Source organism: Coturnix japonica, chromosome 3 (genome assembly GCF_054131305.1).
Source record: "Coturnix japonica strain WE chromosome 3, WE-NBRP24, whole genome shotgun sequence".
NCBI lineage: Eukaryota > Metazoa > Chordata > Aves > Galliformes > Phasianidae > Coturnix > Coturnix japonica.
Genome location: NC_140665.1, coordinates 68,765,598 through 69,028,150, shown reverse-complemented (window position 1 = coordinate 69,028,150; position 262,553 = coordinate 68,765,598). Strand labels below are relative to the sequence as shown.

The window sequence follows — 262,553 nt, the reverse complement described above, 5'->3', positions numbered from 1 at the left end:
GCACGCAGGGTGAGCAAACATTTTTGGTGTGTGCACCTTGCTGGCTGCAACCTGTGTGGCAGGGTGTTGAGCCTCTGGCAGTATGACACAAATGCCTGGTTATGGGACTGGTGCTATAGGCAGGGCTGTGGGTTCTTTGATTGTGGCTGGTTTTGTAAGACATCGGACCAGTCAGTAAGGCATGGGAAAGGTGTATCTCACAGTGGCAAAAGGGCTCTGAGATGGGAATTAGCGGAGCTCATTCCAAGAGTTTTAAACAAGATTTGAGGGGGTGTGTGGTTTAGCTGGACTTGCACTGCTGGGGCAGCTCTCCAGGACTGATCAAGGCCAGGTGGCTTCCCACCCCACTACGGTGAAATCGGTGTGCTCAGCTTGCTCCCTGAAATGCCTGTACACCAATGCATGCAGCATAGGGGATAAGCAGGAGGAGTTAGAAATCTGTGTTCAGGCAGATGATGAAGGTCTGTTGGCAATTACGTAGACTGGGTGGGACAGATCACAAGGCTGGAATGTGGTCATGGATGACTGTGTCCTTCTCAGGAAAGATGGGCCAGCAAGGCGAGGTGGTGGAGTTGCTCTTTACGTGGGAGAGCAACTAGAACGCGCTGAGTACTGCCCAGGGGTTGGACGAGGACCTCGTTGAGAGTTTGTAGGTGGGAATTAAGGGGCAGGCTGGCATGGGTGGCACTGCTGTAGGTGTCTGCTACAGGCCAAAGGATCAGAAGTAGGAGGCTGACAAGGCCTTCTACAGGCAGCTGATAGCAGCCTCACAATTACAGGCCCTTGCTATAATGGGTAAATTAACTGTGCTGGCATTTGCTGGGAAACATGCTCAGACAGCAATCCACAAGCCACCCAAGAGGTTCCTCCAGTGCATTGATGGTAACTTCCTGATGCAAACGGTAGATGAGCCAACTAGGGGAGGAGCGCTGATGGATCCCATTCTCACTAACAAGGAGGGTTTTGTTTAAGTGGTGAAGGTTGAGGGCAGCCTTGGTTGTAGTGACCAGGAGATGATGGAGTTTGGAATCTAGTGTGGAAGGATCAGAAAACCAAGCAGAATCACAATCCAGGACTTCAATGGGGCCAACCTGGTTCTTTTCTAGAAATTGCTAGGGGAAGTCCCACGGGACAGGGCCCTTTAAGGTAAAGGGGCCCAAGATAGTTGGTAAGCATTGATGGACTGCTTCTGCCAAGCTCACAATCAGCACATCCCAAACAGGAAGGGAGTGAAGAAGGGGAACCAGGAGACCTGCATGGTTAAACAGGGGACTGCTGGGCAAAATCAAGTGGAAGAGGAGAGTCTACAGATCATGGATGGAGGGTCTGGCTGCCTGGGAGGAACAAAAGCCTGTTGTCAGAGAATGAAGGGAGGCAGCCAGGAAAGCTGAGGCCTCCTTAGAGATTAGCCTGGCTAGAGTGGTCAAGGACAACAGAAACTGCTTCTTCAAATACACGGCAGACAAAACTAACTCTAGAGGCAATGTAGGCCCATTGATGAATGAGGTGGCCTAGGAGCAAGGGTGGTTGCTGCGAGCCTTACTTCCTCTGGTTCAGATTTACTGGAAGAAGCCACAGGCCCATACTTCCTTTCATAATTAATCAACTCTTGGGCAACCTCCCCCCATGTCCATAATTTATATCCCGACGGCAAATGGTTAGAGATTACAACTCCTTCTAATGCTGCCCGGGTTCTTTCTCCCTGAGGCACAGCCTGTATTTTTCCTTGTAGTTGTATACCTATAGGTTTCAGTGATTCTGGAAGCCCCCTGATTAAAGGAGTCATCCTTTCAGGATCAACAGGCATCATCATAGGTGATTCATGATGTGGCTGCAGCTTTTTATCATATATCATTTGCAGACAAGCAGCTTTTTGAACACTTCCCACTAATTGATCAACTGTTCCAGTAATGGCAAGAGGGTCTCCCCTTTCTAAAGGGTTAAGACCACCTGCCCAATAGGCAGCCCTCTGTGTTAGGGACCAGGGAGCACGGTTGTTACCAGTAGTTAAAAATACTCCAGGCCCCCAATAACCTTCAGCTTCCTTTTCAGTTAACAGTATTTGGTCTCCACCAGTGAGACTAACCCTCCACACATATTCCGTCTCTGATTCCTTTGGAGAGCGGCTAAAATCTTTCTTCAGTTTTGCTAATTCAGTGGCAGAAAAAGGAAATTCTTTAACATTCATTTGAGGGTTCAGATCCTCACTGTTATCAAACATATATTCAGTTTTTATCAAAGGACGCAATTGGGTTGGCGAGTCCTCTAATTTGCCAAGCCCTTCCTTTATTCCTTGTAGTTCCTTCTGAGGAAAAGTTTTTCCTTGAGGCAAATTATGGACAGCAGTATTGCTAGTGTTCTTATATGTTAATAGTTCCTTAAAAGCCATTTGCAACAAAACTGTATTATGTTGCTCTCTTTGTAATTGTTCTTCATGGTTCACTATTTGATTCTGCAGAGTTTTTACCAATTCTTGCATTACTTTAACTGATTCCTGTAATGCTTGTATGGTTTGGGTTTCTGCCGAATGCTTTTCATCTCGGAACTCCACAGCAGCTTTTAAAGCAGCACCGAGTACCGCACAAATAAACGATTTTCCTTTCCCGGCTCGAGTATGAGCCTCATATTGTAAAACACGAATGCGATCGGAAACACTCTGCAAGTTATGCCAGTTTTGTCGTGCCCAATCCACCCCTGATAAAGAGGGCCGAGCACCATGCTTTTCTAAAAGGTCAAATAGCACATTTTCACTTTTCATAGTGGCAATACTTCCACTCCTTTCTCAATACCCTAAAAGATCTACACTAAGGGAAGAGAAGGCACACTTAACTCCTTACCCCTCCCCAGGGAGGCACGTACCTATCAAACAAATGCAAATGCTACAATCATTCCTCCTTTTCACAAAAGACCAAGAAGCCCAATCAACACTTACAAAGAAAGTGTAAACACCTAAATCGCTCCTGGCTACCCTGTCAGGCCAAAAAAACTTCAAGCTTCAAGAGTTACAAAATACTTCAAGTTTTCTCAAAAAGGAATAAACTTCTTGGAGAAGCACAAATGTCAAAAAATTACCTCCTCACTTCCCCAAGAGGCGCACACACAAAACTTTCGAATTCCAAAATACGTTACTAAATACTTAAACCACAAAAATGCAAAATAGTCTTCCCGAGGAGGCACACACGTATAAAACAAGAGCAAATAGTCAAAATTAATTCATACGTCCCCGAGAGGTAAACACATAAGCAGTAAAGTTTCAGAATATGGAGCGGTCTTCCTGGAGAGGTGCTCACATTTAAGTTAACAAAATTGTCGCTCCTTGCAACTCCAGGAGGTACATACAGAAAAATTTTGGAGTTTTTGGAAGGACAACACTCTCACGGCGGGCATCCTGCCGACTACGCCAATAAAAATGTCTCGCTCCAATTTGTAGGAGGGAGGCAAGGTTCTTTGATATGTGTATACCCGGCGTGAGATTAAGAAGCAACGGTTCAAATGTTGGTCCAACCAGTTTATTAAAGTCCTAGCTATTTTTAGGGAGATGGGGAAGGGAAGGTAGGCGATAGGGAAAGTAGGAAATATAAGCAAGGAGTCTTTGCAGATAGCAAAAGAGATATAGTCACCACCATGGGTCCAGCGAGGTACACAGTAGGTCCGTTGATCTCAGGAACTCGTCTGATCACCGCGGGGGATAGGAGACAGCCAGGGAGCTCTGCAGCAAGCCGGTCCCGGGGGTTCTTCCGACAAAGTTTTCCCCTCAGGGAATTCTCCGTCAAAGGTGTCTTTGGGAGTTTGTCTCCAAAGTCCCCAGTTTAGCGAGGGCCTTTTATCCCCCATTTCGGTAGGGGTTCTTCTTCTTCTTTGAAGTTTGACTCAGCATTTTCAGGAACGTATCTCGAGCAAACACTGAACTTCCAAACAAGCAGGTAAACCCACTTTGTAATAGGGTTTAAAACCAGCTTTTGTGGCATTCCTGGCCCACAGATAAGCCAGCAAGGAGGGGGGGGGCTCTGTTGCCAGACACAAGCATTATCGCCTTCTGCAGTGGTCAGCTCCTTCGAGCAGCACCCCTGAAGAAGACTGCTAGTCCCGCTTCTGCTTATCTTTGCAATCATAAGCAGAGGTACTGTGGCACAACAACACCCACCATTCACCCTCCTAGATAGTTAGCAGTCGCCAGTCAGAGTCTTATCATCAGAAAGGCCTCACGAAGCAAGCTTTGAGACAATAAAAGAAAACCAGTTCTGTCTTTCACAGTGGGACAGATCACATGACTGGAATGTGATCATGGATGGCTGTGTCCTTCTCAGGAAAGAAGGGCCAGCAAGGCGAGGTGGTGGAGTTGCTCTTTACGTGGGACAGCAACTAGAATACACTGAGTACTGTCCAGGGGTTCATGATCAGAGCATCCCAAACAGGTAGGGAGTAAAGAAGGGGAGCCAGGAGACCTGCATGGTTATACAGGGGACTGCTGGGCAAACCCAATTGAAGAGTAGAGTCTACAGATCATGGATGGAGGGGCTGGCCGCCTGGCAGAAATGGAAGGCTGTTGTCACAGAATAAAGGGAAGCAGCTAGGAAAGCTAAGGCTTCCTTAGATTTTAACCTGGCTGGAGTCGTCAAGGACAACAGAAACTGCTTCTTCAAATACATGGCAGAAAAAACTAACACTAGAGGCAATTTAGGGACACTGATGAATGAGGTGGGTGCCCGTGTAACGGAAGATGCGGAGAAGGTGGAGTTGCTAAATGCCTCCCTTGTCTCAGTCTGTTTTGAACGAGGCCCTCCTGAAAGATCATTCCTTTCACCCAAGGTTGTCCAGAGGAGCCCAGATCTACACTGCTCAGAAATGAGCAATTATTACAAGGCCTGGAATGCTAACTTATCAGAATCCTGAAGCTGTGGGGATGCTGACCTTGGCTGCTCCCCCACCTCCTGCCCAACTGCTCCATTGCTTACCCTCCTCATAATGGTGGGGCTGAATGATACCATGGAAGAACTGAACAAAGGAGAGGGAGGTCTCACACCAGCTGTATTCTGCACAAAGCACTTTCAGTTTGAAGAAGATTCATTTAATTGCCCATTAAAAAAGCACTAGGATAGGGAGAACTAAAAGCAAACTAAAACTACTTTCCCATTCTAACTCGTGTATAACTCAGGTATTTGAAGTAAGGATGGCAGTGGTGCATCTCAAGGATGGTCCCCAAACTGGTACATGTGTTCACTTGTTGCCTAAGCTCCAATTCTATGTACTTTTTGATTAAACTCAAGTTATGTCCATAACTCCTCCCATCCCCATGCTGGGGGCTACTGCCAGCCTACTTCCATATGGGCTGTGGGGCTGTGACCTCACAGAGTTATCCCCAGCTGCCAGACTGTGACCTCATGGCTCTGCCCGTGTAAACCAGCAGCCAGCACTCGGTCCCTCCCAGTGCGGTCGTGGCCAGCTTTGAGCAATGGTTGTCGACAGCTTTCTCCTTATCTCCAGCCTCCTTCTGGTGGCTGGGGTGACTCTGCTCACCACTACCTGGCGCCGGCAGGTAGGGAAATTTGAGGATGGGAGTCACTTGAGGCTAGGTGACTCGGGGCTTTGGGTTGGGTGCTAGGGCTGCCCTGCATGTCCTCTCACTGTGCCACGTTCATGTTCTTGTAGGTTTCTGACCGGCGCCGGCAATGGTGGGGATTGTGGCAGCATGTGGTAGCTCTGATGTCAGGTGAGTCCCCTGAGGGTCAGCCTGGCACATTCCCAGGCAGGACCAGCCTGCTGGGAGAAGCCAAGCTTCGTACCGGACTCTGTCATGTAGCAGCCAGACCAGGTGGGCCTGGAAGATCCCCAGTGGCCCCCTGCCCTACTGTGGCTCAGACCTGCTCCCTGTTTTACAGGTGGTGAGAGTCAGGCAGGCAGGCACAGGAGCCCCCTGTGCAGGCCACGTGGCTCCTGGCTGCAAGCATCACGAAGGCAGGGCAGTCCCATCATGCCCCATCTGATCCAGCCAGGAACGACCCGGCCTTGGTTGCAGCCCAGTCTGTGCCCCTCTCTTCACATGGGCTGTGACACTGGTACCGCAAACTCCATGGGGAAACCCGGCGGGCTTCCTGGACTGGACCAGCACCTGCAGGTTCTTGTGGCCTGTGGAACCCCCAGGAGTCTCCGTCAGCGTTCAAGGCCAGGCAGTGGATTTAAAGACCTGCCACCTGAGATCTCCAAGTGCGCAAAGCCACCGGTGAAGGGGATGATCTTTCAGGAGGGCCTTGTTCAAACAGAAGAGAGAAAACGCTGGTGGGAATACAAGACCAAGAGGCCTGTTTGGCCTATGCGCCCCCCAGTGCTTCCTAAAGGGCACAAGGAAGCAGGAGCAGCAGCAAGACCATCCCGGGGACCTGCCTTATGCCTGGAGAAAAAAGCGGGCACCAAAACTGAAACCTGCCAGCCCTTCAACTCTGGCTTCACTGACAAGAGAAGCACAGAGAAATCAGACAGGCTCGCTACAGAAAGGCTGTACCGGCAGCTCCTGGTGTCCCTGAAAAGGCCCAAGACTAACAACAATGGTCAACAAGTCGGGCAGCGGAACTGAAGATCAAACTCCTGGCACCTCTTCCTGCACACTGCCACCAGTGGAGGAGTTGATGGTGCATGAGAACATCCTTCGAACACAGGAATCTCAGCCCTAGGAACATCACTTGCATAACACAGTTTCATTATGAGATCTTTCAGATTTCTAAAAAAATAATTTCATTAAATTCATGCTAGTCTTCAGACAATTGCTATGCTTCTTTCTTGAGTTTTAGCAATAAGAGCAATCTCTCTCTATGAAGAACATTTAAGACTGCACCGGGGAAGGGATCTGAAGGAAAAGGGGCCGATGGGGGCTTTTTGAATACATCAAAAGTGCTCTGCCTGTGCCAGGAGGCTGGCAGCTTGTGGGCAGGCTGCCGAGCTTGTGTGGACATAGCCAGCACTGTCCACTCTGGACCAGTTTACCAGGCCATCAGTAGCCTCAGTGAGGGGAGCAGACCCTTCACCATCTTTGCTGCCCTTCTCTGGACTTGGTCCAGGGCCTCAATGTCTTTCTTGCAGTGAAGGGCCCAAAACTGAACACAGTACTAGAGGCATGGCTTCACCAGTGGTGAATACAGAGGGACAATTACTTCCCTGTTCCTGCTAGCAACACTATTTCTGATACAAGCCAGGATGAATGCAGTGAATATGAGACGATATGCACATATTGCAGTAAATAGTTTGATTTTAAGGGTTCCAGGAACTCAAAATGCCCACCAGCCTCTGCCCATTTGTGTCCCAGGTTTTCCTCTTGGCTTTGCTTAATTTTTTTTGTTAACGCATTGTCTCCTACACTGTTTTATGAATAGATACTCTTCTTTCCCAGGTTACATAAGTTTTCACCCAGTAATATTTCTCCACAAAACAACTTCTAGGTGCCCTTAATCAACTTAGATGATGCCATGGAATTATCTCTAGATCAGTCTGTGCCTGTGACAGGGGGACGGCAGGCCCACAGACCCACCATCCTAAAGAAGTAATAGGGGGTGGGGGTGCAGAGAGGGGGTAGGGGGTAGATGGTAGAAAAAGAGAACAAAGGGAAAGGAATAACAATAATAATTTAAAAAAAAAAAAAAGAGAGAGAGAGAAAGAGAGAGAAGAAACAGTTACAGTGGCAATAATCTAAGAAGGAATGTTAATTTACTAATTATAGTAGCAGAAATACAAGCTGATTGTGATTGAAGCTAATTAACCAAATAAATGAGTGTTCAAAACTGATGGCCTTACTCTAATGTTGAAGACCAGACAGCTAGGAAACACACACCACAGAAATGAGCAGTAAAAGAAAATGTGTCAATCTTGTGACTTGTAAGAAGTTTTATCTTTCCCTCTGAACATAAAATGGAAACAGAACAGTGAATGTCTTCTTGGAGATGCAGTCCTTTTCTTCTGTGAACCAGGTACCTGAAAGTATTGACAATCCATGGAACTGGAGCATAAACTCTTTAATTCCCAGTGCACTACATGATGATATGATGTGGAAAACTGGTAACAAAAATCATTCTGTGACAAAAATCTAGTCAAAGTTTTTGTGAGTCACACTTAATTTAACAGCATTAATCTTCATCAGCATATTGTATTTTAGGAAGATAAGTAAAAGCAACAGTACATTTATACAATGAGAGATATCAATAGCCAAAGGACAGTGATGATATCTGTCTGCCTGAGTGGAAGCCAGGAGATCATTTCTGTAAACAAAAGTTTTGGACAGGATTCAAAACCATACCCAGAATAAACTTGTTTACAAATCAAGCAGGAATGCTGCAATAAATTTTCTACATTCTTGTTAAGGATATCTCATAGATATCATTTGTGTGTTTGCCTGCATGCTTTTTCACCTCAAATTGCTGAAACTCAGAAAGATGGAGTAATGGGAAACCTGGCAAATTAGCCACAGTACACAACACCTATCAAGGTTGCAGTCTACTATTTCTAAACAGAAACTTCAGTTTCTTATATTCAGATGTACCAAATACAAGTACTTAGAGCTATAAGAGCACCTTTGAGGACAGATCTGTGTGCAGTTATCGTACCACAGGAGCGTTATCCAATTGGTAACACATGGCTACAGTGCATATTAGCTGTGTCTGAATCAGTAAGCTTTTCTTAGCTTGTTTGTCCTGTATTTTCCATTTCAACATTTCTATAGACTTACATTTTTGCTCCTTTGGACTTACTGACAGATGTAACTGGCCTCCGTTCCCCTAATATTCAGTAGAGCAGGAGATAACTGCCAACAAAGCTCTTTATTAAAGAAAATTTCTATTTGCAAGAATCATAAGAAACAAACAAACAGCAACAACAATCACAACAAAAACCACCCAACAAACAAACAAGCAAACAAAAAAGAACCTCTGAATGAACTGCTGGAACATCTGGAGTACCCCTGGCTCAGGGTAATTCCCACTCCACGTTACACATTCCTTCCCATAGCCTGCATTTTTTACATGAGTCCTTACTAAAGCTCCTTGACGACAAGGCCAGACAGGAAAATTTCTGCAGCAGAGCCATAAAAATAACCACAATGGCAAGAAAATATGTCACATACCATGACAGATTTGCTCAGTACAACCTAATGCAGTGTCTGGACAACCACTGTAAGGCACTGCATCCAAGTTAATAAACCCTACCTCTGTGCTGGATAACATATACTCATTTTATCATCTTGTGCCTCTGCTGTAAGTCTTTTAGTGCCCTCTCTAGTAAGATATTATCCTATTCCTGAAATAAGGGTGCTGTGAAACCCTTTCATGCCATAGTCTACATGAGGCTTTGAGGACCCATTGCACTAGAACAATAAACACTCATTCCCTGCCTGTAAACAATGGACAGGTAGAGAGCTTACTGCTAAAGTACCTATTCAATATCACTTGCTCTGCAAGCAAAGGAGTACAGTCTCAAGACATTTGAGGAAGTGACTCAAAAGCTACCTGGTAAAACCAAGAATCTGAGCAAGCTTTCTGAGGTTCAACCATGTCACTCAAGAACTTTGACTCCTGCTCATGTCACTTATTAATGCTCACTCAACTTCTCACATCCTTAGAGTTCTCAGGTGCATTCCCATAATCTCTATGGACTACTTATTTTTTTAGAAGAAGCTCTTCATTTGTTTAAAACAAAACAAAAGAACTTATGGCTATAAAACAGATGGCCATCACAAGTTGCTAATATGAGGAAAAGCACTTTCCTCAATTAAAAGAAAAATTGGTAATAAATCTGTAATATAAATGGTAACCCAACATGTTCTCTGTGAGCCTGTGAGGGATGGTCAGCCTCAGGACACTAGTCTCCTGTCATGTACAGCATGCCATCCACCACTACCCCCAGGTCTTTTTTGGCAGCACTGCTCTCAATCCTTTCATTGTCTGGTTTGTATTGGTTATGGGATTGCCTCAACCCAGGTGCAAGACCTCGCACTTGGGTTTGCTGAACCTCAAGAGGTTCATCTGGGCCCACTGCTCAAGCTGGTCTAGGTCCCCTCTGAGTGGCTAATGATAGTCATTGTCAGCTTGGCTCTTTTTTAATTGCTACAAAATCCTGATTGCAGTCTTAACTCACTGGAAGGTACACTCCCTCTGGCTGATGTTTACCAAGATCTTCAAGCATGTTTCCACATGCCTATACAACACTCTTAGAGTTAAATGTTTTGAGCCGAGCTTTGTGCCAAGCTTTCCTGACAACATCATTGCCTGTTCTCCTTTTTCATCTCTAGAAGATTTCAGTCAAAACAATTTTACCATTTCACAAAACAAAGCAAGTGAAAAAGAAGAAATACATGCTTGTCCTATGTTAAAGACACGTGAACCTTTCCTTGGAGATATTCAGGTTCTCCATTTGATTTTGGCATAAGAACCTAACTCACAACAAAAAGGGAAGCTTTCTTCCATGGAAATGTCTTCTGCTATTCCTATAAAGATCCACTTGATCCAGATTTATCTATTCTGCAGCAAGGAATTGCACACACATTTCCTGAGGCTGCAGGAGGAGAACGAAGGGTTGTGACAATGTTGTTAAATTATCCAGAGATCTGACTTCAGAATCTGCTTCTGTGATGCTGGATAATTCATACAGATTACAGTATATCTATGCAATTGAGTGTGCTGGAGAGCACGCTGCCCACCTTGCAGAACTGCAGTGTGCCATCAGTGCCTAGGAGTCACATCATAGATGTGCCCTTCTTCTTCAGTGCTTGGTGAAATACACCACCAAGTGTTTTAGGGCAGGTACACATTTCAGTTCCTCACCTGTAAATGGGAAATAAATCTATCATTCTGACACGGCCAGATACAGATGAAGGCCCTCGTTTCTGTTTCTGGAAAGGCTTTCAGCATAGAGCTACAGAGCAGACAGTGCCAAGAGGGCCAAACACAGGACAGTGCTCAGTGTACAATCCACTCCACACAGGTGATGGGGCAGGCTATGCCTGTGCCAGTGTATGCTGGATAGCAACAGAAACAGATCTAGCTCAGGTACTTCCTCGCTAGGATCAGAGATGACCTATTAAAAACCCAAATGAAATCACCCAGGATTAGTCACTTTTATTCGCGTTTAATACTTAAAACAAACAAACAAGCAAACAACCCCTAAACCCCCAAGCTTTGTCTAAACAGAGATGTAGCCAGCAGGATTTCTGTCCTGCAGAGGCGACCACGGGTCCCTCCTGCCAACTCCCACTAGATGGCACTGATCCTGTCCTGCAGACACGCGTATAATCAGTGTGTTGGCTGCAGTACCCTGAGCAATTAGTTTTCAGAGAAAAGTAAGCACGGGAAGCAAGACATTTAGTTTATGCACTGATTTCATCAATAACACTATGACTTATAAAGCTGTCCCTAATGGAAATCAGATCTCTCCTGAGGAGCAGCAGAGAAGTGAGTTTACAGTGATGCTGCTGGGCCCCCAGAGACCCAGGGGCTATGGAACTCCAAGGGGCAGTGGGTTCCTTAGTAGGAATGGACGTGTCATGGTCTACATCTGGTCAAAATATCTGAGAGCTCTTTTTTGTGCCTTGTGTGCTCCGGAGATGGTGATTCATATATGTAATCAGGTGACCAGTAAAACCTTCATGCTTCTTGTTCTATGTGGACAGAGAGGAGTTTTAGAATTATATACAACAGAAACGGTTGCAAATAACTCACTATCAGTCTATTTCAGGAGGAGCTGCTAGGATGAAAAACATTACTTTTACTCTACTGTAAGATAGGATAAAATAGACCATCCTCAATAACATTCCTAGTGGGTACTAATGTGGATATGACTAATAACAGCTGATGAGAATTTCTGAAAGGCAAGGCTATGGTATAAGCAACGAAAGAAAGGCATAGAAATGGAAAAATAAATCCAATAAGAACTAGCACGACGAGACAGGGAAAAAAAAAAATAGGTCTGTTGTAGCTGGCTCCAGCTTTATTTATCGGAATAATCTTTATAAGTACTAAATCAAAAGAATATGTATAATTCCTCTGAATACTGAATATTAAACATGTGCACAGCATTCTAAGTGTGACAAGCATAGTAAGAGAAAAGTGAAAGAGAGAAAATGAAAAATAGGAAAATAACAGTAATGGATCAATTGGTATTAAAAGCAAAAATTCCTTCTATTAAAATTATGTTGCAGTTTAGTCATGGAAATACATTAAATCTAAAGAATTTTTACATGCCAGGTATCAAAGGAAGTAATCTCTGGCAAAAAAAGGATTAGAAAGAAGTATCTAAAAAGCAAAGTACTTTACCCTTTCAGCTCTCCATGCGATTTCTTTTTATTGTCCACTGTATTTTCAAAGTAGTCACTGGGTAGAAAGTTAATTAAGCACAGTAGCAATTTTCAACTGATTTTTCCCTAAAAACCACAGACATATTTTCAGCATGCCTAGTATTTACGTCACTTAGACAACATACAGTAGAGTCTATGTTGAAGACAGTCATTACAATCCAGTCTAGCTTAAATTATTTTAATTTGATTGAAACATTTTGTGTTACCACATACATTTCCTTATCTTGCTAACTGGAGAGCATAAGCGTGTGTGTGTGTGCATTTATTTCTTACTTGTCTTATAAGCTCATTCATAAACAAAGGTACTTTCTTCCCTTCATGAATCTAAGAAAAGCAAGTCCTTCATTTTAAGTCCTGTACACAACAGAAATAGGATAAAATAGGACAAAATAGGACAATATCTTAAAGAGGACTGGTTACCTCATCTAATGGGCCAGCCCACAGTTACAAATTCAGTTCTCAGTAACTCAAAAGTTGGGAGAGACGGCTCAGCACCCATACAGTTTAGAAGAACTGCCTCATTTGCTCATGCACAGAAGATGTCAATCAGATCTCATTACATGTAAGAATGGCTAGTAAGGATGAAGTTCGCTTGTATAGCTTTTCTGCAATTACAAAGCACACAGAGAAGCTCAAAGGCTAACAAGTCTACTTCTAACCCATCCGGTTACAGTCACTCTTCTACTGTGTTCAAATGAATCCATAAACAATTACCTCCTACAGAAGTCACAGATGAGCCACTCACACAGTGCGCAGCAGCCACCTAGCAGCAAGCACGCACCCAACCTGACATGGTAACAGCTCACAAATCAGCTCCCTGCTGTCCTACCGATCAGGCTTGTGCCAAATAAGCCTTCTCCAGTTCATTCTCCAGTGAACTAAAAAACCTGTTTTGGCAGATCACGAAAGAGAGGTGGCTGCTCTGATGGATTTAATAGAAAGCCAGAGCAAGTGTGTTTCACATTCTTTGCATCAGTCATCAGAAATGACCAGAAACTCACCTTTTAGCATGAAAAAGCAGAAACACGTGTCATTTGCCATCATCCTTAATAAAGTGAAAACTCACTAAAGAAGGATGTTGAAAGAATGGTCTATTAGAGTTGGTTGAGTTTTCTCTCAGACCACGGGACTGTCATTCACAGGCCACACTGGTCAGCCATGAGACTACCACAAATGCCTCTTCATAGAGGTCATATAAATACAAAGAAAGCAGTTTAACATCTAGAGTGGGAGGGAGAGTACTTTATTAGAGCCATTGTAAGAGAGATGATGGAGACTTTACTGACAATGATATGCCAAGCTGTATGGCGCATCTGACTAGTTGCAGGAAAGGGATGCCATCCAAGAGGGGCCCTGACAGGCTGGAGAGATAGGCTGGTGCAAACCTCATGAAGTTCAACAAAGCCAAGTGCAAGGTGTTGCATGTTGCTCAGGGCAATCCCAAGCACAAATATAGGCTGGGCAGAGAACAGATAGAGAGTGACCCTGAGGAGGAGGTTCTTGTTGATGAGAATTTCCACATATGAGACAGCTTACCTTTTTTAATAACCTAGGCTATGGGAGACAATTTACCCCCAGCAAACTGGTGGACAATACCAAATCAAAGGTGGAAGTTAATATGAGTTCTTGCTAATTTACAGTTCAGACAGTCAGATGGTTCTAATAAAGCTAAAGAGATTGAGTCTTCTACTAAAAACCGAAGTATGAACATCAGTCATGCCTCCAAATATGAAAAAAATATATATACATAAAACATGGTGGCAGATGGACCCCAGCTCAAATAGCTGAAAAGGTTCAAATTCCTTTTACCCAATGATAATGCTGTTATATTCTCTTTGATAACATTCATAACACCACTGTAATTAGCACTTACATGTAACATCCTGACTCCAGACATTTCAACCATTTTCAATTATAGATATGAAACTTCCCAAATAAAACACAGTTATGTTACATTATCTTCTAACAAAAAAATGCATCATAGCCACCCACTGAGGTGTGTGCAAAGAGCTGCACCAGGACAAAGAAAACTCCACTGGAAGGCTTCTCTATTCAGCCCATTCTTGGAGCACAGGTTACTTTTTACAAACCTGTCCTAAAAGAGTATAAAAGGTTAAACTGCATTTAGCATAAAGCTGTTGGCTAGAAGTTACATTATTGCACAGATCTTGTAGGAATTTGAGGAGTTTATTGGTTCGCTCTTGGGTTTTACACTTGTGTGCAGCACAAATATTTAGCTGATAATTTAGAAGTGTCAGTAGAGTTTGCAGTTATATACTGTCCGTGTATCATGCCCACAGATAAACCAACACGCTTCATAATAAAGATTTATTTTCCTTTGAAATTATGATATTACTAACACATTCCAGCTTGTTGCAAAAGACCTTTTCTAATCCTCCTCCTCAGAGGAATGTTTCCTAATGTATTTCAAAAGCTTTTGGAGAAAAAAAAAAATATATATAGTATTAATCTTTTTTAAACGGAGTTTGTAAGCAGGATTTTAGGAGCAGATTTTCATGACTGCCTTACCACACTGAATGCACTTAGCACATCTGAAATAAACAACTAGGTGAATCAGATACATGCTGCAATTCGTCACTATATAGAGACAGCAACTGGTGTCCCTGACCAACCTTCACTTGCACTTGCTGTGGCACTGAGTAGATCTTTGCACAGTGAGACAGCACCTCTTGTGGGGGCAGGGCAGAAGGGGGGGGGGCTTGGGAGGGAGGGAGAAACTGTTAGGCTAGATGCCCATTTAAGCTCTTCTTTTCTACCCTTAACTTTACTTAAACAGTGGCTACTGTATATGTTCCTAAAAAGAAAGTACAAGAACTAGGATTGTTTTCCATAAAGAGCATTCCCCCAAATATCAACAAGATTTAAATTAATTATAATATCCTGATAATATTTATTTTCACTTCAAAATACAAGGGAATGTTTGGTTTGCTTTCTGTGTACCCAGCTTTTGTCTGGAATTTGCATGAGAGCTTTGATGGACAGGGTTTGGAGTTCTAAGACACTATTAGCTCTCTCTCTGAGCATCCACCTTTCTGTTTGTGGTTACTGCAGCTAAGCTGCAGGCATCCTGGGAAACACAAAGAGATTTATTCTTAGAGACAGCGTTGTGGTCTGGGAGCACTGGTGATTTTGCTGGAGGAAGTACCAGCACTGATTATAGCCATCTTCCTCTCAAACAGCAGTATTCTCCAGAACCTGTGCCCCGAGCACAGGTTAAGACAGGAAAGCACTGACGAATCAAATCAGCCAATGTTTTACAGCAGCTTGCTAAGGGGCAGGATTAATCATTTCCTCCTGTAGCTTGTTCTAAATACGTCTCAGAGGTAGCATCCTCCCACGACAGGTATTTACTTAGGTAGTTTGGGGCTGATTCTCTCACAAGTAGCACGGAGAAAGGAAGGAAGGAAGGAAGGAGTACATGACCCTCAACAAGATGTGCTGAAAACAGAGGTGTTGAGCAATAACTTCCTTGAGGTCAGCCCAACTGCCCTCTGTTTTCTACCAGACAGCCTGACTCTGACCTGGATTAATCATCATGCGTATGCTTTTAGTCATATACAGCAAGTGTGATCGTGCTAGCAGCTGTCTTATGACCTTTTCTTTTTTTTTTTAAAGTGGCATTAGACAGTGCATGGTGATGCAGTACTTCCAATTTTATTAAAACTTCCCCCACCCCATATATATGTGCAAAGCTTGTAAGGTGCCATTCAGTTCAGATGTATATTTATGCAGCAGTTTTAACCCCATTGTGTAGATCCCTAATTTCTACACCAAGCCATGAGAACAACTTCTGCGTTGAACTTAATCTACAGTCCCTCCTCTCCAAAATGCTTTCATGCATACATACATGCACATGCATAATGTACAGAAACTGCATTTCCAAGAGCTGCTGCATAAAAACTACCTCAGCCAACATTATTTAAAATGATACTGGCATCCCTAGGTAACAAAAATCGGCTTAATATGAATGCAGTTGAAGCTATGCCAGGTGTTGTCAGATAATATTGACATTTCTTTCTTCCATGTTGAAATTTCTGTAGGTTTTTTCCTGCCCGTATACAAGGGTTAGCTTCTCTCTCATGTTCACGTTACCTTGAATGGTACCTCGAGTGTGTTCAGTTGTTTGTATTCCAACATGTTTAGTGTACCCTTTCAGTGATTCAGCAAGGCAATGTAACCTTCCAGATTTATTTGATCTGTATCTTTGAAGCAAATAGTTAAGCTGTCTGTCTCAGAAGGAAAATAAAGCACTTGAACTCTTGCCTTGGTCCTAATTTAGAGTTATGTTTGCATGTTTGTTTTAGCATCTTCTGGGAACATTCTGTCTCCTCAAGAGCTATTCTATCAACATAGGAGCACAATTTGACTGAAGTTTTCTTTTATAGGCTTTGTCAACTTAATTTTCTCTTAAATATGCAAAATGCAAGGATATAAATTACGCTTGGCATCCTAAATGAGTATGGCTAGAAATAGAACATCTCAGCAACTGTTTTGCTGCCATCACATGCAAGTACAACATTTGGCCACTTAATGGGATGACAGATTGAGATTTTAAGACAAGCTGAAAGAACTCTACTTTGCACCTTCTTGATATTTTTTCTCTAAACCACCTAACACCTGTGAGACATAATGACTAAGTGCAAGCTCACATTTTTGTGAGCTTCTCTCTCTCTTTTTTTTTTTTTTTTTTTCCCTCTTGAGGGTTAATTATGCCTCATTAAAGTCAGTGTTATTTAACCTCTTTATATTACTGCTACAGGAAGGCAAAGGGGGCAGTTATTTGTGTTTTGACTGGCTGACCAAGGGGAAGAGAGTCAACTCTAAGTTCTTCATTTGCATCATAGTTGTACTGGGGCACTTTGTGGCATGGAAGAAGGTTTTCCTTATTGATATTATGGACTATTATGTTACTAGGAGAGTGGTTAGGCCCTGGAACAGGCTGCCCATAGAGGTTGTGGATGCCCCGTCCTTGGAGGTGTTCAAGACCAGGTTGGACGGGGCCCTGGGCAACCTGATCTAGTAAAGGTGTATGTTTGGTGGCCCTGCCAGGCAGGGGGGTTGGAACTACATGAGCCTTGAGGTCCCTTCCAACCCAGGTCATTCTGTGATTCTGTGACCCAACAAGTGTCTGCCAGAACTGGCCCAGAGAAGCATTGTTCTGCACATCCTAACAAGTTTTTCCACACTGAAGTATCACATAAAACCTCACTGTAGGGCAATTCATTATACAAACACATGGGAGAAGAAAAGTATTTACTAGAGGTTCAATCAAGAAGCTGCTTGTGACAAGCAAGCCAGGATAAAAGTGCAAGGGTGTTAACAGAAGGATGGGAAAATCTACAGAGTACATCTATTTTGGAACACAGTGGCATGTTCTTGGATGTCATGCTCTGGGTAGTCTCAGCAATAATCTGGCAATATCAGGTGCTTGCTTTGCAGCTATGCCACCCCCAGAGACTGCAGCCCAGCACACAGGTAGTGTATTTACACTACTGCACCAGCACTTGCATAATTTTAATAACTTTTTTTTCTCATTGCTGAACAACAGATACCGCTTTCATTAACGTTCATTCTGAAGAAATAATAATAATAATAAAATAATAGAAAGAAGTTCAGCACCTCTACTGTGCTGTAAGAACCAGCTTAAGCAAGCTCAGCACACAATGTCTTCCATTCAGACACTGAATAAAGAATATTCACATACAATAGAATGGTAAATTGGGATACAACAGGAAGTTGGAGTATTTCCCAAGCAATACTTTTCCTTTGTGACAAAGCACAGCTGGCTGTCACTCAGTGATACTTTGGCTTATGAAAAGTTCCAAAACCATCACAAAACTGACAGAGGATCACATACCAAGCACCAGGTGACAGCAGGTAGCAGCAACGATGCTTACCCATACAAGAAAAACAGCTCAAGTAGCAGCTGCAGTTGAGGAGAGGAAAAGTTCTGCAGCGTACACAGCTCTTTTAAAGATACCAAGACAAAAATGAAGTTCAAACATGTGAAGTGGAAAGATCGGGGCTTGACCACCCCTGGAATACAATGTACTTTATGACTGTATGAACAACAACAGTAGTACAAATGTACTTACTTATGTTTAAGAAGAGTTTTAAAAACATAGATGTCCTTGACATAGGAGAAATTCTGTGGTCAGAAGTTTGTTGACATAATGAAATTGCAAGCAGTTTTGACCCAGCACATGTGTTTAAAGTTTACTATAAAATAAGCTTGTCTTCCCTTACTAGATAAAATAACCTGAGTGAAAGATCCACACTTGTTCACATATCTGCTCTCTTGGTGGAAATAAGCTAGTCATACTTCTCTTATCTTTGTAGGTCTGCAAGCTGTAACAGCTGACAGAACCAGCTGTTCTCCATTCCTCTCTTCTCATAGGTTTTTCCTGGCTGAGCACCTAATTAAGCTTTGCTTGGATGCAGTTCTTGTGGTATCGAGTAAACAACTCCATGCATTTACTGAAGTGAACACAAATTCCCCTTCTTTTGTTGGATCGTGCTGTTCAAATCACAGCTTGAAGCCTTCACTGTATCCCATATAAAACTGCACAGAAATAAACACCCAAGGCCTGATGGATGACACAAAACACTAACAAGTGTATAAACCTAGCCAAGACAAAGGAATTTATTGGAAAGATAGATTTTCCATGGCCACAAGTATTCACTAAAGATAAGGCTGGACAGCCATTCACCAAAATAAATTTAAAACCTATTGGGATTACCAGGACAGGAAGACCAGTGTCTCTGTCATTAAGCCAGCAGGCCAGATGTCAGGGAAGAAAAGTAGAAAAGCTCCAAAGCAGACAATGAAAGATGTTTTTTACTGGTATCTACCTGTTTCTTGCTAATGTACTGAAACAAAAGCTTTGCTTAGAACCAGTGGAACCAACTCATTTAGAGATCTGGCATTCTCCTCGGGAAGAAAAGAAGGAAGATTAAGTGGGGAAAAAACAAAACATTCTGGAAATGTAGTGGTGTATATTTACCATAAAACCTGTGGTCTCTGCCCCATTCAAAGTCTGATATAGCATAGGCAAAATAAAAAAGCCCATAATGTTAACAATAGGAAAATAGCAGCAGCTGGAGAAAATGTGCAAGACAGGCATGACCAATTTTAAGAGCTACAGAGCCAGTTGATGTTCAGTTTATATTTCAGCTAATGAAAACCAATTTGAAGCCATTTACTCAAGGAGCTGTACCTTTTAACCTACAATTACATTTCTCCTAATTTAAGCACAGGAGATTTATAACAAAGCTTCTAAATAAAGAAGCAGCAAAGTGCAGTAAAAAAAAAAAGTTGTATTTTAAACACAACTGAACTAAACTGAAAATTAATTCTTCATGTCTGTTTGTGTATGAGAACATTTGTTCCTGCCAGTAAAGCATTTGCTTGGTTTCCTAACTGGACTGAAATTGTAAAGTTGGATAATATAATTCCTGTACTTTTGTTTCCAAACTATCCACATACTTTTATCTTGGGCAATGAAATGAGGCTTTTGCTGTCACAGCCTTCTACAGAAAGGCCTCAGTAGAAAATAAAAATCTCATTTCTGTCAAGTAACTCATTTCATACCTAATTTGGCTCTGCTGAACAAATGAACAATCTTTCAGATCTTATGAGCTTCCTCAAAAGTTCGTATAAAATAAAAGATAGTTAAGATCAGTGACACCAAACTAAATATGTTCAACCTAAAACCAGGACAACAGATCTCTATCCCTGCCCCTACATCTTTTCTCACTCAACTTAATTGCTACCATAAATTGCTTCCTATTACATTCCATAAATGACCATCTCTCATTTCTCCTGTAGCTTCGTGTATGGCTTCTTCTCAAAGCCATACACGACCCAATTTCTAAGCAAGTGTTAACAATGTTGAGAGCTAACATATTTCAACTCACGTGGAATATTCAGTTCTTCACCAAACTGGGTTTATTTTTGAGACAGGCTGTACAGCCAGCAGAAATCTCATCCATATGATAGCTTGTAAAATCTGTTTTCTGGTCCATTGGTTTGAGAGTTCGTTGCTGTGACTGGATGTTTAGCAGCTGTCTAACTTTGGAGTTCTACCTCCCCACACTAGACAAATGAGAAGTGCATGACCTCTGCAAGGTGTGTTTTCCTGTTGTCATATGATTTACAAGTTGCCACACTGTGGAAGATGGAATTTAAATATCTAATTCTATCATAATTTCCAGCTCCCTTTCCACTGTTACACAGCAGATGTATCATAGCAAAGACTTGGAATGTCTCTTCAAATCTCACTAACCACAAAGCTCTTCTGTAGCAGGTCTTTCACTTTGAGAGCATACCAAGCCATCTTCCTTTTCCCTCCTTTTCAGATTAGAAGATCTATCTATACCTAATGATGTCAAACAAGTTGTGAATATTAAAATAATTAGTTTATGTTACAGATCAATTGCTACATACAGAGAGCATCAGAGGCTATGTTTAAAGTGCATGAAAGACACACTGAGCAGTTTATGTTGCCTTTCCCCTTCCTGCTCAAGCCTTTTGTTCTTACTGCCTCCCTACTGCTGGCTCTGCAGTGAGCCACATCCTGATTGAGTTTTCAGAAAGGCTTATTTTCAGCCAGATCATCAAAATAACATGCCTCCATCTATCATATAGCAACACAAGGGAGGCAGTTAAGTAGAAAATCTGTATTAATAGAATTAAAAAGCTACTAATAAGATTTGTTTTTAGAGCAGCATTCCACGTGCATCTTAGTTACTGTCTTAACTTTTGTGGCATATTTTCTGGAGGCTAAATCAACAGGCAAGTGTTCTACCTTGGGTTACATCACACTCTGTTGACTGCTGGGATGAGAGCAGGTTTGGGTAACAGGAAATGCAGACTGCAGATGTGCAGGTAATTGGCAATTGTTTTTAAAGAAAGAAGTTACCTGTGTTATTTCAAAGAGCAAATCTGAAAGACGAGCTTAGTAAAATAACCATAAAGACAAAAAGAAGTCCAAGACTGTAAGCAGCACCAGCTTTAAACAGCTGCTTGTTCAGGTGATAACGTGAAAAGCAAATATGTCCCCTGTCTGGCCAGGAGAAGGAAAAAGTGCTGGTAGGGAATGTAAAATATTTTACATGTTTGTAATTAACTGAAAACCCCACAAATGTGTCTCAGCTTTAGATAATGAATGTTTATCTCAGCCCTATGTCAGCTATATCACAGGACATGCCCATCTGAAATCACTGCAAGAAAAAGAAATAAAAAGACAATTTATAGTAAATTTCATTACCTCTTTCTTGCATTAGTCCTTTGAGGAAAAAAAGCTAACACAACATAAAACAGACCCAGGTCAGAGAGATCCAAGTGGACAGATCCATGTTACACTTACTTCTGTATTCCTATTATGCCAGGTGTTGCCATGGCTCCTGACAAAGTTTATAATCAGCTCATTTTTAACTTACATTCTTAAAAATAGTTCCCTGTGCACAGAGGTACAGTTGATTGCACATGGGAAGGAAGGTAAGGTGAGAGCTCTGATCTCAGTTGATTGCTCCCTCAACCTTTGGTTAAGCCTCTCACGGAGAAACCCAAAGCAATCAGTTTTACCAGACTTGTCACTTTCCTACACATAAGATCTACTTATTTGCAACAATTTATTTGTGAATTCACAAATTTGCATGTGCGGTGTTAAAGAGCAATTATTATAAATGCAGAATGCCCAAGAGATTTACTAGGACTTTGAGAAGGTCTGTCTACATCCACAAAGAATACCAAAATAAAATGAAATTTCCAGAGGGAAAAGGCAAATTGCAGTTGACTCTTGACAGGAAAACTTTCACTATCCCTTTTCTGATCCTCCTTTCTAAGGTATTTTAAATATATATATACATTTAAGGAGTATGGCCAGTGCCAAAGAGTCTAAAATTGTTAACACCTGTTATAAGATTAAAACAATAACATGAAGAAAAAAAATCCTTTTTGTTGCTACTGTAGTTCTTGTTAGTAGTCATCTTTCAAAGTTTCCACGTATTTGTTTCAGGTGGGAAGGATGCTACAATACAGCATAGAAAAAACTGAGAGATGCCTGTCTTTTGTAAAAACAAATAAAGACATAAATAAATTCCCACTGAACCATACAAAGATCTTATTATTAAGAAAATATCAGCTTCACAAGCCAGGCAGGAAAACGAAGAGCAGTGACAGTGTGCAGCAAAAGGCAACCTTTTGGTACTTACATATTTTTTGTGATCCTCTGAGTATCAGAGCAACTCCTCTAATATTATACAAGTCTTTGAGCTGACTTAGTCTATGCTTAAAGATGAACAACGCTTATTAGGATAGCACCTTCTGTAGAGTCAGCTAGTTTCAGAGTGCTGAAGAGCAGCTCCGTACCCAGGCTGAATGGCCTCATTAAAAACATTCTGGAATCCCCCTGCACAAAAGGCTCTGTGCCCCTGTAGGGTGGTTACCCAGGTGTGTGCTAGGCATTGCATCTAATCCTCACAGCTGAAGAGGTCTGCCTCCAGATCCAGGCAGACTCATTGTTCTCAGTCTTCCTGAACTGACAAATCTCCCAGGGACATAGTAGGAGAGCTTGCCGGAATAACTAACAAAGGTGCCAAACATTACTATAGCAACTGGGGAAAAAAGAGAAGAACAGTACATATCCAAGCTATATTTTCTGTTTCTTTTATCGTTTATGCTGAATCTTTATGCAACTGTACTGCAGTCCTTTGGCATTATAAGCCTTTATATTTATTGCAAATAAAGTAAAACAATATTACTCAACATAATTGCATTTCTTTCCCTGGAGATTCCCATTACACATTCACTGACAGGCTAGTTCCCTTTCTGTGTCAACACAGAAAATTAAAGCTTTCTGACCTAAAGTGAACCGAAGAAGAGTAGGAAGTAGCATGACAGAATGCATAATGAAATCATTACTTGAATGAAAATCATGTCACTTCTTCCTTTTTTGATGAAGTGTTTCATTTTTACTTTTACTGTAACGTTCACAGTGTTGTAAGGGGCATATGGGAGACATAAACTCTGAATTTTCTTGTTTTCCAGCTTTGACACCTATTTCCCTGGTAGATGTTTCAAGGAGAATAGGATACAGACTACTGCTTCAAGTGGTTGAAATGGTTTTAAACTGGAAGAGAGAAGATTTAGACTAGATATTAGGAAGAAAGTCTTTACTGTGAGGGTGGTGAGAAACTGAAACATGTTGCCCAGTGAGATTCTGAATGTCCCCTCCCTGGAAGCATTCAAGACCAGGCTGGATGGGGCTCTGAGCAACTTGGTCTTGAGGGAGGTGCCCCTGCCTATAGCAGGGGGGGTGGAACTAGATGGTCTTAAAGATCTCTTCCAACCCAAACCATTCTATAATTCTATGTTTTTAAGTGTGTAACAGTTTGCATATGATCAATTCCCAATAACATTTTTCTTCGTTTTCTCTTTTCTCTTTTTCCTGTGTTGTGTTTGATAAAGAGCATTTAGTCTGTGAAAGAGTGCCAAGGAGTATTCCAGTATCCCAAATTCCAAAACTGCCCAGGTCTAGGGACAGACCCACATATATATTTTAAGTGGATTTGTAAAAAGTTATATTTAGAATGAATAATCCTGTAATCTTGCGTTTGGAGTTATCAGCACTTGATCCACTGTGCAGAAAAGCTTTCTTTGTGTTCAAGGGGAGTCTTTCAATATTAATCTTCATAGTGTCATACTCCACCTAACAGGTCTCAGATTTTCTTGTCAAGAAGCTTGTTAAGCAGTCAAAAGAAATAATGACTTTGCTCTTCCTAATTGTTCATTCTTTAATAATAAATGGCAAGTTAGGATTTAATATTTATTAAGCATAGATACTTTTATAATTAATATTAATTGGCTAAAGTACAAATCTGGAACATTCCTTCTAGTTTCAAGATAATCTTAAAAATCTTGGCAGCTGTAAATGGGTCATAAAAACTGAGATACCTTGACTGTCTCAGAAAAACTTCAGAAGTTTTCTCTTTTAAATGCATCTGTGCAGTATATATTATGACAAAGCATAATGACTGTGCTATTGCTTAGAAGAAGCTAAGTCTGCTTTCAAAGTCAAACAGCTCCTGAATGATCTGCATTTCTCTGAGCAGGCTTACATTATAGAATCATCAAGATAGGAAAAGACTCCAAGATGATTTAGTCTAACAGTGCACGCACCTCCAATATTTCCTTACTAAATCATATCCCTAAGTACCACATCTAAATGTTTCTGGATCACCTCCACAGGTGGTGACTCTACCACCTCTCTAGGCAGCCTGTTCTAGCACCTGACCACTCTTTCAGAGAACAAACTTTTCCTAATATCCAACTTAAACCTCCTCTGGTGCAACATGAGACCATTCCTTCTAGTGCTATCCCTATGCAGGAGAAGAGGCTGACCCCCACCTTGCCACAGCCTCATGTTAGGGTGTTGTAGACAGTGACAGAGCCTCCTCTGAGCCTCCTCCAGTCCAAACAATCCCAGTTCCCTCAGCAGGTCCTTATGAGACTTGTGCTCCAAACCACTCACTAGCTTATAAAACACAGAAAATATCTATTAAGTAAATACAGCATAACAAGCAAGAGAAAATTTATGAGTAAACATGAGAGTAATTGGCTGAAACAGTAACAAAATGCTCCATGAGCAGAGAAGCAAGAGAGGTCTGGAAACATGAATTTATATTGAGGCTCTTCTCTCTGTCCTGCTTCTCAACCCAGCTCGTCCACATGCACTTACAATACACCCACTGGGAGAGAGAAATCAGTGACGATGACTCATCTGGAGCTGGGTCTGTGCAGACAGGCCAACCCGTTATGTACCTTATTAACCAGGAGGTTGCTATGAAAGAGAATTATAATGACTGAGTTGTGCCTACCTCAGAAGGGTCATAAATTTCTCCTTTATCCTGATATTTATTTCTGTTAGACTAGTAGGAACATAAATATCCTTGAGTACTCTGCCCTTTTCTCAAATCTGGTTAAATTTAGTCAGCATCAAAAATAACTTGGAGAAAGGAATAAGTAAAAGTATCAATGCGAAAAATTATGTGACCATCTTCATAGAATCATAGAATGGCCTGGGTTGAAAAGAACCACAATGATCATTTAGTTTCGACCCCCTGCCACAAACAGGGTTGCCAGCCAGCAGACCAGGCTGCCCAGAGCCACATCCAGCCTGGCCTTGAATGCCTGCAGGGATGGGGCATCCACAGCCTCCTTGGACAACCTGTTCCAGTGCGTCACCACCCTCTGCGTGAAAAACTTCCTCCTAATATCTAACCTAAACCTCCCGTCTCAGTTTAAAACCATTCCCCCTCATCCTATCATTATCCACCCTCATAAACAGCCATTCCTCCTCCTGTTTGTATGCTCCCTTCAAGTATTGGAAGTCCGCAATGAAGTTTCCCCGGAACCTTCTCTTTTCTTGTTTTAGGAATGCAGAACTAATGCTCGATTAGTGTTTTTCCTATTCTGAGCATGTGGGGCAATATACAGGTAATAATTTCCTATAGAGATGCCTGTCAGTTTTCTAATCCAAGCACACTAATGGGGGCTTTACAGAGGATGCAATTTATATCTACATTTATTCACTTCATCTCAGGCTTGTAAATTCACTGAATTGTACTTAGTGGCCACTTTTCTTCATGTGAAAGTAACATAAGAAGGTGTTAGTGCTTTATAATCAAATCAAAACCAGATAAAAGTAAAGTACAATGGAAAAAAAAATGGATATATTTAAAAAGTTAGAAATAATGTATGTATTTAAAAATTAGAAATAATTTTTAAATTAAGCCACTGAAAGATTGTAGGATGACTGGACTGGTGGATTCTAGTGCAAGCAGATGGCACCCCTAAAGAAAGGCTTTACTTCCTTTGGTTCTAGTACTGAGTATCAAATGCATTAGCACTGCAGGATAATTACCAAAAAGTTTGAAAAGCAAAACAAATGGCAGTTCTTCCTCTCCCTAATTAGCAAAGATAGTTACAGCAATTTATTGTGAGGATTAATGCAGCATCAACCAGGCAGATGTGATCTATTAAACAGCTCCACTTTTGCCAAAAGAAATTAATTCTACACAACTGGATTTTGTAAAATCTTCATTGCATCTAAACATCTGTGTCTAAATATCTATAATTTTATGGCATTTTTTCCCATTCCCTGTTCTAGATGTTTTATTACTAGAGGGTATTACAGGCATTAACTGATTTATAAATAGACATTCCTTTATCTGTATCCTCTATTTAAGACATAGATTTACTACAAGGTTTTGCATAGATTGTCATGGCAATTGTCCCAACCTCATCACTGACATGAAGAATCCAGAATGCTACAGTTTTCATGGCACTGGACCTCCATCTAGTGAGAAGAAGAATAGTGCATCCTTCCAGGGCATAAAACTGCACAGCACTTGTTTCCATGTTAAAAGATGCTTTCATAAAGGTGAATTGTGTGGAAGGTAATTCATACCTTTCATAAGGTAATCGTGTTTGCCAGGAGAAGTGGATGTCTTTACGTAAAGTACATAGGACAATGTCAATTTTTTTATTGCAAAAAATGATATCTCATTTCCAATTAAATACTAATTATTATTCACAGATCTTATTAAAGGAAAAACACCTTGAGATGGTCCAGCAGTGGTCAGACGTAAGTAACAGCCGACACTATATTGCAGCATCGTGCTCTGCTTTTTACCCAGCTTAGTCTTAAAAGAGTGGGTCTATGGGCTCTCCTCGGAGGTGGAGGGGTGTTATTATCCCCATCACACCTCATATGAAAAAAAACCACACATATCAAAGTCTGGATTTTAATGGTGTAGAACTTCCAGCATTGTAGAGTTAGGCATCTATGGAGCTTTTCTGATGTTAAATGCCTGACTCCTCCAAGGCACAAGGGCAGATGTCTGTCCTGTCCATTTTGTCATTTCAGAGCTATCCAGCCCATCCTAGTGTGCCTGCTTTTCCACCTCGCAGCAGTAGCATTTCCTACATGACATGGCAGAGATCCCAACAGGACTTGTGTCAAGGAAATCCTCAGAGCAGGTTTTTCAAGATGAAAAAGAAACATCTTTACAGTGGTCTGACTCAGTGTTTGCAAGTCACAGAGTACCAGCATTATTGTAAAGAGACATAGGTATTGCCTATAAATATTATGGCAGATCATGTCTTCAAACAATCAATGTGCTTTAACAGTAGTTAATAAAACCATATGACATTTTCAAAAAGGGTTTACAAGAGAATACAAGGCATTTACATTGAAATAAATCCGCTCCTACCTTTCAGAATCAAAATTTGCACTTCAGCGCAGATTCTGTTTTAATGGCATTAGGTGAATTTTTTGATTGGACAAATAAGTTAGTAAACTCCAGAACACTGCATGTGGCTTTGGTCATTTCATCCTGAAAGCAACTGGGAAAAAGGAAGTCAGAGCTGATGGAAGATAGGAAATGGTTGCCTAAGAGCTTTGGAATAGATTCCCTGCCATATTTCCCTCCCATATTTCACTGTGTTGAAGACTTTGATTAAAACAGACACAACAGAGAGGGTACAAATGAGTGTCCTTTAAAACAGAGTATGTAAATCAGAAACAATAATTCATTGCATCCCATAACCCAGCATACAGATGATGCTCTATGAAACTATTAAGCAGATCTTCCAAAGGCAATGCTTGTTCACACTGAAATGGCTGTTCACACAGTGTAGTTAATTTGGGTTCATCTGGTGCGACTGAAGACAGTGTTCCAGATGTAGCTCCAATATGGGTGTTTTTAACTTGCTGGTACCAACAACTGGGAGCATAAAGCAGGAAGGATTGCCCTGTGCATGTTCTTTGTTTTACACTTCTCATGAAAAATGCCATTTTACCTTCTGGTGCTCAGGTTCTCAGCTTCAGCAGTGCCCCAGAACCAGGATGCAGGCAGCAGGAAGTCCATGCATGCATGGGAGGAAAACTCTTCCAGAATGAGTGACCAAAAATGAGTGTCTACAGAAGCAATCACAACTTTAATTGTTGTTTCAGGAAGTTTATAGGATCGTATTTACTTCCTTGCGGTTTCAGAGATGAAATCCAAAGGTGAACTGAGATAGCTTTGTGAACTATGCTTCAAGTTCTTCCACCCACAATAATTTAAAATACATCTCCCTGCAGATCATACGCACACATTGTGTACTGCTGTGACTAAGAATAGTACAGTGAATGAAATTGCCAGAGTTGCATAATACTAATCAAAGCATTCTGCTTTATCTCTCATTTTCCACGAGGCATAGCATATTTTCCTCTGGATTTGTCAATTCTGATGTTTTTCATTTTCAGATTAGTATCCAGGCCTCACCATGCCATTTCTTTGTGAGAACATGGGCCTTGCCATTTTCCAATATATCTTCCATCTCAAAAGCCTTCAGACAAATCAGCTGTATAGTCTTGTATTTCTGAAGGAAAATGTATAGCACGGTTACCAGGGATAGCAGAAGAATACCTGGAATAGGAGATGTTTTCCTGTACTGTTACTAATTTCTGCTCTAGCCAGCATGAAACAATTCAGCCTAAAAGCCACTATGCTCACACCATACCCTCCATCCTTTATGTTCCTCCTAGCATCTGTGATGACTTTCTGAACGTGACATTTAGCCTTTACAGTCGTGGCAAGATGGCAGCTGTGCTGCCCTTCATTCTCTGTGCTTAAGGAGTAATTACTCTGTAGAGTGCACCATTCAAGGTAAAAATGGATGAAATTTGTGGTCAGTGTATCTTTATTCTTAAAGAGAGAGGTGCTCTATTACCCACTAGCAATCTCCTCAGCTTGGGGTGAGGGAGGTTGTCCCCCAGGGTGGGAGGCAAGGCAAGAAGATTGCACAGGCTGGTTTCTATGTGAGCACAAGAGAGCTCCATGACTTTTGAAGCCAACACTAACAAATTTAGGTCTGGGACAGTGGAGGCAGGCAAAAGCTTCAAAATGTTTTAAAATGCCATTTGGGAATTGGACTGGCTCTGTCCTGTGCATCTTTCAGCAGAACTTTAGAGAAGGTTGACCAACCTTACCACCTCCCTCCTATGTATAGCTAGAATTCCCCCACTGCATCCTCAGCAGAACTCCTCCTGGTTTTAAGGTGGACTCATTTTATAACCTCTGAAAGTGTTTTGTTTGAAAGAGGCCTTTTAGAGGAAAGGTATTTATTCTGTCTTACCATCTTCTTTCTAATGTAGAAATAAAGTCCAATTTCAGTTCCTTAGATCCTAGTTAGTATCAGTTTCTGTTTTCATGACCAATATGGCAAGAAAATGCTTTAAAATCTATTTATGCTGTTTTGGAGAAAAGCAAGCTGGCATTCTTCTTCCTGACTCTCTAAGACACTCCCAGTTGTCCTGGAATTTAAGGACCTCTTGCAACCCTGCTGCAGCTCAGGACCAAAACACACAGCACAGACAGGTCAGCTCCATCCAGGTGTGTTCAATTCATTCAAGTGTTAAAATGGTAAATGTTCATGAAACATGTAAGAGACAATATTTCCATAAGTAAAATAAAAGTGTATGATGTACATATATATATCAATAAATTGCTTTTTAAAATACTGGATTTGGATGTAGGAATGCATAATCAATGTCAGATGTGTCATTAAGAGCATGTTAAATGTTTCATCTTCTCTGTTAACTTCCTGGATGCTATGAAATCCACACAAGATTTAAGAAGCTTCCCATATTATCGTCAGAAACAGACTTGACATCTCACTCAAAATAAAAGCACTGAAGTGGTTTACTTCTGTCAGGCAAAAAAGAAAAAAAGAAAGAAAAAATGGATTCTCTGTATCTCTCACTGTAAATTGCACCTACCCCACTTCCTACCCTAATTTAAGATGTTACTTTTGAATCTGCATAGAGTTCACAGATTGACATCAGCTTATTAATAGGCACAGCACAAAAAATTCCAAGGCTGACAGCAGTGGAAGTCAGATAGAAATGCTGCAAGAACACAGAAATGTGGTACTTCAAACTACAGCATTCTACTGTTTCTTGAAGCTCCTTGCAAATAATTTCTATGTTCTTTTATATGCCATGGCCTGTTTGCAACTGCCTCTAGCAGCTCATAGAGATACTCAAGTATATTCAGTAGCTACACTCAGTCTGAGTACTTTATTTAAAAATAGTAAATTTAAACCTTATCCTGGAGCTCAAAAGACTATGACCATAAAGAGCCGCTTTTCATGAAAATGGTACCTGAAATATGATGTTCTTCAGTACACACATACAATTATATTCTGCCTTCCTTTAGGTGTTTTCCTGTTTAAATTTATCTCCGTAATCTTGTGAGGGAGTAGTGAGAACTGCCTGTAAATTTGCACACATACATCTACCCCACACACTGATGACAGGTATATATATATACATATATACATACATATATATATATATATATATATATATATATATCCTTGTTCTTCGGTGATCACTTATTTATAGTACAGCTGTCATACTTCATAATAAATTGTTTGTTCCATCTGGTCCGTGTATGTATTTATTTATTTTGCATTTATTTTACGTGAGTGTATCATTCTATATTATTATTTGCTATTTTATACAAAATATTTAACTATTTTCCACCTACATTTTTACCTAAGACAATATTGTCTTGTTACAAGAACATACCTTGTCACGTGTTATAAATTCCTCAATAAATTTCTTTTGTCCACCTAAGAAAAGCTGTTCTCACACTGCAGTCTCAGGTGTGGATTCCACATAACTAATTTTAGGCTGTGTTTGCACTAAGATTTATGCTGTTCGTTCTCTGGAGGCGTCTGCCTTTCTTCACCAATTAAATTGGCAGGCTGTGTGACTAAGCTTCTAATTTAGGCATCTCAGGTTGGTTTTAGGCACAGGCAGAGCTAGCAGTTCACTGTAGCACTGGCCACATCACCTGCATATCTGGCAATGGAGAAAAGCAGTTCCATAGCTATAAAAAAATCTCCACTTCTACAGCAAAGTCTGAAAGTGACAAGTTATTTTGTCCTTGGACAGGGAACAGCAAAACTCAGTGTTGCCTGTCCTTTGTGAGGAGATCTTTGTCACTTCGAGGAGACATCTCAAATCACCTGCCTGTCATACTGCAGCTTTCCAATCTCCACATCTGCCCAAAAGTTTGGCCAATAAAACTTTGTACATACAAAGTGTCTGTATGTGCAAAGACCGGCAAACAGCTCAAGTTTCCCTTCAGACATTAGGAGTCAAGATGATGTGATTGCTAGTACAGTTAGGAGGCATTCTGTTTGCTCCATTTCTTTTATCCGAGGTCTTAGTAGAAGAGCCACATATCATTTTTCTTGGTCTATTCCTCAGAACTATGAAATTAGCCATGGATTTCCATCCTGTCTTGCTTAGACGATTGCTATATACTGGAGAGCCTTAGAATTCAGATATGGATGATGAATTCTTAATATCTTTCTGTTCCAAACATAAAAAGAAAAACATTTCTGACCCCTTAGTTCTAATCCACTGATTCCTTTCACAATAGTTGAGAAATACAAAATAGTTGTCAGTTTCAGAAGAAAAGCATGAAATATTTATATATATATATTTTTTTTTCAAACTGTTTTCTCCTCATACCACAAAATTAATACAGTTATTGAAAGCACTGACATTAGTATCCTGAGTATGAGGAAAACACAAAAGTATAAGAAACTTTGGTCCATAAGTTGTATCTTATGCAGTTCAAATATTAACACTATACATGCTGTTGCAATAGCTAAACACTTTTCAGGGCAACTATTCCCCCTTTCTTCTTCCAGTTTGTTTGGCAGAGTCTCAGGGTCCCAAGGGGAAGGATCTGCTGGCCTGAAAATCTTCCATTGCAGATATTTGCGAAATTCTGCAAATCCTTAGCTTTCTTCCCTTAGTTAATTAATTAATGTTACACCTATTTATCAGATTTCTATTCTCCTCTTTATTCATCTTCAAAAGATCTATATTGTAGTAACTGCCTTTTGTCGTCCAGAATTGTCCTGGTGAGTCATTGCCTTAACAACATGATCATCTGTTCAATGAAATCCCAAACATTGCAGAATCTGCATATTGACTTCAGGTTCAGGTTATGGGAGGACAGCCAGAAGCGGGATCATGTAGCTTTTACACATATGTTGAAAAGCCTTCAGAAAACAGTGAGGCTTAAAATTTTTGCATCACTCTGAATGTGGCAGTCCCATGAGACATCCAGGACCTTTGGCATGAATTCTTTGGAAGCCAATATTTGTTTCTGTTATGATATATGTGGTGGGTTTATGCTGAACTATTGCAGTATAAGAAATTATCAGAGTTAGCCCAAATATCTGGCAGACCAAGTTGGTCTGCTTCAATTCATTATTTGAGGTCCATAGAAACAGGGGCCTCGGAAAAAGTAAATATGTGGATTTCTCTGACACAAAGAGCGTTTGCAAACAGTAATAAATACAATAAAGGAAAAATGCCTCAAATGGCAAGTCTGAATTAATCACACAAAACTACATGGACAGCATGTTCACAGCCATGAGAGGCATTCTTCTCATTGCAGCCCCTTGTTGGCTCCTGTAAACACCTATTATTTCTGCAAATCCCCGCTCCAAAAACCTAGCACAAGCTGGAAACTGCCAGACCCCTCCCCTGAACTAGCAAAGCTCAGCATTAACACTTGGATAATCTTTAGATTTGCACTATGTTAGATTACAGATAGATATTTTAATGTATTTTGAAAACTAAAGCCTTAGGAGAAAGCCGATGACTGTGAAAGCTAAAATACTCTGGAATAATAAGGCTGGCTCCTGCTGGAACACAGAGATTCAGCGCTGCGACTGTGAGAAAGCAAATCAAATAATCACTTTGGATTGCCAGCAGATCAGGACTCCCCAGTGACTGCCTTTTCAGTTCCTCAATGGGGACCAACAGATGGAAAAAAGCTGAAGAGAGCAGGTTTGCTTTCTCTGCCCACTGAATAATTTCCTTCTTATGCCTTTTTGTCTATCTGTAGCTTATAGCTCTGTTTACCCAAAAATGATTAGAGCTTTCAATCAAGCAGGAGCTCAGAGGAACAACAGAAGGTCATGTATTTTCTGGCTGATACAGACACCTGTTGCCTTGCCACATACCCTGCTCATTTACTACTGACTCACTCAACCTTTCTCCCTAAGCCCAGTGAAGCCAAATGGGAGCTAGATTTCCTCTTTCTGATTTACTGCTGCAGTAACAGCATGCTAAAAGCTGTCTGTTCTATTTCACAGTCTTTCTGCAGGCTCTACCTTAACCTTCACAAGCAATGCCATTCATTGCTCAGAGGGGAGAAGAATGTAGGAGAAACCCCAAGACAAAGCCTTGGTCCTGGCCTCTCCCATGATGAACATTCTCTCCCCTGACACCCAGGCAAAGCCTATGGTTGAGGCAAAATTTATTCACAACATGAATCTACTGCTTAAGTAATTCTGAGAAGGCAGTACTTGGGTAGCACGGATGCAAAGAAACAAAGCAGGCAACCAGGCCCTATAGATCAGCTTTACTTATCTCCCGTTAGTTACAAGAGGCTGATAGCGCCCTATCCGTTACAACTCGCACCACAGCACAAGTCTGTTTTCTCTGCTTGTCTAAGGCCTTGCCAAACCTTGTCGAATTGCATGTGGCAGCAGCAAGATTCCAATCATACCCCAGCAGCTGGCGTACAGTCAGCTCTGCTACACACCTCTCCCTCTGCATTTACATCAGACCATGGCAGCCAGGGATGGATGTCAGAGTTTTCTAGCTCAGTCCATTCTTCTCTGTGTTGCTTCTGTCTAACTTCCTTTTGTGTATCTCTCTACTTACCCCAGACACCTGGATTCAACGTAGCATTCCTTATGGCACCATTTTCACAAGGAGAAGGAAGAAGTACTCAGTTTAACTAGATACTAGGAAACAAGAGGGACTGTATTCTGCAGAAGGCAATCCTGGCTTAGTCATTAAAGGTACGATGAAGCATTGAAGCAGAGCAAACAAAGAAAATTCTTCAAGGTTTTTACATCCTACCACCCACACATACCATGCAAGAGGCATGATGGAGCCAGGAGTTGGATTCTACGATCCATTTGGGTCCCTTCCAACATGGGACAATCTGTGATTCTCTAATTCTATGGTAGAAAGGCTTTCCAGACATAGGAAATAATTCTGAGTCAAGTGCACAGCCTGAGAGGCATGAGATATGGAACAAGGCAGGTTATTTGTGATTGCTGATGATGCTTAAATATGGTAAATAATTTAAGCCACTGGTTTATTTTCTGAAGCAACTTGGCTCTGCTAGAGATTAATTTTCTCCACATAACCTTTTGGTAAAGTTGTTAGAGCCAGCTGAGACATTTGGGACTACCAAAATCCACACCTAGCAAGCATCTCCAATGAACTGACATTTCTAGGTTGAGCTGATTTTGACAAGATTTTTACATAAGATATCACAGAGCACAAAAATAAATGGAAGACCTATGTTTTTTAGAGTCCCTTGTCTGCAGATAGACATTGTGCAATTATATTACAGCTTTTCCAGAAGTGTACCTCTGTCTACAGCTTCATTCCACCTGCCAAATTTAGATGGAAGGCTTTAAAATAATAATCGTTTTTAAAAAGCAATCATTTGTTGATTGGACAGGGGTGAAGCAACCAGAACTAGGCTTACAACAGAAAGTGATCCACATTTTATCTATCTTTCAACTTCCTTTACAGCATCTGTAATTTCACCTGCTCTCATTTTGAAGAAAGGGGAGGAGCAGGAAGCAGTATGAAAGGCTGCTTAGTTAGAGGTATACTGGACGAAGTAGGAGCACATGCCTTTCAGGAGAGCACAGGGTGAGCATGAATAACTACATCTGTGGCCTTTTGCCACAGTCACAATTAATTACTTTTCACAACAACCAGATAAAGAGAGACATACATTCTGAAGTTTTTCCAGATTACTTTCAAACTCTTATTGACTGACCCTCAAGATGGTTCATCTCTCTATTGGACTTCTGCTAGTGGAATAAACCATTTTCATTTTGTTTCCAATCACAAAGGTGTCTTTCTACTGTTTTTAATGTTTGTGGCAGGATACTGTCTTTAAATTGTCAATCTTTTGTTACTATCTTTTGGTTTTTTACATAGCTGCTTTAACTGAAAGAGTCATTGGGCAAGCACCATTTGCCTGCAGTAAACATTGTTAATACCTACATGGGAAGGATTAGGCTGGCTTTAGGCAATGTCAGCAATTTCTTTCAGAAAATGTGTGTTACGTATTCTGTCATGTTATATTCTCTATTTGAAAGCTTTTAAGGAAGCTGCACTCAAATTAGACACATAAATGTTATAAAGCCTTATGAAATATTAGAGAGAAATCCAAAAGATAGGACCCTGCTGAAAAGAAGGCAGGGAGAGCTCAGTTGGGCTGGCAGGAGGCAGTTACATACCAGACCATGTACAGCTCTGGCTCAGCTGGGGTATGTTCTGTTTGGCATTTAGACTCAGCACTTCAAACAAAATGAGGGCTTCAGTACCCAAATGGTTCCAATGAACTACATGATTTCACATGGACGTGGTCCCAGCTCCATGCTATTTGAGGAGGGCTACAGAATAACACACATTTATTTTCCGTTACTATACCAGTTGCCTACAAGAAACCCATCAAGAACACAATTTTTCTGCTCATAAAATGTCTGGACAGCATGAGGTCATGTCTGGGATATATCCAGGTAGGGCACACCAGAACAAAGCAGCAAAATAGATGTAAATTGTAAAAAAAAAAAATCAGTATCTCCTATTTCAAGGGCTACAATTACATTTACCACTCTCAGGATACACCCACTCTTTCAACAAAATTCCTACAAGAAGTTTCTGATGGAAAATCTACTTATCTCAGTTACAAGATCCCTTTGAAACTCTTGCTAGAGAGCCAAGTTTTAGTCACTGCAGCATCTATGGACACCTCCTTCTTCCCATCCAGACCTGAAATTCATAGAAATTGCCCAGCAAGGAGATGACGTACAGAAGCTTGCTTCCACTTGCCATCTCACACAGACTGAAGGGACGATTTTGAAATGTCCTGAAGGGACATTTTTGTTCCCACGTGTAGAAGACAGGGATCAAAAAAGTTCTGCATAGAGGTATGTCTGCCTGTGATAATAGCCTCTATGGAGACAGGACAGGAGAGATACCTAGCCCTTCTGTGGATAAAGACACAAAGGTCACTGACAAAATACTGGCTCTACAGAGTGCCCTATGCCAGCATGCTTGTTCCATGGTGTCTCTGTGGTCCAGGGCAGTTCTGAGTTCTTCGTCCTCCAAATCCCAAGGCCTTATTTGCATGATGAGGTGCCTATCTGGGAATACAGACTGATCTGTAAATGGTACTTGTGGCCCCTGCTCAGCTACAGGATTGTTCAATTATTACACTTTTTTTACCCTGATCAATGCCAAACTCAGGATGATGATCTAGAAAGGTTTAATGAAAGTTCCAAGGTGGGAAAGAACCATATTGCCTTGTAGCATGAATATCAGTCCCCTAAACAGTGCACCAAAGATGCATAGATTTTGCACCTTTTTTTTCTTGCAGAAGTAGGCAGAGTTAAATCAAGAGGTGTTAGAGAGGTGATGCAGACAAGATGTGGGAGATGTGCGGGTAGAACAACGTACGTTGATGAGACATGAAAAGCAACTGAAACAGAAAGATGGAATTTTCTTCTGCCAAGTTCTGCAGCATATTGAAGCAAGATGAATGAGCAAGTCTAAGGTAAGTTCTGACCAAAGCGAGAACCAGGCGACCTGTAGTGGCCTCTTCAAGGAATGAATGGCTTTTTTAAGGTTTACATCTAATCCCACTGCTAGAATAGCAAGGCATTCAAGCTTTCCAGAAGATAAAGGAAACTGAAGAATTTAAGCTGTAGTGTAATGAAATGCACTTTCCACCCACTATGATTTAAGATTGTGATTCAGTACTGCATGCATGCAGTTTCTGAGAGGGGAAGGACACCGTGGTGAATCTAAATCAGATTTCTGAGCCAGTGGTAGCAGATGGACCTCAAGAGAAAAAACACACAGTCAGATAGCTAAAATAAGCAGATATGTTTCATTGCCTCTATTTTGGTAATAGTGTCACCCTCTGTCACTGCCAATTCTAAAAGACTAGTAACCTCTTTAAAAATATGATACATGGAAGATAAAAATATCGATAGCAGAGTTCAGCTAATTTTGCAACATCAAGGTTTTTGACCAGTTTGCATCATCCATGTCATCTGTCTGACACTTTGACCGTACACAAAGACAGCACTGCCAATAGAGGAAAGCAACCACTGAAGGCCATATCATGAACATAATCATAAAAGATTATATAAATAGCATTTCATTAAAAATAGATGGCATTCAGACTTAGTGATTAACTCAGTTTTAAGGAAAACTATAGTAGACTAAGAATTCATATATTCTTATTTGATCACTGATTTCTTCTATTAAAAGACAACTCTTTAGCAACATAAGTAAATGAGGCACTGGAAAACCTTTTGTGCATAAAAATCTTAACAGAAGATAGTTCTGTCCACTTTAAAAGTTGCTTAATGTTTCCGTATCAGTGAAGAATTTGCTTTTCTTATTCCTGCATTGGGAAGCGCTGCAGTCACAATTTCTATTTAAAAAACAATAACAAATAAACAAATAAATAAATAACCACAACTGATTTCCAGGACCTTGCAGCCACTTTTTATTTGATTAGGGTGCAAGTGACAGTCCAGTCTTCACTCACAGTTCAATCTGAAAGAGACACACCACTCCAACATAATGCCCAACTCTGCCTGTGATTTCAGTCTGAGGAAAAACAAATCCTTTCCAAATCCAGCTGAGGCAGTGGCATTAATAACAAGTAAATTTAGAATTGCATGTCAAGCAGAAAAGTTCAGTCATTAAGAGACAAATCAGAAGAGCTCAGAAGTTAGGAAGAGGTATTCACTGATACATGTTCAGTTTCAGAGGCTTCCACTTACAGAAACTGTCACAGTCAAATATGTAATTACCATCTCGTTCGATGCTTTAGATAAAATATGGCAAAAAACATCCATCTGTTCATTTTTAGCACCCACCCAGATAGAATCTATAGGGCCAATTTCTGCTCAGAAATACACCAAGGTAAACCAGTAATAACTACTTTGACAGTAATGTATTCACTCCAGGTTTAATATAGAATCAAATTTGTTTCCTGTGTAATGGTACTCAGAAAGATAAGAAAATCTCCCCAGAGCCCTACATTATACCTCTTTTGAAAAAACATTGCCTATTATCTACAGTGGTGCTAAGTCACTGTCAGTGAAGTGTAAATTCTGTGTCCACTGTTTAACTGCTGGGCAGAACAACTTAAGGTATCACTGAGAAAAGCATCATGCATTGCTATCATCTACTGAATATGTTGAAGAAATAATTAGGAACATTCCTTAATATCTGGTTCTCTAAATAGACAACATGTGTGGCATATACAGGCAGTTCTGAACATCTTTTCTTCAAACACTCATTTTCATTCTATACGAAGAAAGGCTGTCTAGAGTTAAGGTTGCTGCATATGCCAGTATCCTCGTGGATAACTGACTGAATATTTTCTAAAGTACATTTAAAACACTGATAGATGTTCTAAAAGCCCTTCTTCACTTCTAAATATTCCACCCTGTGTTTTAACTGGCTTCATAAGTACCTTAAATCCCACATCAGAATGGCCATGCATATCAGATTTTATGAAGAAAAAAATGCTTAAGAAAACTTGTTTTCACCCATCCTCTGAGGATATCTGAATCATTGTCCTACATTCCTCTATAATCGCAGCTTGCGCTTTGATTCATTGAGCTGCCAACAAGTGTTCACAGAAGGATAAATTTGGCTGTGTGTTAGAGCCCCCTGGGACATTTTGAAAGAGCGGAGGCATTTTCCTGCGCAAAACGTAAGGACTAAATTCTGCATGGCTGTCTCAGCTCTCTTCTCAAAATTCTATAAAGCTCCTTTATTTGCATCTCAAGCATGGCCTAGCAAAGTCCCAGAATGATACAGTTCAGTTTTGTCCTCAGCTTGAACAGATAATGCTAACTAAAGGCAAGGAATCATATTACAACACATCTAAACATTTTAGTCCAGCCTTCCCTTCCTCATTTGTACTTTTCCACAAGGTAAATGGATAAGTGATAAAGGTAAGCTGTAAAATGATGATGTGCTGTTTAAGGAGAGGTGCTCAAAAAGCTCTGCACCTCTCACCCTCAGAGGAGACTGCAAGAATGACAGCATAAGAGAGAGCTTAGAGAATGGCTAAAGGATCTCCTTGCATTCACCATGCAAGGTCTGTGATAACTGTGTTATATAGGATAAACACACTACAGTGTGGTATTGACTTGATTCCATTAACCACCCCATGTTCTAAGAAAAACCCTAAGGATACCCCTCCTTCTGGAGTTCTCTAAATAAGAGTAGTGGAGTGTTATTAACAATTTCAGAGAACATTAGTGGTTGCTGAAAGTCCTTTTAGTCTTGAATTGCAACATCTCAAATCTAAAGGTTTCTTTTGGATTTAAACCAATAATTCTAACCAGAGTTTTAATTCTGTTCTCCAACTTTCAGGATTTTTCAAAGGCAATGACATTTCTAAATGCTAAAAATGGATCTACTGCATTTGCAGAAAATGAGTGCATCTGAAATTGACTGCAGTATTTTCTACTTAGCATAGTAGAAGCAAAACATGAAATGAGTTTCAAAAATGGATTGATGCTAAGTTTGGAAGAATCACCTTTTATCTGAAAACTTCAGAAATCCACTTTGAAAGTATTTGAACATGTCCACTCCAATACATTTTAAAATTATCAAACTCCTTTAAGCTTCCATTTTAATGGGGAAACTATAATCATGGGAAGTATATGCCATTACCCAGTGTATTCTGTGAGGTTAAATGGACCTGGAATTGGCTAATGAGATGCTTTTATTCCTCATACTTAGAAGAAAAATGAAGGAAAGGTAAAATATTTCCTGTCTACTCTTAGGTTTCCAGTACCAGTTAGGTTGACCAGGATAATGAAATAGATGTTGAGGAAATTAGTCAGCCCCATTTTGGCCTGTAAGCAACAGAGAAAGCTGCAGCAGCTCCATGCCCCTGCAGAGGAGTAGGACACCAAAAAGCACCAGTGTTGGCGGCAGCCTATTAGAGATTGGGAAGAGCCCTTAGAAATTCCTCTTGTCTAGCTCAGAGGAATGTTGGGACCACCATATGCTATCACATTTGACAAAATGTCTGCCTATTTAGCATAGCACCAGTAACCTGGGTTGAGCACCGCAGTCCTGTAACATATCACATTAACTACTACGATGTGCCACAGTGCATTACAAGCAATGCTGTGCCTATATATTTATGGCCCAGACAGTTTCTAACTGCAGATGTCACAGTCCCTTTTGACTGGACCGTGAGGACAATTCTCTGTAGGAGGAAATGGAAGTCTGATTTCCTGAAGGTATTAAAAATATTCTTGGAGGAGATGGGTGAAAGCAAGAAATGATGTTGCACACAGCTTGCAGCTAATAAGCAAGCCTCTATAAAAGCTTTTCTCCATGCAATATTTTATATTACTAATTATTTAAAGGATCACTCAGAATAATACGGTACCAGTACCATACCAAGGAGTTGTGTATAACAGGCGAATTGTATCTAAATAGCAGTAACCATGCAAGTCCTAGATTCAGAATTTCATAACAGCAATATTCATAATAATCACATGATCACATGACAATATCTGCCTTAAAGAAAAAATAAAAAAAGCTTAAGTTTTTATTATTATTATTATTTAAAAGTCATTATCTTCTGGTAAGGATGCAAATATGCCATAAGTTATTAATAGGCAAAATTGGCAATAAACAAGTCACATCACACAAGCAGAGAAAAAAAATGAACTTCATCTGACCACTCTTCAGAGAAGCAACTGGCCCATACCCCAAGTTTACCCTCCTCTAGAGTCACTGGAGGAAAGCAGATATTTCTGGAGAATGATTCATTCTACCCAAATATGTTTCTTGTGTGGACGTGATGATTCACCTCCTAAAGACACCTAGAGAGCATATGGGAGTAGCTCAGATTGGATGCCTATCTTACTGGTGCTGAAAGTTCAATAAAATGAAACTCTAACACAGTAACTACCTGATAGTTCTCAGAATCTAGAGAAAAAATTCAACATCAGATGCATGAATTTGGCTCACTCTAATAGTCTTACATTGCTTTTCAAAAACTGACAATAGTTACAACTTATTCTTGACAGAATTCAAAGCACATGCTGTGAAAAGACATGTACTGAGTGGTTAAATAGAGTAACAGGTACCATTTTTCTGTTCCTTTTGTTTCTCGCATTAAAATTACAGAAAGGAGACACAAAGTGATTTTTCAGCATAGTTACTTTCAGGAAACCGTAATGGGTCCCTCTATTACTTTTGAAACACAAACCTGTTAAAGCAATGTGCAGTTCACTATAAGACATAAAAAACCCACACAAAATCACGCTGATCCATGACAGTGACATCAAGAACATTAAGAAACATCCAGCTTGTTTCCTTCAAAACCTGCCAGCCTACATCTACCAGGAAAAAAGAGACAAGGTAAGCTCAGTTCACTGCCTTGCTGAACTAATGTTTTGGCATGATAGAACTGGATATGTACCTCCTGCAGGCTGTACAACTGTGGAAGTTTCTCAGCTCATAATCCATCCTGGAGATAGAATGCCTTGTTTTCTAAAGCATCTGAGATTATAACATATGGTTACTGAAATAATTAGACAACATTCTCAAAATAATGCATCTTCTGTATGAAATTCATATGAGGATATTTCACAGCAATGTATGGCTCTGTATCTTCAGCTGGAAGAGGTTTCAGTCTACATAGCCATGCAATTCTTTTAGTGGGTCAGATGTAAATGGACAGCTATCAAGAACGTACCACATTCCTTGGTCAGTGCTGGTCCTGGCAGTAAGAAAAGATCAGCCAGGTAAAGAACTCACACATTTGTTATTTTCAGCGTTCCTTTGGAAAAAAAAAGATCCCAAATCCTGGCAAAGCCATTTGAACTAAATCCTGAGACCCTGGAGAGTATTAGGGACTAACATGACTAGCAAAAATCTGCTCTAAATATTAAGAAAATAGTTTATTCTTTCAAAGTTTTAAATGTTTTACTCTCTCAGCCATAATTGCACTTGTTCTGCATTTGTAGAGATTTCATAACTAGAATTTAATGAAGGGTCAGAAAAGCCATATAAAGTCAGATTTTACTATATGTATTCACAGATACACACACTTGTCTGAAACCAAGTAAACCAAAGTTTTCTAAAGCACTATGATCAAACTAGGGTACCTTGTGGCACATCTCCCATGAAGATCATGATAAAATACCCTTGACTGGAAATAAATTAAATTAAAATACCACTGGCTTGGATATATTCATTGGAAAAAGAGAAATCAAAAATTTGTTTTCTCAAAGAATTGCTTACTTACTCCTTATCAATAGGCTCTGAATGGGACAAATGACATATAGATCATAAATGCATAACAGATAAAAGGATTTGATACTCTACAAGAGCCATTAAACTTGCTTGTCTAAAATACTTACCAAGATTTATGTTGCAAGCATGCTTTTTGTCCCCACCAGACTTACAATTTCCCAAGTCACTGAACAATCAAAAGACTTTGCACATAAGAACTCAAAGACTGCTTTACCTTCAGTCCAAAATAACTCAAATATTGCAAACTAGGTCATTGGACAAGGTACCACCATATTTGGGACAAGATATGTATTTGTCAGCACCACAGATGATGAAGTGGCCCTTTGTAACTTCAACAGGGAGGAGGGCCATAATCATCCCATTAACATCATGATACATATTTAAAAGGCAGTTTAAAAAACAAAAAACAAACATGTAGCAGAGGAGCCTTTCCTTTATGCTGTGGCTGTACCTATCTTTGTTAACCAATTCAGAATTGTACAGCTTATCTTACAGAGTTACGTGTGGATAGTCTGTAAGCATATATGGATAATGTGACAGAAATATACAGATATCCCCATGATAAATCCATCCCAAAAGTACACTTCTGGCTAATATATATATTTATATTTATACATATGTATAATTCTGGATGCAGAAGGAGTTTCAAATTCTCACTAGGTGTTTCAGAAAACACATGAAAAAAGCTACGCATAGCTGTTCTTTAGCTGAATGCAAAGAATTTGTTTCTACCACAGACTTCAAAATGAGAGCACTTTAAACAATGTACACAAATCTTACAGATGTAATACCGATTTTAAATAGCATTTTAATTTAATTCTTCACATCTTTAGAAATGGGATCTGTAGTGGTCTGGTGGAGCCAAATTTTGAAGGATTATGTTGCAAAATCACTTGTGAGCAACTATATGGAAACGAATAAACTTTACATTTACAACTATAATTACAGTAAAAATTGGTAATGAAGACAGTCCAGCCATGTTTTTTCATGTATTTCCATGCACATGAAAAATTAATTGAGCTACTATGAAATGACCTGGAAGAAATAAGTTAAAGATATAAGCAGGCTGAGTATGAATACTAATCATATTTGCAAGCCACCTTTCTTAAATGCATATCTTTATGTATTAAAAAACCATGACCTTAGAGACAAAGTAGTTTTTCAAATATTCTTGGTTTCCTCAGGAAAACTGTTAAATGGCATGGACCCTTGTCCTGTCCTAGCATCTGAGCCATGATCTGGAAAAGGCCTACAGAAAAAGGGCCAGTGAAGAAAATAAATAAATAAATAAATAGCCTGTTAAATATTTAACAACAAAGACTGTGCAGCAGTGCTAACAATCACTGAACAGCTGAAGTGAGAAGGGACCAATTGTCCAAACCCTACTCAAGCATGCTCACCTAGAGCTGCTTGCCCAGTATCACATCCAGGTGGCTTTGGAAGGAAAGGCCTGAAAGAAAGGGGCTTATAAGAAAGAAAGCTGGGAAATAATTCCATTAGGCAGTCCAGTGATTAGATAAGACGTAGTGGCTTTATAAACTAAAAGAGGAAAGACTTAGATTAAACGACAGGAATCTTTTAGTGAGGGGGTAGTAAGGCATTGGAATAGGCTGCCCAGAGAAGATGTGGATACCCCCGACCCATGGCCAGGTTGGATGGAACCCTGGCGAGGTGTCCCTGACTGTTGCAAGGAGGCTGGAATTGGATGGACCTTTACAGTCCCTTCCAAACCAAGTCATTCTATGATTCTAGGATCTCCAAGGAGGGAGATGCTACAGCTTCTCAAGACAATGTCTCAGCTCTGCCACATGCACAGTGAAGTGCTTCCTGATGTTCAGAAAGAACTTCCTCTTCTAGTTTATGCCCACTGCCTCTTGTCCTGGCACTTGGCAGCCCTGAAAAGAGCCTGCTTATGTCATCTTTCCATCTTCCCTCTTTCCTCTTCTCCCAGGCAACAAACAGGACCCAAGGAAATTACCACAAGTTGTACCAGAAGAGGTTTATATTAGACATAAGAAGGAACTTTTTCTCTCAGAGAGTGGTCAGGCACTGGAATGGCCTGCACAGGGAGGTGGTGGAGTCACTGTCCCTGGCAGTGTTCTAGAGGCATCTGGATAAGGAGCTACAAGAGATGGTTTAGTGGTTTGCAATAGCTACAGTAATGGGAGGACAGTTGGACTAGATGATCTTGTAGTTCCCTTCCAACCTTGTGATTCTGTGATTCTACGAAAAGATGTTCCAGTCCCTTCATTCAGCCCTGCTCTAAATACATCCTTGGCCTCCTTAGCAGTGTAGATACGATCTTGAAACCTGCCGTCCCCTCACCATGACCAGAACTAGGTGACCTAAGGTGTTCAAGGAGTGCAGTTTTAGATCCTGATGCAAGGCTTTGTGAGACTAAGGACATTGGGTCTTCAAGGTTCCTTGATACCATGATAAAAGACTTCACGCCTCTGGAGACCAAGTTTAACTTGCACTTTGAATGCTTGTCTTGATCTTTGCAGCAGAGTCCCTAAAAGCATTAAGAGCTGGAAATGTAAGATTTTAAGCTTTCTGACACCTCTTTTCACAATGAGACATCTCCACTCTCCGGACTGATTCTCGGAAGGTTGTCTGAGGTCTCTGGAACAGAGACAGACAACAGCACTTTGTTGAAAAAATACCAAAAGTGAAGGCAGCTTTTCTGAAGGAAGCGATTCTTTGCCTGCTGAGAGAATTTCTGAAAGCACCAACTTGTCTTTTGAAACAAAACATACTCAAAATGCTGGCATTCCCCACAGTAACTGTAATGTAATTGACCTATGGCAACATCGTAAAATCTTAATTGGTCCAAGACTGAAAGTAATACTTTCCGTAACCAATTAACTGGACTTTATGCAGCTTATTCCAAACCCCTGCTTAAAATGAACTTGCAACATAAACTGAACATGTAGTTCAAGAACAGAACCTAATTCTAAACAGCCATCCCATTACTTGATAGATGTAACATAAGCAGATACACAACAGCCAGCGGTGAACTGAACTGTGAACTGTGAACAGAGATGGAAAGTTTCTGTACAGCCCTGGGTAGGAGAAATGGTGAGGAGAGAAAGGGAATCAGGTTCCAAGGTGTTTTTTTCACTAATGTGAGGCTACAACTACTCATGGGCATGTCTGTAAATAGACCTCATCTGGCTCCTGGTGAACTTCAGCATCTCCAGAGACAGGGAAACATCTGACTAGGGATCCTGTTTATTTACTTTCTTTAACTAAGGGAGCAATTAGGTAGTAATTTTTGTTTTGTTTTTGTTTATATCAATTTCTTTGTGTCTCATTTTTCACTTTACAAAAATTTGGATAATAATGCATCTTTTCTATGCAGTGTTACTAGGTGTGTATTTGGGAAAAAACAACAAACAGTGCTACAGAGAAACTGACCAGAATAATCAGAGTTCAAAATGCGTAGGAGTGGCAGTGGCCATGGATTTCTGTGCTAAAATCCATACATCTGGGAGTCCAGCATTCATGTTCTTTAATATTAACAATTAAACTCAAATATTTAGAATGCTGTTTTCCAGATTCTACATACCTCTACATACACCATGTAGGTTGTAATACATTAAGTATTTTGGCACTTAATTTACAAACACAACTGAACAAATACTCAAATTCACCTCAGTTCAAGGTTATTCTAGAGAAGTGAATATCTTGAACTCTTATTTAAAATGAACACAAAACAAAAACTAAGGAACTTACCATAGCAATCAAAAGATTTTTAAAAGTAATTGTCTATTTTATTCTTCTTTGCCCTCTATCATTTGTGCCTTATATTTAACAAAATCAGTGGATAAAGTAAGCAATGAGAGTGAAACCCCTACCCTCAAAATCTGAATATCTTTTTTATTTTCCCCTTCAGGAATCTATAAATTTCTATTTCTACTCTTACACAAAGCTGCATGGAATAAATATCAAGACAGTATTATCTTTTGCGACGTAAGAAAGCTTTTCTCTATTTCATTTTACTCTACCCTCACAATAAGAATAAGCACTCTTCCTTGAATATGACTAATATATCTTCCATCTGATCACTTTTCTCAGAAGAACTGAGTATGATGAATTATATTTTGGACCTTCCACTTTTGAATGGTCATGCTGTCATGCATTCACATTTGAGGAGAGGTTGAATCTTGCTTTACATCTGCAGTAAATGGTGATACAGCTTATGATGTCTTTAACTCCTGTGTAAGTTCTTCCACTGGTCAAACAGCAGCTTTCAAGGAAACTCCTGGAAATGCAGCCACTCTACCTGGGTTATTGTTTCAACATATTTTCTTTTTTTTTTAAAGTTTTGCTTTACTTCTGTACGTACTGTAGCTTCAGTCCCTCAAGAGACACTAAACAGAATCTGTTGCTTAGTAATAGTAACCTTCATGGAAATCAACTTGAACTTCAAAAGAACAAAACATCTTTCATTAGTCACAGGTTTTAAAATAATGAATTCCCATGAGAAAGTTGATTAGAAAAGCTAACCTTCAAGAATCAAGTACCGCCAATGTCAACCTAAGATGAATTACAAAGGTTAGCAACTCTCTTGAAAGGGCCACTTCTTTGTATCCTTTAAATTATATTTAAGTTTATTCATAGCCATTGCTAAGCTTGCTTTGACAGTGGCACTAATAAAGCAAAGTTTTATGTAAGTGAAATCAACTTCTGACACCGAATGAAGTCAGAAAGAATTACTGTGGTCATACAGCCTGGCCTCCTGTACAGGCTACGTGAATGAATTATTGTCCTAGTGCAAGTATCTCCTAAGAAATACCAAATATAAAATGCTTTTTGTTTTTTTCTTCCTCCTTAGAGAATTGTTGATGTCTTATGACTCTGGTCTAAAAAGGAGCACTGCAGAAAGTTAGCCTTAAGTTCTAAAATGCACAATTTTCATTACAGTGCAGAAATACTGAATATACCAGAAACAGAAGGTATCAGAAAATATAGAACATATTGTATATATCAATCAAAAAAGAATTAAAGGTAGATTCAGTCTCTCAAAATCTAAATTCAAGATTTAAAGCTGCATTCATCTGCATTTTGCCCTAAAGTTCATGGGTACCCAAGCTTCCCATATTTACATTCCTTAAATGCTTTTGGGCAAGATTCATCTGACCAACTGTGAACATATTCCTCTATATGAACAGGTTTCTTTTAGAGTCAGTGGAGAGCCTCCTGCATTTACAGGCTGTTTCTCTTACCCTAAGATAAACTTCCAAAGTAGCTTCTAGAAATTACAGATAAAGCAACCACTCATCTTCACTAACTGCAAAGGAGCCTCAAGTGATTACTGGAGTCTCTGCTACAGATAGATAAAGTAACATAGATCAACCCCAACATATCCATCTGTCTCTGCACATGTGCGGAAGTAGCAAACAGTGCAGTGTCTGTCCTGAGAGCACCAGGACTGACAAAGTAGACTTTACATTACCTGTATCACTTGAGAAACTCCATCCACAGGCATTTTCAGAGCTCATTCTACAGCGGAGACAATGAGAAGATCTCATTTTACAGCAAAAAAATAAATAAATTGAAAAGCCAGTGGATTCTTACTTAATGTGCAACAAGGACAGGGTATTCCCACTCCTTCCTGTAAAAGCTGTCCCACTGCAAATAGAAAGACTAAATTTGCACTGAGGAAGGCAGGGAGGCAATGTCACTTTCTCCCAAGCCCTCTAGGATATACTGCAGTTTACAGGCTGTAGGAAGGGACATCTAAGTCCAAGGAAACAAATTTTAAATTACTTCTCTCGCCATTAAAGTATCAGACAAGAGAGGACAGAACTAAGCAGTTTTCTTCCTTTGACAGAAATGACTTCTTCAGAGTGACAGCATTGACACCACAAAGAACAGCAGGACTTAAATTGTTCCAGTAATGAGATCTTCTTGTACAGCTACAGTGGCTCTCCTGCCATTCCAGCTATTTATGCACTACTCTCAGCCAGCAACATCTCCCCTTTGTCTTTGACACAGGGCCTAGGTTCCTTAAATCTAAGGAAGACATTGGTGTGTATCATAGCAGTGATTACAGCCCCTTTGGAGATAGGATTAACTCACTCCTGGAGAAATTATTGCTATTTATTTTACTAGAACTTTTCTCTCAACAGAAAGGAGAGTGTTAGTGGAATTCCTACCCATGAACAGGCTCAACTTTATTTCAGGTCAAACACAGAGGTTTGAATTGCAGTCATCTATTTAAGGCAAAGCACCAATTAAACAAGGAGTATGTCTCACCATTGCTATGTTCTGCTCCCACACACAAGCATAGCTGGTTGTCTACACAGGATAATAAAACAGGAACAAGTTCTACTGTGATATTTATGAATACTATGCCACTTATCTGCAGCACTGTTAGTGGCTTTATATCAAGCTGCACTCACTGCTGCACAATAAAGCAAAGCAACATGACACATTCTGTGCTTAGAGTAGCCCTAACTGCCCTTCAAAAACAAAAATCAGTCCTGTAAGGGACACCTGAGAATTATCACCTATTAAAGTCACATTTTCCTCCAACATGCAGCGCAGTCACTGACTTTAGGCTTTTTCTCCTTCTATCAGAGCAGAGCTCTGTCTGTCTTCACTAATCACATTTTTTTTTTCAAGAACAAGCAGTAGGAACTTAAGTTCAGTTAAATACTCACCGTCAGGTTCTGTACCTGATGTACTCAAAAAAGACAGAGGGACAAACCCAGTGATGAGCTGGCTGCAGACTGTTGTAGTTCTGTTGCAACGTATGTGTTCCTGTAACAGTTCCTCCCTGACAGCTCTAATCTTATAACCGAAGTTGGTAAAATGTTCTAAGCCTACGACGGACATTTCTCTCTGGTAAGAAAGGTCTTATGAAGGTTTGGTAAACAGACACAATCAGATTTTTCAACTGATTGCAATTCTATACGTTCCATTTGAAAATCTGCAAGTAATGTATTCATATCAACTGGAAACGGTGTCTGAAAATCCTTTACCAAAACTGAAAGCATGACTGTATATTCTTTGCCATTCAGAGCGCTTTGCCAGCATACCAAAGTGCATATAATCATTTGCCATCATTTGAGTCAGCACTGCCTTCCCCATGCCCTGGTTTCATTCAACACAGTATTAATAGCACACTGCCTGTTAGATAGTTGCTAAGCAATGGGTGCGTGCCCAGGGCCACTCCACTGGGAAGAGCTGCCACCATGATGGCATGGGGCCGGAGGAGGCTGCATTGTCAGCCATGCTGGGCTGCACGTTGGACATGCGTCCCTTAGCATCTGGAATACCCACCTCCCTAGCAGGGGTTCTTTAGGGATACGCCTTGACACTATCGCTAAGAGAAATTAGTCTTGCAGAATTTCTTCTAGATTGTTTATGAGTGGGAAGTTTTGCCCAAAACAGACACGATGCCGAACGTTTTTCATTCCACTAAAAATGAAGAATAATCCATCACCTACTAACATGCAGCACTTGAATCATAAAGGTCACTGTCTTGTATTGAAATGAATCATGCCATGCAGTACCACTTTTTGTTTCATTTATTGCAAAATAAGATAATTTTTATTACTTCATCCGAGCTATATGGTAGAACACCCAGTTCAGGCAGTATCTTTTGGAAGGTTAATTCTTCTTACATCTTCAGCTTCTCTTTTGCTCTACAGTACTTCAATTATTTTGGATATATTGACATCTCCACTCTTACAAGAGAACATTCTGTAACTGTTTTATACACACATACAAAAAAAACCAAACAAAAACCAAACCAACAACCAAACATTTTGTTTTAAACTGAATTTCAGAAAAGCAAGCTTATACTGTGATTTAATTTACAAACAAAAGAAGGTTTTTGAAACTAGGAAGCTGGGCATTAAACTGAAGGCAACTTTTGCTTAGTCTGTGAATGCACAAATTCAGAACAATTTTATAGACTTTTGCCACATTTTTTTTTTTGAGAATGTTCATTCTTGTTTGTTTTTTTTTTTCCTTTTTTTTTCCCCCCTCAGATATGTTCATGCGTGTAGTATGTACAGGAAAGACAACAGCATTCCATTTAACAGCTTCTTTACAAACAGTAATTCAAGGTTTCTTCATCTCAGAAAATGACTACTCAAAAAAAGGAGATCAAACCAGTTCATAACGGCAAAGTAGTGGCTCCTAGAAAACTGGACCTAAGAAATTCTTCATCATTCCATCCACAACAAACTTGTGCTCTTAATGTTTATTTTTCGCTTAAAAAATAATTCATAATCTCTTTAAAGGAGGGTACTGAGAATGGTTTGAGAATTAAAAGTCTCAATTGGTTACAGAAAGACCACTGAAATCTTCCAGATGTCTATGCATATGCCCAAATTTAAAAGATAAAAGCATTTGGCATACAAATTAAGTAAATAACAGAAAGCATTAAGAGGCAAAACGATTTTCTTCTCTATATACATATTCTTACATGAGTAACAAATGTCAAAAATACACAGCTGAGTACAAAAGAATCATTTTAGCAACAGATTTCAACAAATGAATCTTGTGTAAGCAGCATGCTTTGGCAGAATTAATTAAACTGAAACATAACTGAAAATACATTCATTTCAATCCTCCATACCAAATGTTTCCAGAAATGTAACGTAAGAACAGAGTTCAGTAACAAGTATCACTTTTGGAGAAGAAGGCTGTAATTTCCCAGTAGAATCAAGAAATTTCGATTCCAGTTTTTAAAATCCCTTCTTGATCAAGTCCACCAAAATGCCTCAACAGACCCAATCACGCAAGCACATACGTGTTTTAACATTACTGACACAACAGCAAAATCAGACTTGACTTAGCAAGATCGCAGACAATAAGACTGAGCAGTTTAAGCGGTGTTTAACTCGGTCCTATGACTTTAGCTGTAAATATCAAGGCACTGCTCTGAAGACCATTAGACACAATAGGCCAAAGGATTCTGTAAACATAATTACCCTGGGGATACTTCTCTACCACGCTGTTTCTTTTCTTGAACACCCTTCTGTTTACTGGATGCTCTGATCATCTCTAAAGTCTAGTAAGTGTGGATACTGCATCAGCACTTCAGTCATATTCGAATTTAGGCTACACTATCAGGGTTTCTTTTCTTCAAGTATCAGCAGACCCAGCTCTGAGCAGAAACCCTGGTACAGTTGGAATAAACAAATAGTAGGTCATTCAAACAAATTAACATCCTTTGATGTTTGAAATTTCTAATTGACATCAAGTACTTATCAGAGATTATGAAATCTCATCACAATGTCTTCCTCTTTTCCTTCAAGAAAGCCCTTTCAGTAACTTTCCCATATTACTCAATCCTGTTTTGTTCTTGAATTACTATATTTTACAACATTCATTCAAGCCTCACATTACAAGCTCTGGAAGACAGCAAAAAATACTTGTCCCTGCTATCTTAGACAGTGTATACTCTCACTGTATTACACTTGTGCATTAAGCACAAAATTTGCTGTTTACAGAAATAACAGCGATGGCAGCTCTGAAATAGAAAATCCATACAACCCAGGTCATAAACTTTTGCTATCGATGTAAATGTAATTGAGAAATAAAAGCTGTAATGCACACATACTAAAACATTCTTTTACAGTTTTACAGTGGAAATCCTGTACTATCATTTTGATCAGAAAAATCTGTATCATTAGTTAGTTGACAAAAAATACAAAGCAGACATCAATAACGTCACCGCCACCTGGATTCCTTTACAGTCCACAACTTCTACTCACAGTGCATTAACAGGATCATTATTTTTTTTTTAATGAAAAAATAAAAGAACTACAGTTCAGAATGATTCCCTTTATTCTCCTGAAATGTAAAAACTGCCACCAGTTTTGCCAGTGGTTGTCAATGAGAATGGAGATGATTGTTAAATTAGTTCTTGACTGAAGAAAAACAAAACCCATACTATAAATGTTAAGCTGGCCTCTGGAAGCAAGCAGTCCCTGGATATCCACACTATACAGAGCATTTTGTTCATACAGTTAGTTCAATACTTATGCAACAACAGATAAAATTGCTACTTGCTACTCAGGTGCAAGAACACAAAAGTTCTTCAAGCATCCACTCTTAGGCTCAGAGCAACTGGCAAATCTTTCTTCACAGCCCAATCTAAGTCTTGATCTTACTTGCCTCTCATTAAATACTTACTTAGCTGACTGAAAAAAAAAAAAAAGGTGTGAGCCTAGACTGCTATCATCAAGGAAAACATTTGTCTTCCTGCTTTCCAGGCAGGTGCCAAGGCAGCCTGACACAAATCAGAATCAAGGTTCATCATTTCAGGGAGAGAACCCAATGCTTAATGCATGAGAACAATACAGTGATCTCCTGAGGCAGCAAGCACTACAGAGGGAGAGGGGAAAATAAAAAATCAACATAATGTATCCTCAATGGGAAAATGGGAATTTAACTCTAGCCCTAGCAACATTTGCTGGCCAACAGTTATTCATTACTATTGGCTTTCAGTTCAATATTTAAACTGGAAAACAAGCACTGAGGATTTTCTTCCCTTCTATATAGACTAGGTCCTAGCCTCAGGTATGGTTTCTGCTATCCCTAACTCTATCTGCATAACCTGACAACACAACTTCAGCCACATGAAGCAAACCTAGCCCTGTATCAATTTCACGCAGAAACAGTGTTATATCAACACAGTGCGAACTGTAAGCATTTCAAGCACATCATTAGGTTTGGATAGCTTCTAATGACCTGAAGTAACTAGAGCTACCCCTTTCCCCAAAGACAATGAATGAAAGACAAATGAACTCCTTCCAAAATCTCCTGTTAGCCTAAACCTCAGGATATGAGATTTCCACTCCTTTCTCTCCTGTTTTTTCCTCCCACCTCCCCCCAAGAACTGCGCAGCTGTTACTTTGAACTGTCAGAAAAAAAAAGCAGGTTTGTGACTGCAACTGTAGCTACAACATAAACTGTCCTCCTAGAGCTTGCATGGGATTTTCACTGAAAGCCATCAATATAACAAATAATAACAATAATGCCCCTTCAATACAGAACTAAATATTCCAGTGAAAATATAGCTTTTTTTTTTTTTAAAGTGCACAAAAATATTAATGGAAATATTAAAAACAAAAGCAAAAAAACCTGTTTTATAACATCACAATCAAAACTTCTGAAATATTGTTAAAATTAAATAGAAGTTACCTAATGAGACTTTTTGGCTCCGATATATTGGTAGACAGCAGCAACATTTTTCAGAAACATTACACCAACTAAATATACTGTATCTTAGCAGCATAAAAAATCCCTACAATTCGATGCAACTGCAGGCCTAGTAAGCATAAGCCTGACAAAATGTTACAAATGCAACTTTTGTTTAAAAGAATGGATTTCCATGGAATCCCAGAGGTAACATTTGTTATTCTCTTTACATCGTATTCTGGGAGTTAACCCAACTATAACCAATTACCTTCCTTCCGTCTTTCCTCCCAAAATTGCACAGAGTACTGGAAAATCGTATCAAGTTATAAGACATGGCCACACTGAAGGAGCCATATAGAACTAAACAAAAAAGTCAAAAACAATCTCAAACAGTAACAATCATTGTCATACAACCGCAGCTCTACACTACTGACCGATGTTCTCCACACACATAGATGGCACTGGGTCGAATGCGCCGCCTTGTATGGCCAGGTAGCTGTGGCAAAAACTTGAAGTATTTAGGCATCAAGTCTAAGCATGCATCATGAAACTTCTTAATCCTCCAGTAGTAAATCAGTGGGTTCAGTGCAGACTTGAGGTAGCAGAGCCAGAGGAGCCAAGTGCTTATCTCAAAAAAGTTGTGCTTGTAGTAGAAGTGGCTGTTGAATGTGGCAATAAGGCTGTAAGTGGTGAAGGGCGCCCAACACACTATGAAGACAAGGAACAAAATCAAGATGGTTGTGAAGGCACGAGTTTTAAAGCTCATATCAATGTTCATCTGAAAAGGTCTTTGTAAGCTCATGAGACCGAGTTTGCTGGCCTGGCTGAGGCATATGCTGTCAGGGTGGCTATGGATACGAACTGCATTGTGGCGGACGGTGTTGAGTATGCCCATAAAAGAATACAGCATTACCAGAAATGGAATAAAAAAAGAAATTAGCAATATAATTATCACATACGCCTGGTAGCCTGGACTAGTAGAGTAGCCAAAAACACACTGAGGTGCTCTTGAGGGTATCTGCAGATTAGGATTCCCTACTGATAATGGAAAAGCAACAACAAAGGATGCTGCCCAAGAAATCACAATGAGAATCTTCGCACGGTAAGGTGTCAGTTTATCCTGCCTCTGAACTATAATAAGAAATCGGTCAATGCTAATGATAAGAAGAATTGCTACCCCCTCTATGACAAAAAGCCAAAAAAACATGGCAGAGACTCTGCAGAAGATATCCCCAAAAATCCAATGAGTGGTAATGATTGTTATCAAAGCAAAAGGCATGTTCACCACTGCCAGCAGCATGTCTGCAAAAGCCAGGCTTGCTAAGAGAATGTTAATTGCAGATCGCATAGCTGCCTTCTGGTAGACCATGAGGCATACAACAAAGTTTCCAAGGAAAGAAACCAACACGATAAATATCATAGCAGCAGAAAGTATGATCTGGAGTGGCAAACTCAAGCTTCTGAAAACTTCTTGTGATGGCAGGACAGCTGTAGTGTCTACCAGAAAAGTACTTCTGTCAGAGGTGAGCACAGCACCTGAACTATATCTCAGTGGCTGTGTTGTGCCACTACGAAGTAAGACCTGGGGAGTGGTAAAATTCGTGTAGGCATTTTCATAAAGAATAGAAGTAGCATTTGAGGTCCCAGAATTGGTTGGTGTCAACATTGCTGAGAAAACCATTGCTTCAGGAAGAATGAAAGCAGAGCCAAAGGTCTTCAAGGCATTTCAGCTTGTTCAGGCAGTATCTTATTCCGTGTCATTTACCAAATCTGAATTAAACATTTGAAAGCATCGAAGATCTTAAATTCATGTCTGTACTTCCATCTGAAAAAGAAGAATTGAAAAAAAAAAACAAATTAGATTCTCTAAAATCAATAGGAACCAAATGATTACTTGCTTTCCTTAATGACAAAAGTAATCCTAACACAGTTACACTTCAGATTGACGCCTTTTACTTAAGCACACACACGAGGAGTCTAGTAATATTTGGTCCTTATTATTTTAAAGATCCTGCTCCTGTAGTCTTGCTATAATTGTGCTCTAATTCATCAGGCTTTTCTCTGTGATAACCAGAGAGACTGAAAAACTTTTGTGTTCAAAACAAACTTTACTAAGAGTGAATAATTCAAATCAGTATAGAATCAGAGTTATTTACATTGCAAAGTCCTTCAAAGATGACCAAGTCCAACCTATTAAGCTGACGTACCACATCCTATTGCTAGACTATGTCTCTTAACGTCACAAGTCTCCTTAGTACATCCAGGAATGTGAACTACTTCACTTCCTGGGTAGTCTGTTCCTATGCTTGACCTCTCTCTCCATGAAGAAATTCTTTCTTATGTGAAATTTCATCATCCTCTGGGACAACACAAGACCATTCCCTTGTGTCCTATCCATTAGTCACCAAAGAAAAAGAGATCAACAACCTCCTTTCTGTGACCTCCTTCCAGGTAGTTGTGGAGAGCAACGAGGTCTTCCCTTATCTCCTTAATGTCCAGATTAAACAACTCCAGTTCCCTCACCAGCTCCTCATAACTCTTATTTTCCAGTCCATTTATCATCCTTGTTGCTCTTCTCTACAAATGCTCTAGCAATTCAGCATAGTTCTTGTAGTGAAACCAAATGCAGCACATGAGTTACAGTCTCACCAGTGCCATGTACAAGGGGGCAATCACTTCCCTGGTTCTGCTGATCATGCTATTTCTAATGCAAGCCAGGATGCCATTGGCCCTCATGGCAACCTGGACACACTGCTGGCTCATGTTCAGCTGACTGTCTGCCAGCACCCCCAGGTCCTTTGCTGTCAGGCAGCTTTCCAGTCACTCTACTCCAAGCCTGTATCACTCCATTGGGTTGTTAAGACCCAAGTGCAAGACCCACCAGTTGGTCTTTCTGTATGTCATGCAAACAGACTCAGCTCATCAATCTAGCCTATCCAAATCCCTCCACTTGAATGCAAAATTTAGCAGATTAACAATACCGCCTAACTTAGTATCACCTGTGAACTTACTAAGGATGCACTCAATCCTCTCATCAAGATTGTTGAAAAAAAATATTAAACAAAACTAGCCCCATTACTGAGCCCTGGAGATCACTACTGGCCACCAACTGAACTCTAATCACTGTGACTCTCTGAGTCCGGCCATCCAGCTAGTCCTTCATCCTGCAAACTAGGCACTTGTCCAAGATAAGAACAGCCAGTTTCTCCATGAGAATGCTGTGGCAAATGGTACCAAGTACTTTACTAAAATTCCAGGTAAACAATATCTACAGCTTTTTCATCATCTACTAAGTGGGTCATCTTGTCATTGAAAGAGATCAGGGCAGGCACGCAGAACCTGCCCTTCATAACTCATGCTGGCTGCTTATTGTTGTCCTGTGTATGACATTTAAGATGATATGCTCCACAACATTCCCTGGAACTGAAGTCAGACTACCAAGCCTGTAATTACCTAGATTCTCTAGTATTTAAATAATCTCATAACATCATGATTTTGCTTAGAAATCACCTACAGCTGGAACATTAGTAATACTTCCAAATAACTTACATAATACCACTATCGCCTATCTGCCTGTTTGCTAGGCAATGAAAAGTGAACCCATCTGAGCTTCCCTACATAATACAGAATCCCTTGTTTCAAGTCAGTCAACAGCAAAAAATGCCTCAGGAAGAAAGAGATAAAACATCCTTACCTGCTGTTCATCATCAAGTAACTCATCCACAGGATTAAAGTATTTCTCAGTGTGTTTCACTCAGTGACTGACTGACATCAATGTATAGGAAACTAGTTCTTCTTTAGTTGCTACAACCCCCATCCCCTGCAATAACCTTTATATTATGTTTAACTGTACATCCTCTTTTTTCCTTGTAAATTTAACCCTCAGACATTATGCTGAACTCCCTCCCTCGCTGTTATGCTGATACAGTGCAAGAGTTCCTTTAGATTTTACAGGCACTATCTTATGTATTTATCAAATATTCACTGCTTTTACAGACAAATAAAATGCAAAAGAGCTGAGAGCTCCCCTGGAGCTCTTTACAGAACTCCTCTCTATCTTGGACTATTAAATTAAGCACTCACAGAGTAGTCTGGCATTTCAACAAGCTGGAAACCAGAAGTATTCTATGTCTTAAAAAAAAATCACCACAGCCAGAATGACAAAGTGGGAATCCTCTCATTCAGTCTGGACAATAGCAGCAATCACTTCAGGCTGTCTTCATGATGTTTTTAGTCAGAAGAGAGATGCAGACTTCTACAAAAAGCAATCACTGTCCTCCATCTCTGCACACTGCGATGAATTTGTGTTACTATTTTGAGATGCCTGTACTCAATAACACAAATCCTATTCACAGTATCTATGCATGTTCTGTTTGGTACCAACACTGGGCACAACTGAAAGGAGGAAAGAGCTATCCATGTACAATATATATTTAGATACCCTACCTGCTACAATACACATTCATGGCACCACTTATCTTCAGTTCAGTTCTGCTTTGTCTGATCTCCATTCAGAAGTGACCGAAAAAACGTACCACAGGATAATTACAAAACTGTTAGTGGCATAGGAAAAATGAATTATTGCTGTCTCATAAGAAGTAGGAGCAGCCAAAGGAAACAATCACCCTACGATAGTGACAATATTAGTCACAGGATTCTGTGGATGCCATAGACCTGTGAGTTTAGACAGCAATTTAGGAGATAATTCACATGATCTTAATATAGATTTTTCTATCTGGAAAAGGTGAAACACTGCTTCCCTCACCTGACTGCAAAGGCTGTGTGACCACTTCAAGCAAATTAGTTATGTTCTTTCTTGGATATCACACTTCGTAAAAGTCATTCAGACAGCAAGTTCAAAAGGATCTCTTCTGTAACTGTCACATCACATATATTTTGTATTCACAGGGCTTCTGCCATGAGCATTCACACAATTATTAAACACACACCTCACATTTTTCCTTTCTCACATATCCCTCTTCCTACCCCCTCAACACATCAAAAAATATGTAAGGACAGAAATACCAAACGAAAGAAAGGGACCAATACCACAACTTCACAGGCATTTCATTTCAGTCCTCGCCTGCTTTTTGAAAAAGACAGATCCTGTAATTTTAAAGCCAGAGTCATTGCTGAATAGTAACTGCACAACTTGTGCAAGATCACTGTAATTTGGTAATTTAAATAGGTATGCTTTTTGATGATGAAAGTACTCAAGCAAGAGGCAGATATCTTTTTGTCACAGCATTCTCACATTTGGACCATGTACCCTCACCAATTCTTTTCAGATGCAAAACATCTTTACACAGCATCACTTTTTTCCATTTCTGTGCTAAAAATTACTGGGTATGCACATTTCCTCTAAAGCAAGGTTCTCACTCATATGCAACTTTCTTTTTATAGAACGTAGTAGACAGAATTATTTCAATGAAGTACACACTTAAAGCTAAATACCACACAAATTCCATTCATCAAATATAATTATTGCTAGAACCATGGTGTCTGTTTTTAACAGTTTTAGAAGCTAAAAGGTAAATACGTTTCTGTTCAAAATCTGGGTAGCATGCTCAACCAGAAATAAAGGATTGTATCTTACATGCAAAGACAGCAGACAAAACCACTAACTCCAACATAGCCAAAACAGCAAACTTTCTACTTGTAAAAACAGTATGATGATAAAACTTATGTTCGATGTATATCAGAACATGCTACGATGTGCTGCCAGAATGTTTAATGATTTATTAAATTTATCTGCTAAAAGTAAGCATTTTTTCCAGTATTGCCCAGAACCAAGATCTGATCCAGCATGCAGAAGTCATCTTTCTCCAGAAGCTTACAGTTCACAGTGCCTGGTAAACTATTTCTTGTTAATGTGTTACGTAATCACAAAAAGGAATATATAAATATATAAAAGAAATATATATATATACATTGACAGAAAATACTGGAGCATGTGTTCTGTGATGCACAATTATTGAACAAGGAAAATTAAAACCCCATTTCAATTCTAGTTGAACACTGTTTCTCATGTCATTAAATATGAGTGGAGACATACTGCAGTGGAATGCCTTCCACAAAATCCAGAGCAAAGTGTGAATCAGAGGACAAATCAGTAGGAACCATGTTCTCTTACTGATCTGAACCCCCTGAATGGATCTAGCAGTTTTCAGTTGTAATAACTATTTACATGTCCTAAATCAAAACTAATCAACTATAATGCACGGGTAGATGGCCCACAGAACTACTCACAAGAAGCACTAGTTTAATTTAGAAAGCTTTCCTCTTTTCCACTCTATAATTACGACTGCAGCAATTTTTAAAGGGAAGTATGGTGAGGGAAAAGCCATCTCTGTTTGGAATCATTAAGTACAACCAATAGACCTCTAGAGTATATTTATTTCTATACTTAGTTCAGAGAGCCACTAACTGTCAAGAAATGCCAACCATGCAAATCATTATTACTGTTCTAAACCACAAAATACAAGATGTAATTAGTAATTTTTTCTCTTGAGAAAAATCACGTTCTCAATTTGTAGCTCGTATGAAAGGACTTAAATAGTTCTAGGTTCATTTCTAGTCCCAAACTCTTTCCTATTCCCAGCTTTTCCCACAAGGTCAAAAGCCATATTAACTATCTGTATGTTGAACAGCGAAGTGAATACTCTTGAACAGCTAAGTGAACACTAAAAGCTGAAAATATTATTGAAAATATGATCTTCATTTATATCTCTGCCTAGTTATTAATATAAAACTATCAAGTTAGAAGCTTCCTAAATACTTTGCTTCCTAAATCTTAAGTGGAAGTTTGGATTATACATGCAGCCACTACATACCAATTTTGAAAACAGGAAAAAAAAAGCATATGAATCCAGACAGGCTTCCATGAAGAATAGGAATCCTAAGTCATCTTGTGCTGTTCTGCTCAGCAAATCATTCCTTTTCCAAATAACCTGTCCAAAATAAATATACATATATATATTGTTGACATACTTAAACAAAGAATAGGAACAGAACTGCAACAGTTTTTCCTGTAATAAAACTTTATTTCTTTTATTGGGAAAAGTAGAATACAATGCGTATCCTGACAAAATACAGATCACATCTCCGTATTTCGCAGAAGGTACAGATTTTATGCAGGACAGTTTCATTAAGCCAAACTGATTCTCAGGTCTCAGATGTGGAACATTAATATCTCAAAATTTAATACTGAGATATTCCAGGACTAGTGTACCATCCTGTTTTAATTTCATCCAGATATGTGCAATTAGTTTGGCAGCAAGTGTACCAAAATTGGTTGCCACAAGTCTTATTCAATCTGTTAAACTACACACTTTGTCTAAAACATGAGAAACCTGAGGATGAAACCTCCAAAGCCTCTCAGAAGAAATGCCATTTAAACACACAGGGTACTACTGAACATCACAAATAAGCTGAGCAAGCATTCCCCAAGCAGCAAAGATATCAGAATAATAGTACTGGAAAAACAAAAGGCGAGAAAACAGGCCTGGAGAGGAAGAACAAACAACAGGAACAAATAGGATCTTAGCATTTCTACTGTATGCTCTAGTACCAGGCAACCATCAGCTATCATCAAGGTTATTATGTCTCAAGTAACTAAAATGATTTTCGCAAAATGGGCTGACCATTTGCTGCATATTTATTCATGACACACATTTTAACTTGAGATATCAGATTTCAGTGCAGCTTCCCCATATATACTCAGAAGGAAGCTAGAAAATTTCTACAAGCCTTGAAAGCTGCGTGTATGTTACACCAAAGGATCCCAATGACCTGACTTCTTTATAAATATTGTTTTAATATAAAAATCAAAAGAACAAAGATGTAGGACACAGATACTTTCCTATGCTGCTTTTAAAAGACTACATAAAAATCAGCCTCTTTCAGAACATCAGTAAGTCACCTCCATGCTGGAACAAAGGACAGCAGGATCTTTCATGAACAAGTTTATAAATAAATGTACATGGGGGCTGAAGGGCAAACCAGCCAACAAGTTTACAGTGACAGGAGGGAAGCACTATGAATAATTTATACTTCAAGACCACTCATAATGTCCTGGTTCCTTCAGCCACTGCAGTGCTGAATTTCTCCTGTACATGCAACCAACTTAATAGGGACTTCAAACATTCAAAATGTAAGGCCTGATTTGCCAGACAGGCACTTGCTGAGAAATACGCCTTCTACAGAACAAACCTATTTAGTTAGTTTTGTGTTGGCAATCAGAGGTTAACACTTTCCAAATGACATTCCTTTTCCTCCCCCACTATAAATGGTTTGTTGGGCTTCTTGTTTGTTTGGTTATCTGACTGATAACATGAACAGAGGGGAAAAGCTCTGTAATCCTACACAGTCCTGCACTGAATTTTAAATGTGAGGATTCCAGTTCCACCACAAAGACTTCCAGAGAGAAACTCCCTGGCCCTGTAGCAGGAGGATTGATCTGAATTACGACAGACCCTGGCAAGCCAAGTTAACAGCTTCACACTTCTGGCCTAAAGCTGCAGGCATAAACAGATCAAAGCGCAAGAGCATGGCCCAGATCTGGCCTCAATATGCCATGAGGTACTTAATATAGATCACATTCAAGGCAGTGCTGTGTAAAACTTATAACACTGATGATCATAGAGGAATTTGCATCTTATCAGGTCAACTAATTCAACTCCTCAAGCCAGGAACTGTCACTTACAGAGCACTGGAAGAACAGAACCAAAACCACAGAGATCTAAGAAATCATTAAATTTAAAAATCAATTGGTGTTTGGACTGCTCTAAAGACTTAGCAACAGGTTACATAAGGCCTCAGAAATGTTATACATTCTGTATACTACTGCTTTTCAAATTAGTCTTAACTTTTGTCAAGTACTTTACTTGTATCTCTCTACATTTAGCTAGCTGTACCTTAGTCCTTGGTCACTTTTTACATATTTTTCTTAATGTATTCCTGACATTCTAATTCAAACTGTACTCCAAAATCTTAAATGTACTTAAGTACAGAAAACATTATTTCTCCTTCAAAAAAAAAATAATAAATCAATCAAGAAGGCCAGTGGTATCCTGAGGTGCACTAGTAGCTTGTGTTCTTTTCCAGATTTATCCTAAATTTGTTGTGATAGCTTAATTCAGACTAACAGTTACACATTAGTCTATCCCATTTGGACAGCCTGGGGTGAGATGACGTATCACAGACATTCAGATCCAGTGCAATACAGTCAGAAACAATTTCTCTACAGGTGTGACTGGCACATCTTGGAAATGTTCCATGAATCACAAATCATTTGTTTATTTACTTACTTTAAAAAGGGCTATTTTTAAGTAAGAAATATTTAAATGAACCAATGCGGTGATTTTTAAAGCATGTTGTTTCGTTTTAATGTAATAGAAGAAATGCCGCTATTTAATCCACTTATTTTATTTCTTTTAAATAGCAATGCAAAGAAAACAAATACCAATCGAACAATTCAAATCCTTTGTAGGACTGATATTTGTAAGCACCTTCTATAGCTTTTGCAATACTCTGTGGTATTCTGCTACTTAGAAACTATTAAACAAACTATACACCAAATCAGTTGTCTCCCAGGATACAGTAACAGCATTTCCCAGGTCTAAAAATCTAACAAGACATGACATCTTAATTTGGCGTGGTCAGCAGGATCCTCTCACTATTGGAAGTTATGGAGATTACCCTGTAGCTACATGCCAGGGTTGCCATAAAACAGAAGAATACGTATGAGGGATACTGACACTTCACGTGGGGGCAGGAGCATTGGGAACTGACCTCTCAGCTATATGCCAGGTCAGCTGTAAGCCAGGAGTGGTATGTGCAGTGGCAAGCCATGGCTGCCCAGGAAATGCCAGTTCTTGATTGCTCCCCTATAACAGAGAAGTTGAAAAAGCATAATGCATGCCCTTTGTCAGAGGGAATGACTGTGGCTCAGAACAACTGGCATGATCCCAATCCTGCAGAGGAAAGGATTACAACCCTTGCTGCAGGGCAAAAAAAAAGAAAAACCAACAACCACAATGCATGCTGTATTATGAGTAGTGTTGATGGCAGCTCAAAAATATAGGTATTTAAACAGACAAACAGAAGGGTAAAAAAAAGTATGGGGCATATCGCTGACAGGTGGACACCAAGCCTTGTTATCAGAAGATGAGGCGTGGGAATATTATGGGCCTGAAATTTAATTAACTACCAATGACTGAGCAGAATACTGGTCCTTAAAGGGCTGCTTACTGGACTGGTACCTTGGTTCTCTTGGAGAAAGGAGAGACTCAGTGTGTACTGAAACCCCAACTGTAAATCATTTGACAGAAAGCATGCAAAAGGATGCTTGTCTCCAAGTGATGCATAATAGGCAATTAATTCAGGATCAGCCTTCTCCTATGTTACAGTAGCCAACCCCAATAGAGACGTCCCTTATTCAGGGTCTGACAGACTCTTTGAATTTATATGCAGTTAAGTTACAAGACTGTTTGCACAATGCATTGGCCCCATGAGTCAGACAAGACAGGGAAATCAAGGAGAGCCCACAACCTAAAGAGAAATAGCTGAGAAAGGTGGGAACTCAGGGGGAATGCTGTTAAATTTAAGCCTGACGCTATGAGAATGGAACAGCAAGGAAATGACACTCTTCCCATCCCCTTGAAACAAGAAGCAGCATATTATGGGCTAAAGGTATCAATAAATGGGTCTCCCAAGATTTGGCATAAGGCCCACCCACAGTGATATTAGAAAAGGATTGATCCCATGTTAAGCTTTTTAAGATTCAAGGGATGGGGAAAATGGCTTGTAAATTATTGAAATCCTGGTTTTAGTTATCTTCCTGCTTGTAAATATTAGCATAATATTCTCATAAGTTATATGACCTCCAGAATATTACAACTCTTCTATCCTTTCTCCTCTTTCTTCTATCTGCCATATTCAGATCACCACAGTCTATGAATAGTGGGATCCTTAGAGTTGGAAGGGGACATCTGAGACCCATTTAGCCCCACTCCACTGAAATGAACAGGGACAAAACTGAGTTTGAGCCATAGGTTGGCTGCAGCAGACCAATGAAAAACACTTTTTCTGTGGTATATCCAGAGTAGTCTCAAATACTTGCAAGATAAGACCACTGCCACGACAACACGCTAAATGCTGAAGACATGGTCAGACAAGAGAGTCCTGTGTAGGCAGAGCAATCTTGCTCAGTCCAAAACATGTTTACTTTTATTTTTTGACTGCAGACTTGTTGATGACAAATTGTAAATGGTAAACACTGCAAATCTGGCAGGCACAAAAAGAATGCCTGAGAGAAGTTGGGGGGGGGAAGACGAGCAGACGGACAACAGTTTTGAAATCTTTGGTACCTTTAAGGTCTTCAGAATTTCTGGATGAGCAGTCTCACAGACCAAGCAACCTCCTCCTCCATTGGCAGGGTCAACGCTGGAACCTGGACTGGTGACGCTTTTTCTGACTCTCTTTCTCCTTGCCACCCCCCTCGGTCTCTTTCTCCTTTCTTTTTTCCCCTCATAAGTACTCTGAACAGAGTAATAAGCCTAACACACAATATCTAATTGATTTCAGTTACTCAGAACTGCTGAAAAAATTCAGGCTCACACTGATTTTTTTTTTAAAGTCAGTAACTTTAAGTAAGAAAGGGAAAGTAATGATGTCCATCAGAAGAAACAAGGAAATGAAACCCTTGCCAGTGTGCTATATAAAAATATCTTAAAATATTCTTTGTGTTGGAATTAACCTTACTTAGTACAAGATCAAGGAACGTATACATATCAAATCAGAAGTGATGCTCCTATACTTCCAAGACAAAAATGTTGATTTGAAACTGCTTGTTAAACTGTCAACTAAAATGTGTCTTTTTTGCCTTTCTCTATGATAGATGAAAGTAATTCTGCCTGATCTAGTTATTTTCTCTTTATTTCTATTGAAAACACTTTCCTGCTCCAGATGTCAAGCTTCTATTAGCAGCTCTCATGCACTCTGAGGTGATTCAAAATAACAGAAGCCTTTGACTAACAAAGATTGTTTTTTCTATTTAGAAATTTTAATAATGTATTTCTACATAAACTCTCTAATAAAAGCCAACACCATTACACATTGTTATTTCATTTACAAGAGAAAAGATCACTTCAACAAGATTCATGCCAGCATACCTTACTAAAGTATGGCTTTCATCCAAGTTAAACAAGTAGTCCAAGAGCCATATTTTATCCTTTGGAAAAGTTTTATCTTGCTTGCTGTCTGCTCCCTGCTACCTTATTTCCTAAGGGCACTTTGCAATAGCAGTTAATGTGATCCACCAGCAAACTCCCCTCCTTGATGGCTTTCTCACAGCTTCCTACTGCTCCCTCTCCACACAACAGACATACAGGAGAGGAGAGAGACTTTCAAGAGAGATGCAATGGATCTTTCCGGAAGGAAATAACCACCTGAATAATTAATCTGGCTCAATCCTAAGATTTCTTGGAGAAGTGGGTACTTCAAGAGCAAATCATAAACCATGATTTATATCCTTTAACAGCTTAACCCTGTTCCTGGCTGTTTCCAAGTGACAAGGCAGTGGTAGGTGCTGATCCATTTACAGCCTACCAGTATGCCCATGAATGTTACAAAGCCAGCTATATGACATACACGTAGGGAAAGGCTCTAGTGTACTTAATGTCATCTCCTCCAGTGACGTCTGTTGCCCACCTGGCTGAAAAGGCCATAAATTCTTTCTTCCAATGTACTCTGAATAAGAGTTCTAATGCTGCACGTTGAAGAGGTTTAACATGGCTGGAACACTGACTCATTTTCCAGCATGTGTTTTATTGAAAATTTCATTTCAATTCAGCAAACAAAGAATGGTAATTCTAACAACCACCTGTACATACTTTAAACCCTTCCTCAGCCTTCCATTTCCTATTTAGCTCATAAACTATCTTTGCTTGGTAAGTTCATATAGTTTCTATTTTTACAATGAGCTTTTCAGATATCCTCTTTTCATTATAGAAGTACTTAAGTTTCTAAAGCACTACAGACTCAACCAGTGCCTGTTCTCATTGCAGACCACTAATTTCTTTTCTCAAGCAAAAATAACTCATGAAGCTCTTGCATATTGTTCCATTTTGAGTAAGCATTCCCCATAAATAATATGTTCAAATAAACTCATAAGCACTTACTCATATGCTGTAATTTATACCCATGCATGCACAGAATACAATCTCAAAACAGCAGAGCAGACTCCCTTGTTTTTGTGCTGCCCTTTGCTATCAGTATCTTCTACTGTCACTGCGAGGCCTCTGAAAGTGAGTGTAATTCTAAATGTTTCCTATTGGATACAGGCTACTTATTCCTCATACATTAAGCCACTACTCACACATTCTGAGAAGGTGAGTAGCACCAGTTATTCTACTCACTCAGAGTCTCCAAACCCACCACGCACGCAAATGACTGTAACCGCAGGAAGAGAAGGCACTTAGGAGTAAAGCAAGCAATGTGAAACAAGCACATGGTTTACTACCTCTTAAATTACCGCCTTGGTTAAGCGGGAAAAGGAGCACCTACAACCCATCTATGTACCCTTTTAAAAGATCTGTAAGTATTTCAGGCTACTCACAGCTCACATTCCTGCCTTCTCCTTGTCCAGCCAATGCCAGCAGCCAAGTAAAATATAAATGTTTCACAGCTTATACATGAAGTTCCACATTTATAACTTAATCAGGTCCACAGCTGCTCTACTCTTCCCCAAACACTTGAAATAATCTGTTTATTTCTTAGTCTTAGGTTTTCAATAGGACTGTGTAGTTGAAAGACCTTTTTTAAACCATTATCTAACTGCTACCCTGTAGTTTTAATGACTATTTTAGGATCTGCTTTATTGTACAGTTTTTGTCCATTTTCTAATTTTAATAGCAAATTTTTGTTCAGTGACCCACACACCAGGACAACTGAGTGGGAATTTAAGGTACCTCTTGTAAATACTAACAAAGCAATGAAAATTAATGAAGTGTAAAATGCAGGAAATTAACTTCTCATTGCATCATCAATTTATCTACCCACCTAAACGAGTTTAAAATACCAGCTTCAAGCAGTCTGATGTTCTAGGGACACTCAGCTGCCACTTCATTTATAGTCGGTTTCCTTAGCAACACTATAATCCATCTGGCTGCAGAAAGCTAAATTCCTAAACCATATCCTCCTGCACACCGGAAATAGCCTCAAAAACATTTATATTTTAAACAGCATCTAGTCATCGTGATTAGCAAGCACATAAATGAATCCAAAAGGCAATAACATTCTTAAAGAACACACACAGATGCAAACGCTCCATCACCTGAATCAGTGATTCACATACTGCAAATAGCACACAGTCTTTCAACTTCCAAGTGTTACACCAGCATCTCTTCCTTGACATTGTAGTCCTAAGCAAATCTGCTGAAGACCCAGGGCCCTTGCCACTGTGTTATCTGCAGCGTAATCCATGTTACACTCTCTGTTGTGGGAAAAGCACACCCAGTAGAGCCCCCCATGCCAACTTGCCTTTTTGAAGAAGAGTTGGGTGTGATCTTCTCTACGACCAGCAGGTTTGCTTTAAGATAATGTTAAAGATTTGCAGGATGTATGTCAGAGACAATGTAAGCATGGGTATCCTGCATTAGAATGTGCTGTCCAGCTGTGTGATGTTCCTTAGACCATGCATGCCACAGCTTCAGGCCAGCCCACAGAACAGTTTGTACCTTGTGTGGATCCAGCTCAACCCGAATCTGTGACTCAAGGCAACAATCTTTATCACAATATTTTTCAACCACTTGCTCAAGTAATTTGTTACCGTACTCACCCAAAAACTTTAGGTAAGACCTAAAATAGTCAGGAAAATCAGTTTTGAGACTGGAGGACGACAAGCAACTTTTAAGTGATGCAGCTAAGTTAAGATCACAGAATCACAGAATTGTAGGGGTTGGAAGGGACCTCTAGAGATCATCGAGTCCAACCCCCCTGCCAAAGCAGGCTCCCTACACCACATCACACAGGTAGGTGTCCAGGCGGGTCTTAAATATCTCCAGAGAAGGAGACTCCACCACCTCCCTGGGCAGCCTGTTCCAGTGCTCCGTCACCCTCACTGTAAAGAAGTTCTTCCGCACATTTGTACGGAACTTCCTATGCTGTAGTTTCATCCCATTACCCCTAGTCCTGTCCCCACGCACTACTGAAAATAGACCAGCCTCACCACTATGGCTCCCACACCTCAGGTATTTATAAACCTGGATCAAGTCCCCTCTCAGCCTTCTTTTCTCAAGGCTAAACAGACCCAGTTCCCTAAGTCTCTCCTCATGAAAGATGAAGATGAAACAGTGAATACCGCCAGGGCATCTCCTACCAGGGAAAACAGACACTACTTAAAATAGCAAAATGCATCTCGCATATACATCATTTTGCATAAATTTGGTAACTCCAACCTGCTAACAAAATTCACTCCTAATAGCTCAAATTCACTAATATTAATAAGAACTAATTTGTGTGTTGAACAACTTCTACGTTATATGAGTGACCACAGCAAGATCTCAGGAGGTTATCTATTAATCACAGATTAACTGATTGCTATAGTTGATTAAACTTGCCTTTTGAAAACATTTTCAAAACTCATGTAATGTCTTTGCTGTGTAGATGACAGCTCTTTGGACCCAGCTTTGTTGCCACTTCCTACCGTGAGCAGCAAACTGAGAAGCACTTTGGGCAATGTCTGACAAACTGCACAAAGCATTCATCAATAAGAAGCCTCAACTTAAGATATGGTAACAGATTGTTTCCTTTAATAACGCTTTTTTGTTCCCCACCAGCCATATCCTTCCTACTAGGGCTGAGACTGACCTCAGCTAATTTCAACAGAGCACTGAAATAGTCACACCAGGTAGGTCAGCAGTCAGGCATTATTATTTCTGGAAAGCAGAAGTAATCTAAGCTAAAATAGATACCTGAAAAAGTTACCTTGTTTTGTAACTGTACAATGTATGATTCCTACATCTCTAAGTAACTACATTTGCCTGTATGCATCTGAACTGTCTGAACAATTGGTTCTGTGATGCATTTCTGTGTAACAGCTGCATAATGCTTCATAGATACGTACCACCCAGGAACAGAGATAGACTTGGAAAACAGCAGGGAAACCCGACAGAATATATGAGGACTGATTTCAGCCTTGCTGACAATAGCTAGGAGAGCATCACTGTACTGCCAATGTTCTGTGGAGATGCTTTTTCAAGTCAATTATTTGTGGTGGCCTTGAAAACACGGATGTAATCCAACTCATTTGGACCTAGCAGTCTAACAGCAGAAGTGCTATTACCTGAAATTGTATACTTTGATTTGATATTTCTAGGAAAGATGCCTGCAGTCTGAATCTGCCTTCATATCTTACCGAAAAAAGGGGGGAAAAAAGAAAAGGAATGAGAAGGGAAAAGGTTCTTAACTTAAGTTAGCCAATACACTTAGTCCCATGTCTTCCTCCATAATAAACGCAATGAAAATGTCTTATGGCACAACCTCTCCCTGTTTTAAATACTCTGAATATGCCTTTGAGAGTCAGCATTAAATATTGCCAGATTTATTTTAAATGTCACCTCCTTATAATAAATGATGCATTTGGTGGTTGTGCAGACATGCTCAAGATTTGGTAGTGTGAAGGATGGAATTAAGTAACTGGATAATTAAGTATCTGGATAGAAATACTGACTTGCGGAATCAAACTCTATAATCCAGAGATGGGTTATAAAGCAGGTATGTTTATTCCAGCGTTGCGCAGCGCCGGGTGCAAGGGGGATAGCTCCTCCAAACTTGCACACCGTAAAGAGAAAAGTGTGTTACAGATATAGGTTAAGCTAATACATAATCAATAGTCTCCTCCTCAGTTTGATTACATATTCATTACATTCCCTATGGCCCCGTTCCCCGCGACCCCATTCCCTCATTCCCCCTGACCCCATTCCCCGCGACCCTTGCCGATGTTTTGGGGTGAAATTCTTCTTCTGTTTTCTTCTTGGTGTTATCTGCTGTTATTGTTCTCCCATGTCGGCATCATCTTGCCCGGGGGGGGGGGGGGATCTAATCCTTCTTGTCAGAGGTCTCCGGACAGTTTCTTCTTATCTTTATTGCCCTCTTCTCTGGCTTTATTTTGACTAAGTGTCTGCAATTCCCCCTTTCCCTGCACTTTTAAATGTACAGTTACCCTTTGTCTTGGTTTCTGTGAAGTTCCCCTTTCCCTTTCTATAGCAAAGTGTTACCTTACCACCATTTTGAGGCTTTGCTCACTCTTCAATACAACTTGAAATAATTATTTCCATATAGAGTTTATGCATATATAAAACATATACACATACACTTAGTGCTGCAGAAATCAAAACATCATGAATGCATTATTCGCATGCATTTCTAAACACATCCATAAAAGGCATGTATGACTCCAGAAAGAAAAGTCTTGAGAGAACTTAGAAGTGACAACAGACAGAAGATTCTAAACTACAGTGATGAAGCAATACAAGGCTTGCTGGAGTAAATACTACCTGCTGAAGATTTTCATCAACATATAATACTGCGTGTTTTTAAATGACTTTTCAAACTTGACAAAAAAAAGTCATCTGCTTCTCACACGCCTTTTCTACCATTATACACCCTTGTACAATGCTCCAAAAGGGTTCATTCTTTGAGTTACACTGATGCAGAAAATGTGCATCGATAACCATTTCAAGAAGTACCAAGCACTGAGTTCTACGATAGCTTCAGAAAGACAGAAGTATTACTTTTTCTATTTGTATTCAAAATATGCACTTCCTCTTCATTTGTTGCAGTTTTCCCCTTTCAAAACTCAAACGGAACACCTTCTGTCTATGAACTTTTTTCCTGTAAACCTGTGTCTATCGCAGCAATGTTTTTAAAATGGGGAGATAGTTTACATGAGACAGTGAAGTTATGAATAACAATATGCTCCCAAAGAACTGAGATACTACAGGGATAAACAACACTGCATAAGTACACATAGAATCGAACTTTTGCTCATTCTAAGTTTTAAATAAGGCGCATGACCATCTCCACTAACCATACAGGAGCCTGGGAGGTCAGCTAAGACTACAGCAGTGATACCACACTCCACAGCTAATTTCTAACAGATCCCTGAAAGTTTCTAACAGATCCCTGAAAGGAAGCCCTATTGTCTGCAGGGTTCAATTTGCCATGCAGTGGTCTGTAGATCTAATGACATAGAAAATCTTCACAGGACAGCTAGTTTTCAGATTATCAGGCTAAAGGCTTAGATTTACCTCCTAAACCAGCAACCATAATAACACAGGCGCCTACAAGAAAACATAATGCTTTATCATGTGAGAGAAACAAAAAAAGGGACTTCAAAGAGACTAGATAGCTGCAGATTAGATCAAGATAAAATATTCTAACTGCCCAATTAAAAACGACCAGCGACTAGAAATTATATATGAGATCAACCAAGGGAAGAATCTGGCAGAAAAACACAGGAAGCAGCTGGCCAACAAGACAGCCCAGAAGAAACAGGGCAGTAAGGAGTAAATATTGTGGAGAAAATAACAGTAAATTCACCCGACAGCACTGCCCTGCAGATAATGGAATGGAAACCAAGCCCCAACATTTTGCCATCCTTCTTAAGTCAGCTATGTTATATTACATTGAAACTGCTACACAACATGAGAAAATTGAGATAATCATCTTCACACTCCATATACAAGCCATGCTACTTTCCTTGTCTATCCATGTATGAATCACAACCTGTGGCTACAGGTTCAGGTATTTGAAGTCCAAACCAGCAACTACAGGTTCTAACTATGCTAAGACAACGGAAGGGATCATGGATAGTCCACAAAATAATTATTTGTTTTAGGGAGGGGAAAAAAAACAATTGTGAAAAATTACACACTCTCATTTACTTTTTAATGTTAGAAAGTAAACGCTACTAAGGTTTGAAAGTCAGGCTCACAAGAACTAATGATTATGGAAATCTAATTAAACACTATGACATAGTCTTTAATTACGTGACTAAATACTGTTTACCCACACAGAATCCAACTTCCTTTACAAGGCCCAGCACCCCTTTTCCCTATAATTACTGTGTGCTACCATGTCATATTTAATCAACGCAAGCCAAACTCTGTTTCAGTAACTCCAAGGAGAAAGGGAAGGGATGCAAAAAAAGCATCTACTTATTTTGGCTGCCTGTTTTCAGATGCTAAATGCTCTGAAAAAAAAATAATGAATCCTATATCACATAAAGCAGAGCTCCCAAAGGCCTTATCACCAACACTTCACAGCTTTACATTTTCAAACACTTCCCTGCTTATGTGGCCTGAGCAACGTTCTTTTAAACACAGCTTTTGTGTAATCTCCATCTAGATTGAGGTAAATTAGGTCACAGTTATGCAAGAGATTTCTCTAAGCGCCGTTCAAACCAGTGGGACTCCTTCAACACTTCAACATATGCCCGAGTGCAAACAACCTACTGAAATATCACTTCTGCACAGGGGAGAAGGAGAGGACTGCTCACCTTTCTCCTAAAGCACATGCTGAGATTAATATTTTATAATGTTTCATTCAAATGAAACTAAATGGAATTTCACTGAGACCTCCGCTTAAACCACCTGTTCAGGAAAGCACTTAAAGCACTTACCAAGTCCCACAACACACGTAAGGTTTAAATAAGCTGTCCTCAGCTGAAAATGAGGCAACTAAACCATTTTCCTCAAGTTCAAACTGCACTACTAGCTATGTTAGCAAAATAATGGCTGTTAGCAAGTACAGGGATAAAATACGCCATTCTGTTCAAGTACTTTCTCTGTCTATGAGAGGCAGCATGACCTGACAGATCAATTTTCAATCCGAGACTCTATTTCTGGATTCTACAACTGAGATTCCTTAGAAAAATAGCCACACTTCCTCCTGTCTCACTTCCCTCATTTGTAACTATTAAATCTGAAATCCTTGAGAATTGCTTTGAAAATTATTTATGAGGCTATTACATGAGATAGCCTAGATATATCCGTATCCAAAAAGCAAGCACAGCAAAAAATGTAACATCTACAGCATTACGTTACTGAAACAAACTGTGAGATACTGCGCACCAACTTCAGTGTCAAAAAGAAAGACTGTAAGAATGGCCAAGGCCCACAAGATTTGCTTTAAATATCCAGTCTAATAATTGTAACAGGCTAGTGATATCTACTGGCATCTAAATGTAAATAATCTTCTCTAGAGCATTTAGAAAAAAATTACTCTGCCCAGCTCAGTACTGTTAGCAAAACGATTAGGAAGATATCAAAACAACGTCAGAATACAGGCCATGGATGGGTTCACATGTAGCCACTAAGACTGCTTACAGACAGGAGGTGCTCTGGAAGCATGCTCCCAGAAGGTAGATGGAAGTTGTGCTGACTCCTGGTTCTGCTTACGCTCCTTTATGGGCAGGTGGGAGAGCCACCAAGCCTCCATTTGTCCCCTCTGCACCCACCTGCACAAGGAGAAAGCAGCAGCCCCAGCAAGTATCAGCAACTGACAAAAGAATGCAGCATTCTACAGTGCCTGTGCTCCTTGATGCTGGCAAATTAAATCACTGTGACTGAGCACAGGCTTAAGAAAAGACTACTTACAGTGTTACTGATAGACTGTACCTGCATCAGTGCACCAAACAACACCAGGAACTGCTCCTGGGCAACGGAGCTCACTTGATGACACAGACTGCCAACCAGCCACAGACCAGCACAGCACGCTTCGCACCCTAACCCATTACAGCTCTCCCACACAACTCTTGAGCATGATTTGGACTCAGCAGGTGCCAGGAAAGAGTCCCAGCAAGTTGCTCATGTACAGCTCCTCTCTCTGTGAAGAGAAAGGCCAGCAGCACTGACAAGGGCTAATCCATACCAACAGAGAACGATCTTGAGGATATTTAATTAACAGGCGGAGAGCGGACACAGCATCTCCAGCCTTCATCTGTTGCTATTCTTACAGGAAGATTTTAAACGGCAAATACGACAAAACACACAAAAGTTATCTACACCCTGTAGCATACAAGAAGAACACTAGAAATGAGTAGAGCTCATCTTGGCGTGCTCCTGCTTCCTCAGAGCAGGCAGACTTTGCACATGGCCTAATGACACCCACTGTCCAATTTTATTTCCTTTAGTTTCAGAAATAAAAGTTCTACAGACATCTGACATGCCTTCTTACAGCAAGGCCGCTGCCTAATAAGTGAGTCATGCAACAATAGCACTAGGAGCCGGGTTTCTGGGGGACCATCACCTGGCAGTAGACATTTCAATTGAAAGTTATTCAGCAATGGTAATGACGAGCAATTAGTAAAATTATTAAGTCTGCTTTTAAAGACTAAAAATATAATTACCGGCGAATCTATGATGTTATCGGGGAAACTTTGCTAGAGCAATGTTGGCAAATACATTTTCATTACAGGTAACCGCGAAAACAACCATCAAAAGACATAGGAGAGCTGTCAGAAGATCGCTGTGTGAGCAGTACTCTTTGAGATCTCTTCATAACTTCACATATCCAGGAAGAGCCTGCGTAACCCACACAGAACTGTCTCTTTTGTAAACCAAACCAGCATGAACACAGTTTTAGGTTAACGATCCCTCTAAGCAGGATATGGAATGTACCCAGCCGTACCCAGCCCCGGCCACCAGAACCGTGCCCGCATTCTGCCGCACAGCTCGTCTCTTGAAAGCGTCGGGTTGCTTTGCGAGGTGAACTTTACGACGTGCTCTGCGAGCTACCGCAGCCTGCTCTGTATTACTGACTTCTAAAAGCCACGCACACGCGAGACCACGCTGCACACCCAAAGGGAAAGAGCACGCGTTTAGAAAACACCAAAGAACAACCGGTGTTCTTCAGCGAGGAGCTTCTTTTTCTCTGCCCGGGGTGCCCCCGCAGCACCGTGTAACCTGCCAGCACCGGCAGCGGGATCCCCACACCACCCTCCCGCCCTCCCACATGCCGGCAGAACGCCGCCCCGCTCACCCCGCGGAGCGAGCCCGGCCCCGGGGCCAAGAGCGAGCCGGAAGCGCCGCTTCCCCTCCCGCCGCCTTCGGAGGAGCCCCCGCAGCGCGGGGCAGCGCCCAGCCGTGCCCACACCACCCGCGGCCGCTCCGTCCCGCCGCCTTCCGGCCGCCCCGAGCCCGAGCAGCCCCCTCGGGGCTCCCAGCCCAGGACGGCCTAGAGAAGCCCACGGTACCCCCGGCCGGGGAGGGCAGGAATGCGGGCAGCCGGCAGAGCCGTGCGGTGCCCGCGGGGAACCGGGTCCGCTCTCCTCGCGTGGAGCATCCCGGATAGGGGCAGCCCGGCCGCCGAGCGCCGCCTTGCCTCACCTCGCAGCGGGACCGGCGCCCTGCAGAGCCCCGCGCAGCGCCAGCCCGGACGAAGCCCATCCCTCCGGGAAGTTTCCTGCCGTCGAGTCGGCAGCGGAAAACAAAAGCTTCAAAGGGTAGAGGAGGAGGAAGGGCAGCGCAGGCAGGAAAGTGAGGAGCATCGCTCTCCCCCGGCGCCGCCGCCCGTGCCCGCCGGCCCCACGGAGGGCAGCCCGCTTAGCGCCGCCTCCCCATGCGCTCCGGCGCACGGCTGAGCTGCACCGCCAGCGCCGCGGAGCCGCCGGACCGAGCAGCGAGAAGCGAGCAGCGGGCGATCCAGCTCCTCTTCGCCCCGCTCCCTCCCTGCCTCCCGCCCGCGGCAACCACCCCGCGGCCGCCCGTCCCGCTCTCCGCAGCGCCGCCAGGTCCCGCCCACCCGCTAAAGGCTCCGCCTCCCCGGGGGTGCGCGCACGCTCCGGCCCGGCGGAGTTGCAGCTGCCGGCGGAGGTGGGTTGCGGTCGTTGTCTCAGCCGCCTGGTACCCCAACCCCGACCCCGACCCCTTTTGGTGCGCCCGAGCTCAGTGCCGAGTGAGAAGGGGTCTGCGGTCGCTGCCCACCTTTGAGCCGGTAGTGTGCTGCTGTTGAGTTGGAGACAGCGCTCTTAGAAAGCCGCGTTAGAGAGGTGCTGTAGGCAGAGATATTAACTCCAACCTCCTGTCTGGCAGGGATGTAAGTGCAATGTGTGCGATGTGGTGGTAATGTTGCAGGAAGAAACAATGATAAAATCATAGAATCTTTAGAATATCAGGGTATGGAGCACCTCCCCTATGAGGACAGGCTGAGGGAGTTGGGTTTGTTCAGCCTGGAGAAGAGAAGGTTGTGGGGTGACCTCATTGCAGCCTTTCAATACCTGAAGGGAACTTACTCCCAGGAGGGGAGTAAACTCTTCGAAAGGATTGACAATAGCAGGACACGGGGAAATGGTTTTAAGTTAAAAGAGGGAAGATTTAGGTTGGATGTTAGGGGGAAGTTCTTCACTAGGAGAGTGGTTAGGCCCTGGAACAGGCTGCCCAGGGAGGTTGTGGATGCCCCGTCCTTGGAGGTGTTCAAGACCAGGTTGGACGGGGCCCTGGGCAACCTGATCTAGTAAATGTGTATGTTTGGTGGCCCTGCCAGGCAGGGGGGTTGGAACTACATGATCCTTGAGGTCCCTTCCAACCCGGATCATTCTGTGATTCTGTGTAATATCCCAAGATGGAAGAGATCTGCAAGGCTCACTGAGTCCATCCCCAGGCTACACACAGCACCATTTAAAATCCAGACCCTGTGGCTGACTGTTGTCCCTGTCCATCTTGAACTCTGGCAGCTCAAGGGCATGGCACTGCTCTGGGCAGCCTGTTCTATGCCCACTGCCCTGTGGTGAATAATTTTTCCCTAACCCACACACTGCCCTTCCCCTGGTACATGTCATTCCCTCTGGTCCTATTGCTGTCAATAGAGAGCAGAGCTCATCATGGCACCTCTGCTCCCATTGTGAAGAGCTGCGAGCCTCCCCTCATCTCCTCTGCTCTGAGCTGAACAAATCAAGGCACCTCAGCCACTCCTCAGGTGTGCCACCTTCATGGCCCTGCTTGGAGGTTCTCAAATACTTTTACATCCACTTGCATGGTGGTACCCAAAGCTGTACACAGTGCTCCAGGTAACACCGCACTAGCGCAGAGCAGAGCAGGACAATCACTATGTGTACACTGACTAATATCTGACAGCTAAGATAAGCCTTTATGCTTCCTCACTGCCCATACTGCTCTCTAAGGAGGAAGATTTGGCCAAAACCATATCAACCTCAGCCTGAGCTGGGGGACTCCCAATGCTGAGAACTGAAAGGTTATTAGCTCATAATTTGAGGCTGAGGTCTTTGTAGTCCATGATTACAATTGAACATAGTAAGATAGGACAGAATAGGATAGACTAGACTAGACTAGACTAGACTAGACTAGACTAGACTAGAATAGAATAGAAGTAGAACAGAACATTGCAGTGCCGTTTGAAGGAACAGACAAAGATCATCCAGTCCAACTGCCTGACCTCCTCAGGGCTGATGAAAAGTTAAAGCACATTACTGCCAGCATTGCCCAAATGCCATTTGAACACTGCCAGGCATGGGGCACCAACCAACCCACAAGGAAGCATGTTCCTGTGCTTGGAACACATTTTTACTACTAGTTTTATTGACATAATTAAAATAAATATCATTTGGCAAGACTGGCTGTATCATATTAAATGGGTTTAGAACACCGTAAATTGATATGAGCACTCTTGCTTTCTATTATATCACAGAACTACTTGATATCTGAGTCAGGGATAGTCTTTCACAATCTTTTTCCCTATTCAAACTGCATTTACCTGACTGTCAGCCAATAACAGATCCCTGTATCAGATCACAGCCACCTGCAATAAGCTCAAAACATGAGAGGGAAGGAAAGGAAGTTTCTGTTCTTCTGAATGGGTCTCTTGAACATGAGGCTGATGTACCAGCAGAACACCATCAGCTCCATCCGCTGCTCTTGCTTTGGTTTTTAAGAAGTACCGCTCTTATCTGCCTGAGCTGAGAACCACAACACAAAGCCAAAGGAAGCAATTGTCTGTTAATAATTCTTGACCAAGTAAAATTACATTTATTGTTTGAACATATTTAACAAGTGGCTAGGAGCATGGGTTTGTTATTTTTTTTCTTTAGTTTTTTATTGGAGAAAAATGCTGCTAAGTTGTACTGCTTGTTTTGGACTTTTTAAAGCAAAGCAAAACAACAACAACAAAAAGCCAAAACCAATAGCTGTGAACTCCATTCATTTTTTGGATGCATCTGAGCTCCTCCCATCTAAAACAATCATAACTAAACAGTGAGCAGCTTCCCCACAGGGGCCTCTGATTTGCTTTGCTGTAGTTGAGTGAAGTCTTTAAAGGCTCTTCCTACCATAGGGGAGATGTAATCTACTGATTCAGTTTGAAAATCCTCAGATACTATCACTACACTCCATCTTGTGGAAGAGACAGCAACATATTTAAAGTGATCCTGCAGTGTTTATTTTTGCTTTGTTTTGTTGTGAGCTCCTTGGGCTCCTCACTACAAGAAAGACATTGAGGCCCTGGAACGTGTCCAGAGAATGGCAACAAAACTGGTGAGGGGTCTGGCGCACAAGTCTTATGAGGAGCGGCTCAGGAAGCTGGGTTTGTTTAGCCTGGAGAAGAGGAGGCTCAGGGGAGACCTTATTGCACTCTACAACTTCCTGAGGGGAGGTTGTGATGAGAAGGAGCTTGGACTCTTCTCCCAGGCAACAAACAGGACCTGAGGAAATGGCCACAAGTTGTATCAGATGAGGTTTAGGCTGGACATACGAAGGAACTTTTTTTCTCAGAGAGTGGTCAGGCACTGGAAGGGCTGCCCAGGGAGGTGGTGGAGTCGCCATCCCTGGCAGTATTCAAGAAGTGCCTGGATAGGGAGCTAGGAGACATGGTTTAGGAGTTTCCTGTAGGTATGGCAAAGGGAGGATGGTTGGACTAGATGATCTTATAGGTCCTTTCCAACCTTGTTATTCTATGATTCTATGATTAAGCACTATTGCTTTGTAGGGATAGGGTTTTGGTTTTGCTCGCCTGTTTACCCTACAATAAGTGAAATACCCTGCCTATATTTAGGAGATTGTACTGAGAAACACCATCTGTCTTACTAAAGTGGCAAACAATTGATGAGGTGCTCGATGCCCTCCTCAAAACTGTGTTTCATAGCTTTTGACCTTTTTTTTTCTCTTTGATGTTCAGTGCTGCTTTGGGAAAGCAGAATAGGTATGGAGGCAACAGCTATGAACCATGGAAAAGGCATATTCATACGTACTTGTGTCTGGCTGGGTGCAGAGAAAATTGAGCGACTTATCTGGATTCACAGCTATAGAAAGGTTAACCTTATAATAGTTGCCCTAGGACAAGCTGGAAGAGAAAGCCATTTAACTTTAATGAATAACTTAAAATACAAAGGCCTAGTTATTCCAGCTGTTCCTTGTAGAGAAGAAAAAAAGGGTTATCTTGAGAAAGAACTGTGGAAAAGCTTAGTCATTCAGACCCAAAATGGCAGGGAAAAAAAGGTCTTGCGCGGGAAGAAGTCAAGAGGAAACTGTTGTACAAATGAGGGTTCTATGAGTTTCCTCACCTCAGAAAAAGGCTCCACATTTAATCTGCAAAAGTGAACCATGCCTTTTTTTTCAGAGCTCTGAACTCTCTGGTATTAACAGTAACACACATACCTCTCCCCATGACGCAACGTGGAATAGCAATGCCAATCTTAGTGCTACTCTTTATTGTTTCTTTTAGCACGAAGGGAATTGGACAGTACAATGGTCAAACTTCTGACTGATGGTACACTTTTCTGCTCCCAGCTTGCTAAGCCTGGCAGGGTAAGATTGATCTCTTTTGAGTAATGCCTCAGTGCAACCCAGGATGTGAAGGTAGAATGTCTCTTGCTGTCTGCTATTATAATGGTGGAGGAAGGTCTCGTTAATTCCAAAGAACACCAGTGGCAGGGAATCTATGTTGATTACTGTATTTATTAGGCTTTTGGTGGCTTCTTGGTCATTTTCCTAGAGCAATGAGTCATCACTTCATTGCTGTGCTGATTGCATTAAATTGTTGTTATTATTATTACAATATAAGTAACATAATGCTTATGCTAATTTACTTTGCATGCCACTGTCAGAATTCTTCAGTCGTCACTTGAAAGCATCTTACATGAGCATTTCAGCATTCCTTAGGCTTCTTCTGATTATTCTATTCATATTTATCATACTTAACTCAGTGATCATTTCCAGTGCAATATATAAAACCTCAGAGAACATGGCCAGGGCTTTATATGAAAGCAGTAGCACTCTTTGAAGATAAATCAGGCTGTAGCGTGGCTGTTCTTCACCTTTTACTAAAATCCAACCTCACAGATATATATTTTTCTTCCATACAGAATAAGCTGAAGTGTAATGGCAAGTGGGGGACAAAGGTAATTTCCCCAAAAGAAAAAGTCCACTTTTTAGAAATGTCAAACACAGATGATAGAAAACGCAGTTAGATTTTGTTCTATAACAATAGCAAGAAATCAGGCAGAAAACAGAGGAAAGAAAATAATAATCAAGAGTAGAGAGCTTTTGTTTGCACTTATTTTAATAATCAGTCAGATATAATCTGCCTACTTCCCCACAAAAGCCCAGATTTTCAAGGTTTCTTCTGATCTCTGTGCCCTGAAGAAGGGGAAAGCTTCAAAACTGTTTTCTGATATATCTGAAATAAAAACCTTACAATCCTTAACCTTCCTGTCCACTGCAGTGGAATGTATTTGAAGACATGAAAAAACACAGTGTAGGATAATAACAAAAGGATAGTAACAAAATCTGACCTTAGTGCATTTCTTGAAAGTGTTTGAACTCACACAAGTATCTTGTTCTGACCGTATGTGGAATGTAAGGAAGCTCACCGCAATAAGTGGAGTGAGTGAAGAAAGTCTGGATGAGTGAAGATTATGGTGATAAAACAGACTGCCATTTTGAAATGGAAATGTATGATGTTTATCTGTGAATTGATGCAGAAGGCTTGCAAACTGGAGCTGAGTTTGAAGTCTGGCATGAAAATACTTCCAAGTCTCTCTATAGATATAAGATCCTCTACATCTGCTTTTGCCATAGAGCAAATACCAACCAGACATGTCCTCACAGCCTCAGTACTTTGTTTTCTGTCTTGTTTTTATTCTGAGGGGAAGACAGAGAAAGTGAAAGCATTTGAAAATATAGTTAGTCATTACTTTTAGTATGTAATTTCAGGTACACTCATGCATTCAGTGTCTTATATTCTCTTCTGACCATCTGACTATTACTGAATTCATTTTTCTTTTATTTCTCATAGCGAAAAATAAAAGCTGGTCAGCAGACATCATAAATTCAACTTCCTCTCAAAGGCCACTTGCTGCTGCAGTTGCTACTGTTTATCTTTGAAGCAATGTAGACCAAGGCTCTATTGCATCTGTGCACCAAGCATTGCCTCAGAAAAAATGTTTTGGGAAAATTCAGCATTCTGCTTCTGATCTACAAGGCCTGAAGTGTCTGGGCTGTGACTCCATACTTCAGCAAGTACTTCTGAAGCTCATGGAGGCTAAGGACAGGGCTTGGAATAGTCTCGAAAGTGCTATTTTTCTCATTAAACTCAGCTCCATATTTATTTCTCTTCATCCCAGTTCCCAATTTTAAGAAAATACTCTCAGCATTTCTCTTAATTTATAGTCTCCAGCAAGAACTTTCCCTTGTAGTCAGTCTGTTCACACTATTATTTCAGATATTATCATGGAGGTGATAGATAGAAAAGTCAGTATATTCTTTGTAATGTTGTTTTTATTTTCTTCCTTAAATCAAGAACCAGAGGCAAAAACATCTAGACAGATTTCCTAGAGAACTAGGAACTATACCATAAACACTCTTCCCAACTCTCTGTCCTTTCCTTCCACAGTGAAAGAAGTGTAGCTGTGGCCATCACACAGCTTCCAGCTGTGTCATTTTTTGTGTTGGACCCTCAGAATTGCAAATGGGAGGTCATAGATTTCCCTTGCCCCTGAGTTGTTGTATGAGCCCCAGAATGCGTTGGGGCTGGTGGGACTGAACTTAAGGTGACTTAAGATGTCTTAAGGTGACTGGCACCTGATGAGAGAGGAGGCAGACTCAAAAGTGGCACCATCATTGGTCTCATAGGATCACTGAATTCTCTGAATCCGGTACCAAGGAAATGTAGCCTCACTGTTTAAGAGCTGGCAATTCAGCTCATCATATCAAATCAATTGACTCAAATATTTTTAAGAGAGGTGGGATTTTAAGCTGGGCTCCTCCACATCTGAACTACTCTGACAACCAGGCTTTGATAAAAATAATTGTTGGGTATCAACTCCCATGTTTAAAGTATGACCATGCACTTTTGTTCAGAAACGAAAGAGAGAGAAACTGGTCATTCTTCCCTTCAGTAGGAATTTCTAGACCCGAGGATGCTGAGGGGAAAAAGGAATAAGATGTAGAGCCTACTTGTTTTCCATATTTCAGCACTGCCTGCCCAGAGTAATGTTTGGTCCATGTTTTGGACTATGGTGTCAGGAGCTCCATAAGGCTTTGAATAGGAAGAAAATACACTGCTACCTAAAATGGCTACGGGCCTCATTCGGGACAGCCACAACCAATAAAAGAACATGTCAGCTAAGCCTCGTTAGCCTTTGGAACATCTTGTTGAAGGATGTTGTACTTTTCTAAAGCACTTGGTTTTAGAGAAACTGGTGGAAGAGGAACCCTTTGCTGGCTCTTAGAGACATCATAAGTTAGTATCCTGGGAGGTTGCTACAGTATATAGGGAGTGTGAGCTCATGTTTATCTCATTCGGTTTCCTTTTTCCTTAGGACTATAGTCTTCCACTTGTCCTCTCTTAAATTGCTTGATCTTAGCTTTGCCAGTGCTGATTTTCCTGAGCAGCAGTTCAACAGGACACTGGGAGTCAGTTATGGGTTTTCTTAACAGTTTGTTCATCTCCTTCTCATTGCAGATGATGAGATGCTGGTAGAGGAGGAGGACCTTGGGAAATCATTTTCCAAAGCAGCTTGACAATCTTAGCCATCAAGTTGGAGCCTGACGCAGGAAAAGTGAGACTTAGCATTTGCTCCAACTTGGCTTTCCATGACCCAATTGATCTGACTTCTGTCCTCTCTTGCAAGGGACAGAGACTTGGGCAGATGGATTTCTGGTTAACCTGGAATAGATGTTCTTTTGTTTGCTCTGCATCATGAAGCCACTTGAAAATTGGATGGTTATAGTCCTTTTTTGGAGTTCTGCTTTGCCACTGCATGTAACTGAAATGTAAAATTCAGAAGGTCTAAAAACATACTTTCACTCACTAAGCCAACTGGCAAACATCTTTTAGAATATGCTTCCCCAATACTACATATTGTATTTTATGCTAAGGCCCTGTTTAAATCCTAGCCTCACCCTTCAAGCAAAACGTTGCCTCAGTGCTTCCAAACACAGGATAATTTTAGAGGAGCTCCTAATGTTTCTGATAACTCAAAAATGGAAAGTAGAACAGTAAAGTGCAATATAATACTGAAATGCAGAAGAGAGAGTATTATTATACTATCTCGCAGGTTTCAATTCTGCTCAATTTATTCAAGCAAATTTTGGTTTCATTAGAAGTTCACACATGCTTAGGAAAAGGTGAGTTTGGCACCATGTATTCTGAAAAAGAACAGGAATGGATATAGCATTGTCCTTAAACATGGGAAAACTATGTTCTTGATTTTAAGAACATCTGGTTCTTCACATCATTGATTAGGAATCAGAACCTGCTGAGTGACAGCGTGCTGTCCATTCCAAATTTACTAACAACTATGCCATTCCTGCTGGCAGCAGTTGGACTTCTTGGTTAGAAACAAATGTTTTAAGTACAATTCTGAGTCATGAATTATCTTTTCTGAAGATTATTTTGTCATTTATTTAACAGGCATTTTCACAACAGCCTTGATTTAATGTCAAGTACTGGCAGAAAACTTGATACAGGAGAGAACAGGAAAACAAAGCTCTTAAGTGAATCTCTGAAATGTGAGGCCAGTGTAATGCCAGCAGTGCAGTAGCAGAGGTCTTATTTATTATGCTTTGATTTTTCAGAGGTGTGGAGTACCCAGTATCCTTGACTGAGTTCAGCCACCCAGAACTCATAAATCCCAGTTTAAGGAGCACAGTGCAGATCCAAAGAGGAAGCATTTCAGCTCATCGTCTGCTTTAAAAATTCTCTATTGATTGCTTCACCTTGAGACTGCTAAGTAAACAGAATGACCAAGAGGAACACTGTGTTTTCTGTATTAAAGGCTTTGATCACACAAAGGCATTTATTTTTCTTTGTGTGTGTGTGAGCGTGTGTGTGATTTTAAATAGCTTGTGAAAGCGCCAATTGAGAAGTGTGTGGATGAATACAAGTTGATATTGGGATGGGTTACCTCATAACCTATTGCTGAGGGCCAAAAAAGGCTTCTGGGCACCCACTTCAGCCTTCTTGGCAAGTACCAAGCACTAACATCCATATTATTTCCCCATGAATTGGTCTTACCTGATCACTAATCTTGCAGAACGCAACTGGCAAGGGAGAAGGAAAGAATAAGCATGTTATTTTTCCTCTGACACTGTTCACTATCCATCACTATGATCTGAGCACACAGGAGGAAGACTGGATATGAGTGCTAAGAACTGAGTGAAGGGCAAGTCTGTGCCCTTTCAGCAGTTGCTCATACTTAGGCTAGCAATTGTATCTCATGCTCGCTATCCTTTAATCCCACTCCCTGCTGTACATTCACATTCCTTGTTCAGGCAAACACACACAGGGAGCTGGTCCCTCAAAAAACATAAACAAAAACAAAACAAAAAAAACTTTTTTTGGCTTGTTGCCTGCTGGCTCAGCAATCTCAGCTGCATCCCTCCTTGATGACCCACATGTCAGTGCAACTAAAAGGTAAAAGCCAGGACTGCTCAAGCCCTGAATTAGACTGTAGTCCTTAAGAAATCTCCTTAGAAACCAGAAACTGGCTTACAGCTAAACTTAGCTGAATGCTGGCTGCCACTGCCCAAGACAGAGAAACTAGTGATTGCTGCATATTTCCTTCCCCACAGGGTGGTTGGAAATGTGGTGATGTTTTATCCCCATTCTAATCCTCACTCAATCCCTATCCTCCCTGCCCCTTTGCCACCAGTCCCAGTAATGCTGGATGTTACAGTGGGCAGGCAGATGAATGGGACAGTTAGCTGATCCCAAAGAAAAAAATTATTTCCATCCTTAAGCAAAGACTTATTTTGCTGAATCAACCAGCTGAACAAATACACCCCATACCCCTACCATCACCAGATCTCTAGAATGTAAGAGAAAATTGATGGGAAAATTAGGAGCGGAAAATAACCACTTCTTTTTACAATTAGATTAGCCTAGCCTTAAAATGGAAAGGTACAAATTCTGCCTTCTCCTGTAGTTTGTAAAGTGAATAGGAAGTGGGTGAAAAAAATCTGCCATTTTGGTTTCCAGAGATATTGAGGCAGTTACTGCATGGACTGCTAACAGAACTGATCTCTGTAAGGTTGATCCACTCAAACATTTAAAATCTTGTCAGGATTTTTCAATAGCTGGACCAACTAATAAACACAGCTCACTGTGGAACTGTGCCTAATCAGGCACAGTAGTTCTGTGAAATGTGAAACCTGCTCATATCAATTTAAGTTGTGCGACTGTCAAACATGTAGCTGCAGTCTGACTGCTCATCTTCATGCTGGTTTCCTAAATATCTGCAGCAGAATAAGTGTAAGGAGACAGTTTTACATTGCTCTAAGGTTGTTCAGCTTGTTGAATGAATAGTGGTCAAGGAGGCCAATGTGGTGGTCAAAAAGGCCAAAAGCTCCTGGCCTGCAATGGAAGTAGTGTGGCCATCAGGACCCGAGAAGTGATTGTCCCCCTCTGCATGGCGCTGCTGAGACCACATTTCAAGTACTGTGTTCAGTTCTGGGGCCACTCACTACAAGAAGGATACTGAGTTGCTGGAATGCATTCAGAGAAGAGGAATGAAGCTGGTGAATGGGCTAGACAGATGGAGTTATGAAAGGCATCTGAAGGAATTGGGGTTGCTCAGTCTGGAAAAAAAGAGAGACCTCATAAATCTCTACCACTACCTGAAAAGAGATTGCAGTCAGAGGGTGTCTGTGCCTGTTCTCAGGTAACAAGCAATAGAACATAAGGCAATGGCCTCGAGTTACACCACAGGAGGTTTAGATTGGATATTTCTTCAGTGAAGGAGTGGTGAGGCACTGGAACAGATTGACCAGGGAGGTGACAGTGTCACTTTCCTTAGAGATATTCCAGAGACTTGTGGATGCAGCAATTAGGAAAAAGATTTAGTGGTTGTCTTGATGGTGTTAGGTGATGGTTGGACAATCTTAAAGGTCTTTTCCAACCTAAATGATTACATGAAGATAATGGGTGGTGATCTGCTAGAAGGGAGTAAATGAGATGATTCTCACAACTTGCATTCTTGTATTTGTATGGTGCCAATAATAATGCTTACTATAAATGAGAAAAAGCCCAGAAGACAGCAGTAGAAGCAGAAGGATTCCCTTCATACTATGATCTCATGTTAGAGCAGAATGAGTATATTGGTAGCAGAAGGATTTCATTAGATTTTAAAAATACTGTAATGTTTCATGTAAAGTTGCATGAGAGAGGGAAGAGAGACTGTTTCAAGTCAGACTTATATGATACCTTGAATGTGGCACTGATATATAACCTCCACATTTAGTTCAAAGCTTCTACCTTTATCTTTATCATCAATTCTGTGCTAATCAACTTGCTTTTCCATCTTCTGCTCAGCAAAAGCCAACTCAAAGAAACTTTATTTTCTTAAAAGGAGAACCTCAGCAGCAGTAGAGGAGTATGTCAGTACTGGAGTTATTGTGATTACTTCCTGCTGGAAATACCAGATAACCTTTAAACATTGCACTTCAGTTATCAAAATCATCCCAATTAGACAGAACTGCTTAACAATTTGTACAACTCCTGTAAGAACAAGATGTGTGTGTTACAAGTTATAGCAATTTTATTATTACATGCACCAAAGTTTTTTGGTTTTTTTTTACAATTAATAATTGAACAATGACTTACACCTGTGGAGGCTTTTACAAATGCTCCTTAGGCAGAAATAAAATGTTTAAGAACATACACAAACACGGGAATTACCCTTCTGGGTTGGATCAGGGATCCTGACACACAACAGATACTCTGAGTGTATGTCAAATAGCCCAGAATATGGTCTTTCTTCCAGCTTCTCACAAACTTCAGACTGAAGCACCAGATGCACTTTTGCCTCTCACCATGTCCCTTCCAAGTTGAAAGAGCTTTTTGTCAGTCTCTTCTAGGCCCTGCACTGTTGGTTATTCATGTCACCAGAACAAAGAAGCTTGATAGGGGGTGTGGGTCTCTGTGGACTGTGGGACTTGTGTTCATTCCATCATCCACCAACATCATCCGGCAGAGCACCTCTGGGTAGCAACCGCTTGTCTTTTAGTTCTTGAAGGAGTGATGTCAGGGTTTCTGTTCTCTATCCTTAAACATCATTGTAACATCCATAGATTCTTAATTTTTCTCTTAAATTCATCACAGTTTTGTAGATGCTCAAATACCAATAATGAGCACCTAAGATGCTGTTATCATTGAGCTTTGTGATATATTCTCTGACTTGAAGACCAGTTAGTGGAATTCAAATGGGTAGCTACAGGCTGAAGGAATATATTTTTCCTTATCTGTTTTACTTAGACAAAGAGAGAACAAATAGCTTACTAGTGACCAGACAGAAGTCTGAGAAAGAGCTGAAAGATTAACATAGGCCTTTAACTCCTGATACAATATCTATTCTCTCTTTGTCCCGAATCAAACATATGGAGATTGCCAAGCAGTAAAAAAAGCTCTTAAATCGCTTTTCTTGTCTTCATCTATATTAACACTTAAGGAGAAGTGAGAATCTCTTAATCTACATTAAGATACGGATATTACATTGCACTTGACACAAATGCTCCTTGTCTATTTGGTGTCCACTAGAAACAATAATGTAAGGCTCCTGTAAAGGCAATCACACAGGTCACAGGCTATTCTCTTATAATTCTCTTTGCTAATTAATTTTGTCTTTTCAAAATCCGAGCATTTTAAATCAGCTTTCTAGAAAATAAAAGGTCATTCTACCCACTGTTTGTTTTTTGTTTTTTTTTGTTTTTTTTTTTTAATCTCTTTAAAGAAATAGTTTGAGACTATTCTATTTTGTGAATGCTGACAACTAGGGAGAAGAAAGTTTATTACTGAAGGAGATCTATGCCCTTTTAAAGTAATTCTGGGTTATTAAAAGTAAATATTAGAAGATTCAACCTTTTGCTATTGACCGATGTACTCCTTTCCCTTTCTGTCTTCAAATAAACCAGCTGATTCCAGTTCTGATTTTGTTATGTAGGGAGGGTGTGGGTACATTCAGCAAAGATACTCTTAAATCCACAACACTGGAAAAATGAAATCATCCTTTTTACAATCTCAGATCATGTTTACTGATCTCCTGATTGCTTTGTATAAAGTATTTTCTAATATTAGGATTGATGCCTATAAATACACAGGCAGTAAGACAGCAATCACCAAGGAGGGAGAAGAGCTATGAATAAATTTAGGTTTGAAATGTAGAACGTCTCTAATCATCAGAAGAATCCAGTTCTGGAACAGCTTTTCACTAGAAGTCATGTTGGAATGAACTCTTTTCAGTACAAAGATGACATCTGTGATTTCCAGCTCTGCCAATTTAATCAGAAGTCTGCAGCACAGCTTGGTGTCTTTCTTCCTTGTACTGAAAAAAAATGGATTTCTGCAGTCTGAGCAACCTACTGCCTATGAGGAAACATAGCTCCAGCTCTGTCTCAGGGATTAAAGGGAAAAAAGCTATATTCTGGATTGCCTACATAGGGAGTGAGCTCTTGCTGGGCTGTGCAGTTGTGCTAAATAACTTTTCTGAAAGCACCTATAGAAGTTTTGACATGATTACCTATCTGCTGGAGGGCACTGTCTGCGGAGCTGAGCCAGCAGAAAGGTTCGTACAGGTGTTTCTTCTTTGCTTCAGCAAAAAGGTCAGCCAAGATTATCTCAAAGCGCATCCACTGAGTTGTGTGGGAGCAGATCAGGGTGCTCACAGAGCCCATCCCATCAGCTGGGCTGCAGGGCCAGTGAAGTCTGAGAGAAATGGCCTTAACAGCTTCAGCCATTTCTGCCATGTCTGCAGTGATCACCTGAATCAGCAGCCACTGTCACATCTGATTATAATAACCACTTACTTCTACTGCAATCTGAGTGATGGGCTCTGCGTGGCAAAGACCTCTGAAATATAAAACTTGCATTATTTGTAGACAGCATGAAAACACTTTGGCATCAGATTTAAGCATTCTCAGCTGTATTCCCGTGGCACGCTGTGAAATTCCTGAAAGACAGAAGGAGAAATATCCAGCATACAGCAGCTGGGGTAAGATGAGGGAGGAAGAGGAGGAGAAGTAGGAGGACAAAGATGGCACTCATACTGGCATGCTGCCATATGGATTCAGTCATGAGGCTCTCACCATTTTAAGCTTCCTTTGGGACACAAAACTGGCAAAGGCTAAGATACATTTAACCAATCCTATTCATTTTAAGAGTGATCAATAGATACTTACAGGCACTCCCATGTGCTGAGTTATTACATCTGGTTTCCAGCAGTCAGTGACTTATGGACCTCCTAAAGCAGTTATTCTTCCTAAATCGGATGTTACATCCCTACTGCTGCATTTAACAGCTACAGATGGACTTTCACTCCATTGCCTGTCTGTTGTTTGACTTTTATTTTTTTTTAATCCACTTATACTTTTGACCTCTACAGCATCTCATGGCAGCGAGTCCCGCAATTTAATTACATGCTTAAATAAAGGACTGGCTTGCAGGTGTGTCTGCATGCCGCAGCTCTGTGCCCCTCGAAGGCCACTTGCCATTTTTGTACTCTGTCTGCAGAGTTACAGCCGACAGGGACACATACAGAAGCCAGAAATGGAAAAGATCTGCTGTCACAGTGCTAGCTCCAGCCTCATCAGAATGGGTTTTTTTGGTCGCAGCATGACATCAGCGTGCGTAGGATTTGCAGCCTGCCTCTGATGAGCCTGCAGGGAACAAAACTGAAATGACTCCTCCTGCCTCCAGGGTGTTTCTCCTCCACAAAGAAAAGGGCAGGAATCACGCTAGAGCTGCTTGCGCATCAACTTGGGCATCGTTGTTATTTTGTCCAGGCCTGTCATTTTCATGACAATTGTTCTTCTAGAGGTATTTCCTATTGTCTACACATGTTAGACGAATACCGTGTTTGCTCGCATACACGTCACAGAAATGATGTTTCACAATACACCTCAATCACATTCTGTGATTGCAATCTGCTTTCAGTACAGTAAGTTCCAGTACAAGAAACACACAGAACAACTGAAAGTTTGTCACAAATGGTCAGTCTAGAAGTAGAGCCCTGTTGTGGGTCATGAAGATAATAAACCAGAATGGTGAATTTCTAAGTATCACACAGGATTTTTTTCTCCCTGGTAATTATTTAATTGATAGAAGACTTCATGTTTTTCCCCCAAAAAAGTTTGTTTTCTGTTTCAAAGAACAGAGAAGCACCGTGTCACTGTGCTTTAGGTCACACTCATTGCAGCAGTCACATCTAAGATTGTATGAAATATGAAAATATGGATAAAGGAGGGATCCAGAATACACATAAACCACTGAAAGACAATTTGCTCTGGAACAAACCAAAAGAAATAAAGATCAGTTTGTTTATACAAAAACTCTCCTTTGGTAACCTACTGAGGGTTTTTGATAGCAAATAACACCACTGCTGATTTATGCATTACTTTTCTTTGTGGTAATCCAAAGTGATATGCAGATGATATATGGGATTATTTCATGCATCTCTAAAATGCAATCTCTTCCTAAGTAAAAAAATGTAAGTAAGTGTTCTCTGTCAACAATAATACACCATATACTAAATCAGCAGTGTAGGTTCTGGATCTCTGAGGTATAATTCCATTTATAGGCAGAATGCATGAGCTGTCTGCTTTCCTCTTTTAAGAAAATGAGGAGATATGAATGCTGAAGAAAATGCCTAACTCTACACTGGAAAACCTCCCTCCAAACCAAAACCATATTATCTGATTAAGACATCATTTATTCTACATTAGTTTTTCCATTTTTTTTTTCTCAGAGATAAATATATTACTTTTTTCCCTCTCAAAAAGAAGTTTTAATTCCTTCAGTCCTGTTAGCAGGTGAAAAGCTTTATTTCTCTTTTTTTTAATGAAAGTTTTAAGCCTTATGATTGTGAAGAAAAGATTAAAAGTCAGCAGCAAAGGTTCAATAATTGTAAATCAAATCACACCTGTGAATCTCATATTTCTTTTCAAATTATCTGATGCCTGGGCAGTAATACCACAGAATCACAGAATGGTTTAGGTTGGAAGGGACCTTTAAGATCAGCTAGTTCCAACCCCCTGCTATAGGCAGGGACACCTCCCTCTAGACCAGGTTACTCACAGCTCCATCCAGCCTGGCCTTGAACTCCTCAAGGGAGGGGGCTTCCACAGCTTCTCTGGGCAACCTGTCCCCGTGTTTCACCACACTCATAGTAAAGAATTTCTTTCTAATATCTCATCTAAATCTACCCTCTTTCAGTATAAGGCCATTTCCCCTTGTTCCCTTATAAAAAGTCCCTCCCCAGCTTTCCTGTAGGCCACCTCCAGGTACTGGAAGGCTGCTATAACGGCCCGCCAGAGCCTTCCCGTCTCCAGGCTGAAAAGCCCCCGCTCTCTCAGCCTGTCCCTATAGGGGAGGTGCTCCAGCCCTCTTGCCATCTTCATGGCCCTCCTTCTGACCTACTGCAACAGCTCCATGTCTTTCTTGTGCTGGAGGCCCTAGAGTCACGCTTCTCTTGATGAAATCCAAGATACATTTGGCTTTCTGGGCTGCAAGCACACATTACCACCTCATGTTGAGTCTTTCATCAACCAACACCCCCAAATCCTTTTCTTCAGGGCTGTTCTCAAGCCATTCTCCGCTCAACCTGTGCTTGTACTTGGATTGCTCTGACCCAGATGTGGGGCCTTGCACTTGTTGAACTTCATGAGGTTCGCATGAGCCCACCTCTCAGACTTGTCCAGGTCCCTCTGGATGGCAGAGGGATGTGATTCTTGGAAACTGAGGCGAAAGACCATTGTATGCTTGGGTCTGATAATATTGTAGTTACTACCTCTTTATAGTTATTTGATTTAATATCTTAGAGTGCATTATAGCCTTGACTCTGCGTTCCAAGATAATCACAACAAATCTCATTTGGATTGAAGGACTTCAGATGACTGGGAACAGTCAGTGGCAACAATAACAAGGAAACAAAGGTTTTACAACAGGCAAAACTTGTAAAACTCAGTAACCTGCACAATTTTACCCTTGTAGACTTGAAATGCTTTATTCAGTTTCATGAGCATATAATATACTATTACTAGGTTTTAAGGCAGGGGTGGGTTTATAGTATCTGAGGAAGCCCATTGCAGGGTAAGAACAAATTGCCAGTCTGTACTTAGCAGAATGCAAAACTGGCATAATTTGATTCAGGGCTGTTGTGTAAAGCAGCTTAGCTCCATCAGTCCAGATCCTAAAGCGCATCTTAGGTTTCTGTTACAACTTTTAATCAAGTATCTAATTTACGGGGCTGATGCAGGCCTTCTGGAGTGAATATCTAGGTAATTCCCCTGGCAAGCACATAGCGTCTGCAAAACAAACAGCTCCACAGTACTTGGGGAACAAATGGCTTCTTATGAGCCATCAGCATCACTCTGTATATTTTGGAAGTCTGTTCAAATGCTGCTCCTCTCCATTCCCACTGAGAATACAAACTCTCATAGCTCTGGCTGGTCTAAGTAGTCAATATTCCCATTTGATATTGATTGGATGCTCGGTATTAACTTCCAGCACCATTCTATTCCAGGTGTTCGTGCACTACAAAAGGTTTTCGTTTCCAAGCAAATTTTCTGTGATGGTAATTATCCCTCCTGCACTGTAATTCAAGCCTGAAAGTTGATTTATTCCCCATGTGTCCTTTGTACAACTAAACGTGTAGTTGTTGCAACAGACTTACTTCTGACAAAGCTGATCTAAACACTTGCAGAAATGTCTCCTTGCCTTTGCAGTTATGAGTCCAATTAATCAGTCCTCGTTTTCACTGGTTTACCGATCTACCATGGCTTTCATCTATTAAGAAGGTGGGAGAAGGGGTAGTAGTATGGGTAGCTGGTGCCCCAGCTGGGGCAGGGGTTACCTTACAGTTTTTTAGTGACAGGTGCTATTGATGCCTCACTTCACAAGTATTTTAGTATGCATTGAAAGTTGGAAGTGGCAGTGGGTCAGAAAATCACAAACAGGTTTGGGTAGTGATTGTGATATGACTCTGAAACCCCCTGGAATCAGCTCCGTACTGCTATTTCATTCTGACTTGTTTCAGATGGCACATTTAAAATAAGATTATCTCATCTGTCTTGGCACATATCATGTCATTTTGCACATAATTTGCTACCTAAAGAACAGCTTCTTCTCCCTTTGTTCATCATATTCTGAGAACCATAACTACAAGAAAAATCTAAAAATTCATTTAAAAATGTGTAATACTGGCTACTGTTCTGTTAGTACTGATTCCTTTAACGTCTCCCTTCTTTGCATGTATTCTACCATAACTTGTTGTTTTTGAAAGGTTCCTCTCACACCATCCAACGCTCTCTGGCAGAAGGCATTGTTGTGGTGGCATTTATTTTCAGACTTCTCTGAGGCACAAGAAGTTTTTGGGCCCAAGGAAGCATGTGCCCCATTCAAGAGTCAAACCCCGACCACGTGTCCATTGATATACAAGTTGCAGTTCTGTTTTAAGATACCCAAGGAATATATTTATCAAATATAAAACAAAACTTCTTGCTTTTCTGAGAGGGCACTGTGACTGGACGGAAACCATGGTAACAAGGGTGGCATCTGCTTCTTCTTCAGTGATAAAAATGCACAGATTGGGCTTTGAGCTTAGCAATAAAACCAAACCAATGAAGTTTTCAAGTAGCCTTGCAGCAAAGCTGCCTTCCTTGTCCCAGGAAGGACACGTGCCCAGTCTTCACACTTTGACATTCACTGATCCATCTTTTAGGCGTGCAACAAACAGCACAAAATGTACTTCATACAAAGGAAAACAATTTATTCTCACAGCCATTGCTTTGAAAGAACACATAACTCAAACCTTCTTCCCTGTAGAGCTATTATGAAGTATGACTCACCCTTGGCCAACGTGTTGGATGTTCACTTTAATTAGAATATGTGCATTTAAAAATTGTTGTAAACACTTGCTGTTGGTAGCAAATTATTCCCTGGTATACAGTGGAAAACAGAAGCAATTTTAATACATTTAATACAATAAGCTGTACATTTCAAGTCATGTTAGGACAACACGTTGACAAAAATTAATTAGGGAAATTTGACTAATTAGCATACATTGGCTGCCATACAAATCATGTTGGCATGAAAAATGGGAATAATGCAAATTGTACTCTACAGTGATGATTAAATATTTTCTAAACACTGAACAGTATTATACAAATCCTTGATATCTATCTGGCATGGCAACTTTGAAGAAGGATGCAATTTATTTGCGATGAGTGACAAGAGATAAAACACTGGTGCTTTCCAGCTGCTGATGGTGCACATTAAATAGGCTGACTTTTATTTTGCATACAGAAGAAATGACTTCATGCTGACCTGGGATCCAGCTGACTCACATGGCAGAATTAGCAGCAGTAAGTGAACCAGAGGATGCCACACTCTTGAACACTGCAATGTGAAAGGTGCAAAAGAAAACATCTTTCCAACTTGCACACTTGAGCACTTTGCACACTATGCAAGCCTAGACTGTTCCCAAGAGCTAAGCTATCGCATGAATAGTAGAATGATAGCATTATTTGCCTGTGTATTTGTATTTCTCTTGTGTAGAAATGCAACACATTTGTCTATAAGTAAAAAAGACTTTTTCTCAGTTCAAGGTTCACTCATTTAATGGCTTAGGATGTAGTGTCAGAGATTTTGTAATGTAACATAATATTGTATTATCGTGTGTAAAAAGGAAATCTCTAAAGTGTTAGACTAATTGAATATATTACAATCATTTAAAAGTGTTCTCACATGGTAAGATCAATAGCACAAGACTAGAGCATTATCATGGCTTTAAGTACTCACAGAGTGCCATTTCACACTTCCATAGAAGAGTATTTCAATGCTTTTTATCCCTCAGAGGGAAAAAAAAATGAACGTTAACTGAAATAGCCTTATTTCTGAGAAATTTACTGGAGTCTCAGAGCTAATCTTAAGGCCAGACTGCTCATATTTTCAATCCCATGAGTCATTTCAGTCAGTGGGAAACTGATCATTTATGTACATAAATATTCACACACATAATCCATGGGACCTGAGAGTCTACCCTGTTCCATTCACTAAGAGCAGTCGTACCCCTGCAACTGGAGCACAAGGCTTCCCATTTTACCATCCTCTTGTAGTGAGGTTTTTGAGTTTTCTTTACTACCAACCTGAACTTCAGGTGAGCACCTACCATGGAGACAAATGTGCACATGGCACTGAGCCACTAGAGAGTCTTCTTAGAACACAGAGAGCATCAAACTGAAGGATGGGAGATTCCCTTTAAACAACAGGCAGCACTTCTGTGCTCTGTGTGTGACAGAGCACTGGTACAGACTGCCCAGAGAGCCTGTGGGGTCTCCTCCTTGAACATCTTCAGAAGCTGCCTGGCCATGACCCTGGACACACTGCTCTGGGTGTCCCTGCTTGAGCAGGGGTTGGGCCAGGTAAACTTAGAGGTCCCTTCTCACTCCAGACATTCTGGGGTTCCTGGACTGATTTAAGAGATATAATTCAAACAATGTGATGTGTGTTGCTATGGCATTGCTTTTCAAAAATGGAGACATCAGGCTTCACACTCAGATTTTTCCATATATCTGATGCAGGCTTGAAGCATAAAGAAATTACATGCAAGTTTTTGCGGAGTATCTGTAAAAACATAGGAGATGTGAAAGCAAAATATCAAATTACTCAGTGTATCAATACAATATCATCAAAATGCAGAATCAAAGCAACATGAATTCTGAAGCTAATCTGTAACATGCTTGCTCCCAACAATTTCTTATAGTTTGAGGCATTTGAAACTAAGCAATGACTAAAAACCTTTAATGTGAGCAGTAAGTGGGAGCAATTCCTTTCATAAATTGCTCTCTCTGACTGTACTATGGGTTCCGTAACCTTATTATCAGAAAACATTACTACAGAGAAATTGCTAGGTGAAGAGGAGAGGTTGTGAGTTTACATGCAATTATTCTACGCTACTATTTATTAAAGAAAGCAATGTTATTTTGTTCAGATTTTCACTCATTTATCCCTGTTCTCCCACCCAGAAGCCTGGGCTTGTGCTTCTCAGAGATCACTGCATTTCCTGATGCAGAGAAAAAGCACAAGAGATCAGGAAAAAGAATAACGTTATTGCAATTGTGGGACTAATCCTCACGTTGCATATTTGCATTCTGTTGAATGATCCTTTTGTCTTCTAAGTTGTATTTCACCTTCCTCTCCTCTCACAGGTGTAGTAAAAAAGTGAGATCCAGGAAGAAGCAGGAATAAGAAGAATGATATTCCAAGTGGAGGAGTAAAGCAGAGGTGAACAGAATCAAGTTTCTCTTCTCAGAATTTTTAATGTTGGCAGGAGCATCGGAAATGCGAAATCACCCTTCCCAGCAGCTCACAGCAGAACAACAGGTAAGTCACAATAGGGCAAATTTTGCCCCAACAGAAGGAAACCATTTTCCCCATCCTTAGGGGCTGGAAGGGGTTGCCCAAGTTGCGCAGTTTTCAGCTGTGGGAGCATCCAGAGCTTGACTGCACACAATACATTATTTCCTTGCAATTTAAATAAATTAGGCTGCAATTCTATGGATTCAAGCCTGCTTACAACATAGCACCCAACTTTTTGATGTAGCAAATGATCTGTCTCTTTTCCATATGAGATGCTGAGTTCTCCTTTCATTAATTCCTCAACACCATAATGATTAGGTCCCAGATACCTAGCTAGCTACTGATACTTGACTTCCACAGAGGTTGCTCAGCCCCTATTAAAGCTATGTCATCCTGCTCCTGCATGTCAGTAAGAATCCAGCACTCATTATTCCAGTACAACTGTCACTGTATAACCTTATCAAAGGACAAGCTCTGAGAGAGCTGCAGGAATTACAGATGCTGCCAACGGTCTGCAATTTTATAGGTAAAATAAATATAACCTCTCTAAAATTGAAATGTGGAAAAGGCAAAATATGCATACATTAAAAAGATTGTGCCTATGAAAATTCAGTATTAATTTCTTATATTCCTTTTTTATTTCTTCTCTGCTGCTGGGTGATGTCAGACAATATTATTCCTAATGGTAAATCAGAGAAAAAATGTAACAGAAAGAAATGTAACAGAAAGGAAGCCACCTGCACTTAAGATGGATTTGGCTTTTAGAAAGTTTTATCTGGGGGAAAGGGGTTTTTTATAAGGATCCAGTAACAAAACCATCAAGCCGTATCTCTTATCAAGTCTGGAACTCCATTCCTGCTTGGCAAATGTAGAGCAGTGATGCAACAGATAAGCTGTTTTCTCATCTTTAAGACACATTTTTTTTTTTTTAGCTGAATCTTCAGATACCACTCTGCAACCATAGAAACGGTTTGACCAATTGGAACAAACCCTGCATTTTTATCTCTTCAGTAATCACTTTTCCTTATCACAGAAATAACTTGAAGCCAGCAGTGTGTGAAGTTAGTTCTGACTCAAGTTGCTGTGGACTTGAAACAAAGCTTTGATCAAGACTGCATGTGTGCAATGTATCCGTGTCCTTCACAGGCAGGAAAAAGCAAATCAAAATCCTTCACAGTGTTCTTCAGCCTGGCACTGTTTGTCTGCTGGTTTTCCTCCTCATTCTGAGAAGCCCTTATGATATGCGCAGGGGAAGGCAAAGAAGATGCTGTTGTTTCAATAAGGATAAAATATTTTAACAAAGGCCTTTCATATTTTGTTAAAAATGATTTTATTATTTTTTTAAAGGGAAATTGCCACAGAGAGGTTAAGTTCAAGGCACAAAGGAACAACAGCATGTCAAAAGATTTATGTAATTTATTTATATTAATATCATATTCTGCATTTAACTAGATTTAACTAGACTTTCATTTTCAGAAGTAGCTACTGGCTAACACAATGGGATTGGCTCATATATCTGAAAAGTATTATTTCAGGTTGCAGCAATCTTAATGGGATTTGAGTAGTATGGCTCACACTCAGCTCAGGCCTTTGTCCTTGATTGAGAATTAATTGCATATCTTGCAAGAACTGAATGTTGTAGGGTAAAGCACAATGCTGAAGCAAGGGGTGAATTCTATAACAAGGTCCAAAGCAGCAGAATTGCAGAAAATTTTGAGTTTAAAACCCAACAAGGGTTTTCCTATAATGCTCTGTCAGTAAAACTATGCTTTGCCCTTTGGGTCTCTCAGAAACACTGCTCTTTCACTACTTTTTTAAGGCCAGAGAATTATTTATGTTATTGAACCTATGCATTACAAACAGATATTTGTCATTGGTGAAAACAAGCGACTTGCTTTTAGATGCATCTCATCAGCTTTTAATCACAACCTGTGGCCATGGTAAGATTCAAATAACCTTTATTAAAAATGTACAAAATAGTGCATTGTTTCCAAAAAGGTTAAGAAACTGATTAAATTCCAATCACAGGAAAAACAGCTCCGGTTTAATATTAAAGTATTGCATGTGCAGTAGTGAGTTGATAGAATTTAGCTTTACGTGACAACAACTGCGAATTTGTTCCCACACAGGAAATCTTTAACAGGTCACAGCTAATTGAGGAAGGCAGGATACAGTACGAATTTTACACCCAGTTTCTACCCCTGTAGAGGAGCAAAAGCAATCAAGTGGCATTATTTCTTCTTGAAGACATCTTCAGTAGTCTGCTTTGCTTTGATTCACTGCTATTCAATGCACTTGCTTTCTGTTTATTCCAGTTTCACTGTAGCTTTAGGTACACAGTAAATGAGCCTCACTCACCGTACAGTTAATTACAGATCTGTGACACAGGGCTAGAGACTTGCCAGATGGCACCCAGCAACAAATTAGCAGGGAGAGTGGGAGGACAGGATCATGGCAAGGGAGTGAAGGGAGTGAATGGTAGCAGCGAGGTTGGGATGGTATCAGTAGTCCTGGCATTTGTTTCTGAGACTGACTAGAACAACAACAAAATATTTCCCATTGTATGGCAAGGTGAAGGATATCATTGAACAAAATATTTTGCGTTCAACTGTTCTTAGCAATAAATGGCAGCTGGTGTCAAACATAAAAATATTTTATTAGACTATAAAAATAGGTTTAAGACTTTTCCTGTCCCAAATCAAAGAACCCAATTTTAGTAACTTTTCCCCCCTGTGGACGCGGCTGGTAATAGAAGTAACATGAATGTATGTTTGATCCAACCAAAAGATAGCAGCTGATGCAGACAAGAGTAAAAGATTGCTTTTCAGTTCGAAATATATCAGCTCGAACCCGCTTCACCTCTTCAGAAGGAGAGAGCTCATGGCCCAGCCCATGGCGTACATCCATGTTTCTGCTTACAAAAGCCTGCGGCAGGAATAAGGCTGGCTAGCACCAGCAGCATCAATGGACTGTTGTATTGGGCAACCCCACTCACAGGTATGGCTGCTCCAGTACACCAGTGCACCTAGCCACAGGGCTTCCTATAAATGCCTTGCATGCCTATAGGAGCTGGCTACTCTACTACAGCTCCCTTTCAATTTCTTCTAACACAGCACTGCCATACTTTGTCCAAAGGCCAAAAAACATGGATGGACCTACTGTACCCTCTCACAGCACCCTGTCCTGATGTGGGCTAAATAGCTCGTTGTCACCTTCTAGGGGGCTGTTCTCTCCATTGTAAAAGCTTTCTCTGGAAGCCCTCAACAGAAAACATTTTGCACTGATAATAAGGTAGCAGTACCTATCTACACCATGGAAGCTTACAGAATTAACTAGCTTCATAGATTACTCATATGTATTCAGTAACGAGGCACCAATGCAGTGGTTTGATCATTAATAGCATGTCGGTCAGCACAGACCTCCTTTGCCCTTCCAGTCTCAAGTATCAGAAGCCATTTGCATCTGAAGGCTGCCTGCTCTGAGCAGATCCCTATAGCTGTTCCTGTTGAATTCAACACCACTGCCACGTGACAACCAGAAAACTCTTGTTCATAAAGCATTCTAATACAGAACTGTGAAACCTGAAGCTTCCTGGAATATCAAACAAGTACAATCTTATGTGGAATAAAACAAGGCCCTTTTGAACAAAGGCACCCTTTTAAACTTCAGAAGTTTCAATCCTGTGTTACAACTACTTGAGGTTTTACCCCATTTTCCAACACAGAAATAAGGTACTCTTTAAGCTTAGTATGTTTATCTAACTTATGAGTATCGTTTTCTTTCCTTCTTGGGTAAAGTTAGGTTGCTTGAAAGACAAGTTAGTTGAATATGCTGGGAAACTACAGTAAGAAGGTTTTTACTGAAGTTCCCTCTCACTGAACTGCACAGAAAGCGGAGTTAAACCTCTTTCCTGCCTTGCAACTCTGAGCCTGCTATCTCAGCATCAAACTGCAAGAACCTGGCCACTATTAACACAAAGAAAGGCAGCACAAGATCTATTTTAGTTTAAAATACCTCAAAGGAGAAATGTTGAAGATTTATGAAAAGCTACATCCCTTTTGAAAGTCTGTCACAAGTTCTCCAGAACAAAACATTTGCTCAGTCCTCTCATCTTTACCTCAGATATGCTACTCTTGGAAGGCAAGATACCACTCTGCTGAAACAAAGCAGGTCATTGATAGTGTGATAGCAGAACATAAGCAACACCTGCCTGTGAGTTAGTAAAAAGCAATAGAAACTGGCAGAGCAGGCTGGCTGGAGAAGACTGGGAATACAAGCTTACAGAACGAAGAGAAAGAAAGGGATGCACTCAAGTGAGAACGTCCCAGAAAACACGGGTAAGTGAGCAAACAGACTCCCCCTAGAGACATCTCAGAGCAAATTCAAGTGTGGAAGCCAGAATAGCTGCTGGAACATTGCTACAGAACAACGTAAATCGTTCTTTACTGAATTTAGGAATTCTACAAATAAAGTATCTGTACCAAATGTAATTCCACAGCTCTTCTTTCTGATTTCCACCTTAAATAATACAATGGGATGTACAGTACTGGAAAATGGTGTTTCTGTTACAGCACAGAAGGGTGTTTTGTGGAAAACAAATTATAATGTGGTTCATAGCTCAGAAGTATCATGTGCTAAACTTCTTCCTTGTCTACACACACCCAAGCAGTCAGATTATCAAGGCTACAGCCCAGTTATCTCTCCAGTATAACATCCTTCACTAACAACTAAAGGATGCTGTCTGTGCTGAGTGTGGTAGCATGAGGAAAACTTGGTTATCAGTGAACACACTGATCTAAGCTTGTACTTGGATAAATCCGAGAAGGCCTCAATGGGGGAAAAAGGGTTATTACAACAGCACAGGTAGACATTTACGAAAGATCTACTAGTGGGTCCAATCAGTAGATACAATTGCATTTAACAGCTGCCTACTACATGAACCATTACTTTCCATACAGCAAGAGGCTGCTGCAGAGGACTGCCATGATACTAGATTTTCACTCTACAAAGTCAGTGACTGATGGAGAGTACCTGGGGAGGTACAGATAGTTCAGCAAAATCAGAATGGAGCGGAAGAAGGGTCACACATTGGGCACTAGAAAGAAGCTTTCTTGCTGCTCACCTTTATATTTTGACACAGCTGAACATCCCGAGCCTTTTTGTGGCTAACACTCTATAAAGAGTATAAGTATTATTTAACTTTCATACAGTAGAAATACAGCTGCTTTAGCATACACATGCCTTGAGAGCAAGTCCTTGCAACATGAATGACAAAGCTAATACACACAGAGCACTGATTTTGCTGGAGGCCAGGAAGTCCCTGTTAAGAAAGGAAACCTGTTTGGGTTTTATTGTTGTTGTTGTTTGTTTAAGTTAAATTTCTATATAGAACTTACACATTTTAACTGAATGGAAAGCACTTGAATGCAACAATCGGAAACCTGTGACAGGCTCTCACACAACTTAGTTGTTAAAATCTGTTTTACAAACTCCGTCCTGCAATTACCACGTTGAACTGAAGCCATCACATGCAGAATGGAATTGCCTGAATGCATCTTTTTGGTATGAGACAGCACTCTTGCTGGATAACACGTTAGCAGCACTTTTCAGACACTGCATATACTCAGGAATATAATTAAGACACACACAAGATCACACAAGTTTTGTGTAAATATTATGTCGGTTTTATAGCTTTTCTTGTTTCTTTAGGAAACTCTTGAAAGGTAAAAGGAATAAAGAATTCCAGAAGAGAGTTGACTTCATTCAGTTCCAGACTGTATTCTGCTGCTATTTTCTCCGCAGTCCATATCTGAGGATGAAGTTTATGATTATTAAGAAGCATCAGAGCCTCCACGATGGAAATTTTGCCTTTGGGAACTTTCTTAACATCCAGCTCTTCAAATTGGCCTAGCTTTGTCAATCTCTTTTCCACCTGTTTACGTGGAAGATGTTCACCACCTCCATCTTTTACCTAGTTGTGGGAAGAAAAACAAGAAGAGATTAACAGCAGTTCTATTTGCTATGCATACTGTAACAGCTAAACTATTTCCCATTAGTTTATCCCATTTTCACAGCAATATTGCAGTGAAAATATAAAAGTGAAATATGGCAGTTTACCCACTCTCGCTTCTTAATATCAAAGATATGACAGCCAGTTGTTGCACAGCAACTCCATACAGAGGGCCAAATCCCTATCCGCATCATGAAAAGCTACAATCCAGTACAGTCAAAGTGCTGTACAAACTCAGCAGCCCTTCACAGAAGCCATTTGGAGGCCAAATGTAAACGCAGATGACCTAGTATTTAGGACTAGGGGTAATGGGATGAAAGTACAGCATAGGAAGTTCCGCACGAATGTGCGGAAGAACTTCTTTACAGTGAGGGCGACGGAGCACTGGAACAGGCTGCCCAGGGAGGTGGTGGAGTCTCCTTCTCTGGAGATATTCAAGACCCGCCTGGACGCCTTCCTGTGTGACGTGGTGTAGGGAGCCTGCTTTGGCAGGGGGGTTGGACTCGATGATCTCTAGAGGTCCCTTCCAACCCCTACAATTTTGTGATTCTGTGAATATTTGATATTGACTCATATCAGTGGGGAGGGGAAGGGGAAAAAAATGCACTGACAACTGGTATCCTTCTTATGATACCACTGTAAATCTTTTTTGTTCTCCTCCCTTTTCATTTTCAGATTTCAGTTTTGCAACTAGAAGGTATCACCTCTTTTGCTCTGTCACAAGAACAAGCTCTGCAGGACATAGAGAAACTATTTAGCATCATCATGTGCAATTTAATTCTCTAGACCACTGCAGGACTCAGACAAAGAACATCTCTTCTTTCAAGTCCTTTTACATTTCCATTTCTAAATCATTTCCAAACATGCTCTACCTTTCCCGCATTGCTTCTTATTAATATTTCAGTAATGAGTGACACTACAAAAAAAGAAACAATGGAAATCTCAACAAAAGGTACTTTTAAAGGAAAGTGTCTGCAGCTGCTGTATTAACCCAAAGCTAAGAAAACATATGTGGATGCTACAGCATCTGTGACTGCCTGTTTCTACATTACACAGAATGTCTGGCAATGCTACCTACTTCTCCCTTAAGTTCCTGCTAGAATTATACTCAGATGATGAACAACTTTTCAAGCCTTAATAAAATGACCAATCTCCAGGTATCTGTCACTAAAGGACTGAAATCTGATACTTTTTCATGTAACAAAGACATACCAAACATGTATACACTCTGCACAAAGTATTCAGAGGGAGGAAGTGTTCGGAAAAACATCAGGACAAGAAGGAAGCTTTTAGAAAGAAGCTTTTGCTCACAAGTGTCACTGCTAACACATTAACTGTGCTTTTCCTAACAACTTTAGGCACACACCACAAGTGCAAGCCTCATGTGCAGCTGTCTTGCAGAAGGCTGCCCAGGGAGGTGGTGGAGTCTCCTTCTCTGGAGATATTTAAGACCCGCCTGGACGCCTACCTGTGTGACGTGGTGTAGGGAACCTGCTTTGGCATGGGGGTTGGACTTGATGATCTCTAGAGGTCCCTTCCAACCCCTACAATTCTGTGATTCTGTGAAGGCACAAGAGGCGGCACTGAGATTTGTTCCACTTGTGGCTTTCCCTGAAACCACTCCTGACATGCTTACAAATTGAAAGCGTTTAAAGATATTGCTGCAATGCTGTTTTTTTGCTGATGTCGATGACCTGGTTTTTGGGTGCTGCTGTTTGGATCCAGGACTTGGACTTGTTGATCCTTACGGGTCCTTTCCTGTTTAGGATATTCTATGATTCTATATAGCAATTAGACTTTCACCTAGAATCCTAACCTCTATTATGAAAATTAAGGACAAGGGGTTACTTGGAAGCTTCAAGGAAGAGTCTTTTAAGATCCTCTAGTCTTAAATAGATGGTACTGTGGATGTGGCAAATCAGAAATAGTTCAAAATACTTAGAAATTTTATTGTTTGATGAGTATTAAACTTCTAAAAGAAGGTGCTAAAATAGAATGGTCCAATAGTAAAACAGGTAAAAAAGTGGAAGAAGGTGGAGAAAAGGAGACTATACATCAGCCTGCTTGTTACCGGATGGGGTATGCTTATGTCAAAGACTGCAGTGTTGGTGGTGAGCAACCTGATGGCCAAACACAGCCCACAAGGCTGGAGAAGAATAAACAAACCCAGGCATTGCCTGAGCCACATAAAGAAAAAACTCTGTGTGAGATGTTATTAACATCAGAAATCTTTAATGCCTTTGTTATCTACCACATCCATGCCTCAGCATCTGTCCCAACTTTCTTTCTTTTAAGAGCCGTATGGGATATCTCTGGCAAACACTGTCTTTCAGAGGGGTTGGTCAACTGCCCTACTGCATTTGAGGGAGCAAAAATGGGAACTTAAGCAAAGAACAAAAGATCACTGTGATGTTAAAAAGGGAGGACTGTAAATGTATAGGTTGCACAACCACAATCTATGCCACTGGTGCATAACTGAGCACTAAAACATCACTTTTATCTACCAACAGCAGAGCTTCTAAGCACTAACAGAGCATTACTCTTTAAAAAGAAAAATGCCTTAGAGTTTGTATTGGGTTTGCAAACAGAGCGGATGCCCATATGTCTCCTACAGAGAGCGGCACTCACCTGTGTTGGCGGGTCTCTGGACTCCACATAAACATCTTTCAACAAGGTGAGGAGCCTGTCGTCCTTCTTATAGATTTCCTGCTGTATCTCAGGATGGTCTGAAGACAAAAGGTGCAAAGGGTGGGAAAAAAACCCAAAAAACATCAAAAACAGACGAGCCCCCGCCCACTACCCGCCGTTTGCCCAGGGAGGTTGTGGATGCCCCGTCCTTGGAGGTGTTCAAGGCCAGGTTGGACGGGGCCCTGGGCAACCTGATCTAGTAAATGTGTATGTTTGGTGGCCCTGCCAGGCAGGGGGGTTGGAACTACATGATCCCTGAGGTCCCTTCCAACCCGGGTCATTCTGTGACCCTGTGTGTGATTCTGTTACCCGCAGTACCACACACACAGCGCCGCGTCCCGTAACAACCTTCCTCCCGCCGGCCCCGCCCAACGCCGCCGGCCGCGCTCCCGGCGAGCCCCGCGCGTCGCCCCGCTCAATGTCACCGGCCCCGCGCCGCCTCAGCCCCGATGAGGCCGGCCCTCACCGCTCAGCGCGTCGAAGCGGCTGGTGGGGTGTCGCGGCGCCGGGGTGGGCTTCTCCTTGCTGATCTCGCGGCGGGCCCGGCTCTCCACGTTGAACGTCCGGAACACGCGCGCCAACCTCCCGCCCATCGCCGCTGCCGCGTCCCGCGCTGCGCCTGCGCTGAGGGGCAGCACGCATGCGCAGAGCGCTGGCGCGACGCTGGGGCGGGGTGAGGTGGCAGTGAGGGCGGCAGGTGAGACCGGACTGGGACTTGGTGCCGGCACTGACTGCTAACAGATAAACGCACTAAGACCCGGTATCCATTGGTGTGCCCCGGTGGCGCAGTGGTAGGAATGCCGCGTTGCAACACCGGAGGGCCCGGGTTCGAATCCCCCTGTGGCGCAAGTGGTCGAAGTGCCGCTCTGCTACACAGGGCTCGAATCCCGGGGGTTGGACTCGATGATCTCTAAGGTCCCTTCCAACCCGCACGAGACTATTACCTATTTGACAGCTCTTTGTGGTACCGTTTTCTCTGTTGCTGTCTGGGTGCCTCCGGGCGCTTGGCCCTGCCGCCAAGTCGGCTAAGGGCAGCCCTTAAGGTTGGCCCTTGTTCGCCGTGTGGCTGCGGGGCCGCCTCCTCCGGGGCCAAAGGCTTCGGCTGCGTGTGTGAGTGACAGCCAAGACCGGCTGGTCCCTACCGGGGAGCGTCCTGCAGGTGGCAGGATCGGCCCGAGTTTCCTGCACGCAGCCTCAGTAACATCAGAGCTACAAAGCTGGTGAGGGGTCTGCAGCACAGGCCTTATGAGGAGCGGCTGAGGGAGCTGGGATTGTTCAGCGTGGAGAAGAGGAGGCTCAGGGGAGACCTTATTGCTCTATATAACTTCCTGAAGGGAGGTTGTAGTCAGCTGGGGGTTGGCCTCTTCTCTTGTGACATTAGTGACGGAACTAGAGGGAATGGTTTTAAGCTGTGCCAGGGGAGATTCAGACTGGACATTAGGAAGTATTACTTCTCGGAAAGGGTAGTCAGGCATTGGGACGCACTGCCCAGGGAGGTGGTGGAGTCACCGACCATGGGAGTGTTCAAGAAACATTTGGATGTTGTGTTGAGGAATATGATTTAGCTGGGAAGTATTGGTAATGGTTGGACTAGATGATCTTCTAGGTCTTTTTCAACCTTGATAATTCTGTGATTCTGTGACTTTGTATCTATTTTCTAATCGTATTCACTTGATTTACAAGCACGGTTATATTTGATACAAATAGAGTTAGTCCTCGGAAGGGAATGTAGATTGGGTAGGTGAACGTTGTCCGCATCAAAAAACTGTATTTCGGAATTCACAGGCTTCAAAGATTATAGAATCATAGAATAGTTTGGGTTGGAAGTGACATTAAAGCCCATCTAATTCCAACCCTCTGCTTTGGGGAGGGCTGTCCCCACCCCCTCCCCAGCTCAGGCTGCCCAGAGCCCATCCAACCTGGCACTGAACACCACAGACAGGGCACCACAGCTTCTCTGGTCCCTCACTGTAAAAATGTTATTCTAACATCTAACCTACATTTCCTCATTTAGTTTACAGTTATTCTGCCTTTTCTTATTGCTATCAGACTATGTTAACATTAAGCCAGGGCCCCCTCCTGTTTATGAGCTCCCTTTAAGTACTGGAAGGCCATCACGAGATCTCTCCAGAGCCTTCTCCAAGCTAAACAAACTCAACTCCCTGGCCCTTTCTCTATAGGAAAGGTTCTCCAGCCCTCTGATTGCTTCTGGCACTCCTCTGGACCTGCTTCAGCAGGTCGGGCAAATAATGGTAATGTGGAAGTATCTATGGATGCTGCTTCTCTTAATCTGTCCTTAATATGCGTATTATGGTTTGGTAGTGGAGGGCTGCAGGGATGGGCTCTGTGAGCATTGCCCAGCATTGCTTATGTGAGAGCAGAGCCAGCTCCAGCTGCTCCATAGGGACCACCGCAGCCAGAGCTGAGCCGTGAGCGATGATGGGTGCACTCCACGAGAGCAGATGGAAGGAAGGGACGAGCCGCTGTGCAACAGCAGCTGGGAGAGGGGAGCCAGAGATGGGAGAGAACGGCCCTGTGGGCACCGAGGTCTGCACGAGAGGAGCTCTGCTCTCTAGTAGTTTGCAATGAATTGCATTAATCTCCCCATACTGAATCTGTTTTGTTAATAACAGTAATAGGTGAGAGATCTCTCACTCCTTATCTTAACCCTTAAGCTGTTGATTTTTTTTTTCTTCTTCACAGTGTTTTCTCCTCCTTTTGGGGAGAGTGAGCATGAGAGCAGCATGGTGCTGCTGAGCTAACACTGGTGTTAAAACAGTATTTCCTTATACGCACATTGTTGGTTTTCTCAGTGACAGCAGAATAATTTATAAGCAAATATCATCCAGAACATACACCCGAAATGGAAGCTAGGAGAACAAGTACTGTTCAGAATTTATACGCTATGCTGTGTTACTCAGCTATGGTGAGTGCATTCTCTCTGCTGTCTGTGGTTCTAAGTTGTGTGAATACCGTTGCAGACTTCATATGTGGTAGCAGTTGCCTGAATGAAGTGATCTGGAGAGTGAGTGTTACAAAGGACAAGAGACCAAACCTTTGTGTTTTTTTTTTAGGAGAGCAATGCATACAAAACTTAGACTTCTACTGGTGGCAGCGTTATAACATTGCTGATGTGCTAGTAATTAATGCCGCAATGTGCTTGAATAATGAGTGATATTGTTCCCCTTGGAGGGAACTCAAACGATAATCTAGTGGATGAGGAAAAGCAAACAGATTTGTAAAGATAATGGAGAAAAGGTAGCATAAGCATGATCTGCAATGGATTCTGCTCCCTTGGGGCAGTTTCTCTGCTTCCTCACATTGAAGGCTTTCACTCTGTACGAGGATGGAAACTTGTCTTTGCATTCTCTGGCAATAAACTTACTAACCCAGTCCTATTTTACGCATTGGATGTGTAGCGATAATAGGAGGATACGTGGTATTAGTGGTAGAATATTGTGTGCCTCCGGTGGCGCAGTGGTTAAAGACGCCACTTTGCAACACCAGAGGCCCTGGGTTCGAATCCCCTGTGGTGCAAGTGGTAGAAGTGCCGCTCTGCTACACAGAGGCTTGAATCCCGGGGGGTTGGACTCGATGATCTCTAAGGTCCCTTCCAACCCGCACAAAACTATGAAACTATGAAACATGGAAGCTGTTAAAAGCTTCTGGACTCAAACTGGTGGCATGTCTAATTAAATACTTGTGGCAAATTAGCTTCTGACTTGTGTTCTTGAGCACAGGGTTTGATGTGTTTGCAGGTGGTTAGCCTGCTCTTTGAGTCTGTGTTCAGTGTAACTGCAAAATTCACATGGATGCTTTTGGTTGTTGTGGTCATTTGACACATATTAGCATTTCTCTGTGATATTCCTAGTAATCCGGCTATGGAAGAAAGCCACTGTTGCAAATTTGGAAATAAATATTCTCTCTTTCAAAAGGGAAGAACTGCTGCCTTCTGGGGACAAACGCAGCAAACGAGTCTGTTTCTGTAAAGCCTGGATGTGACTAACGCTGTTGTAATATTTGACAGCAAAATAAATTCAGCAGAAGGCAGGCGGTTAAAAATAAAGTGTGATGTCATTCTCTGCCTGTCACTTGCTATCACTGAGGATGGCACAAGGCTGTTCTTTTTTATATATAAGAAAGGATCAGAAGTACAAGACTTTTATCCTGGAGAATCTTTCATTTATAATAGAGCAGGCAGAAAAATTGGGATTAAACAACGCTACTTTTTAGTCATTTGTTATTTTTACCAGTGTTACTATGTTGAAAGCAAGTATCAGAAATCAAGAGCCTGAAATTTCTTTCTATGTAATGTATCTGCAAAAGTGTGATTATTAAAATATCAAATGTGTAGTTTCTGAAAGCACCAAAATTTTCTGTATTCAGTTTCTATGTTACGCGTTTTCCTGAACTGAGAGCCTGCGTTTTTCCCAGGGAATTTAAAAATAACAAAAGGAGTAAGTCAGTCCCCAAGTATCTCTTTTTAGCAAAACAGCCCATGGGGAACAACGCAGGCCACCAAACTGTGTTCCTTTGTACTAGGAGCCTGTTCTCAACAATGGACAGCATCAAACATAGCGGAGAAAAACAGAGGAATTTCACAGAATCACAGAATTGTAGGGGTTGGAAGGGACCTCTAGGGATCATCGAGTCCAACCCCCCTGCCAAAGCAGGCTCCCTGCACCACGTCACACAGGTAGGCGTCCAGTCGGGTCTTGAATATCTCCAGAGAAGGAGACTCCACCACCTCCCCGGGCAGCACAATTTGCCATGTGTGCCATGGACTGCTTGCTGTACTAGATCTCTTTTTGACATCTTTACATGTCAAAGCAAGAACTAACTAAAACTATTGTGCATCTGGAAAATAAAGCATATTTTAAACCATTCTTTAAACCCTTTCTCTCAGATTTTTGTCCTAATTTTCCTTTTGTGTCATGTTTTCTTGTTTCCATTTCCAATCACATTTGCAGCTGGATGGGACATTTATCCAAAATTAGATTAAATAGTTCACTAGAATCAAAAGTCTAATGGATCTATTTCAAATTCCCTTTAGATAAGGGACAATAGGAATATCTGGCATTAACTTTACTGTGAGATAGTATCAAGGTTTCTGTCCTTTCTTTAGTACACATGGTAGTAGTCCAGATTGACAGGTAATCTTAGTGAAATAAGATTATTATTTGTTTCTAGTAAAGCCAAACTTGAGAATCTTTGAAAGAAGTACAGGTGAGATCTGACGTGTGATTTACAAGCTGAGAATGTCCAGAGGCTAAAGCAGGGAACAACTAGAATTCCTTCGTAGTATACCGTCCTATTTGACTCTGTCCATTTTTTCTATGATTTACACTGCTGTTTGGTTATTTTTTCCTCTTATTTTTGTTACTGATTGTTCATAACTTAGAGCAATATAGAGGGATGCTCTGGCAAATTCATGTACAATTTGGATTCAGGGAATTCAGTCATCTCTCCTGATTGTTGGTTTCCCAGTAAATACAATGAGAGCATTGATCCATTTGTTCCTTATCTCAGCATTAGGAAGAACTAGAGAACACAGCATTAGCAAGACGTGGTTATGAGCCAAGGAAAAACATCCTGCAACTTTGTAAAGATGAACTCAAGAAAGATGGACGTTTGTTGCCTTTAAGTAATTTCTGGTTGATGGGTTATGAATTCAGTTTGCTTACATGTTTTTGGCTTCAACTAATCCATCTGTTACTGGGTCCTGAAATACCTATGAATCAATAGGAGATTCTTCCTTAATCCCACGCTGTGATCAGGGAGCAACCAAACGCTTGCATCTTCTTAAGGCTAGATGGCTGCAGTGCTTTCTTTAAAGGAGTTTTTCCTATCCTTGTTTGGATGAAACTTATGAACAATGTAGAAAGCCCACGTTTACAGGCTCACACAGCAGCCCAGACAGGTTACTAGTTTCTTGTCAAATAACTTTGATTTCCAAGATGTTACATTTATGTTCTCCTGACTGATTGGCTTTGTATACCTGATGTCATCCTTCGTAATTTTCCTATCTAATCATTATGCTTGTAATTAAGAGGTTACTTGGACTTGGAAATGCAGAGGAGGAAACAGCATATTTCAGAATGAAGCATGCTTGTAGTGGGATTTGTTTGTAGCAGTGAGATGTGTGTTTTGTCATGTTATATACTGAGACTTACACTAGCACTGTCTCCATTCTTCTTCACAGGGTTCAGTTCCATATGCTAAATCCACCTTTTCTGATGAAGCTCGTTTTATAAAGATCTACTGTAAATCAACTGGTAAAAACCAAGGATATGTAGCTATCTTAAACTAGAAGCACATTGAAAAAAAAAAATCAACCAAAAAACAGTGCAATGCCCTCCATCTTAGTATTTGCTAAACAGTAATCCATTCTTTAAAATCCCTAAAGTATTTTCTGTCTCTGCTTCCACCAGCCATTTCTATACTTCTAAGCCCTTTTCTTTACAAGGAGCAAGTGTATCCACATTAATGGTAGAAGTAGTTTTTGTTAGAGAAAGATAAAAAGGTACTGCAGAGGAAAGAAAGTATGGCCATAGGGTCACAACCTAAAACCTTCATGTTCAAACCTTGAAATAAAGCAGAATGTGTAATGTTATATTGCCAGAAAGTGAGTGCATGATTTGGGAAATACGTCATATTAACATAGTGTTTAGTTCATGAAACAAGTGTCAAACCATCATATAACTTTTCTAAGATATGCAGCCACCATTAGGATTCAAAAATTCACTTTTGCTGATTCAAATCCAAACACTGGTCTTAAATTTGTCATTATATCCATTTGCCACCATATGGCATGTAATAAGCTGTTTAGAAGCTACCTTGAACTCATAGAAACTAATACATAAACCCCCACCGACTTCAGTAACAGTGATAGAAGACAGGATAAGTAAGAATGAAAGGAATGGTAAGGAGTCCAAGGCTGTAGACAAAAACGTATTTGGAACAGATCAGAAATTCAGGCTTAGGGTGTGATCCAATGAGGCTGAGGAAGAAAATCCTTGTGAGGAAAGATTCCCATTGCTATCTGCTGTTATCTGCTGTATGGGCTGGTTTGTTTGTTCTGCATCTTCCTCTGAAACATCTTGTGCAAGTCATTATCAGAGACACTGAGACTACATGTACTCGTATTGATGGTCAGGGAAAAATTGACTTTTCCCTGACTATTCTCCACTTGATTCATTTACCATAAAGGATGATATTTATTTATTTATTATTTTTTTTGCTTAAGAATTGAGCAACATTGGTTATTGCAACATATTGCAGAAATTTTCCAGCTGTAACAGCACTAATACCCACTACAAAACATTTGCTCTACAGCTGATGCAGCAGTGCTCTCTAACATGAATGAAAAATGTCTGAGGTTTGACTGATTAGTCTATTAAAGAAGAAACAGTTGAGACAAATAAGCTGTATTGTTTTAATTGATTTTGTAGTATTCCTATACATTATACCATATGAGCAAAAAATTAGCCTTACAGGTTTTCAAGTAGATCTCCCTTACAGCTTCTGAGCTTTCTCCTTTTCATTTATATGTGTTACTATTTCCCTGAAAGTAGACATATGTGACACATTATGGCCTCAAGTTGCGCCAGGGCAAGTTTAGGTTGGATATTAGGAAGAACTTCTTTACAGAAAGTATAGTTAGGTACTGGAATAGGCTCCCCAGGGAGGTGGTTGAATCGCCATCCCTGGTTGTGTTTAAGAGCGGTTTGGATGTGGTGCCCAGGGATATGATTTAGTGGAGGGTTTTTAGAGTTAGGGTACTGGTTAGGCTGCGGTTGGACTTGATGATCTTCAAGGTCTTTTCCAACCTGGGTTATTCTATGATTCTATATATGAATTGTGTTGGTAGAGAATACACAAGAATACAGTTCAGAGATAACATGTGGCCAGCACCATTAGAATTTAACTGAAATCCATTGCTGAAGTTAGAGTGAGACCTTTGTGTGTTTCTTCTTTCCGTAGCATCAAAAATCTGAAGGAGGCATGTGGGGCTCAGAAGAATTCTGAAAAATTCCACTTACAATCTATATATAAAAGCTACAGTGTCTAAATATGTGTCAGGTTGCTCTGGGGGCTTCCAATATAGACCATTTAAAGAGGTCCCAAGTTATTTAAAGAAGTACTATATATACTAAAAGTTCATTTTTAGACTATATAATGAGGGCATGAATAACCTTCAAGGCTCCAGTGTTATAACTTGTTGCACACTTGTGAATTTACAGAGACTTCTTTAAGGCAGATTTCTTTATCTAAAATATTGTCAGGATCAAAACAAATTTACCACCCTTTCCTACATGTATAAGATAATGCAAAACCCACATTCTTGAGCAGTAGCTCAAGAATTCTATTGGATTTAAACTTTTCTCTAACAGTTTGTGACAGGGGCCAGCTTCATCCTGGAATAAATTCCTCCCAAGACTCTGGGAAAGATCCCTGAAGGGCATTTAGTGGCAGTTTCCTCCTTGCACCAGCTGTAAATTCCACCTCACATGCCCACATGAACTTAGATTTCTAGGTTTCTTCAAACTGCTCCTGCAGTCTTTTAACTTCTATTCTGACATCAGAGGAAGCATGAAAACTTATTTGTGCTTTAATAACTTAATCTGTTTGGAAAAAGTGGGTGATCATGAAATGGTTAATTGCACTATGGTACGGTATTTTATTCTTTTTCTTACCCTCTGTGAATGTGTTCCACTTCCTCTCTGGGCATGGGGAGAGATGTAAAAAAGTTTGTGCTCTCTATTCCTACCAGTGCTTAAATGTGGAATACCAGAGATCTCCACAAGCAGATAACTGCATATTTTGCATTGAATATTCTCGTAATACAAAGCTTAAGTAGGTTAGATTGTTGCAGATACCAAATTGCTGGTCTGTTGCTTTACATGTGTTTTAGGATCTCCAATCATATCATAAAATCATAGAATGGCTTGGGTTGTAACGGGACCTCAAAATTCACGTAGTTCCAGCCCCCTGTCACAGACAAGGTTGCCAGCCACTAAATCAAGCACTAAGTTCAGTTGTCCAGGGCTTCATCTAACGTGGTCTTGAACACCTCCAGGGATGGGGCATCCACAGTTTCACAGGGCAACCTGTTCCAGCACATCAACTTTTAGCACCAAGTTCTGGTTAGAAAGCGGAGTAGAAAGTAATGCTGTAGTTTTCAAAAACAGTAGTGGCACTTCCTGCTAAAATTCAATATTGTTTTCAAATGTGTTCTGTCTTTCTAAGCCATGAGTATGGTGTTGTTGGTTTCTTTTAACTGAAGTAATAAATTGAAAGTATTGAGAGTAAAAAAATATACACAAGGCTGAAATGTAAATAAAGCTGTTACAAAAAATGGAGAAAAACTGAATGTGTGTTCCTTATTTACCTGTAACATTCAAAGGAGTTTGGATGTTACTGCTTTTTGCAGTTTAGCATTTTATTAATGAATGATTTGTGTTTGCCAGAGAGGATCACTTCTGTGTTTTCTTTATTGCTCCTGGAGACTGGGAGCTGAATGGCAACAGGGCTGGTTCTTGTGCTAGCCTTAGCCAGCAGTTGAGATGCTGCAGATTGCTTCCACTGGGAGAACCAGATGATGGCTTGTTCACTTGCGCTCTGTGCCTTTCAAGCAGTATATATACAACTCTATTTTTCTAAATGCAGCAGGAGACAGGAGATAGTTTCCAGGCTCACAGTTTCAGGCTCCCAGTGGACATCATTTACAGACATGCACAGACGTATGCAAACAATCATATGCTCTTGTTGCTTGTATGGAAAAGAGGGCCTGTTGTCATCCATAGCCCCTGCTGCCACAAACCAAATGTCTCCTATAAGAAATTCCATAGAATGCCTCCTTCCTTGCTGCTTTTTGTCTATTTCCCTCAGATGCACAGAGCAACATCCCAGTCCTTCTGGATTCAGACCAGATTGTTCTATTTCCACTCCATTCCTGTTCTGATGGGTCATTTGGACAATGTCTTCAGGTTAAAAAAAGAAGTTTTATTTTTGTTTGTTTATTTTTCCTAGAGGAAAAAAAATGGGGGTGGTGGGGTGGGGGTGGGGGTGAGGGATGGGTATTTAACTGTACCTAGAATGGAAGCAGGTTATAACTCACTAACCTTCAATAGGATTTAGACCTTTTCATAGATCAGAAGCACATCTCTACAAAATTAGATGCATTCTTACTGTTATAGTATTGTATGTTATTACAACTTGCTCTCTGCCTGAGCAGAAATAAGTGCACAGCATGTCTTATTACCAGTGTGGAATCCATTATTCTGAAACTACTTCCAAACAACTTTTTCTGTGCTTAACAGTGCAGTTTAAAGCTGTGGTATAACAGAGTGCTGCCTCTAGAGAACCTTGCTTTTGCTAGTAGCACCCATGTCTTGCTTGAACATCATGCTCACCTGACCACATGGCACACCAGCTAACTCACTGGTGCCTGGACAGAATCACCAACGTTGGAAAAGACCTACAAGATCATCCAGTCCAAGCATCCACCCATCACCAATAGTTATCACTAAACCACGTCCCTCAACACAATGTCCAAATGTTCCTCGAACCCCTCCAGGGTCAGTGACTCTACCACCTCCCTGGGCAGCCCATTCCACTGCCTGACCATTCTTTCAGAGAAAGACCACTTTCTTTCAGAAAACCTCTCACTTTTCCTTCCTTTCCTTCCTTTCTTCCTTTCCTTCCTTCCTTTCTTCCCTTTCCCCCCTTTCCTCCCTTTCCTCCATTCCTTCCCTTCCTTTCCTTTCTTCCCTTCCTTCCTTTCCTCCCTTCCCTCCCTCCCTTCCTTTCCTTCCTTTCCTTCCTTTCCTTTCTTCCTTTTCTGTTTGAAAACATGGAACAGCTTATAAAGGAGTATCTATGTTACCAAATAAAACAGGTCAAGGAGAATTCTTTGGCCCTCTGGTCAGTCAGCATACAGTCCAAATCCATACAGATGAGTCTTTACTATCCCTTTCTGTCCATAGTGCTGCATACTGACAGTAAACTGCAGCCCCATTCAGATGCTGTTAGTGCTTGTGTAAACACTTCTCTGTTTCTGTGCAAGTTTGGTCAGGTTAGCCTGGATATAACAGCACATCTATACACTGTGATATTGGCCTTGACATTTATCCATGCACAGCAGAATGAATTATGCCAATAAAGTAGCTTTTTTTTTGCCTTGGGTATAATTGCAATGTATTAACCTTTATTGAACATTACCATAATAGTTGTGGTGGCTTTTTTTTAAATCCAAATCAAGTTATCTATGTCAGCAAAAGATTTTAGGTTTAAATTGAGACTCAGACTTATCTGCATCTTATTCAGGTCACATTTCATTTCTTTCTTAATCGCATAAAATCATGAATCTTATAAAGAAGTGTCACAGGACTACAAGCTGCATTTTCTATTTCAGGTTACTCAGAAGTCATGCTGCCTTTCTGCTTTAACACACTGATGGTTCCTAGTCTCATCCTCACAGTTTCTGTATGTCCAATTTTATGGAACTCTAGAGGTAAGAACAAACTTCTTTACATGGCGACAAATATAGGCACGGTTGTGAAAGGCCATAAACCATCTGTAACAAAGGATTCACACGACCTGAAACAAGACATTGCTTCTCCATATTATGGCATTTGCCATTGTTTGTTGACTTCAGGAGAATCCTCTCTGTTCTAATTTCAGTGATTAATGCCGTATGTGCAAGTGTCTGTTCATAATTAACTCCCCAGCCTTCTGAATTCCAGATAGTTGTCAACTGTTCCTCCATGAATCCATCAAATACTCTATTCAAGGTTGTTTTGTGGGTTTCTGAGATTTTCATTTTTGTTTGTTGATTATTTTATTTGTAGTGATGCAAAGAGGGCATATTGTGTTCTGGACATCATATCTGCTAAAAATTGTTCAACTGTTTGTTGACTTAAGGAGAATCCACTGACCTGGCAGAGCCACGGTTCTGCCTCCCACGTGAGAACAGAAGCTCTTCTCCCCATGATGCAACAGCACCAGCCACGCACATGAAAAATATAGGCCTACAGACAAAGGTTTCCAGGCTGCACAAGTGCCACTGTGAATGGACACGTACTCTATAAAGTGACTGTGGTAACTAGATTTTCTCCTGTTTCCGGTACACAAATGTGGGAGAAGCTGGCAAAGTGCGGTGGTCTCAATTCAAACCCTGAGATACATGGATTAGATGAGACCTCATATCACTGGTAGCTGTATCACTTCTACATCTATAATTATCTGGGGAATCTACCTAGCTCTTCCTGCCATGGCTTATGATTCTCTCTTTTTCCAGAGAATTTTCCCCTAGGCTCTACCCCCATTCTGCCTTTGCCAGGCATCCTGTGATTCTTTTGCCCTGGTCGTGGTATTCCTCAGAAAGCAGAGCCTCCAGCCACTGTTGTAGCAGCCATACACTAAATGAAGCAACTACAGTTTCAGAGCACTAGCAATGAAATATGCCTGCTTGATGTTGAAAATACACCTCCCACTTCACAGAAACAAAAACTGTGGATTGTCACATTTAACATGCCAGACTATTTTGATTTCAAGTGCTGAGAAGCAGAGAATGACTCTGTTGAAGGCAGGCTCAGCCTGAGCCATGCCAATCTTTTCTCAGGGAGTAGCGGGAATCCAGAGAAGTGAGACTGAGGAACAACAACAAAAAGCAGCAGCTAATTTTCAGTGGCCAGCAATTTACCTGTCAACAGTACTATGTAGGTTGCTCAGATGGCTTTTGTTAGTTTCTTGTCCTTTCCTTCCATTCTCCTTTCTGTAAATGTTAAGTGTTGCATCCAGGAGAGTATTCTGAATCCACATAGCAGGGGAAGTATTGCAAGGTTCCAAACAGAACCTTTGTACCCTACTGCCCAACAGCTACCTCCTTCTTCCTGAAAGGAATGACCCCTGTTCCAAAAGAAAGAACCAGGTTAAATCAGTAGCCACCAATGTTGTATCTAACTATTTTATTACTTATATACTATAATATAGTATATAATACTATATATATAGTATTTATATATCTGATATTGAGAAATGAGTAGTTATTCTCTCACCTGTTTTACTTCTGCCCACTGGACTTCTTTTAAGCAGATACTATCATGCAACTGATGCATGCCAGCTCTACCCAATGAGCAGAAATCCAGGTGTTTTCTCTAACTCTAGCTGCAAAGTTGGAGAATACATACATACCAGTATGGATTACATTCAGCTTTGCAAATCAGGAGGAGACATTTAACAATAATGTTAACTTAAGTGCTGATGAATTGTAAGTAGCCTTTGAGAACATACATTTTACACAATCATTTACTGCATAAGAACTGAGATTCCCATAATTTGTGGTTTTGTGGGAAACTCGCCACAAACCACAGTAAGACTCAGAATCTTTCAAATCCATGCTGGGATCTGAAGAACTCGTCAATGTAGACAAGACAGCTGAGTGATACACGATCCTGAGTCAGTAGTTACTGTTTGTCATTTTAGCTGTTAACCAAAAAGTAAAATATACAGCTGAGTAAAATTTGTTTTCCTCTGCTACCAACTGGTGCCATTAGGCACTGTGGTGTTCATAGAGTTTCCAGTGACAATGCGGAGATAGAGTTTTGAATTTACTTCTTCTTTATGGTGTCAGAGGGAGTAAAATAACATTCTGGGTCTATGTTTGAAAACAGCCTCAGTTTTAAGTTCTACCCAGCTGTATCCTGAGGCTGAAACATGTCCATGTTTTGGCAGCAGGGAAGTCTACCATATGTTGCAGCGATAAAGAAATTACACTGATGCCAATCTCTAGAGTCAGACATAAAAAAATGTCTAAGAGAGTATACTTCCAGCAATATAAGCTTAAATATATATGAAGCATAAAAAAGCACAACAAGTCTATATATTATGGATATTTTTTCTAACTGTCATGCACTTTGGAGATGCCATAAGCTGCAATTCACTATTGGTCTTGAGAGAAGGATATAATCCATAAATCCATTCCATTTCTCTGTTACACAGAATTGCTTGCTGTCTAGCTCCCAGCTTCTGACAGCCACAGAGCAATTCCACTCTTTGAATAAGTTCTTACTTACTGACTTGCTTTTAGTGAGTACATACTGGGCATCAATAAGGAGATTCTTTTTTTAGCAGCCATTCACATCAGGCTTCTAAATGAGAGCATGGATGTGGAGCTCCTGAACATGGCTGGCAGCAACATGACATATTCTTTCTTTATTTAAGGTCATTGTAGAGTCTTGGTTTATAGCTCTCACAGATGACACGGCTTTTAAAACTGCCAATTAGCTCATTTCAGCACCAGCAATATATCAACTGTCTTTGAACACAAAAAGACTGTTTGTATTATTGATATGCGTGTAATAAAATCTACTATAAGATCTGCTCATGAGATGTGAGAGTTCTAAACCACACCTACTACAGCTTAATGTAGAACAAAATATCCAATGCCAAATACTGGTATTTAATGCTGTTCCTCATGTATGCTCCTCAGTCAACCTCTACAACTAAGTTTCACTACCAAGTGGCAAGGCCTTACTCTGTGATGTTGTTTTAGATGTGTAAGAAATTTCTGAGTATAGGGAGACTGCGCTTCATTTACCTTGTCATGTCTGCACTGCACAGTGAAGCAAGTTGTGAACATGGCTAAGATGGCAAGGCTCAAATTAGCCCTGGAACAAAAGTAATGTTTAAACAACAGTTTTGTGTTGCACACAAGTTCACTGGCCCAGATAAGAAGCAGCGTCTCTGTCCTTATGACCCTGCTCTGAAAAACAAACACTTAGTATTACATTGCATCAATACCAATCTGCTTGAAGCTCAGAGAAGCTTTGCATTATTGCACAAAGGGCAAAATGTACATCTGTTCATTCTCTGAACTGACCTTTGAATTTTCATTGTCTGCTGTGCAGACTGGGGACTGTGGTATTTCAGCCTCCTTAAATGGACCCTTAAAGAGGAACCATTCATCTGCCAATAGGCTTAGCTAAAGGCCAAAAGTGGTTTGGGCACTGTTAGCTAGAAGAGGTTTGGGATCCTGTGATATGACATGCACATAAAGTGTAATGTGAAAGAGCAATGGAGATGGAGAATTTGGGAATCTGTTGGTTTTCTGTTTAGAGCATAGATCAGAAAACAAAAACTGGCTCCTAAAGAAAAACAGTTGCAGGATATGAAATCTGCTCAAAGCAACTCTTGCAACAGTATAAGAGATGTTCAGTCTTGCTAAATGGTACGAGTGGCACTCTAATCAATAGACTTCTGTTTGATTTTTTTACTTTCCTTTTTTTCCTAATTTCTAGTGTGCAGCTGAATGTTCTTCACAAACATGAGACCAGTTGGAGGGCAGAGGCTCCCAGCTCGTCAGTGTCCGGAGGTGAGGTTGTAACTGAGCCTCACCGCAGAGCCTAATACCGTGCCCCATCTGTAAAGCGCACCAATGCTTCACCATCCTGAACTGAACACTGGGCCCCGGCTTTGCACACACACAGAATCACAGAATCACAGAATGACCCGGGTTGGAAGGGACCTCAAGGATCATGTAGTTCCAACCCCCCTGCCTGGCAGGGCCACCAAACATACACCTTTACTAGATCAGTTTGCTCAGAGCCCCGTCCAACCTGGTCTTGAACACCTCCAAGGATGGGGCATCCACAACCTCCCTGGGCAGCCTGTTCCAGGGGCTAACCACTCTCCTAGTAAAGAACTTCCCCCTAACATCCAACCTAAATCTTCCTTCTTTTAACTTAAAACCATTTCCCCTAGTCCTGCTATTATCAGCCTTTTCGAAGAGTTTACTCCCCTCCTGGGAGTACCAATATTATTTCTGGTCTTAAAATCCCTCTTGCCCCGGCCCCACGATCGCGAGATGCACGCTCAGGGCTCTACTCCAGATAGCGAGTTATTTCCCAAGCCGGCTCGGGCCTCCTCCCCGCTGCCCTGCAGGAGGACGGCCTCAGCGGGCCCTGAGTGCCGGAGGGCTCTGGGACGGAGTGCGGTATGAGAGCCGGGACAGGAGCACCGACGAAAGCAACGACGGGGCACAAGCCCGACCGCTGCGCCCTGCAGCTCATTACCCTCCCCGGCAGGTGCGGCCCAGCCGCGACGGGCTCTGCGGGGACTCCGGGGCCGCCGCTGCGCACTGGGCGGAGCGGGGAGAGGAGGGGAGGCTGCTCGGCTCCTCCCGCTCCGCCACAGCCGCACAGCTGGGCCGGCGGTTCTGCGGTGCGGGCGCTCGTCCCTGCGGCTCGGCAGGCGGAGCGGGCTGCGGGCACCTGCCCCGAGGTGAGCCGCGGTCAGCGCCGTGCCGGACCGAGGCGGCGGCGGGCAGGGGGAGCCCTCGCCGGAGCTGCCGGGGGTCGGGGGAGTGCGGGGGGGGGGGCCGCGTTTCGTCGTTGCTACGGAGACGGTCCGAGCGGCGGCGCCGACCCGGGCAGCAGCCGGGGGACGGCCCCGGATCGGGAGGACGCGGCCGGGGGGCGTGAAGCGGGGCCGGGAGGGGGTGGCTCCGGTCTCCGGGCCGAGCCGGGCTGCGGGACTGGAGCTCTGGCTGTGGCCGCGCAGGTGGCTTGGCGGCGGTAGCTGCTGAAAGCGGGGCTCCAGCGGGCGCCCGCCCACATCTGCTGCCTTCTGTCGCCGTCTGGGCTTGAGGCCGGCGAAATCAAGCTGAAGCTGCTCGCCGGTGTTTAAATACACCAGGTCTCCCCGCTGGAGAGGGAGCTCTGCTCTTTATCAGCTCTTGCGCTTCTGGAAGATTAAACCTGTAGTCCCAACAGCTTCCAAGGTGCTCCTGAAGTGGTTAAATAAGTCGGTCGGAGCGGGGAAAGGCTCGGTGCTCAGCGCCGAATTTCGCATCGGAGCAATTTCCCCAAACCGCGGCTTCCTCCGGCGGTGCGGGCTGCAGACGGCTCGGTGCGGGATGAACTTCGCTGCCGAGCGCTCCCGGCCTGGAGGGCGGCCTAAGGCTGCTGTGAGCTGACATGAGACTCGCAGGCTGGACGGTATCGTCCCCAAGCAAGTTGGGTTAGTCCTGCTTGTATTAAGGGTAATGGCAACGCTCGTTTAGTCGTTAAAAGGTTAGAAGTAGAGCCGGTGCTAAGCGCAGTACGTGGGGTGAAGGATTGGTGTAGCTGATCTGCTTGGGTGGGACTGTTGGCAGGGGCGCAAGGTGTTCAGCACCTGCTAGAGGTCTTCATCCAAAGTTTATTATTTAACTACAACTTGGAGAAGTCGAGCGATACATGGGACAAATAATATGGTTACCACAGTTGCTTAAAAATCTCCCAATATAGAGCTACGCAGCGTGATCTTGCTATGTAGCAAGGTTCACAAGTGAACAGAGACATTTTTACTTAATGTTGGAAGCATGTAGGGAGAAATCCTTTCATCTTTTGTCTGCAGTCCTGAACGAGAGTAATTTGACACAATCTGTGCAGCACTTCGCCGTGGTTATGTATGAAGCACTAAGCGAGGTGCGGTTACTGTGAGGGACTGTTGTGGAATAATAAGCTCTTGCTTTAGTAGGTCACTAAAAATAATGCAGTCGCAGCAATTAACACCTCTCCAGCATAAGATTTCTTTTTTCTTTTTTTAGATACAGTATTAAGAAAAAATATCCTTGACATTGGGGTTTGTTGTGTGTGTGAGCAACTGAAGCAACCTGTATAAGTGTGTTAGGAGAATATGTACATTTAGGCAGGTGTGGGGGATGTAGTGCTTGTAATGCTTAAAAGGGAGGCAGTAGAGAGGCATCCAAAAGCTGAGCTATGATCTTCAGTCTGTCTTCTTGGTAAAGATGTGAGCAATGGTGTTTGCTGTGGCAATCCCTGTTAAAAGGGCTGTGTATTCCCTACAGAGAATTTGGCTCAAGATTCGTATTCTAAGACTCAACATCAGAGAAGAGTTGGGTGGGCTTTTTGTGTGGTTGGTGTTCTTTTGTTTTTCTCCCTCTCTTCGATCTTTTGGTTGGTAATTGAGGGGACCAGTGAACTGAAGAGTTTTCCTGAACTACCTCTGGAAAAGTTGAGTTGAAACATTTGTAGCAGATGGGAATTTAGGCTGGTATAGGCCTGTTCTGCACGGAGTGATTGCAAGGTTAGGTGAGCAGGGTTTGACCCGGGACAATATATAGTGTTCATTTTAAAAATTCTTTTTATCTCAGTGTTTTGGATTCAGAATGTGTTGCTTCTGCCTGAAGAATTAGATATTGGTTTAAAACATAACTTCTATGACACAGCTGAAAGGAATCTACTCCGTATGACATTCATAGCACCGCTGTGGTGTTTTTGATTGATTCTGCTGAGCAGTGTGTGATTGACTTAATGGCCACAGTAATACAGGGAAATGATTATAAATGAGAAATTGGAATTGGATGAAGTGAAATATGACATTAATTTAAATGCTTAGGTAAGAACAGTTGGCAGTGTTACCAGAAGAAATTAACCTAACATGAATGTCGCCCGCTGCCATTATGCTCACCTGTGGTAGCCATGTTGTCGTCCGTTTTATTTCTTTTTAGTATAACAAATTATTCTTCATATTTCTCATCCACCTAACATTTCTGTATGCCGTCTGCCAGTGTGTTGTGTGCTCTTGGCCATGCAAGCTTTTTAGTAACTTGATTTCATAGGGAACTTAGAATTTATGCTATCAAATGTTGATATTTGAGGTGGAGATACTTTTCATGGTTTGTTTGTATTTTAAATAAGAAGTATGTTGTCTTATGGATGCTATTTGCCTCTGATTAAATTTTGGGCTCAAAATGGTTTTTGTCTGTAATTTGAGAATAGAAATGTTTAAGAGAGAATCTCATGAGGGATATTCCTGCTGAATCTATGGAGAAGTTCCAGGGACTCAAAGAAAGACCAGGAGGCAGTTTCAGGACAAGAAAATGGGCAGTGATGGTGGAGACTTCGAACGGATAGAAAAGGAGAGCTTAGAAACTCCTGATCTAGGGTGTTCCCACTTGGATCAACCTCTCTGGATCAGCCTGGCTTTTGTAAGAGGGGAAGTGTCTCATATAGGCGAGAAAGAGCTGCAAAATAGTGGGGACAGGTGTTAGCCTGTTCTAGCCCATAGTCCTTGTGATCTTCAGCACCCATGGGAGAGCTTTATGTAGACAGCTGAATTACCTTGCCAGGAGTGGAACTAGAAGAATGCTTTATCAAGCTTTTATCAGATCTGTATCTTAGTTGCTCTTTCAGCTACGGAAAAACTTGGATGTAGATAAGCTGTGATGCTGATGTCCCTTACCAGACTTTCTGTGAACCAGCCATGCTTGACTTTCTTGCTGGGAAGAAGTTTGTTATGCTCAGGATAGATGAGCTGGAATATCTTCTATGCTCTATGCTGTCAGTAGATATCTAAGTCACTCAAAGGGCAGACAAGCTCTGGGATCGGGAAGTATTGGCGTCTGCATATGTGTGCCTACATTGCCTGTTCTTCAAACTATCTCTCTCAAATGGCTGGAGAAATGAAAGGTGTCATTTCAAAGAAGTCCTGGTAGTGAATGGCATGCAAATTCCCTTCACTTTAATGTGAATACAAAGTTTTCTACTTTGTTATCAACAGCCAGAGATCTCTTTGTAGGGAGAAAGCAAGAAAATAAAGTTATGAGTAAAGTAAATCAGAGGCTTTCAGAACATCAATAACACTTGGAACTGTGTGATTCTCCATAGTAGGTGACTGCTCGGAACGATTATGTAAATTGAGAATGTGTTTTGCCAAAATTTCTGTAGCAATATGCTGCAGTGATGTTGAAGAACTTTAATTATAGGAGAATGAGCCTTATAGGGAGACAAATACTGTAAATATTTTGATTCATCAGTACTTAGAAGTTATGGTTATTCTGCAGAATGTCTTTTTTGCAACCATCTGTCTTTATTTTCCTGTCAGGAATGATATTATAGTGGTAGTTTTTGACAGCGTAAAAGATGTGATGTTACAGCCTAATTTACTGTTGTTTTTTCTTCCTGAGTGTTGTGCTTACTCAAGATGTGTCCTAAGAATGTGTATGTCTTCCCTCTCCCCTACCCCCCTATAGCCTGAACCCTATTATCTTCATTTTTTTTTTAAACCTATTTTATGCCTCCAGAATACCTTTTCCTTTAACTGTTCAATGAGAATATGCTTCAAAAAATGTTCAGCATTGGTATTTTGGGCAACAGGGGGCTTTTGCTTTGAAGGTGTTGTATTTAAGAATGGCTGAGATCTATTTCTGCTGTCCTGATAAGATTTGATTTATATCCTGTATGGGTTTAAAACAAACAAACAAAACAAAAGACCTACCAAAAAACCTGGCTGGTTAAGTGAAAACAACATTGCTTAGATTAATAATGCATTCTGAAGTGGACATGAGCAAGCTTATGGCCTTATTATGTCTGAAACATTTTCCATCAGGGTTCACTTCAGGTTAAATAAAGTACATAGAAAGGGCTATTGCCCTTTGTAAGCTAACCTGGAATTCTACCTGGTAAATCAAGACAGAACAGATAAACACTGATGGTTGAAAGATGTCATTGGGGTATGTGGAATGCATTCTTTCCATTTTTATTTTTTTTTTAATTCTGTTCTCTAAAACTGATAGCAATTAAAATATATATATAGATATGTGAAAATTAAATTTATATGTGTATATATATTTAATATACATATATATTTTCTAAATTTATAAGTAGAGAGTGGTTTTGAATTTATATCTTTTCCTGATCTGGCTCAGGATTTACAATGGTATCTTTAAATCAGTAACAAACAGTCAGAGGCTCCATCCATGAGGGAATGCACCTTTTGTTTGTTTCTCATCTTTTCTGCGTTGTACTTGGTTTTGAAAGCCTTCTTTCAGTCAAAGTGACCTTTATTTTAGTTGCATTAAAAAAAACCCACAACAACAAAAAACACAAAACAAAACTGAGGTGATGTTTCTGGAAAAGTACTGTGACTGCAAGCTGTGGAGATCAAACGAGATCTCAAAAGCTAGAAGCTGAGCTTCTTTAGTGGGATAATAGCATCTGGGATATATTCCTTAGCTGAACTTTCTTTTTATTCTTTTTCTCCATTAGCAGAGAGCCCTGACAAACAAACAGGAAGGGAGCAGAGCTTTTTTCTGGAAAATCTTAGTGCATCAGGACTGCAGAGCATGCTGAAAGCTTGCTGTGTCCCTACTGTACTGAGCTTCCCACCTTCAGTGAGGTTACATTAAAACACAACCCACATCTTTTGTGGTCTGTGGTGAGTTTTGCATGCAAGTATGTATGCTCTACTGGCTTGTGGGAAAGTGCATAGGAAATTAAATGATGTAATGCAGCTGTGAGATCTCATGTGTCTCCTTTTAGTGCCAGGGTTTGAATCTTTCTGACAGGGTCACAGTTAGAGACAGAAAAAAACCCTAAAAGTTGCTGGAAAAGTAAGAACTGGGTGTTCATTGCTTGCATACTTATGGAGCATGACTATGAATGGAGAAACAGAAATGGGAGTGCAGATTTACAGCAAATAAGTCAAACTGTAAAATGTTCCTGTGGGCAAGTCCAGCCATCTGATACACACAGTTCTCTTGCACCAGCCTAAGTGGGCCCTCAAGGATGTCCTCTGAAGGGGTGTAAAGCTGTTGGATAAACTGTTCGAAGTTATCATGTCTTTTGTTTATAAATAACTCTTGTACTCTAGGCTTATATTGATTTAGTGGTGCTGTTGAGTAAGTGAGAATAACTAAGGATGTAATGCAGCCATATCCAACCTGTAGGCCGCATGTAACCCTGCCCAGCCTTTTCTGAGGCTGCCCCCTGCCCCATACCATCATGGGGTCAGCTCAGTCCTGCTGAGTGGCCCAACCCCTAGGCATGAATCCTTTGCTGAGCAACAACCAAACATTAGCATACAATTTGGCCCCATCTGAGCTGAAACCAGAGCACGAGGAAGGCAAAGTGCAGTGCTAACTCAAGTTATGACAAATAAGTTTATGGAGTTTGATACATTCACTAAACAATGTCTTGTGAAAAGCAAAAGAAATATGCTGCCATGCTTTCAGTTTTGGTAAAGAAATTTGAGAAAGATTTCAAAGAATTGATATTTTTTTGGCAATTTGCAACTCTGTTTTCAATTGACATGAATACTTGCCAGTTCTCAAATGGTATGTGTGGAGCTGCAATGAAAAATCTGATCAAGTCTCTTTACCAGACTTTCATAAGCCCTATCTTACCAGTGAGAAATAGCTCTTATTTCACAGTCTGGTGTTGAGGATTAAGCACAGAAAGGTGCTCACCTTGAGAGCTTACTAAGAACTCCAACTACTGCCATCAAACCAGCTTGACACATTGTTAGTTCACAAAAACAAGGTCGATGGTTTTATGTTTTTGTCACTCTCCTGTATTAATTTAAAAACATTAACAATTAAAATAGGTTTTGTTACTTATTTACGTTAAATATATTATATATGAGTACTCCTCTGAAAGGAAAGCCTCTTATTTTATGATGTCAGCCTATGATATCAGAGATGGATGTTGGTGGCATGGCCATAGAAGTTGAACCTTCTCACCAATATTCCATTGCATGTTGTTGCCATGTGACAGATGGCAGCAGAGGGATAGTCTGACAAAATGGAGTCTGATGTGGAAGTGTATATGAGGCGAAGGTGAGCAATTGAATTCCTCCTTGTGGAAAAAATTGCACCCACTGAGACATGTTGATGGCTATGGAGACCAAACACTGAATGTGAGCACAGTGAGGCTGTGGGTGGTGCACTGCAACAGCAGTGGGTCACTTCTGGTACAGATTATTCCAAGTCTTCTTGTTTGTTGCTCTTAAAAATGTATGGCTAATGGTGGTGGCTGTGTTGAAAAAGAGTGTTTTGTAGCTGACAATTTGCTCTATCAAAGAGTGTTGTGCTCTTTGTATCTGTTGTAGTTTCTGTGGAAATAATTAGGAGGCATTACTTTTGGAGCAGCCTTTGTAGACATAGCCCTAGACAATTCCTTTTCACTCAGTGTGGCCCAGGCAAACCAAAAGATTGGTCAACCGCGCTTTAACAGCTGAGCCTTGTCAATTGTAATCTGCCAGCTTAAGATAAAAGCCTTCAACTTTTCACGTATTTTGCCTCACATAGCACAGCTGGTGGAGCAGAATTTTTTTCTTTTTAATAATAGGTGGTATAGCTGTAGTGATCTAATGATAGAGGAAGGGTGAAAGGGAGTTGTTTGAATATAACTGAACATAATTTTGGGAGGGGAAATAAGGACCAGGCTTCCAGGCAGTGTTTCTTTTGCTTAGAACGGATGAGGTCAAAGAAGTCTAAATATTTGTTTGATTCTTTTCTAATTATATTTCTTATCCCAGTTATTACTCAAAGATTAATAAAGATTAGAGATGATCACTATAGGATTTTCTTCCTTAAAATGGAGGCTTTTCTTCAAATAAGTGTATCAGATTGAGAGGGATGGGGAAGCACTGAAGAAAATCTTGAGCTGTAATTTGCAGCCTTTTATCTGAAGAAGAAAACAATAGAACCCAGCCCTAAAGCTAAAAAAACCCCACTATTTGTTCTCAGATAATTGTCCACATGTTTCTAAGCCAGGCCAGACAAGAGAAGGAAGTGCAGAAGCCACTATTTCTGCTGGACTTGTTCTGCTTCTGTCAAGAAAGAACGGGAACGGGCTGCTTTGCCTGGGAAATAATATATGCAGACTTAACAGCTGTGTGGACTCTAGGTGCTTGATGTTCTTCTGTGTAGTAAGGCTAGTAGCTGTTAAAGGTTGTGTTTTGAATTAGCAGATTTTTTTTTCAATGAATTGGAGTAAGCCAGTGTTTTTGCTGTCGCTTGCCGTAAATAAATAGAGGAGTGTTTGGGAGTCCTGACCAGCTTTTGTGTAGGAGAGAGCAATCATAACAAACTGCTTCTGTGAGAAAGTGAAAACAAGTAAAAGATGAGCTGTTATCCCTGGCTTACAAATGCAGTAGAGATGCTGCCTGAAAAGTAGCAAGTTATTTGAAAACATGGAAGCCCCTTGTTTGCAAACCTTGGATGAATATTGATAACACTTTGTGTTCTCCTGAAGATCTTAGCAAAGCCAGCGCAATAATTCAACCAACTCTGGACTCAGAGAAGAGCAAAAAATCTAAGTACTGCATTATTGCATTTATCATTGCCAGGAGTTTTCTGACTCTCCCCAAGGAATTTCTAGGAATACTGTAACACTTTTCTCTGTGTGTTTCTAAGAGTGTTACTGACCATTCACAATGCAGCAGAGAGATGAAGCAAAAAACCCCCTTTCCTAGCAGAATCTAGGTACGAGGAGAACTCAGAGGATTTAAAATCAGTGAGATTTCCTACACCTTTGAAATTATTTTCCATATTACTTTTCGTTCTTGGCATATTTCAGACTTTCATTACTTTCAGTCCAACATTACTGTAACAGGTGATGGGTAGGCATTAATAAGACTAGCAGAATATTTTCAATTGTGCGGCCAAAGGATGAATTTGTGTATTAGTGAGAGGTTGTTGTTGTTAAGGTAGTAGTTAATTAGTTGTTAAGTGACGCCAGAACTCCATATTACTATTCCACTTTTTACTTGGTTTTTACTTTTTATGTTTTTATTTTTTACTTTACCTGTTGTGACTGAGTAATGTCTGAATATTGTGATAGCTAATAACTCACAATGGCTGCATATATGCAAACATACTTGTACTCCATAGAAAGTTTCCAACACGAAAAGGTAAAGGATTAGGCTCAGACTGAAAGTGGAGCTGATAAGGTGGTAATAATCTCATGACTGGAGTTGCAGCTTTTTCTTGGCTATCAGCTCCACAGAGCAGAAATGTATCTTCAGCAGTCCTGGGATCTTTACAGGAAATTTACTGTTTGTGTGGTTCTGCTTGTAACCAACTGGAAAACAAGAGCTGTAAAATCAAATGCATTTGTGACTGCAGTAGTAGGAAAAAAAATCCACAATCTTTTTTATGGAAGGGTTGAAACCTTCCATATGTAAGTATCTTTAGGATATGCAAATTGACTGTGTTGCATGGAAGTATCCTCTTAGCTTTGAACAGTGAAGGAAGAGAAATTGGGACTGGTATTGTTAGTACAGTGTTTTGTGCAGATGATGTGTTGAGAAACCATTCTGATATTTGTTGAATGCAAGTGAGCTGCTGATGCTTGAAGACTTTCAGATTGGTAAATTCCAACCCAGATTCAGGACTTTTGTGTTCTGGCTGAGATGTGGACTTCAAAGGCAATGCTTGCATAATGGTAAGTAGAGGAAATACTCAAGTCCCAACAATATTTTTGCATTGGATTTTGATATTTCATAAATAAGTTGAGATCAAATAACTTTTCACTTTAGCTAATCTGCATTTTGTACTCTTGCTGTATTGGAAACAGGTGGCAAGAGCCTTTGTTTGTCTATCTCAGGTTCATATAAACACAGAGGTAAAAACTTGCATTTGTTTTGCAACATGCAACTCCTTACATTTGAAAGGCTGGTCATAGTGGTGATGCAACAGTTTCTGTCTGCTCACCAACTGGCAACAATGCCTGATTTAAGAGTTTGACTGTGGAGATCTTTCAGACTTTTGGTGTTGCTTTGTTGTTGTTTTTTTTTTTAATTGTTTTTTAAATATTTTAAAAAGAGACTTCTCCTGATTTAAAAACAAATGTCTTCTGATTAGGTAGTGTTGCCATGTAAGTGAAGGAACTCAGCCAAACCTGGAAGTCAGCATTTTGGTTACAGTGACTTTGGTCATTTGGATGCAGTCCTGCATTCAGTCCTTCTTGGCTGCATTCAGTTGTTATTGTCAAAGATGGAAAGAAAAAGTCAAAACAAACCATTAAGGCTGTGCTTAAGATTCTGGATCATGCACAACGGAGCTACTCAGTTCATTGGCAAGGTGAAGAGCAGTCTGTCCCCCCTGTAAATCCTCTGATTCAAATCCAAGTTTTTGTGTGCCATTTGGTAGAGGGAGAAATGAAGCATCATTTAATTATCCAGTGCAGATCTATCTGCACCATCCTTGTACTTGGTCATTGGAAAGAATGGATGGGTACTTTAGGCCAACTTTATGCCAGTCGGCACCTTTTACCAGTGTGTCTCTGTTCCCAGATCGAGACATTGATGAATAGCTTCATTTGTTATATCATTCAATGGCTTTTAATCTCAGTATTGCCAGTCTGAAGCATTCAAACACTAGAAGTCAGTTCCCAGACATCAGTAATTAAATACATTCAGACACTTTGCAGGATAATTAATATGCCTGTTACATTGTTTTCAAGCTTTTCTCAGTAATCTTGAGATTCTGTGTCTGAAATGAAAGCTTCATTTCAGCATTTCAGGTGCAGGTTTGTTTTTTGTTTTCTTCCAGAAGCTGTATTTGGTGGCACAGAAGGAAATAATTATGACTGCTTTATTTTGACTTATTCTTACTTTAAAATGAGTTTATTTTCTGTTCATCTGCTGTTTGGTTCCCTCCAGGAAAGGTTTTCACATAACCTCCAAGGCCTGCTGAGAATCCCAGTTCAACATCTGGGTGGTGACAGATGCTTAAGAACGAGGGTTCTCAGCAGGCTGCAGATGAATCTGTCTGTATATGAAAGAAAAACAAGATGTCTAAAATTGCTGATACAGAAAGTCAAAGGTGTGCCTCGCTCTTTTGGAAGTAAGCAATTAACTGCTTTCAAAGTGTCTAGATTCACAGGGCTCTTATGAACAGAGGCAGCAATTTACTTCAGAAAACAAGTGATGTACTTCTTTCGTTTTTAACAAAAGATCTGAAAGTTGCTACAGCGCTCAGCTAATAACTGATCTGGGTTCAGCTGTCCATGATGAGGATTCAAAACTATTTCTATCACCTCCTATGAAGAGCAAAAATTATAGTAGAGTTACAAAATATTTAGAGTTAGTAGGGATCCACAAGGATTATGGAATCCAGCTCCTGGTTCTGCATAGGACCACCCAGTACTCAAACTCTGTGGCTGACTGCATTATTACTTCTTGAACTCTGTCAGCTCGGGGTTGTGACACTGCCCTAGGCATCCTGTTCCTTGTCCACCTGTGCCTCCTGCACCTCACCCCCATCTGCCCCCTCCCCTGACACAGCTCCATGCCGTTCCCTCGGGCCCTGTCACTGTCACACAGAGCAGAGCTCAGCGCTGCACCTCTGCTCTACTACTACCAGAAATAGTAGTAGTAGTGAAAGCACACAAAGACAATATTTTATGCTATTTTCAATATACTCTGAGAGGGAAAAACACTGCTTGAATTCTGGTCACCCTTTAGGAGGTATAGGTTATCCTGAAGCATAGTTCTGCCACCATGTGGCTGTGGAATGCTGTTCTTTAAGTCATGCTTATTTAGCTACTGATATTTACAGCCTTTTTCTTTTAAACTTTAAATGCTCTATGTATTATTTTTTTTTTAAAGGAATATTATGAATCTCAAAAATATATGTAAGCTCTTTATGCTCTTATTGAAGTAAATATAAATTAAAGAAATAATCAGTACTCAAATTCATTGGTGTACTGATGGACTTCTGTCTGAATATGAGCCAGCAGTGTGCCCTGGTGTCCAAGAAGGCCAATGACATCCTGGCTTGTATCAGGAATGGTGTGGTGAGCAGGACTAGGGAAATAATCCTGTCCCTGTACTAGGCACTGGTGAGGCCTCACCTTGACTACTGTGTTCAGTTCTGTGCAGGGTAAACGGCCTCAAGTTGCTCCAGGGTAGGTTTAGGTTGCATGTCAGGGAAAACATAGTCGCAGAAGGTGTGGTTAAGCACTCAAATGGGCTCCCCATGGAGGTGGTTGAGTCACCATCCCTGGATGTGTTGAAAAACCATTTGGATGTGCTCAGGGATATGATTCAGCAGAGGTTGTTAGAGTTGGGGTAGCATGGTTAGGTTGTGGTTGGACTTGATCTTGAAGGTCTTTTCCAACCTGAGCAATTCTATGATTCTGTGACTCATTGGAAATGCCATTAAATTAATAGATCTTCAGTTATGCATGGCAGTCTACAGTCCAGAAATCACTTTTTTTTTTTTTTTTTTTTTTGCTTAAAAATATTGTAATCATAATTCAAATATAGGTATAAAAAATAAAAAAAATCATGTAGAGTGATTGCCAAGGTTGTAGACTATCTACAGTGCTGTATGCCTCTCTCTCATGTAAATATTCTATATGCATATTTAAAGGGTTTTAAAGCCATACCCAATTAGTTTTGTTTCTCATTACTCTAAAGAAGAATGATTGCTGTGTTCAATAAAAGCACCTTCGTGGTTGTGACAGTTGAAAATTCAGGCTTATTTGAGTGAGTCACTGGTAAAGATGACAGCATCTAAGAGCACACCACATTCTTGTGTGCCCATTTCAAAATTAGTTTCTCTAGTTATCAGCAGAAATAATTACGGTCTTTCAAGTTTAGTTTCTGTTGCTCAGTGCTATAAATCATTCTGACCTCATTTGAGTCTTCCACATTTTGCAACAGACGTGTCACTTTTCCCAGAAGAAAAGTGCCTGGGTTTAAAGATCAGATTTTTAAGCTTATTTTTAAAAATTCACTTAATGCAAATGAAATTCCAAATGAAAATTCAATAACAAAATACGAAGTCTCCCTGTCTTGTCTGTTCTTGAGTTCTGCAGGAAAAGTCTTGAAATCATGCTTTGTCAGTTTCATGCCAGCAGTACCGTGCATTTAAACTAAAATGCCATAGAGCTTTCACATCAACTCTTTATAATGACTGCAGACATAATGTATGATTTAGTTGCTTTGCTTTGAGAGAGCTTTGTGTACTTTTTCCCAAGCTTTTTAGAAAGGTGAGAAGATAAATTATAGTGTTGTTCTCCCAGCCATACTCTAATAATGACACATAGGTCAGCTGTATGGAATGGCCTTTTGCTGGATAAATGATTAGTATCATAGGTTAAATGATAGAAACAGAAACTGGCTTTGAAAAGCTAGATAGTGATACAGAATGGTGTCACTATTACATGCAGTTGGAAAAAAGCAAGTTCATGAAATTTATTGAAGTCCAAATGCATGGTTTTGAGTGGAACTGCAAACTGTTTCCTTGTTCATGTGTAGTATGCTACTGTGTTCAGTTTTGCCTGCATATGATTTTATCAGCAGCATGCCCTACCTCTTGCTCAAATAGTAGTGTGTATAAAATAAGCCTTAAGTTACACAGACAACCATAAGCCTAGCATTTATTTTCATCTGAACACCTCTTCAGAGGAAGTGTTTTGGATGCTGGTGTGTTCAGATACTTAGAGAATGCATATGAATATGAACATATAGTAGTAGTTCTGAATGTACATCCTTCACCTCTGTGATTTCATTTTATATTAATGATTTAAAATCTTAATGATTTGTGGTAATTTGATAGTGATAAACAATAAAATCCATGATTCTAATTGGCATTAGTTGAAAACCTGAAGATAGCAATGACATGTCCAGTCTCACAGGAAAACAGATTGTATGTAATCAAGGGAGTATAATGTTCTGATTTTGATGTGCTTTTACTTATTTAGTTAGTTTACAGGTTTTGCTGAATATTTCCTTGTTTTGACTGACTCATGTTTTTCCCAACAAATCCAATTTTTCATTTTCTTTCTCCCTCAGTATTATTATTATTTTTTTTTATTACTAAGTCTAAGAGGTTCTTTTTTGTTTTGTTTGGTACTTTGAGTGTTTTCTTATGGAAGCCACTGTATTCAGGTGCTAAATGAGATGAAAAATTCACAGTTGAACAGAGTTATAGTGTCAGGGACAGCATTGGACAGCAGTAGCTTTCCTCACAGTTGTGAAGCTCTTGAAACTTTTTGTACGGAATCAGAAAAGTCTGTCAGTTCTCAGTGATGTTAAAGGGAAAAATAGTGTCTTCTAGGCAAGCAAGAGAAGTGTATTAACATCTTTGAAATCCTTGCACGTTCTGTGTTTTCATGGAAAACTTCAAGTCTCCCTCCATATTACTATTGTGTTCTTTCAACACTCGCTTTCAACTGATCATTACTAGCTTCTCTGTTTTAAAACTTTTACACTCTTTTAGGTTGTGTACAAATGAAAAGCAAAAATGTTATGAAATCTAATAATAACAGTGGTAGCCTTGTAAAAAGTGAATGTCTCAGAGAAACAGTATGCAAAAATCCAGAGGTATTATGAAACATTCAGGTTGTATCTCAAACCTAAGATCTAGTGAGTGTTTTCTGTTTGGCCTATATTTTCCTGTTAATCTTTCCAGCACAATGGAGTATTTCACTGGAACAGAAGGATTTAGGTGGAATTAAAGTTTTTCCGTTTAAACTGAAATTCTTATCCTTAAATGTATAATCTAATCTTTTAAACCGATTTAATTACTTAAAGAAGTTAAGTAGAAAGACAATAATGTATTTTAAACATTCTGACACTGAGAGTTTCCTTATATACCAATGAAAGTTTACTTAAAGATGAATCCAGCTTTCTGAAACAGAAAAAAAAAAAAAAGAAAATGCCTTCCCCCCCCCTTTTTTTTTATAGATAATTTTCAGTGATTAAAAATGTTAAGCTGCATTAATCAAAGCTATATATCTAAATAAGAATGATGCGTTATAGATCAAATGACTTTCATACTGATATTCTTCTATACGTGATGTTGATTTAAAAATAAAAAATGTTGAGACATGCACTGGCATTTGTTGGAGAAGCAGTGTATGGCAGAATGATTTAACTTTAAGAAATGAATTGTTTTGGAGATGATGAGGAAGAAAAATGTATTAATGTTTTTCACTGTTCCAGTTATGCTTACAAAAAAAGTGACTTGAGCTGTGTTTTTTTCAGGGGAATTCATCAGTACATGAATACTCATTTTTACTGTGCCTCAGTAGGTAGGGAGGAGGGTAAACTGATGAAATTTGGGGTGTTTTTTTGAGAAGTTTTAACATTTTGTTGAGCCGTGTTTCTTGTAGTGCTTTTGATCAAGAGAAAGTGCTTAGTAGCCTCTAGGGCCCAGTTAGGCTGACGTGCCTAACTGAACACATGATTTTATCTCAACTGAGTGGCTGTTACTCCTACTGCAGATTGGAGGAAGTACTTGAAATCTACAGGGAATTCTCAAGAACATACTGTGTGTTGACTTCAAGAAAATCCATTTTAACAAAGTTGTCAGCCTTTAGAATTCATAACTATTGTGTGTTACTACTTGTTCACTCTACTGCTGTGGGACAGTCAACAGCATTTGCAGAAAAGTATGTCACGATGCCTCTCTGGCAAGCAGAAGCTGTAGTTTTGTCTGTATGACAAACTGGAGAATGGGAGCAGGATTAATATTCTTTCTTCGGTTTCTTGTTATCTGAGAAGTAGATGATGGTTTAATTGTACCTTTACACATCTCTCCCTCACAGTTTCCCTGAAGTTAGTGCAGTGGCTGTCAAAGTAAAGCTGCTAGTCAGCATAAGATCTTGAAGGATACCATTAAGGACAAATCAAATAAGTAAAGAACTGGACTTTGTCTCATGAGTAACAGTACAAAAGCTGTCTGTGGTGTTTCAGTATTGATAAGCTGATCAAGAGCAGTTGCTACGAGGGAAGAAAAGTTCCTTTTCCAAATACACACAATAAACTTCTCTCTACTACGCCTCCCAGTTGTGTCTTTAGGGAAAATTAATGCAGTCAAAAAGTGTGTTTTGGTGTATGGAAAACCTCTTGGACCCTATAAAGGGCTGTGAGATTGTACTGTGATAGGTGTAAGATTTTCATAGCTGCTTATTATTCAAATAAGCGAGTGGCAGTAGATGATTCTGGCCCACACTAAAAACTGATTATGTTTTTTTGTTCTTGTTGTTAATGGAATGTTACTTTCCTCACCCCTTTTCTACCCTGTTAAGATAATACTCTGTTCTGAGTTTGCAAACTGTGCTTCCCTTGCGTTGTGTTCTTAGAGAAGACTAGAAGAAAGGCCACTTTCAGACTACAATCCGTCTTGCCAATACAATTTCACAGGCACCTAATCTATGTGATATATATCTTTCTGCAGTAGAAGAATTGAAAAAAAGTCACTTTTGAATTGCGTCTTCTAAAAGTATTAATCTTTAAGGCTGAGGCTGTGTATGCCTTGAATTTTGATGCGCCTCTCCTTTCTCTCTTTCTAGCTGGAATGCTTGCAGCTTTCTCTACGGGATTATAAGCTTTGATGTTCAGAAGAGCAAAACTGAAAGATGCCATCTGAGAGGTGCCTGAGGTATAGTACTTGATAGCATATAGTAAGTCATTCCCAATTAGTGTGATGTTTACTAAAGCATCAGTTAGCAGCAAAATGTGAAATTAATATCTTTATTGCTCATTATTCACATTATAATCTGCAAGAGATTGCTTTCTTGCTGCTACTTATGTCTAGCAAAGGAAAATGTGCTAGAGTTTGATTTTATCTCAGTCTTTTCATTTATTATCTCGCTTATGGTCTTATTTATACTTGGAATTTTTGATTGTGAGAACAACTACTATTTTACATGTATGTACCTGAAATGATACCTGGTGATCATTTTTGATGTTTGTAGTGTTCCAGTATTCAGGATACATGTTGATCTTTCAGTTCATTCAAATGATTTCAAGCATTCTTTCCAAATTCATCTTTCAGCCTTCCAGAATTTCTCATTTTGCCTTTCTCCTTCTTCCTGAGTCTTAGTCATTCATATTTCCTTGCTAGTCCAGAGACTTTGATATTTATGATTTAATTAGTTTCTGAGAGCACTGTCAGGGAAAAAAGCATTTCATCAGAATTTATTTATCCAGTTGCTTTTCTTTGGAACTTTATTCTAATATGCTGGTAGTTTCATCCACTGTTCTATTTTGGAGAGTAGTTAATGCTCATGGACTGATCTGGGATCTCAGTGGTCTGCCTGATATTGCTAACGTACTGTAACATTCCTCTTCTGAACAGAAATAGAGAGAAGTCATCTCCAGGTATAATTAGGTTATAATGCTGGCACAGTTAATCTTCCAATCTTATTATATTCTCAGTTCTCCTAGGAAGAAAAAAAGGTTTTTACAGTTAATACAGAAGAGGAAAACCAGGTTGAGGAGACCATATTCTGCAGTTCTTCAGGAATTAGTAGCATAACTGATAGTTTATCTTTCATTACAGATTATTTGTTGTTGCTGAAGACTGCAGGAAGAATATAGTTGTAGTAGTTTACTATTCATTTTTTTCAATGCTGGTAGCATTGCCTCCATAAAACAATAGTTTGATGCAGTTGTTTTACTGTAGAAATTACAGAAGAGAAATACTTGTTAGAAATAATTTCCTTTTTTTTTTTTTTTTTTTTTTTTAACACAAAATCTGCATTAGTTTGTAAAAGCTGAAGGTGTAAGAGTGGGATGTATGGTAGCATAGTAAGTAAGTGTTGGTGGGAAAGGAGAATTTAGCAGTCACACAGCTGCTGCCTTAGCTTGTGTATGTAGTGAACTGCATGATTTTAGTGGAAATATGATAGCTTACCTATTCTGGAATTAAAAATTGAGTTATTCAAGATAACTCTGTAAACTCATTTCCTGTAAGGATCCAGCTTCTCAGACACTATAAACTGGTATAGTCTTTCAGATTTCTGATGAACTGTATTGTTTTGTCTCAAAGAGGCTCTGCAGATTTTTTTTTCTTTTGTCTCTGTATTTATTTAGGACTGTATTTGCGTGTAGAAATACATCTGCATTTATATTGTCTCTTTCTTTTGTGATAGAAAAGGAAGCTGAAACCAAGCAGTGCTAGGTTGGTTAACACAGAAGTCTTGCATTCATGCAATCTGATATTCAGAGGTGGTGGAAGGCTTCAGTGTTAAAACAAACAAAAGAACAACAACAACAACAACAACAAAAAACCCACTGCTTTATAAATGTGAATGACCCCAAATAATCTGAAAACTTCAAGTAATCCAATATCAGACTTAAACAGGCCACTTGAGATCAAAGTCTTCATGCTTTTGAGTAGATCTAATCACATACAGGCACACTTCACAAATAATCAATTAAGATTTTCTGTCACTTCATTCATGTAGGGTGTTATTCCTCTCATTTAACTCTTAAATGGTTTTAAGTTAATTCTGAGCGCAGCTGGCTGAGATTTTTGAGTATGTAATCAAGTTTTATAACACTGCTAAACTGTGATTTTCTTGAAATGGATGTGCCATGTAAAGATTTTACCTGATAGGATCCATAACTGTACTTCAAAAAAATATCAAACATTCTTAGAAAACATTGATATATATTGCTTATAGAATTGTTGCATATTGCTTTCCTATGTTTACTTACAAAATATTTCCCCCTTTCAGCGTTCAAGAAATGTTGACAGGTCAGAGGCTTTGTCAGTCAAGCTCCCATAATGATGCTGTTCTGGCAGCTCTGAACCAACAAAGAAGTGATGGCATACTTTGCGATATCACCCTTATTGCTGAAGAGCAGAAATTCCATGCACATAAGGCAGTCTTGGCAGCCTGTAGTGACTACTTTCGAGTAAGTCTAAAGATTTTTTCTTTCTTTCTTATAGTAATATTAAAAATTACTCTGAGTGCTCGGGGGAGAATGGTTATCCATATCATACTGAACAAAATAAAATTGAATTTTTATAAAACTCAAGATTACTTGCATCAGGTAAAGTATTACAACTTTATTACATGCACACATACACGTGATAGGAAAGAAAAACAAGTAGAAACTTCCAAACTGTAAATATCAGCTATAAATACGGGACTCAGCCAAACAATTTTGGTGATAAATGGACAAAAAGCTGTGTTAAAAAAATTAAGCTTTTATGCTTTGTAAGAATATGGCAAAAAATGGCAACATGCTACATTCCTGATTCTAATCATGTAGGAAAGACTAAGGGTTGATTAAGTGTTGTGAATCTAAACTGGGATTATAAATGTTTTCATAGCTGGGGAGATGTTACCTAACTTATACTATCCAGGTTTTTATTTTCTAAGAATCAGGAGAATTATGCCAATTTTTATTCAGAGTCAGTGAAGAGAGATTGGCATCTCCAGTGGTTGGTAAAGTAGGATAGGAGATTTATATAGAATTAGTTGAGTCACCATCTGGAAGATGGTGCAAGATTTATATCCACTGGTCATAAAGACTAGATTTAACAGCTTCAATTTTAGCTGTTAAATTTACATAAAGATGAGTTCTACCTTTAGCGTTTCCTGGTTTTTCTTGGAGGAATGTTGGAATAACCTTGCAGATTTTCTAACCATGCTGAAGTAATTTCAGTGAGAAATTGACATTTCACTAATTTTTGAGAGATTTTTTTCATGTTAGCACTGGACTGTAGGGGATAGGATTCTGAGAACATTAAATGTCAGAATTGCCTTGAATAAAATTCAGATGACAACAGTATACATCACTGTGACACAACAAGCTTGCTAGCTTCAGAAATCTGTAGCTCTTAGTGATGATTAATATACTAGCCTACCTTGAGCTCTATTTGGACGGACTGTCATCCAATACTTATTGTTTTATAGATTACCTCAGAAGTGTGCTCAGGTGTCCAAAAGGCTCTGTCAAAACAGGTATTTGGTTTGGTTTTCTTTTTCACCACTTTCATAAAATAATCTGTACAAGTGGCTGAATATTAGCTTCATAGAGATCCCAGTTATGTTTTTTTACATATTCTGTGTCTATTTTGATTTAAGTTAACTGCTGAGGTTGTCCTTTCTTATTTTGAGATTAAGAAGTCAGATAAGCAGCACATATGTATGCAGAAGAGTGTTGGATGTCAGATATTGTCTTACTATCATTTTTTTCTTTGGCTCAGATAAATTCTTCATTTATTTTTTTTTGAGACAAAATAGGGAACTGACCTTCAACAAACAATGGATTTGACCTGGAGTAGCCTGCTATCCTGTCTTCTAGATGGTATAATTGATCTTGTAGTTTTGGCTGTGCTGAAATATCAGAATTGAAAATGGAACTGTTCTGTCTGAAAGGACTTTCAACGTCTGAGTCCAGCTGACTATCCTGAACATTGCAGTGTGACAAGAAGCTTGACTTAGTGATCTAGTGATTATATGTGCATTTTGATAGCTCTAGCAATATAAGTAATATCCAAATAAAATATTCTTCCATTATTTTCCCCTCTGGAAGCAAAATGTAATGTTGCTGCATGACTTCATTTGTCAGCATTTTCAGTGCTGGCAGGTGATTATGTAAGCTCAAGCTTTTCTTGTAGAAAATGCCTTGTTTTTTTTGGTCAAAACAATTCTTTTCTCCTTCCTTATTTTTTACTTGGGGATGTTTATAGTTAAAAGACTTGATATTTTTTAATTTTTTGTCTCAGAAAATTGTACGTTTTTTATGTTACCTGAATGAGTCGTTATATCAATTAACTAGAACAGACTCAGAAAACTAATCATTCTATTAATATTTCTAATCTATTATAAAATGTCAGTAGCACCCTGTGTTGTTTTGTTTTTGTTTTTTGTTTTGTTTTGTTTTTTCCCCCACAGTAAGCATTTTCAGTTCTTAAAAGAATCCTTTTAAACTAACCAAATGGATACTAATTTTGTGTACTGTCTTTACTGTCTTGGTATTTATAGCTGTCACAGCTGATTGTTAAACAGTTTGTTCTCAGAGTTTTTCTGTGCTATCTTTCATCTCTCTACACAGAATTCCAATGTACATAGCAGTGTTGATTGCTCTTATTTTTATAGACAGATTCTGACTATATGGAGAAAATTGTTTCTGATGTTTTGTTACGTGAGTCAGGAAGAGGAAAAGGCTCTCTCCCTAACTTAGGGATAGATTTAAGGTCCTGTAGTACTGATATGCTATCATAACCTGGAAGTGATGCTGATATAGAAATCCTTTTCCCAGGTAATCTTTAAAATGTTAGCTTTTCATGTTGGTTCGAATAAATTCTTTGGTTCTGGTAGCATCTGTTCAGTACTGAGACTTTTGTTCAAAAAGAGGTCATTACCCTCACTATTAGCTTTCTAAGTTGGCAAGTATTTCTTTATTTTTTTCCTTTGATCAATTTCCTTTCATTTCTTAGCTGGAAATTATGCTATAGTTGAGAAATTGAAGTATTTAATCTGTTTTAATTACCGAACATGGCTTTGTTAGATCTCAGTCACATGGATTCATTGTGGCATCTGTTTTTTTTCTAAACTACTCTTAATTCTCACCCACCCCCGCACCCCCCCAAACTTATGAACTTTTTTTGTTAGATTCACCATCTTAATTTTAATTATTGTTGGTTCTTCAATCAAATAATTTAACTATAGCTTTTATAAGGATATTGCTGCTATTTACAAGGAGTTAACGTAAAGTGAGTTCCTATGTGCCTATTATCTACTTATAACTTGAACCCAAGCATTGTAATGATTTTGAAATACAACATTCTAAGTCAATAGACTAATTCTATATTTAAAAAATTGCAATTCTAGAACATCTTATTCATCTTTATCTCTGCAGTTAGTGATTCTTCATTCTGTGAGGTTCTGAAGCAGTCTTCCATTGATGCAGACAGAATTCCCACAGCAGGGCAGCCTGGGTGCAATCACAAGCATTTACAATAATCTTTTATGAATTCTGTTTTCAAATTCCCTACAGTTGTTATTATTGTCGGAGTACGTATGTTTCTGTTGTAATTCTCATAGTACAAAAATGAATTAATTGCAATTCTGCCACTGGTGGATGGTAGGCAACGTGGTGTCTTGTTCTCTGAGTCATCCTCTCAATTTTTTTTCGTTTTCTTTTTTGATTTCCCTATAAAGCAATTGTGGCAGAATCAACTCTATGGTTAGTGAGGTAGGCCATAAGAGACTAATTAAATTATTATTATAACAGCATCTGGTGATTGGTAACTGTGCAACTGATGAGCTTCTTCTATTTAAAAGAAGGACAAAAGTCTTCTCCTTTGCTTCTCTGTGCTGTCTCTGTTCAATTTTATTGTGCTTCTATGGCAAGCATCCTGAAGCTGGGCTCCACTGCCTTTTCTGTGTTGCTGTGCCTGACAATGGAAAGCCAACTTATTGGAGCAGGGCTGTGGTATGGAAGTGTTACATACATATTTTATTCTGCATCCCTCTATTCTATTAAAGAAACCTCCTATCTTAGAATGTTGTTGGATGCAATAGATAATTCCTATATTTTTTCAGTCTCTATTCGTATCTTCCTACACAACCTCAGGAGAAATTAAAGCTATTATTCTGTGGGTGTAGCAAAGCTGAAAACACCTTGTGCTCAAACCACCTGAGAGAATTATTTGGGCAGTGTGTCACTCCTAGCTTCAATGAGTAAGACTAACATGCCATGAGAAGTATCCTAGGAAAGAGACAAGACTGCTGAAGAGCTAAAAACGTGATCTACATCTTATAAAGTGTACACGGGGTGGAAATTTCTTGCGTTCCTCTTCATTTGTACTAGAAGTCCACCACACTGCACGTGGTCTTACATTTTCTGTTGCACATTATTCTTGTTAGAAGTTTTAGAGGAAATTATCTTTCTTTATAAAATAAAAATAATAAAAATCAATTGCTGTATTGTTACTAGTACCTTTTTTTTGCACCATGTTAACTTCATTTTAGTAGCCTGAGATACAGTGTCAGCTAGTTGAATTCATGTCACTGTAGGCCTTCATTTAATAAAAGGCTGGATTTAAGCAGTGGGACCTCTACATTTGACTGTCATGAACAGTAAAATGCTGCTGGTTGTTTAGCTGTGTTGGCAGTTAATCTGCCTAAGACAACCCATATTCAATTTAGAACTCTGAAACCTAAGTTTCAACTTACTGGATGACCTAATGTACAAGTGACCAGTGAATTCAGTGATCTCTTTTTTATAGCTAATGGCTCAAAAGAGGGAGATATCATTAATAGCATTAGATGAGAACATAAGGATGGCCTTGTTGTGTCAGACTGCTACTTCAGTAGTAGCTATTGTGAAACTTATCGAAAAAGAGCGAAAACAGGCTGAACTTAATGCATCCCTGAGAACTCTTCAGCAGTGTTTGGCTTGGGCATTTCTAATGGAGAGTGTAATTTCTTTCTATTCAGTAACCCTGAATGCTGGTCTCATCCAAGCTTTGATGCTGTTTCCCATTGATCCCATACAAGGTCTATTTACTACATATTCTGACAAGAGATCCATGGCATTAGTGTAAATAAATTGGTTTGTTTTGAATCAGACTTATACAAATTTTATTGGATTTTTCTTCTTTTGGAAAAGATGACAAAGCATCATTTCCTAGGTGTTCTTATCACAGCACTGAACAGTCTCTTTTCCAAGTTGGAAACTTCTTATTTACTCAGGTGATACTCAAATGGAATCTGTTACATCTTCTTGATTTTATTTTTGCCCTTCCTTGGGTATTTTCCAGCTGTATTTTTTTGTGAGGTAAGAGTAACAGAATTACATTAAGTGGTAGGCAAAGTGTAGAGTGCTGCATGGTATTGAGTTGTTTACCATTTTGTTCTCTCTTGCCTAAAAACATTTTTTTTTTTCTTTAACCATTGCTGAACACTGAACTGATGCTTTTGTGAAACTCATGTACTCTAAGACTTCTCTTTTGAGCTGTAAGGATAGGTTGGGAAACAATCATTTCCAAATTTAGGATTTTTTTTTCTCATGTGTGTCACTCTACACTGAGTTTTCCAGGCTATTATTCAGTCACTCATATTATACAATAATGTAATAGTTAATCACATGTTGCCTGTGTCCTTACTTGCTGGAATAGTTTTGTCTCAGGGAGCTTTGTAGCCTCAGTGGCCTCACTCCTGTCCAGATTGCCTTTGTATGTGTTAGATATGCAAGACTGAGATGCTCCACTGGAATCATGTCTCCCTTGTGAAAATTGGACTGTTCTTCTCATGTGGATTGCTTTTGTTTGTTTATTTATTTATTTATTTCCCTCTCCAGCTTCTGTTGCTCATTTATCCAGGCAAAGATTAAAAAAAAAGATCCTCTCTTATTTTCCTATTTTGCCTATCTTCATTTTTAAAGGCCTTTGATTAATTTTGTCAGGAGGCTTTCTGGAAATCTGTTTTGTGGCACACTGAAGGTTGGAGCTTGTCCTTTGTATCAATATTACTTTCATATGTATAAAACAAAATGAATGTGTTTGTGATAACACGAAATTCAGTCTAGTAAACCGTTTACAGTCTCAGACGTATGAGATATTCTCAGCTATGGCTGAAATAAAATCCTGGTCTTTCATAATAGCGTATCGCCTATGAAGGTGGGTGACATGTATGTAAAGCTCATTTGAAGTCAGTGTTGCTTGATATTAGGACACACCTATGTTTTTAGAAGCTCTCAAACATGACATCTAAGTATCTATCTTTCCAGAGTTTGATTTCTACTCAAAAAGGGTAGTTAACAAGCCTATAAAATTAATGAGAATAGTTAAATTGACATAATTGTGGTCTATTATTTTTGGTCTGGTGGTTTTTTTTGTTGTTTTTTTTTTTTTTTGTCAGAAATGCAGGAAAAATCCAAGAATAAATGAGAACAGACAACCGTAGCTTTCTAAAAATAAAATGAAAAGATGATTTTTATGGAGTTATTTGCTCAAAAGGAGGTAGATAGTTGATGGAGGGCAAAGCTCCTGTCACAAATGACTATAATGTTAACAGATGCTTGATTAATCAAGACATTCTTCTTTTATTTAGCAAATAATTAATGTTTAAGTACTGTTGTAGGTTTTCTCATTAAATGGTGTGGGTAGTCAAAGAAAAAATCTTCAGTGAGCTGGTTTTATTTTTCAGGTTTCAAATAGTCAGTGGGAGGTATGGGATCTTCTTTAGCAAACTTATGCTATAGTTATAATAGGTTTATACTCATAATGGAAAAACAAGTTTCTTTTTGTAAAGATGTGAACAATGTCTAGTTCAACCTATATAAAATGGGCCAGATATGAAAGGTATGTAAGTATAAATACTAATAAAATGAACCATCTCAGATTGCAACATTAGACTTTGTATTTAACAAGTATACTTCTGCAGTTAGTCTTCAGAGTAGAAGACAAAAGGTAATTATTGCAGTTTACTATTGCTTGGCACATTTGGATTTCATTGTCTAATGACACATTATATAATGACTACCTTCTTAAAAAGCTAATTGTAATAACTAACGCTGTGTTACTTCTTTTACATTAAATTCTCCTGTACAGCTATTAAGTTATGGCTGTCATACGTTGAAGTAGGAAACGTCTTGATGTATGAAGTACACTTTTAATTTTAGCCCTCCTTCAAAGTGTCCTACGTGAAGCACATTGTGGCAGTTAGTGCTAGCTCAAGAGCTGACTTTTATTTCAGTTTTATTTTGGGCTTGATTTTGATATCGCTTGCTAAAATCATCGAAGGAACAATAGGCTTATGCATTTGATGGGAAGCATTAAACCAATTTAAACCAAAATTTGCAAATATGACTCATACTTTCCTATGCTTAACTGGAGATGCTGGATAAAATCTGTTTTCAGTTATGCTGCTTTTTTTGTGTTCCAAACAGCAGGCCTGTTTAAGAAAAACTAATGGTAGGACAGGCTGTGCATTACTGCAGATTTCAGCGGTGTGTTGCATGGCGTGGTCCTCCTTGCAATTCAGTTTTCTTTCTTCTACCATAATGAAAATAATTTTGGCATTCAGGATCAACTATAGTGACTCATTTCTTATGAAACGTTCGAACCGTTAAGGTTTCTGTAGCTGTGGTAGTTTACTTAATTTCCTTTAGTTCTGATATGAGGTTACACATGAAAACTGAAGAATTATTTTGTTTCTACAGCGTAACTTTAGCTACTTTTCAATATGTCTTATTAGTGATGTTACATCAGTTCACTAGGAATATTATGCTACAGTCTACACTTCTTGTGTATCAAATCATGCTTGTGCATCTAAACAAACGTTAGAGAAAAAAAGAAGTACACTGACTATTAAAAGTCGGACCATCACAATATATATTCCATTTCATACATATTCAGCCAAAAATGTAACTTGCCAGCAAGAAAATGTTTCTTTTTGGTTATTTTGACTGGGAGTAAGGACTCTGTGTCTTGTTACAACTGAGAAAATTGCTTTGTTCTTGCTGAGCAGCACCTGATAAATGTGCACAAATCACATCCTTAGTTCCTACAAACGATAACGTAGGGTAGCTCTCTACTTCCATTTTCATTACTTGTTTCTATAGACTCTAAGATATTCATATCTATGTATTACCAGATACAAATAAAAGATATAAATATATTTATATAGGTATATATATTTATATAGGTATAAATATAAATCCCAGACATGTGTTACATATGTGGTTGATTTGGTATGCTTTTAGGTGCAGTGTATCACTCTGAATGATTTCTGAAAGAGACACCAGAGGCTCAGTGATACTTACTTTGCCAACAGTAACATGTGAGCCTTCAGTATTGCATATGAAATATGAAACTGTATTTTTGCTGCTTGTTCTTGTGTTGTTGTGGGTTTTCTTGTTTGTTTGGTTTTTTTTTTGTGTATTTCTGTTAATTTATTTAACGGAATATTTTCATAAACTGTGATTTATTGCTGACATTTTCATTTTTCAGAACTCATTTCAGTTGTGTGGTAAATGCTTAAAGAAAGAAATATTTAGATGGATTTTATTGAGCAGATGTATTAGTGCAGGCTCAGTTTTTAATGATTGATGTTATGTGACATTTTCTCTGAGAATTTGTATAGAACTTGTTCAGAAGAATCATGTAATGAGCCTCTTAATCATATTTCATGCAGTTGGTGTTGATGGATCTGTTTTTCAGTGCACAGGAGACTCCAGAGGCCATGACTTATGAGTGATTTAGGACAGACAAGCTTAAAATTAGATAAAAATGAGCAAGATATAACATGCTAGTTATGAGAAGAATAAGCTGTGTTTTTACATGCAATAGGGAAACATTCACCTATTAAACTCATAAGTGTATGTTACATAAATACAGTGTGGTTAATATTTTATGTACATATTCATCTGTGAAAGAAGTATCTCAATTCTTGCTAATTGTGTGATTTTTTTTTTTTTATTGTGATAGGTAAAAGCAGCAAAGAAGAAGCAACATTGCTTGCAAAATGAAGGATTAGTTAAGAAAGTTGGAAGCTAAGAAAAAGTTAAGCTTAATAAAGGAGTAGATGCTACAAAGGGGATTCAATAGATTATGATCTGTTTATTTACTGTTACAAGAACACTGAGGTGCTATTTTTAGTACAAGCTGCAAAGGAGAAAGTTTGGGCCTGAAAGAGTTTATAGTCCAAGCAGATAGTCTTGGAACTGGGTGTTTGTAATTTTGAGCAACCTGTACACAGATCAGCTTAGGTACTAAATAAGGAAGAACTGAAGACTGTGAGTTGTTCCACTGATGCTAGTTAAGATTTCACAGGCTTAAAATTATGCATGCAATAAAAAATACTGAGATATCAAATCATAACTGAGCTCCCTGAACTGTGTAAGAAACCAATCCAAGATTTCTTAAGTGTTCGTTTACTTTTCTAATAGCTTTTATGATACATTTGAGAAGGACAATCAATTTTCTGAAAAGAAAAAGGTGTGCAACAGATGAACATAAAAGTAAATGAATATGCTATGGGAAATTGATCTGAATAAAACACTGCACTTAATGAAGGTGCCTATTTTAAGATAATTTTGAGAAGAGCTCAGGCAATATCATTGTGGAATTGCAGAGATAGTAATTTCAGATGGTAATTCTTCTCTTCTGAAACTCTAAAACAATACTCAATAGTGTTGCTTACCTTAAAAATTCAGTGCAAACAGCGAAGGAAAAATTGGCAATAATGTCGACCATTGTTCTTCACCAGTTAATTTGCTTGAAAGACTGCATAGATATTCACTCCTTTTCAAAATTGTTGTGTTTTTTTCAGCACTAGCATGTACGTGTTTTTTGTGGTGTTTGTTGGTTGGTTTGTTTTCTTCAGACATGTTTCTGAATTGGGTGTGAAAAGTTAAAGTACAACTACCTAACAAGCTGCTTGTTGCACTTTGCTTTTTACCTGGAGAGTTTAGCCTCAGTGATAAAAGAGGTTGGGTAGGATGACATATTTAAGTTTTAATTTAAGGTAAGACTGATAAGGTCTTTTCTGCTATAACATTTGACATTTGACCACCGCACTTACAGTATAGCTGATAGTTTTTCAGAAAAAGTAGAAGAGTAAAGTAGAGTAAGCTCATGTGCACTGAGGCTGTGGCTCTCTGTTAGTTGACCTTGACATCCTGAGTGTTCATCTTTTCGAGTGTGTTGCAATGAAAGGAACTACAAGAACGCTAGTTTGCTCTGTGCCAACTTTCCATTCTCCCTGTCTGGTAGTGATTGTGAGGAAGTGCAGGAAATGCTTATGACTCTTACTATCAAGAATGTGTCAGATTTCTGGACAGCCCTGTGAGAAAAACAGCTGAAGGTAAAGACATGCTTTGGCACATGAGTTGCAAAGTTAGAGTTAAGGATGAAAAGTGACAAAGTAAGCTGAATAGGAGATATTTGCATTGTGTTGTGCAAAGCAAGGCTGGCCTTGCTGAAACATCATGGGAATGCAGCCTTTAATTCAGATGATTCTGATGTATTCCAAGACGTAATAACTGTGCTTATTGAGGTGACTGATAACACTGTGGTTGAGCAATTGCGTAGTTCAGAATTATGTGCTAGTGGAGGGGATATTTCTTTGTTTTTTGATGTAGTAGGTGTGGAACTGGTGCTGCTGATAGTTAGCAAAACGATGTTTGAGAGCAGAAAATTTGGAATAGTTGTTTTTTTGTGTTGACTGTGGACTGATTCAGTTTGCTTTCTGGTTTTTGAAAACAGGTTTATTTTGAAAGTTGCTTTTAGAAATAAAGAAAAACAGATAAAGACGACTGTCACTTTGCATTTTTGCTGAGCGAGTTTGAGGTATTGAAACAGTATGCTTTATTCTTAGAGGACCCAAAGTATTTCTTGAAGGCAAAAATTAAAATGTTCAATTGCTCATCTTCCATTTGGAAGATTTCACAAAAGTTGATTGGGAATGATGTAGCTGAAATAAGTGATGAGTATAAGAAAATCAAGATAGACAAATGGAAGGATGGATTTAACCTTTCACAACTGGTGATTTGCAACTATTTTAAAGATCCACATACCCTAGGCTATTGAACTTGAAATGACTTTATGTGAATTCAGAAAACTGAAAGAAGTCTCTGGTTCTTTAAAATATTAACAAACTAACATGAGCAAATATCTTTCAATGAATTATTGCTGTTATAGTTTGTAGCTTTCATTCCAGGAATGCCTTCAGAATTTCTTCTGTTCTCCTAAGATGACTATGCTAAAAGGAAACAATTCAATTCTGTCTCTTCAATTTGTACTCCTCAGTTCAGTTCACATAACCCATTATTCTTAGAATTAGTTTTCACATAATTTACTTATCTAAGCCAAGCTAATTGTTTAGGCTTCCTCTTCAGTTACAGAGCAGAAAGGATATTTGATGTGGCCTTCCTTGAAGATTGTGTATTTCTGGTCTCCAAAAAATAAAAGGGATTTTAGGATGTTTCATCCCTCAACATCATGTAAATTGATGTCCAAGCATACCTATTTCTATTTATTATCTGCCCACAGAACACATTCACTTAATTTTGTTATTCAGTTGCCTATCTATGTAAACTGTGTTTCTGGGCTCCAATTACAATTTGCTCCCCATTTCTCTGAAGTTTCTGAGTATTTTAGAAACCTCCCTTCTACCCAGTATTTACATAATATATAATATTAATGCTTGTTTAATGACTTAATTGCTTTCTTTTAAACACATGTTAAATGTTAAACAGGTTATATACAGATTTAAATTATAATTTAATACTTTTAACTGTCTTTCAAATATTTTCCTAGAATTTGAAGTTACATCAGTGTTCAAATGTATATCTAACTAAACATGTATGTAAGAGTGTTTTTAGATATTTATGTGTAAATATTTTTACATACTATGTATTATTTATATATTATTATGTATGTCACGTACAAATGAAAACAAGCTCACTACTCCAACAGATATGGACCATCTGAGTAAATAAGGAAGTGACTGAAGGCAAGGAGCAGTTTTGTACCTCACCATTTCTGACAGTGAGCAATTTGTATTTTTGGAATTTTGAATATTATTCTCATATTTCTGTATTAATATTGTGTTTTGTGGAGCAGTCTGTACATGTTGCTGCAGAGCTGAGCATAAGAAGTTAGATCCAGTGCTCTTTTTTTGTGTTCTCTGGGAACTATTTTGTGAAGGCCTTTGGTTGCTGGTGTCAGACTGGTTAAACTGCAAATATGCCATTTACTAAAGGCTTACCAACTTGCTATGCTGCTTCAAAGTCAAATTTTCAGTGGTCTGAGAGCTGCTTTTGTCAGATATTGTTTGATCATTTTTATCCAAGGTTTGTGTATTTGTGATCCTTATGGGTCCCTTCCAACTCAGGATATTCTATAATTCTGTGTTTTTTTTGAGAAGTTTACTTGCTCTGATTCTGTTTCAGGCATAGATTAGAAGAAGAAAAAGCTTTGATTCCTCCCTATCTTCTCTTTCTACAGCTAAGCGGTCTTTTCACTCCACAAAAAATCGTCCATTCTGTTTGAAGCTCCTTAAAGTCTATGTGGGAACATTTGTGTCTGAGCACATATTGATCACTGAATTTTGATGCAATTGCTCCATAAAGGCAGGAAGATCATGTTCACTTTTATTCTGATGGATTGATTTAGTTAAAATCTTGGCTTTGAAAAAAAAAAACCTTGTTGCCCTTGGTTTTCTGTTCCAGTCTAGCACAGGTGAAATAAGAAAATGGCCTACTGCAACACTGCTCTGTGTTAATTCATCAGGTTACTACTTAATAGAAACAGCAACAATCGATGCATAGAATGCTTTATGTACAGCATTATTAGCAATTCTGTAAATTCACTCTTGCACAAGAGTTTAAACATTTTTCCTACTTTCCCTGAGGCAGAACATACTCTGCAACTGTATATTCATACACTTTAAGGTGTATTGCTACCACACATGGAATGTATTTTTCTAATAATTGCTAAATACATGGAATGTATAAATCTGAAAATAATTGTTCATTGGAGTGGTGAATACAAATTCTTTATCTAAGCAAAAATCTATATTCTAATGAAAAATATCAGAAGTCCTAACCAGGGTATTTGTGAATAGTAACACAGTATAAAACTGCTGGGAATATGCTCATGCTTAACAAATAATCCATTCTGAAAGGCTTAGTGAAGGTAAAATGACTTATCTGGTGTGATTTTTGTCTCAAATTTTCTATTGCACTTTTTGTTGTCTGTCTTTTCCTGTGATATAAAGCTGGTTCAGTAAGTAAAGTTTATTTATCCTGTTCATGAGAGTGTGATTTATGCTGTGATAATCATTCCTGGAATTAAATGTACTTACTCCTAACACTGTAAGAAATCCTTCAGTTGTTTCACTTTAAGATACCATAACATAATTTAGCAAATAAATATGCAGTCCTTTCAACTGACTTCTGAAATATTTTCATACTGAAATGGTAACCAGTTTAAGTTTTAGACACACTTCTGTTTCATAGGACATACAACTGGCAAGCCCATTAAAGTCATGCAAAAAGTGTTCAGAAAAACATGGCTTGGTTTGCAATAGCTCTTTCTAAAACCCTGAGAACAAGCATTAGTAAGCCAGTTCTTTTATTTTTATTTTACCATTAAGCCTGTCCAGCATGCAGAGGATGGCTTTGGATAAAACTGATAGTTGTCACTGTCCCTTAGCAATTAGCGAATGCAAATGAAGCATTATTTTCATCCATGCTGGGAGGCACTACATCCCCAAAAGTGTTAAAGGATCTTGGATGCAAGGCAGGGTTTTGCCCTTGTTTGTTGTGAGGCTGGTTGTCAACTGGTGCTTTTTGGCCTCAAATTCTCTCCAACTGGCAAAAACGGGAGGTCTGCTTTTACAAGGAGCAGATGGCTGATGGAAACCTTGCAGCTCCTGACAAACACTGAATCCTCTCAGTAGCTATTAAAACTCCTTTGTTACAGTTAAATGACAATGAAATGCTCAACCATAATTACATTTTTAATGGAATTAGAAAAAACATTTGAGCTTGCTATATTTATATGTGTATATATATATGTGTGTGTGTGTGTGTGTCTATTTCATGCCTATGTCTTACTATATTAGTATGATAGAGCCTTTAAACTATTTGGCATTTATTTTCTTTTGCCACTGCAGAATATACCCTGATATCATTTTATTGAAATAAGAACTGTGAAAATGCAAGGACTGACCATCTGATAAATGTCATTCTTGCTTATCCTGGATGACTTCCAGGCAGCAGATTTTTGACAAACTATGGTATTTTAGTGCTGAAAAAACTAATGCTTTCAGAAGAAATCAGTTATTTGCATGAAATTCTCAGTTCTTGAAAGAAGCTGCCTGAGTCTAAGTGAATGATGTGCTGAACTGTTAGAGAGGATAAGGCTTATTTTTTCCTTTAGTCTCAGTAGAGCTTGGTGTCAGGTTATGCGTATGAAATTCAGTGTGCTTGTTGACTGCCTCAGCTTCTGTGTACATCAGAATAGCCACAGATGCAGAAGAATATGTGAATATAGAAGTTCATTGGAATTGCTCCTTTACTGGAGTTTTTCAAGGTGAATGGCATATATGCCAGTGATAGAAAGTTGGGAGGAGCGGCTGACACACCTGTAGGATGTGTTGCCATTCATCTAGACCTGGTCAGACTGGAGAGCTGGGCAGGAATGAACCAGATAAGGTTTAACAAAAGCAAGTGCAGGTTCTTGTAGCTGGGATAGAATAACCACAAGTATCAGTACAGGCTGGGACAAGACCTTCTGGAGAGGAGCTCTGTGCAGAAGGACCTGGAGATCCTGGTGGACGGAACTGGGTCTGTTCAGCCTTGAGAAAAGAAGATGCAGAGGGGATATGAATAATGTTTATAAAAATCTTAAGTGTGGGAGACAAAGGGACATGGCTAATCTCTTTTTCAGTGGTCTATGGGTTCAGGACAAGGGAAAATGGCTGTAAACTGGAGCATAAGAAGATCTAAACCAGTGTGTGAAGGAACTTCTTCACGGTGGTGGTGATGGGGCACTGGAACAGGCTGCCCAGGAAGGTTGTGGGTTCACCTTCTTGGGTGATACTCAAGCCTAGACGCCTACCTGTGCAGCCTGTTGTAGGGGGCCGGCTCCACATGGGGGCTGTACTCAATGATCTCTAGATGTCCCTTCCAACCCCTGCATTTCTGTGATTCTGTGAAGTTCACTAGCCTACGTAGATAGAAGCATTAACATTTCTGCACATAACTTACTGGGACCAAGTTTAAGCTCTCTAGCAATGACAGATGTTTGAACAGTTTAATTTATTTGTTCACCGTTTGCTGTCTAAAAACTGAGAATGGTATATTTTGTTAAATGTGTGGGAGAGTGACAGAGATAAAGGTTGCATTTCAGGAAGAGTGTTTGACTTGAGAATTGGAGTGACGAGGAGGGAAGGAGCATTAATCAGAACCCTGCAACAGTGTGTGCTGGGAAGGAAGAGTGCAGGGCAAAGGCAGGCTTGGGAAGAAAAAGCTTTCTACTGGTGATCCAGAGACTGAGTAGGGTTGCTTCAGTCAAGGCAGATGCTGAAGACTGATGATCTTCGAAGACAGACTTGATAGAAGGAACAGCTGCTTTCCTCAGTTTTACTTATAGGGAAGTCGAGTATAACCTTGCTAGTCCTCAGTGTAGGTTTTATGGAGGAATGATACAGTCTGAGAAGCTGGGACAATACTAAGTAAAGGGTATTCGTAGGTTTAGGTGACTGCACCTCTATCCTTACTCTTCTTTTAACAACTTGATTTTAACACTGTTCACTTTCTAGACTGAGGCTTTATAGGCAGGGGATTAGTTTAAAAAAGAGATGCTGTGTTAACTATCTTAACAACCTCTTTTTCTTATACAAGTAATTGTAAATTGTTTATTATTCCTCCTATTATTTATATATAGGGATACTATTCATAGATATAAGCATTAGTTCTAGTGATGTTTGTACTTTCCCCCCTCCCCCCCGAGGCTGGTTCTTGTCACTTTTATTGGACAATTCTGTTATTGTGTGACTGTTCCCATTGATTTTACCTAAATTACTTAGGGATTATATACTCATGGACCAATGTTATTAGTTTCAATTTTTTTCAGATTTTTTTTTTTTTTAAATTTATTTATCTCTTGATAAAAGTACCCTCTTTCACGATTGATTGCTAGGTGGTAGTATTGGAAGCACGGTATACATCTCACTCTAACTCACAAGTCTGATGCTGATTAGAATTCTTATCAAAGGAAAATCAAAGGTTAGTGAAGATGGAAAAATGAAACCTGTTCTTCCTGGAATTTTACTGGGGTTATTTTGATTGTTAATATTTCTTTTCTTTTCCTAGGCAATGTTCAGTCTCTGCATGGTTGAAAGTGAAGCTGATGAGGTGAATTTGCATGGCGTCACAAGCCTAGGTTTAAAACAGGCCCTGGACTTCGCATATACTGGACAGGTACTGTACAGCTATTTAGACTGAGAGAAATTAAAGCAATTTGCAATAAAAATGGAAGACGCCCTTAAAGTACTATACTTGTGCATTGCCCAGTGGAGGGTCTTTTGACTTAACAGATCTTACTTTGGATATATTGTTTATGTGAGTAGTTTGTTTGCTTGTTGTTGTTCTTTCCCCCTCACACTCCTCCCCCCACACACCCATACAACCACACACCCACAGAGGGATTTTCCAATAAAACGTATTTATGTGCATTGTATCCAAGCAGTGAACCATATATGGCTTATATGCTCTTTTTATGGTGGTCTGATTGTTCATAAATATTTAATGTGAGTTGATCCATGTGCTAAATTAGAGAGAAAAAAATCCAGTAAGCATTTTTCTAATAATAAATATTTATGAACCTTTTCTGTGGTTGACTAATTGTATAGTTGAGAGGAAATACAGTCTTTTACTTTCTGGGAAGATATAATCCAGTTATCTTTCTAAACGCATATAGGTACTGTTCATCTTATTTTTCTTGCAAATTTTATGAGAGTAGATTGTATATATATTATGTAACTAGTGTTTTAGTGTAAACGAATCTGCTGTAAGCAGAAGAACAGTCCTCTAACTTTCATCAAAATCTAGAATCTAGTAAACCTATGTAAAACACCTGACCATGTTTGGATGAGTTTGTTTTTTGAAAGACAATAATCTACCCCATCTTACTTCTGGGTCAGTATCCTTAGTTCCCTAGTACTTCATATGCTTTCTATCTTTGAGCCTGAGTCTTTCATTTTTAGATATAATCTACTTTCAATAAATTAGTTGGCATCTTGAGTTAAATATAGGTTTGTCAGTAGCTCATATTCATAAGAGTCTATAGGGCAATGTTTTCCACTCTTAACAGCTCTATTAGATCTACTAAATGCTACTTTGAAGCACAGAGAAATTACAATACTTCTTAAGGAGTTCTCTTAGAAAGCTATTTTTGAAGTACAATGCTGTGATAATGCAGATCTGTGAAAATGCAGTATTGAATTTTCCCTTATGTCCTTGAAATTCTCTTCTTGCTCTTGGTTTATAAATATTGAGCATCACTGATGTACTGACTCGGACTGACAGAATCTTGGTGAAAATTCATATTTCAAGGTACTGAGTGGGACTAACCCATGGAGATTGTTAATAAATACCTTAATAGATTGCATGCTTACCCCAAAGTTGTGAAGCCAGACATCTTCAGTTTGAGCCTGCAAACTATTCCTGTTTGTTTTCAAAACAAAAACAGCATTTCTTAGTAACCCAAAATTCATTCATGCCAGTTACAATTTGATATTGCTCTGATAATCTACATATCAAGATATGATCAGATTTGCCAGTTAATAAATAAATAAATACATACATAAATAAGGCTTTCAGTTTGAAGATGTACAGTAATTGTGGGGGTGAAGAAAAAAAAGCACATCTCAACAGATAAATATTTAATTTCAGCTTCTCTCTACTTAATATTTAAAATCTTTTGCTAAGTTTACATTCAATTTGAATGTAACTTTAAGGTAACTTTCTGTGTAAAATAGTGCATTAGAGACATCTGCTGGAGATACTCGATATTGCATGATGGTAATATATGATGTTTAAAATAATCAAAAATAACAATTTAATTTTTAGCACGATATTGAAATCAGAAATGCAACTCTGACATCCTTATGTTATTATTTTTAAATCTGAGATGCTACCATGGACTTATATTACCAATGTTATCGTCCTGCCTGCTGAAGCAGATAGTGCCTTATTGTAATAACTGCTGTCAATCTTTTGCTTTTAAAATAAAATTGATATATATTTTTTTCTTTTAAGTAGAAGGAAAGATTGTGATAAGATGGAAGTAAAATAATTTAAGAATTCCAGTGGAATTAATCCATTATTATGGTCCTTTATCATATAACAACAAAGAAATAAATGTCGGTATAGAAATGAATAAAAAGTTACAAGAGGAGTAGCAGCAGAATTTGGTTTTGTTTCCTCAACAGTAAAGTTAATATGAAGTACAGAACATAATTTCAGCAGCATGCTCTTTGCATGCGGAATGTCAGCAATCCTCTAATAAATAATATTAGGAATAAATTCCTCTATAATGAAATCTTGGGCAAAAATGACCTTTCCTCTTACTCAACTGTTCAGCAGCAAAAATACAGTAGGTTTATTTGGTGGAATATTTTCCCTTTGACAAGCTCTTTCCCAAGTGCTATATGTGAATGCAAAATATGAAGGTAAAAAGTGCAGCTAATGGTTTCTTATTCCCTTAATGAATTGAATGATGATGTTTCATGTTTTCTGCATCAAGAGAGTTAGGAACCTCAAACCTATCTGCATTGTTTTCTCTTGCAAATTTACAGTGCCTGAATCCAATACATACAGTGATTAGATTTCAGATTCTGTCAGGACTTCAGGCATTTTCTAATAAGAGGCCCCAGTCTTTTTTTTTTTTTTTTTTTCTTTTTTTCTTTTTTTGTGCCATTGCTGTCATGGCCATAACAACATCATGAAGGAATGGGACTCACACCCCTCTTTTACTTAACAGTTAAATCTACAATGCCCGATCTTCAGGAAGAAAGCTTTTGTGACAGACAGTAACAGTGTAATGTGCTTAATGCCTCCAGTCTTTTCAGATGAGGCTGAAAATGAAGAAATACTGAAGTTTGAAGAAAAGTATGCCTGGTGGACAAGTCATTTTACCACGTACTCCACATATTCACAGTACAGTGAAAGGATTATTTCCCTGCTGTAGTTAGCCATGTCCTTTCTTCATAGAAGGGTACTAGGATCATTCTCTTTTTTACTTCAAGTTGGTAGCGATCCCAGTGATTAGATTACTCACCTTTTGTTCTCGCAGGGCATTCTGCAACTATCAGATGTGCATTGGAAAGTGAGGTAGATGAAAAACAAACAAGTATTGTTTTAGATATTAATATTAGGAAATGGCTCTTGGAGCGGGGCTTGAAGTTCACGATTCCTTGTCTCAACCACTGAGTAATGAGTAGGAGTCTAGGTTATACTGTCACAAGCACCGTTGTCTGCTCTTTTTGTCTTTTTGTTGTTGTTTTTGAGTTTTTCTTCTTTGTAACCATAATCTCATTTGGAGGAAAGGAATCCAATTAAACCATGAACAAGCTGGTTTAGTTGGATGGCAAATCTCTCATCATTATGAGAAGAGACACTTCCAGTCAGAAGAAACCCTTTGGGCATCTAAAAAGTTTCAGTGCTGAAGACAGAATCTTAGAAAGTGTAAGTGGGATTGAGTAAGAGACTTAAGCTGAAATTTTGAGGCTCTTGCATTCCACCTCAAATTTAGATCCTGCAAACTGCTTCATTTTTGTTGATGTTTTATTTAAATCATTCCATCATTTGAATCATCAAATGGGCACTTTGCTGTCTCTAGAAAGAAGAACAGAGCAGGAACACTGGCATTAATTTGCAGTAGATGATTGTGATCCTAATTCAACAAAAATGCACAGTTGGAGTTCTATATATGCTGGAATGCTTTGCAGACTTTGATCTCTCTTTGTAATTAAATTGTATTATATGTCTTTAATCTGTGGTAATAGATAATATTTTGCATTTAGGTAGAATTTTGTTTGAGGACATCAGAGCACATAATAAAATCAAATAATGACTGACTTTAATGTCTTTCTTCAAAAATAATTTCATACTGTGATGCAAATAACTTTCCAAAGGCCTCATTGGAAAGCAGCATCTTAATGAGTCGTAATATATAGTTCTCCTCCTGGCCAGTTCCAGTTTTCTAACTGGGAGCTTTCTGTTTTCTTTTTCTAAGCCAAAGTATTTAGTTTCTGTATTAATAAAAAGTTATAAAATTATTCTAAATCACCAAAGGAAAAAGGAAGGAATCAGAGGGATAGCTCTGGTATAAGGGCTGGTTTATGTTCAGCTCTTTCTCCAAAAACAAATTCTGGAGTAGCTCATGCTATGTATCTTCTTAGATAACCCTGCTGCAGCTTTACACCCTTCCTATCGAAAGAATGTTGAAATATATCCAGTTCTTGAAAACTACATACAAAAATAGGCTTTAGATTTTTCTTAGCTTATTTTTTTTTTACATCACTTTTTTTGTTACTTATATTAAAAGAAATACAGCAAATTTAATTTGTTTACTCACGAAGTATTAACACAGAAGCATTCTTTTTTAAAGGTGATATCTGTATATTATTATCTTCGGTTGCTCTCAATATTACTCTTAACTTAGAATTTCTGTTTATTTACTGATTTTATTTACCAACTTTAACTAGAAAAACAAACAGGCTGTGGTCCTGTAACATATTTATTGCTTTATCAAACAGGTTTCATGTATCAATAGGATTAACATCTCTTAATTTATTTTTTTTTAAAAATTCATACACACAAAATTACAGTTATTTGAAGTGTTATCTTACAGCTCCTTTGTGTACTTATTTTGCTGATGTTATTTTGGTTTGGCTTTTTTTTTTTTCTTGTTAAAGTTCTCCTGTGAAGAAGAAATGTCAGAGATCTCAGTAGTAAATAAATAGTTCAAAGAAACATTTTTAAGTTCAACTGTTTCTCCTGATAATTGCTTTGATGCCTTTATGTAATCTTGGCTTTCATCTCTCATCAAAATCTCCCTCTTTTGATAGTGACAGTTTTTCTAGTGGTTAACCAGTATTTCATTTGCCATTTTCAGTTAAGATTGAGGGGCAGCAGCTTTCTTAGTACCTCTTATTCTGTTGAAACCATTCTAGCTCATTTGTGGGTGAGGTGTATTGCAGAGCTGTATTGTGGTGGTTGATTTTCTTGTGTAAGTGACCTCTGAGTTCCTGTGTCTGGTAGTTCAACTAGTTGCCTTTTGACAAGTAAGCAGATTTCAGTTAAAGTGCCCAATGACTTTAAATATCCTTGTTCTTTTCTACTAGGGGCAACATGTGAAGGTCTTGGAAAAATACATCTATTCCTATTGGAGGAATGTATCTTCGAAAATATTTTAACATCATTTTCAATGTGATTTCGAAGTTAAAACGTATAAATTTGAGCTAACAGGAAGATAACCTTGTTTCTTTGCCTAGAATCATAGAAAATCCTAAGTTGGAAGGGCTCCACGAGGGTCATCAAGTCCAGTTCCTTGCTCTACACAGCACCACCCAAGATTCAAACACTATGTCTAAGAGAACTGTCCAAAATCTCTTTGAACTCCAGCAGCTTGGGGCCATGGCCATTGCCCTGATGAGCCTATTCCATGCCCACCTCTGTCTGGTGAAGAGCCATTCCTTACCACCCACCCTGCCCCTCCTGATGCAGCTCCATGCCATCCCCTTGAGTCCTGTCACTGTCACCAAAGACCAAAAGTCAGGTCTGCCCCCCTGCTAGTGGTAGGCTGCCACAAGGTAGCACTGCATTACAACTTCTGGATCTCAGGTTCACAGTTTGAGATTGTCTAGAAGGCTTAGAATAAAATGGATCTCATTTTACTCAGCTATTTTTTTTAGAGAAATTTTCATGTTTCATGTTGTTTATTCTGGATGAGTTACCAAGCTCTGGATAAGACGGCTTTCCTAGAGCTGAAAGTAATCAAAGTACTGAGACATCCTACCAAAAATAAATAAATAAATAAATAAATAAATAAATAAAAATGTGGATTTGCTTGGAGTTTTAGTTTATATGCTGTGCATTTAGCACAGACTTTCTCTGAGTTTTCTGGACAAATACTCTGCTAAGTATCAGAGAAATGCTGGTCATGATTCCTTCTGGCATTGACTAATGAGACATCTGGGTTTTGCAATAAGTGTTATCAAACATTATGTGCCCACGCTTTGGGCAGTTGCCTGCAGGGCACTGGAGCATTCTTGCCCTGCTCACATTATTTTGAAGCAGCCCTTCTCAACATGTGGGAAGTACAGAATTGAAGTGAAACACCAGTGAGCTCTGAGACAGGCAGAAGTGCTAACTGGTTGTGACTAAAATGCACTCTGAAGTGCTCTAAAAGAAAAGTTACTTTTCTGATTGCTCTGAAGCACACAGAATGGTCTCCAGAGGGGAGAAACAAGTGGTGCTTTTGTTAGATGCCTGTCTTGTTTCAAAAGCTGATCACTGCAAGTGAAGTCAAGAAGGAATTTTCTCTTGCATTAGGCTGTCAGGAATTTTAGGTTTTTGGTTTTATTTTTCTTCATTTTATGTGTTAAATTCCATATGGCTTATTACTTTCTGATATGACATGATGTATTTCCTTACCGCTATAGCATAATGGCAAGCAATATGCAGGGAATAGACTAAATGATCAAGTTATTTTTCCAGATAAAAATGCCATGAGACTCCATAGGATTTGACAGTGAACCGGGCCATTACCTTAGGCTGTAAGTTTTGTTTGTTGGAAAGGGCAGTTTAAAAGGGCTTCTTCCTCACTGCCTTCCACCTCTTTCTTCCATCTTTGCTACAACCATGCAATCGTTTTTGGTAGGCTTATGCTGAATGGTTGGTTATTTGAAAAAAACAAAACAAACAAAAAAGGCATTACAAAAATAGAAGAAGGTTCCTAATTTGAGCTGCGTGGAAGTGAGGCATGACTATTTGTCCCAGCATTCTCCTTGAGAAAGGACAGTGGTTCTAATGCTGCTCCTAGCCCAAGAAATCCTACCCACTGGTCGCTTTGTGTTACCAGGAATACATTGAAGAGAGAGGCAAGGTGTGTGATCCTGGTTAATCTTCTCCATAGTTGTCCAGAGCCCTAAGGTGTATTAGGCTAGGTGAGTTGGGAAGAAAAGTTGCCAATATTCAAATGAGTATTTAATAAAAATTCAGATGGTTCTGTTCAAGGTGATGTTTGGGAAAAGACTGAATAGACTTTCCTCATTTTTCTCAAAAAATATGTTGAATATGTTATCTCAGTGGAATTCATCTTGTACGAGGTAGGAAATGTGTAAAAACTGGAAATAAAAATGTATTCTGCCACCTTGGAATGAACTTTGTTGCTGATTTTGTGCAGATCACCTCTAAGTAGCAACCATTCACCTTCCTTGCCTCTCATTCTATTTCTCATCTCATAGTATTATTTGTAAATGGACTGATGCAGCTTTAAAATACATTCATGGTATTGCAGTTAAATATAGTTTTCCTACAAGATAGTAATCTGCTTAGTGTTTCGTTTCTCTTATATTGCGTCTTTAATACTTCTAAGCTGGTGGCTGCTATTTAATAAGCAATACAGCATCACTTCAGGTGACAGAGGTTGCTCAGTGTAAGAGCTGTCTGAAAAACAGACATTGCAAGATCTGAACAGGTTTTTTGTCAGTCTGGACTTGAGTTCTAACTTGAAAATAATTTCTGGTGCTGCATAATTTTTTTTTTAACTGGACCTGCTGGTGATATTTTTGTTTTGTAACTGATATCCTTTTTGTCTTTCCCTTGAACTACCTCTTATCATTCATCACCACCTATTTAGCATCAGCCAAAACCCTTCATTTTTCTGGGCTTGATTCTCATTTACATCAACATCTTTGCATGTCTGTCTGGCTACATATATAAACAGTTTTACTGCATGTAAGTTACATACGTGTTCACCTAAAATTTACTATAAATATATAGGGATTTGCACAAACTTAAAGCATGTTGTACACCACCTGTACTAAATTTAAGAAAGTTCTTGATATAAGTAAGCATCAATCCTTTTCTTTCTTTTTCCTAAGATATCCATTATGTTGGAGGTCACTTGAGTTATACTGTTTGAAGAAACACATACATATTTCTTAATTTCCCTCAAAAACAATTTCAGTGCAAAAATTGCACATCAGTATCTTACCCTTTGTACTCTACCCTCTATACTCCACCACTTTTGAGATGCTTAAGTGATACTGTGTATCAAAACTAAATTGTATGGGCAGAAGAAAAAGGATCTGAAAAAAAGCTTTACTTCCCACTGGAGCAGTGAGAGACTGACCTCATGTGGTGTAAAACCAAAGCTGCCAGGGGAAATAAAACAAGCATAAAATGGAATAAATGAAATATCTTTGAAGAAATAATATTTGTCATCCTTTTCTGATTTCTCTTGGATGAAACGCCACTTTATTTTAGTGGTTTAGATGATTTGTAATGTGGCTGCTGTTAAAAGGGATTGACCAGTGTCTGTGTTCTCAAAGACTTTTTGTGTCCTGAGAGGGATGCTCTAACAAGCTGACCCCAAGACAGCAGGCTAGGAGCTGAGGTCCAATTATCCTGGCTGCTGTCTGTGCGTGATTTTAATTGAAATGAGTAGGAGTTTCATCTGAGGAAGTGACAGGATAATCAGTCTTGCTTTCTAAGCCCTTTCTGGCACTTCCCCAGCAGCATGCTCACTGTGTGCTTTCACAGCCTTGTCCTGTAAAATGAAGAGAGAGGCTAGGAAAATCATGAAGTAGTCTACCATGCAGAATGGGAGGGGTGTTTCTAGTCTGTATATTTTTACATGAATTAATAATATCAATTCTGAAGATTACTCTGGCAGTTATATTGGTCTGATTCATGAGTATATATGGAAATGATCGGGTATAGCATGCATACATACAACTAAAAAATGTTCTGTTAATTTGAAAAGTATCCTTTTATATAAATATCAAACATTTCATTTTAAAGGATTTGGGGGTAGAATGGTTTATGAACTCCTAAAGGAAAATCTGCTTACAAATCTTTGGGTAATTTGAGAGAACTCCAAAAACTCTGTTCCTGTCCTGCAAAGATTTCTCTGTGTGCTTTTATTTTACACTATCTGTTCTTTATGTGAACTAAAATATCTGAATTATCAAAAACCCACAGTGTTGTCTACATGACAAACTTTCCATCTTCTTTACAGATTCTTTTGGAGCCAGGAGTGATACAGGATGTGCTAGCAGCTGGGAGTCATTTGCAGCTGCTGGAGCTTCTCAGTTTATGTTCTCATTATCTCATACAGGTGAGATTTATCTTCCTGATGACTAGTAAAGTTTTGTTCCAAGCCTTATTTCAGTAGGAGAGCATTAGTAAAATATCTGGTGGAGCTTAAGTAGTAATACATTGGATCTCAGGAGACTTGAATTCTGTGTAATATGGGTATTAATCTTTGGTAGGTGCTTTGTCCTCCATATGTTTTGCCCATTTATCCTGAAAACAAGGATGGTCCATTGATTGGTGTCAGCACACAGGAGCTTGATTGCACCTTTCACCAGAGGATTTGCTTTCTGTAGCTTCCCAAATGTTAAGCGTGTCCCTGTTAGCAGTCTTGAGTAATGTGAAGCATTCAGATGATTAAACATTCACTACAGAATACTGATACGTGTTCCAGAGCACAACTACCTCTCCATTAATGAGCAGGCACTTTTTTATCAGCTTGCCTCATACCCATAATGCTAATGGTATTATCCACGTTAGGTCCATCATTCTGAGGCAAAAATTCTGAATCTAGTAAAATCATTTTATGTGATTGGCTTGTGTAGGAGATAGCTCGTGATGGCTGCAAGAACATAGCTTTAATGTGTAGCTGTGAAAAGTATTATTTAAAAAGATGGTAATAGTAGTTCTGCTAAACTGCTTCCTTTTCTTTGTAGTCTTTCATTATTCGTTTCTGAAATGGATGGGTTAGCTGTACCTGTTCAACAATTGGGCATGGAAGTACATGTCAGCACTGTGCTTTCTGTATGCCTTTGCATTTCACCACCAGAACTGTCTTTGAAATCTGTTAAGTGTGCTTGGTAGCACACTGAGCTGCTGAGTACCACAGGCATGCAAGATCTCGTGCTAAGAGCCTCAGGATGTACTTGAAGGCTTTGTATCTTACGGAGAGACGGTTTGAGTGTAGCCTCAGGGAAGCCTTCAAAATATAAGTTAAGACACTCAATATTAATTTGTGCATTATACAGTGATTAAGAAATTAAAGTAGCTTGTAAAGGACTGGTTTCTTTTCTTTTCTTTTCTTTTCTTTTCTTTTCTTTTCTTTTCTTTTCTTTTCTTTTCTTTTCTTTTCTTTTCTTTTCTTTTCTTTTCTTTTCTTTTCTTTTCTCTTCTCTTCTCTTCTCTTCTTTTCTCTTCTTTCCCTTTCCCTTTCCCTTTTCCAGTACTATATTCAGAAATGCAGGGGAAGACTGAAATTTTCTGAGAAAATCAGTGTGGAATGTAATGGGATAGATGGTCATTTAAGAAACAAAAATATGAGCTACAAAACCATTTGGCCTAACAGTTGTTAAGCAGGCATGGGGAAACCTAACAATGAAAAACAGTTAAAAAACAATTGCTACCAAATTACTCTGTTATTTAGTAAACCAGTAAAAAATCCTACAGAGATGATTGTCCATATGTTGTTATTCAGATAACACAAAAGAAGTCCACTGTATTCTGAGTAGTGTGTGCCAGGTCAAGATGTTCTGTAAAGGATGTAAGGAATAAGGAAGGGAGGAATGGTAGGGTGTAAGATTAGTGGAAATGCTAAGTCATGGCTTGAAATGTTAAGTGCCTAGTGGAGAGGCAGGGCCTACCCAGGGGAGCTCAGGTGCATTCAATGCACTAGAGTGACTGGAAGCCTCAGACCTCGTTTAAGGGTTGGTAGTGGAGGTAAGGTTATCTTGCTGGAGATCCCTGCCTACTTGAGGCCTTCTATGGGTAAGCAGATTTTTTTTCTTTGTTCACTGTTTCTGCGTTTGAGCTTCACTGTAGTCTACAGCTTTGCTGCTCTGCTATCATTACTGTGTTTTTCATTGCTTTACAGTGTTACAATGTAGAATATGTATTGGGAGGCAGTTAAAATGGTTTTTGAATTGGTCTCATTTTAAGATTTTTGAATTAGCATAGGCATCTGTGGGATGACTGTACTTTACACCGTGTAAAGCTCTAGACTGTGTTTTACTCTTTCTGCTGTATTTATTTATTAGGTTTACCCAAACAAGGTATACTTGTAGACAAGTTTGTGGCCTGGAAAGATCAGAGCAATGATTTATCTGCTTTGTTTGCTCTGCAGAGGTACAGTCTGTGCAAGTAATCAACCTTGATTTGTCATGTGAGCTTTTTAGTGCAGGTCAACAAAGTCCTGTGTATAAAGAGTGTGATACCTTACAGTCTCTAAATTACTTCTATAAGATATCTGCTTGTTCTACAAAAAGTTTAGTGACTTTAAAAATATCTGTTGCTTTATTTAACAATATAAAAGTAAAGTCAGCATGGTTAAAAAATATTTCTTAAAACACTTATTCTTGCTGGATTTGGGAACTGGTGTATCTTGACACTCTGTGCTCTGGTATGCTTGCTGGGAAGGGAATAATTCTTGCATTTTCTTTTGATGTTTTTTGAGTCTTGGGATGCTGCAGAGTTCTTTGTTTACTATAACAGTGATCTTAATCTTTGCTGCTTTCTGTTGTTCAGTTGCCATGGACTTAGTTTAGCATTGTATACAGTAAACTCAGAAAATATATGTGCTGTCATTTATTATTGCTGTGGGATAATGATGCAGAGTTTTAACTTGTTAGGATTGTCTTCAATTTTCTGGAACAGACCAGCCTGTATGGATGCTGTTGCTGTTTGAGCTTTTTGCACTTGTTGTTTTCTGTAGATATTCCAGAAGCATATAATGTTTTTGGAGTTCAGGGTATTTTAAATCTCTTCTTAATGCTTATCCAGCGCTGGTATTGCATAGATATTTGTAACCAAGTAAAATCCTCGTTGATCTGATTTGCTTGTACCATAATAGTACCAGGGTATATCTATAGTTTGTGAGGTACCAAAGAAGGCTCTACTTAACTAATTTATCATGTCAAGCATGATTTGTGGCACACAGTGACAGATACATTTTGAGCCAATGTTGACTTTTCATTGATCTCTTTAAGGAATTTCCTCTTAGTTGTCTCAGAAAAACAAACCCAACATGTTAATTTGAATTTAAGATACGTTCTCTTTCCTATAGACCAGCCAGCTGAAAACAGTTACTTTAACATGTTAATAAAGTTCAAAAAGATTTTGACAAGAAATTGTTCAAATAATGAATATGGTGTTACTACAAAATATTTTAGATCAAAGGGAAGACAGAAAGGGAGAGGAAGAGTCTTACCCCATGCCCACAATTAGGTAAAACCCATATCATGTTTATGGTAGGAAACATCCACTATGGATATTTCTGAGTGTCACTGGTTCTCTAAATGTGCTGTATGGACTTCATGCTAACAAATGCTTTGTAGCATCTACTGTTGCTTTTTATTATTATTATTTTTTCCACTGGAAAATGTTTTGCTAATTTTGGATTGATAATTAACTTTTAAAAATGGCTGCAGTTCAAATTTCCTACGTTGCAAGCCAAGGAAGTGCTTAGGCATTCCTTATTGTAGGTCATAATTTCAGACTTAAGCTGTGCAGTCTTTCACCCTAGCAGTGCCATATCTTGAACTGTCTTTCTCAGCTTCTGCTGTTTGAGGGTATTTGTTTCTTAGCTTATTTTGTAGAGAGAGACTTTTTGAAGCGTGCTGCTATATTTTAGCTGAAATACATACATATTCATGAATCTCTCCTATCATGATGTCTGCATAATTCTCAGGTACTTTAAACAGTGAAGCAAGGCTTGAGATCTCACACATCCATCTCAACGTAAACAAACGGTAAGGCAGCTTGATTGCTCTTAGCTTTATTGCTGCTATGTAGGTGTGGGAAAGCTAAGTTGAAGACATGAGCTCTGTATATCTTGAATTATGCTTAAATCCATGGGTCAAGCATGCATCGTTTGTTTGCATAGTATACATCCAGCTCTGTACAACTCTCATTCTTCTTCCAGCTCAAATCAATTGCCAGTTTTGGCTTTTTCAAAGAAGCCAAAGGTAGAAAGCTGCAACCAGCAGGTAGATGTTTATTGAAATATAATGGGAGAGTATTATCTGTGTTTCCGTTTAAGCATTTAAGGCTTTGAAGTTTTGGGGGTTCATATCTATCCTTCTATAATATTGAAGAATAGAAGAGAAAGCTAGTGTGGGAGGCTTTGGATGTGTAGATGGAGATCTAAGAAAGGACTTAGCTGCAGAGTGTGCTGGTAGTAAGTAGTGTGTTTGTGATTACTTATTTTGTACTTTAAAGCTGGTAATGTTCTTCTGAAGGGTGCTTGGTAACTTTTTTCTTACGCAGCAGAATGTATGTTGTGAAAGATTTATTCAGAACATATGAATGTTTCAGAAATGTGCCTGTTTTATAACATATTGTTGATGTAAGAAGACTCATCTTCTTCCTCAGCTGTTTACATATTCATTAGCAAAGAGAACAACAAAATGCACATTATTTCAGCAGTCTAAGAGTCTTAATAAGGAAGGAATGCTATTGAAGATATTAGTTTTCTTATAGCTCACTGAGTAACATTGACTCAGTCTTATATGGATATAGCTTTAGTAAACGATTTTTTAACCAGAGGCTGATTTTCACTGACATTTAGAGACTTGGGATGTATAGATTTCCAGATCTGAAATTTTAAATTTAAATGTTTTTTTTTCTCTGTATTTTCTGAAGACTAAGTCTTTATAATCTTCAGCACAATTCTATATACTTCCTGAATGACATTCAAAATAATAAGGTTATAGGTGTAGAAGAAGGTGTGGAACTTTCTAAACCAATGCACTAGTTTTAATCTGAGAAGCAAGATACGGTATGATTGATCATGGTTAGTTATGATAAACATACCAGGCTACCTCTTAGAAACTTCTCTGCCACAGCTACTTCCCAGATACTACAAATGTCAGTCTTATGATCTATAAATAGGGGGTAATGTAAACTGAATATAACACTTTAAACAATTGAATAAAATAAGCTGGGGGGAGGGTGGGAAGAAAAGTACTGCACAGCAGCAGTTAATTAGAACTTATTTAGAGTCTACTCAATGCAGGGCGTTTTGGATTCTTCTACTCAGAAGTAGACAGTGAGCCATATCAGACGTGGAATGTGTAAATTAGATCAATTTAATGAGCTCACAAATGGCAAAATAAGACCTCCCAGAATAATTTTTGGTATTAATGGAAGGAGGCAAATTGTCTTGGGTTAGGGATGTTTGATTTTTTTTAACCTTCTACACTAATGGTCATTCTAGGCTTATAAAACAAATTTGTCTTCCTTTTGCATTCACACCTAACGATCTGGATCTTTACTTCAAGTATTTTTAAACCATTTTTGATGTGTTTACAAATTGAATTGTGTTTGTTACTGTTTTTAAAAGGAGCAAGCTTACAAGTGACTCTGCTGTTTGATCGTTTGACTTAGCTTTGTGGTGGGACCCAGAGCTTCATAAGCTCTTTATTTATTTAAACTCAAATTCGTCACTTAGATCTGTGCCAGCAATGCAGTCCCAACTTTCAATAAGATACAGTCCTTCAAAGATGAGTCAATTCTTATACCAGATATTGAGAGCATTATCTTTGTATTGCTAAGAGCCCCAGCTCAGTTGTGATTTTAGCTTCTGGGTTTTTTGTATACAGTGAATTAAACTGCTGGGGAAAAGAAAATAATCTAAAGATCATCTTGTGGTTATTAAAGACCATGCTTGTGGTTATTTTTGTGTGTGTGTGTGGGTTTTTTTTGTTTGTTTGTTTTTTAATAATTGAAACTGATTTTTACTGTTACTTTGTAACACAGAGTAGTGTTTTATGTATAGTCAACACCATAATACTTGAGTCCACCAATGTCATCCAGTGGTGGCAAGAGTGGTCATTGCCATACCAAGAATACAAAATAAACAGAAATGTCCTCATGTTTTGTTGGTTTTCTGTGTTACACAATCTCTTCTTGCTGTGGTGGCTTGCTTCTTGAAGGTGCGTGTTTTGTCAGTTGCAGTCACTTGAGCTGTTGGCAGTCATTAGGAAAGCACACAGCTCAAAAATAACTTGTGGAATTTAGCTCCTTTCTCTATTACTTTGTCTACCTTTAGACATATTACAGAGATATGGGTTGTGAAGGCAACACTGAGGATTCCTACTTAGAATGGGACTCAGGAAATTTTAAAAAGGGTTTTTTTTTTTCCTCCTTTTTTTCAGTTGGCCTCAGTGAGGAAAGTAACAATGGTATACCCAATGCATCTGAATCTCTTTCTTTCCATAGTCTACAATCTGTTGATTGCTGTGACGTGACGGGGATGTTACACCCCTGGAGAGCTGACTATTAGGTGAACATGGTGCTGCTGTGGTCAGCAGCCCTCCAGCTTTGTGTGTGTGTTCTGTTTTTCCTATTGGAGTACTGGTTGGCAAAGCTGAACTGCAGCTGCTAATGGATGTGTGAAAAATGGTGCTGGGGTTTCTAGGTTGACTGTTGCTGTAAGATTAAAAATCTGTTTGTCTGCAGTGGGCTGCATCAACTCACAGAGAGCTGACAAGTTGGGAGGAGGCAGGTATTGATACTTCTTTTATAAGAAAATGTCTGTCAGGATGGCAGAACAGCTTTGATTTCTGTTTTAAATGGTACCAAAGAATCCCAGTTGCTTTGCTGTTTCCCTTATTGCCATTCTTACATCATTCTGTGGCCAATGTGGCCTATTCTGTGTGACCTGTCTGTCCCCCACCTCTGGGAGAGTGCTGCTGGTTTTAGACAGCTGAGAAGAGAGGCTGATGAATCCCAGAATGTTTAATGTATGGAATTCTTTGGTTTTATTACCATCTGATCAATACCAATGTTTTATGTCCTCCTTCTCTCCCTGCTGTCTTTTGCTTTTAATTCTCCATACCAACCAGGGCAGTTGAGATGCACGAACCAGAAAATTGCATGGTTTGTACCAGGGTAGTGCAGCTCCCCTTATCTGCTGGTGCTATCAGCAGCATGCAGTCATCAATCTGGCAGGAAAATGTATTTGATTGCGAGAGGTGACACCAAAAAGGTCGAATTGCTGCGCTCAGCTGGCAGAGGGTCCTGGCAGCCCGCCTGGGCAGCAGGTGGCACTGTGAGTCCGCAGCAGTGCCTGCAGAGCAGTGAGTACGGAAATAGGGGGAAAAAATGAAAAGAAAAATCATTTATTTTTACTCCGTGTTAGTCTTCTGACCTAATCAGTAAAAAAGTCATTATTCACACAACACTGGGCAATATGCATTGTAATTTTTAACAAATAATAGGAAACTGTTAATGTTTTCACAGGAAATACAGTTCTGTCTTGTGCAGCAATGGTCATTTATCACTGCACTTTGTGAAATCACTCATTTGTTCTAATTTGAATGTAAATGACTCTAAGGTTTTACAAATAAGGTGACAGACTCACATAAATGTAATTGCAGGGTTCATCTCTCTCTTTTTATATATCACTCATTAAGTTATGAATTAAATACATCGTATTAAACCAGGGGCATGTCCAATGATGATATTGTAATGGCAAATTACTCTATGCTATTAGAGGTGTATTTTTTATTCATGGACATTAATTTGTCATTAAGCGGCATTAGTTTAGCACTTTTATGTGGAAGACGTGACCTGAAAGAGGAGACTTACAGTTCTAACGTGGAAGAATGGGCATCCAGGCGCCACATAGACAGAGCCTTTTTACCTCCTGTGAAGAAGTACAGGGATGTTTTATTTAAGTTTGCTTTGATCTAAAACAATTTGAGTTGTGTTAAGCCATTTTAGCAAAGGTGTTTCTGAAATATGATGGTGCTCTGATTATAAAGTTTTTACCAATATGGGAAAAGTCAGATTGCTAAGTACAAAGTGGTGACTATAAATCATTTGTAACCTATGAACCCGAAGAGAACACTGGGCCTGAAGTGAGTTACAATCTGATTTTATCTCAGAAGTAGTGCTGTGGTAGATAGTTGATTGCCCAACCTTCCTTTTCTCTGTATTGCCTTAGCTAATTTTTTCTTTTTTTCCTTTCTTAGCTATGAAATAAATCTTTTACATCCTCTGTACTTTTTGTTTTTAAATGCTTTATTATTATTCTCAAGGTGAGCAATTTCAAGTTAAAGTGTTACTCAGGAGGTAAACCTTTCTCAAGAAAAGGAATGAGGAAATGTGTTATTTAATAGAATTTGAGAAGCAGCCTGGCACTTGAAGTATTAAACTGAGGAAAATAGTGGATGCCTCAATCCACTCCATCTTTAAAAGATATTAAAAAAAGCATTGCACAATTTATTTTCATTTATATTTCATTTCAACCATCTCTTGTTAGAAGTCTGAACTTTATAACAATCTCTATAGGTGATTCTTACCCTCCTACTTCAATTTATGTTTTTCTGATGGTTTAATCATTGCTGTTAGATCCATCTGTCTGAACTGCTCACAACACCCCTAGCTACTGTGTTGTGCTAGTTAAGAACAATTTGCAAAGGAAATGCCTAGATTCAAAGCCCAAGGTATGCAGAAGTATTTTCAGGAACAAAAGTACGCCAGGTAAAATTGTAGATTTAACTAATTAGAAACCTAATAAGAGAGAATTATGCTTCACTAGAATATTTCACTTCAAAGGAGAGCAAAAAAAAAAAAGTGAAGAAGTTCTGTGCAAAGCTGTTGATATTTTCTGGTAGATCTGTTAGCAGTGGTAAATGAGGCAACTTTCCAGCACAGTCCATCACACGTAATGTTTTAGCATAGCTGTACAGTTGTATAACTTGCTGGGAAACCAGAATCTTGCTTCAGAGTTATGGCCTAGAATAATTCTGTTCAAAACAAAAATTCAATTTCTGTCTAGTGTGGTAGTGCACAGGTCTTGCTCCAAGATGAATATAAGTGTATATACGCTGTCTTATGGAGCCTTCAGCCAATATGTAATGAGAGCTCTGAGACTTAAAATTTGTCCTTATTCAACTCACTAATTCTAAAAAAATAAATAAAAAACTAAAGATAGAAACCTAAAGATCAGTTGTATTTAAAAACTTCATTAGACATATGTGTGTTATTCCAGACTGAAAAATATTTGTAACTTCATTCACTTGTGTTCCTGTATAATCCATTCTAAACATCTGTTTATTAATTTGGAGGAATTGCTGCTTAATTTCCCATCTGTTTCACCAGTATTTCAGAACTTGGGATTTGTACCACAGTGTGTGTCAGGCTCCCAAGTTGGCACTGGATCTTGAATTACTTAAAGTAGGACTTGCAATTGCAGTTTATGGGGAACTGAGCTAGTATCACACAGAATTGTCCCTCCTGTGACTTTTATAGGAGCAGGTGTGTCCTCTGCATTAGAAAGGTAGTACTGTGTTGCTGATCTATTCTTTGTGAGTACTTTGACCTTTATTGTGAAAATTTTTCAGAGCTGCTCAAAGAAGATTCTAAATTCTAGTTCAGAGTTCTCTACTTGTATACCATAAGCTGTTCCACTTATAAGTTCAAGGACTTTTGTACGTATACAGTACATAAGCATGCCTGTTTATCGTGAGAAAAGTGTTGTAGTACCCATAAACAGGTCCAGCCTCCAAAACACATCAGGATAGGAATTCTAATTGACTTGAAATACCATGTTGTACACATTGCAAACACAAGGGGAATATGCCCCGTGTCATATAAACACTAATTTTGAAGCCTATATGCTATCTTGTTGTTTTTTTTCTTGCCCCACAATGTTTTTACTTATTTACATCAATACTGTCTTCCTGGGAAGCTGAAGTATGCAGGGAGTATATGTATACAATGTTAATATCAAGGACCCCCAGAGACTGATATTGAATGTTTACTATAATTAGGTGAAAGTTAGTGTTGTGAGCCTTAACCTGCATATTTATGTATTATGCAACTTTGGTGAAATGTCCTACTCAAGATCTGGACTCATTCAGCCCTGGACCAAAATCTGAATAGTGAGATGGTACTTCTTGAAAAGGAATAAAGCAAGCAGCCAAAATGATCATAGTTTGGGGTGAAAGTTCAGAGAAAAACCAAACAAAAACCCAACATCTTTGTAGTAGTCTCTAAACACCTGATGTTCTGCTTCTAAAGATTGTTGAAATCCCTGAAATTTTGATACTTTAGCAATATTTCTTAATAAAATTTCAGAATTAAAGGGATTAATTTTTAATTAACATTCACATTATAATCATACATCAAAAAAGCATTTTTCATGCAGTTCTAGTTCATTCTTAATAACTTATTTTTAGCTTAATTACTCAGTTTGTTATTTTCTTTTTTTTGTTTTCTTTTGTTTTTTTCTGCAGCTACTGCATGTCCCTGTTCTAAATGTCCTTCCAGTAGTAAAGGGTGCCCATGGCTTCACTTCCTTTTGGTAGTGTATGGGGGGTATGGAAGAGGACATGGCATATACTTGTGAATTTTGAGGTATTGTAGTAGTGAATACTTGGAGTTTGGCCCTACAGCAATCGATTCAGCTTATAAAGTTGTTGGCTTCAAAGTGGCATCTTTATGCCTGTGATAATTTTGCCATGTATTTCTTTGTCCTATGTATATAAAGCAATTATTAAATATTTTCTGCATTTCTGTGGAAAAAAATCCTTAGTAGTAAAGCATAGGAATCTAACGTTCTCTGTTTGGGAATGAGAGGATAGATTGTTTTTAACTCTTGGTAAGAACAGCTAGGAACTAAGTAAAGAAAATCCATTTTGATTTTTGAATGCTCAGACTTTCCTGATGCTTAGCGCCTCCAGCAGAGTGAATATTCACATTTTTGGTTTTGGTGCAACTTGTGACATTTTTTGACACTGGTGAGGGTTTGATATGGGAGCTGCTGAAATGGGAACTGCATCAAGACTTATTTTCTACATCTGAGCTTTGGTAATTCTAGGTTTCCTCATTTTATTTATTTGTTGAGGGTGAGAATTATAATAATTTCTTACCAAGGAAGTAATAGGTGAATCCCTGATCAATAGTGTTTAAAATACAAATAGAAAACCTTTGATCTTATTGAATCATAGTGAACTTTATTATTATTATTATTCAGTGTTGTTTCCTTAGTTTTCTCTTTTTTCAGTTTTCTTCTCATACATGGACTGCTACCTATTAATCTTCTTTGTGCTGTTTCTCTCCTGATATCAGTTCTGATTATCATGTAATAAACTTGCTGATCAGTACAGCTGCCAGTTGTAGGAAAAAAGAGATGTTATTTTCACTGCAAAATTTAAGGACAGTGTTGTCTCAATAAAATAAAGCCTATCTACAAAACATGTTACGGACATTTTTCTGAACTGCAAAACGTCATAAAATTGTTTTATGGTTGGAGGCAGTGGAAGAATTCTGTAGCAACTAGAATGCTGGAGTAGGTTCTAGGTTCTGCTTTTTGTAGCTTTTACATCATGGAAAACTTCTTAAATCATTTTTCTGCCATTTAATTTAATTTAATTTAATTTTACTCTAAGATGAAAATTTGTTTTGATTTAGTGCTGAGAGCACAAAATTATTTAGTTATTTTTGGGTGGTCAGATGTCACAGGAGCACACAGCAATCTGAACAAGTAGTAGTATTCCAGACGAAATATATTTTGTGGCACCTTTAATGTTGCCTTTTTATCATCCCTATCCTTATGATCAGATTATTAATTCATGAATACCCTTGTATCATTCTGCAGCTGCAACAAGTCTGTTTAGATGCACAGCTGCAAAATGTCTGAAATCACATGAAGGCAGTGCAAGCAGTCCTGTACTTTCTAGCACAATGATCAGGGTAATTCTGATTCTATATCCACAAGCCATAAGCTTGTATTTGCTGAAGATCTTGTCAGAACTGTCTAGCTTTTATGTGTTATCTCCATTTTATAAGCACCTTTGAACAAGATCAAATCCTCCAGGAGTCTTTCTTTAAAAATAAGCCTAAGTTGAGCACCTTAAAACTTACAAGGTTGGTTTTCCAGCCAATAGTATTTTCATATCCTTAAAGTATGGACTTCAGTACTGGGAATAACATTTGAGCAGTAACATTAAAATTGCTTTGTGAAGCAGCAGGAGTGTTTCTTGCTTTTATTGGACAGCACTCAGTGTGTGTTTTATGACATGAGCATTTTCTTTGCCACAGCACGTTGCTGTGAACTCACATTATGAGTTTGGCAGTTTTCTAGTTTCTCGTGATGGCCTGTGTGTGTGTGGTTCCAAATAGAGCTCATTGTAGTTTCTGTATCAGCTACATTACTGCTTCTGATAAATGTTTTTTTGTTGGTTTGTGTTTTTAAAGTGATAATTTTGCCAGGAGATCAAGGCTATATTTGTGTTCTAACATTCTTACAATTTGCTTTTGTGGGGCGTTCTGCAAATTCTACTAGCAGAATTTACCATTGCCTAATTCAGTTAAACTGTTAATGGTGTTGAACCAAGGCTGAATTCCTTGAAGTCTTCACTGGGAAGAATTACACTGCTTGATAAATTAGTTTGAGGTTGACATTAAACAAATCTTTCATACAAGATACATTATTACTAGATGCATGCAATACAATGAAAAAATGAAAATTTTACCCGGATATCTGGAAGAACTCCATGTTCCTTTGATGCTGTTGATACAATGATCTCTGGTTGTTCTAGAGAGATAACAGAAACTGTTCTCCAATATTTACTTGTTATTTTGTTTTTTTTTGCTTGAATTTGCAAATAGATTCCTAAACTAATTCCATCCATCACATGACACTAAGTTGACTAATATACATGTATTTCCTTAATTTTTTCCAAACTTTTTTTTCAGTGTTTCAGGATTAAAGGTCTAAGTAGTCCCTTTAAAATTCTTTACTTTGTTCCATGGTGCTGGTATCAAATAATCTAATTTCTGTTCTTATCTGGCTTACTTGCAGATAGAAAATAGTGTTGAAACAGCAGTGGCATGTATGGGGTAGATCATTGCAGGCACAAATCTGAAAACGATCTGCCCTTTCTGTGTTGCTCTACACAACCTTGTCATCAACTTTTAGAAATGGCAATGATATTTTGTAATAAATTCATTGTGTGTGCTTCAACTTTTTCCATGCTTACATTATCGTTTTTGATTCTGTTTTATTGATGCTTCTGCAATTTTTTCTCAGAGAATGGTCAGGCACTGGAATAGCCTGCCCAGGGAGGTGCTGGAGCGCCATCACTGGCAGTGTTCAAGAAGCGTCTGGATAGGGAGCTAGGAGATGTGGTTTAGGGGTTTGTAGGTATGGCAAAGGGAGGACAGTTGGACTAGATGATCTTATAGGTCCTTTCCAACCTTGTGATTCTATGATTCTATGATCTTCATATTACTCGCTAGCAAGTGGATCATTTAGTGACTCCTTTGTCAGCAATATTTAAGCTAGTAGACAACTGTGGTGATGTGATTCTTATGTTGTGTTTGGAAACTGCTAGTTTACTATCATGTCTATCAAAACAATACTTAATACTGAGTTATCCTGCATTCGATTCAGTCCTGCTGCTAGAGTATCACACAGTGCCTTAACATTCCGATAAAGTTGTGAGGCTTTGTGAGTTTAGCAAATACTTCTGAGATTGCTTATCTGCGCTAATTAACCAATCATTCCACGTTATAGACAGTTTGTTTCATTCTCTGGTGGGATTAGATGCCTACCTCATTCCTGGTTCTCCATCATTAGATGTGTTTATTAGCTTTGTAATCCTTAAGCATTTGGTGATAGGTGCTGTCTGGGATTCTGAAGAGGATACAAATTTTTTAACTAAAGTCGTCCCTTGCTGAGTTTATTGTAGAGCAAACATGAAATGTTCAAGAAATAAAATATCATAAGATGATTCGGAAACATAGCTGTTTTAATTATATAGTTCTTCCACATGAACACTTCTCTTGTTCTTGTTTATATCTAGAATGTTAACATTAACATAGTGGTAATTATTGATAAATATGAGTAATAGAATATGCTGCTTATATGTCTCCTGCTGCAGCATTTTGACTTCCTTTTCTTTTTTTAGTTAGTGAATACCCTGATATTAACAATCATCACCATTATTTATTTGCATTGGAATAAGATGAGAATTTAGCTAAGAAGTTCCAGTAAGTCAGTAGTGAGGAAATCCAGACATTTATTTTTCCAGATGCTGTGGAGGGACTCTGTGGAAGTTTTTCACAGTCACAGCAACCGTTTGCATTCTGAATGTTTTTAATGTGGAAAAGGAACAGTGTATTTTCCTGTCAGTCTCATTCTTAATAATTCACAGTAAACTTTTTGGGGTCTCTATTAACATATCTGACACTAATGCTGTTTTTATTTTATTTTTTCCTCATTGATAACAGAAATGGGGATAAACAGTAAAATCACGTTTTAGAATACTGTGTATTAGAAGCATTTTTACTAGCATTTTCACTACGTTTGAATGTTTTCATACTTAATGTTGATTTGAAGCTTATTTTGTGTTTCAGAATTTTAAGGAGTTTTCCTTGCCTATTTTTTTTCAAAAATGTTAAGAAAATTATTGAAATTATTTTTCCCCTATTAAGTGACTAGAATGTACCAGGACAGTTTGGAGATTCATTACTCCCATATAGAATGAAATGAAAGCAGAAGCAATTGGAAAATCATTTCTGAGCATCATTAGTAGAACATACTGCACTTCAGTGGCTCTTACTCAATTCCCATTTGTAACATGTTCTGTCATTTCTGTCCTGTCTGACAGACAGAAGGGCTGTTACTGTTTCTCACTTGAGGAGAAAGTTGACAGAGAATTTTCATGTCTTAAATCACAGGATGACTTTGAGCTACTAATGTGACACCATCAACAAAAAGGTGGTTTGAGCCTAGAATGTTTCATGCAGGATAATTTATGAAACCAAGGAAGTATTAATGCTAGTGCATGGTGTGATGTCACTTCTTGATGCTGAAACATCATGAGAAGTACTGTGAAGGGTTTGCCCATGCAGCAGAATAAATGAAGTCAGACTGGGAGAGAGGTGTAGAAAGGGGCAGCTAGGATGATCAGTAAAGTCTATTGTACATAAAGAGATTAAAAAAGCCTGACTTTTTCAGCCTAGCAAATGAAGGCTGAGAAAGAATATGGTTGGCCAAGGGAATAAATACCTGGAGAAAGAGAGAGCTGTTAAAACTACCTCTTAGTATGACAAAGAAACACATGTGCATAAACTGCCTGAGTAAATTAAGCTGGAAATGAGAAGACAGAAGGCTCAGCTGATTTTGGGACTGGTAGTAGTGCTTAGGAGCAAGAATGGAGTTAGTTTTAAGCTGGATTTTTCTTAATTTGTCAGTAAAAAATAATTCAATCAGCTTTTCCAGTATAGTAGGAGTATTGGCTTCTGCTAATGTATTCTGTTGAAAATTACTAAGTTCTGTTTTTTTTTTTTTTTTCTCCTTTAGTTTTCTTTTTGTTGGTAAATGTATTTTGTAGCTGCTACTGCTGTGATCCTTGGGTCTCTGAAGAACAAAACTTGTTTCTTCTAGTTTTGATAATATTAGCAACAAGAAAAAAAAAAAGGCAGAAGAGAGCGTTAGCATAGAAGATTGCTGTCAGTTGATGAATTAGCCAAGTACTTTTCAGCCTTATCTTCTGTTATAGTGAAACTTTTATCTCTGAAGTGTTAGCAAAAATATAAAGTAATGGAACATTTTTGAGGACGATGTATCAATATCCTGTGACTTATGACAGAATAAAGAATGCGTGATTATGCTATTCCTCATACCATTTGTAGAGGTCACGTTCCCAAAATTGGCAAACAATATAAATGCTGATAAATCTGCAGAAATTCTTGCTTTGGGTTTTTATGTTGTCTGAAACAGTATAAATGAGGCAGGTGAAGGATTAGGTGATCTCTGCATGCTATTTCATCCCTATGTTTTTGTTTGTTTAATAGTAGTTGTTGTTACAATTATTTTGCCAAGAACCTCTCTGAGAAGTGAAGCTTTTCATCTGGGGAGTTTTTGTGCCAGGTGCATAAAAAGTATGAACAGCAGCATCAGTTTAGCAATGCAAAGCAGCTATTGAAAACACTACAAAACTTCACATGTGGTTATTCCAGTGATGCCATGAACCTTTAATTGTTAATATTTCATTATTGTATTTCTTTCCATGATACACAAAAATGTATATGTAATATGTAAAAAAATGCAAATGAGAGCCACTAACAATATTTAATTGGATTGCTGTTTGAAAAGACTTATACTATTTAATCACTTAAATCAATCTCCTTGGGATCCTAGAAAGTGTTGACTTTTTTAGTTTTACTTTTGAATATCTGCATATTACATGTGTCACTTTCTTCCCTACCCTAGAAGAGGGTGATCACTGATCACTGGCACCAGCAAGATAAAAACTGAAAGCTAAGCAGATGTAGGGAAATACAGAGGGGAAAGGGGGGGGGGGGGAGGGTAAAGTGCTTACAGGGAAGAGGGAAAATATATTTATATATACACACTGCACTGATCTTGTAATAAATGCAAGCACCATTTTTTACAGTGCGAAATTCTCACCCAGCTGTTCTGCTGTGACTGGACTTCATCCCAAATGTCTTTCATGGTTCACCTAGATGGCCTTGGTGCTTAGTAGAGTGAAATTTCAAATCAGATCTAAAATGCAGTTTTTGAAGGATTTGTGCATATGCTTAGTATGAAATATGTATTTCTGTTGCTTTGCTGTTAAGTATGTGCCTTATCTGTCTGGTCATAGGTGAGCAAGTGAGATTTTGTGGAACTAGAAAAGAGTGAGAACCAATGCAAATGGATTTCTTTTCTTGTAAAACTGAGTTCATCTCTTTTTGTTGTCCTCTAAGTGAATTTTTGTCAAGATGTTTTTTAATTTTGTTAATATTCCAGGTCTAATTAGAGTCTGCCTTCAATATTAATTATGTCCAGTCAATACAGTGGGTTTAACTCAGCAGAAAACCTGAAGGACTTGGGATCAGGATCCTGTTGTACTAAATTTTGCTTGAGAGTAAGCTATCTCTGCCCCATGAACCTCACAGTTCCTTTTTTGTTGTTGTTGTGAAGAGGCTGAACCCCTTTTAGTAAAATAGGGGAATAGTATCTCAGTGCAGCTCTTCCATTATAGCAGCAGGGCTAGGCAGTTAGTACTTTGATTTATAACAGCATTGTAATCTAAATAGGAAGCAGGTGGAGTTGCAACTGAGTATGATACTTGGGATATTAATGGCTTGGCTTGGCAGTGGAATTTCTAAAGCTGTATATACTTTTTCTGTCTTAATTATGCATTCATTAAAAGCTTTTATACCCAACAGAATAAAGTAAATATTTTTTGATCTCTGTAGTGTGCTCCCAGACTGTAGATTTGCACAGCAGGGTCTTGATAATCTGAATAAATTGTATTTCCCCAAGGAGTTTATCTTTCAAATAAGGTCATAAAGAAATGCATTCTTTCCCCTTAGTTCTCCTTGTGCTTTTTTTGCTATTTATAACACAGAGTACATGAACAGAGGTATATTGTACTCTACTGTGTACTTGGTTATGATTAACTCTAATTTATCAATCTGTTACTTGCATCCTTTTCTGTGGCTTATGCAATGCAATTATTCTTTAAAGTAAAAACCGAATAAGGATGGATTTGGAAGTAATTTAAATATGTTTATATTTTTTCTTGTTTGACAATTTATACCATCTCTATTAAAATAAACATATGGATTAACACACAGGTGATGTCACATCATATATTTTGTATATTTAATATTGTCTTTCAGGTATGTTTGTTTGGAAAAGCGATCTTCTTTTACAAGAGCTTTAAATGTCAGCTGATTATTAAATTGGTTTGACATCTAAAGGCTGTAATACCAAAACAGAAGACAATAATGTAGAACAGTAGATCATCTTATTGGTGGCATGGCAGAGAAGGAAAGTAGAGTAGATTAATTAGAATCAAAGGTAGTTTCTTGTTGTAGAAGACACTGATAAATAATTTGGTCAATTTATTACAGAATTAGAGTGGTTATAAGGGACCTCTGGAAATCATCTAATCCAATCTCTCTGCTAAAGCAGGCTCCTTGGAATAGGTTACAAGAGAAAGTTTCTGGGAGGATTTTGAATATCTCTGGAGAAGGAGACTCCACAGCCCTTCTGGGCAGCTTGTTTCCTTGCCCTGTACCCTCAAAGTAAAGGAAAATTTTCCTCATGTCTGTATGTTTGTACCAAAGACCTAACCCGTGGGACACCTCCAAGTAGGTCCTCAAAGAGGTTGGAGTTGGTTCTCCTGGAGTCCAGGGCTGCAGTCCTACTTATTGTCTTGTTTCTTCTAAGATCCCAGACTCTGCTGTCTCATGGTCATCGCATCCAAGGCTGCTCCCAACCTTTGTATTCCCAACCCACTCCTTCCTTCCTTGTAAGAACAAGGCCCAGCAGCACACTTTTCCCTGTTGGCCCCACAACCACCTGTATCAGAAATTTTTTTTGTTTTTTTGTTTAATTGAAGTCCCCCATGAGAACCAGTGTCTGTGATCATGGGGATGCTCTCAAGTGTCTGTAGAAGACCTCATCAACATTCTCCTCCTGATCAGGCAGCCTGTAGTAAACACCCACAACTCTGTCACTCCTAGTAACTTTAATTCTCACCCGTAAGTTCTCCACTCATTCCCTGTCGTTCTTTAGGCAGGGCTCCATGCATTCCAGTTCTCTCACACAAAGAGAACTCCACTGGCTTGCTTTGTTGGTCTGTCCTTACTAAGTACGTAGCCATCCATGACATCATTCTGGCCTTGAACTGTCTCACTATATCTCCATGATTGCAGTGAAATCATGGCTGTGGTCACACACAGATCTCTAATTCTTCTTGCTTATTCAGGATATTCAGTTTCCCTAGAGGTATGCTTGAGGATTCCATATAGCTACATATTCACTTGAAGTGACTGGACTTCTGGCTCATGTCATGGAAGGCAGTGAAGGAATGTCTGTCATTGATATGGTTGGCCTGGCTTATTCCCCAGTTGGTTGCAATGGCATGAACATTACTATTTTGGATCCAATCCCCCAAGTTGTTCAGTTTAAAGCCTGTTTCATTTAGTTAGCCTGACTACTGCCAGAAATTGCCCTGCCTCTTATAGAAAGGGAGGAATGGGATCCACCTAACAGGTTACAGTCATCACAGAAAGTTACACAGAAAGTTAACCCTTGCACCAACACTTGCCACATAGACAAGAGTGGATATGTGTTATGTATCTGTTTCTGGCTCCATTCTTTCCCTCCACTGCTTGAATTGGTTTGACTTCACTGTGGGATTTTAGAACCATTTCAACTGTTAGTTGAAGTTCTGTTTATTTTTTTTAATTATTATTATTATTTTTTAATCTTACACATGTTTGTCATCCTTGTCTGAATGTTTCATCAGTGTAACACACACGCCATGTTAGAAGAGAGGGGATTGCTACCTTCCCCTAATTCTTTTCAACTCTTTGTGACAGTTTTGTTTGTGTTCCTATTTCATCCTTTGCTTCAAAAAAATAAGCGGGTTACATTTAAAAGTTTTTATAAACAAGATGTAAAGCTACAAGCCCCTTTTTCTTGTTTTTGTTTGTTTTTCCCAAGGACCTGCTGCACTGTGATACAGTTCCAGAAGAAAGATTTGCACAACTTTAGCACAATATAATAAAATGAATGGAATCCAGAACTCTTACTTATAACCAGGACTAAATTTTCTGTCGAGTAACCTGTTCCATTTTTCATTTATTTAACAAATTTTTCATTCAGTTGAGAGTGTAGCTTGAAACCGCATTCATCTGAGGCCAATCAGATTAAGTTTATGGTGATTGCTTTGATGCTTCCTTTTAAAAAAAAAAACAAAAAAACCCAGAAGATAAGCTGTATTTTTTTTTTTCAACTAACTCACATAGTGCATTTTAGTCTGACGTGCTTGAAAGTCTTACCAGATATCAAGAACTCGATTATCTGATCTGCAGCATACATCTTGCAGTCTCAGCATGACTTTTTTGCCTTCTGATATAATCACAGAGACAGCAGTGTACAGTACTGTATAATTTTGATTGGAAAATTGGTATGACATTCTAATAATTTTCATTTGTAAAAGCTAACGCACTGCTGCTTATACTGTGAAATACAAACCCATAGATCAATTCAAACTTTATGTGAAACACAAATAGGTGTTTTTGATTACAGGCCAAGATCAGCTTTGACAAAATGTACTTGCAAGATTCATCAAGCAGTAAAACCATGAGTCCAGCAGGTCACTAACACATTATGTTAGACAAAGCATCAAAAATCTGCCAGCCTACCAATAAAAATAAGTAAACAAATAAAATCCATAATAAATAAATAAGCAGACACATATATTATATAAATAAGCATCTGGAGTAAGTGAGCAGTTACAAATATAAATAAATAATGTTGTAAACAAACATCTGATGAGAGTTGTCTTTTATCCATAGAGTTCTTCAACCTCTCTGCTGTATGACTGCTTTCATCAAAAACTTTACCTGTGGTCATTTTGAGGGGTGGAGGAGATGAGAGATCATCAAAAAAACCAAAACAAAAAATGCAGGTGTAACAGTGTTTTCCAGATCTCACTGAAAATATGAGGTTTTATGTTTAGTTGGTTGGTTGATTTTTATTTTTTTTTTTTTTTTTTAGGGAAAAATGGCATTTTTGTGTGTCATGTTACTCTGTAATAATAAGAAAATGTTGTTGTGTTATCTCCAGCAATGCCCTCTGCATAAGACATCTGTCCTTCTCCATTGAGCTGGGACGTTATTCCTCAGATCCTAATGCTTGATCACTTGTTTATTTTTATCTTCCCCAGATATAGCTGTTCTAAATTTCTTTCAGAATGTTTGGCAATCATTCAAGGAGCTTTTTCAGCAAATATTCTTCCTAATCAGCTGTGATAAAAGCGTGGTCGCTGCTAGTTAAATACTGGGAGACGTACTTCGATTATGCTGTGTAATGTTGGTGCCATGGTGCTGTGAGGAACTGTCTGATCTGCAGATATTAAGTCATGGAGGAAGCCAGATACTCTTCATTTAAAATTCCTTCCTTTCTCTTTGTTCTTCTGCAGCTATGGGAGATTTGCCCTTGCCTCCTCTATGTTAGTGTGAAGAGGAGGTGACACCATTTCTGTCTTTGGGGTTGATGGCTGTTAGTGCTTATTCTGGCAGTTCAAACACCTTCTCTTTGTTCTTCCGAGAAAAGTAAGAGAAGCTTCTATGCAACAGTTTAAGTAGATAATGAATGGGATTTGTCTCTAATCTACATCTTTGCCAGTGAAGGTGGGTGTTCTAGTTGGGAAGTAATGCAGCAAATAGACGCTTCCAAAGGAATTTGATTCAGTTTTCTCTAGCACCGACTCCTCCAAGCAGGTGAAAAAAATTCTTTCTCCACTCTCCATTGCATATGCATAAACAGCTCCACAGTCATTGGGACAGCCACCCAATTCACACGTTCGAGATGTAGTCCATAAAACCTTCCAAAAAAACCCTCTTCGCACTTTCCCATCTTCCCTGTTGCTCTGCTCGATCTGCCAGCCGTGCAGCTCATTTGACATTTACAAGATTTCTTGTCAGTTTCATTTGGTTCTGCCATCCCATCCAGCAGAGCAGCGAAAGTGAAATTGCCTTAATTCAGTCTGTTTCTCTTCCCTGCTCTAGTCCCAGTGTTAACGAACCCGTGGAGTGGAACTGACAACAGTTCTTGTCACTTTCACACCTGGAGCTGGTCAAGGAGAAGGCTGCTGAGAGGGAGCAATGCAGGAAATTGGAAGGTGAAAACTGGGGCTGTGAAGGGGAGAAGGAGAGACATGTGAGCATACAGCAAGAATAGAGAGAATGGATAAACAGGCTTCTTTCCCAAATGTCCTAAGTGCTTTTCTCTAACCTGTGTGAATTCTGAAAAGCTTGTGGTCTAGAGCAGCTGACACTAATTTACAGGGGGTGCCAAGACAATAACATTAGTACAAGTTACCCGGTATGAGGATGAGGAAGACGTCTTACTCAGACTGTAGCTTTTGTCTCTGCAGGTTTGCTGCTGTGAGAAGGAAGGGGACAAAGAACAGGAAACTGACATCCACTATAGGTTGCTGTCAGTGGTTTGAAAAACAAAGGACTATTTGTTCATTGAAGATAAAACTTATGCATAATAAAATGTAGCTCACTGTCTCAGATTTTGTGAGGTTTCATGGAACTAGAATTTGTACTGCACAGGTGCTCTAGATCAATCTGAATGGTAAACAGTGAGCAAGCAATGCCTTTGTAGCAAACTACTGTAGTTAAAAATACACTTGTTAACTCCTGTGAGCATTTGTTATAAACCATGTTGGTGTCTTATTTTATATACGAATCTATATGTCTTATAGATGCTGTATGCATATGTAACTGTTGCAGAGGCAATATAAATGACTAGTATTGTATATATTTGCATACGCCCCGGTAACATTTGCACATATGTTTTAAATGAAGCTATGTTAATTAATTTCAAGTTGTATTACCTTCTTTTTCCTTAGCTTCCAAAAGAACAGCCTTTTTTATTATTTGAGACCTGTGGGGTTTTTTTGCTCTTTATTTTTATTTTTTTCCTTCTGAGACGTATTTTGTTTGCTTCATCCATTTAGGAATTAAATAGTTTTAATTACTTGGACCTGTATAAGCTTGCGGACCTCTTCAACCTCACTTTGTTGGAGAATGCAGTGGTTGACTTCTTAGTAAAACATCTCTCTGAGCTATTGAAGAGTCATCCTGAAGAAGTTCTGGCACTCCCATACTGTCTCCTTCGAGAGGTTTTTAAAAGTGATAGACTCACTTCACTCAGTGAAGAACAAATCTGGCAGGTAAGAAGACTGGTGAACGAGCAGAATGTGTGATACTCTCTTAAACCATTGCAATGCATTGTTGTTTTGGATCCCTGAAGCAATCTCTAGTGAGAATAAATGTCGAGAAAAAGCTGTGAATAACAACTGCAGGAAATGTTTCAATTAATTAAAAAAATAAAAATGTATTGCCTTAATTCAATTAGTTTGTTTGGAAGAAAGCTTAGTCTTATTGGTTAACTTGTGTTATTTGGATATGGACAGAGATTTTCTTCCGGATCTAGCTTTGACTGGTGGGAAGAGATGGCTGCTGCATCTGACTCAACTGTCATCATCTCTGGCGGGGTTAGTGCCACAAGGCTGGTGGCAAATCTGCTTGTGCAGTCTGTCCTGTTTGCTTCAGACAAGCTTAGCTGCATTACCTGTGCTAATGCTTGGAGCCCTGTACTGCAACTGACTGACTTTGCCTGAAGGAAACTGGGCTGCTCCACTCAAAGATGAGTGGAGGCTTTGGTGGAAGGTTTGTAGCAAGAAGCTGTTGATGAGAAACATTTCCTTTAAATTAAGTTGGATCCATAAAAGCACCAGATTGCCAGACATAGAATATTAACAATATTGAAGCTTTGTATAGTAACCTCCAGTGTGAAGGGAAAAAAAACATCTAACCTGTAAAGAGAAATGCAAAAACTAAAACTGTGTCACTGGAAACATTCCTATGAGATGTCTGTAAGAATTGCAGCTTGTGATATAGTGGAAGTAAACCTTCAGTGTTTGTTACCCAAACACTTCTTCTGTTTTCTTTATGCTGTTTTATAGAAAGAAAGCATTTCAGGGTACTTTGAGGTGGAATGTTGTTTCCTTGAAAGAAACCTGTACTTTCTTTTAGGAAGCTGGTTATCTTGGTCCATCAGAGAAGACCGAGAGTCTATCGATTTATATTTCAAGCTCTCTTATTCACCTACTTATCTCTTGGATTATTTAACTATATAATTTCATGAATATGCCATTGTTTTCTCAAAGAGTAAAATGTGTATTCATTTGTAGGGTTCACCTTCTGTGGAAGAATAATTTCATGCAGGAATGAAGTATTCTTAAGAAAATTAAAATGGATTGTTAAACTCTTCAAACCACAAAGATGGTTTGCAGGTGAACCTTAACCCTTCAGTCTGATAACTGATGCAGCATTTTCCAAATCTTTGAGGCTGGATTATGGAGTATTTCAGGAAGATATTTTCTGCAGATAGTAATATAGAGCTAGAGTGTTTCTTGTGATGCTCTCTGGAGGATGTTTGTACAACAGAAACTGCAGCAAACTATTTGTGATGTTTTGTTTGTTGTTGTTATTTTATTTTGTTTTGTTTTTAGGCAGGGTACTCTGGAGTCCTAGCCCATATTCCATTTCTCATAAAAGGTTGTGATGTGCAAGTTTGTATAGGAGGCATATCTGATTGGTTTACTTTGCTTTTCTGCAGATTCACTGAAATCTCCCAGCTATATGCTTGTAGATACTTTTGCTAGAAAAGTAGCTGCAGAAAACCAGTCAGGTACTATTTAATGCCAGCTCTGCAGTGAACAAGCATGTACAGGATTGTGTCCAGGTATACTCTGCAACGTGTTGAAACAGTTTGGGAATTTGGGTTTCTAAATCTTGTGCCATTATCCCATCCTGCAGAAAGAACTCAGAAATAGTTTTCTTAATTGTGTATGCTCCAGACAATGAGCACTCTGTGAGCAAAAGCTTATGTTTCTGTCGCAGGGTCATACTGTGGAGAGATACTCATAGGTAATACGCTGCTTTTTGAGTGACAACAAACTCCACACTGTCCATTTAAGTGTTATCATAATTGCCTCTCTAAAGGTTGCTAATGCTGTTACGAAGAATTTTTTAAACTAGTTTTCTGCTGTAGGCAAAACGTGTGCATCTTTTAATTCAGTCTGTGCACCCAGGAATAAATATGTATTTACAAGTATTCCAGGCCTCTAGAATGAATTAAAAGACATACATACATATTTACCAATTTAGGCATTCAGAAGGCAATAAGAAACTGGTTTGGCTTTATCTTAGTAAATACGTAATTCCCTGATAGTCAACCCAATAGAGGAAAATCAAATCAGACCAACTGTATTGCCTCAAGTGTAGTTAAGTTCATCATTTTTGCTAAGGTTATAGTGGTAATGCAATATACCATGGAAGAATCTAATATTCAGCCCAGGGTGAAGATTGGGTATGCCAGAGGATTAGTGTCAGGGTGCTTTATAGAAGTGAAACTTGATGGACAGGTTGGAGACAGATCTACAGAATCTCATTAAATTGCTGAATTGTTCATTACTGAGCACTCTCACTGTAATAAAGTGCTCATTGACTTTGACAAATCCCCATCCCATGTCTTAAGGAAGAACAGCAAAGCAAGAGGTGTTGGGGAAGCTAGAGGAAATTGTCACAAAGTAGGGCAGATAATATAAAAGCTGATGGGGGATGCTGCCATTTGATTTGTCTGTGTTACCTGTGACTAGTGGTTCTTCTGCATACATGCACATGCATGTTATTGCAATATAAATTCACAATGTCCCCAAGGCACCTTTACTACGAGGGCTCCAGTGAAGCCCTAAGCACAAATTCAAGTTTCCCTCAGCAAACCTCTGGAAAGGATGTCACTGTCTGCAGAGCACAGTTATTTTTGGTAGTTTAAATTCTAAATGTCCACTGGGCAATTCAATCTAGCTGCACATAAAGATTAAGGCAGTTATTTTAATGCATCAAAATACACAGAATGATGCTTGAATGTGATTTACACTGAAGTGATTGCACCTCACATCTGTCACATCTGGGATTTTTGTTAGACTACCAATTATGATTTTCCCAGTTTCAGTGAACATTGTAGAATACAAGCTTGAACAAACTATGCTTGAGAAAATCAAATAGCAATACTAATGTCAATATGTTAGTATGTGAATTAGTGTAGTATGACTTGGTGATTCCTGTTGAATATTTCAGACAGAAAGAGGTGACTTGCAAACCAGGCTAAAGTGGACAAACTACACAGTTCACTTCTCCTGTTACCTCTCAAAATCTTAAGAAACTCTTTGGCCTACTGTAGGTGTCTTAAAATAGTGGAGGAAATAGACAAGAGAGATAATTATTTGTTTCTTAAAGCAATTAAGCAGAAAGAAAATCCAGCAGAAACCCCCTGTAGTCTAGGAGATGGGAGAAACCTGCTAACCTTAATGTAATGATTTTTGTTTAAATGAGGCTAAGCTTGTAACGATTATTAAGTGACATAGAATTTTTTTTATATAGATTTCTACATATTACCAGTGTGTGAGATTATGAAATATTATCCGTGATTTGTCAGCTGCATTGAGTATCATTGGTATGATTTTGGTTGAATAAAAATAAAGGAAGAAAATCTAAGAAGGATCCTGAAGATGTTGGAGGACAAAAAGCAAATTCTTTGCTATTTTTTCTGTTCATCATGAGCTGCTCAGCATGTTTTATTCACAAGAATAATCACGATAAAGACATAAATGCCTACTTTATCATGGAGTGAAAAGTGAATCCTTTCATTATTGGCCATTACTAGACAGGCTCACTGGCTCTACTTCAAGGAAGGAGAAGAATTCTTTCTGTTGTTAATTGAGAAGGTAACCAGCATTGTACAAAATAAAGCATTCTCAGAGATATCTGTCAAGAGAGAGCTTCTTGCTCGCAGCATAGAAAGTAGAAACCAAGCCAAAATTTTAAGTGATAGACTCATGTTAGAGTTAGTTGTAACACAGGGTGTGCCTTATCATATTTGTGATTAGAAACTTTGATATCATGAGGCTTAATAGTTCATATTTCATGGATGCTACTAGTAGTGACAATAGAAATATCTGCTGGGTAGTTCTGGGAGATCAGCAGTATTTTGATCAAATGATGTTATATGTAATATTGCCCTTGATCTAAGGTCAACTCTTGAATCACATCAAGCAAAAACATTCTTAACAATTCCCCTCATCAATTAGATCAGTATGGATAGTATAGTAGATCAATATAGATCAGTTCCCTCCTCCTCTGCTTCTACTGGTTAAGTAAATTGTTGGAAGAGGTATATTTTCAGGTAGTTAACATTAAAATAGATCAATTTTAGTATTCGCCAATGCTGCTTCTGAAGTTAAGGTTAGGAAATTTTTTTTTTGTTGTTTTTTCTTTTGCCATTCAACTCATTTTTGTGATCAACTGAATAGCAAATAACCTTGGAACAATGGGCAGAAAAAACTCCATGAGCAGTTTATTCAGCTGAAAAGCATGCAGCTGGATCTTTTCCATGACTGGGCTCCCAAGATATTCCAGCCCTGTGGACTTCCTTGTGTGCAACTTGTGAACTTGTGTTCGTAAAGCAGTTGTTCATCGTGGGAAGTTGTATCTCTAGTTATTCCTTTTGTTACTAGGAAGGGTAAGTGCAAAAATGGACTTTTTGCTTTTATATTAGAAAAGTGCTACTGCTTGAATAAATTGAAATATAAGATAGGAAGACTACATGTTATAGGTGTTATGAGTCATTAAGTGTTTCATAAAATTGTATAAATTCAATCCTTTTACTACACATCGATTTATCCTCTTCTTAGGGGAGAGTAAAGTGACCTATTTTTAACTGTGTTTTCTTGCACTTCATCACCATTTGGAATCGCTTTGTGACATTTGTGGACAGCTAAGCATATTCTCCAGCAGAAATCCCAGAATTCATTGTTGTTAGAAATACTGATGCGTACACGTGGTAGAAGGCTGTTAAAATGGAGCAGTTCTCTGCCAGTGATAGACCCTCTGACATCTCCTGTGCATCTCCAGTGGTACCTATATCGTCCTATGTAGGACAGAAGTGCCTAGAAGTGGGTTGTCATGTTCCACTTACAGACTTGCCATTCCATCAGTGCAGTACTTCAATCTACTGATAGTTTGATTTGGATGAGCAAAATTCATGCTTCTCAGGGGTATGTGTATATTGTGACAAAATGTGGACTAAGTGCTTTGGTAAATGTGAACTTAAGTTTTACTGTAAAATAAGTAACAATATAAAATTGCAAGTGAAAGAGAGCATTTTGGTAATCAACATGCTTCAACGGTGTATTAGCCTTTCACTGTTCAAGAAATAAGTGTAAGTGCTCTCTTGGGCAATAAGTAAAATCATGTCTGGTGGTCTAATGCTCATCCCTGGTGAGCATTTAGCCTAAGTGGAAAACCACCACATTTAAATGTGTCTGGAAGCCTCTCATCACAAAGGGAATAGGAGAGGAAAAAAATAAAGTCTGATGCATTTGTGATTTGATAAAGCTGTGATTTGGTAAAGCTGGGTGAGAAAAATAGCATTTTCTTGTGCATATTTTACTGTGTTTTCATCTCCTATTAGATACCCTTTTCATGAGCAGTCTATATAAAAGTTCCAAAGAGCCATTCGTGAATCACTATGACTGTTGTACTTGTGCCACGTATCATCACTAGCTGCAAGCAAGTTTACATTACTCTCAAACAAAAATTGTGTGAAAACAGAACCTGTGGTAGGGTTTAGATTTTGTTTTCCTAAGGCTAATTATAGTAGCAAGCATCTCACCTGGACTGACTGTGTGCAATGGCAATATTCCTTACAGTCCTTCGATACAGTTTTGGTTTGGATTCATTTTTGTCATCACAGGCACATGTTTTGGTTTTGGTACAATATCACCAATATGGAGAGCAAATCAGAAGTTGTAGGAAAGAAGCTTCAAGGAGATCTGTGTTCTCAGGAGCTGGAGACTGGGCAGGGCATGTGCCTGATGCGGTGGGTTGAGGCAGTGGATTTAAGTAGTGGAATATCACACCATGCTCTGCTGATGTGCTCAGGTCACACACATACTTCCTCATGTAATTTCTCATAGAATCATCATAGAATAGCTTAGGTTGGAAGGGGCCTTAAAGAATTTCTGCATCATTCATAAAATATTTGCATTTTGACTTACAGTGAAAATGAATGCTACCTCTTTTGTACTGTCCCCTTAATTTAGGAAACACGTTTCTGCCTTGGTCCTCATTAGCTTAAATCTAGTGTTCTCCTAGTCTTAGCATTTCCGTAGAGTTTTGTGAGCTCTGTAGTTGTTTTTGGTCTGAACTTTTAAAAGTTTCTGTGTATCATTTATTGAATATTGACCTAGTGATAGAACTAGAGGGAATGGTTTTAAGCTGCGCCAGGGGAGATTCGGGCTCGAAATTAGGAAGTATTACTTCTCGGAAAGGGTAGTCAGGCATTGGAATGCACTGCCCAGGGAGGTGGTGGAGTCACCGACCATGGGAGTGTTCAAGAAACGTTTGGATGTTGTGTTGAGGAATATGATTTAGCCAGGAAGTATTGGTAATGGTTGGACTAGATGATCTTCTAGGTCTTTTCCAACCTTTATAATTCTGTGATTCTGTGAATGTTGGCTAATATTATTTTAGTTTCCATCAACAAAAGCAGTATTGAAAGGGATTTTCAATATTAAAAAGAAGTTTATGTTAGGAGCAATTGTGTGTTCTCCTAGTTTTCATTTTGTTACATGCCAGTACCTATCAGAAAACTTGATTATTTTGCTGCCACTGCTGTGAGCAATAGTGGAATTACTGGAGGGCATTACTTTTGCCTCAGTGTCCAACAGTAACATTGCCTCACCTTATTTATCTGAGATTAACTTCAGAAAAGTACTTAGGAAGGCTGCTGTGCCCACAGCTATTGAATTTAGGTCACTTCTTCAGCTAAGCAAGGGATGTCTGTTTTGATTTAGAAAGCTGAAAAGAGGGCATCAAGGTGTGCACACAGCAAGACAGCTTCGGTGATGCTGCATTCTGCATTTGAGTTAATCTGTTACGGTGGCTTTTGTGTTGACTGCTTTGGTCTTTGTGGCGTAGGTCTATTAGAGATGATCTGAAGTATAATTGTAGAGTTGTATAATATACAGATATATGTTTACATGATAGAAAACTGCTTTCACCATAGTGTGGTGAAATCCAGGAGTGTTTGAAAATGCAAACTGCTTTCATTTTTGAGTTAAAGAACAGCTTAAAAAAGAAAGGCTAAAACCCATGGATACCAATGATCAAATGAGGCAGCCTGGTGTTACAATCTTAGTTAACATCTTCCATTCAGATACAAATGTCAGCAATCTCTAGACTTTAAGCATCCCTGTAAAACTATTTAGTGCAGTTTCAGATGGGTTTAAGCTTGTTGAAAATGATAGAAAACTTGAAACTCTTTTAAGAATCTGCAGCTCTGTATTTCATTGTTTTCTTCTGAGAGCTGCCATTGCCTCTATTTGTAACTTGGAACCAAAGAAGACAAGGGAAGAAAATTAAGCTTCAGGTTAGCTAAAGCCATACTTGCTTTATGGGATTCACATTTCAGCAGCTGCTGTTGTTTCAGCTTGCTTCAGATAAGATTTAATTTTTAGTAATAAACTCATTTCTTTTAATTTTGCGGGAGGTAAGCTCTGACATTCCCAATTCACAAAATATATCTGAGATCTTAAAGCCATGTTTGCAAATGCTTTTAAGTGTTACTTGTAAAAGTAAAAGTAAGTAAAAAAAAGTAAGCATTACTTTTAAAAGTAAATGATATTGTTAGGACAATTAGGTGATTTCAAAACACTAATATCATTTAAAAGTAATGAGTCCTCCATTAATCTGAAGCCCATCATAAGGGGATTTAAATAGAAATTAAAACTAAAACAGAATCAATGAAACTGATATATTTAAGATGTTATTTGCCTGAAAGAAATTATTCTGTTCTCAAAGAAACTGAATGAGCTTTTGCTAGCGTGCTTGCTTTTTGTTTTTCTAATTAAGAAAGAAATGGAGGAAAAAATCCCTAACTTAAAAATCAGCTGAAAGAAGTAGCTTCATAGAAGCATATACTGATTCTATTGTAAGTTCTTCATGGAATTTGAAGAAAGCAGAATTAAATTGTCTGCTGATGAGAAAAGGCTTAAGTGTCCCTGAAATTAATGTTAGTGGCTCCATCCATATTACAACAAGGTTCCAGCAATGCTTCAGAGTTGAAGTATCGAGTTTATTAGTGCATAGCCTGGACTACAGCAGCTGATGGTTAATAGTTGCAGGAATTAAGTGGATAGGAGGAAGAAGAGGAAATTCAGGCAGACCCAGAAAGGTAAACTGATGCAGTGAGAGACCTGAGATCACTAAAATAGTAAAGAACAACAAAACAGAAATGAAGTTATTCTTGCAGCTCAGGTGCTGGTGGTATCGTTGGTGTAAAACAAAACAAAATGACAGCCTGGTGATTTCACTTGGAAAAATTGACCTTGGTTATTTTATGGTAACATGGCATGTTGAGAGCGTGTGTATATATATATAAACCAAGTAAGAAGAGTGTGTACTTTGATGTGCATTTTTGTGTGTGACCTACGGTATTAATGACATACTAGTTCTGTATAGCTGTTGTCAAGACTATTATAGAAAATGATACATTTTTATGTGATTTGTTGGATTTGCCTATTAAATCCATAGAAAATTATACCCTAACAACAGGGAAGAGAGGAATAGGAATCTTTCTATATTCAAGAACCACTTAGACTAATTTTCACAGAGCTATGCTGCATATTTTATAGAATTTTGTCTATTCTGTACCTATTTCATTCTCTAACAATTTTTTTCTGATGAAAGCTTGTAGATTCCTGTCTCTGTGGAGAGACACTATCCTTCTAAAATATGTTACAAGGGGAAAAAAAAGTGAGGAGTAGCAGTAAAAACAACAGGTATCATATTGTGAAAGATTGTCATTTCCAGTTAAAATTATATACTAGCACCTATTTTTAATGCTAAGTGTGGTTGTGTAAATTTTTAGAACATTTGATGTCAGCCTGAAAAAAAAAAAAAAAAAAAAAAAAAGCTCTAAAAAGAAAAAAGAAAAAGATGAGCAATTCTAGATTTTGAATTGATGACTGCTGGGTCAGTGTGGGGTTCTCTGCCTCCATGTCCCATGCACGCTGTTCTCATCCTGTTGGAGAAATGAGAAGCCAGGATTACTTAAGTTGGCATGATGCTATGATAAACTTCAATCTCTTTAAATTAAGTATCAAATCACAGTTGAGACCCTTGTTAGAGAGCTCTGTTTATGTAGAGATAAGCCCCTGTTCATTGCAACTTAAAAAAGAAATAAACAACAAAACCACCAACAACAAAACAACTGGCTGTGGAGAAGGATTGTTTGTCTCCTTTAGTGCTCTGTATAGCCAGACCTATTTGAAAGGAAGAGGCAAGATCTAGATGTGTATTTTTGAGTTTGGTTTCATTGCTTTGCTCAGGTTAGACTGTCACCCTCCACTTCTTTCTGATGATCTTGGTGAAAACAAAAGTGACTTTGATTTCAGCAGTGAGTAGAGTCTTTCCAGTGTGATAATTCCCAGCTCATTTCTTTGATTTATTTGTGTGCTTCCAGGTGTGATAGCTATCACAGGGCACAAGTTGTCAGTAGGTGAGGCACTTGTGAAGGCTGTTGCAATAGGGGCTGCACACTAGCTCATGTAGGTTTTAAACACAGTATGTGTGGAGAGTCATTGCTAGGAAACACGCTGGGCCTTGCTTATGTCATCCGTCACAGCAGAAAAATGAGTTAGGTGGAAGAAGTGCATTTGTAGATATGCACTTGTAGAGGAGCTCTAATTGACTACAGAGGAAAATGCTCCGTGGTTTGAGGACCTGATGGTACAGGAATGCCATTTTCCAGAAGTACAACACAAAATAGTTTGGTCTGTGCTGCTCCAAGAAGGTTAAGAATGTAGTGTTTTATAGCCAGTAGGGAGATACGCTATTAGCTACAAAAATCTATTAAATGCTTTTGTCACATGATCCATTTTGTCGATCAACATGGATGCTTCAGATACCTACATATCAGCAGGCTTCATTCTTTGGCATGGAGCACAAAGCCTTCGTAGGACTTTGGTAGTGGAGATGAGACTCAGTTGTGGACGGGAGGAAGGGACAGAAGATTTTGATTATGTGTCAGCTGTACCATTGCTGTCTTCTGTCATTTCACTTAATTTTTCTCTGAGTTCCCATGTCTAGAAAGTGATTGAAATGTACACTTCTCACAGAGAAACTCAAGTTTTAGTGATTATAAATTGCTTTGAGATACTTGGAAGGAAAGTGCTATGTAATTTTGAAGTTCATATTCCCCAGAAGGTGTAAAATGGCAAACTTCCATGAGCTGTGATAATTTACAACAGCTGAGAGTTTACCTTCTGTCCCTACCTTACTTCACTTTGTGCCTGAGTAGACGAAAAGTTTAGTTTTTCTGTTATAGCAACTCATTGCCTTAATATAATATGATGTATTACCATATATAATGTTATGTATTAATGTAGTTCAGTTATCTTTTTTTCAGCTGGGTTTTTTTGTTTGTTTTGTTTTGTAGTAATTTTATTGCAAGTCTGAAGAGCTGAAATATTTTTATTGAGGTTAGTGAATATCATTAGGGTTTGTATTTGGCTGGTGAAAAGATCAGTATGAGTAATTCTTCCTGTCCTCGTAAAGCTGTTGCCTGGAAATATTTATTAAAAATACATGTCAGAGATACAGCTGTTAAAACTGCTACTAATGGACATCTTTGACTGAGAAATCTGACAAAGTCACGTGGCTTGTATGTCCTCCTTGTACCTACTGAAGACTGTAGACTGCTCCAGAAGTAATGCCTTCTACTTATTTGAATGGAAACTACAACAAAGGATGCAATTACACTATGTGATAAAGCAAATTCTAAGCTGCAAAACACAGTTGTTTTTTTTATCAGTCACCACCATTAGCTATGCGTTTTTCACCAGCAAAGAAGAGTGGAGAATGGACGTACTGGAACACAGGAAATTCCATAAAAAATGAGAAAAAATTTCTTTGCTTTGAGAGTGACAAAGCACTGGAATAAGCTGCCCAGAATGGTTACAATCTCCTCTAGGAGATAATAAAAAAAACAACTGGACACTTTCCTGTGTAACCTACTCTGGTGCACTTTCTTCAGCAGGAAGTTGGACAAGATGATCTCTAGAGGTCCCTTCTAACTGCTGTGATTCTGTTAAAATGAACCGACAAGTGTTAGAAGAACTCAGCAGACCAAGAGTTTCCTGATTTAGTGCTCTGGACAGATATGCTGCAGCTGTTGTACAGAATGATGAGAGACCAAGACTAGATACACTAACAAGTGCCTTCATGCTCCAGATGTAACAAACAATGGAGCTCTCTAATCTTCCTATTGGGCTCCAAACTTACTGAAGTCCTAACTTGTTTATATTTGCCTTCCTTCTCTTGGTTGGCTGAACGTACTGTCAACTCCATTGCTTCTCCCAGCCCAGTCTATCTGCAGAGCTTGGGCTGTGGCTGGATGGGCAGTGGTTATAAATGAATCTGGAAGGCTACATGCACAGGAAAGACATGGAGGTACTGGAGCAGGTCCAGAGAGGGGCAGCGAGGCTCGTGAAGGGCTTGGAGAATCAGCCCTACGAGGAGAGGCTAAGGAAGCTGGAGCTGTTTAGTCTGGGGAAAAGGAGGCTGAGGGGAGACCTTATTGCTCTCTTCCAGTACCTGAAAGGTGGTTACAGTGAGAGTGGGGCAGGTCTCTTCTCACTAGTGACAAGTGACAGGATGAGGGGAAATGGCCTCAAGTTGTGCCAAGGCAAGTTGGATATTAGGAAGAACTTCTTTACAGAAAGGGTAGTTAGGTACTGGAATAGGCTCCCCAGGGAGGTGGTTGAATCGCCATCCCTGGATGTGTTTAAGAGCCGTTTGGATGTGATGCTCAGGGATATGATTTAGTGGAGGGTTTTTAGAGTTAGGGTACTGGTTAGGCTGCGGTTGGACTTGATGATCTTCAAGGTCTTTTCCAACCTGGGTAATTCTATGATTCTGTGATTCTATGTCTTGTCTTTCCTACCACCTGTTCTCTCAGGCTCCAAGTTTGGGTGTGCACTTTATCTGCCCACGTGGTACACAGGTGCTGCTCTGCTGCTTGAGTATATTTACTGGGAAGTAAATGTGAGATTTAGCCACTTGTTCGCTATTTGCATACAGGGAAACGTGCTTTCTTCTGAGCCTTCACTCCATCCAGTAGTGTATGATGGTAAATTCCCAAACTTTATTTCCTTTCTGCATTGACATGTTAACATTGTTTTGGGACCATTACCAGAAGATTGCTAAATATAGGTATGTATTGTCAACAATGTCTTCATACTTGGAAAGGCTGGGCTTTGAAACAGGAATAAAGGTGGAATTCAGCTGTCAACTGAGCGAAAGAACTGGGGAAAATACTTATCAAGCCACTGAAAGGCTGGGCAACTTTTGTTATGCTTTGTTTACCTAGGGTTTGGAAGTGGTGGATATCACTTGGGCTGGGTTTGAAGTCTTCTTGCTATCTGAGATAGTAGACTTCCCTCACTATAAAAAGGAAAAAAACACCCTCATTCCCTATCCTTGTGTGCTGACTTACTGCAACAATAGAAAGAGCTAGCTGAAAGGAATATACAAGCAGCCTATAGAAAAGGGGTAACTTGAAAATATTGGCTAATTATTTGGTTGGTATTTAAAGTCAGTTTGCAGCTCCTTTTCTCTCCAGAAAATCTGCTACCGAGAATTTACTTACATCACCAGTGGGCTTCAGCAGATGAAAGTGGAACAGAAACAAGTGGAAATGACATCTTCTGTGTCAGCAAGAATGTTCAAGTCTGCTCTTAGCTTCTTCAGTTCAGAACACTCGTGTGTTTTCTACTTGGACAGGTGTTCTACTTACAGCTTTTAAGGAGTTAACATTTCTATTCTGTCTTGTGAGGACATGGTACAAAATCTAACATGTCTTAGAAGCCTTTGGTGTGTACATCTGTCTTCTCTATTCACTCCTCTTTCAGACAAACAATAATCTTTGCTTCTCAGCTGCTTTCTTGTTTTGGTGTGCTGACCTGAGCACTGTCATGCATTTTGTGATGTCTGACAGAATAAATCACATCTGATGATGACCAAGATCAGAGAACAAGAGATTTTCCATCATCACTTGAAGTAGCCGTTTCCTTCAAAGGTACAAAGAGCTTCTTTTGATTTACACTACCTTCCTGACAGAGCCTAGGGAGGGTGGGAAGCCACATGGCTGGAGTGGAAGTGAGCTCTAGCTGGGGAGGTGCAGGAAACCTTCATCTTCCATTCTTTCCAAATCTTACCAAAGCAGCCCTGGTTTTTCTTTCTTTTTTCTTTTCCTTCCTTTCTTTCTTTATTTTTTTTAAGTTTACTTTTCATGAGTGAGGCACTTGATTCTGTGCTAATGAGTAATGTAAGAATAAGATAAATTCATTTCCCATCCTTTACAATGTGGGAATGAACAACCCACCAGAAAACTAAATATTGATGCTGTCTGCTGCACTGATAATTGGTCTCTGCTTTCATCTCCAAACAATCCCTTGCTTGGATTCCATTATTCATTCTAAGCGGAGAAGGATTATTAATGCAGTGTTCTTTATTATTTTTTTTCCTTTGGTGTGTGTGTGAACAAGAGAGCAATACTGCAATAAATGTATTGGCTAAGAGAAAACATTTGCAAGAGATCCTTGCCATTTTTTAAATTTTTTTTTTAATCTTCTCTTATCATGAAGAATGTGAGCAGTGATAAATTGTTCTGCTAATCAAACAGCACTGAAAGGTTAGGCCATTGGAAGTCTTTAGTCATTTTGTGCTTTTCAAGAGTGAATTTGTTAAAATTATGCTGAATATCCACTTAAAGCCTCGGCTGAAAACCCTACCTGTGTTTTATAACTCTGCACTGTCAGAACTCATAATAAGTCAAACATTCTTTCAGAGGTACTCATAAGGTAGAAAAAACCCTGTAAATTTAAGAGTAATTTCAGATTGTAAATGAAAAAGAGAGGCACGACTGTTCATTTGCACCAATCATGCCTTCCTTTCATCTGCTCTGATTAGGCCTGGTGCGGTTTCATCAAACTACTCCATCACTGAGCTGTCACTCCAGTCGTCTGTTGATTGAAAACAATCAGGGCTCTGATGGCACAATTATTCTGACCCTTTAACTAGAGGCTGCTGTGATAATGAAAGGTTGATTATGATAGTTTGTGCCTCTTTCAGTTTGCCAAGAAGGTTAATTTGGGCATCAGACGGATGTTTAATGGGCGCTTGCTGGCTACACTGAGGTAAATGAGAACGTGCAGTCTTCGATATTGCACGGATATAGTTTGGCTGTCAATCATTGTCATTTTGAGTTTGTGCCTCACACTCTGGAAATCACATTTTATTTTTTCCTTGGGATTTAATTTATTCTGTGCCCCGAGGAAGTTCTTTCACTCCGTGACCTTCACAGTAGCTTTCTCTGTCTTTTTTCCCTTCCCTCAAATGGAGCCCAAAGGCATAATATATCTAGAGGAACATTTTTCTTTCATTTTTCGCATTAGTGGGGGGGAAAAAAAAAAGAAGGAAATTTTAAAATCCCTGTTTATCTACTCACCCCGAACAGAGTAAATGTTTTAATTCTGATTGTGAAATCAGGATGTGCAAATGAAAGCTTGCCTGCTTGCTAATGCAGCACAACACCGGGGGCTGCTTACATACATACACATTTGTAAAACTGACAAACAGGTAATTTTAAAGTGTCGCTGTGTAAAGAGGTTGGGAGATGGCACAGCAATATTTTCGGAGACTGCGCATGTATGCCTCGGCCTGATGCCTTATATAGGTGGTCTCAGTCACCGTAGTACAACTTTTTGAGTTGGAAAGACTCTCTTCAGGGTGCAGGGGCGAAAAACATTTCATTGCTGATTCAAAGATTATTAATATTTACTGTGTTCAGATGGAGAGAATCCTATGCATAATTTTGTAGTTGTTTGGCTCAAGGTGCAAAAGAAATGCAAATACCTCATAATTTTGATTGTTCTACATGCAGCTCATTACAGTCTTATTTTTATGCACATTCTTAATTCAAAATAAAAAGATGAAGATTTCCTTCCTTAAGGCTCTGTGGCATCCAAGTTTGGGTCATTCATTTCCCAAGCTGAAAAATATAAGGTACTGCTGGATTGATGCAGTTGCTGTACCTCACATTTACTTGATGACTTATGTGCTACTTTCTAAAAGTATTTGTGTGTGAGGTGTGGCTTTGAAAACCTGTGGGTGTTTTTGTTTTTCCACAGAAAGAATTCTTCACTCTTATGCTTTTATTATATGCCTGGTACAGGCCAACTTAGTTTGCTGTAAGTAAAATGCTTAAATTGATATCCTAAACCCTCTGGGTTTTGTCCTATGTAGTCCCCAGAGAAAGAAGGGCTGAGATGCTTTAGAAATCCAAATTCAGGCCCATTTGAAATCTCTGCTCATTTTAGTATGTGAAAAGTTCTACATGGTGAGCGGACTTTCAATCAGAGTTTTGGTAGAAGCCCTGGCTTATCCCTAGGTTATGGCCCTGTACTTCATGTGAAAAGCTAGAATGCTGCTGCAGATAGCCAGCTATTGAGAGACAGTGGTTTTGAGGCAAGGGGTTTCTGCCCACAAAGTCCATGAAGACACCAGATCATGTTCAAATTGGTACTCAACATTTTAAGAGGACATGCAGCAATACAGTGTATGCTGAAATCATGTGCTGAACTAGTAGACTCCAAGTTCTTTGTGAAGTTGTCTGGCCTCTCTTAAAGTGACTGCAGCAGTAGCTCCCACAACACAGCTTGTCTTATTTGTCAGACCTGTAGCACTGGTCAACATATTAATGTTAAAAAGATATAAAGACCATCCAGATGACATTTGTGTTGAAATGAGAGATTTGTGGGTGCTTTTCAGTTTAATTTTTATCCTTCTTTGCCTGATATGTATCATCATCAGATTATCATGCAGAAAGCTGGTAATTGGTGTTGAATATATCTGGTTGCACTCCAGGAGAATGCTTCCCTCCGCTTTTGTTTCTATATTTAAAATTATCCTTTCTCCTAAAATGAGAATGTTTGCATGAGATTTCCATTTGTTTTACTGAGAAAGTGGAAATTCATTTTTTAGGAACTTATATATATATATATATAATATAAGTTACAGAATATATATATTTCTGTTCAATTGTTGTTGCTAGAGAAAAGAAAAACAACTCAGTTTTTTCCCACCACTTCTTTGCTTCATCTCAGTTATTAGAAACTGTAGGTGGTATAAACTAACATAACTCCTTTGCAGATTTTGGGTCTCTGAAGTGAATATATTGGCTGAAGATCAGACAAAAGTGGCTTTAATGGAGTTCCCAAGGCCCTTGTCTCTTGAGGAAGGAGTCCAAGGAGCCCTTTCTCTGTAGAAACAAAGTTGCCCTGTTGCTGACTTTGTGATTTAAAGCAGTTTCCAAATAAACTTGGTTCTAACAAGTACATTAAACTTTATGCAATAGCTTTGCCTGTTCAGCATCTCCCTTGAAGTGAAGCTGTAGTTGACAACCCAGGAAAACTAGTAACTGTCCATTGCAGGGATGTCTTCAACAGGAGTGAAACTCTTAAAGCAGCTTTAACCTCCACTGCCCCTTTGCCTTCTTCAGCTGTGGTATATATATGGTATATAGATTATAATGGCAGACAGGGAAGGGCTGTATTCCTAAATTGTGTGAGTGAGACTGTTGAAACACTGTGCTGGAAGCAGAAGCTGCCATTGTACGTACAGTGGAACCACAATCCAATATGCAGGTATGTTTAGATGTATACTTCAACTGCACACAATATGTTTTCCATCTATTTCCTGATATTTTGAGAATGTACTCAATTGCTGCATCAAATAATATAACCTTGGAACAGAAAAATCCTCTGGGTAAAGGCTTCAGAATAAGAAAATTAATCTGGCTTGAAAATCCTGTCCTTCTGAGAGCCTACTTTTGTCATTTACTTAGTTTAGAAGATGAATATGGCAAAATATATTATTTATTAAAGTTAATATAGGTACTTGGCTGTAGCTTCCTTTTTACACACACTCGTACATTAAAATTAATAGGAAAAGAAGCTTCTAGCAGTTTAAACAGAATTTGCCTATATGGTACTAGCAGTAGGAGTCTTTCCTTATTTTTGTAAATTATTTAGCAGCAATACGAATATTTTAAATCTCCAAATTGTGGACAGTCTCTTTGTTTTCACTTCCTCTCTTGTTTGCGTTTTACACATAGATGTAATTTCAAGTGCTATTGGGACCTCCTTAGAGTAGTTTGAATGTCTCTCCTTGCAGTGTCATACAGTGTATAATGGCTTTGAGTTTATTTTATCAGTTCTGATTGTAGTTGCTAATCACCACTGCCTGGTAGGCTGAAAAATGGACCCTGTAATTAGTGCATAGATGGGGTTAAGTTTTTAGTTTCCTTGATGGCACCAGACTTCTATGATTAATTAAACAAATACTTAGTAAAGGTAGAACTTACATTGATGAATATACAGGTGTTTGCTGATATATTATGTATAAATTTCTGTTTCTACTATGTGTACAATTTACTTTTGCCTCCTTTACAGTAATGGAAATTTAGAACAGTGACTGTTTCATCTACATGCATTCCATCAGTGACTATTTCTTCTACATGCAAAAGACTTGTTTGGAAATCTAATTTTCTTTCTTCTGATCTTCTCCCCCCTCAGCTTTCCAATAGCTGTCAAACCATCCACTGACTGGAGTGTCAGTTCACTTCACAGATAACTCAGTTTTCTCCCATGCTCCACGGTGTGAGACAGCACATTCTGCTATAGAGCTCTGTAACAATGCACGCTGCATCAGAAATGTATGAATCTAAAGCTCATTTTGTGAGTTTCCCTAAATCCATATAACCAGCTTCATCGTCCTGTGTCACAACCTAGGAGACTGTCACGTGTTCTCTGAAAAATATATATAAATAACTCCATCTGTAGCTTTAACACAGCTTAATTACTTTTTAAAGGAGTGTCTCAAATTGAGATTATGGCATTTTGAAGTCAAGTAACAATCATTGTTATCAATAGCAAGACAAAGACATTAAAAACTGTTGCTTTTAGGTCGTACCATCTTTTCTGTGCCTTGGCGGGCCAAGAATTAGGTGCTGGTCACAGAAATACAGCATCTGCTATCATCAAACTGCGTTCAGCAGTAGCTTGTGTTAGTCTGGACAAGTGATTTTGAACAGACTGTGATTCCCACATCTCAGTTGCTTCCCTCAGACCCTAGAGAGCTTCTCTGCTGATTATCAAATGCCTGAAAAATGTCCTGGTGATACAGTGATGTGCGGGTTCTTAACCCTGACACCTAAATTACTGCAATTTACTACACTACTCCTCTGCTAAGTCTGAGTGATACTGGGTGATGGCCAGTAGCTTCTGTACAGAAAACGTAGTCCAGGATGCACTTCATTCTTCGGTTGCAGTTGCTTATCAGCAAGGAAACATGGAAGTAGTGTAGACCAAAGATACCTTTAGGTGCTGCATTTGAAGGATCCCCTCTTGTAGTTTGAAACAATTTCCTCTTGTCCCAGTACAGCAGACCCTGCTGAAGGGTCTGTCCCCTTCTTTCTTATAACCCATCTTTAGATACCACTATCTGGTCAATTAGGAAAGATAAGTACCTCTGAAGACTCTGAGGAATGACATAGGGTAGAGATTTAACCAAAACGTCTCAATAGAACACACCTGATATGTAGATTTGGTGGATTTAGAACATTTGTATATAATCCTCAATGATTTCAAATTTGTAAGCACTTTTAAGTGTATGTAATTAACTTCCTTTTACCTTCAGGCCTGGAACACATACAGCTAATGCGCATTTTGAAACCAGTTCAGTATTTAACTCACTAAACTACTGTTGCCATTTTTAATGCCCTTCATTGATTCTTTGTTTGGCAGGGGTTGAATAGAGCAGTGGAGAAAAAACATTTCAAATTAATCTTTATAAGAAGGTGGTTTTAGTTTGTCACCCTCCTTCTTTGACAGAATATAGAAGTAGCAATGATGTTGATATACTGTGCTTATATGAAGGTCTTTAGTAAGGCAGAAGGTCTTTCTTTTCAGTTTTTTCACATGACTTCCCCATGAGCAGTGCAGGGCAGTGAGTTTTAGATGAAACTGATGTTTCTGCATGGCTAGTTGGCAGCTCCCCATACGGGTGTTATCAGGCACCTAGAATAGAAAAAATCAAGCAGAGGAGCCTGTCCTTATCTAGAACCATCCAGTGTCTTTATGAATGATGTAAGAATGTAATAATAAAGTTTTTATTTTATTTTTTTTTCAGACAATCAGAAGAATGTGGAATTGTGTAATGGTCCACAAGCACTTTTGTAAATAAAATTAGGGTTGAGAATGTTGTTGGCAGACTGGAACAGTGACTTGAAGTAAGCAGTAGAATTAGTAATGACAGTTTTGTAGAAGTTCTCTGGGGGAAAAGATAAGAATAGTAGCACCGTCATTATTGCCTAGATCGGTAATACCATCGTATGTTAATGGTCTTGTGTAACAATATACAAACAAGAATGGCATAGACTGTTACAGTCTGTGATCTTTTCAATATGTACTCTTCTACTGCAGCCCTAAATGGAAGCTGATTTTCATCTTTTATGGATGAAAAGCAGTGATCATCAAACTCAAGGGCTGGACTGGTGGTTCTAGGGCTCTGGGGTACAAAACCAAAAATGGAAAATGAGGCAAGTGAGTTGAAAGGTGTAGAGGTCCATCACAATTAAAGAAGATGGTAGAGTATGAGGGGAAGTTTTCCTGTGAAAGTTGGGGTGTTTTCGCCACTGGAGATTTTCAAGAATTATGTAAACAATTCTTGAAATGGCTTAGGCCCTTTCTAGACTTTTTTCAGACCTGGATGGATTGAATACAATATAATTTCAAGTTTGTGTATCGTTTTGGCTGTTGATACCAGCTGCTATTGCTGATCAGTTTCAGAGTCTTTCTCTCTTCTTTCTTCCAGTCTCAAGCCATCAGAACCTCATCTCTGCTCCTCTCTGGTCCTTTTATGCTTCTCTCATTTTTATTTTTTTTATTTATTTTTAACAAAATAAATGAAGCAGGAAGAAAAAATTAAGGATTTATCTATTTATTTATTTATTTCATTTCTCATAGATTGAAGTAAAGGTAGAGGGAAGAGAATGTTGTGTTTCTTTTCTGATCATCTAACTGGAATTTTGCCTGTCTTTCTAGTGAACCTGTTGTCTCCAATGATCACGTAGTCCCTCTATTTTTATTATTGCTTCAGCAGCTTGATCCTGGACTGTGGTCTCCTGTAGCATTGGTAACTGTAGGAATATTGCATGTAGTGGTATTGCAGTCTGATAATACTGTGGAAATTCTTTTGGGGAATGATGCAGTACAATGCTTTTATGTGTATTGTAGGTGGATGTTTAGTACGTAACTTCTATGTTGACTCATATGCATTCATGACTACTTTTTTATGGACTGATATCACTACTTGGAATGCAAACACAGTTTTTTAAAGACCAAACTTTGGCAGATTGATATCCAAATAATTGGTGGTTTTTGTTTTTGGTTTTTTTTCCCTTCCTTCTCCCTACTTCTAGTTGGCTGTAAGGTGGTTGGAGCACAACTGCCACTACCAGTACATGGATGAGCTTCTCCAGTATGTCCGCTTTGGCCTTATGGATGTGGATACACTGCATACTGTAGCTCTTTCTCATCCTCTCGTCCAAGCTAGTGAAACCGCAACAGCGCTTGTTAATGAGGCCTTGGCTTACCACCAGAGTATCTATGCACAGCCAGTTTGGCAAACCAGAAGGACAAAACCCCGCTTCCAGTCAGACACTCTTTACATTATTGGTGGGAAGAAGCGTGAAATCTGTAAAGTGAAGGAATTGCGCTACTTCAACCCAGTCGATCAGGAGAACGTCCACATTGCAGGGATCGCGAACTGGAGTGAACTTGCACCGATGCCCATGGGGAGAAGCCACCACTGCGTTGCTGTCATGGGAGACTTTCTGTTTGTGGCGGGTGGGGAAGCTGAGCACTCCACGGGACGCACATGTGCTGTAAGGACTGCCTGTCGCTATGACCCCCGAACCAACTCCTGGGCAGAGATTGCTCCCATGAAGAACTGCCGGGAACACTTTGTGCTTGGAGCAGTGGATGAATACCTGTATGCAGTAGGAGGCAGAAATGAGTTACGTCAAGTCCTACCTACTGTGGAACGCTACTGTCCCAAGAAGAACAAGTGGACCTTTGTACAGTCCTTTGACCGATCTCTTTCATGCCATGCAGGATATGTGGTGGATGGTCTTCTTTGGATATCAGGTAGAAACATTTATTGCTGTTTGAGGTATTAACAAGATATCAAAATGTGGTCTTGAATGATGCTAGTAAATCGTCCTTGGTTTTATATGTCAGAATAACTTTTCTCTTAGGAGTGAGTATTTTAAAGAACTTAAGAATAGAAGCATGTAATGAAGCCTGATGGGAGTATAGGGACAGAACACAGCTGCCTACTAAATATGAAAGGGAGTTTTTAAACAGAAGGAAATCAACTTTTTACATGGGCAGGTAGTAACAGGACAAGAGGGAATGATTATAACTAAAACAGGGGAGACTTACATTAGATATTAGGAGGACATTTTACTCAGAGGATCATGTGGCACTGGCATGGTCTGCCCAGAGAAACTGTGGATGTTCCATCCCTGAAGGTGTTCCAGGCCAGGTTGGAGGGGGCCCTGGGAAGCCTGATCTGATGGGTGGCAACTGTGTCCACAGCAGGGAGTTGGAATTGAATGGTCTTTAAGATCCCTTCCAACCAAAGCCAATCTGTGATTGTGTGATTTCTGTGTTTTAAGTTGCATATATTGTGTATGCTACTTCCAATCACCATCCATAAATCACAGTGAATCAAAATGATAATGCACTTTTTGACAAGTTTTGAATTACAAATTCTGTGTGCTTGCTGAAAAACAAGAAAGCAAAACCCACTTTCTGTAGCATGATCAGGTACTACTGTGTTTATTCCTGAAATGGGGAATTAAATGCTTGTTGGCTTGTGTAGCTGCAAGGCTTAAAGGCAGGTGATTGAACTCCTCCTCCTTGCTCTTGAAGATATATTAACAAGCCACAGCAACCTTCATTAGAAATCCTGTGTGACTCTGACTTTCAATAACAAGTGCACAGGACTGGCTAAATGTAATCATAGCACTATGGCACAGGTAGATGAAAGTATAGGCCTTGTAATTGTAAACTAACATATCATTTGCAACTCAGTCTGATATGCTTTTTGTTGTACATGTGCTCATTGATGGCATTTGAGGACATCATCTCATTAGTCCCTGTAGTCACTTTTCTGGTATCAGTTGCATTGGAACAAGGTTGATACTGTCTGCAGAAGCACAGAGGCAAAATGGAAGCATCTTTTAGAAGGACGCATGTCATGGAAGGTGATAATGTTGACATATATATCAAGGAAGTCAATGAGTAGATAGGACCAGCCCTTGAAGAAAATGATCAGCATCAGGAGTCACAGAGATGCCTGACAGGCACTCTGGGTCACTTTCTGCAACAATAAGCTTTGAAGGATTTTTGTACAGTTTGTCTTGCGTGTTAAGTGTGCACATGGTCTGTTTTAAGAGCTGGGTATGGTACAGAAAGAGGATTTTTGATGTAGGGAATCAACGGGGTGTGTTCAAAGCCTTCCCCCATTCATTCATTACTTCCTCTATTCCATCAGTGGAAAGAGATGAGTGCCTGTGATGGGCAAGGCAAAGCATGAAGGTGCTAGTTCTACTATATCTTTATTATTATTATTATTATTATTATTATTATTACCTTTCTCTTGTGGTTTACAGTTGGCAGTTTCCGTTTCTGACAAACAGCACTTTTTAGGAAGTTATCCTAAACAGATCTGAATAAAGTCATTGAAAGAGCACTAGAAGTACTTGTCAGAGGATGGTTCTTGCTCTAGTAGATGAAAAATTATATGATTTTTTTTAAATCTTTTTTTTTTTTTTTTCTGTACTAAAATAACAAACAGGCAAACTCTACCCAGGGTACAGGCTGAGAGAGGGAGCTGGGGCTCTTCAGCCTAGATAAAATGGGGGGACCTTATAGAGACGTTCCAGAACCTGAAAGGGTTCTACAGGAAAACTGGGAAGGGACTTTTTATAAGGGTGTATAGCAACAGGATGAGGGGAAATGGCTTTAAACTGGGATGGGGTAGATTTAGATGAGATATCAGGAAGAAACTGTGTACTGTGAGGGTAGTGAGACACTGGAATAGGTTGCCCAGTGAGGCTGTGAATGCCCCCTCCCTGGAAGCCTTCAAGGCCAGGCTGGATGGGGCTTTGAGCAACCTGGTCAAGTGGAAGGTGTCTCTGGGATTGCAACCTAATGATCTTAAAAGTCCCTTCCAACACAAACCATTCTATGATTCTATTATATTATGCTGGGGATTAATTAATGTGTTTAGTTATGGAAGTGGAATATGTGCATGCCTGTGTGTTCAGATGCTATTGGGATTTATTTAATGCAGCAGTGTGATATTGTGTTCAAGGATACATATTTAATACACTTGTGGAAACAGGGAAAGAAGTCATAGAAGCCTGTTAGATGAACTGCCAAGAAATTGCAAAAACAAAAGAAATTTTACCAGTATTGTTCCACATATATTTGAAAATGCAACATTGCTCCTGTGGTAAAAACCAATGGTGTATGAAGTTTTGGAAGCAGAGTAAACTAGATAGGGCTTTTTAGGTTTGTTTTTCTCTCTGTAGCTTTGAAGTAACTGCTTAGCAGCTTTGAGTTGCTAAGTTCTGATGGTTTACTGTAGATTATGAGATGCGGTATTTCCACGCATATTGATTTGAATTATGTACTCAGAAATTGAATGCTGGGATTTATCTGTTGAACATAGTTATTTTTAAAATAAAGCTAGGTGGAGATGTTTTAACTGTAACTTGTTTTCTACTATTAATTGATTGCGTAGGGGTATGTACATATATTCAGGGGCATTCAGGGGTAGAGGAATGATACATGGAGATGTTTTATTGTGCTAAAATATCAGTAGTTGCTGATGAAAAAATCTGCTGCTCCACCATCAAAAATAAGTTGTTAGTGTAAGAATAATCAGTAATGCAGGAGGGAACCTAATTTTTAAGTATCTGATCTAAAATTATGTGATTAAAAAATTAGTCAGAGTTAGGGATGTTCGTGAGCAGTATCCCTGCTGCTTTCTGGGAAATTCAGGTCATCAGCATTGCTCTCAAAGTCAGTCTGATGCTACTAGCTGGCACAACTACTATGAAAGTCTGCCCAGTTTTTTAATAAGCGAATAAGTTAAATAGTAGTAGTATAAATTTTTAGACCTTGTATCTGTGGAGAAAGTCATCAAAATATGATCCACGTTGACTTATTTAACGGTCAAAATTATAGTACCTTTGCTACAAGCCCTTTCCTTCTATGGCTTTGCTAATCAAAGGCTGACTAGAATTAAAGGCTTTTCTGTCATCATTACTGGGATTCATTGTCAGTTTTACTTTGCATCTACTTTAGGAAGAGTACAAGAAGGAATCAAAACCCACAGGGTCTAAAATCTTGGTGGAGGTGGCAGGGAAGGGCAGGAAGCAAAGTGTGTGGCACAAGGGCATGCAGGAGCTGGGATATAGGTGGTGCAGGGATGCAAGGACTTCTAAGCTGCCTCCACTCCTCTGGACCCTTTACCTGCCTGAAGACTTGGAACAAGCATGATTCTCTAGATGGCAAAAGTAGGCTCAGTTCTATGTATATTGTGAAGCATCCTTTTATATTTGTGCTTTTTTTTCCTAACTTTTTTTTTTTTTTTTTCAAACAACTCTATTTAATTTTATCTTCTTATTTTAAAAAGTGAATGGTAATTCCTTGAAGTAAGTTCTCTGCATTGACAGTACAGCATCAGGCAGATGGCTTTGAAATTTTACAGGAAGATGAATCTTAGAGGCCCCAGTTCTCATCTGACACCCTGATCCCTTTCACAAACGCATTGCGCGCCACATGCTAGCAAAGCGAAGTATTCGAGTGAGAGAGCCACAAACTGCACCGAGCCCCTTGGAGTTCAGCATTACTAACAATCACTTCCTATAAAAGCAGTGAAACATTTTCCATAACAGTGAGAACTTGAACTATGCCTTTTTTTTTTCTTCATCCTCCATGGTGCATGCAAATCTGGAGACTTCTTTTTCTATAGGGGTCAGCCTTTTTCCTACTGTTAGGTGCCGTGCATGTATAGATTGGGTTGTGCAGAGACGGGGGGGACCTCTGCCAGGCCGTCAGCTCAGTGCCACTTCTCCATCTGCAGGGGAGATGAGGGTCTGTCCTCCCTGGTGAAGTGCTCAGGAGGCCGCACAAGAGGTGCTGCTGAGAGCCAGTACCGCCCTGTTGTTCCACAGAGGTTGGAGCCGCCTGACCTGAAAGCTGACGGCTGAACTCACATCTTGACGTATGTGGGAAAACTCAGTTCTGTGGGAGAAAAACAACCAACCCCCTACAACTGCATCATATTTAATAATGTGGGTTTTTTTTGTTTGTTTGTTTATTTTTTCAAAAATCAAGATTCAAGGTTGTGGGGTTTTTAATTTTCAAGGTTTTTAATCACTAGACTTCTTTTTTTTCCCCTGGTGGTGAGATTTTGACCGATGAAATTATGGAGATCACGTATCTTGGAGAACTATTGAATTGGGAGTGAAAAGTATTACATTACTATTAGTATGCTGTATGTTGTGGGGAGATCTTTTTTTCCCCAGTAAATCCCTGTAATATCGTTTTATGAAAAATGGATCTGAAATAAATAGGAGTCTACAGTATCTAACCAAATCCAATTTTGTGGTGCAGCAGGCACAGAAAATGCCATGTATAGAGGCTTAATAAGGAGATAAATTGTCTCTGTGACCCAGTCTAAGTCTGGATGTGGGATAGTGTTTCTTTTTTTATTATTATTATCTTTTAATAAAGATAATCATAGAATCATACAATGGCTAGGGTTGGAAGGGACCTCAAAGATCATCCAATTCAAACCTCACAGCTTTCAAGCGCAGACATTATAGATCTGATGTCATTAATTCTTTGTAGATTGAAAGTAAGCACTCAGGCTGGGAAGAGAATGGTTTGACAGCAGCTCTGAGGAGAAGGATTTGGGGGGTGTCAATTGATGAAAGACTTAACATGAGCCAGCAGTGTGCTCTCACAGTCCAGAAGGCCAGCTGTCCTGGGTTGCATGAAGCATGACCAGCAGATCAAGGGAGGTGATTCTTCCCCTCTACTCTGCTCTCATGAGACCCCACCTGGACTAGTGCACCCAGTTCTGATGTCCCCAGCACAAGAAGGACATGGAGCTGTTGGGGCAGGTCCAGGGGAGGGTCAGAAAAATGATCAGGGGGCTGGAACATCAGTCCTGATGGGACAGGCTGAGAGAGCTGGGGCTATTCAGCCTGGAGAAGAGGAGGTTCCAGGGGGACCTTATAGTGGCATTCCAGTACCTGAAGGAAAGCTGGGAAGGGACTTTATAAAAAGATATATAGCAACAGGATGAGGGAAAATGGCTTTAGTTTGGAAGAGAGTAGAATTAGATAAGATATTAGGAAGAAACTGTGTACTGTGAGGGTGGTGAGACACTGGAACAGGTTGCCCAGTGAGACTGTGAATGTCCCTTCTTTAGAAGCCTTCAAGGCTGGACTGAATGGGGCTTTGAGCAATCTGGTCTAGTGGGAGGTGTCTCTGCCTACAGCAGAGGGATTGTAACTTGAAGATTTTAAATGTCCCTGCCGACACAATCCATTCTTTAATTCTATGTTTTTTACTGATTTAAAAAATATATATACAAGAAGATAGGGCTTGTGCCCCTCTTGTTGACAGCTAGTTTGCATCCAGAGAGGACTGTCATAGTTTGGAGCTGCCATTGGTGCCTTTAAGGGTGTATGGGGGTGAGAGAAGATGTTGTCGCTCAACTGCCCTCACTGCACCTGTGCTGGCTGAATAGAAGGCTTGCGTGATCTCCTATTTAGCACAAAGGCAGGAGAGAGAGGAGAGATTTCTATTTTAAAACAGCAGAGCATCGTAGGGCGCGCTTCCTGAGCTTGCTATATTCCATGTATTTGCTGGAAGGAGTGCACACGGGGAGCTCTCTGCCAACATGTGGTTTTACACATCTCCCAGCAAACTGGGATTCATGTGCACAGCCTAGCACCCGGGGACTTTCGGAGAGAGTGGTGAGATTTTCTGTGGGATTTGGATTGGGTGAGATTTCTCAAGTCAGATGCGGGTCTTACTAGGACATGATATAAATATGGATGATAAATGTCTGATTGGGAAAATGGTGCTAAACCTCCTGCCTGCCACCCTTCTCTTCTTGGAGGTGGCTTTATCGAAGGCCCCTTTCAATGCAGTTTGTGTTTTGTTTGGGTGCTGAAACAAACCAAAATATTTTGCACGTTTGGGGAAGGGGAGGATAAGCCCCATCCAGCTTACAGGAATTTCTTTGTGCAAAGGGGCACTGTAGTGCTGGGAACTTAAGGGTTCTGGAGGGCTGAGAAGGCAGTCGTGGTCTGCCTCACAGCATCTGCTGTGAAAGGAGAGAGCAACAGTGCTCCTGGCTCTGTAACAACTTCTGTAAGCTGGACTTCCCATGGATGCCATCCTGCAGGAACAAGGAAGATGCAGGCTTCTCCTGGGGGCACTCCTTGCCTTCCTGAGATTTTAGTCCTCAGAGCAAGCTGCTGGTGCCAGAATGGTTTGTAAAATCCACTGAGCACTGACTGAGCTGTTAGTTTTGATGCCATCGGATCAGCCAGACATTTTTTTTGCTTCCCTTAATTGATTCACTACCACATTAGCTGCCATGACTTAACATCAGCGTTCATAGGATGGTTTGTAGTTTCAAGTCTTAGAGTGTTATTACCATACCTCTCTCTTCCTTCCTCATAGAAAGTACTGCAGGGCAGTTCAAGAAATCATTTCGGAATTACCCCAGTTTTATTTCTGTTTTATTTTTTTCTTCTGAAAGTACGTATTATTTTTAGTACCATTTAAACTTTTTATTCCTTATCCTATTTTTTAGGAGATATATTAATCTTATGCCCTTTCCCAACTGCCTGCAGTATTTTTAAAGAATAGTTCAAGAGGACATAATAGACTTGTTAAATTTGAATTTTGGCAGAAAAATTTAAACTTTTGCTATAGCACTTCAAAGTTAGGAGGAACTCGAGTTTGAAAATTGATGCAGATATAAGATGGCATATTTAATGACAGATGTATCTATAGAAACCTGTTAAGATGCAGATTATCCCCCTGGGGAGGGGAGATCAAAACTGCCAATCTATAAAATATACTTGTTAGGGGAAGGCATGGAATCTATCTCTGCGAGCACTTTGATTGCAGGGGACAGTGTAGCAGCATGTGGCATCATAACCTAAGAGCAGACAAATCAGCTTGATGACTTTCAAAGCCAAGAATACTGCTGGAGGCAAGGGTACTCCAGTCTAGAAGAAATTAAAACATATAGAGACTGTTATTAATTCCAGATCTATTTTTGTGTAGTCAAATCTGTATGCAAATCCTTAGCATCTCATTTTGGCAGATTAATCTAAAAGTGAAGAGCGGTATGTGAAGGGAATGTAATGATAAAACACCACAGATGAGCAATATTGCAGGGAAAAAATGTAAGCTATGTACTTGATACGAGGGGCTCTTTGTGAAGAGAGGAAAATAATTTTGCTCTTTTGCTAATTTCATTATTTTATAAGGAAGCAGCCCCATTCTTTTTTCTTCCTCCATATCTTTCACCCACACATGGAGATGTGCCTTCAGAACAAGAAGGGGCCCAGCACTGTGTTTCTGTTGTACTTCCTGTAGGTTAGCATTCTGAAGGCAACTGTCCAAGCAACTATGGTTCTTATTTGTTCGATGCACTAAGCTGACATCCCATTTATAAACATCGGGAGTGAAAATAGCTTTGTAAAAGTATTGAATTTCAGGCATTAGAAAATATTATTTTGGGGTTGTGGCTGATGGCCACTAACAAAGGCTGCACAACAGTGTGGAGACAAATAACAGTGTGAGATCAGAAATGACAGCAACTGTTGCTTTCCAAGGCATGTTCTTGTGTGTAATGTACAGCTGTAGGATAGGGGTTGTGTGACCACTGTGGAGGAATCTCCTACCACAAGACTATGACAAAGCCAGAAGATATTTGCCCTGCAGTACAGAATGTATGTGATAAATGCAGACTTTCCTTCAAAGAGATGTGGAATGCAGTTGCAGTTGACAAAGGTGCAGTGGCATGTGAGTGTAACTGGGGGTATGCAATGTAATCTTGTCAGCAAATGGACCCAACAGTTGGCTATTTTACTGTACCACACACATCTTGGTCCTGGTTTTGCCTATGTGAAACAAAAAATACATATGTAACCTGTATGAACTCTTTCATAGGAGGAGTAACAAATACTGCACAGTATCAAAACAGGCTCATGGTCTATGATCCCAAGCAGGTGGGTATCTGTGTTGTATGCATTTCTCTCTTTATCTTTCATTTCAAACAGGTCTCTTACCAAATGCATGCTGTGATTTCTTAAGTTTAAGATGCTATATATTTGAGTTGATGGTGTATTAAATTCACTTTGTACTGATGTGTGTTTAACAGAGTAATGGACACCCTGGCTGATTTTTACATTTTTGATGCCTGTACATTTTAGAAACCTTTCAGATTAAATGCTTAGAAACTTGGAATAAATGTATTTTAAGCTGCTCTACTTACAAGTGTTTTTAAATTTTGTTTTGCTTGTTCATTTGTTTGTAATCCAACAGCCCTCAGCAGCATGTACTCAAGGCCAGTGTCACAAAGCTGCTTCTTTTATATTTCAGCTTTCAATTACATATACGCAAGCTTTTTGTTTTCTCCATACTTTTGGAACTACGTTACATGTCAGTGCCTTATTCTGCTGACTGCAAGGGTGCCTGTCATTTCATTACAAGTACTTAAAATGTCTTTTAGGGATTATTTCATACATTATGTACTTGTTTTGATTAGGTTAGCAGGGCTCAGTGACCATTTCAGGAACTTAGGGCATGGTTATGCCCTCTTGCTAGTATTAGGAAATAGAAGTCCTAAGCTTGCAATCAGAGTTGCACAGCCTGGTTTACTCCCACATGGGAAGGTGTTGACTTCTCTGATAACAGGATAGTTCCTTTGGTTGCTGTCTGTGGGTCCAAATTCTGCCAAGAGACACATTACTGTGGTTTTAAGGCATACTACAAATGGGTGCTGAAGCACAAAACAGACCCTGACAGAGCTGCCTTGCCCTTTATGAGGTACATCCAGATAATTGACTGCACAAGTGCCAGTTCTACCCCAGACCTCGGCACGCCATAATTACAGGCAGCATTCTCATTTTGCTCGTGACTGGGACACTCACTGAGCTCCTGTTTCTCTGTCACATGTCCTTTGCTGTGGCTTCTGCTGGTGTGGCTTTGGAAGTTGTACCCCAAAATATGAGTGGCAACTCGAGCACATGGTGCTGGTTCTGAGAAGCCCAGCTCGACATATAAAGAGTTAAGGAGGAAGCATGCGTTTGCCTCCTTCAAATGAGGCCTGCTTCATGTTTGTACACACATGCTCTTTTTAAAAATTCTGCTGGCATATTGTTTACGGTGGGTACTGGAAACCATCACATCTGCTTGCATCTCGCACAGAATCTCAATAACTCCATCATTCAGTGCTCGTGCTCGCTTCTGCGCGAGGCCTTTGTGGCAAGTCGATAATGCCTGCCATCTGCCACAGAGCACACAGCTACCTGCCAGCAAGCCGGCCGGGGTGACCTCTGCTTCCCCACCACTGATTAGCATGCACACACTGCCTTATTAGAAATGACCCCGCCAGGCCCCTCACTTTCGTTGCCTTTGCAGCGTGCAGAGGCTCACCTGGCAGGCACCGCAGTGGAGGAACCTGAAGATATAATCAGGGGATGCAGGCAGGCTTTGCAAAGCAGATGGTGCCTATAGTCTCATGTTAAGAGACTGGACTACTAATGCAAGCATTAATGCCTAATACTCAACTGTTACACATTGAAATGTATAGCTATATATTGCAGAGGTTAAAAGGCTGTGTTATTAGAGACTCTTGAGCCACCACAAGCACTAGCACGTGTAACACAAAGAATTTCCTTGCAGATTTTAACTTCTTCCACGTAGATAAATTAATCTTGTCGATTACCAGGTTATTTGCTGCTGTAAGCTGTGTAAGCATGGTAGAAGCAATTGCTTTCCTGCATTTAAAATACTGTGCTGTAATTGCTCGTCTTTTGTGTCCTCCCTCCACCCCTCAAACAGTAGAATTCCTGAATATTGTTAACAGGAGGAAAAATATGCAAAAGGATGTTACTTTGTGAGTGCCTGCAAATAAAGGGTTAGCATTAAACCAAGTGCACAAATCATTTAAGAATATCCTTTAGGAAATTATTTTTCCCTGTTGCTTCACTCCCCAAGGATAAGACCAAATAAGCTTCTGAATAATGAGAGGTAGAAGGATCTCTCTTCTCTCTCAGAACTGGTTGGTACAGACATGTTAGTGCTTTATACAAAGGATTCATCTAATAGTCTTGCTTAAGGAGGATTTGCTACTGAATTTTGCAGAGGAAAAAAAAAAACAACCCACAGCAAAACAGGCTTTGAAGCCTCATGAGCTAAACAGAAAAACAGAGCAAGTAATACTCTCATATTAATAAATTTAAATGTGAGAACTGTAAACTACACGTTGAAATCTGTTATAGCTAGTGGATGCATGCTTAACATGTGAATTACACAGGTATATACACCTTGGGTCTCTAGCCAAGGGTGAGAACACCAGTAAATGCTGATGTCATTGTACTGCTAATAGAGGTATGACAACAAGCTCTGGCTTTTCCTTTGCAGAACAAGTGGTTAAGCCGTAGCCCAATGCTGCAGAGGAGGGTGTATCACTCCATGGCTGCTGTCCAAAGGAAACTCTACGTGCTAGGTGGGAATGACCTGGACTACAACAATGATCGGATCCTGGTTCGGCACATAGACTCCTACAGCATTGATGCTGACCAGTGGACACGTTGCAGCTTCAACATGTTGACAGGCAAGTGTTGTGTACAAGAAGGAGAAAAATCACTACTATTAAATTAAAACATAAGTCCTTTGCCCTTTTCATGCCTTTGGTATGTGGAATTCCACAGTTCCACCGCTGTTATCTCTAGCTTAGGGGTCACTGTTGGCTCACAAGAGTTTTGATTACTGTCCTGGCATTCATTGTTCAAGAAAATATTTGTTTTAGGATATTGCAGGCTGTGTTTTTAGAAAGACACACACTGTTAAGTAGGAAAGCAAAAATACTTTGTTGTACTGTTTCCAGTACTTATTTTTGATTCTCCAGAAGCTTATATGCACTGATGGATTTAGTTCCATGTTTGGTGTGTACAATAGGTAGATGCATCTCTACCATAACATCATTATTATGTCTTTCTGCTGGCACACTAGATCAAGGCTTATGCTGAAATCCATTAACTGTCACTTATTTCCAAACACTGTCATCTTTATGCATTTCCAGAAAGGAGGTGCTTTTGTTGGAAGTCTATCAAATCAAAGATGCATTGAGTAGCTTGGGCAGCTATGTCATCTGCAGAGTTTCTTATTACGGTCATTAGGTGGAACTGTTCCAGTTTCAACTCTCAACTCTCAGTCCCTGCCATACCATCCACCAAACATCACCACTGCCTGGTGGTGTGACTCCCAGATAAACTATTAGTTTAATCCCTGGTAGAGGCAGGCAAGTGACACATTCTTAGAGTATTCTCAGCATCAAAAGTAGCTTGGCAGAAGAGAAGGGAGGCTGCAGTGAGCTTCTCTCATGTAACTAGTGATAGGATGAGAGGGAATGGCCTCAAGTTGCACCGGAGGAGATTCAGGCTGGACATTAGGAAATACTACTTTTCTGAAAGAGTGGTCAGGCACTGGAATGGGCTGTGAAAGGAAGATGGTGGAGTCACTGACCCTGGAGGTGTTCAAGGAACGTTTAGATGTTGTGTTGAGGGACATCGTTTAGTGAGAACTATTGTTGATGTGTCAATGGTTGGACTGGGTGATCTTGTAGGTCTTTTCCAACCTTGGCTATTCTGTCATTCTGCGATGCATTTCCAGGAAAGCCCAACATTAATGTTGGGGTGTTCTCTTCTGCAGCAGACTTGGAGCTTCTTTAGTAACAGTTTTGTCTGTCAAAATGTTTCAGCACAGACTGCTGAAATCCTAGAAATGAGCCTACCTCACTTTTCATAATCTTGCATTCACTTGTGTGTTTTACCACTCAAAAAGGATACAAAGGATTTAGGAAATTGACTAGAAACTCAGGACAACTGGAAACAACATGTCAGAGCAATGAGTGCTTGACATGTGAGGCAGTCACCTGGTGTCATTTTCCTTTTGGTAGATTTAAAAGCTGTTATAGTGTCATCTTTGTTCTTTACGATAATGTATTGGGTTTGTTAATCTCTGCAATCTTCAGGAGGATGCTCGGTTTCTGAGTTAGATCATCAGAGTCCTTCATGGACACTAGGTAAAGATGCTTGGATCAAAAAGGAAGAATTGCATGCTGTCAAACAGATCTAGTTTATCATATTCATATTGCTCTCCATTTGAATGATTTCTTCTATTTCATGTTAATTTCCCTTCAGAATGACTGGCTTTGAGAAAGATTCCTGATTTGTAACTGCAAAAGTCCTGGCACTGGAGGCACCCTTGCTCTGGAGCTGACCCAGTGCCACCATATGCTTGCTCCCACAGCCCGCACCTGAACTTTTCTCTGTGACTCCACAACTGGCAGTAGGCATTGCACCATGTAGCACAGATTTTAAAGCTTTATTTATACTTCAGAACCTCCAGATTAGTTAAGGAGATGGCTGCTGTTGGAGTGAGCTTACACAGCAGCTCCTGCAGTTTTCCCTATTGTATCTGTAATGGGGACAGAGGTGAATTCAGGTCCTTCAGTATGTCTGTGTTAAATGGGTGAGCACGATGGTAGCTGGTAACTGGCAGGGAGCTCAGCCATCACCTATGAAATAAAAGTGCACAGAAACCACTGAGAAGTCAGCATATGGTCCCCTGCCCAGTCCCACCGTGCATCTGTGACACAATTCATCTGTTGTATCGCTCTGGACAGCACCGTCCTGAGCTCCTGCAGACAGCAGAGCACAGCCCTCACGTTTCACATCAATTGTTGCAAGTTGTCAACTCTGCAACTCAAGTTACTGCCAAGTGCATTTGCATCTTACTGCAGAACTCCAGCACTCAGTGTTAAAAGGGTTAATTAAACATTGGAAGTGTTTTCTATTCCTTTTTTCCCTTTAGGTCAAAACGAGTCTGGAGTTGCGGTCCACAATGGTAGAATATATTTAGTTGGCGGCTATTCAATTTGGACAAATGAGCCTCTGGCATGTATCCAGGTGAGTGATTTAGGTTTCTTTTAAAGTCTTTTCCAATAATTTTGCAAGGAGATGTTTTGCACAGAGGTTATTCAAAAAGGAAAATGCAGGTGAAGTGGAGAGATTAAGGATGTTTCTTAAGCAGCCCCGGAGCCTCCATAAACCTGAGAGGAAATGCAGATATTAAGAAGTATTTCCGGGTTAGCAATTAAATTTAATTATTCTAAGTAAGGTATTCTAGGAAAACAGGGTTGAGGAATCTCTCCTTTAACAAGATTTGAGTAAAACAGTGGGTATATTCTCAGGTTACACAGCAGAGTTCAAAAGTAAAAGAGATGCAGAAATGGACAGTGGGCTAACATATTTTCAGCCATTCTTGTGATGTTGTTCCTCTCAAAGCCGTCTTTCAGAAGAGCAGCCAGAGTTAATGAGTCGCTCTTTGGCAAAGTTCAGTAAGCCTGCAACCTGCCCTAGCGCTTACTGCTTCAAAGCTTGAATGGAAGTTTTGATCCCTGCTGTAGGCAGTAGATTGTTCAGTAAACTCCTCTGCTCTCTCATCTCGTGTAACAGCGGCTTACCTGCAGATCCCTGTCCTTCAGATGTTCCCATACAGAAATTAGTTGTTCTTATCTTCCTGCAGTCTTCTGAGTGAAGCCAATCTGCATCGTGGCCATAGCTTTCTGTAACTGCCCAGCTGGTCACACAGGAACTCTTGGTTCCATCTCTGTTTCTGCACTTTTGCTGATAAGCAATATTTTCATTAGCTTCCAAGTGAACATTTTAGAATTTAACCTTCAAGCTGTCCCGTAAAGATGGAAGTTAGACCCAGCAGAAGGGAATGTGTCAGATGTTTAGCTGTTGATCTTATAATGAAGGCATATTAGCTGGAGTTTGTAAAGAGCAGAGCAAGATAAACAGTTAAAGTCTTACTCTTCTGATAGCATCGTCGTGTGTTACTAAGATGTTGGACACCATATCTAAAAATTTTCCTTGGAAAAGAAAACACAGGTAGGTTGAGGAACACAAGTTGAAATACAGTACTCTGAATGGAGTAATAAGCAGCAGAGTATCAAGGTGGTGGCCATGGTACACAGCTATGCTCGTTTATAGTCAGTGAGTAGTTTGCAGTTTAAATAGTGCTTAGGGACAGGTGATGATGAGCCTGAGATCTCACTTTCATAATGGAAATTTGCCCTCTTCCTTAAACTGGTTGTGCTGGAAACTTGCCTGATACAGTCCCAACATTAATAGGAACAGGAGGGTAAGGATGCTCTGGCAGAGCTGTTGGCCCTGTGCCTGGCTTTCACCGATGAAACCAGCCCTTTTATCTTCAAATCCAGAAAGTCTGAGTTTGCTGTTGCCTTTGGAATAAAACCCATTTTTTTTCCCCATACATCTTCATTGTCTTTAAGTCATTCATGTATTTAGTCTTTCCAGTTTCCCCTGCTCCCTGTGCACCAGGTTTACAAATGAATCATGCTTTGTGACAACTGCTCAGCATTTTGGTGCTCTGCTCATGTGGCTGCACCGCCAAATGTCACTGTCTGCTGTGAAGTGGCTAAGCTAGGATAAGAGTTGTGTGATAAGGACAGCAATAAATCACCAGATCCCCAAGCGCAATCTAGAAGTGATCTGAAACTACATTTCTGCTGGAATTAGTAGTGCATTCATGCATTCTGTGCCAGCAAATTTATTTCAGACTTCTTCTGTGATCCCTGAAATGTTTTCTATGCTTTATCCTGCAGGTGCTGGATGTCAGCAAGGAAGGAAAGGAAGAAGTTTTCTATGGGCCCACGCTGCCATTTGCTTCCAATGGGATAGCAGCGTGCTTTCTTCCAGCTCCCTATTTCACATGCCCCAACCTTCAGACCCTGCAAGTGCCTCACCATAGGATGAGCACGATGTGAGATGAGGAGCATGTGCGTCATTAACAGTGACACATGGTGGGCGAAAATCAGACCCCCTGGATGGAAGGGGTCTTTGGATCTGCACAAAGAATCCACCCTCATCAGGCTGCTGCTTTATTGTCACACATTTGTCTTAATGTCGGACCACGATAGGCAGAAAGGAAGCTACAAAACCTGTGGTATCTCTACTCCTCTGTCTCAGCTGCAGAGGTGTGTCCATGAGAGCATTTGGCATTTCTGGTGACTACTTGCTGCCTGTCTCTATATGATTCCATTATGCAACTCATAAGGCATTGTGATGCTCTCGGCTCCCCTCTGGGCTGCTCTTCTTTGGAGTCTGCACGTTCTGTTGTTCACCAATGGCACTTTCAAAGACAGTAGGAAGTACTGTTTGTGTTGACAAAGATGGTATAATACTGCAGTAATTATGCAACTTACTTGATACCTTTGGCAAAAAGAATAACAAATGTGTTGACTTCCAATTCCAAGCTCCATTGTTTACAGTTTCTCATTTAATTATATTTCATTTTAAATTTAAATACTGTGAAGCATATTAAAACAAAAATAACAACCAAACAAGCCCTGTAGTGTCTGAGGAACATGTGAAAATTTGCAAAGGACAAAGAAGCTGAAGCTTCACAGTTAAGAGCAAGTCTGAACCAAATATGCTTGTCTGGGAGTCTAAAGATCACGTGGGATGTCTTTTACCAAGGTCTGCTATCAAATAAATGTTACCTTCAGTCACATGATCAATTCCTCCTGACACCTGCTGTCTTTTAATGGGTGGAGAACAGCCTCTTACTGTGTAATTAAAATATGCCGTTTACTTAATATTTTTAATATTGAGTTTGTAAGGGGTCACCACATTTACAATTATCAACAAACAGTCTCATTTTGTCCAACATATGGTCCCACAAATCACAGGTCTCCAGAGGCTGAACAGGTGTGTAACAATGTCAACATTTATTTATTCTTTGGATTTTTACGGTGCGTCTCCCTTCCATACTCAGGCATATGCCACTTCACAATAAATACTCTAACCTGTTATATCTTGGCTTTGCTTGGCTCCTGCAGCCCCTGTCTCTTATTTTCATCTTTTTTTTTTTTTTTTTTTTTTTTTTTTTTTTTTTTTTCATATCTGACAGCAACTTTGATGTCTGTAAATATTAACCAAGCATATGATTAAATCTTTATTTATGCTTCATGGGCACTACGCACTGCTTTACCTGCTGATCTGTTCCCTGCTCCTGTGCTATCTGAGCAGACCTGTGCAGTTCCTGCTGACATTCACACAAATGCCAGATGTAGAAGATGTCCCAGCAAGAGGCTGTGAGTGCTGGACATGAATTACCTGGTGAGCAGCACTTCCAGGCCAAACACATCTTCATAAGGGCCTGCTTAGCAGTACTATGAGGTGAGCTCTATCACTTTGTGCCATCTAAGTCTCAAGATAGACAGAGTAGTAACATGTCACTTTGCTTTTTCCAGTAGTTTTAAGGTTATGAAGTTTTTGTTTGTTTTGTTGGATTTTCTTAGCAGCCTTTGAATGCGTAGAGCTGGGCTCCATCTGTGTGGTTTGTACAGACAATACCTGAAAGGAGATTGCGGTGAAAGGGTCGGTCTCTGCTCCCCACTAACTAGTGACAGGGTGAGAGGTGATGGCCTCAAGTTGTGCCAGGGGATGTCCAAGTTGTATATTATAAAGAATTTCTTCCCTAGAAGAGTAGTCAGGCACAGGTTGCCCAGGGAGGTGGTGCAGTCACCCTCCCTGGAGGTGCTCAAGACATGTGTGGATGTGCTCACTGGGCATGGTGGGGGTAGGCTGGGGGGTTGAACAGTGTGTTTTGAGTGGTCTCTGGAAGCCATAATGATTCTTTGGGCGGTGTGTGTGGCCCAGGCCTTGTTCTCAGTTCTGTATGGCCCCAGGCCTATACCAGAGGGAATGTGCCAGGTGAGCGAGCAGCTTTCACCCTGTGCAGAGCCATCCTCATGCTTGCAGACAAGGGTGCTGTGGTCTTTCAGCCTGTCTAAGCTCCACTGTGATGCTTTTATTCCTAGGCCTTGTATCCTCCCACAGCTGCAGCTCTGCATTTTGTCTGAGCTGTTCTTCCTGGAGCTGAGCTGGGGTCACTGCCTCATGCAGTGCAGTGCGCTCGAGGGCTGCGAGGCGGGAGCGTGCGGCAGGAGGGTTGTTTGTCATGTTTGCTCTGCCCTTTAGACACTTTTACTGTTCTGGCTGTTATCACCAATTGTCTGCACCGGTGAATAGCGATTTTAAACAGCTGTGCAAGTGCACTGAATTAGTGAAGAGGAGCACATTCACAGAGCCTCGGGACAACGTACATGCTCTTATTAGTGTCAGGATGCTGCTCTGGCTCTTAATCACCAGGCTCCAGTGATTACACAGAGGCCTTTCATTGCCTTTCTTTGGCCAGGTTTCTGTGCCTTGCTTTCCTATCTGTGTCCTTCTGCTTTTGTTGCAGGATGACAGGCAGGTGCTGTGCTGAACCCTGTGTCAGAAAGTGCCACACAGCCCTCACAAGGTGAGCAAGTGGGCTATGTGTTGCCAGGTGAGAAGAGAGAAGGGTGGCAATGCAGGAGGTGGGTGCACGCCAGGACAGTCCCATGTAACTGCAGCTCTGCAGGGCTCTGGCTGGCAAAGGCTGCCCATGGCCTCCAAACCTGCCTGTCCCTGTGCTGCCTCTTCTGCACTGTCATCGGCTTCTCAAACTGCACCAGCTCCAGGTTCCTGTGCACAAACGCTTGGGCTACCTCTTCTACTCACAGTTTTATACTGTTTTTGGCAAACATAACCCTTTGAACCCAAGCACTCTCTCTGTCCAGCAAGCAGTTTTGGTGTGTACCTCTGAGAAGCCATTCAGCTCAGTGTTCTGCAGAGGATGGCCCAGAATATCTCCATGCTGGATCGTTCTGTTCCTGGAGTGAGACCGGAAAGGTGTGAAAGCAGCTGCCAGCACCATTCACTCAGGCTCCCATCTGGGATGGTTGTGCAAGGGAATGGAGTAGCTTCCAGCCAGCAGGAACTGGAGGTATCTTTGCAACTGTGTAACGCAGCAGCATTGTGAACTGTTGAGTCTGGATGCCAGTGCAGTTCTGTGCATTTTCTTACATTTACTGATTAAATCTGCTCCCAGCTGCAAGCAGGCTTTTGGGCCACAGGGTCTGGAAAGCTGTAAGGAAGTGCCTTTGTACTCTTACTGCTGTCCTGTGATCTCAGTTTTTAGGTCATTCTCAGCATTTCATTCTTTGTACAGCGTACCTTTTTATCCAATATATGCAGATTCCAGAGGCAACCTTGCAGGGTGCCGACAATTGGCTGAAGTCAATTGCATGAACTTCAACATATGTTGCAACCCCATGCAATGCTTCAAGCTTGGAGGAGAGTGGCTGGAAAGCTGTGTGAAGGAAAAGGGGGTGGAGGGATGTCAGTTGACAGCTAGTGAGGCTGCACCTCGTGTACTGTGTTCAGTTTGGGGTCCCTCACTAGAAGACACGGAAGCCCTAAATGTGTTCAGAGAAGTGCAAGAAAGCAGTGAGGAATCTGAAGCACAAGTCTTATGGGGAGTGGCTGAGGGAGCTGGGATTGTTCAGTCTAGAGAAGGCTCAATGGTGACCTTATCACTCTCTAAAACTGCTTGAGGTTGTGGTGAAGTGGGGGTTGGCCTGTTCTGTGTAACTAACGATAGCACTATCAACTCAACTATCAACTCAAGTTGCGCCAGAGGAGGTTCAGGTTGGATATTATGAAAAACTTCTCACAGATCGGTGAGGCACTGGTGTGGGCTGCCCAGGGAGTCACTGTCCCTGGAGGTGTGGAAGAACTGTGTGGATGTGGCACCGAGAGATGTGGTTAGTGGGCATGGTGGGGTTGGGCTGACAGTTTGACTCGGTGATCTTAGTGGTCTTTTCCAACTTCAATGATCCTGTGATTCTATGACATGCTGCAGCAGCACCAACAGCTTCCTCTGCCCCTTCGGTCTCTACTGAGCCTTTCATACCCAAATGCTGTGCAAAGAAACCAGTGTGTGTTGTGAGGCAGCGTGCAGCCAGTCTGTGCACTACTGTGTTCAGAATCCTGGCACTAAGAGTTGTTGCTTATGATTTTAGCTTAGAGGCTTCCAGGGAGAGTGCCTGCTAGGATCATTCAAACTTTTCTAACTCTTTTTTTACTCAAGTTTTGCCCATCTCTACTTCACTTCCCCCAAACCCGTGCAGACATTTAGTACATCAGCTGCAGAATCATGGAGAAGTGGATAATTGAATATTCACACATGCAGAAACAACACAGGCAGAATGTGGAACAATGTGGAAACAAGCACTGAAAGAGGCGGCATCTGTTTATTGAAAATTAGAATGTAGAATAAATTAAGAGGGCAAGGTTAAAACACTTCATCTGCAGTCAGGGTTCATAGCAGAGGAAGACTGCAGAAAGTTTAGCACAGAGATGTATAAAGAGCTTCTACAGTTTAATTATGATATTTCTGTGAAAGTATACATAATTTATATCGAAAAATGCTCGTTACGTGCATTTTTTTCCCCTTTAAAATGTGTCCTTGAAAAAAAAAAAAAAGCTGAAGTTCTGCAAAATTAAAGTACTTCAAACGTTAACTCTTACCTGGGTAGATTTGGTTATGTTGCAACATTTGGAAGTATTGAAGAGAAGAATTTCTTCTTTTAGCAGTAATAGAAAGCTGAGCTGATTTTTCCCCCAGTGCAATACAGGTGATGCTGGACCTTTGTGAAATCAATATGTTTAGCAGACTCGAATTTCTAACACCTGTTTAGGTGCCATTGTTCAGGAAAGGCCGGGCGTCTGAGGTCAGCACAGGTGGACTGAACGATGCAGCGGACTGGGTTGTGACATGGAGTTACTTTGCTGGCATTTCTGAAGGTCTGCAAAGAGACACACCTGCAGGACCTGGGTTAGCGGTGCTTTTGTTACGTGTATCTTTAGGTTTCACATATTGAGTCTACAGAAGGGTTACCCCTTCCAAGCTGCTTAAGCAGACAAAAGCCATATCCCAGTCATTCATCATAAAACAAGCCTAATTATGCTATGACATACTGACACCGCATCAGATTTCTAATCTTCTACATAATTTTATAAGCACTGCTAACAGATGGGCCGATTACACTGAATTTGAGTTTTAAGTAATAGTTTAATCATATTTTATAATTTTTAACTGAAAATACCCATGCATACATAATTCTCCAAAGCTATTGAAAGGAGCAAAAATAGAGCGCAATAAAACCTCTTTTCTGTTTCCTGAGGGAAATGCACTGCATTTAGGTGGACAGTTATAGGAGTTCCTTAAATGACTTCCTAAGTAGTGTCTGCTGTTGGCAGCTTCTCTTCTATGCAATTACAGCAGATATGCAGAACCTTTTTCTTTGCACAGATCTGCTGCTCTATTCCAGCATAAAAGGCGTAAATTTTTCTATTTCAGAGGCTCTTTTATTGAAACAAGTGCCTTCCCCCCAACTATTTTATTTTTTTTTTTGTCATTGAAAATGAAAGCAGGGAGTAATTTAAATTATCACGTTCCTGCTCTTTAATAACAATAAAAATGGGAAATTCTTGTAAAATAGATGGACAGCTTTGTGGGGCTGATGGAAATTGGATGTGAATTTTGAACAGAAGGCTTCTTTCTCCCTCCTCCCCTCATTCTTCAGTTGTTTTAGGGTTATTAAAGGAAAGAGAAACCAGACTTCCAACTCCCTGCCATTGTTTATGATGTGCTGGACATCGGCTTCACATCACAAGGGGGCAGAGGTGATCAGAATTCTGAATTCTAGAATAATGAAAATAGAGAAATACTTTCTATTCAGCTATCCATTCTCACATACTGCAAAAAGAAAAGGGCATAGTTGTCCTTTGGCCCATGTGATCAGTGGGGAAAATGCCCACAAGGCTCATGGCTGCTGTACTTCAAAGAGGTCTCCTGTCAATGCCATTTGAACCCAGGGAACGTTGGGCATGGACCACGCAAAAGGTTCTGGGGTAGAAATGGCTTATTGAGGTTTGATACTTTTTAAAACATCATTGAAGAATGGTGACCCTGCAGTGATTGTATTTAATTAATGTTCAAAATAGCTTATTACAATAATCATTTTATATGAAAAGCAGAACAGGACTGAATGTTATTAGCAGATTCAATAATACCCTTGCTCCCTGCCTGTGAGAGGCCTCAAAAGCTTGAAAGATATGGGTAAAAGCAGCAGAACTGCAAATGGAATAATCTGTCTGTCCAGACACGAGAGGTTCAATGGATTACTCTTGAACTGGTTGGAACTGGATGGTATTTAAGGCCCCTTCCAACTCAAGTCATTCTGTGATTCTATGACCTGTATTGCTTAGTGGAGAGCTAATAGATCATCCTACAAATGACATCTGCTCAGTTAGTGGAAACATCTGGTAACCCATTGCTCTTGAGAAACAAAGACTCCAAAAACTAACACAGGGCCAGGCAGTGATGCATCTACACCCTATAGTCTGCAGAGGATTTCTGTTCTGATGCTCTCTGGGTTTTTGCCTGCACAGCTTTGAAGACAGACATCGGAAAGTGCCTGCCCACTGAATGCAAAGAAGTGAAGATCTCATCAGTGAGCCTGAGGTTGGTATATAACAGTGCTTGCTTGGGTCCTGCACAAATATAAAACATTTGCAGACCACCCATACACAATGGTCGGAAAACTACTCAGGAGCAAGAAGTGTAAATATGTTGAACGTTAGAGAGCCACTGATGGATAAAAATGCTTCTCTGACCAAATTGCACCATGCTGAAGTATCTGATGGCTACACTTTGAGGTGATGTCAGCTGCCAGAGAACCAAGCTCCGTGCCACCTGCTCCCTGACAGACCGAACAGGTGATATGTCAGAACAGGGCTACCCATCTGCACCTTGCACAAACAACCATGGGGCCAATCTTTGGTGCAGGGAGATGAAAGCAAGTTTGGTGGGGATGAGTTCCTTTCCCCTGCCACAGAGGAAGGATACTGCACACCAGGAACTGGAAACCTGTTCACATGCCCACTTCAGCTGATCTACAGTAAGGCTTTGTCTTACTTTTTCATGCCAAGAAACAAACCTTGCATCTGTAGACAGATAAGCTGCTCCTGTCAGTGGCAGAGCTTGTGTAGAAGCTTTCCAATATATCCTCCTGTAGTCTAAGCAGTTCCCTATGTGCTGTACAAGGAAGGTAGATTTTTCTTACTGTTTTCAAACCAAATGGTTCATATTCAAAATCATCAGATGCTTCTGTATAAAGGTAATTTAGGACATGATATTATTTACATTTTTCTTTATAAGACATGTATTATAGAGAAATAATAATACATATTATCTTGTATATGATACATTTTAGCTCACAGTGATTTTTAGTCTTTAGTTTTCTGTACTGTACTTACATTTGGTACTTTCCTCTTTTTTTCTAACTGATTTTGGACTGCTGTTCTGTTGTATATGTGGTAGGTCAGTCCAGACTAACACCCCGCAAGCCTTTAACGGATTAATGCTATCAGACCTGTCAGTCACATCTGCAACTGTCCATACCACACAATTAGGCCCAACCAAATTGCCCATTTGTCAGTGGGTGATGAATACGATGCAAAATGCTTTATTTCTGTTCGCATTAACTTTTTGACAGAGAAGGATTATAATTTCCAAACTGCTTAAATTAGTTTCTTGTGTAGTGAGAGCTATCATACATTTGCATAAAGCTGTGTTGCTTTTTCAGAAACTTCCAACCACTACCGACAGTATTAAATATGCCCTAGAACAAATCATTTAATGATGTGTTTAGTAGACTGTTAATCTGCTCTATCCTTTATAAGTCAAAGGTTTTACTTTCAGGAAATATTACTACAAGTCAGACATCTGCTCTGTAATCTGGGTGGCAGGGCTCAGATTTCAAAGAAGTCTCTTAATCTCACTCAGAGGTGGGTTGTTGGCTTTTGTTTTTTAGTTTTTATTTATTTATGTATTCTTAAAAGCTTTTTAGAAGCACAATTCTCCTGAGATGAATCAAACTCCTCCCAGGTACAGAAACTTACAAGAAGTTACAATGTGAGTTCAATGAGTCACTTCCATACTGAAATGAACCTCCATGTTCTGCGCTATTAAATAGCTGTAAAGAGGCTTTTAGTAAACTGTGCTATCTGAAGTAAGAATAGCTGATTTAGGGAAGAAGACTATCTGATCTGACTGGGTAACGATTACTGTAACAAAAGTGAAGCTGCTCCGAACAAAATCTCAGGGATTTCTGTGGAGCTTAAGACACTGAAATAATTTTTCCTTCCCATTAATATTATGAAATCAGAATAACTTTAAAAGCGAACAGCCCGTTTACCAGAGTTGATGTGATTGGCAAACTTACTGTTCCAAAAGTTCTGCCAGTCACTGCGTAAATACAGGTTCCTGTGGGAAGCGAAGCACTGGAATTCTACAGGCGTTAGTGAAAGATTCCCAAGAACAAACTTTGGAAAATAGTGTAAAAAAAAGTTACAGATCTGGATCCACCCTGGAAAGACCCAAGAGATAATCCTAAATATTTGGCAAATCTGGCTTTCCAGGAAAACAGACTTAATAATAAATAAAGATGAATTAGAAGTAAGATGAAATAAATTCCCCAAATTTCTTTGGAATCCCATCCGCCCTTTTTCTCTTAAACTATCTACACCTCGTCTAATTTATACAAGTATCTAATCAACTCTGTCACAACTAAGAAATAAAACCATGGGATTGCTGTAAGTAAGTTCTGGGGTAATCCTCAGAACAGTAATAAACAAGGAAGAGGACAAGAAATCTGAACTTTTGTTCTTTTATTACCCACAAACATAATACAAGAGATTACACACTGGAAACCAAAAGACTTTTAAATAATGTGGAAGGTTAAGACAGCTATGTACATTTTGTGCAAGATACTACAAGCCCTCATTTACATACGATATCTCTGCTGTACTGTCCCACATACTGGTGGTGCCTGCATATAGCAAATTCAGCACTACAGAAACGTTTCTCTTGTTCTAAAATAATAAATTACAAGTTACATATTGACAGCTTTCTTATGAACATCCTGAATGAGGTTTTCCAAATGTTGAGAGGGTCAGGACTCAATGTGAATTGAGTTTTCTGAAATTATTATTTATGTATTTATTTTTAAATCCTTCTGTGTGTGGTGCAATCCAGGTTCCACTTATATAGACAGTTTGATACATTTGCCATAGCTTTCAATCACTGTACAGCAGTATATTAAGAGTTACACTTCAGATGCATGACAATATTCACATACCACAAATCATTAAAATAAATACGTAATATGAAAAGAAAAAAATCATAAAGAACCTGGCTTGCGTGTCGTACGGAGCAGATTTAGGTATCAACAGTGTTGGAATGGTGAAGGGGAAAGGATGATCGCCAGCAACTGCTAACTTGCCTCATTTTCCAGTCTTTGTATCTCATTTTGTCCAGCCTCTGAGAGGTGAGTTAAGAGCCTTTTGTAGGCTTCCCTGTTGAAAAACAGAAGAATGTAACATTACTTAAACAATTTCACGCATTTGAGCAGTCAAATATGTAATTAATTCCCAAACACTCCGGATTACTAACCCATCATAACTTCCCTCCTCATCTACTCACAGCTTTGTTTGCTGTGATTTTTTAGTGTGGCCAAGTTGGAAGAAAGAGAACTGCATACTTTGCACAGTGTTGCGACAATGCTTAGCTCTTTCACTTGGTAAACTACAAAAAACTATGCATCATCAAAAGACCAAAAGTGGGTAGTATGAAAATGCTGCATACGATGTTCCTTCAGTCTGATCAAGTATGAACTCCTTTAAGTAAAATCAAATGACTTTATGAGTAAAAAACAATTAAAAAGTGAATAGTACACCTATAGACAGTTTACATGTCTTTTGTTAAGTGGAAGGTGAATATTCCTTGAGTAATTCTTAATGTCTCCTGAGTTACATTCTTGCAAAACTCTGTTTTCTTGTTGGCACTGTTTTTTATATATTTTTTTTCCTCTCATAACCCAGGCCTTGCCAAAGTTTTGAAGTAAACTTCTCCAGCCCGAGGTGTGGCCAGCATCTACTCTTTGAGGGATCCCAGTATGTGCATTAGTGCATACAATTGAAGCGCCACTTTCTGGCCTTGACTCAAGCCCTGCACTCCCATTAGGAGACCTAACAGAAGGAGACCTTTTGGCCTACATGCCACATCGTGTGGAGAGCTTCTTGGGTTTTTCGAACAACACTCGTATGGTTGCTGAAAGTTCAGTGCTGCATCTGCACCAAGAGCTGCTGCCATCTGTGCTGAGTTGCTCTCCTCAGCTTCTACTGCTTCCTAAGGCTAAGCGGATTCACAAGCAAAGTATTTCTGTCTTAAGTTCTCAGTGTGCAAATGGAGAAAGTGAGATTCTGTTGTGCCTATCAAAGAAGAGGCCATCCTGTTCTAAATACCCAAAACACTCATAAATTTATATTGTGAGAGAACTCTTGAAACTGAGCCATGCATATTCCCTTCCCAAGCATCTCAGACCATACCTAATTTTACTGCAAAGTTGCATATAAATCATAATATTCTCCAGAAGAGGGAATTATAGGAATGTACTTTGGGAATAAGTTTTTTGTTTTCTTTTCCTCTACTTTACAACACACGGTGTAGTGAACTGAGGTAGTCTGGCTTAAATCATGCGTAGGTTTGTAGCCCTAATGTCACAATTTCTCTGAAAATACTTAGCAGATGTAGATGGCCTGACACCATGAAAGAAGATTTTGAGCAAAGGAGATTTTGGCTGAACACTGAAAAGAAATCAATCGTTTTTGAGTATCTGTACTGCTGCCTAACACTGCTTGTTTTCAAGAGATCATACCTCTACTCTTCGCTGTCAGAAAGTGGTATTAAATAGAAAAAAACAAACCTTTGTGCTGCATTTCTTCCAAGACCTTGTTTGTATTCTGAATCCTTCAGAGACTGCGTCAGCGTGGGAATCAGGCTGGTAACTAATGTCTGATCCAAGACTGCCACTGTTTCTAGAATGCTGAACACTCGGTGATCATACACTGCAGTGTAGTCCTGGATAAACTGCCTGAGGGGGACACAGAGGCATTTAACACAAGGTCAGAACTAGATGCAGAGAACATGCCAAGAACAACTGAAGAAGATAATCAGAACAAGCAATCTGGTTGCACTGAAGTGATTGCATTGCTACACTGAAATACTCTATATGCAATTCCTTCTACAAACAAAGCCATGCTTTTGAAGGCTAATGCTAAGAAAAAAATACATATTTATTTTCAAGCAAATCAGCAGATTCTGCTGCTGTTTTACCAGGGCTGACTTGTTCCAGAACACTTTAGTCTGAATGGAAAACATGGAAAACCGAAACATGGAGTTATTATTTAACCAAAAAGTCCAGCAAAACAAGATATCTAGATTGAAGTCTACAGAAACAGCATCAGCAATTCTTATAAAGCTCCAGTAGATCTTGGGCAGGGCAGACTACCGGATGGAAGTGCATCCAATATTCTATTTGAGGGTTTGAGGCATTTGATGATCAGATTACATCTAACTGGGAAGTTGCACCCGAGGAGTGAAAGATCTCATGGAAGTGATACAGCCCACATGGAGATAGCAGCAGATCACTCAGGGGCTTTCACCTTAACATTATCCAATGCAGCAGCAGTGTTTAGGTTTGCAAAATGTCATTGTGTCTTAGCTCCTACATCTCTTCTACTGCATCCACGCAAGAAAGAGGATTCATTTTGCAGAGGTATGTAAGCAAAATTGACATGAAAATAATCTATTCATTTGTCAGAGAAACAAATAAGTAAAGCTTGTTGGACAAGGATTTGATCTTTGTTACATACACTTCAAATTAGGCATGCCCACAGCACACTACAGAGCAGCACCTCTCATAAGGAGATTTTCCCACTGTAGCAGCAGTTTAGCTCTTTATTATATTCCTTTCAAAACAGTACCTAGTCCATGAAAAAGCAGATATGTTCCTCTATTTTTTTTTTTGCTCTGAATTTTTGGCAAAGTTATGTCTAAAACCAGTGCCAAAAGTAACGTAATTTATGTACCATAAACAAGTGACAATGCAGTATGTTAAGGATAATTAGTTGTAAAAAATACAACATGTTTGCTGTCAATTGGATTGCAGTAGCTTTACTGCCAATTGGCATATTTTCTGGTTACCTAAATACAGAAGTCAGCTGGGTGGCATGTTCTCCTCTTGACCTTGCTTGGCAGCCTTCTACCATGTGCTGCACAATGACTGTAGATATTTTTTTAACTGTAAAAGAAAAATCACAAGATTCACACAGAGCTCTTGAACTGACCATCTGGAGAATGTCTTTCATGAAGACTACAATTTTTAAATGAGAAAATAATGGGTTTTATCTTACTTTGATGCAAGTAAAATGACAGAGCAGTTAGCTAGATTGGCTATAAGAACAGCATGAATTTCAGATTTATGCAAAGTCCAGTTTTCAACACCATTATCTTTTAAACATACGGATTTTTAAGTACAATATTGTCTCCTCGAGTCAGAACAAAGACGCGCTCTTAATGGAAATAAATTTAAGTTAAAAAAAAAATAAAATCAGTTTTGTTTTTATTCTCCAATCATTCCTATATTTGGACTGGGGAAAAGCAGTCTTGGCATTATAACCTTCTCAAAGATATCCAGATCTACTTTCAGGAGCTGTTCTTTCAATAAGTGTTCTGAAATCCACCCTTCCGTATGTTTTCAAACAACAAAGGAGCCCACTGTTTTTCTTCCATTTATATCTTCCAAATGGATATTCTAGTTGCAAGATAAAGCACTTTATTTATAAAAGTGGAACTGAGCTGCAACTTCTCTACAAGGGTATGGTGGAATTCTGTGAGTTGGTGGCTGCAGAATCACGGGATGTTTAGTTCATTCTGCTCCAACTTCAGACAGCTGTGGCTACAATGGCAGAAGGGGGTACAAAGGTGTGCACTGATTCAGCTAATCTCCTGAATTTATCTTGTCCCTGAAGCTTCTACAGAAAAGCATCAAAAATCGCTTTATTAGTCAAAATTCCCATGAGAAGTCAGAGGTGAACTCCCACTGTGCCTAATACCTTTACTGGGAGAAAGGAGTGGACATTTTTTGGCATGCTCACATCCCTTATACAAGTATGAGGTGAACTGAGTATTTTTAAGAAGCTAAAAATACAGAAGGTATCACTACCAAGCAGAGCGGGCTAAAAGAAGAAAAAAAGAAAAGGAGGTCAAAAATCCTTTCAGAACTGGATTAAGTGTAGCATGCTGCTTTCTGATGTCTCTAAGGGGACAACATACACTAGTCTTATTTGGTCTAAAAACTTTAGGTGCAAGAAAACTTCCACTGTTTTGAGTCTGGGAGAAATGAGGTGGGAGTGATGGGAAACGCACTTCCAACTAAGGATCAACTTGTCAGGAATCCTTCAGAGCACTTGAGTCAGAGAGAAATTCCAGTCTCAGAGAACATACTACTTAACAAACAAAACTTGTCCACTTTATCTGCCCAATGCATCAAACAAATCAGCAAACAAAAAATCAGGAACGGCTTCTACATTGGGATGAAAGATGCTCAGCAGAATGAAAACCTTACAGGTGTACAGAAATGTATTTAAAGCAAACAAGTAGCTCACCTTGTAGCTCGTTAACGAATACCATGCACTTCAACACAGCTGGGAGAACCAGTTCAATGTCACACAGTTCACTGGTCTGGGTTCTCTGAAGTACTTCAAGAATGAAAGCAAGAACTGAGGCCAAGCGAGGAGGTGGAGCGCTACCTTTGAACTGCAAGTAGTTTTCACTGCGAAGACAAAACAAATCAAGACAGCCTGAGATATGTTGTTTTATTCTTCCATTCAATGCAAGCAACATATAATTGGAAATAATATTGTGATATTTCAGCAGGAGGCCTATTACATAGATTTCTATCTTTATCTAGACTCAGGTAATGGCTTCTATTTGTCTTAGTCTTAGAAATGGCCCCCAGTTTATCAGGACAGTGATGTTTCCCGACTCCTCTGTTGAGGGAAGTGAGAAATAGCAGTCATAATTACAGTTAAGAAGCCAAATGTGACTCTAAAAGTTAAAATATAAAGAAGACAGCATAAAATAACAACAAAAGGAGGAGTTTAGATTCCAATACTCTGAAATAACCTTCAAAATACAACTGTTGTTCAATTACCTTATTTAGTTTTATGTGCTATTTTCTGCGCACAATTCAGTCTTGTGCTAAGAGCTCTGTTGTTATACTGGTACCCTTATTTTTGTAAGACATAACAATGAAAAGGGACAGAATCCCATCAGAATTAACACAATCATCTCCAGTACAAAATTTGTTGCAGAGATAAAGGTAACCTGCAAATCTGTGTCAAGAGCAAATTTTGACACCACATACATTGAGCTGTCTCAAATGTACTGATTTCATTTGTTATTTTATTTGTTTTTTTAATCTGAAAAGGATGAAAGATTGAACCACTGTTGATCTGACATTACAGATGACTTTACTGAAAACTAAAGATGATTACTTAAATTGGAACATCCAGAAAAGAAAAGTGGAGATAAAACACAAAGCACATTTATTCATCAGCCAAAAAAACGTATTCCTAGAACATGCAAAATGACTTTTAAATATGGAATAGTAGTTACTATTAGCTACTCACACAAGGCATGCTCATTTGCTAAGCAATGCATCAATTAAAAGCTGCTATACCTCTTAATAACTTAATAAGGCATACTTATACAACTTTGTTTACACTTTAAAATAAAAACGTTTCCATATTCCCTGCACCATGTGGTACCTTCTGTATGTCAAAAAGGGTAGTAAACTCTGTGTGTACTTATGTATAAATCTTGGACTGCCTCCTGACCACCACAGAGTTTATAAACCAGACAGATATTCTTCCTGGATCACTAAGAAACGTTTCATGTCTTACAAGTCACCAAATGCCATTACACAATAAGGCTTAAAATTCACACTTTCATGCATACATTCACAAGTAATTTTATTAAGAAAAGGAAGTTTTAGTATTAGTAGGTTAAAAAAAATAAGGAATCCATACTGAAATCTTAACACACTCCCTTTATATGTGATAATATAGGCTTTACCTAAAGCACTATCTATTCTATCTACCTGAGATCACCACTGATTTTCTTTTAATCCATGTGTATACTCACTCTTTTAAGTACAAATACCTTAGATGTAAGCAACTACCTTTTATTTGAAGATTACTTTTTTTCCCCAACATGAACAAAGAACTGCAGATTGTAGCTCACCATCTCCCTCTTTCCATATCCCAAATTTTCTGTTTCTCTTTGGTAGCTGGCACATCTATGTATATCCTGACAAGTACAACAGCATCTAGTTCTCCCCTCCACAGGCAGCTGTTACAACTATGGTTCTGTGATCCTAAACACAGCCGGAGATACAGCCATAGGATGATATGTATTGGAGTGCTTGCTTTTTATGCTGTATTGTTCTTACTGTAGTCCAGGACCTCCATCCTCAATGACTTTTTCACCAGTCTCCAGATTATCCCAGTTTTACTTTCCTGCTCTATATTCTCTGCATTTTCTTATCTTCCTGTCCAGCAACTTACAGGCTCTTCCTGCAGCCTGACTATCAGTTACTGAGATGAGAACAGTAAGATTCTCTTCTTCATTAACTGTTTCAGAAATCTGAATAAGTGATATTTTGTTCATCATTGGGCCTTACTTTATGACCTGCAGCGTGGTCTTTCGTAGACGGAGTGCCTGAGGGACTGTAATGGAACTACATAAAGCAATCAACATAGGATGCTGCCCAGCTCCGAGTGCAGTTGGTGAAGAAGGGAGAAATCGTCCAAAATACTGCTGAACAATGCTCCCAAGCAGTTGATTTAAATAAGCCCCCTGAGCTTGGGACTGACAACATATAAAGGACAGGCCCTGTGAAAGATAAAAAAAGAGAGAAGGAAATTGAATAAATCCTTATTATTGAATAAATTTAAGAACAGTAGGTTAAATACTCATTATACACTCTATGAACTACTGCTGCACAAATAATTACTGCATGACAAAGAAGTATCAGCAGTTTGCTGCACCTGACAACAAACCATCAGGTCTATGGCTAAAGACAGATTTGGCACAAGGTTTACAAAGGAGAGAAAAATCTTACACTGGACTAACTAATATACCTGAAAGATAATCTTAGGGCCACGCAATCTTTCTTTCAAATCTGAAATAAAACATTAACTTTTCATGCCATGGCTCAGTGCCCAAAAGCCACAAACTTCTTTTCACTTATGTATATGGTCTAATGAAGCTAGAACAGTGGTCTAACAAAAATTTTGCTCATAGTGTGCTCAAGTTAGAGTAAATAAGGCACCATTTGTAAGGGATTTAAATTCTTTTTTTAAAAAATTCATTTAGATAAAGGTAAATCTAGTGTGACTTATCCAACATAATCTATATTGATGCAGAAAAATCTAGGAAAGTAGAAACTTGCCTAGAAAGTGACTACATAAACACTACCCGTAGTCACATAGCGCATATATATATATATATATGTAGATGTTACATTTGTGGGAAAATAAGTATTTCTTTTAGTGGTAAAAGTGTCCATGAGAAAAAGTTAAGAATTTACTCCCCATTCCTTGAGTTACTGAAAGGAGAAAGAAGAATGAATCACTAAGAGAAGAAAAAATTCCAGTTATTAATCACTATTAATCACTAAGAGAAGAATTAATCACTAAGAAAAAAGTCCAGTTATGTCCTACAACAAGGGCCTCAGTAAGCAGTACCAATAGAAGTCTCTTCAGAATGCAGTTTTCCCAGTAGTTTTGTCCAACAAGAATAACAACACAATACATGACTGAACAACTCTTGTAAAAAAGCAGGTTGAGGGAAACATTGCTTCTTAGCACTTTCATGAAATGGGGAGTTACAGCTTTTTGGTTCCATAGTATGCAAATACAAGAAACACGGGATGTCAGTGAATGAGGAGCTTCAGGACCTGCCTAAAGATCTGCTGTAGGCAGCCCTCCTGAACACAGACGTATCCAGCAAGAGTTGAACTTCACATGCCTCTGGAGTTACCTGGAAACTTTGGTACATCCCATTGATAAATGCCACATTTCCTGAACCAGAGAATAAACAGTTTAGGTGCTTTCAGCTGTTCGCTTTACTACAGTAATTCTTTATTTTAGTAAAAGGCAGTTGCTTCTACATCAGAATTCTTAAGATGACTCTTGGCAATCAGAAGGCTCAGAAAGGCTGCCAGCAATCATTTAGTTTGTAAGCTTAAATGTTTGGTGTTCTCAGCGAGATGTTGCAGCAGGCATAATGAAGAATTGCCTACACTTCTCTAGTCCAGTTCTCACAAGAAAAGAACACCATTCCATAATGTGCGCTGGCACTCTTAAGTCTCTAGAGTATTTCAACACTACAAAACAACATGTGAGAAACCATCTAATAGAAAGGACACAAAGAACATCATGACCTTACAGAGGATACCTGAAATGTAACACCTTTGAAGAATTAATAATTCTAGTCACTGAAATAAGACAATTCTTCAAACTGAGGAGCAACAAATCCTACAAAGGATCACAAAAAAGGGGAAAAACAATGATTGTTATTGTCAAAAGGGTTAAGCAAAAATCTACCTGCGCCTGTGACAGGGGGACAGTTATTTAATAAGTTACTCTTCTTATACAAATGATCCTAATGATATTTCACCTATGAAGTACAAGCAAGAAATACTACAATTAAGATCTCTGAAGAAACAGAGTAATTTTTGCATCAATTGTAATAGTCTCGTTTGAAGACGGATCAATAGGTCTAGTCTGATCATTCATTAAACATTTTCATTTCAGAACTGAGGTAAACTGATTCTATGGGGTTTTTTTGGTGTGGAATGGGAACAGAAATAATCTGAAAAAGAATGAAAGGATTAAGTTTACTAACAACACCCTGCCACATCCATTACCTTACTCATATACTCGTTTGCTAGAGAGAAAATAAAAGGATGGAAGTTGCTTGAGATGAAGCTAAAGAGTGCCCTTGATACTCAATAAGGAGAACTGTTGATGGAAATCTTCATTCTGTAGGTTCCTTTGGCAGGTCAGGCAGAGATGCTGCCCCTTAAGAAACCATAAGTAGATATTACTATGTGGTTTTAAAACATCTCTCCTCAGTAAGGAGGAGTCTCATTTTTTGTTTTTCCATGCTACACAACAGAAGTTACAAGTTTAGCATTAAACAGAACTAAGAAACTCTTTCTTCCAAATGAAAACACTGTGGAAAAACACCTATTTTGTGGGTAGCCTGAACTCCCCTTCCCTGAAATACACACTTCTATATGCTTAAAAAAAATAATAATCACAAATCAGCCCCTACATATTAGAGAACACTTATAGCACCAAACCTCTTCAGGCAAGAGTCATCAGATGGTTAGGCACCCACAGTTCTATCATTCACTGAAAGTTTCCACAGACAAACTTGGATTTCTCTTTTGGACACTACAGCTTTAGTTCAATATTGTGCTCCTTATTTTGGGATCCTCCTTTTCCTTACAAAGCCTAGAGAACAGCAGACCTGCACAAGGCTTAACACCACTGTATCCCAAGTGGCACCAGGGATAAACCACCGGTGTTTCACGGTGGCTGTGAGTCTCCAAGTACAAAGGCAAACTACCCTAGGCAGCACTGGCCAAGGGTCTAATTACAAAGAGGTCACAGAGTACTCTCTTCTTTTAAATCCTACTAATAATTAACAGAGATGAAGAAAGCTACTGTTCATATGATAGTGAAAAGAAACACATGCTACTGGACTGTAATTCTGGACCAGAGATCTGAAAATAATCACATCAGACCCTTAGGACAATCCCTAAAAAGCAGATGGACATTAAAGAGTTGAGAGCACTTCTCTCTCTTTTTTTTTTTGGTTAATTAACTGTGTTTTTTAGTTATCTTCTGAGATTAAAGAAAGGAAAACTACAAAAACAAAACCCCACCAAAAACCAAAGACATTTTAAGAGGAGTAGAGGAGCATGACAACATCTGCTCCTCATTTCAACAGAAAGGCAACTGATTCCTGTGTATGCTCACTGCAGGAACCTTTTGTAGCCAGAGCTGCCTCTCTTCTGATTTATCCATATATCTGTAAATCACCTGTGGAGAGCGAAGAACCGATTAGTATGGATTACTGGAACTATTCACTGCAGAAATGTCAAGCTACCTAATGATGACTTATAATATCGGTCCTGCTGTTGGAATAAATCTGCTGTTCACCAATTAATGTTGTACAATTCCTATTAAACACATACTATAATTCACAAGATGTATTAATAAGCTTACTCAAATATCAGACCACAGATGTGGCTTGCAGGAGGGCTTTTAAAGTCTGAACTCTGACAAATGCTGAGCCTGCACAGGCCCATTAAAATCACTGGAAAATGTATGTGCCAAGCACTACTTAAAATGAAGATCTTTTACCACTCTCCTGTATTCAGATAGAAGTAAACCGTCTTCTGTATTTGGACAGGATTAACAGTGATAAATCTAGCTCATTACTATGTATATTATGCTTATTACATGCACCTACACCATAATCTTCAAGATGTATTTAAACTATTATTTCTTCTCTAGAATAAGTTTTATGCCCCAGTTCTTTCCCATATTACTGGTAAACATGTGTCAAAACTCCTCCAAAGCATTCTCCAAGAAATCCATCAAAGATATTTTGAGTAATAGGTTTCAACAGCCTACTATCACACAAATCAACTGTGTTTGTTTGTTTTGTATAAACAAAGGCAAAATACCACATGACAGATTTTATATGCCTCATTATCACACAATTACAAACAGTCTCATAAAATTATGAAGCGATTGCTCATTCTTGTTCTTCCGTGTTTTTCTTTTTGAAATTTGTCACCTAAACAACTCCAGAGACAATCTGGATTTTATATCCCAACTTGATCTATTGGGAAGCATCTCTGCCCATGGAGGGCTGGGAAGAGAATTAGACAAGCTTGTTCTTTACAGGTCCTTTCCAACTCAAATCATTCTGTGATTCTAGGAAAAGCTTTCCTAGCTCATAAAATATTATCAAAACAGATGGCGCACAATGAAAGTAATAGTATCGATATAGTAGCCCCATAGGCAAAAACAAACAAAAATCCCCCCAAAAAACAATTTAAAAGAGAATTAGGACTCTTGCTCTAGAATACTGCTTTCTACCTGCATGAAAGGGCACTGGACACAGAATATTCTCCTAAGGACAGTCTGATTAAATATTTCACCAGTAACTTAAGAGAGAATTTCTCCCAGAAGATGCGTTTTCTCTGTTTCCTCTTACCATGGTTACATATACATACACATATACATATACTGTTTTATTGCTTTCCTGACACGGCCGATTCACTTATTTATTTATGCAGAGACTTTTAGTAGTTGCATGAACTTACACATTTGAGTCATCCCCCACTCACAAAATCTTTAAGCAAATTTAATGGGAATGCACACGGGGTGAAATGGAAGGAATTTATCCTCAAGTCAGCTTGGCTTAAGCCAGTTGTGAAATTGTTACTTGAGAAGTCAAGAGTCCCTAGAACTTGTTTGAACTCAAGAGAGCTCAGAAACAACCCTAAGAGAATATGTTTCATAACTGATACTGAGATATTTTCAGTTTTGCATTAACCTTAAGTTTCTCACATAAAGGGTAAGGAAGCATTTCTGACTGGATGTAGAAGTCTGTAGCATTTTAAAATGTTGGAACCGTGTAAATAGAAACAATTAACAGAGTTTAAAAGTTGAATATTGAAATATAAAAAAATAAGTCTTTTTCTCTTTGTTCTTCCCCTCAAAGTGTTTATTAAAATAATTTCTAGTTTTCTAAGAACAGCACTGTCTAACTAGCTTAGATCTATAAGATAATTTAGCTTAGCCTCAAAGCACATGGACTGAGCAGTAGATTACTGAAGAGGCCCACAGTGGGGTCAGAAATTCAGAGACTGACAGAGAAAACAGGAAACAAAGGTCTACAACACTTGGACTTCAAAACTTGAGCGGCAACAAAACTTGTGAGGGGTCTGGAGCACAAGTCTTATGAGGAGCAGCTCAGGGAGCTGGGATTGTTTAGCCTGGAGAAGAGGAGGCTCAGGGGAGACCTCATTGCACTCCACTGACTTATTTTGAAAATACATCCTTTTCCTCACTCACAGGAATTAATCCCTTTCTACAACACAACAAGCCTTTCAGGAGCGTAATGTAAGTTGAAGGAAGAATGGGAGAAAGAACAAGGTGCAAAGCTTGACTCACGTTAGCATAAGCAGTAGAAAAGGCATTTGTTTCAGCAAAACGTACCCTCAAACTATTAAGATAAAACAGTGCCATGATATGCAGAGGGTTGTCTTTTGTTACTAAGAGCAAAGAAAAATAGAATAGCTCATCTTTAATTATCTACAGTTAACAAAATCGAGGACGATTTAAAGCATTGCTTTCCTCTGTCATCTCAACAAGTGTCTTGCTATCTATCATGATTCAGTCTTTCAGAAATCTCTTACATGAGACACAGCATCAACAGCAGGTTGGCTAAGAGCCTCTCCATTTGCAGCAAGCAGAACAGCGGCTTCTAGAGCATACCTCAGCATAGCTGGATGCAAAGACAGGAAAGCCAATGGGGTGTCAACACTTGTTAGACTACAGGGAAAAAAAAAAAGAAAAAAAAAAAAAGAAAATCTCCTCTGCTGCATGAATCTTTTCCTAAAGCTACATTTGTCTGCTGATAATAGACTTCACATATTTACCTGAAGATAAAGGTGTAGACTTTCCTGAATGGCGGACAGTAAAGCCCCAGGCAGCTCTTTGTCCTGCTGCAACACTGAGTGAGGCAGCAGCAAGCAATCTATGATGCGGAACAGGAGTTGCTGTGCTTTGGAAGTGGCCAGTATTGGTGCCCAGAATTTTACAAGACATCCTGCAGAAAGAGAATCAAGAAAATCCAATGCAATTTACAGTTAGGAAAATAAAATAAAAGCTAAAAAAGCCTAAAAAGGAAGAAAGGAAGTATGTTGAATAGCTTATTCAAGAATAACAACAGCAACTGTCTCATTCTCATGCACTATTTGCACAGTATTCCCTTAGAAGAAGCTCAATGAAGAAAAAGTCCATTTCCTGTTCAGCAACATCAGGCTGTTTCAAAAAAGTACAAGGTGTGATGCAAGTGAATCTCTCACAGCCTCTCACAGCTCTGCAGAAAAATTTTCTAACCTTGGTACATAACGCTCCGCAATCAGCAGGTGTACATTTAAATCATGCTGACCTTACCATGTGCACTGATCACACTAGAAGCACTGTCTTTGCATTCCACTCATATTTCTAACAACAGTGTGGCCACCCCAGAAGCTACTCATTCATTTGAGGCCAGGAAAACATTAAACATCTTCCCAATAGTATTTAATGCATTTCAATTGACAGATTAACAGAATGAAGGCCACCTGACTCCATTGAACAAGTACTCTGTCCATATCGGTGTGGGCCAAGTTCAAAAAATGAGAGCCTCAGATGACACATTTTCTACACATCAATGTATCACTTGCACAGCTTCAAGACAGTTTTAAGATGGTTTTTTTTTTTTAATTCATAAAAGAAAAAAACCCACAACAAACAGAACCCAAACGGTTAAAAGGTGCTGGCATGTAAATAACCTTGCTTCACTAAATGCATTTATAACAGGCTATATGAATTTTTAAGAAAATAACAGTATGCTCAAGAGCGTAAAAATACAGATGAAATAAAATAAGGTGTCTCATTAAGCAGATTCCTACATAGTAGTTTTTACAAACATTCTTAAGACAATCTTTGATTAGAAGACACAAAACATTGCTGGGAGGGAACTCCATAAAAATACATTGAAGACTGAAATTAGCGAGACATCAAAGAAGGCTGTTAGAATCTACAAACTTATTTGTTACCATCTCTAAAAACAACAGAAAACAACATTAATCTTGTGGAGTGAGAGAAAACACCACGATCAATCATCGAGGAAGAGAATGACCATTTAACAGTACATCTAATAACATCGTCTGAGCTTCCTGTTTTGAAAGATACACGCTTATTTTGGCTAAAAATACTCCTCCTGTTATCCTTGCCATGATGTATGGGACAGTAGAAGACACAATCTGACATGTACAGTATGCACAAGAGAGAAGATTCTTGATTTGTTCTGAATCTTGCGTTGTCCTTATAATTTAATGAGCTCAACATGCTAAGAAGTGATTGAAATACACTAAAATATATTCTTAAGCCTTTTTAGAATCTTCTTTTTTCCTTATCTAAGAAAGAAGGACAAATTCTTGTGCACAACAGCATGGCTGAACATTAATCATTTCAAAATACAAGGATCTTGCAACAGAAAAGTAAAGTACTTTAACAAAACTGAAATTCCATTACATTTTATGCAGCTTCTGCAAGGCAGTAGTGCTTTACATTCTCCTCCTTTTAGTAATGATATATACTATGTATGTATGTGCATGCAAATCATTGCCTCTGACTTTAAGCTGAATTAAGGTTTACCCTAATTCTATAGGTAAGAGAAAGAGAATCTGACATATTCACTCAAAACAAATAGCTTTCTTATTTTCTCATCCTATAAGTATTTCTACATTTTAATGAAAGATAGCAGAACCGGAGTTTTAAGAAAGCACAAGCTGTACATAAGGAGTAGTAAAAGGATGTATATATGATCCCCAATTTACTTAAGCAGACCCAACTGCTATCACTGCTCCAGTGAATATGATGTTGTAGTGCAGTACTGCTTACGTGACTCACTGTTTCTAATTTTGTTTGGGTAAAATAAGTGGTTTTTGGTAGCAAAAGATGTTAAAACATTTTGATTTGGAAAACACTGATTTGCAGGGATAATTTTAAAAAAATCACAAGGAAGTTTGAATTCACAGCTTCAGGATTAAAAAAACAAAGAAAATCAGTGAAAGAAAGTAAAGTATTTAACTGCAACACCGCGGCGACTTTGCTTTTTCAGACCATTAGATGGACAGTACAAAAACCAGAAGTATCAAACACCTTTTACCGTTTCCTTACAAAATGGCTCCCTAAAAGAGAAAAGGTCACAAAATAATTACCTATGATCCAATATGCAAGTTGCAGGCCTTCTGGGGGCCCTTTTGCCTTCAGATAAGGTTTTACATACTTTAATACATCACCTAAATACTCCAGGGCCTTCAGTACCATGGCAGATTTCTCAGGGAGCGTCTGAAGGCCACTGTAAGTTTTACCAACAGCCTGGGAAAACAAAAACATCAAAATGATTTCTTCATGTACACACGAAGCAAAGCTAATATATAATTCCTTTTCACTTAAGTTCCACCATGAACTAACATAAAGATATACAATACCTTAATGAATTGGATAAGAGCATTTTTGGGATCTTGCTTCAAAACTGGTTCTTCAACACGAGCCTTTGAGAGAATGCTTTCTACTTCTTTGAGTTTAAAAATCAGTCTTGTCATTTCAGTCAGCTGTTCCATATAGGCTTTCTCTGGTTGTTACAAGAGAGCACAGCAGTAAACAGATCACACAGTTATGCTTTTCTATTTTAGTCACAAAATCATAAAGTGAAACATGATTTTAAAGCATCTAAAATATGGATTCTGCAACTGATGGTATTTTTCTTGACAAAGAATGTGTATCTGAAGTAGTTATGTTTCTAATACAGATACACAAGAATGAAGAATATTAAAGACGGACAACCAAGTATTTCATTTTCCTAATGGTTTTCTTGGAAATCTACAAAATGTGCATAAAAGTAGTTGCTGTAAGATGCATTCTACAGATAATTAGAACAGCAATGTTTTGTAGAAAAAAAAAAATGAAGTATTGCTCTAAGAAAGCAAAATATTCAATATAAAACAGGAAAAAATTACTTGCAATTGGACTTTTTTCTTTTTTTTTTTTTCTTTTAGGGGGTTCACAGCATGATTTCCAACTATTAACTTCAGATTTTCACTTTTTTTTGGTCTCCATGGGGGAAAAATAGCTTGTCTCCTTGGGAGCAAGTTTTTGTTCTTTGCTTCCAAGGAAACAAGCTTTTATCTTTGTTTGTGATAAATTTGTCATATGCAGAGCAGGCAAGCCATCAATAAATAGCACAAGCAGTGCAGAGAAACACAGTTTGCAATTAGGTAAAAGACAAGGAATACAAACAAAAATACATTTTGTAATTAGCTGAAAATGTCTGCCAGTTTTGCAATATAGAATTGTTACTGCAAACATTAGGGAAATGTGAACACTTACCAACTGCTCGCTCAGCATCTGTCTTGGCCAGCGTACCACTCGGTTGATCTATGAACATTTGCAAAACACATCGAAACCAAGAACGCACCGTCAAAGCTTCATAGGATGTGAATCCCATACTGGAAAAAGCTTCACACAGTGCACTGCATCGGTAGCATTGGAAAAAAGGTAAAGAGATTACTAGAAGTATTTGAAAAGGTGGCAGAGTGTCTCATTTGGCTCTCCACACAATTAGAAATAAAGTAACAGAAAATGCAAACTGACATTCCTTCTATGAGCTCTGGGGATTTTGCTCACAATACCCCAATGCCTAAAAAGAGATAAAACAATACACTCTGTAACGCCACACACAGGAACGTAAGAGCACACAGACAAATGCATTCACGTTTCCTCTACATTAAAAAAACAAAGGGAGAAAAAAATTCACACAGTGTGGAATGTCTTATTCCAACAATAGATAATTTCACAGTTCTATCTGAACTGCCAGCAATCAACACCAAACAGTTTTATCTGAATGAGGTTATAACTTCACACTGATGCAGCTTAAACTATCCCAGCCTTCCACAGAAAGCTAGCTCAGGTACCCCAAACCACTCTGAAATCCGCCCAGTCCCAACTACATGTAAGGTAAAAAAGATCTCCTTTAGAAAACAAGGATGGGTTCTGTTAGATAAGAGAAGAAAACATATAAAGGAGATGAGAGAGGAAACTGCAATACTTGATGTACACTTGAAAATGTATATATTTATATATTTATGTATGTATTCACACACACAGCAAACCTGCTGTAAATACTTTCAATAATTCACTCTTGCTCTTCCAGACAAGAGACAGGCTGGAATCAATGGCACCATCAGCACTCAATGTGCAACCACACTACTCAGCTGGTCAGGATTGCCAAAATTCTATTTATTCCTAGGTACATCAGTCCCGTGTAATTAACTCTGCAGAACCTCCTTGCTAATGGACAGCAGATCTGTTCTACACTCTCTTTGCAATTCCTACCAGATGAGCTCCTCATGTGCTTCAGGTCACCAAAATTTCTTGGAAATAGCGAAACATTTTTCTTCGAGAGATTCTTCCCCAGTCAGTCCGAGCTGCTTTGACTTTAATGAAAAATGCTTGTATTTTCTTGATATATGTACATATAAATCTACTTATTTTCTACTGAATTTTTATTCAGGCTTGCAACAGGGAGTCCAGAAGGTCCTGTGGAAGTCAAACTGGATTCTGTTCCTCACTGAACGTCATTAATAAAGGTTTCTTTTGTTTCTTTGTTGCTTTGTTAAAAGCAACGACAACTGTACATTTTGTCTGCACATCCCTGCTGAAAGAGGAGACTAAATGCAAACAAGGACCAAAAAATACAAGTTCGAAAATTAAATTCCATTGCCCAAACAAAAAGCACCAGAATGCCTATGTAATGTGTAAACAACAAAAAAATCCAACATAACCCTTACATAATTTGGATGCATGCAGCTGGTCTCTATGGACTCAGAGGATTACAAAAACACTCTCTGCTGCAGACACATCCCTACTTCTGTTACTTCCTTGCAGGTGGGCCACTGAGGCATCTTCCTGAAGCTGGAGAGAAATACATTCTCACTCCTTCAGAAAGAAAAGAACAGGAACTACCTGCTATAGGCACGATGAGTGGTTCTTTTAAATCAGTGAGCTTATGCACATGCTGAAAGATAATTTAAATCTGTTCTAATACTACCATGTACTACACAACACTGATTGGGAGAGGAACTTTAAGCACTACTGCAGTAGAAATACCAAAGCTTGTGCATATGTTCCCAAGGGCACAGCTTGCCCATCAGAGCTTTTATTATCAACACGGAAGTAGCTGATAGGCAAAACAGAGCTTCCATCTGAAAGAGACTAGGCTGAGCTTGCAGGGTGTATAACAGCCTCAGCAACAAAATAATCTTTTTACTTTTTAACTGAGAATGTTTGATGTGAAAATTATTACAGCACAGTAACCATGAAGTCTTAAGATTCCAGCACTTGAGACACTTTGATAACTTTTGCTCTACAACTGCCTAAGGTAAATAAGTACTTTAAGCACACTGCAAAATAAATAAATAAAAAAATAAAAGCAAAGAAAAGCCATTAGCATACAAGAAAATGAAAGTATTTAGAGTTCAATACAACTGCTAAATTCTATCAAATAAAGTTGTTCATTCACAAGGAATTATAAGCTCCCAGTAGCTCTGCTGATGAAGCAGGAATGTTTATATTCTAGGCTCCGATACTCCAATTTTTACCTTGCTGGGCAATTTTGACAATTCTCCTTGACGTTTGGCAATTGCAACCTTTGCTTATGGGCAAAAATATGTGCCTGGGTGCAAGAGCTTTATGCTCCATGCTCCCAATGGGAGATTTCAAGAAAGAAGCAAGACAGACTCCGAAAGAAAAAAATGAGAAAGACGGAATGAGAACAAATGAGAGAGAAGCAAAAGGAGAGAGAATATACACACATATAAGCGGAAGACATATCCATCACCACTGAACTATGAAACCATTATTATTTCCATTGGGTTTTCTTGAAATGGATCCGTGAACATAATAACATTCTCACTTACTCCATGGCACAACCCACAAGAAGAAAGGCAAGAGCCTTTCATTCTTAAACTGGCACTTAGAAATAGAAGTTTAAACACCTTTGGAGTCCAAGATTCACCATTGTTCTTCTCCATTTTTTCACAAGTATTCTAACTGCTCAACTAGTTCACCCCAAAAGTAACATTCTTCACTTTTGAGTGAGACAAAGAGGCAAAGATACATTCATTCTCTAATCTCTCACTTCTGTTTCCAAAGCCTGAGTCAGTAACAGAGGAACACACTATGAAAAGAAATACTACCCAAAACCATCCATCATAGGCTTATGTGGGCCTTTTAAGGGAAGTAAAATTTCTCAGCTATATAAAATTCTAACAGTATATAGTCCTGGAGAATCTGTTCTAGCTGACCCTACTCAAGCAGATAATGGGACCAGTTAGACTACTTTAGCTGTACAGGTTCCTTCCAACACCTAAGCAGTTCTGTTAAAATTCATCATTGGTATGTAAAACATATGAATGTGATCAATTTTCTTATCCTATTATTTAATTTAAAGCATTCATTTAGCAGGTCTCAGAAACCAGAGCTCCATGAACATTAATATGTGTTCAGAAAGTGTTTCAAGCTTGTGAAAAAGAAAGTTTTAATGCATGCATTTTCTGACAATCATTTTCCTTATATTTTCAATACTATTCAATCCCTCCTTCTCAGCTCCCTGCAGAACTTCCTCGTTTAAAGAAAGCGAAACAATTTAATATTAATATTAACTAGATAGTGTCTTCAGACTTCTGCAATAATGTCCATTTCAGCTTATTAAAATAAGATTTAAGTTTTTCTGTTAAATGGTATAAGAAGAATAAGACCAGTACTTTTAACAAGAAATTTTAGAATTTACTGAGTTTCAAATTAAAGCACAGCTGGGTCAGGAGGCTAACACTTTGCCAAACTCATTCTTACCTATTGTCCTGACATATTTTGAGCATCTTAAACTATTTATATGTAAAAACAAACATGAAATCCAACCAACACAACTAACATCTACTTCATGCCATTGAATTCCAAGAAAATACAATACTTTCAAGAAATTTAATACTTCAAAAAACGCTCAGAAGCTGGGTTAACTTAATGAAATGTTGCTGTTTGAAAGAACATTTTGCCAAGTCTGAATAAGGAATGAGAAAGTACTAGAAGAACTTGAAAGAACAAGTAGTTGCAATTTTTCACCTGTTCTGAATTAGGTGACTCAGATATCTAGACACCAGGTGAGGACACACCATATCATCCCATCCAAACAGCTGCATCATTGATAGAACAGGTTGTGGCTGAAGATCTGATAGAGCTTTGCTGGGTATATCCAATGCCAACAGTGCAAAACCTGATTTAAAAAGAGAAAAACATAGTACTATGTTAATAGTTTATCAGTACATTCCTCTTTTACAGAAAATGAAACACACACACACAAAAAGACTTAAAGTTAATTACAAATAATAATGTGCATTTCCAGAAGTACTGGAAATCTCTAGCACTGGGCAACTACTGGAACAGATAGCATTTGTAGTGGAAATGCAAAGTCATAGCCTGAAACAGTAACTGCACCTGGTGGGAAGGCAGGGCCAACCCAGGGGGACTCTGGAGGTAAGGTAAGGAGGTAAGGACACCTCTTGCTGGAGAACTTCTTCTACCTGAGGCCTTCCAAAGGTAAGTAGCTCTTTTCCGTTATTTCTGTAGCTGCTGCATGTGGGCTCAATCTCATTTGCTGCAGCCAAAGATATTGTTACCTGACTATTACCATGGTACTTTTCATTCCATTATTGTATTACAGCATGTATGTGCATGGAGAAAAAAGTAGTAGTCTCTGTACAGAAAGTATAGCTTCACCACTGTGTACCTTGTACATGAAAGTACTAATGTAGTTCTATAGGGTTTAGTTTCATATACTTTTACACACCTCTTGCAGGGGAGAACTGTATTTAGAAAGGATTAATCAGTAGAAGCTACAGACCTAGAAAATGTAGTACTACTTTGGTTAATATAACATAACCTTCTGCTGTTCCTACTAGATTTACTATGGAATCTATAGCCAACACTGCCAGCATGAAATTTTCTATGGTACCATTTTTATGCTGGAAGTAACAAATGTGTTTAGTGTAATCTGAGATGTTGAGGAGTTACTACGTAAGAGCAAGTGAGTGACATCAAATAAGTTGGGGAAACCTACTTTGGAGGGCATCAAGATAACAGGCTCGTACTAATGAAGTATGTATATAATATTAATAAATTAAGAGAATTATTTACAAAACTGCATGCATGGAGAAGTCCATTTTGATTTTGACAAAAAAAAAAAAAAAAAAAGGTTGTTTTTTAGCATCAACAATAAGAGTGTTGTAATTAATGGTGTAGGAATGGTTTATCTTAAGCTATGAAGGACTTCACGTTTCCTTATGCATTTCAGAATAAGAAAGGAAATCAGACTGAGTCCCCACTCTGCTTTAGGCAAGGAAGCACTTTGTGCCAGTCTTCTCCCAGGTTATCACATTGTTTCAGCAGCATCTGCCATAACATTGGTGAGAGAGAAAAGGAAGACAAAAATAATAATGTGAGTCTCGGGCTATTTGCCTGGCAGGGGGAGCAGGAGAGCTATGACAGCTGGTCTCTCCTCTGGGCTGCAACTTCTAAGGCAAGAAGCTCACACAGTGTGGAAAGGGTTTGCCTTATCCTGAGTAATACTGCCTGACGCATCTATATAAAGCAGGTCACAACTGCACTCCACTACTTCTAAGCAGAGTTTATAACAGGCTGCTCTTCTTGCTATTTCACTGTGTTAATATAAAATAAAAAGAAGTAACACTGTAGGGAATGAATGAAAGTTATGACACTAACAACCTCTTCCTTTGATTTGTATTGCTGTTTTCTATAAATGTTGCAGCAGCATGAGACCACTACCACTGCATGCTGCCTCCTTCATTAAAGTCACCTACTAACTACTGCAGAGCTGCATCAAATGAAGGGTCTTTTCATGTTTCTATTGCCAAATCAGTGCTTCGCAGCTTATCTTAAGCTAATTCATATCATGATGGGGAGAAAAAAACCCCACATTTTTCTAAAAGCTCTCTATTTTAGCTAAATGAATAGAAGATAATTGTAACTGCAGAATACAATGCTAACTACTGGCAGTAAAGATGAAAATGAGATATTTTCATTTTATTCAATGACATGCTGATTCTCCTGCCACACACTGAGTACACATACGTATAGAATATTGTCTTTCAAGATTAACTTCTCAGTGAAGGCAAAATGAAAAATTAAACTGAATTATGAAACAGTTTTATGACCATGACATGACCATAAAGGTTCAGTAAAAAAACACCGGTCATTTAATCAACCTTTCACAAACTGTCTCCAGATGTAAAATATACAAAAAAACTGATTGAATCACATGCATAATGAAGGGTACAGTCAACACAAAGTTAAGGTAAGCTTCTGCAAAAAAGATATAAGATCTAGATATGGTGAAATAAGTTATTCTCGTTGTTATTGTATAGCATTTGCTGTGGTGTTCATGGTCTGTGACTAGAAGAAAAAAATGTCAGGCTTGTAGTGGAGTTCTCACTCTGGTTGTATTCTATCAGCTAATTCAACAATACATTACTTGTTCTTGTCAAAATATTTAGCACAGAGTCAAATTTCTTGCAATTATACATATTAATACATGGAAGCAGAAACACCCCAATGTAAAATCCTTTTAAGTTTGTGACCTGGAACATTGCAAAAAATCCAGTGCTTGCATGGAGGGTCAGTGCTAACCTGCAGCTGTATCAGCGAGCTGAGGGGAAGGTGGCGTTTGCGACATTCTCTGGCTCTTCAAATAGGGAAAGAAATTTCTCCAGAGAGCACTGGCGACAGCAAGGTGGTGCTCTTTAGCCACTAATGGGAGCTGAGCGTTTGAGTCTGCATTCCCTGGTTGAAGTCCCTGGCTTACACGTTTGTGCGCACTCCTAGGGAGAAACAAAAACAATGTTTACATTCAATAAATGAAAAATGCAGATCTTTTAAAAATGCATTTACAACTACTTTAAACAGCAGAGACTGAGAACTGAAAAATCATTTGTGAAATTAAAACCTTTATGCGAAAGCATTATGCATACCGGTTATTTGATGGATGAACGATGGCATATTAAGCACCATAAAGTTAATGTTAATTACTAATGTCAACCATTAATTATATGCTTTTTAATATGTCAGATCAAAATGAGGAATAGGCAGTTTTAAAATGAATATCTGCATTTTGCAACTGCTAGCATGACAGGAAAGTCTGCTTACTATCCAACGCCAGCTGCTCTTTAAAATTGTTGCCAGTCAGGTTTTCGGGTTGTGTTGTGCGCAGCAAATAATGGCAAATGATTTTGATCAATTGTAAGGCTTCCTTTGGAAGCTTATTTCTCATTTGTAAAACCTCACTAGATACAAGTTTTGATAAGGGAAAAGATTCATTTTACCCTGATGTGCTGCAGACAATTAGGTTTGACAGCAATGCCCACAGCTTTGTTAGTACAGTAAGGACAAAAGTTACCACTACACATAACTCCCATCTCTTCCTGAGACAATGTGGCATGAATTCAATAACGCACTCAATTTTCTTTGATTCTTCTAGTACCATTCCTGCTACTTAATCTAATTTGGAAGTTGTGACTTTCTAGAGGTTTAATAGAGATATGTCTGCAGGGAATCAATGTTCCCAGAGAAATGGGGGTTGGGGGGAAGCATTAATAAATTTGTCTGGAGAGCAGGATAGGAGGCATTATGGCACTGGGCTGATCAACTAAATAACATGCTTATTAAAAACAATCCGTAGGAATGCACTATCATTCCTGTTCCTATTTATCTTCTGGTCAACTCAATTGAGATTGTGCATTAAAGCACAGGCAGCATTATTACATTTGCTTTATTAAATTCCATAAACAGCACTGTAAAGTCAGAGTCGAGATATTTATAAGATTATGGCAAACAGCAGAGGCATCGAGACTTATCTTAACACTAACATTCATAGACTATATTGCATTTGCTTTAATTGCTGTTGTCGAAATCTCAGGAGTTTCACAAACAAACAGTTCTCCTAGATATTCTTTTGGGGCTCACCCTAATTTGAAATAAACAAAAGCAAAAATCTCCAGCCCTCAGTGCCCTCCTGGGAATGTGGGAAAATTATAAAAGAATTACACAACTCACAGCACTCATTAGGACATCTGAATTGAATAATTTTAAATAAAGAGTAGGCTGGCTGCAAGGCCTTCACTTACTAGGGGATGATATTAGAAAAACATCTGATTATACTAAAATAATATCCAAAAATTCTGCCTGACACGTAGTTTAAAACATAAAACACACTGGATGTCAAAGCTAAGGATACCTCATGCCTGCCTTTGGGCACCCATTAGTTTCAATTGGACGGACAGTAAGAAAATTGATAATCAACTACTTTTTGAATAGCTACATTTAACAGACATGGAAGGGTATGTAACATTAGGTGGAATCAAGGGTATTCTTGAGAGACAGCTTTAGTCCAAACACAGAACAGAAGCTGGAGATTCTAAGCCTATCATTTATTCCCTGTGTGGCTTCACAAAATTCATACAGCCTTTCTTAGCCTCAGTTTCCCAGCCATGATATTTGGATAGTAAGACAGCTTACCCTTTAAGGATGCTATGAAAACAATCTATGCTTAGAAAGTGAGGATTATATTCAGCACGTCCACTGGAATTTTTATTTACAAGGTATATTCTCCAAGTCAACATGAATTGAAACAGAAACGAGATTAGCAGTAAAAGTCAAGCAATACTTCCTTGGGAGTCTCTCTTATTAAAAAAGGACAAAGGGTGCAGAAACTGTGAGGTCTAGAGGACAGTTAATGAATAAGCAAGAGAAGGACTGGAAAAGCAAGTTAAAAATATATTGTTGTCCATTAAACAAAGAAAGGTAAACAGTAAAAGCACAAAGGAATTCTCTGTTCTTTTCTTAAGAAAGGAAAGTGTGATTCCTCATGGTGCAGAGTATCAAACCTCCAAGACTAAATTCTGTCCAACTTACATTCAGACTAAACTGTAAAACTGCAGAAAGACCTTTCTGTCTCCTCTAAGCTGTCTCTCCAAAGAAGGGTGGCTTGCATCTCCTTTAGACATCTATGCAAAGTAGAAGGGTGTACAGACTTCCAAAGTAAGGTAATACATCTCTGTGTCAGTGGAAGGGCAACACGTACAAATCAGTGTTTATGTTTATTCATAGTAACCTACACAAATGCTTGCAATAACATAAATGCTTAGGATCGATGGAGCATCAATATGTGCTGTGGTTCGTGTGGCCAGTGGCTTCCACAATTAAGTAAATTTATTTAATTCCATAAAAATGCATACAAATACAATTTTAGTTTTTATTCAGACTTCTACATTTTTCTGTCACTATGCAAGCATACCATAAAGCATCACCCATGTTCTGAAAATGCATATGTTTGGTTTTTTATTACATTAAGACCTCTGGAACCACCAGTTGTCTCATTGCAAAGATAATAATTTGGCGTAATTTCTTGTTTTGAATCCTGAATTTTCTATTTTTGTAACAAGAAGTAGCTGTGGTGTTGTTGTTTTCTTTTTTGTTTCATTTTTCTATCAGATCATATAAACCCTGGGTTCATAAAATAAGGGAATGTTTGTGCTACATGAAATAGGGTTGTGCTGGATGTATAGATATAACAGCATAGGGTTATTTTTTAAGTCCTATACCTGGAGAATGAATTGCAACTATTTATCTAGACATGAGTATTATAATCATAAAATCTGCCTTTGCTGCCTCAATCTTGGATTATTAAAACTGAGTGAAACCTCGGGTCAAACTAGAGAAGTAAGATGCACCAAATGGTGAAGCCTGCCCATATAATGGGAACAAGTCACTATGAGTCCATAACCTGCTATGTTTACACATTGGCTTCTAGACACTAATTCAAACTGCAGTGGTTCAAAACTGTACGATGTTGACAGAACTTCTCTCTCTGTTCCTGCTAAGTGCTACCAGGGATACATGCTGCCATTCTCAGAGGCTCCCAGACCACAGATACAGGCACTGTTTTCTTCACAGATAGTACTCCTAGACCCTCTGCTCCCAGACCACATAAATTCAGTCACAGTATCCAGAAATCCCAGATGCACAGCACAGCTAAGAATAAACTCAGGCAAGTCCTTTCAGAAGACCTGAATAACCTTAGGATATTGAAACAAAGAAATAAAAAAAAACCAAACCAACCCAAACTAACAGAACCAACACCCTTGGATAAATCAAGGCAGGCTGAGTAGAGACATATGACTATTTCCAAAATCATAAATGGCTTTGATGTTTGGAATTTCAATTTCCAGCATCAGTCCTTTCAAGGAGAAGTCAGCAGAAGCAAAATGAAACAAAGCATTATCACACTTAGATTTGAAAAATGGAAAATATATCCTCCTTGTTCTCTGCAGATCAATGGACTGAAATAGCACTTCAACTTGGAGACCTTTCTTACAAAATCTGTCTCTTTTTGCCTCAAGATTACCAGTGCAGTTTTGTGTTCTGATATACCAGCAGCAAAAACATCATGTCTTACTTGAATATTGCCATCAAGGAATTCAAAGTGAATGATCTGTCTGGGGGAAGCTGAAGCTTCTTCAGCAATGGTAAAGCTTTGAAGATTTCAGTATAAAATTTCAGTATAAGGAATGAAAAAGATACGGAGGTTAGTTAATGCTGGAATAAGAGGCGTATGGGTTTTGCTATCAGTGAAGACATCAGAAGAGCCTTACATCCTCTCAACAAATCCCAGACACAGAAGGTGTATCAGCTTTTTGGAAAAGTGCACAACAACAACAGAAGTATCAACTTAAAGTCACCCCAAAATTATAAACCATGTTAAAGAAAATTATTTTTTTTCTGCTGAAAAGATTAGTGATGAGCTGTACAACAAGGATACCACTGAAACCCAAAATAAAAGAGGCAACGTTGCAACACTGCTCCATTTCATAAGAATGCTTTTGCTGCCCTTCCTCCCTCACTTGTCAACATAAAGAAATTAAATGGCATTACTACAGAGAGGAGAAAAAAGGGCTTTCCTGTAGAAAACTGTCCAGCCACATTTTCTGTGGGTGTATTAATTTTACTGCAGTGATACACTCAATATTTGCACTGCTACTACAGATGCACAACTGTGAGATCTCTGCTAGACAGCAGTTCACTCAGCTTGAATGAACAAGCAATGTTTACTATGCAGAGTTTCAGAATTTAGTCCATAATTATTCACCTGCTTTCACTTTCTTCAAATGCTGTAATGCATCAATGTTTCTTTAGTAACTTTATCATTTCTTCTCCATTTCACCAGAACTAGAGCTTCTCATACTGAATACAACCATGAGAAAGTTTTCTGCAGAAGCAATACGCATTCCCATTAACTAGTCCTATCCTGAATTAAGAGAAGAGAGATCCTTGTACACCCTCAATATATCTTTCAAAATGATTATGTATAGGTATTCATATAGTTGACTGTCATGCCACTTAATTACACAATAGTTATTGAAAATCACAACCTCAGAACTTATGTAATTGATCAGTACAGACACCAGATCCCATGTTGAGAAACTCACTGTTCTACTTAGTAATTTGCTCAAAAGAATTTACTTGCATCTGTGCTTCACATTTAGTGAAAATTGCACACTTATGTACATTCCTGAAGCCATGTTTTAAAATGCAACAAATAGTGTGAAATAATACATTTATAGAGAACATTCATTAATTTTATATATAACTTTCTAATATACATTTGATAAAAAAAAGTTAAACGTGGACTAGCATCCAAAAAGGCAAGGAGAAAGTGGACACACCTGGGTTCAGGCCTGCTTTCATGCAGTATCATGGAATTCTATCAAGTGACACCCTACATGCACACCAACTCTCCCATCACCTTTTTTCTAAGTAGAAACTAACTCAGGACAAAAAAAGTGTTAAGTTCTGGCAAAGTCACTGATCTGGACCATCTGGGGGAGAAGGAACAGGGTTCTGATGTGGCATCATGAAGATCCTTTACACCCATAAGAACAGTGCAGCATTACGCCAGGTTACCTCAAGAAGCAGTCAAGTCTCCATCTCTGGAGACTTTGGAGACTTAGCTGGACAAAACATGGCTGATGTGACCTAATGTAGGTGGCAGTCTATCTCTGAGCAGAAGGTCTCAGAGACCTGCATAGGTTCCAACCAACACTTCTATGATACTTGTAACTCAGCACAATAATGTTCAGTTTAGACACAGACCAGCTTCTAATGCACCAGACTGGAAATCATTAGATGCACTTCTCCAGTATATGGGAAAGCTGGAACCAAGCAAAGAAATTACTAACAGCTTGCAACTGAGAACTGTGATATCAAACTTATATCATACAAACTGATTAAATAAGACATGATGATATCTTTCTTGTTGGTCAGCATCTATCTCCAAGTTTGAAGTACCAAACCACATAATTCTGCTTCTATGTGCAGATTCACAAAATGACTCTGGATTCAAAGAAGTGATACAGTAGTTGCACAATGGCATCCCTGGAAGAAAGTACTCCAGCCTCACCAGCTATGCTTAGATACAGGTGGAAAGTCACAAATATGACATTTCCAAAACCCTTACTAAAGGCTTTCAGCTTTTTCCAGATCACCAGTGACTGATGTCACTGCTTAACAGGTGCA

At 39.4% G+C, this 262,553-nt stretch overlaps 5 protein-coding genes across 16 annotated transcripts in view; 2 read left to right on the top strand and 3 right to left on the bottom strand.

Annotated features, from left to right (window-relative positions):
- The first annotated feature begins 5,244 nt into the window (after window positions 1-5,244).
- On the top strand, window positions 5,245-6,685 carry LOC146761449 (uncharacterized). Its single transcript, XM_085544311.1, has 3 exons — window positions 5,245-5,536; window positions 5,650-5,710; window positions 5,880-6,685. Exons 1-3 carry the CDS (start codon window positions 5,453-5,455, stop codon window positions 6,569-6,571), a joined length of 837 nt encoding a protein of 278 aa, XP_085400437.1. The 5' UTR covers window positions 5,245-5,452; the 3' UTR covers window positions 6,572-6,685.
- A 43,687-nt stretch (window positions 6,686-50,372) lies between these two features.
- GPR63 (G protein-coupled receptor 63) lies at window positions 50,373-76,838 on the bottom strand. 4 transcript variants are annotated; one of them, XM_085541885.1, is made up of 3 exons: window positions 76,407-76,838; window positions 75,428-75,869; window positions 50,373-55,840 (listed from the first exon to the last, which is right to left on the bottom strand). In XM_085541885.1, exon 3 carries the CDS (start codon window positions 55,694-55,696, stop codon window positions 54,437-54,439), a length of 1,260 nt encoding a protein of 419 aa, XP_085398011.1. In that variant the 5' UTR covers window positions 55,697-55,840; window positions 75,428-75,869; window positions 76,407-76,838; the 3' UTR covers window positions 50,373-54,436. The 4 variants fall into 4 exon arrangements, with proteins under 4 accessions (XP_085398011.1, XP_085398010.1, XP_015714338.2 ...); XM_085541884.1 differs by lacking the exon at window positions 75,428-75,869 and adding an exon at window positions 60,849-60,965; XM_015858852.3 differs by lacking the exon at window positions 75,428-75,869.
- A 26,701-nt stretch (window positions 76,839-103,539) lies between these two features.
- On the bottom strand, window positions 103,540-107,193 carry NDUFAF4 (NADH:ubiquinone oxidoreductase complex assembly factor 4). Its single transcript, XM_015858863.3, has 3 exons — window positions 107,043-107,193; window positions 106,517-106,614; window positions 103,540-103,849 (listed from the first exon to the last, which is right to left on the bottom strand). The coding sequence occupies exons 1-3, from the start codon at window positions 107,167-107,169 to the stop codon at window positions 103,553-103,555; spliced, it is 522 nt and encodes a 173-aa protein (XP_015714349.2). The 5' UTR covers window positions 107,170-107,193; the 3' UTR covers window positions 103,540-103,552.
- A 15,540-nt stretch (window positions 107,194-122,733) lies between these two features.
- KLHL32 (kelch like family member 32) lies at window positions 122,734-225,958 on the top strand. 5 transcript variants are annotated; one of them, XM_085541891.1, is made up of 12 exons: window positions 122,776-122,860; window positions 138,676-138,764; window positions 140,848-141,028; window positions 156,959-157,066; window positions 165,897-165,995; window positions 169,593-169,653; window positions 188,419-188,634; window positions 209,133-209,859; window positions 217,999-218,057; window positions 220,477-220,669; window positions 222,931-223,025; window positions 224,750-225,958. In XM_085541891.1, exons 8-12 carry the CDS (start codon window positions 209,175-209,177, stop codon window positions 224,909-224,911), a joined length of 1,194 nt encoding a protein of 397 aa, XP_085398017.1. In that variant the 5' UTR covers window positions 122,776-122,860; window positions 138,676-138,764; window positions 140,848-141,028; window positions 156,959-157,066; window positions 165,897-165,995; window positions 169,593-169,653; window positions 188,419-188,634; window positions 209,133-209,174; the 3' UTR covers window positions 224,912-225,958. The 5 variants fall into 5 exon arrangements, with proteins under 5 accessions (XP_015714355.1, XP_032299339.1, XP_085398017.1 ...); XM_015858869.3 differs by lacking the exon at window positions 169,593-169,653 and having other exon boundaries at window positions 122,734-122,860; XM_015858870.3 differs by lacking the exons at window positions 122,776-122,860; window positions 169,593-169,653 and adding an exon at window positions 123,084-123,598.
- A 7,780-nt stretch (window positions 225,959-233,738) lies between these two features.
- The window catches only part of MMS22L (MMS22 like, DNA repair protein), an 82,806-nt gene continuing 53,991 nt past the window's right edge, over window positions 233,739-262,553 (bottom strand). For 4 of the 5 annotated variants that reach the window (XM_032443446.2, XM_015858862.3, XM_085541888.1 and 1 more), the window contains 11 exons: window positions 256,614-256,804; window positions 254,034-254,184; window positions 250,245-250,387; window positions 249,347-249,489; window positions 249,074-249,233; window positions 246,740-246,909; window positions 240,671-240,882; window positions 238,593-238,759; window positions 237,130-237,226; window positions 235,850-236,017; window positions 233,739-234,440 (listed from right to left, as the gene is read on the bottom strand). In XM_032443446.2, the coding sequence (XP_032299337.2) occupies window positions 234,359-234,440; window positions 235,850-236,017; window positions 237,130-237,226; window positions 238,593-238,759; window positions 240,671-240,882; window positions 246,740-246,909; window positions 249,074-249,233; window positions 249,347-249,489; window positions 250,245-250,387; window positions 254,034-254,184; window positions 256,614-256,804 (1,684 nt within the window). In that variant the 3' untranslated portion in view covers window positions 233,739-234,358. Of the gene's footprint in view, window positions 234,441-235,849; window positions 236,018-237,129; window positions 237,227-238,592; window positions 238,760-240,670; window positions 240,883-246,501; window positions 246,633-246,739; window positions 246,910-249,073; window positions 249,234-249,346; window positions 249,490-250,244; window positions 250,388-254,033; window positions 254,185-256,613; window positions 256,805-262,553 lie in introns of those variants that run through there. The other variant, XM_085541887.1, reaches the window with a different exon arrangement.

Bases quoted from the DNA above. Each gene is read 5' to 3' on its own strand.
- LOC146761449 (XM_085544311.1), top strand. From the start codon at position 5,453: ATGGTTGTCGACAGCTTTCTCCTTATCTCCAGCCTCCTTCTGGTGGCT. The intron at 5,537-5,649 runs GTAGGGAAATTT...ATGTTCTTGTAG, and splicing joins CCACTACCTGGCGCCGGCAG to GTTTCTGACCGGCGCCGGCA. The intron at 5,711-5,879 runs GTGAGTCCCCTG...CCTGTTTTACAG, and splicing joins TGTGGTAGCTCTGATGTCAG to GTGGTGAGAGTCAGGCAGGC.
- GPR63 (XM_085541885.1), bottom strand. From the start codon at position 55,696: ATGGTTTTCTCAGCAATGTTGACACCAACCAATTCTGGGACCTCAAAT.
- NDUFAF4 (XM_015858863.3), bottom strand. From the start codon at position 107,169: ATGGGCGGGAGGTTGGCGCGCGTGTTCCGGACGTTCAACGTGGAGAGC. The intron at 106,615-107,042 runs GTGAGGGCCGGC...TTTTGTCTTCAG, and splicing joins CCGCTTCGACGCGCTGAGCG to ACCATCCTGAGATACAGCAG. The intron at 103,850-106,516 runs GTGAGTGCCGCT...TCCCACAACTAG, and splicing joins CCAGAGACCCGCCAACACAG to GTAAAAGATGGAGGTGGTGA.
- KLHL32 (XM_015858869.3), top strand. From the start codon at position 138,742: ATGCCATCTGAGAGGTGCCTGAG. The intron at 157,067-165,896 runs GTACTGTACAGC...TCTTCTTTACAG, and splicing joins ACTTCGCATATACTGGACAG to ATTCTTTTGGAGCCAGGAGT. The intron at 220,670-222,930 runs GCAAGTGTTGTG...TTTTCCCTTTAG, and splicing joins CAGCTTCAACATGTTGACAG to GTCAAAACGAGTCTGGAGTT.